The following is a 238,374-nucleotide window of genomic DNA, read 5'->3' on the forward strand; positions in this document are numbered from 1 at the left end:
TAGCAGCCAAGCATTTTAACTGTTTGCGCCACCCAGGAACTCCCTTTAACTCTTAACCCCCTTTAAGTTTTATCAGCAACTTCATATGCTAATTTTATTATACTTTTGTTTTATATGAGATAACAGGAAGACATGAAGCAAGGATTAAGGCATATGAGGACTGAAGGAAGCCCTCCTTCCTGGGCTGATCCTTACATTTTAACCAGTGGTCAGCCATTGAGTGCCGTGAAAATCCGCTGAGGGCAGATGGAGTCTGCTGCTGTGATTTAAAAGGTTGAGTGATTTTGTCGGAAGTATGAAGCATTAGAAAGAGAATCTTTGTTTCTTGATAATAGATTACTGTACCAGAAATGCAGTGACAGTAACTTTCTCCCTTTAGACACACTTAGGACAAAGTCACGGAGCCCTGGTGGCACAGTGGTTAAGTGCTTGCCTGCTAACTGAAAGGTTGGCTATTTGAACCCACCCAGCAGCTCCGCAGGAAAAAGATGTGGCGATCTGCTTCCATAAAGATTACAGTCTAGGAGACCCTATGTGCATTTCTACTCTGTCCCCTGGGGTCACTATGAGTCAAAATCAACTGGATGGCACCTGACAACAACAATTAGACAAAGTCATGAGGAAGAAAACAGTACATGTATTTTCATATCTTCATCAAGTCGGGTTGACTTTTTGAAGTCTCAAGGCTTATTCTCAAGTCATTAAAAAAAAAGCGGGGGGGGGGGTATAGGTACTAAAAGCAGGTACTCCTTAATTTTTAAACCAAAGAGGAAGGATGAGGTGAAGTAAGATGTTATTAGCCATGTTAGTTCATGGCCAAAGAAAGTGTCAAAACCAGAAGGAGATAGGTCAGCAATGGAAACAGAAAAGGGAAGTATCTGATGTAACTGGTGATAGTATCAGTCTAAGCAGTGACCACCCAGGTCAGCCAGGCATCTGACCCCCTGGGCCGGTGTGTATCCCTGTCACAGAGATGGCTGCATGTGAGTGCACAGCCTGGTGCCATTAATATCTGACCCTCAGCTCTCACTTTGTTCTGATTCCTTGCCCACTAAATAATTTTCAGATAATTTGGCTTCTCAAGTAGCTTGTCAGTAGGGACAGAATATGTTCATCAGACTAATGCTTGTAACTACTAAGATCCACAGTTAAATTGCTCATCATAGATTCATCAATTGCTATTCAGATTTTATGTATTTTGCAAGCTTTTGTATTATAAATTAATACCAGCTGTAGGACCCTGGCAAGCACACATTTTTGGGCTTATACGGTTGAGGACCAGGGCTTGGATCCAAGGTCATTCGACCTCTCAGTAACCATTAAAAACAACTGCAATACATTTATATATATTTTTAAAAGTACAATGATTTAATTAGCCAATTTATTCTAATGTCCAGTTGCTAGAAAAGTGGTAACTTCAGGAAAAAGACTTCGTTTACGTATGGGTGGGGGCTGGAGAGTGGGGAGTTGCTTTTAATAATAAGGAGGAGTGGAAAATTTAGGCTAAAGAGGTACAGGTACTTAAGAGTGAATTTTGGATTCTGAAAAATCCTCAAGGGAATTAATCTGAAACTGTTTAAAATAACATACTGGACTGAGGCTTGTGGTAAATTGTTATATAACGATTCCTGTTTCAAAAATACTCTGAGTATTTGCTTCATCTTTGTTATTTTTTGTATGAGGAGGGAGTCGGGCCAAGGAATTTGACCTCAAGACTGATGTGGCTTTTCTGGTACACCATCTGCCTTATCCCCCTGGCAGGTAGGAGATGAGGGAGCAGGCCACTTTGTGAAGATGGTGCACAATGGGATCGAGTATGGCGACATGCAGCTCATCTGTGAGGCTTACCACTTGATGAAGGATGTGCTGGGCATGGAACACAACGAGATGGCAAAGGTGTGTCCCCGGCACCACCCCCCCCACCTCTTAAGACCAGAAGGGATTTGTTCATGACAGTAAATCTTTCCTCATTCTTCTTCTCCTGGCCCTTCTGGTGGCCTGGATGGACTTAGCCTCATTTAAGGGAAGCAATCAGTAATAGGATTATAAAATAAGATAGGCACTAAGCAAAACATTCTCCAAGAATCCAGATGGTAACTGTTGCCGCCATTTAGTGAGCCCGGAATGTATCAGGTCTGTGCCACTTTACACCCTGACTCACTCAACCCTGTGATTGGCCCGTGTGGGAGGCGTAGCAGAAGATTCTTTCTCATCAAGTTGGGACTGGCTTTTGGAGTTAATCAGAAAAGTTAGTCAAAGTAGGGAAGCATAAAGCAGACCTTAAAACATTTCCCCCAATGTTTTATTCTGAAATTTTTCAAACGTACAGCAAAGTTGAAAGAGCTTCACAGCATGTGTGTACCCACCACCTAGAGTCTACCATTAACATTTTACTGCTCTTGCTTCCTCATATCTGTCTGTCCCTCTATCAGTTTCATCTTATTTTTTGATACATTCAGAGTAACTACAGGCATCTTTACTTTCTTTCTAAATACTTCTGCATTGTTAACTAGATAAACATGTTAATTTAAAGCACAGAAAGGTATGTTCATTCATCCCTCACTGTCTGTAAGACCAAGGTCTCTTCTTTAGGTATGGTTCTGCTGTTCAGCACTGCAGTAATTTTTCTTGTCATCCAGCATTTCCAGTTTCAGTTATTTCAAGTGAACACAATTGAAAGATGCTTGGAAGGCACTCAGTGCAGAATCCTTCCAGCCAAAAGTTTTTTCCCCCTCACTTCTTATTTGTCTCATCCCCACTTATTTATGACTAGCTAGTTTCACTGACTTGCCGCTATCTTTCTTTCCAAAACATTCAGCTTAGCTTTCATAGAACTGGTGGTTTCTTTTTATGTTCATATTTACTTGACTGATGGAATATTTAGTATATTAATGCAACAGATATATAGGAGTGCTTTACTATGTGCTGGACCTGTTACAAATGCTGGGGATATAACAGTGAAGAAAACAAAGTCCCCGTCCTCACAGAGCCAGAAGACAGAAAATAATCATGAGACATATAATATTAGATAGTAATAACTATTATAAAGAAAAGTAAACAGGGGTGAGGGGTAGATTTGAGATGGGGGAATCCAAAAAGACCTCTGAGGAGGTGACAGTGAACAGAGACCTAAAGAAGTGAGGGAGCGCTTGGCTCCAAGGAAAGAAGTTCTAAGAAAATCAGCATAACCAGATGGAGACCAGAGAGTTGACTCTTGGTTAGCAGAAACTCCACTGGTGGGAGCAGAAATGTACAACCCTACTTGAGAAGAGCCTGTTCGCCTCAAATGTTCAACAGATTGTAAGCACCGCTCAGCATTTACATAGGATGAGGATGAGTCCATTAAGTAGAGGTCAGGTAGGGGAGTCCCATGTAATCCTCGTTTCCCTCACACTGTTTTCTTTATGTTCTGCACGTAGGCATTTGAGGAATGGAATAAGACAGAGCTAGACTCCTTCCTGATTGAAATCACAGCCAATATCCTCAAGTTCCAAGATACCGACGGCAAACACCTGCTGCCAAAGATCAGGGACAGTGCGGGGCAGAAGGGCACTGGGAAGTGGACAGCCATCTCAGCCCTGGAGTATGGTGTTCCTGTCACCCTCATCGGTAAAGTTCCGCTTTTCAAATGAGCACTCTCGCCCCACCGTTCTGATCTTGATGTCCTTCTGACATACTGATAAAGACTGGCAACTATGAGCCAGGTCTTTTAGAGCTTCTGTTCAGCCCTAGTCAGCTTTCAGAGCACTTTCTGCTATTTCTGCATCTGAAATAACTGACAGTGTGAGAGGCTGGAACCGCTTTTGAATTGCTTATAATCCTTCTCTGATTTATATGAGTTTTGAGACAACAAAGTCAAAAGTTGCTTTCTTTCTTACCTGATTTTACCTTTGGAGTAGTTTTGCGTTAGTAATGTAATTGCAGTAAATGACCTAAGATCTTTATAATGGGGAATATAACTAATGAATTTTTCATGGAAAACCTTACAGAAAAACAAAACATACTCATATTCTCAGAATTTGTTAATATTTTGCTGGAGTTTTTTCCCTCAGATTTTTAAAAAGATAAAACATTACCTATACATTTGAAGTCCTTTAGTAGTGTTTTCCTATGTTCCCTCCCCTTCCTCTCTCCTCAGAAGAAAACCACTATCCTGACATTTGTGTGCATTCTTCCATCCATGTTTATATATTTTACTAATGTGCTAAGTATCAAACTCCAAAAGATATAGAAAGGAAATAATAAAAAACAAAAATAAAAAAGAGAGAATTAAAAAAACAAAAGCCGGTTTTTTAAAGAATAAAATAGATATACTTCTGGCAAGATCAAAAAAGAAGCCCAGCGTGTTTAATGAAAGGTTATCTTTGCTGCTGACAGTTTCTCCCTGTAATAAAACAGATTTCCTTATTTGCTGTTGCGGATATAAATTGCCTTTCCCTCCCTTCTTTTGATTTCCTGAGTAATTATGCCTCCTTCTATTTACAGTGAACTGTGGTTGTAAGGCATAGTGAGGAGGGAAGTAGGGTGTGTAGTCCAGTTCTACATAGAAGGAAGTTGGCTGCTTTCTAGCTAGTTTCAGTGATACCATGGGCAGGGGTGGAAGGGCAATAGCTGGGAACACTTTATTCATTATTCATTTAAATGTATATGAGAGTATTAGTCTTAAAAAGAACTCTTTCCACTTGTTTTAGAGACTTTGTTCCCTTTCTACAAATCAAAGTCAGGTTAGACTTAATCGCTGGGTTGGCGCCATTTTTGTTTGCTGAACTAATGGGGAAGTAAGGCTTCTAGCTAACCCTTACGTAACTCCGAAGGGTTTACCACATTTGCCTTATTGCCCCAGTTGTCTTACAGAGCTTCCTTCCACAATCTGCTAAGTCATCATGTGTGTGCACTGCAGTGGAAAAGAAAGAATTGGGCAAGGATAGAAAGACATCTGCTTTTGGTGTGGTTCAAGTTTGGTTAGTGTTCTCAAGTTTATGGCTAGTACCCTTTCCTCAAAAATAAAGTCCCCTGTTAGTGTCAAGAGGTTACACTTCTGGGAGATTTTACTTCATTTTGTCTATAATGGGAAAAATGGTTAAAAGAGTAATTTATTCTAATTATGTAGATTGACAACCGAGCAACTAGTCTTTTATGGGGAGTAATCTTTGAAGACACTGCAGTGGATTAATGTCCTTAATATTAAAATACTTTAGTAAGAAGATTTTTATTCCGTGAATTAAAATTGTGAAACTTTAATGGTGATTATGGATATAATGGAGCCCTCGTGGCACAGTGGTTGAGTTTGGCTGGTAACTAAAAGGTTGGCAGTTCAAATCCACCCGCCACTCCTTGGAAACCCCATGGGGCAGTTCTACTGTGTCCTATAGGGTCACTATGAGTCGGAATCAACTTGACAGCAATGGGCGGGATGTAATGAAAATGATAAAATGTAAGAATTACAAAATGGAGTTTTTTTGAGGGGTGACTCTGTGTGACTTCCTCAATATACTAGTTGTTTCAGAACTGATGGGTAGTAAGTGCTTCAAAAGAGTCTTTGGTGAGCATTTAAAAATTAAAGTCCTCTAAATTGAAAGTGAGATTTTACCCATAGACCAGCACTGGGTAAACCAGTGGTTTTAACTCTTATTTCCTGGAAACTCCTTCACATTGATCTTTGTGGTTGAACACCTGTATTTATGTTGGAAGACTGACTTGGAGTTTTAGTTATCAAATTAAGTGTTTTTTATAAATGTTCTTTCTGCCCCAGGTTGTATTTTCTGGTCTAAGGTAGTTGAGACTTTCAGTTCTTCGGAAAACTAAATTTTCTGCTCCAGCTCTGTTTTTCCACATCTTCTGGCCTTTTCGGTCTCTTTCCTCTGGTTTTATGTGTGAGTTTCCTAATATATTGCTTTTTCCCCCAATGCCTCCATGTAGGAGAAGCTGTCTTTGCTCGATGCTTATCATCACTGAAGGACGAGAGGATACAAGCTAGCAAAAAACTGAAGGGACCCCAGAAGATCCAGTTTGCAGGAGATAAGAAATCATTCCTAGAGGACATTCGGAAGGTGGGGCAGAGTCCCTGGCAATAGTTTGTCCTTTGGAAGGTGGTGGGAGGTAGGGGCTAGGGGAGAACACACTGAAGCTATAGGCGGCAAGTAGAACAGCCCAGCCTTCACCTTTGATCTGATTTATAGCTTTTCCTATTCCATTGTCTTCTCTAGGGTCTGCTCAGTAGATGTGAGGTGGTTCCTCTGCTCACTGCAATTGTAGTAAGTCTTGTGTCATTCTTTAGGCCCTCTATGCTTCCAAGATCATCTCTTATGCTCAAGGCTTCATGCTGCTACGACAGGCAGCCACTGAATTTGGCTGGACCCTCAACTATGGTGGCATTGCCCTGATGTGGAGAGGGGGTTGCATCATCAGAAGGTAAGTGGAAGGCAGCCGTGGGACTAATGGGCAGGATGCCCCAGCCCCACGCTTACTACTGGCCTCCTTGCACAGACCAGTGATCTGAGGCACTTGCTTGAACAGTTTCACTGTTACTGGTGCAGTTAGCCCTGTCACTGAAAACTGGCAACAAGGCAGATTTAGATTGTCACTTCTCACTTTTTTTCTGTACATCAATGGCTCTTAATAGATTGTCTGTACCACACCTTTTGCTCCATGTTTTCATTGACCATGCGTTGACCTTAAAGCTAGCTTTAAGGGATGAGAAATGTAACTTTATACCTCTCTAGGGTGTATTTCAAGGAAACCCTGGTGGTGTAGTGGTTAAGTGCTACAGCTGCTAACCAAAGGGTAGGCAGTTCGAATCCACCAGGCACTCTTTGGAAACTCTATGGGGAAGTTATACTCTGTCCTATAGGGTCGCTATGAGTCAGAATCGACTCGACAGCACTGGGTGGTGGTAGTGTGGTGGTAGGGTGTATTTCAGCTTCCAACTTACTTCCTCTGTTTCCTGCCAGGTATTCATTCAGCTTGCTATAGTTAGCATTCATTGACTTCCTCCCTCTCCATTATTTCAGTGTATTCCTAGGGAAGATAAAGGATGCATTTGATCGAAACCCAGAACTTCAAAATCTACTGCTAGATGACTTCTTTAAGTCTGCTGTCGAAAACTGCCAGGTAAGTGGCTTAGAGCTTGGCAGTATGTGAATTCTCTCTGAGTGGGTTTCATGCAGGGGGTATCTGTTTTTCATTTACCAGCACTGGTACGAATGGCAATCTGTCATTTAGAATGGAACCAGTTATGTTTTCTTTGTGGGAATCACTCATCTTGTGTTGGTTTTGTTGCCCAGGACTCCTGGCGGCGGGCCATCAGTACGGGTGTCCAGACAGGCATCCCCATGCCCTGCTTCACCACTGCACTTTCCTTCTACGATGGGTACAGACACGAGATGCTGCCAGCCAACCTAATTCAGGTAAACTTCTGGAGTAGCTGGTAAGCATTAGCCTGGCTGGTACCTGACGGTCATGTGCCTACATATTATCCTAACCAACCTCATTTCTTCCTTCTAGGCTCAGCGAGATTACTTTGGGGCTCATACCTATGAACTCTTAGCCAAACCAGGACAGTTCATCCACACTAACTGGACAGGCCACGGTGGGAGCGTGTCATCCTCTTCATACAATGCCTAACTGGACTGTTTCTGTCACCCACCACAATTCCATAAACTGGGACATTCCATTTGCCACACAATACTGCTTACATGGCCCTCTGCCCTACTCTCTGCTCAGATCTTAATAAAGTGTTTTAAGAGCCTCCTCTGAAAGAATGAAATAGAATTTATATGTAGTTTTTGAGAACTGTCATGCCCTCTCCCCTTGCCTCTTGGGGCTGTGCAGGAACTGATCATGTGCGTGACAGCTGTGAAGCAGCTCCTTGAAGCGGTCCTTTCCACGTGCCCTCTGTGGACTAGAGAGGCCCTGTAAGTCGCCCTGGTGGGGACGGCAGCTCTTACCACAGAGATTGAGTTTTGTGGAATTTGATCTAACTGGAAGCTTTGTATCATGCAGCTGAATTGTTTTCCCTCTCCTTAATAAAAGCTACATCATATTTATGCTTTTTCTCCAGACTCTTCAATATTTTCACCTCAGCGACACTAAGCCATTTTCTCCGTTTAGCAGAAAGATTTGCAACCAGTTTCATTACATTTGAATCAGTTTGTTTCCTTCCAGCCTTGTTAAATTTTCCTCTGTTAAAGAAAAAAAAAAAGACTCAGAGAAACATCAAAATTCAGGGTAACGATTAACTCTGGGAGAAAGGTGAGGATGCAGGAGGGACCGTGATGTACTGATTGTTTTATTTCTTGAGTAATGGGTATGTGGATGCCCATCGTAACATTGTTTATGCCCTTTTGTATGTCAAATATTTCATAATAAACTTTTTAGAGAATCACATTTAAATGATGGGCTCAGCTTGGTGTAAATCGCTGCTTTTCCCATGCCTGTCCCTCACTTCGTCCCCAAGTCAGGCCCTCAGATTTGGTGTGGGGTTTTAGCAACCTCACCTGATTCTTGACCTGCCTGCATTTAATTGTCACATGGCCTGGGGACAGTGTTAACTGGTTTACTCAGTTTTACTCCAGGATGATTTTTGTGGAATGCTTCAGAAAGTTCCTAAAAGAGCTTCAGAAGAGTGAGAGCAAACAGCTTCCTTGTTTTAACAGCTGGTTTCCTATAATTTGACCTCTGACCTCCATCTCAGAACATAGCAGGGGCAGAGCTGACATGGAAGAGCAAACCTTTTCATTAAATGATTGACTTTAACTCAGATGTGAGTACTTGGCTAAACCTCGCCCCACACCTCTCTACTTGCCCCTTCTAGCCCCCTTACAAATTTAAGAAGCACTTGAGTCACTGCTCATGGGGGATTTTTTTTTTAAGGGTTGTGAACTAGCAAGTGTGGTATTTCTTGGAGGGTGATCTAGAGACCACTTGTTCTTAGGCAGATATCTCCTTATAGAATGGAGAGTGTTTTTGTTGTTGTTATTAATAACCAAAGAGGAACAATAGAGATTTGAGGCTAAATGTAAAAAACCAAACCCACTGCCATCAAGTCCATTTCAACTCAGCAACCCTATGGGACAGAGTAGAACTGCCCCAGTGGGTTTCTAAGGCTGTAATCTTTACAGAACCAGACTGCCACATCTGTTTCCTGCAGAGCTGGTGGGTTCGAACCAGCAACCAGTCAGTTAGCAGTTGAGCACTTAAAATGAACTAGATTGCCCAAAAGAGGATTTGACGTACTAACGATACTTTTCAAGAAGCTACATGTACGGCGGTGTTTGACTTCAAATCCAGGCTCCTCTACTTACTGTATGACTTTGGGCAAATTCGTATCTCTGGTCTCAGTTTTCTTGTTTGTAAAACAGGGATGATAATAGTACGTACCTCCTTAAGGCTATTTTGAGGATTCACTGAGTAAAAATAAAACAGCGCTTGGCATATATTAAGCGCTTTATGTTGTTGTTAGGTGCCATTAAGTCAGTTCCAACTCATAGTGACCTTAGGTATAACAGAATGAAACACTGCCTGGTCCTGCACCATCCTCACAATCATTGTTATGCTTGAGCCCACTGTTGTAGTCACTGTGTCAATCTTGCTCTGTTGAGGGTCTTCCTCTTTCTAACTATTTTATCAAGCATGATGTCCTTCTCCAGGGACTGATTCCTCCCGATAACATATCCAGAGTATGTGAGACATAGTCTTGACATCCTTGCCTCTAAGAAGAATTCTGGTTGTATTTCTTTCAAGACACATTTGTTCATCCTTTTGACAGTCCACAGTATGTTCAATATTCTTCGCCAACACCATATTCAAAGGCATCGGTTCTTCTTCGGTCTTCCTTATTCATTGTGCAGCTTTTGCATGCATATGAGATGAATGAAAACACCATGGCTTGGGTCAGGCGCACCTTAGCCCTCAAAGTGATGACTTTGCTTTTAACTCTTTTTAGCACTTTGCAGCAAATCTGCCTGATGTAATGTGTTGTTTGATTTCTTGACTGCTGCCTCCATGGGCACTGATTGTGGATCCAACAAAATGAAATCCTTGATAACCTATTTTCTCCATTTACCATGATGTTGCTTATTGGTCCAGTTGTGAGGATTTTTGTTTTCTTCATGTTCAGGTATAATCCATATTGAAGGCTGTGGTCTTTGATCTTCATCAGTAAGTGCTTTAATGAGTCTTCCTCAGATCCTGATGGTGCACTCTTCTTCATGTAGTCCAGTGTCTCAGATTATTTGTTCAACATACAGATTGAATACGTATGGTGAAAGGATACAACCCTGACACATAGCTTTCCTAACTTTAAACCATGCAGTATGCCCTTGTTCTATTCGAACTATATAAATGGTAGTTATTATTACCAAGTCCCTGGGTGGTACAAATGATTAAGCTCCTAACTAGTAATCAAAAGGCTGGTGGTTCCATCCCACCCAGACGTGCCTCGGAAGGAAGGCCTGGAAATCTGCTTTCAAAAGGTCAACCTTAAAACCCTTTGGAGCAGTTATACTCTGACACACATGGGATCACCATGAGTAAGAATCAACTTGATGCCAACTGGTTTGGTTTATTATCACTTCGGGGTAGCCTGTTCCTGTTTCTACTGAGAGTTAAAAATCAAACGTCACTTCTCAGCACCCAGTGGTGAATTCACTTTGGACACCAATTCTTAAAGGTTACTAGTGGGACTTTATATGCAGTATTGTAGGTTTGTGGGCAAAAAAGAACAGATCTTAAAGACAGCTAATAGTGCTCATCAAACTAACGTGTATAACTGTCCTGGGGAGCTTGTTAAAATACAGATTCTGACTCAGTAAGTCTGGGGTAGGCCTGAGATTTTACATTTCTAACAAGGTCCCAGGTGATGCTGACACTGCTGGTCAGGAGGCCACACTCTGAGTAGCAGGTGCTGGAGCACATAATGGAATGAGCTTTAGAACACAGAATTTCAGAGTTAGATAGATCTGGGTTCAAATCCTAACCCTACTATCTACTAGTATTGTCATCTTGGACATGTTACTCAGGCCTTGTGAGTTCCCATTTCATCATCAGTGAAATGGAGCTAAGGACTACTTCCCTAGGTTATTGTGATGATAAATTAAGTCATGTAAGTACTGTGCAGAGCATCTGTGTAAGGCCATAATAAATAAAAAACAAACAAACAAACCTGCTGCCATCAAGTTGATTCCCAGTCATAGCAACCTCATAGGAAAGAGTAGAACTGCCCCATAGAGTTCCCAAGGAGGGCGGGGTGGATCTGAACTGCTGACCTTTTGGATAGCAGCCATAGTACTTTACCACTATACCACCAGGGTTTCCAGTAAATAGACGCTATTTCTATTGTTATAAGAATAAAACAGTCCTTTGCCTATGTCGTTGACAGGGAGATTTTTTATTATATATGCTTTTATGCCTTTTGAATTTTACATCCCATGACTTATTTTTGAACTATATCAATAAACAACACTGTGTTCGCTATAGCAAAGGCAGTCCAGCCTGTGGTTAGGAGCCTGGCTTTGGAGCCGCTCTGCCTGGGCTGTGATCTTGGCTCCACCACTAATTTACTATGTTATTTCATAAAATACTTAACCTCTGTATGTCTGCATTTTCTTGTCAAAGGATGATAATAGTACCTACCTCCCAGAGCTGTTTTGAGGATTAAATGTAAAGCACTTAGAACAGTGCCTGCCACAGAGTAAGCAGTGTTGAGTGCTACCTGAACCCTATGATACTAGGAAACAGAGATGGTTAGAGAAATCCCCCCACCCTTTGTGTTCAGGAAAATGGCTCACTGCAAACCACCACCCTTCTCATATGACTCAGATGAGCCTCACTGATGCCCCCTTGTTTACCTGTGTGTGTAAGGCCAGACACCAAAACCAAACCCAAGTCTATTCCTACTCAAAGTGACCCTGTAGGACAGAGTAGAACTGTCCCATAGGGTTTCCAAGACTGTATACTTTACAGGAAAAGACTGCCATTTCTTTCTCCCTCAGAGCAGCTGATGGGTTCGAACCACTGACCTTTTGGTAAGCAGCTGAGCACTTACACAGACCCTCCAAGTTCCCATTTCCTTACCTCAGAATGACTAACTATTGTCCTCACTCATCAGTCAGAAACTGCATATTAACCAAAACTTTGGTTAACCTCCTTTCCTCCCCCCAAGGCTCTGAACTCTGGCGCACCTTCAGCCTGAGCCCCTCCTAGAGAACAGGCTGGCCTCAGTGTAAAACATTCTGATTTACTCCCTGATGATGGCATTCTTTCACTTCCCCATACCTGGGCTTTTCTAGCCTTGTTTACTCTGTCTCAATAAAAGAAAATGCTTTTTTCCCCAACTCTTGAGTCATTGCAGAGCTTGTGATTGGAGTGTTCATTGTAGCAGTCTCCGCCCCGCCCCCACCCCGGCCCTCCCCCACTATCGTAAGAGTCCCTTTCCCCCTTTCCTTTCTGAGTAAGGCCTCTCCCTACCAAATCTGGATTTTGTTTCTCACTTGACGTCACTATCTAAGGGCTTATTGAAAACCCTGGTGGCATACTGGTTAAAAGCTACAGCTGCTAATAACAAGGTCAGCAGTTTGAATCCACCAGGCACTCCTTGCAAACTGTGGGGCAGCTCTGCTCTGCCCTATAGGGTTGCTATGAGTCAGAATTGACTCGAAGGCAATGGGGTTTGGTTTATTACCTACCTTCTGCTGAAGCTGAGGTAGTCAGCAATTCTGGGCATGAATGGAGGTGGACACAGAGGGGTCTTGCCCTCAGCCAAGTCCACCCTGCCTAGCCAGACTACTGAAGGAACAATCAGTGGCTAGTCTAGCAGAAGGCTTCCCTCCGGGAGAAATTTTGATGTCAGCCACAACTGCTGCCTTATTTGGGACACAAAAGGATTATTTATAAAGACATACATGGTATAGACAGTATGCACTTGACTACTAAGGTTGGTGGTTTGAACCCACCCAGTATTGCCACAGAAGAAAGGCCTGGAAACCTGGTTCTGAAAAGATTACAGCCTAAGAACCCTATGGAGCAGTTCTACTCTGTAACACATGGGATTGCCATAAGTCAAAATCAACTTGACAGCAATAGATTTTGTTTTGTTTTATATATCTGACAAGGAAGCAGACAGGATTTCTGAATAAAAAGACTTTTAAGAGTTGTGAACTATCAAGTGCTGTATTTCTCAAAGGGTCATCTGTAGACCGCTTGGCTTCACCACTAATTCACTGTCACATGGCCTTCTTCAAGGCAGATGTGGAGCCCATCTTTTTAAAAGGGGTCGAAAGACATTCAGCAAACTGTTTAGTAGAAGGAGCCCTGGTGGTACAACAGTTAAGCATCTATCTGGCTGCTAGCCAAAAGGCTGGCAGTTTGAACCCACCCAGTAGTCCTGCAGGAGAAAGACCTGGCGATCTACTTCCATAAAGATTGCAGCCAAGAAAACCCTATGGGAGAGTTCCACTCTGTCATATGGGGTCACTACGAGTTAGAATTCACTCAATGTCATCCAATAACAACATGTTTAGTATACACAGTAAAACCTGTGAGACCTGGAACTGGAGGGACTGCCTTAATTTTCTGGGTCTAACAAGTTTTCTACCTTTGACAGGGTGCAGTCTTACCACTTTTTGATTGTTTTAGTAGAAAATGAGTTTTCCTTCTCAGGCATATTTCCACCTTACACAGTTTCTGACTTTTGCAGGTTTTCCTTTTGTATGTAATCACTTGGAAACCCTGGTGGCATATGGTTAAGTGCTACGGCTGCTAACCAAAAGGTATGCAGTTCGAATCTGCCAGGTGCTCCTTGGAAACCCTGTGGGGCAGTTCTACTGTTCTATAGGGTAGATGTAATCACTTAACAACCAGACGGGCAGGGTTACCTAGTGGTGACTGGAGTAGGCACAGGTGTCTGGCTGCAGTAGAGGGTTATCTGCTGAGCAAGGTACGGGGCTGATGGCTGCCCTGAGTGCCTGGGTGGGAGGCATGTCCCTATTCCCTAGAGTGTGTAGGTGGGTGGGTTTTGCAGCAGGACTTTGGGCACCCAATGCTGTTGGCTGTAAGGACTGGAGGGTACAACTATTCTTGGACTCCTGTTGCAGGCGGCTAGGTGGAGTGGGTGGTGCCCCTCAGAACTCTGGCCCCTGATGTGGGTAGATGAGGACCCTGCTTAATGGTCAGGGCAGTGTCAAATATTACAAATCTGCCACTCCCCCCTTAGCTGCTGCAGTTGAAAACAGGCTTCAGGTATATACCCTGGGGGACTGTGCTAATGGGCCCACACCAGTCTAGGCAAGGGTGAAAGGCATTCAAAGTTCGTGAACCCCTTATGCCTGTACCTAGGCAATGCCTACCCTGAGTTCCTGGTTTAGGAGAGCTGGCAGATTTTTTTTTCCCGTTTGTTGATTTGTTCCCTCTCTGCAGCTGGGAGAATGCCTCGGGGGTGGGGGGGGCACACAATGGGTCCCACTTCCGGCTCAAGTGGCTTGGCAATTGCCGAAGCCAGACTGGGACAGAGCAGAGCTGAGAGGGGAAGGTAAATGGGAGAGAGGTACTTCCCAGGCAGGGGAAGAATTTTATTGGTCCTGCATGGTAGGTTAGACGCACTTAACTTTAGCAGATTCAGTACCACTTCTCCCTGGTTCTGGAGGCTTGAGCAGACTCCCCACTACTTGGTTCCTCCCAGTGTGGAAAACATGTCCCAAGGGCTACTGCTTGCTTCAGCCTGTGCACACGCCAAGTGATCCAGCCTGCAAGGTGCTGGCCAGGTCGAGTCTAGCAAATCCTTGCTGCTTCTGAACTGTCTCTCCCTCCCCCTGCCACTCAGCCCAATGCCTCAACTTTGATGTTCAGGGCTCCTAGATTGTCATAATCAATTCACTTGTTTTTTTTTTGTCTTTGTTGTAAGAGGGACCACAGGAAGCATCTGACTACTCCGCCATCTCAGGCCCCCAACTCCATCACTTAATACTGGAAACAGCATATAAAATTAATGGTGGCCATTTACTAATCGGTGGCATAGTGGTTAAGTACTACGGCTGCTAACCAAAGGGTCGGCAGTTCGAATCCGCCAGGCGCTCCTTGGAAACTATATGGCAGTTCTACTCTGTCCTATAGGGTCGCTATGCGGCGGAATCGACTCAACGGCATTGGTTTTTTTTGGTTATTTACTAATCTTATATGCTGTTCCAGTTACTACTGATTGGTGTGTAATAAACCACCCCAAACTCAGTGGTATAAAACAACACCATTTTTTATTATTCTTTTAATTCTGTATGGCAGAAATTTGGAAAGTCCACAGTGGGAACAGTTTATTTCTGCACCATGACATCTGGGGCCTCAGTCAGGAAGACTTAAAAGTGGGGTGACTCTATGGCTGGGGGCTGGGACCACTTGGAAGTATCTTCTTATTTGTCTGGATGATGTTGGCTCTTGGCTGGGACCTCAGCTGGAAAACCTACTCATAGCTTCCACGTGGCATGGACTTCCTCACAACATGGCAGCCTCAGGCTAGTCAAACTTCCTACATGGTGGCTCAGGGCTTCAAACGCAGGTGTTCCAGCTAATAAGGCAGAAGCTACATTGCTTTTTATGACCTAGCCTTGGACTTGGACATCACACAGCATTATTTCTGCCACGTTCTACTGCGTACAAGTGAGTCACAAGCCCACCAGATTCAAGGGAAGAAGGATTGGCCTTTACCTCTTGATAGGGGAGTGGCAAGGTTCTAGTGGAGCATATGGGTTAGGAGATACTGTTACAGACAATTCGGAAAATACAGTATTCCACACACGCTTACCTAGAAAAGGAGAACAGTGTAGTGGGGTTGGGAACTCTGGCCCTATTTGGAGATTTTCCTAAGAGCCTTGTAACAGTATAAATGGCATATAAAATAATAACAGCCAACACTTAGTGTGTGTGTCAGGCACTGTTCTAAGTGCTATCTATATTAACTCATTAAATCTCACAATGCTGTGATGTAGGTACCATTATTATCCCCAATTTACAGATGAAGCACAGGGATGTTAAGTAACTTGTTCCAGGTCACATGGCTACTGAGGAAGGGCCGGAATTTGAACCCCAGCAATCTGGCGCCAGAGTCCAAGCCCTTAAACATTATGTATCTTACCTCTCAATGTGGACAATTCATTTACTCACTCATTCCATCATTCACCATATTTACTGTATACCTACTATGTGCCAAGTACTGTGCTAGGAGCCGTTTGTCCAGTGGTGAGAGAAGTTGGAAGCCCTGACCTCAAGCACTTACAGAATATATGTAATGACTAGTGGAGACTGATTTTGAATGGATATTTTACAGTGCAATCTTAGGGAAAATAAACGATGATTGCTATTGAACTAAATATTTATGGTACTCTATTTTATGTACTGAAAAGGATTCAGGAAACCCGCAGACGTCCTTGTCTTATTTATGGTGAGGGCAGTAGAATAAAAATAGAGGATAAGAGCATGGACTCGGAAGCCAGCCAAATCTGGGCTCTTCTATTTCCTAGCAGTTCTTTCACCTCTGTGACTCTGTTTCCTCGTATGGAAAATGGAGAAAACAGTTCTTACCTCTGAGGGCAGCTGAGATATGAAACAAGTGCATAGAACAATGCCTGGTACCAAGTAAGCACTCGATAAGTGTTAACTATTGATTGGGTGGTGCAAATGGTTAACGTGCTCAGCTGCTGAAAGGTTGGAAGTTTGGGTCTACCCACTGGTGCCTCAGAAGAAAGGCCTGGTGATTTACCTCTGAAAAAAATCAGCCATTTAAAATTCTTGGTGCAGAGTTCTACTCTGACACTCATGTGGTCACCATTAGTCCATACTGGTATTCATTACAGAAACCCTGGTGGTGTAGTGGTCAAGTGCTACAGCTGCTAACCAAGAGGTCGGCAGTTCAAATCCACCAGGCGCTCTCTGGAAACTCTATGGGGCGGTTCTACTCTGTCCTACAGGGTCACTATTAGTTGGAATCGTCTTGACGGCAGTGGGCTTGGTTTTTTTTTTTTTGTATTCATTACAAGTGGGCAGGAACACACTTGTTTTGTTGTATGATGCAATGCTGACATCTAGTGGCCTGTTTATACAGCTAGTTCTTCGAGTAAAAACAGTTTCAAATATATCCATTTTTTGTAGCATAATATCTCAGTCTTGGACTTTTTTCTTCAGGCTCTTACGTGCCTATGTATGCTATACACGTCACTAGAATAATGTTCTTTAATCCTTGGAAGCAGCTGCTTTAAAATGAGATAGCATGCCAGGTACAAAGCATACTAACTACTTGGGAAAGAGTTTCTATTTCTTAAGCACCTACATGAGGCAGGCACTCTACATCAATTACCTAATTTAAACCTCACAGCTACCCTGTGTGGTGGGTACTACTATTCCCACTTTATAAGAGGGGAACTGAGGCCTGGAGAGGGTCTGTGGTTTGCTCAGGGTCACAACGCTGTTAGAGGGGGCTGGGCTCTCTACCCTGGAAGCCTGAGCTCCTCACCACAGCTGCCTTCCTCAGTGCTGCAGGTCTGGGCTCACCACTGCCCCGGTTTGCTGTTAGATGGGAGAGGGTGGCAACAGAAGGACAGAAGGCAGCCTGCCCACAGCACAGGCTTTGGATTTGGGATGCAGGAACATCCCAGGAAACTAGCCTCCCCAGGGAGCAGTGGGGAGAAGAGGCCAGAGGTATCTGTCACCCCTAGATACCACCCACTGATCAGATTCGGTGGAAACTGACCAAAGGCCTAAATCCCCCCAAAAAGAGGTTCTCTGTGTCTCAGCCCTCTGCGTCCCTGGGGAGTAGGGGACTTGCATGGGGGGGGGGGGTGACAGAAAAGGTGGCTGATGTGCTTATCCTCCATCACAAGAGTAATACATGCCTGTTAAAAACATGCTAAGTACAGTTTTATAGAACAAGTGAAAATGTTAAGTGCCCTTATCTGCCTTCTTCCTGTTGTCCCCAACCCTTTCCTCAGAAGTTAACCACGTATTCTTCCAGCTCTTTTTCTAGTCGTTCAAACATGTTTAGGTACCACATATACACGCACATGGCCTTTTTCAAAAAGACAAAAATAAGGTTATTCCGTACATACTAATCTACAAGTTGTTTTCTTTCGCTTAAAATCGTGGGGGACATCATTCCATAAATTGGTACAATGATTTACATGTGTTAGAGCTTAGTGTTTTCAAGAACCCTTTGTCTGGGGAGACCATGGTAGCTAATGCCCACAGAATAAAGTACCAGAGACAAAGGAGTTATACAGAGAAAAAACCCAGGAGACCTACAGAGAGTCCCCCTTCAGTATTCTGTAGAGTACTATCCAGTATGCATGTGAGGAGAGTACCCAAGACTAGAGAAAGAACAATCTGAGAGGAATGCTGGTGTGGGGTTTACATTAACTTTTCCCCAAAGATTTGGTCTTTGCCCTCAGTTCCTGAGACATAATTTCTAACAAAACAAAACCTTGGAATTAACTGTCTTCCGTAAGGAATACAGACCACACATACAGGTTAGGTGAGGTGATGAGGTAATTGTGGGGTGGGGGCTGGCCAGGCTAGAAAGACCCATCTCAGGATCACCTCCTGATATCAACTGACCTCAGGGAAGAAGGGCTGGAGTTTGTATTATGTAATGAGATCTCAAATAAAAGCTCTGGACACTGAAGCTCCACGAGCTTCCTGGTTGGTGAAAGACATCCATGTATGTGGTAGGCTAATGTGCTCTTTGGGACACTGAAGCTGTGCTTTGAGAACCTTCTCAGACCTTGCCCTATATATCTCTGTAGTTTTTCTTCCTACAATAAAACTGTAATCACTGTTAGAAAAAAAAGAACTCTTCATGGATTTTGAAGAGTAAAATCCTTAGGTTATGCAAATACTCCACCCCTAATAACTTTTTACATTGAGTCTCTGCCTCCTCTGTCCCCATCACTTAGGATTCAGCTAAAAGAGTAATGATGTGGGCCAACAACCTGGTAATGAGTCAGAAGAGGAAATCTTTGTGTGATTCTTCATCCACAACTACTTACTCTTTATTCCTGAGTTTCTCCACAGAGATAGTAAGAGGGAAGTTACTTGTATGGCTTACCAACTATGCACAAATAAAAACAAACCTTGAGCACACTTCTTTTCTTAGTTTCACATTTGTCAAAAAAGGTGGGTGATTTTAACATACAGGGAGCAGCTGTTGGAAATACAGGAAATTCAAAGTAAACGTTAACACTAAACCTTAAATGGGAGGAGGTCCAAAAATACTGTTTTCTTTCCCTTGGTAATTGCAAAGATGCTTAAAAAGATATGTATCAAATATATCAAAGTCAGCTTTCTTAAAAAAATATTTGGGGCCCTTGCACTGCTGATGATTTGAGGGCCTAGTCTATCAATCATTAAGGAATCTCTGCTTTGTCACCTAGTCATTGAGATGCTAATATTTACAACTTCAACAGACGTTTGGTAAGCACTGGCGATGCATCAAGCAATCAGGCTCTTGAAAAGTCGACAGACATACATTTATCTATCAGTAATTACAATCCCGTTAACATGCGCAGCTGCTGACTAAAAGGTTGGGGGTTCAAGTCCACTCAGAGATGCCTTGGAAGAAAGGCCTGGTAATCAGCATGAAAACCCTATGGATCACAGCTCTACTCTGACACACACAGGGTGGCCATGAGTTGGAGTCAACCCGACAACAACTGGTTTTTAAAAACAAGCCAGTGTGTTCTTTCAACTTTGAATTAATTTAATGGGCATTTCCTATGTGCCAGGCTGTGCTAGAGCCAGCTCCTACGGGCTACTGAGAACCGATTTCTAAATTTTCAGGAATTTTGAAAACCAACTGACAAACAGCCATTATTAAAAACTAAGTTATATGAACTTACACTTAAATTATATTAAAAACAAAGGCAAAAAATACCCAAAACTCATCAACTCTTAATTATGTTACATTTTACTATTGTCTATGCTCTTGACATTATTTACATCTATTGTGTCTGTGTAGTAGATGGGTGATGGCACCTCTCTTCCCTAGTGAGTTCACTAAGCTCCTGTTGGTAGTTAGAAATCAGACAAGGTGGCAGTATTTACACCATGGAAATGGGCAAATGCTACAAACTGCTACTTGATTTATTGTTGATTGGCCTCTTAAGAAAGTGAAGAGAAAACGTTAATGCTGCAAATCAGGCTTAAAGTGTTATCATTTCAGTAGCCTTTACATTGTGAATAGCACCAAAAACCTGAGGAAGTATTCTTCCAGTATTTGAAAGCTCTTACTGTATTGATTCAGCAAAGAGCTGAATTATGTCACTGAGGTAAGAGTGAAGCTCAAAATAAGTGAAGTTGGGAAGGGGTGAAGTTACTGAAGAGAATTCAGATGGAGATGGTAAAGCATTCAGCTGCTAACAGAAAGACGAAACCCACCAGGGGCTCTGGGGGAGAAAGATGCGGCAGTCTGCTCCATAAAGATTCCATCCTTGGAAACTCTGTGGGGCAGTTCTACTCTGTCCTGCAGGGTCGCTGAGTCGGAATCTTTTTTTCTTTTTTTAATTAAAGAACATTAGTCAACATTCATGTCAAAACTACGCTCCTTTGTCAATGACGATGAGATGAACGCAGCAGTGATCAAGCATTTATTCCGTCTGGTTTTGTGACAGTATCGTTGGTGATAAAAAACCAGCCAAGCCAAACCCGCTGCCGTCGAGTCGGTCCGGACTCACAGCGAACCTATAGGACACAGTAGAACCGCCCCATACCGTTTCCAAGGTGCGCCTGGTGGATCCGAACTGCCGACCTCTTGGTTAGCAGCCATAGCTCTTAACCTCTACGCCACCAGGGCTTCCTTGTTGGTGACAGGATTATAAAAACTCACAGTGGATTTTGCAAGTCACACTCAAGTTATAAATGTATGGAATTTACAATAAGGTACTATATTTCCTTAAAAAAAAAAAATTAGTATTTGTAAATTGTGTGCTATGCATCCTATAACGTACTCTCTACCTACGCGCACACTTTTTCCCAGAGAACCTGCCGTTAACCACTGTGCCAGGCACTGAGTGAAATGGCCAGTCACGCCCGCGGCGTCACCGGCTGGGGTGGCGCAACGCAGGTGACGAGGCCGGAGCCGACAGCGAAAGAGCCTCCCTGAAGCCGCCGCCTGAGGGCGCATGCGCGCGCCGCAGAGTGCAGCTTCGCGCTCGGTCTTCTCGCGCGGCCAGGCGCCGCGGCGGGAAAAATCAGACGGGCCCATCGCAACCTCCACCTCTTTCGGCCCAGGCCGGCCCGCTGTGATGGAGGACGAGGAGGCTGAGGAGCAGCAGCGATTCTCTTACCAACAGGTACAGGAAAACGGGGTTCCGGTTGGGCTGGGAAAGGACGACGTCGAGTTTCTGGAGAGGAAAAGGCCGGAAGTCTCGGCCTGGCTTATCCTAGGTGCCTCTCGGGGTGGTGGGCGCGCACTTTACCAAGGCTGGGCCGCCTCGTGCGCCTGCGCAAGCAGCCCCTGGGGTGCCGCGGGTGGTACTGGGAGGTGGTTTCCACGGCAACGCGGGCCGGAGCAGGGCGTGCTGCTGGGCGGGGAGCGCGCCGGGCCGTTTTAGGGTCCAACTATAGGACGTACGGCGCGGGGTGCCTCCCTAAGCCGAGGAGATACCGCTAGTGGAGCGGTTGAGCTTTTGGCTAGTGGTGCCCGGGCACTTGCCACACGCCTGGAGGGTGCTAAGAGTGGGGCACGCCTTGTCCTCCCCTACAACAGCCCGAGGAGGATTCTAGGGACCCTGCGGAGCCGCTTTCTAACGTTGTGACGACTACTCAGTCTCCGCTTCTGTGAAGTGGGGATAGCGACATTACCTATTTCATACAGGGTTGTTGTGAAAGTGGCGTGTCAGCTTTGAGGGAATCCATGTAAAGCACTGAGCACGGTGCTTAGTACGTGAAAGGAGCCGAAATACTGGCTGAGGTGCCTCTTATATTGTCCGTTTTCAGATGGGGAGACTGAGCCTCAGAGAGGATGTTTGGGAGCCTGGATTCAAACCCATCATTCCGTTTCCAGAGCTCATACTTAAGATCTGGGTTCAAACATCGGCTATACCAGCTTACTGGTTGTGTTGACTGGCCAAAACTCAATTTTCTTATACGTAAAATTGGCATAATAATAGCCACTTCTCAGGGTATTTGTGGGTTTTCGGTCATTCCTTAATCAGCACCAGGAATACAGTGTGGCAGAGTCCTAAGTACAAATGACAACAGTGCTGTAAAGAGGTTTAACGCAAAAACCTTTGGAGGCACCCTCAAAAGGGTTAACTGAAGACACACATGAATGAGCTCAATACATGCAAATTTTCTTCCTATGAAGTGTTCAGGTGTCTCCTTTTTATTTTGAAATATTCCAACCTTGAGAATAGTTGGAAGAATAGTGAACTGAGCATGAATATGCCCTTCACCTTGTTTCAGCAGTTGTTAACATTTTGCTATATTGCTCCTTTGCTTTTTTTCTTGAATCATTTGAGAATTACAGATACCTTAATACTTTGCCTTTAAACTTTTAATACTTTAGTATGCATCTCTAAAAACAAGGGTACTGTACATAAAATCAATAAATTATAACATTTAGAAATTGTAATATTGATAAAATCCTGTTATCTAGTGTATAGTCCATATTGAAATTTCTCCAGTTGTCCCAAAGATGTTTCTTCTAGTCATCTTTTTCTTCATCCAGGATCCAATCAAGGATCATGCATTGCTTTTAGTAATACTGTCTCTTTGGTCTTCTCTGGAACAGTTTTCCACCTTCTCTTTGTCTTTCATTATTGATGGTTTTGAACTGTTAAACAGTGTAGTTGGAGATAAACTCCTTGAGAGCAGGAGCTGTCTTTTTCTTTTTTTGTATTCTTAGCCTCTAGTGCAGAGTCTGGCTCTCAATAGACACTGAATAAGTGCTTCCTGATTAAATAACTAAGGGTGCGGAGATGTTCAATTTTACAGGATTAAGTTCAGGCAGAGAAATTTGAACCTCATTCTCTATTCAGTGGTAAGCCAGTAGAGGACCTCCCCATTCATTCAGCCAACTGTTCTGGGCACTAGGTAAATGGTGATGAGCAAAACTCACAGGTCTTGCCTTTGAGGAGTTTACAGTCTAGTGATTTAGCCACTAAGCACAGTGATGTGAGCAGCATCAAAGAAGGCACCTAGCCCAGGCCAGAGTGGGGAGGAAGGAGGGACAGAGAAAGCTTCCTGGAGCCCGTGAGCACTCAGAAGGATCCATATCCTGTACTCCTTCTCCACACATCTGAAAAAAATGACCTTAAAAAGTGTTCATCTCTCCCAGATTGATGGTCCATCTGGCCCCTGCTACCAAAGGTCTCAACTTATTTAGACTCCTGATCTCCAAACTAAGGAAGGTCTCCTTGGCCTCTACCCCAGGGTCCTGGGCTGGGGTTTTTGCAGCTCCTCCCCCTCTTGCCTATACTGTGAGCACTTGCTGGTAGATTGCATGCTATCGTGGGTTCGCTTGTCACCATGTCCAGCTTAGCTGTGTCTCTGCCACAGAGACGGAACACACACAGACAGGGCCTCAACAAAAGTTTGTTGACACAAGACCATTGCTGAGCTTGTGTAGCATCTATCTTGAGGTTCATCCTCCTCTCTCTCGGTACTTTATACCTCTGCATAGGGAAGAGAGATATTTTCCAGTATCTAAAAATGTTGCTAAGGAGAAGGGAGGGCCCTGCTGATGCTGGCTAACAAACATCCAAATCAAGAGGGGTGAGATGCACCCTCATGAGCCTTTCCTGGTGTTGTCCTGGTCTTTTTTGTCATGCAGGCTTGGGGCTGGCATGAACTTACAGCAGAGAAGTGGAATCCTTGTGGGTTTATTTGATGAACTGCTTTGAGGACAAAATCCCAGACTGGTTTCTCATTGTGTTCTTCCAAACACCTAGCATGTGCCTTTTACTCATAGCAATTCAGCAAATATTTGTGCCATAACTTGAGTAAAGGGAAGCAGATACTTTGCAGGTACCAGTCTGTCTTCTGTCACTACTGGCCTGCCACCTTAATTCCTTATCTTTACCTGACCTAAATCATAACTGTGAAGTAATGTTTCTACAGGACACTCCAGAGGGTCTCAATTAGTTTATTAGTGCATTTGAAAAGTCACTTGGCCATTATGGGAAATGCTGAAGGAATTAGGCTAAGCAGACTGCTCTCCTTGGTCTTAATTTTTTAAGATGTGGAAAGCTCTTATTTGCAACTTTATCCATGAAACTTTTCCCCCCCAGAGGCTAAAGGCAGCAGTTCACTACACGGTTGGTTGTCTTTGTGAGGAAGTTGCATCAGATAAAGAGATGCAGTTCAGCAAACAGACCATTGCAGCGATTTCGGAGGTGACTTTTCGACAGTGCGGTATGTAGCCATGGTCCCCGTAGATGTATGTGTGTGTGTGTGTGTATGTATGTATGTGTGTAAGTATGTATGTATGTGTGTAAGTATATAAGTTCTGAGTGAAGTCCTGAAGGTGGATTTTCCCTGGGAGAAATGGGTGAGTGGGTGCTGTGGCATGTATTCCCAAGAGGCAAAGAAGATTCTCATCATGAGCTATTCAACCAATGTATTTGTTTTCCTGGAGGTAAGATTTGGATATTTTATGAAAACAACTATATTTTTTTTTCTATTAAATTAACACTACAGGAGTCCCTGGGTACACAATCAGTTAAATGCCTGACTACTAGCTGAGAGGTTGGCAGTTCGAACCCACTCAGAGGGACCTCAGAAGACAGCCCTGGCAACTGGTTCTACTCCACATGGAGTCACCATGAGCCAGAATCAACTTGACGGCAACTAACAACAGCATGTTAACACTGGGACATCAGCACCTTTATTTTATTGTGTTTTAATAAACTGCCCTGATGCCTGGAACATTAGACATTACATTTTTTATTTCAGTGCTTTGTAACATATTTATACTACCCATAGTTTATTTGGTAGCTGAACTTGTGGCATCGGTATTTGCTTGACTTCAGAGAAAATTAATGCCCTCACAAGCCCTAACTTGTAGCAAAAATTAAAGTTAAAGCATAGTTTCTAGGAACGAAAGGTGTAGCCACAATGAACAGAAGGCTTATAATAAAGGGTAGAAGGTGCAGGGAAGGACAAGGCGTTCGTAATGAATAAAGTGGCTAACGGCGGTTATAAAATGCTTGGGCTGCCTGAAATGGTACTTCCTCACCTTTAAAAGGTTTGTTGTATTAGTCACCGTACTTACTGTAGAACAGACATTTCACTTTTCATCTGTGTGGAACAAGATTGAGGCAATGGGAGCTAAAGTGCATCTCTTCTCTTTCAGAAAATTTTGCAAAAGACCTTGAAATGTTTGCCAGGTGGGTAGAGAACTGGATTATCTGATGCTGTGTTTACCTTCTATTGATACTCTCCATCTGGTGGTGTGTTTCAGGAGCACATTAGCAATTCAATTTTTGGTATTTTGTGGAGGCTTGTGTCTAATTGTGATGCTGCAAGAATGTAATGCCTGCTGTAATCACGTCAATTCAAACTTGATTTGCCATTTTTTAAAGTTTTCCAAGTGTTTTCTGTTAAAGAACAGAAGTTATTCAGTTCTAGATTAAAAAGATATGAATAATGTCTCCTGGACTCTGAATGTGTGTGGTATGTATTTTAAAAATGTTTTCTGTGGGGTGGTTTGAAGCTTTGTAGGAGGGAAAAGAGGATGGGACAAAAGGCAATTGCCCCGGGCCTGAGAACGCTCCTTTTGGGGTCTTTCTGCCTCTTTGGTGTTGGGGCGACATTGTGTTGGCAGATATAATTGCTCACAGGTGTACAGATAATGACAGCACCGTCTACAGCCAGAGGCTTTCATTTGCCACGTTTGTCACGACTAAGACATACTCCTTGAAAAGTGGGCGACTTGCTTTCAGTGGGTGAAGCTTTAGCTTTTACAGGTGATTTATGCTCGTCTCTTCAATTAGTACCTTAGGTAATTGAAAACAATTGCAACAAATTGCTTTTATGAAGCAATTTGAATGACTAAGGCCTGAAAGGGCTAAGGCTTTCTAATTTGCTACCATTTCTGACTTGGTGCCAGCTTCTCCCACACTCCGTACTTTTCACCTTGCTCCTATTAGCTCTTTGTTTCTCGGATGAATATTCTGAATGAATTAAAGCAGTAGGTTCTCAGAGGGCAAGCTTTAAATCTTTCCTATTCCTGTATATATTAGTCCCTAAAAACCCCTTAGTATCTTCAACTTGGCCAAAAGGGATGAGATAGTATTATGGGATATTGATAGCTCACATGGCTTATTCATTGTTAACTTATGTGTGGCCCATCGTCTCCCCCATGTCTCCTGAGAAATACATTTATTACCCACACTTGCCATTTCTGTGTTAGCTGTGGAAAAAGACAATGAAATTTTAAAAACAGTTTTCTAAAAATTCTAAAAATGAAGGTGAAATTAGAAATGTTTAGCATTGTGACACACTAAGCTTTCACATACTCTGTTTTATAATTACATTAGAAGGTTGATTTTCTTTTGTCGTATATTGGGGGGGAAGTGTGTATGTCTTACGTAGATGGTAAGTGCCATGAGGAAGGAAATCGTCTTTTAAGGGAAAGAGTTTGGATAAAAGCTGTTGAGGGGAGCAAGGTAGTTCAGTAGTAGAATTCTCCTCTTCCGTGAGGGAGACCCAGGTTTGGGTCCGGCCACTATACCTCAAGCACAGCCATCACCCATCTCTCAGTGGAGGTTTTTGCGTTGCGGTGATGCTGAATAGCTTTCAGTGGCGCTTCCAGACTGAGACGGACTAGAAGAAAGGCCTGGTGAAAAGCAGCCCATGAAAACCCTATGGATCACAATGGTCTGATCTGCAACCAATCATGCGGGTGATGCAGGATCGGGCACTGTTTTGTTTCGTTGTGCATGGGGTTGCCATGAGGCAGAGGCTGAGTCGGCAGCAGCTAACAGCAATAAGAAAAATGTAAATCCAGACATAAATACCGGCAGACAGAGCATCCTGGTTGTGATTGAGACCAGGGCTCTCTCTCTGTGTCCATGGGCGCTTACTAGTCTCCACCCCAGAACATCGGCAGGCTCTCTGTGGCAGCTACTGTATTAGCTTTTGACCTTCTGAGGTGGATATTGTCATGACAGGCAGATACTATCAGTCATGATGAGATGATATTTGCACACTTAACAGGATGTGTAGGATTAGTTTGGCTGAATTGTGGAGTATAATTTCAGTGTGATTTTATCTTTAACTCAACAGGTATTTAGTGAGGATTTACAACATTCTGGGCGCTTAGTTATTGAGGATACAAAGATGAACCATTCCTACTTATTTTTTGGGAAGTTGGAAATGGAAAGAAAGGCTGTAGTTCAGAATAAACTTATTGAAAAGAGCCTATTATCTCAAATTACCTTTTTTTTGCAGTTTTTTTATCGTTGAGAATATGTACAGCAAAACATACACCAATTCAGTAGTTTTCCGTGTGTACAATTTAGTGACACTGATTACATTCTTCAAGTTGTGCAACCATTCTCACCCTCCTTTTCCTCCCCCGTTAACATAAACTTATTGTCCCCTAAGGTTCCTATCTAATCTTTTGAGTTGCTGTTGTCAATTTGATCCCTTATAGATAGTTCTTAAAAGAGCATAATGCTCAAGGCAGAACTTTCTTACTATTTAAGCGAAACTACTGTTTGGTTTTAAGAAGATTTCAGGGGATATTTTTGGTCCAGCGTTCAAAGATTATTACAGAGCAATAGTTTCAGGGGTTCATCCACCCTCCATGGCTCCATTTGTCAAATTACCTTTTAAAGCAAAGATAGAGGACTGGAATGAGAATTTGAGTCCCAGTTGTGAACAAGAAACAGACTCCAGTTTAAATGACGTTCTTTGCTCTACCTAGGATATGGGTGAGGAAATGCATTAACTCCTTGTTGGGGAATGAGGTAGTAGCCTTTTCCTGCATAAGCCATTTCCTGTAATTTAGTCCTTGGAGAAGAGCTTCAGGATCTTGGTATAAGTGAAACCATGCTTCTTGGAAATTCTTTGTTCTCTATTTCACATCTGCTTAAACAGAGGCATTCTTTGTATTGTGGGACTCTCTCCATTTTTTCTCTCCACTGAAGTTTTACATTGCTCTTCTTGGTTTTTTTGTGACCAAGCAAGTCACTTTTGGAAGAGTTTTAACTGTGCAGCCTCTTTTCTTGTATTCCTACTCTTCAGGCACCATTGGCCCTTGGACAGAGGTAGACAGATGGGTTCTGCTTTCTCTTTACTTAATTGGTATCTTGGCTGGTAACTTCACTCATTTTTGTGCCACTGTTGTTTAATGACCTTAATCTAGGAAGATGGGCTCTTAGAAAGCCTTGCTCTTTTGAAGTTTGACCATAGACTTTTGTGTTTCATCAAAACTTGAAATAATACCAAACATTTTAGTGAATTGTTTCTGCCCTTTCTACAGACATGCAAAAAGAAGCACAATTAACACGGAGGATGTGAAGCTCTTAGCCAGGAGGAGCAATTCACTGGTGAGAGATGAATTTCTTTCCTCACTCCCCTTTCCCATCAGAATGCATTATTTCCAATTAATCACTGCAAGCCATGAAGTTATCCCCCAGGGCACCTTGCATTAAAAACTAGAGGTGGTTGACCCATTCAGACCTGCCTATAATTTATGGTCTTTCTTTCATTATGATGGACCTTACTAAGCCAATTTCAAGTTTTCTAATCAGCACCCTCTGGATTTTGTAATATCTCAAAACTTTGGTCCCACGTTTCATTTACAGCATGATGTCAGAGACAGGTCACAGACCAGAGTCTGTGGGAATAGTTTCGTTCTGGTGCCCACAATTCTCCTGATGGGCCAAGCGTGGGAGGAGTATGTGTCCGGCCAGGCTGTGCAGGAAAAGGAGCACATTTTCTATCTTTTCAAAGAAGTCTAGAGTTGGAAAGGAACTTAGAAATCATTCTGACCGAGTCCTCATTTTACAGGTGAGGACATTGGCACCAGGGACATCTGATAGTTTCAGGCTGGTCGCTGGGGCCCCTGGTGGATCCAGGACACTTGTGAGGACATCTGACTTGGTCTAATGCTGATAGTTAAACTAGTTTATGCTCCTTCCTGTAATACGAGCTCCACGAGGGCAGGGGTTTCTATCTCTCTGCTCTCCGTTCCATCTGCAATGCTTAGAACAGTGCCTGGTGCAGAGTACTTAGGTGCTTCATAAATGCTTGTTGTGTGACTTTGGATAGCACTTGACAGTTTACGCGGAACTTTTATAGATACTATTTCATGTATGTTATTTAATCTTCACAATCACCCTGTGGGGGTGTATTCGTTTCCTAGGGCTGCCTAAGAAAAATAACGATAAACTGGGTAGCCTAAAAAAACATGAATTTATTTTCTCACAGTTCTGGAGGCAGGACATCCAAAATCAAGGTGTTAGCAGCACCATGCTCCCTCTGCAGTCTCTAGGGGAAGGATCTTTCCTTGCCTCTTTCAGCTTCTGGTAGCCCCAAGGCGTTCCTTGGTTTGTGGCTGCATAACTCCAATTTCTGGTGCTTCTCTCCAGTCTTCTGTCTCCACATGGCATCTTCCCTGTGTGTCTGTCTCCTCTTCATGTAAGGACACCAGTCATTGGATTTAGGGCCCACCCGACTCCAGTATAACCTCATCTTAACTAATTACATCTGCAAAGATCCCGTTTCTAAAGTAGGTCACATTCTGATGTTATGAGTGGACATGAATTGGGGTGTGGGGGTGGGCATGATCCAACCCTGTAGAACAGAGGGTTAGGATAACACAACTTATTAGCCTCATTTTACAAACTAGGCAACTGAAGTTCAGTAACCTTCTAAAGTTAAATATGAAGCTCTCTGAGTGGGTTGATAGTTGGACCTTTGTCTTCAAACCCTGACTCTAGTGCTGTTTCCATTGTGCTGTCTTCTTTCCCTCTGCTTGTCTAATATCTTTTCTCCGAAGTTTAAAGTCAAGGTTAAGGATAATGTGATTCCTAGGTAACATAGCTAAGGTGCTTGGTGGTTCTGTGTATTAGTGGAAAGACATTTCTCTCTCTTCATAAATTCTCTACAGTGTCATAACTTGATCTGCTTCAGGGACCAGTTTCTAAGAACATTCAAAGGAATGTTCAAGGCAAGTCATCTTACAATATTAATTGGAAAGTCATCTGCTGATTGCATATTTGTTTACCTTAGAATGTTGTTTTTATTTTGGACTCTTAATGTTTTTTTATCTGTCACAACCTTATGACCAAAGAGTTGTAGTGAAATTTACACATTTGACTAAGTCATCTGTGAGGGCAGGGGCCTTGTCTTATTTACCTTGTATCCCCAGTACTTGGTACATCGTAGTTGCTCTGTAAATTTTAGCTAAATAAGTTTAGGGGGATGGTGATTGTTATTTGTGCTTTGTAGAGCATATCTGTGATTGACATGCCTTATACAAGCTCCAAGTTTTAATTCTTTTGATTGTCAAGGAACTTCTACATTGGAGTATGTCTTAGTTATCTAGCGCTGCTATAATAGAAATACCACAAGTGGATGGCTGTAACAAAGAGAAATTTATTTCCTCACAGTAAAGTAGGCTGAAAGTACAAATTCAAGGCATCAGCTCCAGGGGAAGGCTTTCTCTCTCTCTCAGCTCTGGAAGAACGTCCTTGTCCTCAATCTTCTCATGGTCAAGGAGCTTCTCAGGCGCAGGGACCCTGGGTCCAAAGGATGCACTCTGTTCCTGGTGCTGCTTTCTTGGTGGTATGAGGTCCCAAACTCTCTGCTTGCTTCCTTTTCCTTTTATCTCTTGAGAGATAAAACGTGGTGCAGGCCACACCCCAGGGAAAATCCCTTTACGCTGGATCAGGAATGTGGCCTGAGCAAGGGTGTTACATCCTACCCTAATCTTCTTTAACTACGGGCAGAGATTATGATCTATAATACATAGAAAAATCACAAAATGGAGGACTACACATGGCCTAACCATGTTGACACACATTTTTGGGGGACGCAATTCAATCCATTACAGAGTATACTGCTTAGAAGATATACGAGTAGCAGTGAATTAATTTTTGTATTGATTCCTTTTTCTAGGAAAAAAATGAAGTTGTATTAAGCCTAAGAAATGTAATCCAAGTTTTTCCACCCAAATTCTTTGAGTGGGAATGGTAGGGGAAGATGTAGGTTTTATTTTTTAGATTAATAAAAATGGTTTTACAATCAGGTACAAATACAATTCTTTCACTTATTATTAATTTTTTTTTTTTTTTTTTGTAGCTAAAATATATCACAGAGAAAAATGAAGAGATTGCTCAGTTTAACCTGGAACAAAAGGCAAAGAAGAAAAAGAAGTTCGAGAATGGAAACAAAGATTCAAGGGAGCTGGCAGAGGCTGGAGTAGTGGAAAGTGAGAATTAGACTTAACGCCACTTGGAAAAGCAGTCTTCAGCAGTTAGAGCCACCCAGAGATGCGTATTGTCACAAAGGGGATTCTAAGTGGAGATTAGAAAAAAAAGGCCAGGAGGCTTTTTGTCCTATATTCTCTAAGTCATTGACTTCAAAAGCTACTTGAAAAGAGAACTGGAAACTCTTAAGATATTCCCATGTTTTACTTAAGCACGTAAAAAAGGTATTATCTTTGAATGGTATGTTAGAAATGGTATCTATTGAAATTAGAATGGTGTTAGAAATTAAACACGGTCAGCTTTTTAGAGCAAAAAATCTTCGTTGTTGTTGTTATTTTTTTTTAATTCTCTTACGTAATTTTCCAGGCTAAATGACAGTCTCTGAAAGATAAATGAGCAAAGCTGTATTCATTTAGCTCTTCTGATGAGCAATGTTAGGATATTGTTTTAAGCCCATGTCACCTGTGATCACAGGTAAAAAGATGGATGTTAGGAAATGGTCCTTTTTACTTTTTGGAGGTGATTTCCTCCAGTAACACACTTTGTGTAACATTTCTCTGGCTATTTTGTTATTAAACTGTGGTTCTTCTGGGCAGAAGTACAATCCAGGACTGCTCCTCCAAGACGCTTCAGTGTTTTGTCCTCTCTTTTTTGTGAGATGCTTCCAAGAGCCCAGTTCTGTCTTCTCTTCACTCGGGGATTTCTTTGAGGTCCAGGGTATGCCTCTTCCTTTAGGGGCAGTCGGGGCAAAGAGAGGGTACTGGCCTTGACAGAGCCCTTCCTGTGTGCCAGGCACTGCACTGGGGGCTCCCTTGAATCTTCACAGCTCTATCAGGGTAGATCTGATTATCCCCATTTTTTGACAAGCAGACAAACTTGATGAGAGTAACCAGCTGCCCAAGGTCACCAGACTATTGATTAGTAGAGATGGTATTCACGTTCAGGGGTGCTGACTCTAGTGGGCATGAGAGAAAGGGGCAGGCATCTTGGATAGAATTTTTACCACCCATGTCCAAATATGATCAGCAAAAGACACCTTAAAGTCTGACTCTCAAAGGCAGATGCTAAGCCATGGCTGTAGGAAAGCAGTGACTTCAAATTTCATGACTTCGGGTTCTGCAACTAACCATTTCAATCTTAGGTAATAATTGTAACATCTGTGTGTCACACCAGTGAAAGAAAAGCCGATCATAAAGTCTTCCAGCATTATTTCAGCCAGAAAGCTGTAAGCAGCTTCATCTTTGGATAAGCTCGCTTTAAACCCCTCATCAAGAAGAGTTTATAGAACAGGTACCAGTGGACTTTTCAAAGGCCAAATGGATCTAGATTTGCATCCTGGTTTTGCAACTCTAGTAACTGACTTTCTGAAACTTTGTGTTCTTATCAGTGAAATAGGGTTAAAAATACTTCCCAGCAAGGTTGTACATGACAAAGGAAATGGGTAGAAACTATCATAACGCATCTTACGTTTATAGATTTCTTTAGCTCCTGAAACTCAGTATCTACACAGCTAGAAATGGTGAAGCCATGTGCATGGGTGTCCTCACTCCTGGTTGGCACAAGTATGTTAACATGAGGTTTTCTAACCAAATGAGAGTATAGGCTTGACTTTCATATAATCTTTTGGTTTGTTTGGCATATTTATGCATGTCCCGTTTGTATTTTGGAAACCCTGGTGGCGAAGTGGTCAAGTGCTATGGCTGCTAACGAAGAGGTCGGCAGTTCGAATCCACCAGGTGCTCCTTGGAAACTCTATGGTGCAGTTCTGTGCTGTCCTATAGGGTCTCTATGAGTCAGAATTGACTTGACCGCAGTGAGTCTGTGTGTGTGTGTGTGTGTGTCTGTATTTTAGACAGTGGTCTTAGAACACATTTTTCAGGGATTAAAACAGGAATGACCAGACTGTAAGGAATCGCTGACTCTGCTCCCCATGTTCTCACAAGCCTCCTCATTCCCACTACGCATTCCAATGAGGGATTAGTTACTCTGGAAGTTCCAAGGTGATGTTGGTCACCCTTTACCACTCCATCTCCGGCAGAAAGGAGCTCTAGAGGGCCCTTCTCAGTGAGCTTGCTTCCTCAGAGGCCTGGAAGCTCATCTGAACTTTCACAAGACCTACAGATGACTAACCATATAAAGAAGCAGATGTCTTTGAAATACATTGAAACTCTATCCTAACGTGTAGTTTGGTGCAATTTGCATTTAAAACATTTGTTGTCTTCTTGATAACACCAGTTCCTCAAAAAGCTGGAAACAAGATTCTATGTTAATTTTTTATTACTGACATCAGCTAGAGCCAAGGCAGTTTCAAAATGTTCCCTTCTGTACCCAGCAGCAGCTGGAATGCACTGCAAGAGGTACGCTGGCTTGTCTGCACCTAATACCTTAAAACCCAAATGTCTAATAAAGGTTAATCAGGCCATGCCTCTTCTCTTTCCTAAATTTATAGAATCTAGAAAGAATCTGTAGAGATCATTTAGTCCAACCTCCAACATAGGAACCAACCTAGGAACCCATTCACCAATGTTCCTGACATATGGTTCCCCAGGCTCTGTTGAACTCCTCCAAGTACAGAGAGCTCATTACTACACCAGGGATAGAGTGCTCTTTCCATTATTGGATACTCTAATTGTTACAAGATTCTTACATATACAGAGAAAAATCTTCCACCTTCTAATTTCTATCTAGGTACTAGTTCTGCCCTCGAGAGGAAGCAATCTTTGTCTTCCTGGATGATGCAAACAGTTAATGCTCTCAGCTGCTAATTGAAAGGTTGGAGGTTTGAGCACACCCACAGTTACCTTGGAAGAAAGGCCTGGTGATCTACTTCCGAAAAATCAGCCACTGAAAACCCTATGGAGCACCGATGGGGTCGCCATGAGTCGGAGTTGATTCAGTGGCAACTGGTATGTTGGTGGTGTGTGTTTTTCAAAAGAATTCAGTACTGAGTTCCCTTTAATCAAAGCTCCCATTGTATATCTTTTCAGAAATATACATTATTGCATAAAACATTAAATTATCAGCTCCATGAGGGCAGACTTTGGGGTGCTGAACAGTGATCACTCATCACCTTCTCTAGTGTCTGGCATGTGAAAGGCACCCCATGAGTACTTGTCCCCTGTAATCTAACTAAGATGTGCTCCTGGGATTTGGAGCAGCCCTTGCTCACATTACGTGGCTGTAATCAGGGATTCCTAGCGTTTGGCAGTAGGCGCCCTTTGTACTGATGGGAGAGTAAGTGATTGGGGCTGTCTTCTTAACAATAATTCCTTACATGCACTGGCTGTCTGCTGTGTGTTCTGCTTGTGTTAAGTGCTTTAATGATCCCCTTCGGTCCTCAAAACAACTCTACGAAGTAGGTAGTAGGTACTGTTTCCCCATTTTATAGGTGAGGAAACTGGGAGCACCAAGAGGTTGATTAAATGGTAATGCCAGGGATCTAGTCTAGATCCCTCACCTTTAAATGCTAAAGTATGTTGCCATCTCCTTGAAAACAGTAGTAAAATAGTATGCGGCCTTCCCCAACCTGCAGCACACAACCTTCCTCAGCACACTTACTATTCCGCTGGAAATTTACATCTTTTCTTTCATTTGTAGAGTATGTATCCTATCCCCCTAGCTAGAATATAACGGCTCTGTGAGGGTGTGGGTAAGGACCAGCTGCTCAGAAAGTTGGAGTCCATTGACTAAAATCTGCAAAAATAGGGATGTGAATTTTTCATCTGCAAGAACACCTCAAAATTTTAATGCCATTTGTGGAAATTGTTGTTAGGTGCTGTCAAGTCAGTTCTGACTCATAGCAACCCTATGTACAACAGAATGAAACGGTGCCCGGTCGTGTGCCATCCTCACAGTCGTTATGCTTGAGCCCATCGTTGCAGCCACTGTGTCAGTTCATCTCGTTGAGGGTCTTCCTCTTTTTCCCTGACCCTCTACTTTACCAAGCATGATGTCCTTTTCCAGGGACTGATCCCTCCTGATAACATGTCCAAAGGGTGTGAGACGCAGTCTCGCCATCCTTGCTTCTAAGGAGCGTTCTGGGTGTACTTCTTCCAAGACGGATTTGTTCGTTCTTTTGGCAGTCCATGGTATATTCAATATTCTTCGCCAACACCACAACAAAGGCATCAGTTCATTTTTGGTCTTCCTTACTCCTTGTCCAGCTTTCACATGCATAGGAGGTGGTTGAAAACACCATGGCTTGGGTTAGGCGCATCTTAGTCTTCAAGGTGACATCTTTGCTTTTCAGTACTTTAAAGAGGTCTTTTGCAGCAGACTTGCCCAATGGAATACGTCTTTTGATTTCTTGACTGGTGCGTCCATGGATGTTGATTGCGGATCCAAGGAAAATGAAATTCTTGAGAACTTCAGTCTTCTCTCTCTTTATCTTCATGTTGCTTATTGGTCCAGTTGTGAGAATTTTTATTTTCCTTATGTTGAGGCATAATTCATACTGAAGGCTGTGGTCTTTGATCTTCATCAGTGCTTCAAGTCCTCGTTCAGCAAGCAAGGTTGTTTCATCTGCATAACGCAGGTTGTAAATGTGGGAATTACCTTAGTCAAAAAAATTATACTGGTATAGAAAAAAAAGGACTAAGCAACAAATGGTCATCAGGTCATGCTAATTTTACCTAGAATCCTAAAATAATCTAACAGACAGCCTGTGGCAAAGTGAAATTTAAGGTCTAGATTTCCCTTTGTGAAGGGGTGTGAACCAGGACTTTGGAAAACTGAAAACGGCATTGCTCACTTCTGGAGAGCTGTCACTTCTCTGTTTGCTGTACTTCAGTTTTTCAGTTTAGAGCTTTGTCTCGGATATTCATGTTCCCTAAGTATGTTTGAGGGGCAGTGGTGGTTCAGTGGTAGAATTCTTGCCTTCCATACTGAAGACCTGGATTCACTTCCTGGCCAGTGCACCTAAAACACAGCCACCACCTGTCAGTGGGTTTGTGTGTTGTTATGATGCTGAACAGGTTTCAGCAGAGCTTCCAGACTAAGACAGACTCGGAAGAAAGGCCTGGCGATCTATGTGAGAAAATCAGCCAGTGAAAACCCTAATGGTCTGATCTGCAACCAGTCATGGGGATGGCTCAGGACAGGGCAGCAAAGGGTTGCCATAAGTCGGGGGCAGCCTGACAGCAGCTAACAACCAGCATGTTGAGATAGATGTCTCAAATCTGACAAGCTGTCTTCAGTTGGGTGAAGGGGGTTTATGCATTTGTTGGTGAGATGCTGAAACTCGGACCTGTGAGGAAATGCCAGGAGGCGGCAGTCAAGGACCTAAGGTTCTGCATTTCCCCGCCATGGCAATGGCTTCCGGAGGAGAGTGAGCCCCTGGGAGCTGGGCAGGTGCAGGGCACGCCAGCGTTTCTGTGTTTGTGGGGACTAGGATCAGAGTAAGAAGACGTTACACCTGATACATACAATGTGAAACAGTATTTATGTTACTACACGTGGCATACTGTTATCTTTTCTGTTCATTTCATTAAAACAAAGTGCTGGCTTATGACCCACTAGTGAGTGGTTACCTGCAGCTTGAAAATCACTAGGTTAGAGTCTTGTATACCACACTCAGCATCACCTGGGAGCTTGTTAGAAATGCAGACTATCAGCCCCCACCACCACTCACCTACTGCATCAGAATCCGTATTTAAGGTGATTTCACGTACACTTTACAATTTGAGCAGGCCTGGGCTAGCGCACAGTGTGTCTGGCCTGCTGGGCTGAGAGGGAGCGCTGGGTAGTGTCCGTCAGGGGCGTCCTTGCCTGCAGCTGGCTGACACTAGTGGATACTGTCAAAACGTTGCTGTGAGACCTCATCAGCTCTTTGTTTCTTCTGCCTGTGACAGATTCAGTCATACTTTATGTGGGCAACGTTTCAGATGTTAAGCTCCTTATCCAAGGCTAATTTTATATTATGTTAAATCACTTGGTTTTGTTCTCATGACTTCCTGCTTGCCATAGGCATAATTACGAGGAAGTAGTACTTCTTTAGAAGCAAGTGCACATGCATTCCAAATTAAGAGCAAATTCACTCTAAACGCAGGAAAAGACCTGAGGCTTTAATTAAGGGGTTAAATCCAATCCAAAAGCGCTTTGGGGGGCACTGATTGCTGGGGCGAAATGCGTCACTGCTTGAGAGTGAGGAAAGGGGGGTATGGCTTTAGATATGTATATATATCAAAAAACAGGGCTGGAGGTTGAGCTTAAACCCCCACTCTACCCACAGTCCCCAAAGAAGAGACCCAAATCCACAAAACGGCGATTTCAGAGTTGCCAAGAAGGTGAGCAGCAGCAGGGCTGGAGAGCCGTGCCCGTGGCCTCAGAATGCCGCTGACCCTCTGCCTCCTGCTGATGCTTCCAGGGGCCACGGCCATCGCCACCCTGCCCCTGGGGGACAGCCTCCCTGGCACAGACAGCGGGGTGAGTACAGGTCCAGGCACAGGCCAGCCCACTTTTCTGTATGTCTGTCTGTCTGCTGTATGTTTGGCCACATCTGTGGATTCTCCAGCACCTCACGTCTGAGAGCCTGTGGGTCCGTGTGCTGAGTTCATGAATAGGAGAAAAGGCAGGGCTGAGCTCTGTCATGTCCCCACGGTACTAGGATACCCCCTTTTGGACCTTTGAAGTTGGCTAGAAACCTGCCGGTCTTTGCAGTGTGATTATGCCAGCCTACTGCAGCGGTCAAGGTGCTGTCTGTGCAGCCACGCCTGCTTCTGGAGCCTGCATTTAGACATACAGCGTGTGTCTTCACTGGCCCAGATTAATTGACATCATTACATTTCCATTGTGAGAATTTGTAACTTCATGAGGTGATTTACTGCTCTCTTTTTTCCATTTTGAAAAAGTTCCAAGAAAGAGTACATAAACTTGACCATTAAAAATGGATTTTTCTCTAAAATTACCAGACGAGTTTCAGACAGGTCATTTATCACCAGGTTACTCCTAGACTCTTTCTAAGGAATTTGAAAGGCTAGACTCTATAGCCTCCCAAGTTATAGTCTCAAAAACTACTGCCTCAAAGAGAAATTCGTGGACAGCCAGGAATATGACCAAAGATGGAAAAAACAAGCAAAATAAGCCTGATCTGACTCAGGGGGCTTCTTGGTGGCTAGTCGCTTGACAGGGGAAGATGATATATTTCCTTAGCTGTCTAATGAGGACCTCAACAGAAGTTCTTTAAGGGCAAAACAAGCTTTTTTTTTTTTTTTCTCCTTGACTGAGAACTGTCACCTTTCTTTTCTCAGGCATTTTCTTCCAGGCCTTCTCTTCACTTTCCCACCCCTTAGATGGAATGTGCTTTATTGTTTAGAACATCTTTCTTCCTGTTAAAATCAGAAAAATGTTCTGTATCTTTCAATGCTGGCTGAACCCGATAGCTGATTTTTCTTTCCTTTGCCATTTGCTTCTTTTTAAAAGCATCTACAGGAAGTGGTGGAAATAAAGAAAAATGGCCTCTTGACTTTCCTAGCCTGGTGGAACGAGTGGACCTCCCAGGCCGGGACAGTGCCCTTCCTGGGTGGGGAGGCGAGAAAGGTGGCCAAGCGGCAGGATGGCCTGCCCCCTCCGCAGGCCACACGCCGAGAGAAAGCTCCGTGCAAGAATTTCTTCTGGAAGACCTTCTCCTCCTGCAAGTAAAACTCGGCCCGTGATCACTCCTGCAGGGAAGTGTAATGATGGACTGAAATAAAATGAATTAAGCAGCAGTGACGTTTCTTCTTCTTTTTTTAATTGTATTGTTGTGAAAGTATACCTAACAAAACACAATCCATCTCAGCAATTTCTGCATGTACAACATGTCCAGTTCAGTGACATCGGTCATATTCTTCAAGTTGTGCACTCCTGGTAACCACTACTAATCTTTGGTTCTATATATTTGCTTATTTCATATAAGTGAGACTGACTTATTTCACTCAGCATAAAGTTTTCAAGGTTTATCCATGTTGCGGCATATGCGTGAGGACTTCGTTTATTGATGGCTGAGTAATATTCCATTGTGTGTATGAACCACACTTTATTCATTCATCTGTTGATGGACATTTTGGTTGTTCCCACCTTTTGGCTATTGTTAAAGTGCTGCAGTGGATGTTGGTGTACAGGCTTCTGTTTGTGTTGCTTCCTTCACTTTTTCTGGGTTCTTATAGAATTGGGATTCCTGGGTCCATTCCTTCACACATGCTATCTTTTCTTTCCCATGTAATTTGAAACATACTTTTAATTTAAACTTGAGTAACACTCCAAAATGACAGTGTCTAGAGTAATTTGGAGCCCAAAGTGAACATTTTTTATTAAAATTTTCATAGCTTTTAAATTTTTAATGATGTCTTTTCTACACAGTGCTATCTCTTTCTTACCTTCTTTAGTTCGGTTAATAAAGCATTTTGCTTGTACCTGGTGGGAAAAAAAATTTTTTTGTAGCTTTACTACTTCCATCCTCAGTGCAGCCATTGGGAAGCTTTTATCTCCATCCTCCTTTCTTCGATGTAAAATAGCTAAAGGCTACATGTTTCAGAGTTCAGTATAACATCTTAGTTTATTTTGATGTACAGTGTCTAATTTAAAAAATATTTTCCTCACATTAAAAGCAAATTTTCTTTCACATTGTGCTCAAAGAGCAGAATGATTATTCCCCATGTTTTAACTAAAATGAATTTTAAATAAATGTTATGCTATTGAACAGATACCAGCCTCATGCTGATGTGCTTAAAGAGGAACATTCAAACCTGCCGTTAGGAAATGCCCATTTTGATTAGAGTCCTTATGTTAATTTCTTATAATTATTTTCATGGAGCTTCAAACTTGCTCTGTGAGGACTGAAGTCTACTTCTAAGAGTTTTTTGTTGTTAGTTGCAGTTGAGTCTGTTCTGACTCATGGCAACCCCACGTGTGCAGAATAGAACTGCTCTGTAGGGTTTTGAAGGCTGTGACCTTTTGGAAGCAGATTGCCAGGTCTGTCTTCTGAAGCACCTTTGGGTGGGTTCAAACTGCCAACCTTTTGGCTAGTACACAAGTACTTAAATGTTTGTGCCACCCAAACCCAAACCAAACCCACCGCTGTTGAGTCAATTCTAACTCACAGCGACCCTATAGGGAAGACAACTGCCCCATAGGGTTTTCAAGGCTGTAATCTTTACTGGAGCAGACTGCCACATCTTTCTCCCACAGAACAGCTGGTAGGTTCGAACCATTGATCATTTGGTTAGCAGCTGAGGGCTTTAACCACTGCACCACCCAGGGACTCCTTATAAAAGTATTATCCCAAACCAAACACAATGATCAGTGCTGTTGCCCTCCCTGTAGCCTGCCTACATCAAAGTGCAGTCTGTCCCAAGTATCCAGACTTCGTTCAGTGATAAGTAGATACGTGTTGTGTATATAATTGTCATATTAATTTCCCCTTTCCTCAACAATTTTCACAGAGGTGACAGTGAATGAGGGTTGAAAGAAGGGAAAATGTTTCCACTGACTGCAATGTAATGCAGAGCAGCTGCCAAACTGCACAGTGACCCAGACTTGGGTCTGCTCAGATGAAGTTGGGACTGAACAGGTCCCTTAGTTTCAGAACCCTTATCCAACCTTTAATTCTCTCCCATAGCACTGAAATCTTGCTTGAAAACACAATGTTTTTTAAGACTCTGAATTGTAGACTCTAAAGGAAACTTCCAGTGTGAAGGTTTTCAGATGTGAAACTTTAGAACTTAGTTTAAAATTCAGAGAACTTTTAAACTAAAATTGATAAAATTCACACCTGGGGTTACGGAAATTTTCTGAAGGTAGAGGCCGAACATGGGAAAAAAGGGCAGAGGCTGGCGGAATGCACTGTACTATCCTCTTCTCTGGACTCCAGGGGAGCAGGCTCACAGAGTAGGACTGCTGACCATTCTATTCTGTTTTCCACAGAGCTGAGCTCATATTCATAATTACTGGCTGAGTAAAGTATAATGTGAGGGAAGAGCCGTAATAGCATCCACGTTTCCAAACACAGCAGCTTTCAGAGACCAGTAACTGGGTCAGTGCACTGGTGGAAGATGCCTGCCTGAAAGGCCAGCCAACCTTCAGAACTTTGTCTTCTAAGATTTTTCTAGGTGAAAAAACTGCACATCGTTTTGCAGCCTAAATTGGGGCTATACATGTACAGTCCTTAAGATTGGAAATTTTAACTTTTAATTAAGTAATATATGAAGGATAATGAGGCTAGTAATGTAGCAAAAACTGCCAGTTGCTGTTGAGTTGATTCTGACTCATGTTGGTCTTGTGTATGTCAGAGTAGAACCGTCCTCTAAAGGGTGTTCAATAGCTGATTTTTCGGAATTATTTTGTCAAGGCTTTCTTTTGAGGTGCCTCTGGGTGAACTTGAACTGCCAACCTTTATGTCAGTACTACACCACCCAGGGACTCCACAGTAATAATACTGTCTGCCTTAGTTGAGGGGACTTGACAGCACTGGCTGCATGTTAATTTGCTCATGATTAATAAGTTAGCATAAAATGGTAAATTCCTACCATGAGGTTTTTGGCAGACTTAAAGTATAGCTTTAGGTAGTTTAATACAGCCAAGTTTGTAGACCTGGGCCATCAGGACCTTCGCAACTTCGAGTTTATTCTCTTGCTATTATTTCCAGTATTTGGAACCAGAGTAGATCCTCGACCATTGTGGAAGAGTTGAGTGTAACATCAGCCTTCAACAGCAATCCATTGGTAGTCTATCTCAGGGCTGACAGCAAACTACTCCAGGCTTTAGGAAATTCAGACCAGTAAGCTCACAGGACATACTTAAAAATGTGATTTAAGCAGCATTTGCTGAAGGGATAACCCACATTTCCATAACAGTAGCTCCTTCCGTGGATTTGTCCCATTTTAAACAAATCAGAAAAGGAAAAATCATTTACGTATTAATAAGAAGAACATTCTGGGCAGCCTACTATTTCTGGTTTCTCATTAAAAAAACAAATAGTTGCTGTTGAGTTGATTCCAACTCATAGAGACGCCATGTGTGTCACAGTAGAACTGTGCTCCATAGGGTTTTCAATGGTTGATTTTTTTCTCGGAAGTAGATTACCAGCCCTTTCTTCCAAAGTGCCTCTGGCTGGACTTGGACCGGCAATCTTGTGGTTAGCAGCCAAGCACGTTAACCATCTGCACCACCGGCAACTGGTTTTACTTCTCATAAACTTAATAAAAATATATATTAACTTTCCATTCATAGTTCAATAATACATGTGCTTGCCTTATTAAAATAATTAGAAGCGGAGAAAAAGCTAAAAAAAATTTTGGTGATAGTTCTTATAACATGATATGGGGAAATACTGAATAAAAATCTAGGATCTATGATTAACTTTCCAGTTGGTTGGCCAGATAGCTGTCTTCCAAATTTCTTGGTATAGACAAGTGAGCACTTCCTGCACTGCATCTGCTTGTTGAAACATCTCAAGTGTAATTTTCAATCACCTCATATGCATGCAGAAGCTGGATGATGAATAAGGAAGACCAAAGAAAAATTGATGCCTTTGAATCATGGTGTTGGCAAAAAATACTGAATATAACATGGACTCCCAAAACAATGAACAAATCTGTCTTGGAAGAAGTAGAGCCAGAATGTTCCTTAGAAGCGAGGATGGCGAGACTTTGTCTCAGATGTTTTGAACATGTTATCGGGAGGGACTAGTCCCTGGAGAAGGACATCATGCTTAGTAGAGGGTCTGCAAAAAAAAAGGAAGACCCTCAAAGAGATGGATTGACACAGTGGCTGTAACAATTGACTCAAACAGCAAGGATTGTGAGAATGGTGCAGGACTGGGTAGTGTTTTGTTCTGTTGTACATAGGGTCAGTATGAGTCGGAACTGACTCGACACCACCTGACAACAACAACAGCAACACAGGTGGCCAGCAGAACTAGCAGAGGCTGGTGTTTGCCTATCTGGCAGCCTGAAGGACATAGTCCTTCTAACTTTGTGAGCTCCAATGCAACTTTGAGGGGCTGGCTGTTTGAGAGAGAGTGTGCCACTTGGGCCGCTGGCAATAAGCACAGATGTGGGAAGGTGAGGACTGGATCTACTTCCAGGTGGAACTGGATTCATGCTGATCTTTACCACTCAGTGAACAATGAATGTGGGATTTACCCACCTTGCCCATTGTTTAGTGCACCCACATTGGAGGTTTTCCAAACAAGCTGAGGACCACACTTGTCAGAGCTGTACAGATGATTCAGATAGTAGCGAGGGGCTCAGACTAAATCATTTCCAAGGTCCTTAAAGACTTCAAGTAATATAAGATACAGCCAAAGCAATTTAAAGCAAAACTCTCCAAATAAAATGAGGAGAAAAACCCTGAAGGCAAAAAAAAAAAAGAATAATTAGGAAATTAAACAGCTAAATAATCTGGTTAGTAAAGGCACATTAATAATTCTTGTAATTAATGCAGTTTTTTTTTTTTTTTTTTTTTTTACAGACTACTATTATTTTATTCCTTTCTCTCTGGAAAATGAAAAATCCATTAGTTTTTTTCCTTTTGCTTTTACCCAGAAATTAAAGATTGGTAAGTGGTAATTAGCACAGCTCCTGTCAAAGCCAATTGCCTAATGGGGACCGACATTTGACTTAAGTTGAAAGAATGGAATACAGCTAATGCGGAGTTCATTAGTCCCAGCTGCTTTCCTTGACATTTATTTTTTCCTTCCATAAGGACAGCCATGCCCTGCTCACTACTGATCTCCTATTTTTAGACATATTGCTGTGCTGCTGTTTCTATTCTAGAAAGCCTAGAGGCACAGTGGGGTTGGGAAGGTAATCGGTACCAGGGGCAACATAATGTGTTTGTGACCTCTCACTACACATTTGGTCTAGAGTTTGCAGATGAAGGTCTTTGCTCTGTGAACCCATAGACCTGGGCCCCAAGGTGCATCTCCTTCTTTGCTCCCGCCCCCATCTCTCTGCCCCTGTCTGAGTAGATGAAAAAGAACCACTCTCTGTTCTATGTGCTAGGTACTATGCTCTGCTTCATATATCGCTTCATTTAATCTTTCCAGCTGTGGGACATTCCGCTAACCTTACATTTGCTGAGACTAAGATCCCAAGAGGTTAGACTCAAGGCAGATTTGTCTCATGCCAAAACCCATAGTGGTTTTTTCCATTATCTCACACAGCCGAGATGCTTGGTGAGTTTGCTTCACCAAGTACAGAATATCAATACCAACACCCAGTCCAGTCAACTGAAGTGCTACTGTATATTTGATAGAAACAATTTAAGAAAGTATTTTTAATTCAGTAGGGCAAACAAAGATGGAGGTGTCAATAAAATTGGTGAATAGAGATACCATTCACTATTCCTAGAATCCAGGGGTTCTTTACTGATGTTCATTGAAGCTTATCGCTCCTACACCAGCAGCACGACTGTGGTTAGGAATCTTCTGGCAATTATATTGTAGGTATATTAGCTCTCTTCCAGTTGGAGTAGACTCCAACTTATTATATTGAAGCTCGAGAAAAAGCCAAATGAGAAAGGGAGTGGCAGAAAAACTTTGAGGAAAGTTGAGATGGTTGTGTGGATAGCTGGTGAAATTTCTAAGCAGACACAAGGGAAGAAAGAGAAGGAAAAACTGGACCTTCCTGAGACCACCAAAAGTAAAAAGGGACCACTGTGAGTGACTACCTGGGGTCACAGCCACAGAACTCCCCTTCCGCCCACTGCCTCCTCTCCTGCTTTGGCCTCATTTTTTCCTCCCACTCCCACCCCAACATACAGTAGTATTTGCTTTTTAGTCCATTTTGTTTCAATACAATTTAATATCAGAGTTAATTCTTTTGTACATTGAAATGAGGGGCTCGGTTAAAAAACAAAACAAAATCTGGCCCCACCCCCTGCCCCAAGAGCAACCAGGATTAGAAGGTACAGCCATCAGTGCGCCTTCCGTTCCCACAGAACTGTGACTTAATGTTTTGAATGTCACTGAATTGCGAAGGTTAGATACGTCGTGTATATAGCTTATGGAAATCATCCAATTAAAATGTCACTTAAAAACACACACACAACAAAAAAAACAGTAATCTGGATGTAGAACAGAATGGGTGGTGTGTGGAACTAAAAGAAAATACGGAGCAGTAAAGAGCACTGGAATTAGAAGCCAAAGACCTGACTTTGGATCTTCTAAATAGACCTGTGACATGAGGCAAGTCACTGAACCTCGCTGAGTCCAGCTCTCCTCATTGGCTCGAACGAGAGCTCACAAGCCCTGCCTTGCCTCGCTCAGTGTTTTGTGAGGCTCCAATGTGACAAGTGTAGTATAGCCTGCAAACTGCTGTAATAACCCTCGGCGAGGAATTTTGAAAATGTGTGGGAATGCTTTTAGTTGTCTCAAAAACTGGAGGGTCTACTAGTGTTGAGTAGGTGGGGTCGGGACCATTGTTTTCTTGGAATGCATGGGACAGAATCTCATAACGAAGAATTGTCCCAAATCTATGTGACTTTTGAGTGTCATGCTGGCCATTCATGTAGATGTTCAAAATTATTTTAGCCTGAAACCTAATTTTATATATAAACAAAATATTTTTTGCAGGTTTTTTTTTTTATTGTGGTAAATATATATACATATATATGTATATATATTTTTAAATTTTTATTGTGCTTTAGGTGAAAGTTTACAATCAAGTCAGTCTTTCATACAAAAATTTAGTATACCTTGCTATATACTCCTAGGTGCTCTCCTCCTAATGAGACAGTACACTCCTTTCCACCCTCTATTTTTGTGTCCATTTGGCCAGCTTCTGACCCCCTCTGCCTTCTCATCTCCCATCCAGACAGGAGCTGCCCACATAGTTTCATGTGTCTACTTGATCCAAGCTCACTCCTCACCAGTATCATTTTCTATCCCATAGTCCAGTCCAATCCCTGTCTGAAGAGTTGGCTTTGGAAATGGTTCCTGTCTTGGGCTAACAAAAGGTCTGGGGACCATGACCTCTGGGGTCCTTCTAGTCTCAGTCAGACCATTAAGTCTGGTCTTTTTATGAGAATTTGAGATCTGAATCCCACTGCTGTCCTGCTCCCTCGGGGGTCCTCTGTGTTGTTCCCTGTCAGGGCAGTCATTGGTTGTAGCCGGGCACCACCTAGTTCTGGTCTCAGGCTAATGTAGTCTCCGGTTATGTGGCCCTTTCTGTCTCTTGGGCTCATAATTACCTGATATCTTTGGTGTTCTTCATTCTCCTTTGCTCCAGGTGGATTGAGACCAATTGATGCATCTTAGAAGGCTGCTTGCTAGCGTTAAGACCCAGATGCCACTCTCCAAAGTGGGATGTAGAATGTTTTAATAGATTTTATTATGCCAATTGACCTAGAAGTTCCCTGAAACCATGGTCCCCAAGCCGCCATCCCTGCTATGCTGGCCTCCGAAGCACTCAGTTTATTCAGGGAACTTCTTTGCTTTTGGTTTAGTCCAGTTTCCTGACCTCTCCTGTATTGTGTGTTGTCTTACCCTTCACTAAAATAGTTCTTGTCTACTAATTAGTGAATACCCCTAACCCTCCCCACTCTCGTAACCATCAAATATTTTCTTCTCTAAACTATTTCTCCAGTTCTTATAATTGTCGTCTCATACAATATTTTGTGACTAACTTCATTCAGCATAATGCCTTCCAGATTCCTCCATGTTATGAAATGTTCCACGGATTCATCGTTGTTCTTTATCAATGTGTAGTATTCCATTGTATGAATATACCATAATTTATTTATCCATTCTTCTGTTGATGGGCAACTTGGTTGCTTCCATCTTTTTGCTATTTTAAGCAGCACTGCAATGAACATGGGTGTGCATATATCTGTTTGTGTAAAGGCTCTTATTTCTCTAGGATATATTCCAAGGAGTGGGGTTGCTGGATCATATGGTCGTTCTATTTCTAGCTTTTTAGGGAAGTGCCAAATCGATTTCCAAAGTGGTTATACCACTTTACATTCCCACCAGCAGTGTATAAATGTTCCAGTCTCTCCACGACCTCTCCAACATTTATTGTTTTGTGTTTTTTGGATTAATGCCAGCCTTGTTGGAGATGGAATCTCATTGTAGTTTTAATTTGCATTTCTCTAATGGCTAATGATCGTGAGCATTTCCTCACGTATCTGTTAGCTACCTGAATGTCTTTAGTGAAGTACCTGTTCATGTCCTTAGCCCATTTTTTTTGAGTTGTCTTTTTGTAGTTGAGTTTTTGCAGTAGCATGTAGATTTTACAGTGTATATACATATTTATATATTAGATATGTATATATATAAAACATCTGCCATTTCAACATTTTCTACATGTACAGTTCAATGACATTAATTACATTCATCATGTTGTACAACCATCTATTGTTGTACAACAAACTATTGGTTTTCAAATTTTTCCATCACCCTCAACAGGAACTCAGTGTCTCCACCCTCCCGCCCCTGGTAACCACTAATGTATACTCTATATACATTTGCCTAACCTAGACATTTCATATAAGCAGGATCATATACTATTTGTCCTTTTGTGACTGACTTATTTCAGCATGTTTTCAAGGTTCATCCATGTTGTAGTATATATTAGGACTTCATTTCTCTCTATGGTTGTCAAACTTTACTGAATGGATACACCACTTTTTATTTATCCATTCATCTGCTGATGGGCATTTAGGCTGTTTCTACCTTTTGGCTGTTGTGAATAATGCCACAATGAACATTGGTGTACGAGTATCTGTTTACATTCCCACTTTCAATTATTTTGGGTATATACCTAGGAGTGGAATTGCTGGATTATATGGTAATTCTATGTTTAACTTGAGAATCCCTCAAACTGTTTTCCACAGTGGCTGTATCATTTACAATCCCACCAGTAATGGATGAGGGTTCCAATTTCTCCATGTCCTTACCAACACCTGTTGTTTCCCATTTTTTTGCTCACAGCCATCTTAGTGGAGGTGAAACGGTATCTCATTGTGGTTTTGATTTGCATTTCTCTAATGACCAATGGCTTCAAGCATCTTTTCATGTGTTTGTTCGTACTTTTTGCAGTTTCCACATACCCTGGATTTTCTAGGAATGCAGCTACCTTGTAAATGAAGGGAGGTATGTTATTCTTTATCCAGAATTTTGCCATTTTAGAAAATCCTATTACCAAGGGCAGTACTGCTTGTGGTATTTGAGTTGGCAATCACTATACACCTACGCTAGTCTGCACCTGTCAAATTCATGATTTCCAACAAGCACCTGACAGCTTCATTGTGCCTTCTGGTATAGTCATGCCCAGACAGTGACATACTGAGATCCGTGTCATTTTATTAGATATTATCTTCCTTTGCTTCTTTTGTACTACTACATCTTGGGTCTTACATCGGTGCTTTTGAAAGTATATATGTAGGTTGTTGTCATGGATTGAATTGTGCCCCCCAAAATATGTGTCAACTTGGTTAGGCCATGATTCTCAGTATTGTGTGGTTGTCCTCCAGTTTGTGATTACAATTTTATGTTAAAGAGGATTAGGGTGAGATTATAACACCCTTACTAAGGGCACATCCCTGATCCAACGTAAAGGGAGTTTCCCTGGGGTGTGGCCTGCACCACCTTTTATCTTACAAGAGATAAAAGGAAAGGGAAGTGAGCAGAGAGGAGGGGACCTCATATCAGAGCATGTTCTTTGGACCCAGGGTTCCTGTGCAGAGAAGCTCCTAGTCCAGGGGAAGATTGATAACAAGGACCTTCCTCCAGAGCCAACAGAGAAAGCCTTCTCCTGGAGCTGACGCCCTGAATTTGGACTTCTAGCCTACTAGACTGTGAGAGAATAAATTTCTCTTTGTTAAAGCCATCTACTTGTAGTATTTCTGTAATAGCAGCACTAGATGACTAAGATAGTAGGTTATCAACTATGGCTTTCATTTTAGGATAATTAAGGAATTACAAAATATGCTACTAAAATAGGAAATGTGAGGGCTAATAGGGTAAGAACCAATGGTGTAAGGCATTAGTAGGGATGCCAAACAGATCTCAGCCCTCGTTTTTTAAGATCACAGAGAAGCAAACAGTCCTTTTTGTTCTGTTTGTTTCTTAACCAACTCTCTCACTTGACCCTAGGACTTAAACTGTTTTATTTCTTTACTTAATAACCAGCTATATATCTCTATCCGGCTACATATTTCTTAAAAATAGAAAAATTCTATTTTTCTCTAAGCCTGCTTAAAAGAAGTCAATGACAAATAAACCATCTTTTCCCTGCAAGGGGATTGTACCATGGATTGCAAAACCCAAAAAACAAGTTTGTACAGAACTAGGAGGTATATTCCACCCGGAGAGACTGGAGCCATATCACTTGGAAATGGAATTTAATGACCTTTATACCCCCCGCTGATAAAACATATTAGAATACTGAAAAGAGTTTCACAGTGGTAACAGATCTAATTTCACAATACTGAGTTAGATATTAGAAATGGTGAATTACACTATCTGTATGTCCCTATGGTCTGCAAACTTAATATATGCCTTTAAACAAACGAAAATATTCATTAACTTGGGAAACAAGTTTTCAGCCATAATCAACACTCTATTCTATCACCTTCTCTATAAACCATTATTTGTTTATAATTTTGCAGTTCTATCTTTAGAACAAGGACAACCTCTGTCTTTAAAAGTACAACTAATAACCAACTGCTGTCCAGTGCATTCCAATTCATGGCAACCCCATTTGTGCCAGAGTAGTGTGAGCCACAGGAGTTTCAATGGCTGATTTTTCAGAAGTAGATTGCCAGGCCTTTCTTCCAAGGTGCCTCTGGGCAGACTCAAGCCTCCAGCCTTTTGGTTAACAGCTAAGCATGATAACCATTTGTGCCACCCAGGTACTCCTTTAGAACCAAGACCAAAAAACCCCCAAACCTGTTGCTGCTGAGTCGATTTCGACTCATAGCGACCCTACAGGACAGAGTAGAACTGCCCCACAGGGTTTCCAAGGAGTGGCTGGTAGATTCGAACACTGACCTTTTGGTCAGCAGCCATAACTCTTAACCACTGCACCATCAGGGCTTCAGAACAAGGACAATGAATCCAAAATATGACAATTCCTTTTTACTGTCCTTCAGTGACTTTTAAACATGGAGCATAAGAACATGTAATCAGAGGAAATGGGATATGGCTATTGCAGCTATGGTGTATCATTCAAAATAGGTGGAAGGGCATATGTTGAGATGTGTAAAGGCTTTTCTGGAGGGCTATAAAGCCAGCCTTCCAGCCTGTTCCAGAACATGCCCTAAGGCAGGGTATGGAGTAGTCTGTAGGTGTCAATGAATCTGGCTAAAGGTATTTCCTGATAACAAAAACCAGGCCACAGAGTTTCCTTGTAGCTGTAGCTAGGTGGGGTCTTGCTTAGCTCGTTTCGGACTCTGCAGCTGTCCAGGCCGTGAAGTCTTCCTTGCTGATACGCTCCTGAGAGACCGCAAACTCTGTATCTGCTGTAGACGCAGGCTGAGCTCCTGCTCACAGGCTTGTTGAACAGTTTCAGTTCTCTTTTTGTCCCAGTTCAAAGCAACAGCCAATGCTTTGGGGTCTTCCTTGGTAACCAACTGCAGCAAGAACAGGAATCATTGATAACCACTCCTTCTGCTACCCCTGTGTGCTGCTTTACTGCCTTTCCTTAGGAGAGGAGCATTTGGCAACACTGATTTATGCTATGTCTTTATGCTGAAATGCCATCACCGGGTTTGTTTCATATTAAATTGTCACATGCCTTTTCTTACCATACAACAGGAAAGGGTCTCCAGAAAAAAAACTGCTTGGAGCAACTCTAAAGTCACCCACCTACAGGAAATTTAGCCAAGTTCAAATCAGTTTCCTTCCTTTTTAACAGGAAGGTATGTGGCGACAGACAGGGAAGAGGATGAACAATAAGAAATACGGTAACACCCATCCTGATAGCTTCCCTTCATCAAGTTTCTAGTTCCCCTGTCTCAGCCAGCACAAGGTGACCCCCTCAAGGGGTGTTTCCTTATGTGCCTCAGGATTTACTATGTACCTTCTTCAACCACTGACAGAACTGGAAGCCATCTCAGAAGCCTGAGTCCAGCTACGCCTCCTTGTCAGGTTCAGTCACTCCACTACTGACCCTGGACCAGAGGATAATGCTAGATGAGCTGAGGAAGTGCGTATTTTAAATAGCTATTTGGAATTAGGTTAAATGAGATGTCTATAAATGCTATGACATACAATAGGTGAATTGGCAGCTAAGATTCACGATCTGCAGAGGTGAAAAAACAATCCCCTACCAGCCTCTGCACTGTAATACTCCACCTCTACAGCAAGACATTCCTGCAGCTCAGGGTCCCTGGTTCTCGCCCACCTCCAAATCCTGACTGGATAAGCTCAGTTCTGGAGCAGGCTTCTCCTTCAGCACGGTAAGGACCTGGCTTGTGAGTGTAACTCCAGAGAACATCTCTCTGCTTGTACCCATGTCGACTGCATCCACCTCTTCAACAAACCCAGTTTTGGACTCTACAAAGCAAGCATGAGATCGAGATCAGCACACTGAGTAATTAGTCAGCTACACAAAGAACCACCCAGAGTAACGTCAGGCAAGGGATAAACATGTCAAGATCCTGGCAGCTGGGGCTTCAGAGTGTTTGACTGCATTGTCAAATTTTGTTCTTTTTCCAGGAAATGCTCTATAAGTACTTGGCTCTCACTGTAACACCCCCAACGAAAGAGTCCTACCTTCCTGCTTTGACAAGATGCTGCCCTCCTTCTCCAAAGCCCGTATATAAAGCTCCAGGAGTTGCTTGGATTGGCGGGCTTCCTCTCTCTGGTCAAGCACCTGCTGGAGGGTGTTCTGGAGCCCCTGGACTGCAGCACAGCTTTGGCCGAGTTCCTGAGCCAGGTCTGAACATGGGACATCGATGAGCACCTAATAAAGAGACAGGGACTCTAAGAAATCTAAAAGTACATCCTGAGCATGGCACTCTATCTCTCAAATACATCAATCTCAGAGGCTCATTTCATCTATTTCCCAAAGCTACCTAATATGACTGACTGAGAGTCAGCAGAGAGGCATGTATGTTTTCTCGTGAAAAAATTAGTAAAACAACACCTTAGTGTCCCATTAAAAAAAAACAAAACTATGATATCAAGAAATTCAATTCTGTAGGATAGAATGGAGAAGCTATATGATACAATGTATCAATACAAGGTTGTTTTAAGCAAAAGTTCCTTTAACAATTTTAACCTTAAACATTTTTTATTGTACATGATCATATAGAAAAATCAAACCCTAAAGCTCTAAACTGTAACTTATACCTAGTTTTTAAAAAATAATATTGTGTTTCGGTGAAGGTTTTAAACAGCAGTTTGGGTTCCCATTCGACAATTTCTACACAAACTGTTCAGTGACACTGGTTACATTTCTTTACAGTGCACGAACATTGTCATTATTTCTGTTCTGGTTGTTCGGTTTCCATTAGTTTCCCTGCCTGCTTATATTCTCATCTTTCTTTTAAAGTAATTATTGGCCGTTTGGTCTCATAGATTTTTTAAAGGAGCAAAGTACTCAGTGGTATTCTTTGTTGTGTGAGTCAATCCGTTATCAAAGTTTAAAGAGTATCTCGGGGCAACAGTCTTGGGAAGTCCTCGAGTCTCAACCAGTCTAGTAAGTCTGGTTTTTTTTTAAAGGAATTTGAGGTTCTATTCCATACATCCAGTTTCTAAATAACATGTTTGGTCTGTGAAGTGCGGGAGAGCTGACTTGTTAACATCCTAAATCTGCTAGGATAATAATTTTTAAAAAGGCTCAATGTTTTTGCATATACAGTAATTAGATTAAAAATAGTCTTTAGAAGAGAAAGATCAAACTGCTGAAACTGTTGAGCATGGTTCTAAACTCACAACATTGTGTAACTGTCACCTCTGTCTAGTTCCAAAACATTTTCCTCACCCCAAAAGGAGACCCTGGACCCATTAAGCAGTTACTCCCCCATTCTCCCCTCCCCCAACCCCTGGCAAACACTAACCTACCTTCTGTCTCAATGGATTTACCTATTCTAGACACTTCACATAAGTGTAATTATACAATGTATGGCCTTCTGTGACTGGCTTCTTTCACATAGCATAATGTTTTCAAGGTTCATTCACGTTGTAGCATATATTAATTAGTGGTTTATTTCTTTTTACGGCTGCATAACATTCCGTTGTATGGATACCCCAATTTTATTCATCTATTCATCAAATAATGAATACTTGGGTGGTTTCCACTTCTTGGCTACTTATATCTCCTTTTGCACCTCTTGGATTTTGAACCACATAAAGGCATCCCTGGTGGCACAGTAGTTAAGTGTTTGGCTGCTAACCGAAAGTTTGGCAGTTTGAATCCATCAGCTGCTTCTTGGAAACCTCATGGGACAGTTCTACTCTGTCCAATAGGGTCACTATGAGTTGGAATTGACTGGATGACAATGGTTTTTTTTTTTTTTGCATTTTGTCATTTGCTTTATTTTATGGTTTTGTGTCAGATCTTTTTTTTAATTGAACATTAGATGAAGGTTTACAGAACAAACTAGTTTCTCATCAAACAGTACACACATTATTGTATGACACTGGTTAACAACCCCATGATATGTCAACACTCTCCCTTCTCAACCCTTGGTTCCCTATTACCAGCTGTCTTATTCCCACCTATTTTCCAGTCCCTGCCCCAGGGCTGGTGCACCCCTTTAGTCTTGTTTTGTTCGACGGGACTGTTCAATCTTTGGCTGAAGGGTAAACCTCAGGAGTGACCTCATTACTGAGCGAAATGGTGTCTGGGAGCCATACTCTCGGGGTTCCTCCAGTCTCTGTCAGGCCAGCAAATCTGGTCTTTCTTTTTTTTTTTTTTAATTTTTATTGAGCTTCAAGTGAACGTTTACAAATCAAGTCAGTCTGTCACATATAAGTTTTTTTTTTTATTAACTTTTACTGCGCTTCAACTGAACGTTTACAAATCAAGTCAGACTGTCACATATAAGTTTATATACACCTTACTCCGTACTCCCACTTGCTCTCCCCCTAATGAGTCAGCCCTTCCAGTCTCTCCTTTCGTGATAATTTTGCCAGCTTCCAACCCTCTCTACCCTCCCATCCCCCCTCCAGACAGGAGATGCCAACACAATCTCAAGTGTCCACCCAATCCAAGTAGCTCACTCTTCATCAGCATCTCTCTCCTACCCACTGTCCAGTCCCTTCCATGTCTGATGAGTTGTCTTCTGGAATGGTTCCTGTCCTGGGCCAACAGAAGGTTTGGGGACCATGACTGCCAGGATTCCTCTAGTCTCAGTCAGACCATTAAGTATGGTCTTTTTGTGAGAATTTGGGGTCTGCATCCCACTGATCTCCTGTTCCCTCAGGGGTTCTCTGTTGTGCTCCCTGTCAGGGCAGTCATTGGTTGTGGCTGGGCACCAACTAGTTCTTCTGGTCTCAGGATGATGTAAGTCTCTGGTTCCTATGGCCCTTTCTGTCTCTTGGGCTCATAGTTATCATGTGATGTTGTTCTTCATTCTCCTTTGATCCAGGTGGGTTGAGACCAATTGATGCATCTTAGATGGCCGCTTGTTAGCATTTAAGACCCCAGACACCACATTTCAAAGTGGGATGCAGAATGTTTTCATAATAGAATTATTTTGCCAATTGACTTAGAAGTCCCCTTAAACCATGGTCCCCAAACTCCTACCCTTGCTCCGCTGACCTTTGAAGCATTCAGTTTATCCCGGAAACGTCTTTGCTTTTGGTCCAGTCCAGTTGAGCTGACCTTCCATGTATTGAGTATTGTCCTTCCCTTCACCTAAAGTAGTTCTTATCTACTAACTAATCAGTAAAAAACCCTCTCCCACCCTCCCTCCCTCCCCTCCTCGTAACCACAAAAGTATGTGTTCTTCTCAGTTTATACTATTTCTCAAGATCTTATAATAGTGGTCTTATACAATATTTGTCCTCTTGCCTCTGACTAATTTCGCTCAGCATAATGCTTTCCAGGTTCCTCCATGTTATGAAATGTTTCACAGATTCGTCACTGTTCTTTATCGAAGCGTAGTATTCCATTGTGTGAATATATCACAATTTATTTAACCATTCATCCGCTGATGGACACCTTGGTTGCTTCCAGCTTTTTGCTATTGTAAACAGAGCTGCAATAAACATGGGTGTGCATATATCTGTTTGTGTGAAGGCTCTTATTTCTCTAGGGTATATTCTGAGGAATGGGATTTCTGGGTTGTATGGTAGTTCTATTTATAACTGTTTAAGATAATGCCAGATAGATTTCCAAAGTGGTTGTACCATTTTACATTCCCACCAGCAGTGTATAAGAGTTCCAATCTCTCCCCAATCTCTCCCACATTTATTATTTTGTGTTTTTTGGATTAATGCCAGCCTTGTTGGAGTGAGATAGAATCTCATCGTAGTTTTAATTTTCATTTCTCTAATGGCTAATGATCGAGAGCATTTTCTCATGTATCTGTTAGCTGCCTGAATATCTTCTTTAGTGAAGTGCGTGTTCATATCCTTTGCCCATTTCTTGATTGGGTTGTTCGTCTTTTTGTGGTTGAGTTTTGACAGAATCATATAGATTTTAGAGATCAGGCGCTGGTCGGAGATGTCACAGCTGAAAATTCTTTCTCAGTCTGTAGGTGGTCTTTCTACTCTTTTGGTGAAGTCTTTAGATGAGCATAGGTGTTTGATTTTTAGGAGCTCCCAGTTATCGGGTTTCTCTTTGTCATTTTTGGTAATGTTTTGTATTCTGTTTATGCCTTGTATTAGGGCTCCTAACGTTGTCCCTATTTTTTCTTCCATGATCTTTATCGTTTTAGTCTTTATGTTTAGGTCTTTGATCCACTTGGAGTTAGTTTTTGTGCATGGTGTGAGGTATGGGTCCTGGTTTCATTTTTTTGCAAATGGATATCCAGTTATGCCAGCACCATTTGTTAAAAAGACTATCTTTTCCCCAATTAACTGTGGGTTTTTAATTAAAAAAATAAATACTAAAACTATTTTGTATGATACTCTGATGGTGGACATATGATGTTATGCATTTGTCAAAACCCATAGGACTATACGACACAAAGAGTGAACTGTAATATGAACTGTGATCTTTAGTTAATAATCATGTAACAAGATTGGTTCAGCTGTAACAAATGGACCACAGGAATATAAGATGTTAATAACAGGAGAACCGTGTGGAGGGGCACAGGGCATATACGGGAACTCTGCACGATTTTTCTGTAAACCTACACCTGCTCTAAAAAAAAGTCTATTAAAACAAATCTATAAATTAAAAAAATAATCCCGCCCTCTTAGAGGCCTTCCTTGATCTCCCAATCTACAGCAGCCCCCTCGTTGCTCTCTGCACACCTCCCTGTCTGAAACGCTTGCTTGCTTGTTGTTAGCCTCCCATCAGAACACGAGTTCTGTTAGAGCAAGTTCCCTTGTGTGGCTTGTTCGCCACCGTAACCCCAAAGCACAGAACCATGCCAGGCTCAGGGCAGGGGCTCAATGCATATTTTCTGAACTAATACCCCAATTTTTTACAGAAGAGGAAATGCAAGCAGAGAAGTTAGGTTACTGGCTCAAAGTCATATGGATGGAGCTGAGATCTGAACCCAGCTACTCCAACTCTGCAGCCCACTCCATATCCCTAAACAGTACACTCTCAGCCCCCAGAGTTCACCTGATTAAGGCTAGTCATCAGTATTTTTAAAAACATGATTCTGACACAGGGTGAGGGTTAAAAAAATTACTACTCTACGTGAAAGCAAGAACTATAAAAGGAAGACTCTTAACTGTGATTTGAGAATTATACAACAATTAAGAATTAAGGGAAATGAACACAACAGAGAACCCCTGAGGGAGCTGGAGAGCAGTGGGATGCAGACCTCAAATTCTCGTAAAAAGGCCAGACTTAATGGTCTGACTGAGACTAGAAGGACCCCAGAGGTCATGGTCCCCAAGACAGGAACCATTCCCAAAGCCAACTCTTCAGACAGGGATTGGACTGGACAATGGGATAGAAAATGATACTAGTGAGGAGTGAGCTTCTTGGGTCAAGCAGACACATGAGACTATGTGGGCAGCTCCTGTCTGGAGGGGAGATGACAGGGCAAAGCGGGTCAGAAGCTGGCTGAATGGACAAGAAAAGAGAGAGTGGAGGGAAGGAGTATGCTGTCTCATTAGGGGGAGTGCAATTAGGAGTGTATTTTCTTAGCAAGGTGTATGTAAATTTTTGTATGAGAGACTGACTTGATTTGTAAACTTTCACTTAACGTACAATAAAAATTAAAAAAAAACAAACAGGAGAAATGAAATTATCGTGGCCAGATGCGTGGACGCTAAGAAGGTGCTGGCACTGCAGAGGCGGATGAGTGCTGCTGTAGCTGGAAGAGGTAGCTTACCTGGAGGTCCTCCTCTGACAGGAGGATGATGCTAGAAAGGGTGGCTTACCTGGAGGTCCTCCTCTGACAGGAGGATGATGCTAGAAAGATCTTCTTTGAGCTGCCTGGCCACATTCTTCCACTTCAATCCTACCCCGCTGTCTGTTTCATCTACATCAAAGGACTCTTGGGAAATCCAAGCTGTGCCTCCATCTGATAAATGGGAGAAAACACCAGTCACAGTCATAGTACCCAGAAGTACCACTTTCACTGCTGCCCCCAACAGACACACAGAGCATCTTCAGGATGTCTGCCCATCCCCCTGCTTGGCCACGTAGAGTGATTTCAGTGGTGGAAGAAATACTTTTTCTCAAAGATTCCTAGGAAAGCCAATCCCTGTCTAGAACCTTAATTTTCCCTCTTCTTCCATCTTCTATTTAGTTCCATGTGAAACCACCCTGCGTTCTCCTGTGGGAAGAAGCCATTAAACCCAAAGTACAGTCCTGCATACCCAGGATCCCACATTTCCCTTTTAGTTAGTTTTGTGTGTCTAGGTGTTACCATTTTTGTCTACAAAAGTATTCATTCTCACCAGTGCTTCTCCTGTGCTTGGGGATTGATCCTATCCGTAACTGGGGGAGCTGCACCCATTGTTTGCTGTCCCTAGGGTTCAAGTACAAAGGTGGCTGGTAGGGCCACTGCTAAAGGGCAATTTCCTCAATTTAGTGGTAGAGGCATTTCCCTCAGGATACTTCTCTAGCCTTTCATCCTTCAGTTTGATAGATATAGTGATGGTGATGATATAACATTTATTCCTTACTGTGTGCCAGGTAACATGTAAATGGTTTATATCAGTTTATATATGGTTCTCAACTAGAAGCCATTCTGCCCCCCAGGGGACACTTGGCAAAGTCTGGATACACTTGGTTGCCACAACTAGGGAAGAGGGTTTTCATGGACTGAATTATGTTGCCCCAAAAATGTATATATCAACTTGGTTAGGCCATGATTCCCAGTATTATGTAGTTGTCCTCCACTTTGTGATTGTAATTTTATGTCAAAGAGGATTAGAGTGGGATTGTAACACCCTTAGCAGGTCACATCCCTGATCCAAGGTAAAGGGAGTTTCCCTGGGGTGTGGCCTGTACCACCTTTTATCTCTCAAGAGATAAAAGGAAAGGGAAGCAAGCAGAGTTGAGGACCTCATGCCATCAAGAAAGCAGCACCAGGAGCGGAGCGCATCCTTTGGACCTGGGGTCCCTGAGTCTGAGAAGCTCCTCGACCAGGGGAAGATTGAGAACAAGGATCTCCCTCCAGAGCTGATAGAGACAGAAAGCTTTCCCCTGGAGCCAACACCCTGAATTCGGATTTGTAACCTACTAGACTGTGAGAAAATAAATTTCTCTTTGTTAAAGCCATCCACTTGTGGTATTTCTGTTATAGCAGCACTGATGACTAGGACAGAATTTGGTACCAAGAGAGTAAGGTGCTGCTATAACATGGAAGCGGTTTTGAAACTGTGAATAGATACAGGAGCAGCAGCAACAGAGGGCCAGCAGCAGCAGAGAAACCGCAGCGGCAGAGAATCAGCGAAGAGCAGAACCGGGAGACCAGGGCCAGACAGTGCTGGAGCTGACCCACGGGGCAAAACAGCTGAGTGCCTGTGCACAGGAGGCTTCCTGGTGGAGTGCGGTGCCTCCAGGCACTTACTGGTGGAGCTACAGAGCTTTCAAACACTTGTCCCAGCAGGCCAGATGTGGGCATGAGGCCAGAGGGCCAAGAGGCAAGAAACCAGGACTCGGAAGCTGAAGAGACAAGAAACACAGGAAGCTGAGCTGCCTCAGTTTCAAGAGGTATGGCCTTGACCTCTGGGGTTTCAAAGGGTGGAGCCATGGCCTCTGGTGTTTCTAAGGGTGGAGTTGCCACTCAGATGGACTAGGAGAATTGTGCACCTAAAGCCAAGGGAGCAGAGTTGCTGTCCCAGTGGGCCTGGAAGGTGGAGCTGAAGCCCAGGGCCGAGGGGCTTCCACTCAGAATCTAAAGAGTATGGCCAATACCTAGAGTCTGGAGGGCAGAGCTATTGTGTGAATAGTCTCAGAGAACAGAGGGTTATTTCCAAAGTCTTGAGGACTAATGCAATGTTTTCTACTGACTTGCTTGGTGCCTCTTATGCCTTCTTTCCCTCCAATTTCTCCCATTTGTAATGGAAATGTCTAGCTTGTTCCTGTTCTGCCATTGTACCTTTGGAAGCAGGTAACTCGTATTCTAGATTTCACAGAAGAGGAGGAATTTTTGGATTTTGGACTTGGAGTTAAGACTTTTGGTATGATATGATAGAATGAATATATTCTGCATGTTGCAAGGATTGATTTTTGGGGGACCAAAGGGTGGAATGTCATGGATTGAATTATGTCCCCCAAAAACGTGTACATCAATTTGGCTGGGCCATGATTTCCAGCATTGTGTGGTTGTCCTCCATTTTGTGATTGTTATTTTAAGTTAAAAAGGATTAGGGTGGGATTGTAAAACCACCCTTACCCAGGTCACATCCCTGATCCAGTGTAAAGGGCGTTTCCCTGGGGTATGGCCTGTACCACCTTTTTTCTCTCAAGAGATAAAAGGGAAGCTAGCAGAGAGTTGGGGACCTCATATCACCAAGAAAGCAGCACCAGGAGCAGAGTGCGTCCTTTGGACATGGGGCCTCTGCACCTGAGAATCTCCTTGACCAGGGGAAGATTGAGGACAAGGACCTTTGTCCAGAGCCAATAGAGACAGAAAGCCTTCCCCTGGAGCCAACACCCTGAATTTGGACTTGTAACCTCCTAGACTGTGAGGAAATAAATTTCTCTTTGTTAAAGCCGTCCACTTCTGGTATTTCTGTTGTAGCAGCACTAGAAGACTAAGACAAGGATGCTGCTGGCATCTAATAGGTAGAGGCCAGGGATGCTGCTTAACATCCTATAGTGTACAGGATAGTTCTCCACAACAAAGAATTATCCGGTCAAAACTGTTAACAGGATTAAGGTTGAGGAACCCTGGTTAATACATATTATGTTATATTATCCTTACAACAATCTGAGGAAATAGGTACTATAATTATTATCTCAGTTAGGCACTGAAAGGCTATGTAATTTGCCCACAGTCACATGGCTAATAAACAGCAGAGCCAGGATTCAGACCCAGGCAGCCTGACTTCGGCTTGCAGTACTGATCTCTCTGCCACGCTGCATTTTAACTGGTCTGTGAATTAGTCGAGAATGGGGCCTCCATCTCACTCACTTTTACCTCTAGGACTTAACACCATGTGTGGCACACAGAAGGAGTTCAGAAAATGTTTGCTGCATACATGCTTAAACAGCCCGACAAACAGCAACCAGCTGGCTGTGCAATGAAGTTAATGGTGATGGATGTTGTGTCACACAGGTCATTTTAGATATGGCCAGTGTTTCTTACCTGAATTGTTGTATGTCCACTTCTCATTACTGGCCAATGCCACAAACTTAGTGTTGGAAGGCAGACACAGGAAGTAATCGTCATCATCTACTATGGTGCCATCCTCTGCCAGGACCAGGGTGACTGGTGCCAAGGACTTATCAATGGCCAGAATGTCACAAGCTGAGAGAGATAAAATATTTGGCAACTAAAAAATTCTGCTCTTCAGAGAACTCAAGATCCAAAGAGCAAATTCACATCCGTAAGGAAATTATAACCTCAACTACTGGCAACCACAACTACTGATACTGACATAGAAATAGCACTTAACACATGCCTGGTACTGTTCTAAGTGCTTTTCATCTACAATATTTAATCCTTATAACAATTCTAGAGGGTAGGTGCTATTATTATTCCCATTTTACTGATGAGAAAAAACCAAGGCTCGGAGAGGTTAAGTAACTTGCCCAAGCTAGTTAAGTGAGAGAATCAGGATTTAAATCCAGTCTTGCTCTTGGAAATGTGTTTCCTACAGGTATTCTACACTACACACAAGAGGCACTCAAGTCTTTCGGTATACAGCAAACTATACCAAAGTCTGGTTTGGCTCCTTGTAAATGAGTAATCTTTTTTTCATTTATTCAGTAGCCATCTTAAATTCTCTGGTGTGTTGAATGTCAAAAAAAAAAAAACAAACAAACTTTTTGATCTTTGTAGCATCTTTCTTTGCAGCTTTTCTAATCTATAGGAAAGCATAAGAGAAACAAGTTTGTATCAGTTTCTTTTCATCTTTATTATCACTACACAAGAGGCTTTCCCCAGGGCAGCTCTGTCCCATCCACTTTAGTGATGGTGATGAGACAAAAGTAGGCAGAAGTAGCAAAGACTATAAATATCTTTAGGGAATGTTGTCTACCACCCAAATAGCAGTAGAAAAGCAAGCAAGCCTTGCATAGGCCGAGCTCCACTGAACACAAGCATTTACACAAGCTTCTGTACCAAGTACATCCAGACGGATGCATTTTTCAGTGACAAAAAAAAAAAAAAGAAACCCTCACAGACTTAAGTAACCTAATGCCAGAAAATAAATACACAGCAAAAGCCATATCAGCAGAACATGTGCAATGCTTTGGCTGCTCCTAAGTCTTTGAAAGACTTCTGTATGATAACTGGTTGGAACTTAAGTGTCTCTAAAGAGGAAGCAGTGTACTGACACACACTGTGACTATATGCCTGGGGATAGCTCACTCGTTTAACCATATATGGCTTATAACATTTGGAAGTCATTTGAATATATCATCTCAATATATCAGCTCTTGTTGAGAGTCCTACCAGTCCTGGCAAGCAGCACCGGAACTATTACACCCCATTTTCCAATGAGAAAACTGAGGGTCGAGAGATGCTAGTGCAAGGTCAAGCAGCTAGTAACAACATGGGGCTAGGGCTCAGAACTTCTGTCATCTCAGTCACACACAACACTCAACACCGTTCCTCTGTCTGGACTTCTAGGACAGTCAGAAGCCGCTCCCTCTTTCCGGTACAGGTACCTGCCGGAGCTGACGGTGAAAATCCGCCCCCCGGTGGCTCAGCTGGAGGCCCCCAGTACCATTTTAACGATTCAGAGTGACAGAAATACACTGGGCTAGATATGGTCAGAAATCAGTATAATTCTAGGCAAGACAGCTAAGTCGAGCCTCTTAAATTTGCATATTTCTTCCCGTCTACTTTTTTCCACATTTAAGAGTCTCACCTGAGATAAAGTTTCAGCGCCTTGTAAACGACTATGAAACGTTTCGAAACCTGTAAAGCGCTATACCCACGCCGAGTTATTTCGGTGCCGTTTCCCAAGGCTCCACCGGCCCTTCAAGTCTGCCCAGGTCGCCCCTCGAACCCCGACCGGTCCCCGCCCGACTTCCTCTCCCGCCCGGTCCCTCCCCAGCCCCTGCCCCAGCGCAGTACTAACCCTTGCTTCTCAGCTCCTCGAGGCAGGAGACCGCCACGCCATGCAGTTCGAGGCTGTGATTGCGGCGCAGCAGACATGGCTTCAGTGCCCGGATCTCGCCGGGTTCAGGAGCCCCGGTACCCTCAGTCACCTCCATCCTTTTCAAGGTGGGACCTGAAGGACTGGGAGAAGTCAGGGAAGCTCGGTGCTGCGGTCCCCCCACCCCTGCAGCATGCCGGGGGATGTAGTTCTCTTCCCTCAAATCACCCGTGGGACCAAGGCACTCCGGGAGATGTAGTTCTAGTCGCCTCTAATCACGTGTGCGGCCCCGGGGCATGCCGGGAGTGGTAGTCTCTCCATCCAAAGCGGACTTCAAACCCAAACCCAAGCCAAACCCAGTGCCGTTGAGTCAATTCTGACTCATAGCGACCCTACAGGACAGAGTAGAACTGCCCCAAGCGGACTTCAGTTCCCCTTAAATCGCGCTATTAAGCGCAACAGGAGTTTGTTTCAACCTTGCTTAAAAAAAAAAAACCCAGAGTTGCAATTGCATGTTCACAAATGAGGCCAATAGGGATTTATTTTGCAATATGAAATACAGGCATTTGGAATCCCTTGGGTTTTTACCGTACTCTTATTTGTATATATGAAACAAAAGCCCATTGCCATCGAGTTGATTCCGAGTCATAGCGACCCTACGACAGAGTAGAACTGCCCCATGGGGTTTCCAAGGGGCAGATGGTGGATTCTAACTGTTGACCTTTTGATTAACAGCCAAGTTCTTAACCACTGTGCCACCATACATAAATAAGACAGTTGGTCATTGCACTGTGTAATTGATTTTCCTTTTCCAGCCTGAAAAGATCCCTAAGATGTTCCAAACCTCAGACTGACTTGAAAATTGATGAGTGTAGTTTTCAGTCTGGCTGAAACACGGAAAAAAGTAACATAAGATACCCACACATTTCCACCCATTTGATTCCCTGCTTTAGCTGTGCAAATTGGGTTTGGGCCCTCAGAACAAAATGCTTGAATAAAAAGATATAAACATTAAGGCTGCAAAGAAATCAGAGAGCAAAGGGGAAGAGCAAATCACAGCACTGTTGGGGATTCTCCAGATGCCGTTTGGCAATATGTTCATCTTTGTTCTAATACTACCACTTATGGAAACGTCTGGTTTGTTTCCCCGTTCGAGAACTAGCATTTACAATTTGAATAATTAAAAAAAAAATCAAAAAAGTTCCTCACTTAAAAGGGGGGGAGACATTTTATGTAAACAACATGCATCAGTCCCTTTTCACATTTTGGTTATAAAAACTTGCATGAAGAAATATCTCATAAGAAAAGTTTAGGCATTTAAAACAGTGTTTTATAAGGGGACTGTCAATTGAGGCAACCCTTATGTTATTGTTACTAGTTGCTGCCCAGTCAGCTTCGATGCATGGTGACCTTTTATAAAACTGAACAAAATATTACCCAGTCCTGTACCCTCTTCATAAGTCACTTTTGACTCGTGGTGACCTTGTATACAACAGAACAAAACATTACCCAGTCCTGTGCCCTCTTCATGGTATGTCTGAGGCCATTGTCTCAGCCACTGTGTCAATCCATCTCACCAAGGGCCTCCCTCACCTTCATCCATCCTCCTCCACTTTATCAATCATAATGTCCTTTACTAGTGATTGGTCCCTTCTGATGACATGTCAAAAGTAAGCAAGATGAAATCTCACCAACCTTGCTTCTAAGGAGCTTTCTGGTTGTATTTCTTCTGAGACTGATTTGTTCATTCTTCCAGCAGTCCACTGTGTATTCAATATTCACCAACACAATTTGAATGCATCAATTCTTCCATCTTCCTTTTTCACTGTCCGACTTTCACATGCATATGGGGCAGGAAAAGACCATGGCTTCGGTCAGGAGCACCTTAGTTATCAAAGTGACACCTCTGGTTTTTAAAACTTTAAAGAGATCTTTTGCAGCAGATTTGCCCAATGCAATGCATATACGTCGTTTGATTTTTTGGCTGCTACTTCCATGGGTGTTGATTGTTTATCCAAGTAGAATTAAATCATTGACAACTTCAATTTCTTCTTCATTTATTATGATGCCATTTATTGGTCTGTTGTTAGCTGTCACTGAGTCGATTCCAGCTCATGGTGACCCCATGTGTGCAGAGTAGAATTGCCCCATAGGGTTTTCAAGGCGGTGACCTTTTGGAAGCAAATTGCCAGGCCTGTTTTCCAAGGCACCTCTGAGTGGATTCGAACTGCCAACCTTTCAGTTAGTAGGGAAGTGCTTAATCATTTGTGCCATCCAGGGAACTCTTTATTGGTCTACATGAGAGGATTTTCGTTTTCTTCTTGTTCAGGCATAATCCATGCTGAAGGCTGTAGTCTTTGACCTTCATCAGTGTTTCATGTTGTCTTCATTCCTGGCAATCAAGGTATGTCATCTGCATATCGCAGCTTGTTAATGAGTCTTCCTCCAATCCTGATGCTGCTTTTATGAGTACCCTTATGTCCTTGTTGTTGTTAGGTGCCCCTAAGTTGTTTTCAACTCATAGTGACCCTATGTACAACAGAACAAAACACTGCCTGGTCCTGTTCCATCCTCACATTCCTTGCTATGCTTGAGACCATTGTTGCAGCCACTGAGTCAATCCATCTATCTGAGGTTCTTCATCTCTTTCACTGGCCCTCTACTTTACTAAGCATGATGTCCTTCTCCAAGGACTGGTTCCTCCTGATAACACGTCCAAAATACATGAGACAAAGTCTTGCCATCCTTGCTTCTAAGGAGCATCCTGGCTGTACTTCTTCCAAGACAGATTTGTTCCTTCTTCTGGCAGTCCATGGTATGTTCAGTATTCTTCGTCAGCACCATAATTCAAAGGCATCAATTCTTTTTTGGTCTTTCTAATTTATTGTCCAGCTTTTGCATGCATGGCTTGGGTGAGGTGCACCTTAGTCCTCAAAGTGGTATCTTTGCTTTTCAACACTTTAAAGAGGTCTTTTGCAGATTTGCCCAATGCAATAAGTTGTTAGATTTCTTGATTACTACTTCCATGGATGTTGATTGTGGATCCGAGTAAAATGAAATCCTTGACAACTTCAGTCTTTTCTTCATTTATCATGACTTTGCTTATGGGTCCTGTTGTGAGGATTTTTGTTTTCTTTATATTGAGATGTAATCCATACTGAAGGCTGTATCTTTGACCTTTATCATTTCAGTTAGTGCTTCAAGTCCTCTTCACTTTCAGCAAGCAAGGTTGTGTAATCTGGATATCAGAGGTTGTTAATGAGTCTTCCTCCAAACCTGATGCTGTGTTCTTGCATTCTTTTTCATATAGTCCCACCCAGTAACCCAGTGCTGTGGAGTCATTCGGACTCATAGTGACCCTATTGGACAGAGTAGAACTGCCCATTAAGAGTTTCCAAGGAGCATATAGTCCATCTTCTCAAATTATTTGCTCGGCGTATAGATTTTTTATAGATTGAGTAAGTATGGTCAAAGGATACAACCCTGACATATGCCGTCCTTATGAGTACTCCACAATTGGTCAAAACATAACTACAATATGAGCTGAACAATAATTCTAACGTACACATCGCTTTTCAAATACGTAATGTCACATTTAGTTTTAAACCTAATAACTCGACAGCTATAAAGCAATGACGGTTAGTAGAAGCCTCTCCCCCCCCCCCCCGCAAATGCTCCCTCTTCTGTGTTTCGCCAATAGTCCTACCCTTTTACCGAAGTTCTAGCACATCAATGCTGTAAAAAAAAAATTTTTTTTTTTTGCAGGGGGGTTGTGTGTGCCTGGGCTTGGGAACAGTGACTGGGGCTTGCATTTATTTCCGGCACATAACAAAGTTCCTGGGAAATACTAGGCGCTCAATAAACGGTACTAAAATTTAACTTTCAAGTTTCATCCCATTCAATTAATACTTAGCGAGTCACTACGTGTGCTCAAGGCACTATGAGGATGGGCAGAGATTTAATTCAATAAGAATACTATACACACAGCAATACAAAAAGGATAGACTTCGGATCTTCCTCTAAAGCAGAGACCTAGTGGAAATTGTGCGAGGTGACCTGGACACCCCGGTTCCCCCCTCCCCTTTATGTTCCCCATCGACCGGCTCAATTCCGGCTACTTTAGTCTGGGCGGGAAAGCCAGAGCGAAGGCGTTTGGGAGAAGCCTCGCCCAGCGGCGATAGATTAGTCAGGCCTCAGAAAGATGGCTTCCTCAGAGCAGGCAGAGCAGCCGAGCCAGGTAAGGGGAGCTGGACTGCCCTGCTGTGGCGACGGGGACCCCGGTGTGAGGGAGTGCTCGGCATACTGCCGGGAGGCAGGTGGCAACCCCGAGGTTCCGAAACTGGGGGCCCCGATCTCTTGTCCCCTCCCGAACCCCGCCCCTCCCTGGGTCCTCCCCGCCCCCCTCTCCCTATGACCCCTCTTTGACCACATTCCCGAGCTTGGGTTCGGGGGTTCGGCCGCCTCCGCGGGTCCCCACTTCCCGCCCGCCAGCACCTCCGGCCCTACTGGAGCTTTGGGATACTGGCGGGACCCTTGTGAATCCCCCATCCTTGAGCTTCGAGGGCCCCTGCTTGAGCAGTGAGGATGAGAGACTCAATCGTTTAAGGTTGTCCCCTCCGTGGGGGGGGTGGGGGGGGGGTGGGCTGACTCCGTTAGGATTCCCACTCCCCCGCAGCCTCAGCCTCTTGGAGTTGCCTCGCTGCTAGCTTCTTCGTCTTTAGTCACCTTTCGCTCCCTCCGCCAAGTTGGAGGATCGGGAGTGTACTTGGACCCTCTCTGCGTTGAGGGGAAAGGGACACGCGCTGTAAACAACAGACGCCGCCAAACTATCATCACTTCCGTGGATTTGACATTCTCGGCCAGGAGTTCCACTCTAGCCTTTCACCTACAGACTCAGCCAAATCCCAGTGCTGTAAGGGGACTATGAGGAGCAGTGTTCATCTGCTTTTAGGAAGCTGTGGATGATAAGGCCTCTGAAGGGATTTATAGTCCAAAGGTGAGGTGAGGCTGGGTGAGGTGAGTTGAGGAGGAAAAGGATAAGAGGTACCTTACATTTACTAAGTGTGTGCTGTCACGCTGAACACAAATTATGTTTATTACCTCGTTTAATGCCAGTTACAACCTTTATGAAGACAGTTAACCTTCGCTTTGCGGACATGTATTCTAAAGTTCCGTCACATGCCTAGAATCATGCCCCTGACTGAGTCTGGATTTAAACCCAAGTATGTCAAGTCAGCCATACATGTGTAGATTTACTTAGAATTAGACAGAGGATGAAGAAAATGGTTTCAACCTGGGACTTTATCATTTATCTTTTACTTCCTTGAAACATCTTTAAGTTTTCAGCAGCTTACTCCTCTGTCGCTTCCTTCCTAGGCAGAAGAACATCAGCTAGTGTTCCTTACTGTCCTATTCTTCATGATGAGCCTAGTACGGGAACTGCACTTAAAGGATTTAGTGTGTGCCCCAGATCAGGAAGAAGATGCCTGTATTGTAATGCGTGGGAAATAACTAGGGCTGACTCTGGCCTTTTCACTGTCGGAAATTCTGGAGTGTGGAAAGTGTCTTGAGAGAAGCGGCCCTCCTTTCTTGCCTTACCGCACTAATTTTGCTGAAATGTTGAGGCTTTTTGAGGCCTGGGCTTCTTTAAACTGTTATATGTTAGGAATACCCACAGGCTGTGATTGAAGGGTACCTTTAGGGTGTCTAATTTGCCAGTAGTATGACAGTCACTAAAAGTCTTGCCACTTGGAGCCATTGCAGTGTCCAAAAAGATCCCTTTGGTACTGGCAGTTGTCCTCTCTATTCATGTGGAAAAGGATCTAAGTCCCTTTAAAGGGGCTTGGCCCGCACTTACTTGGTTTTCAGCTCTGCTTCTCCTTTGCCCTCCTTTCCAAAGCTGGTAGAGATGGTATTGCATCAGAATATGCTGGCAGCCTGGGGGAAACACTTGAACTTTCTGTGAGTTCTCCATTGTAATTCCATCAGTGTTTGACAATAACCTGCAAAAGCACACCTCTTTTTTCATTTTGGTGAAAATGTATATACACCAAAACAACTGCCAATGCGACAGCTTCCATGTTTACAATTCGATGACATTGATTACATTTTTTCTATTTGTGCCACCATTATCACTACCCTTTTCCAAATTATTCCACCACCATTAATGTAAACTCAACACCCCCCACAAAAAAAAGAACATTGCCATCTAGCAGATTCTGACTCATTATGACCCTATAGGGCAAAGTAGACAGACTAGAACTGCCCCGTAGGGTTTCCAAGCCTGAGTTGAGTGCCCCCCAAACAAACATATGCATACCTTTTTTTAAGTGAACCAGCTCTCTTTAGCAGTTGCTTGTTTCCGTTTTCAAGCCCTGACTAAGCTGGTTTCCAATTTCTCCACTCCAAGCCGAATGGGCTTCTAAGAACCGTTTGGATAATTCAGCCCTGAAACCTAGTTTGTATGTGAGAAGAGCTGCATAGGTCAGACCTGTGGAGCTGAGTCAGTATTCCATCTCGCAGAACATTTGTTAATTGGCCTTGGGGCATCAGTCTCTGGTTTCAAAAGATTAAGGGTGAATAGCTCTCTCTCTCCTTGAGAGGCAATATACAGCAAAGACTCTGAAGCCAGTCTCCCTGGCTTAGAATTCTAGTCCCACTATTACCAGATGTATAATCTTGGGCAAGTTACTTAACTTTTCTGCCTTAATTTCTCCATCTGTAAAATAGGAGTAACAGTAGCACCTATCTCATAAGGTTGCTGTGAGGATTCAATGAGTGAATTTATGTAAAAGTGCTTAAACAGTGCCTGACACAGAGTAAGTGTTAGCTGTTATTATTCAAGAATAGTTCCTGGGTGGTGCAAACAGCTGCTAACTGAAAGGTTGGAGGTTCAGGCTCACGCAGAGGTACCTCGGAAGAAAGGCTTGGGATTCTGCTTCTGAAAAATCAGCTGTTAAAACCCCTGTGAAGCACAGTTCTACTCTGACACACATGGTGTTGCCAAGAGTCAGAATTGACTCAACAGCAACTGGTATTAGTCTATAGACTCTGGATTTTCACTCACAAATGAATCTAAACCTTTACTTAAGTCCTATTTAACAGCTTTTAGAGTGTGATTTTTCATATGTTGACCACCAGTCTGAATTGACTCTTCAGTAACTAACAATCACAACAAAATGGGAGTAATAGTAATTACCCTAGAAGGTTGACTGAAATCACGGATGTAAAGAACCATGTACCAACAAACTATGGTCCATCCACATAATGAGCTACTGTCCATTGGATGGTTGTACCATAGTTTGTTGATCCATTCACCAGTTGATGGACATTTGGATTGTGTTAGTTATCTATTGTTACATAGCAATATTACCAAACTTAGCAACTTAAAAGAACACACATTTATTATCTCACAGTTGTTTTGGTTAGGGCAGGGTTTATCTGGGTCTCACAAGGATGCAGTCAAGGTGCCTCCTGGGACTGTGGTCTCATCTGAGGCTTGAATGGAGAAGGATCTACTCACATGGTTATTGGGATCATTCAGTTCCTTATAGGCTGTCAGACTGAGGGCTTCAGTTTCTTGCTGGCTGTCATCCAGAGGCTCTCCTCATTTTCTTGCTATTTGGATCTGCCCAGCACGGCCATTTGCTTCCTCAAATTCAGTAAGGAAAAGATGTTTCTTAGCAAATCAGACTTTGTGGTCTTATGTAACATAATCACATGCATAAAATTACATATGTCTTATTACCGCTGCTCTACTGTATTGGCCCAGAAGCAAGTCACAGGTCCTGCCCACACTCAAGGGAAGGGCTGAATGCTAGGAGGTGGGGATCCTGAGGGCTACCTTAGTCTATCAGCCTCAGGATTGTTTCCAGCTTGGGGCTGCTATGAATATTCATGTATGTTTATGAGGACATGTCTTTATTTCTCTTGGTAAATACCCATGAGTGTAATTGCAGGATCATATGATAAAGGTATGTTTAGCTTTTTAAGAAACTGCTTAAGTGTTTTTACAAAGTGGTTGTACTATTTTTCGTTCCCGCCAAAGTGTATGAAAGGTCCAGTTGCTCTACATCCACACCAATACTGACTTTTGTCAGACTTTATAATTTTAGCCATTCTACTGGATGTGTAGTGTTATTTCATTGTGATTTTAACTTGAATTTCTGTGATGACTGATAATCATCTTTTCCTGTGCTTATTGGCGAAGGCTGAGGTTCATTTTTTTCTGTATGGCTTCAAAAATCGTTTGTTGAAAAGTTTTATCTTTTTGCCATTGAATTATCTTGCCACCTTTGTAAAAAATCAAATATTTGTATATGCGTTGGTCTGTTTTTGGGCTCTGTTCTGTTCTATTGATTTATACGTCTATCTCAGTGCCAATAACACACTGTCTTTATTGCTGTAGCTTTATAGTAAATATTGAAATCAAGCAGTGTAAAGTCTTCTAACTTTATGCTTTTTCGAAATTGTTTTGACTGATCTAGGACCTTTGGTCCTTTCCACCTCCATGTAAATTTTAGTTTATGATTTCTTAATTGTTCTTTAGATGAAGTTTTACAGAGCAAATTTGTTTCTTATTTAACAATTAATACACACATTGTTTTGTGACATTGGTTGCCAACTCTGTGACATGTCAATGCTGTGCCCCTTGGGTTCCTTGTTACCAGCTTTCCTGTCCCCTCCCACCTTCTTGTCCTTGCCCCTGAGCTGGTGTGCCCATTTAGTCTCATTTTGTTTTATGGGGCTGTCTGATCTTTGGCTGATGGGTGAACCTCAGGAGTGACTTCAGTACTGAGCTAAAAGGGTGTCTGGGGGCCATACTCTCGGGTTTCTCCAGTCTCTGTCAGACCAGTAAGTCTTTTTTTTTTTTTTTTTGTAAGTTAGAATTTTGTTCTACATTTTTCTGCAGCTCTGTCTGGTCCGGGACCCTGTATTGTGATCCCTGTCAGAGCAGTCGGTGGTGGTAGCTGGGCACCATCTAATTGTACTGGACTCAGTCTGGTGTAGGCTGTGGTAGTTGTGGTCCATTAGTCCTTTGGACTAATCTTTCTTACCCTTGTATCTCTGGTTACATTTTCTCATTTCTTACAAAAAAGCTTGTTGGAACTGTTATTGGGATTGTATGGAATCTATAGATGAATTTTGGGGAGAATTTATATCTTAACAATGTTGATCCTCCAATTCATATAATATCATGTATCTCTCCATTTATTTAGATCTAATTTGATTTACCTCAGTATGTGTACTCCTCACTTATCAACTGTCCCATCATCTGACATTTCACATTTATGACAGTAGCAACAAATCTCCTATCCAGCTATTTTGTGCGTTGATGACGTATGTCTGGCAGTAAACAATGGTAAGGTGCGAGATGAGAATAATGCTGGCTGTGACAGCTAAGGTTATGTGTCAGCTTGGCTGGATCATGATCCTCAGTGGTTTAGAAGTTCTGTAATGATATAATTTGGCAGTTATGTAATGATGTAGTCATCCGTCATTTTTGTGATCTGATGTGGTCATCCTCCGTTTTCACATAACTGATTTTTACATAATGATCTGGTCTTTGGAACCTAATCATGTCAGTAAGTGGGTGTAAATGTTTCGTAGTTTAAAGTGTGTGGGCCATGCACACATTTTGTTAAATTTATCTCTTAAGTATTTCTCATTTTTTGGATGCCATTGTACTTGTAGATTTTTTTTTAATTTCATTTTTGATTGTCCAATAATAATATATAGACATAAAATAGACTTTATAGGCCTTGTATCCTGTTACTTTGTTAAATTCATTTATTATAGTAGCTCTTTTGTAGAATCCTTATAATTTTTCATAGATGTTTATTTTACCAAAAATTTTTATTTCTTGCTGTCCAATCTGAATGTCCTTTATTTTTCTTGTCTTATTGCATTGTCTAAGACTTCTAGTACAGTGTTGAAAGGAGTGGAGAGAGTAGACATTCTTGCCCTGTTCTTGATTTCAGTCTTTCACACTGAAGTTTGATGTTACCTATATATTTTTTGTAGGTGTCCGTTATGAAGTTAAGGAAATTCAAATTTTGTTTTTAGTTTGCTGAGGGTTTTTAAAAAAATCATGTTTGTCTTGAATGTTTTCAGGTGGTTTTTTTGGTATCTATTGAGATGATCAGAAACCCTGGTCGCGTAGTGGTTAAGTGCTATGACCACTAACCAAAGGATCGGCAGTTCGAATCTGCCAGGCACTCCTTGGAAACTCTGTGAGGCAGTTCTACTCTGTCCTATAGGGTTGCTATGAGTCGGAATCGACTGAACGGCACTGGGTTTGGTTTTTGGTTTGGTTTATTGAGATGATCATATGGTTTTTCTCCTTTATCCTGTTAATGTGGTGATTTATGTTGATTGATATTTCAAATGTTAAATGATTCATTGGATAAATTCCACTTGGTCATAATGTGGTATCCGTTTTATATATTGCTAGATTTGATTTGTCATGTTTTGTTAAGGGTTTTTGCATGTTGGTGAGGGATATTGTTTTGTAGTTTGTATGTGTATGCATGTGAAATCTTTGTTTTTGGTATCAAAGCAGTGCTTATGTAGTAGAATGAGCTGAGTAGTTTTACTTTTTTCTTATATTTTCTCAAAGAGTTTGTATAAGGTTGGCATTATTTCTTTCTTAAATATTCGACAGAATTCCCAGTGAAGCCACATGGGCATAGAGTTTTGTTTGTGAGAAGGTTTTAAATTATGTGTTTTAATTTCTGTGATAGATGTGACTATTTGTTCTATTTGTTCTTGAGTCAGTTTTGTGATATCTTTCAAGGACTATGTCCATATTATTTCAGTTGTTGAATTTATTGGTTTAAAGTTGTTCATAATATTCTCTTACTATCTTTTAAATGTCTGTAGGATCTGTAGTGATTTCCCCGTTTATGTTCCTGATAGTGGAAGTTCGTGTCTTCTCTCTTTTTTTCTTGATCCACCCAGTGAGAAGTTTATAAATTTTAATACTCTCCAAAAAACCAGCTTTGATCTTATTGATTTCCCTCTATTGTTGTTACTTTCTATTTCACTTATTTCTTTTCTTCTACTTACTTTGAGTTTTCATTTGCTGTTCTTTTTCTAGTTTCTTAAGGTAGAAATTTAGGTAATTGATTTTGCACCTCCTCTCTAAAGTCAGTGTTTAAAGCTGTAAATTTCCTTTTAAGCACTACTTTAGCTGCATTCCACAATTTTACGCATTTTGTGTTTTCATTTTCATTCAATTCAGAATATTTTTAATTTCACTTATAATTTTGTCCTTGGCCCATGGGTTATTTAGAAGTCTGTTGTTTAATATCCAAACATTTGGAATTTTCCAATTTTTGTTTTTGTTTTTTTCTTACTGATTTGTAGTTTAATTCTTTTGTGGTCAGAGAACATACTGTTTGATTTGAAACCTTCTAAATTTGAGATTTATTTTATGGTCTATCTTTTTCCTTGGAAAATTGAAAATAATGTGTATTCCGCTGTTGTTGGGTAGAGTGTTTCTTAAATGTGAAATAGGTCATATTGACTGATAGAGTTATTCAAGTCTTTTATATCCTTACTTACTTTTTCATTGAGGAGGGAGGAGCATTGACGTCTCCAATTGTAGTTTTGGATTTGTCTATCTTTTTAGTTTTGTCTGAGTTTGTTTCATGTATTTTGAAGTTCTGTTATTGGATGCATACTTATTTAGGATTTTTATGTCTTCTTGATAAATTGATGTAATTGCTTGTATGGTATATCTCTTCCAATCCTTTGGCTTTTAACCTGCGGTCTTTTGTTTAAAGTGGGTGTCTTGTAGGTCTCACTCCCCCCTCCTCCACCCCAATGTGATAGTCTCTGGAATGATTCATTTACATTTAAGGTAAGTGTAGATATGGTTGGGTTTAAGTCTACCATCTTGCTATTTTTTTCTATTTGTTTTTTGTTTATTTTTCCTTGTTTTTCAGACTTCTTTTAGATTGAGTTGTTTTTTAGGATTTTTCATTTTATCTCCACTATTGGCTTAGCTATACCTCTACTTTTGTTGTTATTTATTAGCGATTGTTCTAAAGTTTACAATATGTAATTTTAAGTTATCACAGTGTACTTTCAAATGATACTATACCAAGTCACATAAAATGTAAGAACCTAATAACAGTATGCTTCCATTTCCTTTCTCATTCATTATTCTATCAGTGTCATACATTTTACTGCAACATATGTCATAAACCCTCAGTACATTGTTATTTTTTATTTAAACAATTATTTTTAAAAATTATTTAACGTATCTTATATTTACTGACATATTTACCATTTCTGGCATTCTTCTTTTGCGTACGTCCAAATTTCCATCAGGTATTGTTTTCCTATTGCTTAAAGAACTTCATTTTACATTTTTTGTATTACAAGTATAAGCTGTTGCTGTTGAGTTGATTCTGACTCATGGTAACCCCATTTGTTTCAGGGTAGAACTGTGCTCCATAGGATTTTTTTTTTCTTTAAATTTTATTTTGTTGTTGTTGAGAATGTACACAGCAAATACCAAAATCAAGACAAATCTCTTGCTGTTGAGTTGATTCTGACTCATAGTGACCCTATAGGACAGAGTACAACTGTCCCATAGGGTTTCCAAGGAATGGCTGGTGGACCTGAACTGCCTACCTTTTGGTTAACAGCCATAACTCTTAACCGCTGTCCCACCGGAGCTCCATACACAGCAAAACATACACCAATGAAACAATTTGTACATGTACCATTTAGTGACATTGATTACATTCTTCATGTTGTGCAACCATTTTCACCCTTCTTTTCTGAGTTGTTCCTTCCTCAATAACGTAAAATCACTGCCCCCTAAGATTCCTATCCAATTTTTTGAGTAGCCGCTGTCGATTTGATCCATAGAGGTAGTTCTCAAAAGAGCATAATGATCAAGGCAGACCATTTTTACTAGTTAAGCTAAACTACTTTTTGGTTTTAAGAAGAGGTTAGGGGATATTTTTGGTGCAAGTTTCAAAGATTATTTCAGGGCAATAGTTCCAGGGGTTCCTCCACTTTCCATGGCATCAGAAAGTCAAGAATCCATGAGAATTTGAAACCCTTTTGATCTGTATTCTTCTTTGGAATCTTTGATCAAAATGTCTAGTAATGGTAGCCGAGCACCATCCAGTTCTGGTCTCACGGCAAAGGAGGCAGTTGTTCATGGAGGCAGTGCTGCATAGGGCTTTCAATAGTTGTAATCTTATAGAAATAGATCACCAGATCTTTCTTCGATGACGCTACTTGGTTGATTAAAACCACCAACCTTTATTTATTTATTTTTATTGTGCTTTTTTTTTTTTTAAGTGAAAGTTTACAAATCAAGTCAGTCTCTCGTACAAAAATTTATATACACCTTGCTAGGTACTCCTAATTGTTCTCCCCCTAACAAGTCAGCACACTCCTTCCCTCTACCCTGTATTCCCTGTGTCTGTTCAGCCAGCTTCTTTCCCCCTCTGCCTTCTCATCTTCCCTCCAGACAGAAGTTGCCCACATAGTCTCATGTGCCTACTTGAGCCAAGAAGCTCACTCCTCACCAATATCATTTTCTATCCCATAGTCCAGTCCAATCCTTGTCTGAAGAGTTGGCTTCGGGAATGATTCCAGTCTTGGGCTAACAGAAAGTCTGGGGACCATGGTCTCCGGGGTCCTTCTAGTCTTAGTCAGACCATTAAGTCTGGTTGTTTTATGAGAATTTGAGATGTGCATCCCATTGCTCTCCTGCTCCATCAGGGATTCTCTGCTGTGTCCCTGTCAGGGTAGTAATCGAAGACCACTAACTTTTAGGTGAGCTGAGCACAAACTTTATGTGCCACTCAGGGACTCTAGGTTTTTGTTTGTTGTTGTTAGTTGCTGTTGAGTTGATTCAGACTCATGACAAACTTATGTGTATAGAATAGAACTGCTCCATAGGGTTTTCAAGGCTGTGACATTTTGGAAGCAGATTGACTGGCCTGTCTTCTGAGGCACCTCTGGGTAGGTTTGAACCTCCAACCTTTTGGTTAGTAGTTTAGCACCTAACCATCTGTGCCACCCGTGGACTCCTAGTACAGATATACTGTTGATAAATTCTCCCAGTGCTCGCTCTCTTTCTCTTTTTCTTCTTCTTTATTTGGAAAGATATTTTCACGGGTATAGAATTCTAAAATGACAGTTGCTCTACCGCACCACCCCCTCCCCTGCAATTTAAAAAAATTTTTCCATTCTAGCTCGCATAGTGGCTGATCAGAATTCTGTAGTCATTCTTAATCTTTGTAACTCTGTGTGTAATATTTCTCTTTTTTTCTGACTGCTTATAAGAAATTCTCTATTGCATGGGTTTTCAGTAATTTGATTATGGTGTGTCTTAGTGTGTTTTTCTTTGTGTTTACTCTGCTTGTGTGTTTGTAGTTTTCATCAAACTTGGAAAATTTTTGGCCATTATTTCTTCAAATTTTTTTTCTGCTTCCTTTCTTTTTTTTTGAGGCCCTGGATGGTGCAAATGCTTAATATGCTTCGCTGGTAACCAAAAAGTTGGAGGTTTACATGTATATCCAAGTAAATGGCTCATGTGGTTGTAGAAGCTGGAAAGTCCCAAGTCCATGGGTCAGACATCAGGCTGGAGGCTTCTCCTGACTCACATAGCTGCAGGGGCTGATGAACCCAAGATCAGCAAGTCAGACAGCAGGCTGCTGGCTCATGGGCTGCCGAGGCTGATGAATCCAAGATTGGCAGGCAGTACATCAAGCTGCTGGCTCAGGTCCCAAGAACTGGAGGCCAGATGATGATGAGCGGGGTGCAGGATCCAGAGTAAGCAAAAGCCAGTGAACTTTGCCAGAAAATCTGTATATATTGGATACAGGCCACACCCCCAAGGAAACTCCCTTTGAACTGATTGGCTACTCATAGCAGTTCTCATCATGGAGGTGATTACATTATATCAGATCTCATTACGGAGGTGATTACATCATTACATAGCTGCAGATTACATCATAACTGTCAAACCACTGAGAATCATGGCATGGCCAAGTTGACACACGACCTGAACCATCACAACAGTCCACTGGCTGGTTGGAACTTGTGAGCCCTGTGAGAGTTCTGGTAACTATTCAGCTCTCAGCTCTCTTTCACTCTTTTTTTTTTTGTCCTCATGGCAAAAAAGATTTGTTATAGAAGTAGATCACCAGGTCTTTCTTCGATGATGCTGCTTGGTTGATTAAAACCAGTAACTTTTAGATTAGTAGCTGAGTGTAAACTTTTTGTGCCACCTAGGTGGTTGATTGTTGTTGTTAGGTACTGTCGAGTCGATTCGGATTCATGACAATGCTATGTTGTCATTTTGATCAAAGATTTGATCAAAGATTTTAAAGAAGAATACTAATAAAAAAAAATAAAAGTCTTTCCAGTAAAGACTCAAGGGGACCTCTATGCAGACTTCTGGAGCTCTTTTGTTACATATCTCTCTCTTCTCTGGAGCTCTGTCCTTTAACTTTCAGCTGCCTTAGACTGCCTGATCTTCAATCTCTGTCTCCTCATCTCAGTGAAACCGCCATGGTCTGCTTGGGATCCCCTCCCTCTCCTTGGTCTGAAATATACTCCCTGCAGAAAGCCAAGATAGTCTTAGGACGCACATCATTTGTTTTTGTTCCACCACAGAGATCATGGGTCTGTATTGTTTGCTGTCCAGTGTCTACACATGGCTTCTGTTTATTTTGCTTAGCTTTCTAGTTTTTTACGGCAGGAGGGTAAATATGATCCCTGTTACTCCATCGTGGCCAGAAGCAGAAGTCCATTGGTTGATTTTGAGCAATGGAGTGACACGATAGAATTTATATTCTGTCACTTAATCCCGAATGTGAAGTAGGTGGTATTATCCCACTATTCCTGTAGATGAGGAAACTGAGGCTCAGAGAGATTAAGCAGTATACCCCATATCACTCCATCATTAGATCATTTGAACCTAGATTTATCTGATGCCAAAGCTCATGTACTTTTTGCTGTACCGCTGTCTCTCAAGAAAAACATTTGTTCAATTGAATTTCATTTGCCCAGAAAAGCACTGTAGGCCAGGCTAATTTAGGACATACCCAGAGTTACATAGTCACTTGGAGGGCATAGGATGAATACTCCTAGATCTGGAGGTTCTGCTGGCTGCTCAAGCCTATGAGCTGTTTGTGAGATTCGTCTTTGCTGTGGAGCAGTGTCAGCACCTGGGAACACCTCCTAGTTGGGGAAAGGTCACTACCTTGGCTGCAGGAGAAAGGGCACCTTTGTTTCTATCAAACTAAAAGCATTTTTCTCTCTGCCACTGTGGTCTTGTTTTGCTTGTTTAAAGCAGCCATATCCTTTTGCTTTTCTCTCCTCCCTGCTCTCCCCATTTTTGTCCCTGAGGATTCTGAATGTGGGTTACCTTGGAGCCTACTTCTTACACCTTTGCAGTATACCTCACCTGGTGATTTCTAAACCTTACTGTGAACCACCCTGTGAAGAGTTTCAGCATCAAGTTGGAATTTAATTTGTAGGCATTCATCCCAAACCAGAAAATAGAACTTGGCCACTTTAAAGGGTTTGATGGAAGGGCAGGTATTGAGAGGTACTGGGTTTTTGTAAAAGCTGTACTGGCAAGACTGGTGGACTTGAATGAGCTTGGGAATATAGCTTCTCCTGACAACCACTTAGCTCCTCAGACCTTCACCTTTCTTTGAAGTAGCACCTAGATGCTGAAGATGGGAGTTTCTGCCCACCTCCTCAGCACAAGGAAGCAGAATGGTCAGGATGCTCCAAGGGGTCCTATTGGTGTTTTGGATGGAATGGTTCTTCAGTGTGTGCATTGCTGAATATTTAGCCTTTCTTGCCCCTGCCCTCTAAATGCCATTAGGAACTCCCTAGTCATTGTGGTAACCAGAAACACCTCCACACATTTGCAAATGCCTCCCTGAAGATGATACTGCCCTGGGGTTGGGAACCACTGGGTATTGACAGTAGGCCAGGTTTGCATTAGGTTGTAGGTGAAATGTTCCAGGGAAGGGCACCACCAAGGTCCTCTGCTTACTCTCACTTGGGCTTGCATACAGAGTGGCTCCTTTGTTTTAATTTTTTAAATAAAAAAAATTTAAGCACATACTGATTGAGTACCAGTCATACTTTCGGTGCTAAAGATACAACCTTCAATAAGATGGTAATGTCTCTGCCTTGAAGGAGTTCAAAATCTAGTGGGAAGGATAAATAGAAAACCAGTGACTCAAATGAAGAATTACAGATGGTCTTATTGAGGAAATAAGCATGGAGAGCAGTATGTATGAGGACTCTTGGATCAGGTCGTTAAGAAACAGCGTTCTCAAGGACACTGACGGAGGAAATAGCCCACTGTAGACTGTAGAAATTTCATCAGGAGTTGGAGAATCATCCAGAATATACACAGCATTGGGCAGTTCCTGAGTTGGTGAAAAGTCCTCTGTGAGTTCACTGATAAGGTCTGACTGACCTGACTTCAGAGGACACTGTGAGTTGGAATACAGTTCGGAGAAGTGCTTGCTTCTCTCTAAGCAGCCCTGAGATTGAGTTTGAAGGTCTAGCTTTGGTGTGCTGAGACTTCAGAAGGCTCTGGGAGGGATTTGGAGAATGTTTCTGTTTAAAGTTCCTTTGTTTAGATCTGCACAAATGTATATGCTTTTCAGGGAGTCCTGGTGACACAATGGTTAAGTGCTGTCTTAGGCTGCGTTCTCTAGAGAAGCAAAACCAGTTAAGTGTATAAATATATATAGAGAAAGATTTATGCCAAGGAAATGGCTCATGCGATTGTAGAGGTTGAAATGTCCGCAGTCCATGTATCAGGATAGAGGCTTTTCTCAATTCACGAAGCTGCAGGGGCTGGTGAACCCCAGATTGGCAGGTCAGAGAGTGGAGCTCCCACTGTCAGGCTGTGAAGATCAATGAATTCCAAGATCTGTAGATAAGCTGATAGCTCGAGTCCCAAGAGCTGGAGGTCAAATGAACAGGAGGCAGCACAGGATCCAGAGTAAGCAAAAAAGCCAGAATGTCTGCTTATATTTGGATGTAGGCCACACCCCCAAGGAAACTCCCTTTCAACTGATTGGCTACTCACAGCAGATTCAATCATGGGAATGATTACATATAAACACTGAGAATCGTGGCCCAGCCAAGTTGACACACAATCTTAATCATCACAAGTGCTCAGCTACTCACCAAAAGGTTGGCAGTTCGAACCCATGCAATGGCTCCATGGGAGAAAAGACCTGTTGATCTGCTTCCATAAAGATTACAGCCTAGAAAACCCTATGGGGCTGTTCTGCTCCGTCACCTGGGGTCACCGAGTTGGAATTGACTTGACAGTCCGTAACAACAACCACACTACTTCTTAGATACTTTGAATACACTTGGAAGAATACATAAGAAACCAGTATTACTGGTGATCCCCCCAAGGAATGGGGGAACTGAATGTTGGGGTGAGAGGAAGACTTGTTCTCGTTTTATTTTTAACATTTAAATTTTATTTGTTTTTTAAACAGAATACATGATCATCAATTTAAAAAGGTACAAGAGGGTATATGATGAAAGAGACTTACTTGGTGCTGTGAACTCTGAAGTTTTTACCTCTGGCAAATATTACCTATTCAAAAGAAAGGAACTAATTTTAAAAGAAGTTCCTTGGTAATAATGATTCGCAGTGAATAGATACATCTCAGGAAGAAAGTTTCGGGCTAAGTCAGAATGATGCTTCTTAAATCCTGGCTTAGTTTGTTTTGTCTAGTCGAATAACCTACATTATTATTCACGGAGTAGGATTAAGGTTGTTGCTTAATAAAATGTCTAAACTAAACTTGATTATTTTGATTAAGTGTAAAGTTTCAAATTCCTATAGTACCACTTACTAGCCACGTCAGTGTGGGCAAATATTTAGCCTCTGTTGGCCTCAGCTTACTCATCAGCAGTAATTTCATACATTTATTGTGAGAATTAAACAAAAATCCTAAGTATATATTAGCATTTATAGTTGTTGTTAGGTGCCATGAAGTTGATTCCCACTCATAGTGACTGTGTGTGACAGAGTAGAGCTGCTATAATCTTTAGGTAAGCAGATTGCCAGGTCTTTGTCCCACAGAGCTTGTGGCTGTGTACACTGGAAGAGGATAAGCCTGCTACAGCACCTGTTAAGTCCAAGAGGAAGCATGAAAGCAGTTGGATTTAGAACTCAGTGGAGTCTGAGTAGGGATCTAAATTTGTGAGCTTATTGATGCCTGGATCCTGGGAGGGAAGGGAGAGGGAAGGCTTGCTCATATTGTCAGAGATTGATCTACACTTTCTGGATAGTTACATGCTGGCTAACTTTGTTAGCAGATCCGTTGCTGCTGTGCTGTGTCGGCTATGTGGTGGTAACTGGGGGTTAGGAAGTCTTTGGGGACCCTCTGTGGACTAGGCTCTCTCTTCTCTCCCCTTCTACCCTTCCTCCTCGGAGGCTTGGGACTTGCTATCTGAACTAGCTGGGAGGGGGATGGAGGATGGCTCCTGACACACATAGATTAGCTGCACTGTCTGGACATTATCTGTAGATAATTGGAAATTGACTTGAACATCAGTAGCAGTAAACTAATCATAACTCACTCAAGCTGCTTATTTTATTCTTTTGGAGATTTGTAAATTTCCTCAGAGACTGTGTGTCTCTGTCTCTAGCTCTCTCTTTCCCCAGATTTTGGCCAGATCAGTCAAGGGTTGAAGGCAAATGTGAGGGTGAAGGATGGGTCCAGAGCAGGAAACTGTTAAGAGCTAGGCAAGTTGGCAATAGTAGCAGGAAGCACCACGTGCTACCAGCCTGCCTGTAGGTTTGTCTCTTTACCTGCGTGTCTGTAACTAGCTTATTTCCAAAAAGGATTTAAGACTGGGACTTTCTTTACTACTATGAGGTGCCCTCAGTGACAGGTGATAAATGAGAATCAGTATGTCAATAGTTTGTTTACTTCCTGGCTCCAAATAGGTGCTCAGAGAAAACCTTGAGTGTGGGCAACTGGGGCCCCCTTGTGGCTGAATTTGGCTCTCCACTTTTGCTTTGGTTTTCTTCCCAGTCAATTCCAGCTGTGGAGGTGGCAACAGGGAGGAATTGCACCGTCTTAAAACTTTTTCTCTGGACTTCGCTGTTTTCATGGATTTTGTGATGGTCCTCAGCCCTGCTGCTCAGTTAGTGGTCTTGGGCTCTTCCAAGTGAAATCAGGCTGCTTGTTCTTGAGGTGCTGACAGTGAACCCAGAAACAATCTCTTCATGTACACTGGCAAATCTAGACCCTCTGGATTACTTTCTACAGGTAGTCCACCCCAGAATGCCCTACAGTTACAAAAAACTGGTGGTACGTGTGAGAAAGCAGTGTTTGTGGCTGTGTTGGTGTGTGTTGCTTGAGGATAGAATGTCTTCGTGTTTTACATGTCCATTGGGTGGCACTGTGATCTTATTTTTGTTTCTTTTTTTGTGCAGCCAGGCCCTGCTCCGGGAAGTGAAAATGTACTGCCTCGAGAGCCTCTGGTAAGTACCCAAGATATGTAGTATCATTTTCTAATAATTAAAACTCTGTATTTAAAGAAACCTTCTCATCTTACAATTTTGCATTAGCACTGTCCATTTAAGAGTAGGTGTTCTGTGGAGACTAACTCTGTTTGTGACCTTTGACTTCTGATATCTTTTTTAGCCTGAGTGAGGGTCAGGGATTAGTGAGATCTCTCCTTAGTAAAGCCTGTTTTTTTGGGAACTAAAGCAGATCAGTAATAATTAGTGAGGTGCCTGAGTCCAGTGGAAGCTGAGCTAGAGTGAAGCTGCTAAGGCTTCGGGCCTAAGCAAACCCCTACTTCATTGTCTAAAATAACCATTTTTTTTTCCTCAAGGTGAGAGCACCTTACCAAAAAGAAAGAAAAACCAAACCTGTTGCTGTCGAGTCAATGCCGACTCATAGTGACCCTATAGGACCGAGTAGAGCTGCCCCATAGAATTTCTAAGGAGCAGCTGGTGGATTTGAACTGCCAGCCTTTTGGTTAGCAGCTGAACACTTAACCACTGTACCACTAGGCCTCCAAAAACACCTTAGGTGGCCTTTTAGAACAGGTCAAAGAGGAAGTTCAGTGTTTGCTGGGTCTTCTATGGCAGTAACTAGGTTTGTTACCAACAAACATTACCAACATTAAACCAGTTGCCATCAAGTTGATTCTGGCTCATGGTGACCCCATGATGTATCAGAGTAGAACTGTGCTCACAGGATTTTCAGTAGTTGATTTATTGAAGTAAATCACCAGGCCTTTCTTCCAAGCTGCCTCCGAGTTGCTTTGAAACTCCAGCCTTTCAGTTAGCAGCCGAATGCTTAACCGTTTGTACCACCCAGAGACTTCTTAACAAATGTTACCTTTTTGTAATGTTGATAGGGAAGCAGTCTAAGTCCTAAATATAACTTTTTTTACAAAATGCTTTTGCTTTAGTGGTCTGAGCCAGAGTTTCTGCCAGCCCATCCCATTTTCGTTCTCTTCTGCATTTTAAGGTCTACTGCAGGTCCTGTTGGCTGGATAGTAAGACTGGCACTGTACAAACCAGATAAATTTTTTGTAGGGGCTGGTTTAGGTTTAACTTTACGGAGCTTTTTCCTTCTTTGAATAGTTCTAGCATGCTTAGGGATCTGTCGGCAAACTTTGTTTCAGCAGTGCTTGTAGTTTTACCTGTTTTTCCTCACTCTCTTTCTGGTAGTAGTGGGAGGAGGTGACACGAGGTCTTTAGCTGGTATGAACAAGTCTGAATTGTAGTCTGTACTGAGGTGTTCCAAGGCAGCAGGCGAGTTTGAGTTTGACTGAGTTATGAAAAGACCCAGATGATAACAGCACTGCTGGGACTGTTCTCAGGCAAGCGGTGCAGTTCTTCCCATCACCTGCTCTTACCAAGTACGGGCACTCTTCCCAGCTGACCTAGTTGATTCAGCACTCTGCGGTGGGTTCGCCTCACTCTTTTGGTATTGCCTGGGAACTTCTTCATGGTCACGGTGGTGTGAAAGCCAGTCTCTTAAGGAACTGAGTGTTTCCCGTGGGGTCTGCCTCAGTGCCCCTAAGGCCCAAGTTGTGGTTGATTTTGGATGAGTGTCCCAACTGAGCGTGATAATCCTCTTCAGTCTTTATTTCCTCAGCCTCATTTTGAACTTCGATTTACTGATTTAAATATTGATCACCAGATGAGTGGCAGGTTCTTCTTTAGAGGCATGGTTGGGTAACCTCTTTGAGAGTAGGGTTGAAATTAGAATCTTTCTAGGAAAGTTCTTTCTAGCAGTGAGCCCTGAGCCATGGGCAACTTCCCTGATTTCTGAATACTTGGAGCCCTGCATGCCCTTTGCTGTGCTCATGTTTCTGTACACAGCTCTTTTGCTGCTGTACTGTGCATCTGCTGGTTGGTGGGTTGGATTTTTATTTCTTTCTTTTCTGAGAGGCCCTGAGCAGCCTTCAAACCCTGGTAGCCTGTGATCGTCCAGAGTTCAGACTCATTCTCTCCAGGCCAACTCTACAATTACCTTATATTTAATTAATTTTTTTCCCTCTTTACATACTTGCTGCATAATTGCTCAGAGAAAAGAAAACTCATAGCAGCAATTTATATATATATAAAAAACAATAATTAAAAAAAAAACCCAAAATAAACTCCCATCTCATTTGGGCTGATCCTGTGAGTTGGGTAATTAGGGCCCTTTAAAAGGTAGACCCTTTCTCCCCCCTCCCCCGCTTTTTTATTAATTTTTTTATATTAAACTCCCACAGTCTCTCAGTCATGCCCTTATTGCTTTTGGCTAGCTATTTGCGGAAGCCTGATTAAATGAGGGCACCAACAGAGTTGTACAGTCTTGTGTGAGCTACTTCTTCCTCTTGGGAGTGGCTGTGGGAAGGTGCTAGGCAGAGGAGTTCACCCAGGGCTAGCGAGGGCTAGTGCGGCAGGTTGGGGGTGGTGGATGAGCAGAAAGGGTGCCTGGGCAGCTCTGAGCTGGCAGCAGACTAGATGACAGTCACAGAGTGCTGGGTAGCCAGGGGGTAGTAGCCCCCACCCACAGAAAGCCCCACAGCTCAGTGCTGCGGGGCTGCGGTTTGTGAAAACACACAGCACTCAGCCGGAGTGAGCCTTCCACAGGGAGGTAGGCTTCTCAGTGGAGGCCAGACGTGGCAGGTGTGTTAGTTTTCTCCTGGGCACTCAGCTCTGGCTTGAGGAGGACTGGGGAACAAACATTTGAAGATTAAAACTAAGTCCCGTTCTAAAGTCATTTATAGATTTTATTTGGGAAGAAAAGACATTCATACACATGAAACAATTAGCAAAAGCATAAGACCATATCTGATTTTAGCAAACAGCACAAGACCGTATATAACTTGGTGCCAAGTGGCCTGGCTGGGAGCAGAGTCCCACTTAGTCAGAGAAGGACAAGTCCTGTGGTGGGGCTCTGGAGGGCCAGGTCTTAAAGAATAAGATATTCCAGAGTTGGGGGAGTACCTGGTCAAGCGGCCCCCCCCCCTTTTTTTTTCCTTAACTGAGTGCCTATTTTCCACAAAATTCCTTAATGGAAGCTGCTAGTTCTCTACACTGAGAAGGCTGAGCATGGAATATTGAAGGCAAATAATCTTATTCTTTGTCCCCAGAACTAGATGAGCACTTGAAATAAAATTTCTCCTTATTAACAAAGTGAGTGAAGACCGAAGAGGCTGCATTCGCAGTTAGTACAGTACGGGGCGTCAGGTAGTAGGATGGCTTTGGGTGTCTCTGTGTTGTTGTCTTGCCTTATTTGCTAGGGAAGGAAGGTCTAATTTCCATCTCTGTCCTTTCTAAAAACTGATTTTTGTGGTGAGAAGTATAATCTTGTAGTATCTAAATGACACAGTAGGTTTATAACCATCCCGTTGTCATGATTCCAGCCAGTTAGCAACCCTGCACATTACCTTCTCTTGTCCCTCTACCTCCCCCACGCCCCAACAACAGCAACAAAAAAAACCCAAAACAAAACCTGGCAGCCTAGCTGGATTCGTTTGGTGGTTGCTCTGTAATGTTATCAGGACTGGAGGTTGTTGAACAGACTAGTCTGTATCCATTCCATCAACTCTGAGTTGAAATCCTCTGATTGTTAAAGTTAAAATATTTGATTATTTTTTCCTCTTTGTATTCTCTTCATTGAGCTCTGCCTCCTAGGGCCAAGAGTTTTGAGACAGCCTTCCAAAATACTAGCCTCCAGCTTCTTCCAACCCCTGCTCTTCACCCCCCCACAAAAAATAAATAAAACAGTTACTATTACCTGATTCTGACTCACAGCAATCCCATGTGTTCCATAGTAGCACTGTACCTCCCAGGGACGTCAAGCAATGATTTTCTGGAAGCAAATTGCCAGGGCTTTCTTCCAAGGCTCCTCTGGGTGGATTTGAACCGCCAACCTTTCTGTTAGTAGCTGAGCGTGTAACCATTTGCGCCACCCAGGGACTCCACCAGCTTCTTCCAGACTTTTTTAAAACCTTCTGTAAATTTTCAGCAGCTCTGGGTTTTCTGTTCACACGTGTAACACCTTCTCAGGCTCACACAATCTCTGAAACTGACTCCCTACGCTGCTCTGGCAGGATCAAGTCCCTTGTTGTTGTTGTTAGGTGCCGTCGAGTTGGTTCCACCTCATAGCGACTCTGTGCACAACAGAACAAAACACTGCCTGGTCCTGCACCATCCTCACAATTGTTGGTATGCTTAAGCCATTGTTGGAGCCACTGTGTCAAATCTCATTGACAGTCTTCCTCTTTTTCGATGACCCAGTACTTTACCAAGCACGATGTTCTTCTCCAGGGACTGATCCCTCCTAATAGCATGTCCAAAGTATATGAGACGTAGTCTCACCATTCTTGCTTCTAAGGGCCATTCTGGTTGTACACCTTCCAAGACAGATTTGTTCATTCTTTTTGCAGTCCATGGTATATTCAGTATTCTTTGCCAACACCACAATTCAAAGGTGTCAATTCTTCTTCAGTCTTCCTTACTCATTGTCCAGCTTTTGCATGCGTATGAGGCAATTGAAAACACCATGGCTTGAGTCAGGCACACCGTAGTCCTCAAGGTGACATCTTTGCTTTTTAACACTTTAAAGAGGTCTTTTGTGGGCTGATTTGCCCAGTGCAGCGCGTCTTTTGATTTCTTGACTGCTGCCTCCATGGACGTTCATTGTGGATCCAAGTGAAATGAAATCTATGACAACCTCAATCTTTTCTCTGTTTATCAAGTTCCTTAGACTAGGCATTTAAGAACAGGTGGATACCACAGTAAGACCCCACTTCACACCCAATGGAATGGCTGTTAATCAAAACCATGGAAGATGGCAAGTTTTGGTGAGGTTGTGGAGAAATTGAGACCCTCTTACATAGCTGGTGGAAATGTAAAATGGTTTAGCCACTCTGGAAAATAGTTTGGCAGTTCCTCAAAAAGTTAAACATATAATTACCATATGACCCAGAAATTCCACTCCTAGATGTATATCCAAAAGAATTGAAAACAGGGACCGAAACAGATAATTGTACGCCACTGTTCGTAGCATTATTCACGATAGCCAAAAAGTGGAAACCACATGTTCACTAAGAGATGAAGAGATAAACAAAATGTGATGTATCCACGTTGTTGTTGTTGTGTGTTGAGTTGATCCTGACTCATAGTGACCCGATAGGACAGAGTGGAACTGCCCCATAGGGTCTCTTAAGCTGTAATCTTTACTGGAGCAGATCATCAGGTCTTTTCTCCCGTGGAGCCGCCGGTGGGTCCAATCTACTAGTGGGCTCGAACAGCTGGCCTTTCGCTTAGCAGCCGAGAGCTCAAGCACTGCACCACCGGAGATCTTTGGTATATCCATTCAATGGAATATTTTTAGCCATGAAAAGGAATGAAAAAAAAAACCCCAAAAAAACCCAGTTTCCGTTGAGTTGATTCCAACTTATGATGACCCATGCGTGCCAGAATAGATCTGTGCTCCGTAAGGTTTTCAGTGGCTGATTTTTTGGAAGTAGATCGTGAGACCTTTCTTCTTAGGTGCCCGTGGATGGACTCGAATCTCCAACTTTTGGGTTATCAGCTAGGAATGTTAACTATTTGCTACCCAGGGACTTCCAGAAAGGAATAAAGTTCTGATAATGCTACAACATGAATGAACCTTGAAAATATTATACTGAGTGAAAGAAGCCAGACACAAAAGGGGCAAATATATGATTCCACTTATATGAAATATCTAGAATAAAGCAAATTCATAGACAGAAAGTAGATCAGAGGTTACCAGGAGTTGAAGGGAGGGGGGAATGGGAAGTTACTGCTTAATGGGTAAGGAGTTGCTTTTTGGCGTGATGCAAAAGTTTTGGAAGTATGTAGTGGTGATAGTTGCACAACAGCGTATGTATAATTAATGCCACTGAAATGTACACTTAAAAGGGTTAATTAAATGGCATGTTTTATGTTATATGTATTTTACCACAATAATTTTGTTTTTCAATGAAAAAAGAAAGGAAAGAATAGGTGGACAATTGTCTGTGTGGAGTAACTTGCTTTCAGTCTTGCTTGAATATTGAAACGACTTAAGTAACCTTCTGAGATCACACCTTTAGTCATATGATTCTAGGCTATTTGAAGCAAGCAATAAACAAGGGTTCATTTACATATCTGCTCACTGTTTTCAACTCAGTTCCTCAATATTCAGTAATACTTTAGTTTTGGCTAAACTAGAATTTCAGCTCTTTGCTCTTTGACACCAAGTTCTTTCTAATGGATCCATCTTCTGCCGTCCTCCTTCCTCTAACTTGTGGGCATAGATTCTAGATTATTTTTTTTTCCGATCCTCTTCCCTGCAGCTCTTCACCAAAATAATCCCAAACTACAATAAAATGTATTTTTATAAGTGGTGATGACAATTTCTACTTTATCACCTTCCCTAGAATTAGTCTTTTTTAGTATGCTGAATTTTTAAAAATAAAGATGCCCAACAGTGGCAGACCAAGGCTGTGTGTCAGTAGTTTTGCCCAGGTTTCTCACTGAGGTTAGACTGAACCTCTTCCAGGGACTTCTGCATCGTGTATTTGATCACAGTCCTTCTGGGGAGGCCCATCTACTTACACCTGGGACACCCAAGAGTGTCTTTTTGGTTTTTTAAGCCACCTGACCAGAGGCTGATCATCAGAAGGCATTAATATCTTGATGGATTCAGGGAGCTAGACCTTGTGAGCTTCTCTGAGACTTTAAGAATGGTTATAGCTAGTTAAGGAGTCCTGGTAGTGCAGTGATTAAGTGCTTGGCTGCTGAACAAAAGGTCGGCAGTTGGAACCCACCAGCCGCTCCATGGAAGAAAGATGTGCCAGTCTGATTCCTTAAAGATTACAGCTTTGTAAACCCTGTGGGGCAGTTCTTCTCTGTCCTATAGGGTCACTATGAGTTGGAATCGACTCGATGGCAATGGATTTGGGTTTTTTTTTTTTTTTGGCTTTGTTTAGCTGGTTGCCTGTTGCTTACAGACCTCTAGCCTGGATTCCTGGCACAATCTCCCCTGTATTTGTGTCTTTTGTGACTTTCGTGGTTAGAATAATTTGGTGTACTTGCTGGCGGGCTCATTGCAGGTAAACCAAAACCAAACCAAACCCAGTGCTGTCGAGTCAATTCCGACTCATAGCGACCCTACAGGACAGAGTAGAACTGCCCTACAGAGTTTCTAAGGAGCGCCTGGTGGATTTGAACTGCTGACCCTTTGGTTAGCAGCCATTGCACTTAACCATTACGCCACCAGGGTTTCCTCATTGTGGATAGTGGTTCTCAATTTTTTTTCTTAACAAAACATTTCTGGAGCGTGACGTTCCCATGCCCAATACATTTCTTAGTGGGTACCCGTGTGTGTGTGTGTGTGTATTCACTAATATATAACCCGTGACACACACACACACACACACACACACATATTATTTAGCTATTGATTTGAGAAAATTGAAAACATTTTGTGGGGAAATAAAATTGATTTTGATGTTCTGTTCATGAAAATGGTTTTTAAGCACATGGGTAATGAAACTAGCCATTTACACAGTTCAGAATATTGTCATTTTTCCAGGAAAATTTAATAAATATGGCAAATCTAATTCTAAAGTATTTAACATTATTATCTTAAAATCTGTGGTGGCTGATTTCCGTGGACGGTAGCAGAGTTGGGTTTGCTGAAGCTAGCTGTGATTTCCACTTTTTTGTTTCCCATTCAGGGATGCTCTCTGGATGCAAGCAAGTGGGGTGACATGATAGAGATAATCCTGAATCTGCTCTATTTATTTATTTTTAAAAAGGAAATTGCAGATCTTGGTACTGTAACTGTTACTAGTAACTCATTAAGGAGACCTGTGTCTCAACAGCACTTGGCTGCTAATGGAAAGGTTGGTGGTTCGAATCCACCCAGTGGCTCTGTGGGAGGAAGACCTAACGATCTGCTTTTGTAAAGATTACAACCTAGAAAACCCTATGGGACAGTTATACTGTCATATAGGGTTGCTATGAGTTGGAATTGACTCTGCAGTACCCAACAACCACAACAGTAACACATTGCTAGGGGCACCCCTCCTAACTGCTGCTGAGAGATTGCGGACAAATCAATGGAAACAACTGGAGGACCCGCTCAGGGTGAGCCTCTGATGAGAGCATTGTCATTATGTGACCAGATCCAGGATCCTGGGTGGGAGGCTTGGGCACCTTTCAGATAGAAGAAAATGTTGGCTTTTCTCCTTCCCCACCCCCTCTCGTCAAGAATATAAAACATTTAGTATAGAAAATGTTTAATTTAATACAGGTATCCCCCACTTTTCGAAAGTTTGCTTTACGCCTCTTTGCCTTTAAGACAGACCTACATTAGTATCTGTTTTCGCTAACCTGAAGAAATCCGAAGAGAATTTTCGCTTTTAAGAACAAAGGCAAAAAGGGGAAATAGCGTTTGTTTTGCAGCCAGCTGTAAAGAGAGTGCACACCCGGAGCAGTGAGGGTGAAGTTGCCAAGCTCCCTCCCCAGGAACTACACTCAGCATCTCAGCATTAAGCCACCATAGCTTTGAGCTGTGCCTGTGAGATCTGTGCTTTATCTCGATTTATTTTGTGCACCCGCTAGCAAGATGTGTCCTAAGGTATCAGAAAAGCCTAAGTCTATGAAGGTTTTATGTGTTATTTGGTACGATTTGATAGGTTGTTTTTTGGGTCAGGGAACGCTCAAAAATTTTCCCATAGGAATGAATGGCAATTGCTTCTTTGCTTTATGCCATTTCAGCTTACAAAACGTTTCATAAGAGCGCCGTACTTTTGGATAGTGGGGGAAACCTGTATTGATGCCCCTGTACCCACTTCTTGTTGGGAGGGTGCCCGAGACTCCCACCTGTCCCACCAGATCTGGAGCGGAATACTGGTTAGAACAAAATGCTGAAATGGATAAACCTGAGAGAAGCTTCGTTCTGTTTTTAGGTGGCTTCTCTATAATCTCTAGGCCACGTACTGATTTTGAAATTACTACCTCTTCCTATTCTGCCCGTCCTATTATAGACTGAGAAGGTTTATTGAATATGCTAGGCAGTGTCCTTTAAGCTGTTTCCTCTTTCAGGTAAATGAAGAAGTTGTTTTTCGGTAGTATGGTATCCTTTTACAAATAATTACTAGATGAATCAAAACTCTTAGGAGTAATAATTAGAGAAATGGAATTTGAAATAGTTACTCAGCTTTGTTTATACTTTAGGTTTCTGGCTTTCATGGTAATACTTTATATTTGCACTAGTTCTTGTAATCGGAGGCCCTGACTTGGGTAACCAAACAGTGTCCTTATTTTGAGCTGAGTGCTCATGTGCCTTTTTTCAGAGCCACACTGTGATTGAGGGAATTCAGTCTCTAACCATGTCACCAATATCATTCTTTCAGGGGGAAAGTTCTCAGTTTCCTCACTTTTAGGGTTCCTCCAGTGCTCTTTGCTGAAGGGGGGAGCGTGCAAACTCTTATCTGGGCAGTTGGTGTTGGTTGTGATCATTGTTACATTGGCTAGAGCCCATTGTTGTGGTGACTGAATTTTGAGAGCCTTCCAACCTAGAAGGCTCATCTTCCAGTGCTGTACTGGACAGTATTCTGTTGCAATCTATAGGGTTTTTATTGGCTTATTTTCAGAAATAGATTACCAAGCCTTTCTTGCTAGTCTGTCTTATTTTGGAAGCTCTGCTGAAACCCATCTACTGTGGGTGGCATAGCTACCAGCATCATAGCAACATGAAAGCCACCACAGTACCACAAACTGATAGATGAGTGGTGGTATTTGACCTAAAATTTCTTAAACTATTTTTCTTTTAAGATTGATCTTCATCCCATTTGAAAGAATTTTCTCTTAGAAGTGTCTTCTGTGGGCATTATGACCTAAAGGTTGGGTATTCCACGTGGCAAACTCAGAATAAACCCCTTATGGGCCCCCAGTTTGAAGGCTCCTGCATGTTGCATTGTACTTAGGACAACCATGTGCCCTACATTTTTGAGGACAATTTCAATTTAAAATATTTTAGTCCATTGCCAAACCGTGCGTACCAATTTTGCTTTGAAAAATACGATCTTGTAGCTAATGCTACTTCTGAGCTGTGAGAACCCGTGGGAAGATAAAGTGGTGCTTTGGAGAAGGACATATTCACCGCCCTTCTTTCTTCCCTCCCAGCTCTCCTTTCTTTTATGGTTTGTAGTTATAACCAAGATTTATGCATGTTGCTCCACAAATCTTCTCTCTGCCATTATGAGTTTGTCTGAGCAGTCTAGTGATGGGGACGACACTGAGTGATTCTTGAGGTAAATCTACCGGGGGGCACTCCCTGACAGTCTGAGTCAAAGAGGCGCTAACGCATAACCCCCAGTGGAGTGGAGCCCGGATAAATTATGCTGTTGAGAAGAAGATGAGCTGCCACCTTTATGGCCTCTTGCCTTAGCGGGGACCCTGGTGGCACAGTTTTCTTGTTTGTGCTCATTGGGTCTGTGTGGTTAGGCTCCGGGTCAACAGCCACGCCCTTCACCCCGCAGTGTCTGCCAAGAGGTCTTCTGCCCTCCCTGTTGGTCGTGGCCCAGCAGGCAGGCAAAAAGAGGGTCTTTAGGGGCAGGACCACTTTTCCCAGCCTGTGGCGGTGGTGGGAACTGCTGACAAAATAAAGCACACAAGTTTATTATTTGTATAAACGGTTTCGTTTTTCCACAATTCACTGAAAATGAAAAACACTATTGATGAAACGTTCTTCCCCATGTTTTCCCTCTGTTGTAGCTGTCTTCTTTTGTATTGCGTATACTTTTGTGAGTCGTTTCAAATCTCTTGTGAAATGAAGTGAGGGTATCAATGAATGTACATCTTTTAAACGTGTCAAGAGCTTGCATTAGACATTCCCCTCGCCGGCCATCTCACTGTTCTGGCGCTGTGAACCTCCGCCGGGCACTCCCATCGCTTGTTCTGCACACCAACAGTTAGTCTGTCAGCATGTTCCTGAACCTGCTCATGCAAGTTGAATTTGTTATTGAAATTAGGCAATTTTATTAAATATGATGCAAAACAGGTGAAATAGAAATGTGACGAGAGGGTTCTACAAGTATAATGTGTTCTATAAATACAAATGTTCTGTGAAAACTAAGCTGAATGTGAATTGCTAGAAAGATTGCTGTCAAATTAGGTGTGAGTGAGAGGCCAGTTAAGGTCTCGCAGAAAATCATAAACATCTCGAAGAATTCTGTACTTAGATTGCTTTACAAATGTCTTTTAAGTTCTCACTTTGCTTTAGAAATTGTGGAGAGTGCCTGTGGGTGGAGTTTGTACAAGAAAGACGTCTGGGAACTTCAGTCTGTGGGCCCATACTCAAAGAAAAGGTCTTGGCTCTACATCAAAAGATTAGCAAATGACTGTACGCTTATAGGTTTTACGTTAATATAAAATGTTTAAGGTATGTAGAGTAGGCCCCAGTTTAATGATTCTCTAAGTGATTTTTTGATTAGCTGACCAGTTACCAGCTCTGATTACAGAGGCTAGGAGGGCTTCCGCTGTATATATGCTGGGCTTAGTGCTGGCTTCTTTGTTTTTGTTATCTAGTTTAATTCTAACAAACCTGTAACAGTCACTGTTTTCCTCATTTTACAGCAAGGAAACTGAAGTCTAGCACAATCAAATTCCTACAGCTAGTAAGTGACAGGCCTGGGATTTGAGTCCAGACTTTTCGGATTCCCAAATCCATTGTGCTCAACTCTCCCTCTCTGTCAGACTTGAGCTGACTGAGGAAGCAGGGGTGGACAAAGTGTACTCGTTGGCGAGCACCCCGTTGTGTGAGAGGGACCTTCTGCATAGACACCGGCTTTGGCGCATGTTGAAGTGCTGCCTGATGCCTCTGGAAGACTCCCTCTGGAGCTGCTGCCTGAGTGCGTGCTCCCTGGTTGGGGTCTTTTGTATGTATCTTAGCTTTGGAAAAGGCACCTATTAATTTATCACAGGTGATGTGTGCCTCCTTGTGCATGGAGGAGGTGTCTGTACCCATGTACCTCACTAATGACAGGTTATGGGATCGAGGCGAGATAATAGGGTCTTTTCATCTTATGTCTATGTAGCTAGGTGCTATGTCCCTGCTAGCTTCTAGGGGGCAGCAGCTGCTTGTTATTCCGTCTTCTGCTGGCAGAGGGACGTTTCGACAATGTTGCAATTTGCTGTGGACCCTGCTGTGCAACTGGTGTCCTGCAGGGCTTCAGGGAGTCGCTGGAATCGCACAAGTAAGGAAAATGCAATACTCAGGATCTTTCATTTCTACTTTCTCTGTCCCCTCAGGTAAATCCTTTATCTGCGTCCCCATCAACATCTTCAAATTCCTCATTGTCAGAGTTGAGGCAGCAAAGTTCACTTGCTTTGGAGATAAGAGATGTCTTTAACAGAGTAAAATTCTTTTTGTCAGATCTTACTTGTGGAAAACTAGACATTGATAGCCTACTATGTTTAGACATTTTGAAACCTTACCCTCTGGGCACGTACCTTTATTCTCTTGGGAACACCACCATTGTGTAGTTGATTACTTGTTCTTCCTATTGGTACCCCTACTCTTGCAGTGCTTGTGGAGGTTTTTCCTTAATTCTGAATTAGTCCTTTCGGAGGCATATTAAGAGGGAAGCTTCTGATTTGCCAGTGTTTTGGACCTTGGGGCCCAAGACTGACATGTGGTCAACTTGTTCTCTGTGGGAAGTAAGAGCTCTGCTCGCTCGAGCACACGTTTCTCCAACCCTGACCCCAAGCCCCTAGTGCCTGGGACCTGCTCTCAGATGCTCTTCCAGTTGCGTGGCTGACATCAGCGATGAAAGGAGAACGGCTGGTTCTGGCGGAACCGGATGGTTGCAGCACATAGGAGCAAATTAGCTGCCACATTTTGACCATGTGAGGTTTACTTAGGATTTGCCAGGAATTCTCAGTCCCAGTTCTGCTCTGTGAGGAGCCTCCATGAGAGAAGTGTGCCCTGAATCTGAGCTTTCACCTGAGGGGCCCAGAGCATGGGAGAGAATAGGAATTTCCATTGCAGCTCCATGAGTGGCTTTCCTCAAAGACAAAGGCGACTCTCTTAACCTCACCTCTCCAGCTCTCTGTTGTCTCTGAAAAATGGCAGTTAATGGGATCTGTTAATGAACAGAGAAGTAACTAGAAGTAGTGGCACATCATTGGACAGTGAAGCGGTTTATAACTTCTCTTTATCAAGCGATTACCACTATCGTTATTGTTATTTCCATTGGATTTTGGAAGAATTCAGCCTGGTCTCTGGAGCCCCATTTATAAGACATTTCATTTCTCCCTTTGTAATGTCTAGAAGTAACTATTTCCAGTGAAATCCAGATCTGTAGCTCCCCCCACCCCCCCAGCTCCCTTTTTCTCCGTTCCTCTTTGCTTCCTTTCCATTACCTCAGAGAGCTCCATCAGGTGGGGGGTATCCCCTACTGACTCAGACCGGCAGAGCTAATACCGGCTGTATGAGAGCTGTGGTGTTTGTTTTTGCAGTTCCTGGATTTGGTTTAATGTACAATTGATTTTTTTAATGTATTTAATCATTTTTTTTCTTACCTCATAAGGATTAACCTGCACAAACCTCATTTTATCCTAAGTGTGGCTTTGGGAGGAAGGGAGAAGAAAATTGAGTTTCTCTAGCTTATTTTATTCTTTCACTTTTTATTTTCCGAATGGCTTTTCCTGCTGAAGCAGCTCTGTAAAATACAATGTATTTAGTGGCCATTACTTACTCATTACTAACTGGTCTCTCCTGCTTCCCTTTGTCTGTGAATTAAATACAAGGGGCCTAAAGATAATTGGTAGCTCTATCACAGACTTGCCAATTATAGATCAACAGGGAAGGGCAGCCCTGTGATGGTTTGTGGTTGGCACTGGCTGCCCACCTAGCAAACGTGAGCCATCATTCTGTATCTGCCACTAAGGGTGGTGACTAGAGAGGTTTTTTCCTCATTTTGTACCTGGGCTTGCCTAACTGCATTGCACAGTTTCCCTGATTTACAGATTTCAGTCTCATTTTATTGTACATGTAGTTCTTGTGTCCCTGTTGTCTTCTTTCATGCCTATTTGTCATGTGTATAAAATCGTGTATGTTATTAGTTGCTGGCCAACTCTTGGCGACCCCACGTGCAACAGAATGAAATACTGCCCTGCCTACACCTGCACCATCCTTATGATTGCCAACATCCTTGAGTCCTCTCTGCCTTCCAACCTAGGGGGCTCGTCATCCAGCGCTAGATTGGACAATATTTTGTGGAGAGCCATAGGATTTTCATTGGCTAATTTTTGGAAGTAGAATGCGAAGCCTTTCTTCCTAGTCTAAGTCTGGAAGCTCCACTGAAGCCTGCCTGCCATGGGTGACCCTGCTGGTACGTAAAATACTGGTGACATAGCTTCCAGCATCATAGCAAAACGCAAGCCACCACGGTATGACAAACTGATAGGTGGTAGAAGGTCATGTGTATAAAGTATTAACTCAGAGAAGTTTTGCTTATGTTTATCTTTGTGGTTCTCTGGGTGCCTAGAATGGTCAGGTGGTGAGGCAACAGGTAAATGAGTCTCCCGAAACCAGTAGTTTTCTATAAATTTCTGTCTGCTGAGCCCTAGTAAAGACATGTCTTTGTGGGTGCCCAGTTTAGCCCTCTTTTTGAGTGTTTGTATGATTTGTATTCCAGCTTATCTACTTTGCTCTGGCATAGTAAGAGAAATAGTTGCATTTCACTGCTAGGCTGCCAGGTGCTTATAAGGTTTTTAGGTGCTGAAGTAGGGAAGGCGTCCGTATAATTGTGTGTGGCCATGTTTCCAAGAAAACAAATTTTTTCTAGGTGTTTGGCACCTAGTGGCTTCCTAAACCCTCTGTGGAATGGACATATACTGTATCGCTCAACTCCCGGCAGGGAGTAGGTACTGGGTACCTCTTTGTGGAATGAACTCATGTATGCCTGCATGCATGTATGCATATACACACTCATGTATGATGGTGTTGATGAGCCCAGGAGCTGGATTGCACAGTTGCAGCCTTGCTTTCCACTAGGAACTTAGGGTGCAGCATTCCCACTTGTGCACACATCTGTGGATGTTTAGTGTATTACTGCCACGTAGGCAACATAAAGAGGGCATTTTATGAACGGGAACATCGGAGGAAACATTATAACTGAGACCTTTATAGCCTTTCTATTATTATGGTTTAAATCTTGACAGTCTTTATTTGCAGTGACACTGGGACCAGTAAAGACGATGTGCACTCCCACCTCCTCATTCTCTCCACATCCTGTTTGGTAGCTATGGTGCAGCGATAGGCATCATTAAGTGTGCAGGCAGCAGAGCAGCGCTTCTCAGTTTGTCTAGAAACAGTCCCTTTTGACTCAGAAGTTGGAAGCCAGATGACTCACCGTTCTGTTTATTTTATTGCAACTGTTGTTTCATAAAATGTCCTGAAAGCTTTAAGCTGTAAGTGCCAAAGTGAGGTTTTTGGCTTTCTATTTTGCTACCTCTTCTGTTATTTCTAATCTTTTCTATTGTGTTTCTCTCTTCTCCTTCCCTTTCATAATTATTTTCTCTTTCATTACTCTCCCTTTCTATCTCTCACTTCCTTCCTGCCTCCCCCAGCCTTTGAGGACTATAATGGCATCTGTAGTAGAAGTAATTTTTGCTAACATCATGGTGCGTTCTTTCCAGCTTTAATGCTATCTGATCGAGAGTGTACACCCTTAAATTTTTGTGTGTGGTTGAGAAATGGAAATGTACACGCTCGTCAAAGTTTCTAAAGTGTTCATGGTACTCAACTCTAGAAGCTAAGTGCCATGTCAAATCATAACAGTAACTCACTTTTTAGGGTACTGCATCTTACACTTGTACTGGATGCATCCCAGGGCTCCCCACGTAACCATTTCCTCCCTTGAATGGCCGCCACAATCACAGTAGGACTAAGAGCACTAGGACTTCCCTTGTTGTTGTTAGGTGCTGGGGAGTCGGTTCTGACTCATAGCTACCCTGTATACAACAGAACAAAACACTGCCCAATCCTGTGCCATTCTCACAAATTTTGCTATGTCTGAGCCCATCGTTGCAGCCACTATGTCAGTCAGTCTCATTGAGAGTGTTCCTTTTTTTCACTGACCCTCTACTTTACCAAGTCCTTCTCCAGGGACTGGTCCCTCCTGATAACATGTCCAAAGTACATGAGATGAAATCTTTCCATCCTTGCTCCTAAGGAACATTCTGGCTGTACTTCTTCCAAGACAGATTTATTTGTTCTTCTGGCAGTCCATGGTTTACTCAATATTCTTTGCCAACACCATAATTCAAAGGCATCAGTTCTTCTCCTTATTCATTGTCCAGTTTTCACATGCATATGAGGTGATTGAAAATACCATGGCCTGGGTCAGATGCACCCTAGTCCTCAAAGTGATATCTTTGCTTTTTAACACTTTAAGGAGGTCTTTTGCAGCAGATTTGCCCAGTGCAATACGTTGTCATTTGATTTCTTGACTGCTGCTTCCATGGGCATTGACTGTGGATCCCAGTAAAATGAAATCCTTGATAACTTCAGTATTTTCTCTGGCCTTCCCTAGGAACATCTTATTATGAACCATAGGACCTATGAGTGCCGATGTCCATCATCAAAATGTTTATTGCCATGAGAGGGCCTTGATCATGTTCACCTTTTTCTCTCCTAAGATGTTACTTACCTGGAACTCCACCTACTGAGTCTTATGGCAAAAGTAGGGTGTTGGGATCCAAATTTTTAAGAAATTGAGCTCTTAAACCTGGACTTGTAAGGTCTTTTTTCCTGATACCCAACACTGTGGCACTTAACTAAGTCACCTGATTAATGACATGAGCATCATGGGGTGTTAAACACCTGGCCAGGGAAACAGGTACCCTCTGTGGATTTACCTGAAGGATGGCAGACAGACTGTGGAATTTTAATGAAGGTGGGGTGGGTTCCTGATGTTCTGCTTTGGAACATAACAGAGCCCCAGCATTAACTGCAGGAATGTTAGTTAGAAACCTACACTGGTTTTGATGGTGATATTCCACGTTTGTCCAATCCTTATACCCAACTGTGCTAATTTTAGTAGTAGCTAATTGTAATGAAGAAGATAAGTAATTTCACAGCATAGGAACCTCTTCTAATCAAATGTTTCTCATTTTCCTTTTTCCTTGTTTTAAGTCCTTTGGTCCATTTTGGCCTTAAGGTAAACCATTATCTGAACTCTGTTATGATAAAACTTTTTTCTTATAAATCTCTGAGGAAGGAGAGTGTTTTCTTTGTTGTGAGTGGGGAAAATATGGTATTGTCACAATATTTAATAGATCAATGGCTGCAAGTTTTAAAAATGAATTCTATATATATGCTGGGTAGCATTCAACATAGAATGCTCTGTTTTTCACCCACTTGGCTGGATGTCTGATTCTGACACAACCGCTATTCTTGCTGCTGGAAAACAAAACCACAGGCTATTAACTTAATACTTTTCCCTTCTGGGGCCAGAGTGGGAGCAAGGCACGGAGTGAGGGGCACAAACCAAGATATTCTCGCTCCCTGGGGGAGACGGATGTTCCCCTGTCCCAGTTGTTGATTTAAACAAAGAGTTTAGCATTTCTGGCCATTTTAATTAAACCTGAGCGAGGGGTGCCCTGTGGCCTGCTTTTGACTTGGGCGCTTTCTCCTGGGGACCAGGAGCAGCCTGCTCAGTGTCCATTGTAGGCTCCCTCTTGTTCCCTACCTCAGGATGCCTTCTCCCTTCCCGGGCAGGGCCTGTTTAAGGAGCGGAAGGATCATCTAGTGCTTGTGGCCTGCTCCTTCCTTGGCTTCTCTGCTGAGCTATCCAGCAGGGGTGCCAATTCTTCCATTTAGCTGACTATTATATAGCCCTTAAAAGGGAAGGGTTTATTTTAGCTGGCTGCTATATTGATTGCTATAGGGACGTTTCTATTTTCACTGGCTGCTATATTGACTGGGGAAAGGAAACGGGCCGTATTGCCGGGAGCTGTCGTATTGACTGTTACAGAAAAGATCTGTATTTAAGCAGCACCAGTGCACTGGGATCTCCCAGGCAGGATATTAATGCTAATTCATCTGTTCACCCCCTGCTGCGAGTGTTATTTGTTTAAATCTGTAGATTCCCACAGCGCGTTTATATCCTCACTAGAGTGAGCTCCGCTCCCTGTAATTATTTAACGTTATATGCTGATATAAATTGTTACAGTTAAAGAACAGTAATGAGTAGCCAAAAGAGAAAAGAAGAAGAAAAAGAAGAAACAGGAAAAAGTAGAAAAAAGAAAGGAGAAAAAAAAAAGACATATAATAAACAACACTAGAAATGGCAGAGTCAGATCCTAAAAGAGCAGTGAGCAACTTTTGGCATCGTTTCTCCCATTCCAAGTCGACATGTATGGTGTTGCTCAGTCCCTGTATTTTGTATGCACTTTTGTGTGTGTACGTGTGTGCTCGTGTTGCACCTGAGTGCCTGTGCTCACGTCACCCCACCAGAAAGACACTGTCCTGACATGTGGTTCGTGCACATGTGTGTAACTACAGTGTGTGTGTGTTCTGTGTATCAGCAGGAAATCTACCCACTAGCGAGTGATTCAGCTTCTTGATGAGTGGCTGAGATCTGATTTTTGTTGGAGCTTCCACGTTCATGCAGGAATTTTGGGCCCCAGCCTTGTCTCTAGGGAAAGCCATTATTGGGGAATGCTCAGTTGGGATTGAACTAATAGGCCATTGGGTGTCACTGTCGCTCTACTGGCTATAGTTGAAAGAGGGCTTTTCTGCTGGGAAAACTGGATTTCAAAAGAAAGTTTTTCTGCGCAAGTTAGAGGTGTTGTCTGCTTGAGAAGTGTGTCTGCTTTTCGAGATCTCAAAGAGTAGTTTGCTTGGATTTTACTATACTAAGCTTCCTGCATTTTTATGTGTTCCTGAAAACTGTGTGCTGATTGGGAGCTCTGTTCGGATGTAGCCGAGAGTGCCTGTAGATGAGGACTTCTGATGAACAGAAAGCTGTCCACCTTAGAAGAAAAAAGAAGGCAGCTTAATAGTAGTATTCTGGAAACCGATTAGCGAGGAGAGAGGATTTGAGGAATCTGCGCAAGAACTCTAGAAACGCGAGAGAAGACATCGACTTGCAAAAGCCTAAATTTGACTACCGCCTCCCACTCCTCTGCTGCCGGTCCTCACTTGTTGCGGTGGGAAGGGAGCTTTGAGAAAGATCCGAGCTGCTGCCTGGGTCTCGGAGAGGCAGGCGTGCTCCTCCAGCTGGCTGCTCCGGCAGCATGGAGCCGTGCCAGGCTTCACCACAATTCATACTGTGTCAGTTTAATAAATGCACTACTTAAATTATGAAATTACAAAAGAAAAAAGAGAATGCACTTATTCAGACTCTTAATACATTAAAAATAAGGCATTAAAACTCTGGCTTTTTTTTTTTTTTCTTCCAGAATCAATAATGAACAGGAAGGGTTGTAGACATTAACAGTCATGGACATTCAAACTCTTATACATAAATTATCTTAGAAAAATGCACATAAGACTTGAATAATGTAAATACATTAATGCATTTAATAATTTAAACATTAAAGCACAAGCAGGAATTTGAGGCAGAGGCTGTTCTGAGGTAAGGGATTGGTCCTAGAACGTGTGTGTCCTAGGATCGATGGGTGATTTCCCCTTGAGACATTCTGGAAAGAGAGTGCCTGGTCGGCGGGTGTGTGCTCCAGTGCCAAGAATCCCTGGACATTCCTGATCTCAGCTACCTCCCCGCCTCTTCTTTCTGCATATCCTGACCTTCGTCCTCAAGTCAGTGTTCTCTAGTCCTGTGCTTCTAATCATTTGTTTGTTTGAAAATTAAATGCTTCCACTTCAAAGAACAGTGAATTTTGAGAATATCTTGGTCGGGAAACCAAACCAAATTAAAAAATCCTTCACCCAGCTTTGCCTGGTTGTGATTTCCGAGTAAGAAAGTGATTCCTCCCTGTAATCAGTCAGTGGCCTCTAAGCCTGGAACCTGCAGTGTGGCCAGTGGATCCAGGTTGCAGTGGATTGCTGATGGATTCAGAGACACGGTCTAATGGTAGAGCAGAGATGATGGACTGTGTCAGCCCCTGGGTGCTGGGCATAAAGATGACAGGTAACCACGCCAAGAAACGAGAGAGGTGCATGGGTGATCATGCCTTGCTTTGACTGGAGGGTCGAACCCTTGGATAGACTGCTGTTATTATTTTTCTCCTTTATTCCAAAATCATATTCACAACAGCAGAAACTCTGCAAAGTCAAAACCCCTTTTCTGGCGGAATACTAAATAATCTCATTCACATCTGGACTTCTGGACTATAAAGTCACCTGTGAAGAACTGAGAAGCCAGGAAAGCATGCCTAGGGTTTTGATTGTAAACCCCAGTGCCATCTTCTGGAGTCTCCTGGGTGGTGCAGATGGTAACACACTCTGCTGCTAACCGAAAGGTTTGAGCTTCGAGTCCACCCAGAGGTGCCTTGCGATAGAGATCTGGCGATCTACTTCCGAAAAATCAGTCATTGAAGACCCTATAGAACACAGTTCTACTCAGACACATGGGGTTGCCATGAGCTGGAATCAACTTGATGGCAACTGGTTTGGTTCTCTAGTTCCCCGATCTTATTTTACAGCCCGAGCCACAGCTGCGAAACTGGAAAAACCACAGAAAGTGGATTACTGGGTACATACTCTGAGAATTTCTTTCTGGACCTGTAGAAGAGGTGCGTTTATTTGGTCAATAATGCAAATGTTGTCCCACTGGGTTTGCTCTGGGCCTAAGGGACCCTTGAGAAACAGTTATCAGATGGCAGTGCATGAACAAAACCTGTTTTCATTATTGCCAAATCCATCGGAATCTTTTACTGAATCTCAAATCTGCAACCTGAAACTTTACCTGGGATCTTCTTGATTTGACCCAAGCCTTGTCTGTTCTGGCATCTATAACTGTTTGCAACCACTTCTAGTCTTCACTGCAGCCAAAGACAGTTTGCCCTGGCCCTGGCATGTCCTCTAGATGCAAACAGCACTCGGTCGTGCTGCCCAGAGCAGCTAGAGAGAAACCAGTTCTATAAAAACTGGGAATCCGGTAGTAATTTGCGAAGAAGAAGTATAAGTGAAGACCAGTGGGGACAAACCTTGAGGTCACTTTGTCATCCTTGGGCTGCACTCAAATTTTTCCCTAGATCTTGTAAATCCTATCTTTGCTTCATTATCCCTTCTCCACCTGTTTTATTTTAAAGAGGCATAGCCTTTGTTTACCAATTTTATTTTCCCTTTGGGATCCATGTCAGTCCCAGGTCTCTTGTATACATTTCTTTTCCAGAGTTTTCAAAGCTTGCTGCCTCTTCTGCTTCTCCTGCACTGGACAGTGGCTGTCTACCTGCCTATGCTCCACGCTTTATCCCAGCAGAGGGAAGAAAGGGAAAATGGCCTCTCCCCCTGAAGTCAGGGGGATACTGGCACCAGAGAGAACCTGATTCTCTTTGGATTTTGCTGGTCACACCCAGGAAGGCTTTCTCTTCTCTCCCTAAGTTCCAAAAAATGTCTTATGGCCTTAACTGCACAATTGGATTGTACCTGATTGGATTGTGTCGAGCCAGGCAGTAGAGGCAGGGGACTGACTTCCCCCATCTGTTCTGGGGTTCAGAGTGCTGGTTGCCATCAGGCAGAGTGATCAGATAGCACTGATTGGGGGGCACTTCACCCCTATGATATATCCCTTATGCGGATTTCCTTTGAGGAGAGAGGAGTCAGGTTCATTAATTAAAGGAGCCTGGCTTGGAGTGGCCTGTAATTATAGGTGCTAGAAATCTGAATTTTAAGAGGTCTGTGCAGCTGCATTTTGAAAAATGTAGGGAGGCACCGAGAAATACAGGCTTTGGGCAAGAATGTGGCTGAACCAGATTTGGGAGGTTTGGCTTTTGGCAGAATTCCCCTTCAAATTCATATTTATTTATTCATTCTCTCTCTCTCTCTCAATGGGAAGCTGAACCTGTGAATTTTTTTTGATGGCAGTTACACCCTGTGACTGTGTGTCTGTGTGGAGGGGCAGAAAGAGTTGTGTGAACCAGAAGGTGCTTCGTTTTTAAGGAAGCAAAGGATATCTTTGGGCCCTGGAAATGCAGCATTTGAAAAGATGAAATCTTTTTTTTTTTTTTTTTCTTGAAATGAGTAAGGGGAGCAGGGAGCAGAAACTTAATTTGGAAATAACCTAGGGACATAAGCCCTGGACCAACATTGGGCTCTAGAATCTTTGTCTTCACTTCACCAGAACAGTGTCTCCCTCTCCATCATAAACCACTTTCTGACATGAACTCAACAGTTACAAACAGAAATTTTCAGACCTTTATGGGAATTCCTGACCTATCCCTTTTCTTTCTCATTTACTCAATGTTTTTGTAGGTTGACCTTTTGCCCTGGGTACTCTCTCTCTCTTTTGTCTTTCTATTTGATTTATAGGTCCCTTTTTGCTTCTTGTCAAAAACCTTTATTTAGATGCATGACTATTTGCATCTCCGTTAATTAAGCATGGCTAATTTGGGATATATATGGCTAGGAGCCGAGAGAGTTAAGGATTAGATGAGTGGGGTCCCTACTCTACCTCCCCTGGGAAGGGAGGAAGAGACTTGTGGTAGGTGGGGCTGTGCGGAGACCTGTGTGACTTAGCAGGGCTGAAGGGAAACCTGGGACAGGGCTGAACCTCCTTTCTGCCATATTGGCTTTGTTTCCTTGGGGGGATTGCAAACACTGTTCCATTCACAGCCCGGACCCTCTATCCCTGCTTTGGAGCTTACAAGGGGCTGAAATATACATTAAAAAAAAAGTATATCCCCTGTACTCTTGTCTTACATTCTTGTATGTGTGTATATTGAGAAATCTACTACCAGCGAACCTGTAAACTGTGGGGTAGAATGAAAGTCTCCGAGACTGTCATTCGGTGCATTTGCAATATGCAGATTGCCATTCCAATTAGATTGAAACCTCTATTTAGCAGAGTGGTTTTGTGAAATAAATAACTTTTCAAGAAGAAGGGCTCCTATATATAATATATATATTTTTCCTTCAGTTGCCGGCAGTGAGCTTCCTGCCTTCCAAACCCTTGCCCTGAAATGCTGATTCAGAAGCCGGGAGCATCTTTGGGTTCTTTACAGAATAAATGCTTCTCCTTCGCTTTCCTGGCACAGGGATTTTATCCTTGATTTACAGTGCTCAGCTTCTTAGCTCTGGCGAAGGGGAGATGGTGTGAAGGTCATTATGTCCGGTTTGTCCCTCTTGGCGAGAAAGTGAGGTTGTGTATGTTTCTTCCTGTGTGCTTGTGGTGGTAGTGGTGGGATTTGCGTGTCCCCCCTTCTCCCAGAATGAGTAGGGCCAAACTCGTGCTTCTTTCTCCTCCACCCTCTATACTGCATGCCATCCAACGGGGTGAATGGTTTGGAAAGCCTAATTCCGAATTTCAGGAAGAGTGGCACACCACCGAGTAGAGAGCTTCCCCCCAGTACCCCCTTGTGCCACCCTCCCCCTTGCACAGCCCAGCCGTGACAAACTGACAGATAATTAACAGATCAGGTCCTCCTATTAGCTGCGTCCCGGGTGCTGGAAGCTGCTCTTGCTTTACGCAGGTCCTTTAGCAGCTCCGTGCATCTGGGTGGTGTTGCACTAAGTGGTCAGAGCAGAGAGGGCAGGAGTGCTTTGGGAAAAGCAAACAGAATGTTCCCTGGAAGAGAGAGTGCTTAAAAGGGAGAGGGGGCAGCGAGGTGCCTGGCTTGAAAGCACCTGGTAAGAATACTTGGACTTTCAGGGTTGTGATCCTGCACACCACTGCCTGTCCCTGGGAACAGTGATCTGGGCTATAATAGGATGCCTGATTACAAAGACATTTTGAAGGCCACTTAGTTCCAAGTCAGGCTGTGCATTAGGTACACTAATCCTTTGCCATAACACTGGACTGGAATTGCAAAATTGGAAGTATGCAGTCTGTGCGTTATCACTTTGGCATTAGATATTTCTCCACAGGAACTACTCTGTGTGGCTTTTCTGTCAGCGACGTAACTTTTCTTTTCCCGGGGAAAGAAGACTTCATTGTGAGAGCATTCTCTACTACCTACCAGTGACCTTTAAAACGGTTTTTCTGTTTATCTTACGTGCTCACTTTTCTCCTCTTTATGATTTGAAATATTAACATGTCAATAAATACGGCAACATGTAGGGGCTATACATAGGCTCTGGTCCTGGGGCCTGGCATGTTGGAGCAGAACGAAATACCTAATTGCATCAAAACCACTCTCAGTTCATGTATGTGGAGCCCATCAAGCTGAAAGCATCCAGACAGCATCTGCTGTTATCAAATCACTCGTGAATCCAGCTAATTAAAATAGAGCTTCATTTTTCTGAACCATTGTTTGGCAGGAATTCGAAACGGGGCTAACCCGATTTCTGCGTGTTTATGAGCCTTTATTACATCAGAGGTACTTTTCTGTAAATGTACAGGGCAGCGTTAAATGAATTGATCCACGCTGTATCACTGTAGACGCACTATGGACTTGCTAATGATTTCCAGCTTTCTGGTTTCCAGACGTACTCTTGAAAGCTTCTTCTTTTTCTATCCTCTGTTTTTTGTCCTTTTTTTTTTTTTTAATTTAACCTTTTTTTTTGAGTTTTTTTTTTTGTTGTTGTTGTTCCCTTCATGAAGTTTTCTTTTCCATTTTGTTTTGTTTTCCCTTTTCTCCCTCTTATCCTGTTTTTGCTCTTCTTCTAGTAGGTAAGATTGACCTTTTCTCTACCTTTTTTTTCTGCTGTTTTTTACCTCTTCCTTTATTTTTTCTCACGTCTTTTGTCTACCTTCTCTTTCTCCTTTCTCTCTCCTTTCCACCTTCCCCCCGCCGCCCCATTTCTTTTACTCATGAAATGTTGCCTCCACATGCAAATACAGATTGGGGCAGAAAGTGGGTGTCCTATGTAGGCAGAGAGATTTGGCTGCTCTGAGGTGATGTCAGCTTGTTTTGCTTCTCTGAATTTGCTTGTGTGCTTTATTTTAGTTGGTAAAAAGTTTTTTCAAACCACATCTACTGTACTTTATAGTCTAGTAATCCTACTTTGAAGATGAAAAGTATTATATAAATGCCAACTAATTATTCCTTATGATACTTTGGTGAGTCTTTAAGCTGTATTAGTTCCATTTTACAGATTAGGAAGCAGAAATGGGAAAGGTAGGTAACTCTGAAAGTTACTGAGGAAGTTGGTGACGGAGTTAGAATTAAAGCCAACTCATCTTCAGCTTTAATTCTTGATTACCACCTTACGGGGGTTTAGTTTTCTCCCCGTAAGAATCATATGTATTTCAGGTGAGGATAAGAGTATGCTATCCCTTCTTCCCCTTCATTTCACATACTTTTAACCTTTTGAAGTTTCATTTGTAGTCTTCAGATGTTAAATGAATTTCTAGGTAATTCCTAGTAAAGAAGGATGCCAAACCACTTACGGGCTGGTAAAACCCCATCCATTACAATCCCAATCTCTAAGCGCTCACTTTCTGTTTCCAGCAGCTTCCAGTAAGTGGGCCCACGTCACGCGCTGGCCCCAATGATCATAGCATTGTAGGAAGCGCTGCCATATTTGATTGAATTTAGCTATTCTGGAATGACGTGTGCACGAAGTCGTCTCTTGCATTACTGTGGCGTTTATTATTGCTAATGCATTCTGACATTACAGGTATAGCCTTGGCTCTCCCAGAAAGGGCAAGGCTACTCTTACCAAGCCTAAGAGCAGAATTCGTGAAAACGTTACACAGTGAAACCACTATTCACATTTAGTTAATAAGCAGAGTAAGGGAAATGCTTTTAGAGGAAAGATACCCAGGTGGCAGAGGCCTGCTCTAATTTCTCACCCAGCATTGTTTAAAAAAAAAAAAAAAGATAGCGTTGTTCTCCTACAGAGAATTAGGGTCAGTGGGTAGAAGGTTCAGGAAAGTAGATTCCAGCTCAGTTTAAAGAAGTGCTTCTGAAAATGAGTTGATATTCTCTTGAGAGAGTGAGTTCCCTGTTCATCATAAGCATTCAAGCTGAGGCTCACTGATATCTGTCAGGGTTGTTGAAGAGGGGAGGTCTTGATCATGCATGGGACTGGATGGCCCAAGCCTGTTATGTCTTCTGGCCTCTTTCCTTGCCCTGGATTTTAACAGCAAAAGCAGTATCTTTGCTTGTTTGGTTTGATTCTCTAAGTGTTTGATATACTGTAAGGACCCAATGAATGCTCAGTAACTATTTGTTATTTAATCTTTGGCTTTCTACTTCTTAATCTAACTTGAATAAAACTGCTCTTGTTCAGTTAGCTCAGGAAAACCACAATCTCTGGCACCCTCCTGAAAACGAGTCATTCTGGATAGCCAGATTTTCTGGATGACCGTTGAGATCCATATGAGAACAAAACATTTTAAAAGTTTGGCTGGGAATTGTATAAAATGGATTATATACTTTTCTTGCAGTGAAGCAGAGGATCTGGAATAGAATTTAATCCTGGAATATAATTTAATCCTGATGACTCAGTATCATCGTTTCAGATGTATATGTTCATATTGTATTGTAAGTGGAGCTTTATTTTCAAAACCTGTTGAAATATAGATATGTTATATTATTTTCTCCTACTCTAAATGACTCTACCTATGCTGAATGACCCCAAACTAATAAGCTTTTTGAAATTTTTTGTTTGCTTTTCATAGATGTTTCTCTCTGGACATTTGCCATTGGGCTTTTTTGGCTACTATTTTGTTCTGTAAGTGTCCCTGCTGTCCCTGTACTAGCTGGCTCATTCTTCCTTTCTCATTTGCAGTTTTTAATCTTCTGTGATTTGGGCACCAGATTTTTAGAGTTGTATATGAAATAAGTAGTAAGTAGTGTGAGTGAAGCTGTGCTATGTGTAAAATAGACGAAATTTGTAACATCTTTTTTGGCAGTAGTGATTTCATCTCCCGCTCCCTCTCCCATCCTCTCTCCATTGGTTTTCAACATATTTTTAACTGGATGAGTTTGGAGAGCTGAGCTCCAGAGAGAGTCTTGGCCTTGACCCTCCTTGAACCAAACCTGTCTTCCTAGCCTAGGTGTCACAGGCTGCCTCACGAAATAAACTTAGAAGTTGTAAAATGCCCCAGCTGGAAGCGTCTGAGGGTCATCTGTTTGACCCCTTATTTTATAGACATGAAGGAATCTGAGGCACAGAGCAGAGAAGTGAGAGGTTAGGGCTCATGACAAGTTAGTGTCAGGGCTGGACTCGCTGCGCAGCGTTCTTGAGATACAGTCCCTTTCTGTTCTGCCCCACTGTCTGGTTCTGTTCCCTACCAGCTTTGAGCAGAACATGTGTAAATGAGAAAATACGGCTATTTGTGTGAGGTAAAATCGTGGAGAAAGACTGTCTGCTGGCTTATGGGCAGGTTCAGAATTAAAGTTCGTAAGCCTAAAGAGGCTTCTTCTGTTTGTTGCAGTGTTTGTCTGTGTTTGCACTCAAGGCTGATATCGATATTGTAGGAGAAGCTTTAATCCTTTCACTCAAATTTACAAGAAATGCTGTTTCCTTTTAGTTAAAAAAAAAAAAAAGTCCAAGAGAGCATTTGATTTGAGAAACCAAAAGTCTAGAAAATGTATCCGGGAGTCCTCGTCAATTTGGGGCATAATGAAATATAAAAAATACTCAATAAAAGCTCCTTTATTACTTTAACTGTTTAAATGTGGAGTTTTTAGCCATCAGGTTAATGTTTTGGTATCATTTTTTTATTTGATTGTGAGCACTTTTCCAGGTAGCTCTGCCACTCGAGCGCTAATCAGATTCCCACAGATGAATGGTGCTAGCTTGCAGCCTTACATCACCGCGTTTTTGCTTCGACATTATTTTATTTGGTTTTCCTGTAAAAGTTAATAACTCTGTGTGTCTACGTGTTTAAACAGGCAAGAAGAGAGAGAGAAAGGACAGTGAGCAGAAAACCATGAGAGATGTCTCAGGAAGTTTTTGCTCAGTAGAGGAAATTTAGGGATTTTTGTCATTTCAAAGTATTTCACTCTGTGAGTGGGGTGTGGAGAATCGAGAAGGTTGCAGAGCAAGATGGTAATTCATAACCCTTCAGATAAGAAAAAGTGAACTTTTCTCTGTTTCCCAGACAGAGCTGGAAGGAATTTGAAATGAGTTACCATCAATTTAGAGGAGAATGAAGATGCTCAATAGAGCTGATTTGCTTCATGATGAGAGCTGTTTAAATTTTGCGTTAACTGTAAGCGAATTATGCACGCGTTTGGTATCTCTCGGTTCACCAGCACTGGTAAGAACATCAGATGTAGAGCATAAAGACCATGTTCAACTTCTCATTATAGGTGGGAAACAGTGGCTAGTGGCCTGGATGGCTCTGATGTTTAGTAGGCCTTTGTTGAATTATTTTTTTAAGTGTGTGTTTGTTTATCGGTAGCTGTGGTTGTTAATAAAAGGAATGTTCATGATGTTTAGTGAGAGGTTGTTGAATGGTTCAAAGCCGTGAGGATTACCATTTGATTCTTCCTTCGTGCTGTGGATTTCCTTGCTGAACTGAAGATGTCTAAGTTGGGGCTTATCAGAGGAGGCAATGGGTATTTGTTGTTTTAGTATCTCTTCTGAATTTACATCTTGGTACTGAAGACATAGTCTGTGGGTACAAATCTGGTAATGGATATGAAAATCAGTTCCACAGTCCTTACCTCAGTGCCTCTGAAAGAAGCCTAAAGAAGATGATCACTCTTTCATCATCTGGGTCAGATGCATAGCGTCTTGATTCTCTGTGTTGTATACTTTATGTGGGTAAATTACTTCTGTTGTTAGCTGTCATTGAGTCAGCTAACATGGTGACTCCACGCACAACACAACAAAATGCTGCCCAGTCCTGTGTTATCCCCATGATCAGTTGCACATTGAACCATTGTGACCCATAGGATTTTCATTGGCTGGTTTTTTGAGGCAGATTGCCAGTACTTTCTTCTTAGCCTTCCTTAGTCTAGAAGCACCTCTGAAACTGTTCACCATCATAGCAACACACGAGACTCCACTGACAGATGGTGGTAGCTGTACATGAGGTGTATTGGCCCGGAATTGAACTTCGTCTTTCACGTGGAAGGCAAGAATTCTACCACTGACTGGAGAAACCCCGAGAGTATGGCCCCCAGACACCCTTTTAACTCAGTACTGAAGTCACTCCTAAGGTAAACCCTTCAGCCAAAGATTAGACAGGCCCATAAAACAAAGCGAGACTAAATGAGCATACCAGCTCAGGGGCAAGGACAAGAAGGTAGGAGGGAACGGGAAAGCTGGTAACAGGGAACTCAGGGTCAAGAAGGGGAGAGCGTTGACATGTTGTGGGGCTGGCACCACCCGTGTCACAAAACAATATTAATTGTTTAATGAGAAACTAATTTGCCCTGTAAACCTTCATCTAAAGTACAATAAAAAAAAATTCAAAGATTAGGAGAAGAATTCTACCACTGAACTACCATTGCACAAGTTACTTCTAAAATCATCTAAAAAGGTACAACCTATTTTAGATAACCCTTTCTTAGAAAATGGAATCTGAGCACCATCTTATTTTGTATGGCTGTGAGGTAAGTCCAATGTCTGTCACCCCACTTGCTGCCAGAGTTGATTCTGCTGACCTTCCTGTCCAAGTGTATAGCCGTTCCCATCCACTCCCTGGGACCTGTTTGCCGGGTGATGAGGGTGACTTCCCTTGAGAGGAGCTGACTTCATTTGACCGTAGTAGTTTGAAGACTTTTGAGTCTTCAGCTTATTCTATTATGAATTCATATTTTTGGAACTCCTATTCTTTTTTTTTTTTTCCTCAGGCCATGGAAGCATCTAAAATAATAGCGGGAGCTAGGAGTTGTTGGTCTTCTGTTATTAGCAGATCTTAATTGTTTACCACCTTCTGCCTCCGGTAGATTAAAGGTGATGTGTAGCTACCCACATTTGTCATTTCAAATTCTTTTCTCACTATCTTTGGGATTCGAACTATTTCTAGGTTATGGCTAGTACTTTTTTTGTATTCAAGCCTATTTTTTAACATTAGTTTCTCCCCTCTTATGGGATGTCTGGTTAGGAGGGCTATTTAAAGGGTCCTGAAAGCTTTCAGTGTTGTGCTGTATGTAGGGTGAAGGTAGACAGAATTTCTTGGTCTAGAGCTTATCTTTCTTGGAACTCCAGAGCCCTCCTTCTTGCTCTCCAAGAAGGTGCTTAAGTCGTGGGGAAGGGCCCTACCCTGCGCCTCCTGGTGGTGATCCATTCAGTGCCTAACCCTCAGTGATAACTTGATGCTTAAAGTTGTCACTATCCATGACACAACCTTTTTTTGCCCCCTTCCTAATCTCATAGCTCAATAGTGCGTGACTAGAGAGAGTTTCACCGATCTTGTCTGGTCTGGACCTCAGAAGAGGTAGAAACTGAAGTGCTCCATCCACTGAACACCTAAAGGTGCTAGAGTTTAAGAGAAGTAACCTTCAAAAAGTGTAAAATTGAACCTGTGATGGAAGCAGTAGCATCATTAGAAAGGTCCTGGGGACTGTATGCTACATATTTTTAGTGTTAGAGTCACCAGCCACCGTCACTGTGTGAGCTCACAGTTCTCCTAGGGAGCATCTTGGACACTAAGTCATTACATTCCTTTGGAGTGATTCAGCGCAACAGCTTGACACCTTCATTAATTTTACAACACGAAGCCTGGGTGCTCTTTGCTTCTTCCTTAACAGCACAGGGAAATTAGACGAATATAGAAAATATAAAACCAAGGGAAGCTAGAAGAAGGAATTGTCAAGGAGCTGCCGAAAGACATTGTGTTAGGAAATTAAGCTCTTTGCCTTTTCTTGGTACCTCAGGGGACTGAGCACCCAGCTCTTGCCACTGCTCTGTGGCACATAAACCTTTCATTTCTGCTCCTGGCATGTTGGCCGAACCTCAGACTCGCAGCCAGCTTGTTTGCCATCTCCGCTGAGGTCACCGCTACCGTGATCCATGTATAATGGCATTTTCTTCCTCTTTTCAGTATGGAGGCTATTACAGTTTCTTCTCTAAACGGGACTTCAAACAATTTGCTGCCAGTTGGATTTCAAAGCCAAGGAAAAGGCAAATGTCATCCTTTTTTCTCCCCTCTTTGGGTAACTGCTTTGTTGGTTGCATCAAAAATTAGAGGGGTTGCTGTCTAAATTCAGGTAGGGATGTGTGGGGACAAGGCATTTAAATTTGCTTTTCTTTCTCCCTGAAGAAGAAAATCCTTTTCCTTCTCAACCTTTCCTAAAAAGGAACTTTGATCTTCTCCACCCAGAAGCAGGGGTTTTCAATTCCTCTACAGCAAGCGTGTACACTCTGGTCTTTCTCTGGCGGAGTCAGACCGGGGCACCAGCGGCTCTGCTTTCCAGAGCTTTAGTGGTCAGCCACACCAGTTCCCTCCTGGCTGGAAGTTGGCACCCAGAGCACTAGGCTGGATGTGAAACCCTCTCCAAAGTCACCCGTACGTCCCTAAAATCACTGTCACTTGATAGTAAATAGTGTGTATTGGTTTCCAATGCTTTTTATTTCACACACATTTCTGGAAACACTACTTTAATAAAATAACAAAACAGTGACATACTGGCAAGCCATTCACGCGATATTTTTAACAAGGGCCAAGGAAAAAAAATTTTTTTTAATGGCAGAGATATTTCACTTTGAAAGGTAGTTTTTGTGCAGTGAACTTGCCACTTTTCATAAAGGCTTTTATTACATATATCAATGTGTTTTAAGAGAGACGAGGGTCAATAAGGCCTGCTTTAGAATGCCCTAAATACAGATTTACACAATAGACCTTAAAATATGTGGTGTTCTCTCAGGCAGACTCTTGTGCACTTCCACCAGAGATATTTTATTTCTTTAATGTGAAAAACAAAAGGACAGAGGAAAGTAAAACAAAGGAAATCAGGGCCCACAAGCATAATTAGTAGAGGGTTGTAACCCAAATCAACAATGGGAAGGACACAATGACAAAAACCAGGAAATTCCAAGTTGAAAGAGAGTCTCTTTCCTTTAACTCCTGGCACGCCAACTTCCCCAGGTGCGGGAGGCTGCCTAAGTACAGCTCCCTGTCTTCATTTCTGAACTTCCTGGCTTTTGTTGGCGCCTCTCTCCTTTTCCCCCCTTAATGTAAATGAAACATACCTTTGTGTGCCTGTGTTAATTGTAGATAAATGGGCTAAAAGTGCCTCTTGATTTTGTAACCCTGGGAGAAGGGGAAAGAGTAAAAAAAAAAAAAACCCTGTCACTGTCATCTGTTCATTTTTAATGAGCAATTTAAAAAAATTGAAAATAAAAGAGGAAAATGAATAGGTGTTGAACCAGCCCGTGATATGTAAATGCCAACTAGTAATTACCTAAAACCTCAATTTTCATTCTGTTTCATCTTGCAAAACATTTCATTTTCCCTGAGTGAAAACACTTAATTTGGGCTGTGTGCGTTCGCGGAGCGGCCGCCGCTGGCCTGCGCCTCCGTCGGCTCCGGCTAGGGGGCACTTTGGCTCTGCGCTAGGCTGCGGAGAGCCTTGTCCACCTCAAGGTTATTTCCCTCTTGCCATTTCAGTGGATTTGCTCAGAGTGCTCCATGGAGCCCCCCCCCAGTAGTCTGGTTTCGGGGAGCCTTCTACCTCCCTGTCCTTGCAGAGTATCGTATTGAATTTTGGCTGACCGAGCCTTCCTCTGCATATTAACTTTCCCCTCTTACCTGCCTGCCACACCCTTGGCTTCCCTGAGTGGGATTTCACACTCAGAGAGCAGCTAGCCTGTCTCCCTTTGAGATTGCAAACACCGTCATTTCTATTTGTTTTGTTCTGTTTATTGCTGCTTTTTATCCTTTCTTTTCATTTTGGTGGCAAGGGGCAACTCTTCTTTGCTCTCCTCCCACACTTAGAATAGTGACCCCACTGTGTCTTTTCTTTCGCTTGCTGGTAAATTTCGTTTTCCTCAGGTTTTGACTGTCACCTTTGGGATGTATTTGTACCGCACTTTGGAATGTGGCTGGTGGTCGCCCCTGCGTCCATCCCTTCCCAGCCTGTTCCCTGGCTAGAAAGAGAGTGCGTACTATCGAGAAAGACAACAGAGAGCCCAGGATTGTGAACAGTAGGTTACAGAGGAGGCTGGATGTGGAAAACCAGAATTATGTTGTCCTAGGACCCGAATCCGTGAGCGCTCTGCCCGGAGTCGCAAAGAACACGGCCTCTTTAGTGAGATATATAGCTTCATAATTAGCCCGTTGCATTTTTTCACGAGTGCTAGCATCAGCGTTCTCCCGATGTGTTTCTCTGATTAACAGCTGCTTTGCAACTATTTCCTTGTGCCACCGATGACCATATTTGTCAAGGAACTCCTGACAGAGTACTGATTTCTCACTAAAATGCAGCAGTTCTGTTTGAAGAGGGTTCTCTCATTCTTGGTAATGCCTGGCTTTTAAAGTCAATCCTTGTTAAAACTTGGATTGGCTGTGGTCTAACGCTTGTTAACAGGCTTCTGGGTCTCTACAGTAGGAGCGGAGGAACCTTTCACAGGCAATTTAATTTTCCCAGCAGTGCACGTGGAGCCAGGCCGCACTGGAATGGGACTTGAAGCCCGCAGAGTGGACATTTCCTCTTGCCCTCTAGTTGTGATCCTTCTGGGTTAAAGGACATGGCTTTGGTTGTTAGTGCCATTAATTTTTGAATATTTTTAATATTTTGCAATGACTAATGAATGCTCACATTTTAGGAGATAGACGTGTATGTAGTACGCAGAAGTGCTGGAACTGGTGGCGTTCCAAGTAGGTGTCACTGGAGACAATGCATCAGGTTTACATGTCAGGTGCAAAATGCTAAGGCTCCCTCCAACCCCAGGTTTGTTCTTAGGCAGGCTCTGTTCTCCTGTTCCCCTTGTGCAGAAAAGAAAGTGTGCATTCCGGAGATTACAATGAACAGGTCTTTTGTAGGAGAGTTTCAAACACACAGGGAGCCTCTCTTCTGCGAGGACTGTCAGGAACCTCGAGCCTTCTCACCAGGGATTACTTATCCTACACAATGCATTTAACAGTACATAGTTCATAGTAGATAACCCCTGAGTAGACTGTATTCCATTGATTTATACAGTTACAAATCCTGCTCTCTCAAACACAAATCTCTCTCAATCGCCGATCGTGGATCCAAAAGTGTTTTTCAGCCTGAAGCCTCCCCCTCTTCTCTGACCTGCTGGCAGTCACTCCGGTGTAAGCATTGTTATAAGAATTGCCAAGACAAGAACTTACTCCTCTTCCCTGTCCCTCAGTTTTACCTTCTAGCTTTAAATGATAAATAGTGAAAATGATCAAATTTCTCTAAAGTTGTGGAGTTGATGGTGGTGGGGTTGTTTTGTTTTGCTTTGTTTGGGTTGGTGGGGGGTGGGGGTGTGTTTGCGGGGGATGGGTAGTGGAAGTGAGAAACTCTGCTCCTGTTTTCCTCTGAGTTCGTCTTATTTTTAGCAAAAGTAGCTACTGGTAATGTGAATACACTCCTTAAGTACTCTATCAGTGCAAAAATAGGGGAAAGGGAACCCAAGTCCATATTTACCATCCACTCAATGCCAAGTGGCTTAGAGGATGGTATCAGGTGCTTTGAGCCCTAATTCTCTGGCTTGCTGCAGCCCCACAACGTATGCAACAAAGTTCCTGCCTCTGTTTTACATCTTTGACATTGAGGTGGAAGATTTGGCCTGAATTTATGTAATTTAGTTGGGCACAAATATAACCCATGAATAGTCACATTCACCTTCTAATTAGAAAATCAAACAATAGTACAGGACAGGCTGCAGGCACCCCATCATTTAATCCAACAAAAGCGTGTTGTGTGTGTTGGGCCTCTGCAGAAGACAGAGGCAGCTGAATTGCTTCATGAACTTAATGAAAAGTGTCCAGCATTAGGGGAGCAAAAGACGCAGACTGAGTACACCGTCAGTTATTTAGACGTCAAAATTGTAGCATTATGGGAAAAAGCATTTGGGGAAGTCTTTAACCTTCTCTGTATGAATCATAGGGCTTATAAAATTCTAGATTGAAAGGCCTCCCCCCCCCCCCCCCATTGTGGTACCTGATCCTTGTGGGGAGGGAGGAGAGTGAAGAGTAGCTGAAGGAATAATTAGCGGGAGGAGGAGAAAGGTTTTCATGTGTTCACACATGTAGCTGCTTCCCTGGGTATCTTTCTTATTCAGCACATTATGTTGAGGCTATTAGTTTGGGTGCTTTATATTTTTGCATCTGGCGTAGTGATATCGATGCTGTTAAAGATGTGATTTGCCTGTCACCTGCATTTTCAGACAGAGAGCAAGAGGAACATAAGTCCCAAATATACTTTATGTAGGTGTTTGGCAGTATCATTTTATATGACTTGAAATTATGAATGGGAACTTTAAAAGAAATAGTTCATGTTTTTGCAAGTTTGAAGTGTGCCGGGACTTTGTCAAATTCCCGTTAAAATAAATGCGTCAATTTCATCTCCCTTCCAAATTCATTTATCTTGCTTTTTTAAAAGGTGTTTTCTACTTTACCTGATGTTTAAATTGGATTCGCTCGTTTGTGCTGTTCTTTGCTATATCCCCCACGTTTTTCTTAAATGAATTACTAATGACAGAGCACTCCATCATTCCCTCTCTACAGCCACTTTAAGGAAAGCATGGTGATCTAAACCTTTTAACCTATTAAAGATGATTTTTCCCAATTGAATCAGACCCACCACAGGTGTAATAACTAATCATTTAAACTACACCTGCTATTATGTATTTTTAAGCCATTATGCGTGTTGGATAGATGATAATTCATGTTTATTGCATTGTCCGATGGATCCGTTTTGCCTACACTAGGCTGATTAATGTATTTAAAGAAATAAGAGATGCAATTTAAAAAAAAAAAATTGATGGAATGCGCCAAGCACCGCATTGAGTGCACCATTAAACCCATCAGAACTTTGCTCTCTGACCAGAAATGCATATACCAAGGATTATATTAAAAAAGCAAGGTGAAACCTGTGCATTTTAGTGGTGGGATTCTGTTTTCCTTCTCTGCCGTGGAAAATTTTGGAAGGATGAAGGAAAGGTTTATGTTTCTATGGGTAAATGGTCGGAGCTGTGCTATTAGCATCTACTGCTTCAGACCTGCTCATCCACATTTCCTCTGACACCTGGTACACAAAGCAGAGTGTGCACCGACTGCTGCATGATACGAATACTGTAATTTGCTTGTGTATCAAAGGTGTATTTTTTCTCCAGGTGAAGAACAATTATCCCCGAGCCATCTGAGCCATGCAGATTGGCGTTGACCTGTGGGGCCTGTGGTTCTGTGACTGTCCGTTCTCTTTGCAGAGCGTGGGCCTTTCTTCCTTCCCAGTTTCCTTTCCCACTTCTCCCTTTTCCTTTTTTTCCTCCTCCTCCGTCTGTTCTTCTCCCCTGCTTTCTCTTGTCCTCTATTGCCTTCTTCCCTCCCCTTTCCCTCCTTGTACCTGTTCTCTTTTCTTATTTCTCTTCTGTCTTTCCTTCCTCTCCCCCGCTCCCACTTCTTCATTAAAATGCATCAGTTTTGTGCGTGTTTGTTAGAATTTTTTCTTTTTTTGGTGCAACCTGAGGAGATCTGGTTAAAGGGTAAAGGGGGATGAATTTGCAGTTTGGGGGTTCTAGAATCCCAAGCATCAGTTTTTCTCTAGCCCAGAACTGCTTGGTTATCGCTGTAGCAGCTCACGGTGGCGGGTTAATACTATAATGGGTTTTCAGTGTTGGACAGATTATAACTAGTAGGGAGCTGGGCTTGGCTCTCGGGGAATACTAGTGCATCTTATTGCTGACAGTCCAAATCTGAGAAGTGCGGGGAACCTGAGCTCATCCTTAAGGGAGGATGTCTTAGTTAAGCCTCCCAAAGAGTGGTTATTGGAGAAATATGTAAGGGAGTTGCCCTGGCTTTAACCCCCACCTTGGCTTATCTGCAACATCTTTTATTATTAGAGAAGCCTGTCTGGTTGTAGAATTAAATTCATATAAAATATGGGAAAGAGATGATTTGTAACTTGTATTCCATTTATAGTCACAGTACTTTCTGTTTGAGTCTGTGCCCAACTGCTACCCTTACCGTGAAGGATCTTAGAAAACTTCCTTATATTTGGCTCATTAAAAATTCTTTCTTTCAACAACTTATGAGTGAACTCCAGGGTCTGTTGACTTCACCTGTAACATGAAACCGTATTTTGGTTTTGATGAGGTGAATAATGCCAGTCATTTAAAATGCCTCCTTTTCTATCTGGGGCAAGTTGGTGTTTCCCACCCGTTGCACTAATGTCAGGGCTGGAGAGCAGACAAGCAGCCATGTAAACACTTGCCTTGCTGAGTGATGTGGAGGCCAGAACCTTCAACAGTTTTCCTTCCATCCCCTACTTGCCTGTTTTTGTGAGATATGAAGATTTCATTAAATAATATTCTTTACCAGGGGTAGGTAGGTAATTGGTCAGTCTGTCAGCTTTTAGCCATGAAATCCCAAACTTTGTCCTCTGTAAGCTCTTCAGAATTCAGCTCTACTGCCTGATGTCACCATGTGAGTGGCTATGCATGTTGTCTCTTATACAATCCCTTCCGTCTGGGATGCGCTTTGCGCTTGGCCAGGCTCTGCAGAGGAGAGATCTCTTCTCTTCAGATGCTTGCAGTGTAGTTGGGAAGGCAGCCTGAACATTAATTGTGTCTTCAATGTGCTGCATACTGCAGGCATTGCAGAATTTAAGGGAATAGGGCGATCAGAGATGGCGGGGTTATTTTGGGAAGGCTTTTGCAGAGTTAGAATAGGCTGTCAAGGGCTATGCTGGTGTTATGTGCGTAATGTTTAGATAGGTAGAGGACGGACAGGGAGGTTTTCCAGAAAGAGGGCACAGCATGGGCACAAATGCAGTGACAGGGATGAGCATGGCTGGGAGGGCTACCTGTGAGGAGTAGTGAGGAATCGGCCTGAGCAGGGGAGGATAAGAAATGATGATTGTAGGTCTTAAAAGCTAGGCTTTTAAGGCTGAGGTTTGATAGACTCAGGTACAAGAAGCCAATGAAAATAACATAGTCTTTCATTTAGGTAGATTTTAAATTTAAAAAATAACTGGTTATAAATTTGACCACGATGGCGTGCTTTCTTTCTGCGGACTGGGGATAAACTTGTAGGATTTTTAATCTTGAAGTTCAGATTGTGAGGTTTGCTTTTCTTCTTTGTTTTATCTCCCCTACCAGATTGCCACAGCAGTGAAGTTTCTACAGAATTCCCGGGTCCGCCAGAGCCCACTTGCGACCAGGAGAACATTCCTTAAGAAGAAAGGTACGGGTTCCCCATGGCCACACAGAGTGGCCTGCAAAAAGGGGTTGGGGACAGGGAAGATGGAAGCCATGCAGAGTACGAGGATCTCCTATAGCTATAGCTGTCCACTAGTGTGGGGACAGGGAGGGGTTGAGGAGAGGCCCCCAGAGGGAAATGCAAGTTCCTTTCCTTAGAGCGGAACAGAGCGATTGTAGGAATTGGATAATTGAGAACCAGATACAATAAGGCCAAGGCCTTAGCTTAGAACATCATGGCAAAGGCAGCATTTGATAGAAAAAGAAGCCCATTGGCTAAGACTGTGGAGGACTGCTTTCTGGTCCGTTTTTCTGTTAATGACCCTAGCTGCAGACTGGCTTTAGGTTAGTAGGTCAGCTGCTTCACTAAAGAAGGAAGAAGAAAGAAATGAAGGACCAGGGAAACTAGATGACTAAACAAGGTCAGGTTAAGGTCAAGCTCGGGATCAGTTCGATTTACAGATGGAGTGGTAAATTACTGGTTTTATGGTATCTCTGTAAGCAGGGATAAAATGGATCCTGACAAATTCAATACTGTCCAAAGCAGAATCTATTCTGCCTCTGTTGAAATTTAGGATTTTTTTTTTTTTGTCAAATACAAGGGAAACAAAACAAACAAACAAACAGTGAAACCTGACTTTTCATTCTTTGAACATTCAATTTTCTACAAATCTAGGCATTTGTTTAAAGGCTCATATCTACCATTAGGGGAGAAAGTGAGATTTCTTTCCCCCAAACAAAACTCTTTTTCCTTTAGGAGCTAGAATGTGAGCTTCAAATTTCTGAGTTTTGAGCCATGGGTCGTTTGGGATTTGGTGGTGTCTTCTAGGCCTGCACATGATAGCCCCCTGAACTGATGCTCAGAACAGTGTTGATCGCTCCAGCCGATCATGTCCCAGGGCCGCATCTTACCAGAGTTTAGTGATGAAAGAATAAGTCCAAACATTTCATCCCAGGCAGCTGCTTAGAGGCACGGCTGTGGCCTCCAGGCTGGGCCCTGTGACAGAGTTGGTGAGGGAGCTCTGTGCGCCTGCTGGCTGCAGTGTTGTCGCCCCCTCACCCCCACCCCCAGTCATTAGGAGATTATTAAAATTTGGAGTACGTTGGCCGGCCTCTCCACTCCACAAGCATCATGCCATAAAAGAGTTTTTCCTTGAAATATGTGTATCTATGGGGAGTAATTAATCATAAAAGCTTAGGGATTTCAGCTCTCTCATCAAAGCATTGAAGCTGGGGAAAGCTGAGCCTAAAAGCTGTGCTGATTACCCAGGGTAACCTGAGACAAAATCTATGGTTGCTGAGAGATCCTTAGCCCCAGTATATTGTGCAGTATTATAACTGCCTGATCTTCTCTTCCACCATCAATGGCCAGTTATTCCTCATTTTCTCTCAAACGCAGCTGGGTTAGAATTTCATTTGCAGAAGGTATTTAGAGCAATTTAGAGACAAATGTCTCTGGTGTTTGCTCGGCACTTCCCCACCGCAGGCTTTGCTGAGCAGTTTTAGTATCAGGAGCTCCATCTAATCTGTTTAATTTTAATAAATCCCTGACTGGGAGAGGGAGAGAAAAGAGAGAGAGAGACAAACTCTGGACCAAATAATACTTCTTTTGAGTTACTTGGCTAATAATTACTGTAGAGAAGAAACAGTTCTGTGGAATTATTATTTGTTGCTCCTTTAAAAAAGAAAAATCAATTAATGAGTTAATTCAGCAAAGAGTAAACATCAGCCCTGTGCTAGGCAAGGGGGCTTTAGCAGAGAACAAAACAGACAAAATCCCTGCCCTCGTGGAGCTTGAGTTCTAATGGGGGAAAAGCTAATGGTTAAAATATGAAAAAGAAAAGAAATACATAGTATGTTAAATGGCAAGTGCCAGAGGCAAAAAGCAAAGCAGGGACTGTGAGGATGAGGATGAGGAAGGCCAGAGTAGAGTCAGCCTCTCTGAGAGGGTAACATTTGAGCAAAGACCTAAAGGAGATGAGTAGTGGTTGGCAGAGTGGGCACAGTTCCTTTTTGATCCCTAATTAGGGTTAGAGTTTTTAGAGTCTAAGGCAGCAGGAGCCTTGAGAGGTTCTACAGAGAACCACGTGTGTTTACCCCCGTACTTAAACCCGGAATCACTGAAGTTAATCACCCATCTCCATTATCCTCTAAAATGCTGCTTCAGTCAGTAATTATCCATTTCCGAGTTGAATCCCAGTAGGGTAAGTTCTGGCAGGACCTTTTCTGGGCAGAGAATTCCAAGGTTTGATAGGCGTCTGGGGAAGAGGAGCCCCTCCGCGGATTTACACTTCACTTTTTTAATTTCCGGCTGTTCCTTGGGTCAGGTTTACATGATCAGTGTAGCTTGGCAGCATCCCTGATGGGGGTGTGCAAGGAGGGGCTCTTACAGAGGAGTATGTATCTACGCTGCCCCTGACGGTAGCTGCAGAAGGACCGAGAGTTGGCTCACTGGTTGTTGGGGTGGGGGTGTCTTGAGGGGGAAGGGACCAAGTTTCTTGCATCTGCAGTCCTTGCGCCTCCCCACAGGACTCATTGTAGGGGTGGGTTTGGAGCCCTGGCTTTGGAAGAGCTCTCAGCTACTGTAGTCTTGGCTTTTCCTAGCAAATGTCACTTCAGGGAATTGCAGTGGAGCACTGACTTGAATTATAATCTTGACTTTCTTTTTTTTAATAAACATCTCTTTCCTGAAAAGGCAAATCCAATTTTGTTTTTCTTTTAATATTATTTAATATTTAATATAGAAATTGAGGTCCCTGTAGTGCATGTCAGTTCAGTGGAAAATGAGGGTTACTTTAGGCGCATCAGTGGAGTTTGTTTTATTGTAAACCACAGCCTGGAGCAGGGGCTGCATCCTGCCTCTGTTACTGACAGGTTAAGTGTTGTACTCTCTGATTTCGGGGGCTGGGGAGATGGGGGGATGGCTAGTGGGGAGTGAGTGGGATAGGGATGGAAGAGCATTGGTTTGCAAAGGTCTTGCATTTTTTTTTTTTTTTTTTTGCGATCGTTTTTGGAGGCTTTGAAGTCTGAATATTGAGTCATTAATGAGAAACATGAAGTTATTAGAATCATTTATCATTTTCTTTGAAGTTTGTGCTGCCATTTTGTGTAATTTACAACATTTCTTTTATCGAGAATTTTTTGGATGAAAGAGACAAGCAGCTGTTCACCTTCAGAGTACACGAATAAATGTTTTTGTTTTCCTTCCAACCACTTGATTCTGCAGATGACACATCAGCTGCAGAGTCAGCCACACATGAAGATAATTGGGCAGTGTGTGGGGTTTAAGCCCTCACAGAACTGGTCTATATATAGAGGCGGTTCTTGCCAGGCAGGCATCAGATCTGGGGCTTTAAGCAGGGCTGCAGTCCAGGAGGTCAGCTTAACTGAAAAACAGCAGTAGAGTCAGTCCAGAAAGTTAGAGGTTTGGAAATTGTTGTCAATGGGCTTATGTTGATTTGACACCCTATCTGGCCACAAAATGTAGGAGGCAGTCTGCCTCCAAACATGCTTGGCAGGCCGAGTAAAAAAGGTGGGTAAAAGTGATGCGTTAGTTGGAGGGGGGGAGGGGAGGGAGAATGTAGGGGGCAGGGAGCAGGGGATGGATGAGGTGGGAGGGGAGGTAGAGTTGTCTGTTAACTCAGTTTAACCATATCTGATGCAAAGCAATCTTCTAGAAAAAGATGAGTTTCTCTAGAAAAGAGCAGGGTCTGGGTGGTATTAGCCGACACTTTTGCTGGTTTTCCCTCCCCTGTCCTCTCCAGGATATGTCAAAGGCTTTATTCTCTCTCATTTGATAAATAGTTCAGGGTTAAAGAAAACCAAACAAATAGAACGCACCATCACCTTACTTTCTCATTCTAAGAGGTGAAACTAGATCTTATCTGTCTTTGGTTCCTGGAAGCTGAACCCCCAGCAGCAAAGCTGCCTCCTTGCTGGAAATGAACTTGAGGAAGAAACCGTGGTCTCAACCTTGGTCGTGGGGTAGAGGTGAAGGGCTTCTCTCACCGGAGTATTTTAAGGGGGAGTAAATTCTAACACAGATTTCAATTTAACTCTCTTTTATTACTTTTCTTTTTTATCATTTAAGTCCATTTCATGAGGTAGTTTGCATGTCCTTGAATGGAATCTCGTTACCATGAAAGCTTTTTTAGCATTGATTTCATAACAGTCTTAATTTAATAGCTCCGTCATTACTGAGAAGCCCTGGGAGTGAGGCCCCGGCTTTCCAGGTCACTGACCTTTTAATTACAAACCTTGTTCTGATGGCCAGGTTATCGACTGGACAGCTCCCAGCTTGTGCCCCCAGGATGCGAACGAAAATAACTGTTTCCTCCCCCATCTCCAGGAAAAAAAAAATTGTAACCTCTTGTGTTTCTAAAATTAATTTTCTCCTTCAGCTTTACTTTATAATTAATTCTTTAATGTGTCTTAGTGAAGTCAGAAGTTTTTTTACACAGCTTTTTTTTTTTCCTCGTGCTTGGGTCCAGCAGATAGCTCCCAGTGGGGGAGGGGCAGGGGCAAGGATGGTGCCAGCTACCATCCCTTGCATGATTGTGGCCTGTTTCCTCATCCTAAGAAACTCCTGCTGCTGAGCTGGAAGGAATAGTACTGGCTCTGTGAGGGGCTGTCCGCCCCTTCTGATTTTTTGTTAATGAGACATGGATTGTGGCATTAAGATTTAGATTCATTCCTGTATTTATTGGAGTAATTGGACCCTGTAGATCATGGGCATTTTTTAAAGATGCCCCCACTCTGAGAAGAGGCAGAGCTTGAGTGATTTTCCTTATTGTTTCTTACATCCCCGATGACTAGAGGAAACAACTGCTCTGTGCGAGGAGTTCTACTTAGACATGAGCTTTACAACCAGAATAGGCTGACCTAGGTTCTCTCTCACTGACTGTGAAGGGGCGAGAAAAGAGAGAGGACAGTGGATAGTAAGCAGGGTGACCAAGTGGCCTGCTTTGCTCAGGACTGTACCAGTTTTAATGCCAAAAGTCCCATGTCCTGGGAAACCCCTCAGTCCTAGATAAACAAGGTGGTTTGCTCCTCTCTCAGTGAAACCCTTACTGAGGAGTGAGAGCCACTGACCAAAACAACATGAGAAAGTTTCTGGAACCTGGAGGAAGAAGGCAAAGTGAGAAGAGTTTGCAAGAGTAGCCTCCCAAGAGTCCAGTGTGGCATCCTTCTTGAGCACTTCTGCTGTGTCCCCTGGGCTTGCCTGGGGTGGGCGCAGTGCAGAGCCTCTGGGGCAGGAGGCAGTGCCTGGCAGGTGAGCGTGGAGCTGCCCTGCAGGGCAGGCCGGGCTTTGTGTGGCAGCAGCAGGTTTGTTCCCGAGGATGATTGAGCATCTCCGTCCATCTGTTGTGAGCGGACCATCTTCCTTCCCTGCCAGTCTTGCATCTGCATATCCGTCACCTGCTGTTCTGGACCAGCCTATTCATCACACTGACTGGTTCCCCCCATCAATTTTCCTACTCCCCTTATTATCCAAACTTGTCTCGAACTCCACAGATTTTTCTCAGCATCCAGGATGAGACGTACAGCAGCTAGACCAGCTGAACGCCATGGAAATAGAGATGCCACGGCTTCCCCATTCAGACAGTTGCTTCCCTAAGAAGGCTGAGTGTCTGGTGAGGAGCCAAGTAGGTTCCTACGCTTCACTCCAAGATGGAGGGGAAACAGTACGGGGGAGCTTGGTGGAAAAAAGAACAAAGCTCTTTTAGATTTACCCAGTTACTTCGATATTTTCCCTGAAAATGAGGCATGATTCTCCTTAAACTCGTGTGTCTATAACAATGCTACAAAGAAAAGCAAAGTGACATCATCATGTGTTTTTGCATTATTAAAAGGTTTTTTTTAACTATTGAAAAGGTAAAATATGCACATGGTAAAAAAATTCAAACGGTAAAGATGGATATACAGTGAAAAATAAGTCTTCCATCCCTTTTTCCTTTTACTCGCTCCACAATTTTCTATCCAGAGGATGCTATTGACAGGTATTACGTTTCATTCCTGAGATAGTTTATCTGTCTAAAGATGTGTTAGAATTTATTCCTTCCCTGCCACAAACACAGATACTTCTTAAACACCAGTGGTAGCACATTTTATGCTGTGTATTTAACATGATGTCTTGGCAGTCCTTCCACATCAGTACATGCAGGTTTGCTTCGTTCTTTTCAGTGGCTGTATTGTATTCCGTTATATGCACGGTGTCATGATTTTTTTTTTTAACGAGTATCAGATTGGTGGACATTTAGTTTGATTCCTGTCCTTTGCTATTTCAAGTAAGGCTGCAGTGAATATTCTTGCACGTACATCGTTGAACATGTGTTAGTTGGGCACCGTGTTAAAGTAATAGTTTTTTTTGCATATGGTGAGTAGATAAGGGGATGTTTTTCATGCTTAAATATTTCATGAGATTATGTTCCCCCAAGAAGGAGATAAAACTGTTTTCTGCTATAAACATGACTATTTGTTGTTGTTTTGTGTTGTCAAGTCAATTCTGACTCATAGTGACGTGATAGAACAGAGTAGAACTGCCCCATAGGGTTTTCTAGGCTGTAATCTTTACGCCCGCAGACTGCCAGAGATTTCTCCCATGGAGCCACTCTGTGGATTTGAACTGCCAACCTTTTTGTTAGCAGCTGAGTGCTTTAACAGTTTGCAAAACTTAAAATCAGCCAAATACAGGTCCTCTTTCTCATTTCCACTTTCCCAGGCTCTTGTGAGTGTACCTAATTGGTGCAGCCTAATTCCCATCCAGAGCTCTACCAGCAAGGGAGTCTGGGCAATGTAGTTTTTAGCATTCCAACCTCTGTAGTACAAGAATGTGCACTAAAAGAGGTGGGAAGGGATGCTGAGTGTTAGCAGAGGAATTCATAGAAGGAAAAAGATTCACAGCCAATGACATATTTGCCCCCAAGACAGGGTACAAGCACATTTATATCACAGGTCTCTTTCTTACTGAAGACTTAGCTTGGGATTTTCTAAACCATTTAGGTATATAGCTCATGAAATGAAGGCAGCGATCAAAATGATCCAAAGCATGCTAATAAAAAATAGTCTGTCAGTCAAAGGAGAGTTCATGTTTTTTTAGTCCTTAAAACAGGTGGCAGTGGCTTATTTGTAATCTAAAGTATATCACTCAACATAGAGCCAATTGTGTGTCTGAATGAAGGGAGGATGCTTTTTTAGTCAACTATTTTTGTTGTTCTTTGAGAAGAGCTAGGCCTTTCATTGTTTAGAAAAGGCTGTAGTGATGTAGCTCCAGTTTGTCCAAGAGGTCAATACTGATGTATTCTGAATCACCACAGGCTCTCTGAGATGATTTTAATAACACATCTTACTGTGTTCTGGCACCATTTAGGGATGGGGATTCTTTTTTTTTTTTAAATAATTTTTATTGTGCTTTAAGTGAAAGTTTACAAATCAAGTCAGTCTCTCACACAAAAAACCATATACACCTTGCTACACACTCCCAGTTACTCTCCCCCTAATGAGACAGCCCGCTCTCTCCCTCCACTCTCTCTTTTTGTGTCCTTTTCGCCAGCTTCTAACCCCCTCCACCCTCTCATCTCCCCTCCAGGCAGGAGATGGCACCATAGTCTCAAGTGTCCACCTGATCCCAGAAGCTCACTCCTCACCAGCATCCCTCTCCAGCCCATTGACCAGTCCAATCCATGTCTGAAGAGTTGGCTTTGGGAATGGTTCCTGTCCTGGGGCAATAGAAGGTTTGGGAGCCATGACCACCGGGGTCCTTCCAGTCTCAGTCAGACCATTAAAAAACAAAAAAACCAAACCCATTGCCATCGAGTCAGTTCTGACTCATAGCGACCCTATAGGACAGAGTAGAACTGCCCCATAGAGTCAGACCATTAAGTCTGGTCTTATGAGAATTTGGAGTCTGCATCTCACTGCTCTCCTGCTCCCTCAGGGGTTCTCTGTTGTGTTCCCTGTGAGGGCAGTCATCGGTTGTAGCCAGGCACCATCTAGTTCTTCTGGTCTCAGGATGATGTAGTCTCTGGTTCACGTGGCCCTTTCTGTCTCTTGGGCTCATAATCACCTTGTGTCCTTGGTGTTCTTCATTCTCCTTTGATCCAGGTGGGCTGAGATCAATTGATGCATCTTAGATGGCTGCTTGATAGCGTTTGAGACCCCAGACGCCACTCTTCAAAGTGGGATGCAGAATGTTTTGTCAATAGATGTTATTATGCCAGTTGACTTAAATGTCCCCTGAAACCATGGTCAGGGATGGGGATTCTTTTAATGAGATCTGTCTGCTAAGGGTGGAAAAGGGAGTTTTCACCAAAGGGACGACATGATATGTGGATTTGTTGGAAAACGTTGGAAGTAGAGACTTTTGAAACTTAACATAAGGTATAACATAAGGCAATATCTACTGAAAAATATGTTGATTGGACTGTAATTAGAAAGATTTTAAAATAACTTTGGGTGGTGTTTATTCATTTACCAATCAATTCTTTAATTCAACATTTTTGAGCTTATGGCTTTTAAAAAATTTATCTATTGCTTTGTGTGTATTGTGAGTGTAAGCATGTGTATGCATCAGAATATCTGTGTTTGTGAAATAGAAGATAGTATATGTTCATTGAAAATTTATTTTTCACCATAGCCTTGCTAGGTTGGTCAGTCAACAGCTCTGTTTTTTTTTTTTTTTCTTTTCCCGTTTTTGAGCTAAGTACAGAGAACTCACCAAAGGTCCTCAGTAAATAGAGTGGTGGGCGCAAAGCTTGTTTTTAAATTGTGCCGAGACTTGAACAATTCTACTAATTACTCCTTCCAACAACTTTAAACAGAAACCCTGGTGGCGTAGTGGTTAAGTGCTGTGGCTGTTAACCAAAAGGTCGGCAGTTTGAATCCGCCAGGCGCTCCTTGGAAACTCTACAGGGCAGTTCTACTCTGTCCTGTAGGGCTGCTATGAGTCGGAATCGACTTGACGGCAGTGGGTTTTTTGGTGTTTGGTTTCCAGAATGTTCTGAGAGGAGCTGGTCTTCTCAGAGCTCACGCCTTTCATCAGACAGGCGACTCGAGAATGCTTGATTCTCTTACTGTTAATAATTCTTTTTGGCTTTAAAGCCCCTTAAAATCATCTTTCTGTAATTAGATTGTTGAGTAGATATATTGTCTTTAGTAATGTGGTGGTCTTTAAGTTTTGTGTAGATTTTCAGTTTGTTAAATGATTACAAAGGCTTTCATTCATAAAGTTGAAGTTTACATTCTCATGGTATTTCAGGGGAAAAAAATCATGACCCTCTGTGATAAATTAAATATCAAAACCACGTAAATGTCATCTTTTCAATGAAACCTGACGTGCATAGGAATGGGACTCTCTTGCACTCCGTTTTTGGCTTTAAGCTGGATCTGTACTCTTAACTGACAAGAAAAATCTTTTACCACTGACAGTGGTAGACCTGTGAAGCTAAAGAAGAACAAAGCCATCCTCTTCCCTACTTTGTGAGTTACAAACAGAATTGTCAATTAAATTATTCTAATTGCAAAATTTGAGGTCTTGGCCGAAAGAACATAGGTTGAGTTTGAAGAAGAGGCCATTAGAAAAATCATTTTAACTTACAACCGAAGATAATTTGAACAGAATGTAATTGAAAGAGAATAAATATGGAGCTCCATGATGTACTCTTTTGAGTCCCTTTCTGATATTTACTTTTTTTTTTTTTCCAATCAAAGGTGCTCCTTTAAGCAACCCTGTAGAGAGGAGAGTAAGTCCCAAAATAGAAATAACAGAAATAAAAGGTAGAAATCTCAGAAAATAGCAGTTTTGGGGAAGATGTTAGTTTCTGGTTTTGAAAGATTTTTATTGTTCATTTATTTATTCAACAAGTATTTATTAAGTGCATGGTTTTTACAAGGCACAGTGCCAACCCTGGGACTGAGAGTATAATGCTGAGTAAGACAGACTCCCTAAGAAATGTGAACAAATGAACAAAAATAGTTACAGATTGTAAAAAAATATTACAAAGGGAATAAGCAAGGCACTGAGGTAGAGAATAATGGGGAGGAATAGGTGGCTGGACCTTGGGGCTGGTTGGCACTGGGGAGTGGCTGAACCCAGAAGGATGAGAAACAGTTACAGGGAGAACAAGAGCATCTGGGCAGAGGGAACTACAAGCTCAAAGACTCTGAGGCAGAAAAGGAGCTTGATTTGATCCAGGATCCCAAGATGGGGCTGTAGCAGTGAGAGGAAGGGAGAGTGATAGCTTACCAGCTCTCATCTGGAGATACAATTGAAAGCAGAATTGCTATTGGAGTGTCATAGCCCCCAATCTAGAATTTTTTATATCGTCAGTAACCAAGATCAGCTCCATTCACCAATCGTTTACCGCCTGCTCCTCTCAAGCACTCTGCTAAGTGCAGTGAGGTTACAGATGGTCCACGCCCTCACAGAACTTCTTGGTAATAGTATGAAACTACTAGTAATAGAGTTATTGTAATTTATAAGCAAGCCTTATATAATACCATACATTAGCTACTGCCGAATGTGTTTTGCTTTGCAGTTTGAAAGCATCCTCATGTCATCTTCATGGTAACGCAAGTGATCCCCTCCAAAAAATGTACATGTGGGCACAGAACCTTACTGAAGCTCACTGAATTTGAGGAGCAGGTCTCTATCCTTACTGAGTTGTTGAATTTCAGTATATAGTCTGCTCATGTGCTCTAGGACTCTCCTCAAGGAATGAATCGTTTTATTAGAAATTAAGCCTAGAATAACCATAAACTCAATGCCATCAAGTTGATTCTGACTCATAGAGACCGTGTAGAATGGAGTAGAACTGCCCCACAGGGTTTCGAAGGCTATTAACCTTTATGGAAGTAGACTGTCACATCTTTCTCCCATAGAGCAGCTGGTGGGTTTGAACTGCCGGCCTTTTGGTTAGTAGTTGAGCGCTTTTAACCATTGTGCCCCTGGGCTCCTTAGAATGACCACAGAGATGGCTTATTTCATCCAGTTCTTTTCATACACATTTCACTGATTCTTAATTGAAATAGAAGATTTATTTTAGTTTTACTTAGTTATGCAGATTTTCTGGCTGCCTTCCCTGAAGGCTCTAACCCATTCTTATGTTAGAGAAAAGCTTGGACTTAAGAGGGTGACTCTGTTAAGTAAATGCTGTTGACTTTGTTGTTCTGTTCCACTGCTTTTATCAGGACAATAAAGGGTAAACAGGGTAATCTCGATTTACCCTATTTGCCCTGCCCCCGTGGAGAGGTTGAATGGTTACATTACACAATCTTCTGGAGCATCTTCCAGCAAATACATGGGTTATATTAAAAATTGCAATCATATCATTTTTTATAGTAAATTGCTGACCTTATGCAGTAGAATCAGCTTTATTGAATTTCGCCAAAAATGCGTTTATAATTCTGCCATACACACATGATATTCATGTCCTTGCTGTCCATGTGGAAATGTCCCTTTTTATGATGTTAAACAAATTAAATCGACTTTATCCTGAGCTGCTGTGCCTCACCTTTAAGAGCCATTCTCAAGAGCTGAACCTTCACGAAGCAGAGCACATCTCCATTACTTGGTGTCATCACTCAGAAACCAGAGTCTGAGTGCCTTCAGAAGCCTGGCCCCAGCAGTGCGGATTTCACACGGAGATTATTTAGAAGGGGCTCCAGGGGAGTTAGTGTACATCACAGATGCTGCCTGGGATCTAACAAGGCCTGACCGTAATTACTCTGTTTGTTTTAGGGAAATGGTAGCTATTTGTTTAGAAGGATTTTATGGTGAACCAAGAGGATATGGGTTCATTTAGTTCTCAGCTATTCGCTTGTGACTGATACATCACAAAAGTTGAATCTTAAAGGAGTTTTCCTTTAATTATCTTATCTCTCTGCTCCTCTTCCACCCAGAGAGTGGTATCAGGGATGCAAATTAATTTTAATATTAGCCTCAGAAAGCACAATCAGGAAGTTATAGTGCATATTTAAGTCAAATATTAAAGTTTTAAAATTACCCGCTTTTTAGAATCATTTGCTCTGCGTTTGTTCTTTTTCATACGTCTACAGGAGTCCCTGGGTGGCACATATGGTTAAGTGCTGAACTACTAATCAAAAGGTTGGTGGTTCAGACCCACCCAGAGATACCTCAGAAGTAAGGCCAGGTAATCTACTTCCTGAAGGTCACAACCTTGAAAACCCTATGGAGTATACAGTTCTACTTTGCACATGTGGGGTCTCCATGAGTTGGAATTGATGGCAACTAATGACAATATCTATATAGCTATATATGTGTTTGTATGAATTGCTAGTACCCACACAGTTTAACACATAGAGGTGGTATAATGGAAAAATCTCCATTCATTTATTTTTTTTATTCACTAATCATGTATTAAATGTTCGTTTCCTCCATGTCCTAGTGTTTGTGCTAAGCACTGAAAAATACAAAAATAAGAAAAAGAACACAATTTAAGTATAAATATTTGTCATCTAGTGGGGTTACGTGATCCATGCAGAGGATGTGATAGGGACATAATCTCAGAGGCAAGAAGCGGGCTGGAGTTTCAGGTTATAGGTTGGGAGGTTGGAGAGGCAGGCAGAGGTCAGATCATGGAAGGCCTTATGTGTGTTACTCAAGAGTTTGGATTTTATTATGTGGACAGTGGGGAAGCCATGAGGAGTTTTATGTAGAGTAATAATGTATCATATTTGTGCTTCAGAAAGCTCTCTCTGTGAAGGCAGGGTAGCCAGTTAGGGGTATACTGTAAAAATTCAGGTGAGAAATGATGAACGAACTAGGGCAGGTGTGGGGATGGAGAGGATAGATTCAAGAGTGGGTGAAGAAGTAGAATCTTCAGGAATTGGTAGCTGAGTGGATGCAAGGAATGAGGAAGAGGAAGGAATGCAGGCTCACTGTCCAGGTTTTTGGCTACAGTGCCTGTGTACATCTGCTGGTATTCTTTACCAAGATGGAGGATAACAAAGAGTGGAAAGAGCTTTGGACCAGAAGCCAGAGACAATGTGAGGGAAAGAGAAGGCCTAGAAGGTAAGCAGCGGATGCCCCTGTGATGTGGCTAGTTATTATGCAGACATAAGGCTGTGATGCTGTCAGCCAGAAAGACATGTAGCAGAACCAGATACATAAGGAAATGCTCATGATTATTGACGTTAGGGAAATGCAAATCACAACTACAATGAGATACCATCTCACCCCAGCAAGGCTAGCATTAACCCAAAAAACACAAAATAATAAATGTTGGAGAGCTTGTGAAGAGATTGGAACACTTACAAACACTGCTGGTGAGAATACAAAATGGTATAACCACTTTGGAAATTGATTTGGCGCTTCCTTAAGCTAAAAATAGAAGTACCGTATGATCCAGCAATCCCACTCCTTGGAATATACCCTAGAGAGAAATAAGAGCCGCCACACAAATAGATATATGCAAACCCATGTTCATTGCAGCACTGTTCACAATAACAAAAAGATGGAAACAACCTAGGTGCCCATCAGTGGATGAATGGATAAACAAATTATGATATATTCACACAATGGAATACTATGCAATGATAAAGAACAATGATGAACCCTCAAAACATCTCATAACATGGATGAATCTGGAAGGCATTATGCTGAGTGAAATTAGTCGTAAAAGGACAAATACTGTATGAGACCAGTATTATAAGAACTCAAGAAAAGGTTTAACACAGAAGAAAACATTCTTTGGTGATTATAAGAGTGGAGAGGGAGGGAAAGGGGTATTCACTAACTAGATAGTAGATAAGAATTATCTTAGGTGAAGGGAAAGTCAACACACAATACAGGGGAAATCAGCAGAACTGGACTAAACCAAAAGCTAAAAAGTTTCCTGAATACAACCAAACACCTGGAGGCATGGAGTAGCAGGGACAGGGCCTGGGGACCGTGGTTTCAGGGGTCATCTAGGTCAATCGCCATAACAAAGTTTATTAAGAAAATGTTCTGCATCCCACTTTGCTAAGTGGCATCTGGGGTCTTGAAAAGCTAGCAAGCGGCTATCTAAGATGCATCAATTTGTCCCAACCCACCTGGAGCAAAGGAGAATGAAGAACACCAAAGACACAAGGAAAATATTAGCCCAAGAGACAGAAAGGGCCACATAAACCAGAGACTCCCTCAGCCTGAGACTGGAAGAACAAGATGTTGCTTGGCTACCACCAATGACCGCCCTGACAGGGAACACAACAGAGAGGCCCTGATAGAGCAGGAGAAAAGTGGGGTACAGAACTCAAATTCTAGTAAGAAGATCAGACTTAATGGTCTGACATATTGGAGGGACCCCAGAAGACATGACCTCTGGACTCTCGGTTTGATCAGAAATGAAACCATAGACTGGAGTATAAGACCTAAAATGATACTCATGAAGAGAGTGCTTCTTAGTTCAAGTAGATACATGAGACTAAATGGGCAGCTCCTGTCCAGAGGTGAGATGAGAAGGCAAAAAGGGACCGGAGCTGGTTGAATGGACATGGGAAATCTGGGGTGAAAAGGAGCGTGCTGTCACATTATAGGGAGAACAACTAGGGTCACATAAGAACGTGTGTATAAATTTTTGGATGAGAAACTAACATGAACTGTAAACTTTCACTTAAAACAATTAAAAAAAAAGTAGCAGAGGTCTCCTGGTTTTCACAGTTGCTTCCACAGAGTGACTGTTAGGCTTGCCCTCTTCACGCGACTGTTGCTAAGTGGTCTCACTGAAATTTGAGGCTCTCTGAAGAAAGAGAAGACGGCAGTTACGAAGCAAGTGGCATCTTATCTGGAGATGATTTCCCAGTGAGAAGCCTTGTCAGTTTTCCTTTCCTGGTGAAGCCTGCATCTCCTGCCAAGGAGAGAGGGTCCCACTGAGTCAGACCATGATCATAGTGAGCGACCACTCCCACCTTCCACTGAAAACTCATCTTCTAGAAAGCCCTTCTCTCCACCTTGTCATTGTTCATCATTTGTTCTTCCCTGAGTTTGACGTTTTATGTCATTCATATGTCAGTCTGTATTTCCACAGATCTTCTTGTGATAGGCAAGCAGCTTTGCTGATCTGGCCTCAACAATTTTGAGGCCGCCGTGCCCACTGTATCACATGATGATCGTACTTTCCTTACCTTGCACGCACCTTGGTTTGCTGCTAGTAAATGGACTTCCTGGTACCAGTAGTCTTACGAATTGATGCAGTCAGAGGTGTAAAAATATGTGGCGCTAAGCCAGAAAGCCTAAAGGTCGGAAGCTCCAGAACGAGCAAGGATGAAAAGGAGGGTGGGCCTGTGAAGTGACTCGTGGAGATCCCAGAGCACCGTGCAGTCAGCTCACCTTCAGGAGGAATGGAGAAGAATAGTCGTCACTTCTTCAGGCCCTTCCTCTTTGTCTGGTCCAGCTCTATCTTCAGGAGCTCTTGATGGCATGGCAGCTGCGTTAAGGTCTCCATTGGAAGGACTGCAGCCTTCAGCCTGCCTGTGGAGCTCAGTCCAGATCTCATACCTGGGGCCAAAGGTGCATTGTTCGGGCAAGTGAATTAATGATCTGCAGTTTTGAAAAGCCTATCAGTTGTACACTTTTTAAAAAAGTATATCTGAAAGCAAGTTTCTTCTCTGTAGACGTTTTGCTCAGTCTGCTTTTGCCCAGCCTTCCCATGGAAAACAGCCTCCTTGCTTGATTCGGGGCAGCTTTAAAGCTGATGCTGGAAGTCTTTGGACCTCATTCAGCCCTCCTTGCCACTTTCCTTATTGAAACCAACTTCTGAACAGACATCTCCCCCATCCCTCTCACCAAGTGCATAAATCCTAGCTTGTCTCTTATTGGCTGGTTCTGTCTTTGAGACAGGCTCTGTGGTAGCCACGGCTCAGTGTGGTTTCCCCTCTCCCATCTATGTTTTCTTTTTAATGAATGGCATGGACGTTTAGTATTATGCTACCCACACATCTCTGGTAACTCTCCAAGACATTGCCCTGAAGAGCCTGTCTCTTTCCTCCTTCCCTAGATGCATAATGTGGGAAAGGATGGGGGAAACGACAGAGAAAAACATGTTAAAAATGATTTTCAGCGTAAAAGAAGAGAGGGAGAAAATTAATGTTTAAGGAAACCCAAAAAAAGCACCTCTCATTACAGTAATTAAATGGCAGCATTTAACCTATCAGAATGTTCTGCATGTGTGAGAGACAAGCTGAGGAGCTGTGTGTTTGAAATTATAGCTCTAATCCTTGGGGAAGAGAATGTTTAAATAATTTGTTTTTGAGGTGCAAGAGCAGAGCTGGGGAAGGTGTGAGTGAGTGTGTGTGTGTGTGCGCACACGCGCGTGCACGTGCCCGTGAGAGTGAGGGGCCTCAGTGGCTGTGTTTACCAAGAATACTCTGGAGGTCAATATTTATCAACACCTGTGTGCTGTCAAGAAGAACACAAGCTGCTGTGGTCCGTTGATTAGGTTTTCAGAAGTGTCTGGGCCTTACCTGTGGCCAGGCGTTGCATCATAATGGTAGAACTTGCTTCATTTTGGCCCTCTGGGACACCCAGGAATAGATTTGAGAGACAGAAAGAGGCATAATGGAGAAAGACACAGGAATCAGGGCAAGAAAGAAAACAGATTGCTGTGCCAAACAGAGGATCTACAGGACACAGCGTTCCATCTTACTGGCCTGGCCCTCCCAAGCCCGCACGGACACTCTGCAGAGCACTGGGCAAAAGGGACCGCTTAGGGGCCTGTCACTGAAACACACTGCATACAGGCATCCCCTCCCTGCCTGCGCTCACCTGGTGCCGGCCTGGCCCCTTCTTGGCCATGATGCAGTGTTTGGATTTGTGTGGAGTGACAGGAATTAGCAGCGTGTCCTGCCTGCCCTTGTAGCCGCACAACCTTTCCTGCTCTAAACTGCCTGCGGTTTGTGATACTGTTACTGCTCTGCGCCTCTGGAAGCTGCTCCATTCCTCCTGCTCCCTTTCTCCCTGGATATTCTCAGAGCTGGGCAGCTGCAATCAGAATTCCAGAGGATGAGCTGACACGTGGCAAAGGGGAGCACAAGCACATCTGTCCCTGCCCTCCTTCCCCCCCTCCACTAGGGGATGAGCCATCGGTGACTTGGAGAGGGGGATACCGATCCATGGGTGTTCTTTTTAGGCTCACAGTCTGTCGGTCTCTATGAGACGACCCTAAAGGGTTTCTATTATTCTAATAAGGAGCCCTGGGGACGCAGGTTACAGTGTGGTAATCGTCCCCTTGGAGGGCCAGAAGCGCTGACCTCATCCTAGGGGAGTGCTGATGAAACCCTGGCTTAGCCTTACTGCCTGAGTGCTGTGCCTGACTTGGGTGGGGGTGCGTTTAGGGGAAAAGGTTGCTGTGGTGCTTCTTTTACTGCTTCATTATATTACCAGGCTTGCTTGTCTTTGGGGCATTTCATCAAAACTTCTTTAGTTTTCCTTAAGAACTTTCAAGAGCTGATGAGCCTGATGGAAAATTTCCTGTAATAACTCAGATCAGCAGCACATTTCACAAATACCAGCTTTCATTAACCCTCAGAGCACCCAGTGGAGGGTGTGATAATGGCATTGGTGTTTTGTATCCCCATTTCATAGACTGAGAGACCGAGGCACCTGGAAGAGTCTGTGACTTGGCCAGAGGGAGGACACAGATCTGGGAATGAAGTTAGGTTTGGACCTCCTGCCTTTGTTGGAACTGTATAGCATGTAGAAAATTAGCCTGGGTTTTGCCTTGCCTACCACCGCCACCCTTTTTTTTTTTTTTTTTTTTACTTGAGAGTATGTCTTAGATATAATTTCATGTCCTTAAATTTAAATATAGATCTTTATCCTCAGTTTTAATTGCTGCCCGGTATTCTGTTGAGAGTATATACCATAATTTATTTTAACCAGTCTCCTTGGTAGGCATCTAGATTTCCATTTTTCGCTATTACAACAACTCTTCTTTAAATGTCCTTGAGAAATAGATATTTTCCTATTTATGTGATTACCTTTTTAGGGTAAAGCCGTAGAGTTGAGAATGCTGGATTAACAAAAATGGAGTTATTTTTGTTTTCAATGTGTACTGCCAAACTGCCCCCTAAAAAGATACACCAGTTGCATTCTTAACAACAGGGAGTCAGTGCTCCTGAGCACAAGTTTAAAATTCGAGAGTCAGATATATCATCTTTGACGTTTTCTTCTTTTGGTTAGTCATAACGCCCTTCTACCATCACAAGAGCATGGAAATAGTCACCTGCTTTTTTTCTTTTATGGTTTTGTTTTTCTTTTACAAAATTTGTATTGTTAGTGAGCAAAAGGGACTGTAACTTTATTTTTTCCTAGTAACCAACCATTGTTCTAGAGCCACATACTGAACAGCTTATTTCTTCTCTCACTCGTTGAGGTGCTACCTGTATAATATACTAAATTCTTAAATGTAATGGTATGTGATGAGGGATATTCTGTTCTCATTCATTGATATACGTGTCTGTCATTATACTAATACTGCAAGGTTTATATTATTATAGATTTATTACACATTTTATCTGTTAGTGTACACGGTATTCTCCTGTTATTCTTTTTAGAATATTTCTGAGTTTTCTGGTCCTTGTGTACTTCTAAAGGCATTTTAGAGTCACTGTCATGGCTCCTCTTCTCCTTCTAGATACCCTGCACGCCGCCTCCCCATCAAAAAGATAAAATAAAATCTCTTTGGAATTTTGCTTGTAATTACATTTAACATAGAATTAATTTGGAAAGAATTGACGTCTTTGCAGTATGCAGTCTTTCTACCCGTGAATGTGGTGCATCTTTCAAGTAAAACATGTTCCTCGTTGGTGAATTTTTACACAGTTCTTACATCATTTCTGTACATTTCCTTTAACTCCAGGTATTTTTTATTGTTTCTGCTATGGGGGCCTTAATTTCCATTATATTTTCTAATCGATCTTTGCTAATATTTAGGGAAGCTGTTGGTTTCTGAGTTTGTGAAAAGATCTGATTTTGTACTCTTTTAAATAGCCCTAATAGTTTTTACTTGGTTCTTTTAGGTTCTCTTAATAGCATATCATCTAAAAGTAATAATATTGTCTCCTTTCCTGTGTTACTTGACTTATTTATTTTGGCTAGGCCTTGCAGAACAGTATTAATTATATAGGAGTGCTCAGGGACAGGCTTGTGTGTTGTCTCACAATCCTAGTGCATTCTTTTTAAACTTTGTTGGGCATCACAGTCACCTGGAGGACTTGTTAAAACACTGGCCTGGAATGGGATGTTTTCCAAGGATGCCTAGTTTCTTTTAGTGGGACTGGTGCTTCGAAGCCAGGTTCTGGGCACTAGTCATGTGCATTGCTACTGAGCTGTCACTGCTTCTTAGGATTGCTTAGTGCATAAAACTGTATGCACACACACACACATTTCTGTTTATATTCATTCATACGTGTATATATATCTATATGTATAAACACACAATTCGAATATGACATTACAGGATTTTCCTTTTTTTATGTATCAGATGATATACTATTGAGAAAACCTAAAAGAATCATTTCCTTTTTTACATTTATAGCTCTTTCCTCTTACAGTGAAAAACTGGGCTCATAAGTTTGATATGCTTATCATTTATTGTAACTTGTAATATAAGTAAAATCGTTTCAAAATTATAAACTAATACTAGCAATATTTCTCTTATTAAGTAAAGTTTAAGATTCCTCTGCATTTCCATTGGACCAGACAACTTTTAGACCAGCAGTTCTCCAAGTGTGGTCCATGGAGCCCTGGGGGTTCCCTAAAACCCTTTCGGGAGCTCTGTAAGATCGAAACAACTTTCATGACAACACTAAGACATTATTTGCCGTTTTCACAGTGTATGACTTTTGCAGTGATAGAGCAAAAGCAGTGGCGGGTAAAACTGCCGGCACCTTTTTATGAATCAAGGCAGTGGCACCAGACTGTACTAGTAATTGTGATATTCGTCACTGCTGCACGCTTGCCATTAAAAAAAAAAAAAGCCAGTTTGTTTAAGAGTGTCTTTGATGAAACAGTAAAAATTATTAATTTTATTAAATCTTGAAATTTAGGTACACATCTTTTTAATATTCTGTGTGATGAACTAGGAGGTACGCATAAGGTACTTCTGCTGTAGACCCAAGTACAGTGGTTGTACCAGTTGTGTGTTGTTTGAGTTATGAGCTAAACTATCTGTTTTTCTCATGGGATACCAATTTTACATGAATGAATGACTGACAGACTGGCTATTCAAACTTTAATGTATGGCACACATGTTCTCAAAAATGAACGGAAGGAGCTTGCCATTTCAAGGAAAACAACCGACAGTATTTGTTGTCAGTAATAAAATTTGAGTTTTCAAATGAAATTAGAATTTTGGAAAATTTGTATCCACCACCATGAACTTGGCAGCTTCCTGATACTTAAAGTCTTTTGATGGGATTAGTGATGAGTGTGAGCTTTTTGATATTGTATAAGAAATACGTGAACTTTTGGATACTTTAATGAACTCATGTTTTCTAAATAAAAAATGCAAGATGCTACAAAGTTGCGTATGAGTGAAAGATGCATTCAAAGTGCAAGATAGACCAATGGGTTGTAATGTAACAGTATGAAAAGTTTATTGATATGGTTTCAGATTCCACGTTGTAACTAATCCTTTAAGAAACTACTACTTGTTGAGAATTGGTGTTGTATCAAAGAAAAATATTCACAGTTATCTGAGAAAGCTGTGAAAATACTCCTTTCTTTTTCCAATTACATATTTGTACTAGTCTGGGTTTGTTTAATTTACTTTAACCAAAACAACATATCACACCAGATTGCATGCAGAATCAGGTATGAGAATCCAGCTGTCCTCTATTAAATCAGACATTAAAGAGATTTGCAGAAATGCAAAACTGCCACTCACTAATTATTTTTTTGTTTGAGAAAGTCATTATTTTCTTAAGATATTTATATTAAATGTAATAAAGTTAGTTATTTTAAAGTGAATTAATATTTCAAAATTTCTGTTTTAATATCTAACATGATAGCTTTCAATATATGTATAATCTTCATTAACAAAAGCTCTTTGGTATCCTTAATAATTTCTAATAAAGAGGTCTAGAGACCAAAATGTTTGAGAACCACTTCCCTGAGATTATAACACCCGTCCTTGACTTATTATAAACCAAAAAACCAAACCTGTTGCTATTGAGTCGATTCCCAGCTTGACTTCGACTCATAGTAACCCTTAATAGGACAGAGTAGAACTGGCTCATAGGGTTTCCAAGGAGCAGCTGATGGATTTGAACTGTTGACCTTTTTTTTTTGGTTAGCAACTATAGCACTTAACCACTGCACGACCAGGTCTGCTAACTTACTGTAGCCTTATACAGATGAGTATCTTTGCCACTTCCCCAAAATGCTAGAACTTTAGAACACTTTAGCTCCATTTACAGTTTTCTGACCTTTCGTGTTATTGTTTTGTTGTGTGTGTGTGTGTGTGTGTGTGTGTTTTGCATTTTAGTACTTCTACGAAAGGTCTGCAGCTTGAATCCACTAGCAGCTCCTTGGAAACTCTATGGTGCAGCTCTACTCTGTCCAATAGGGTCACTGTGAGTCGGAATTGACTCGACAGTATCTAACAATAACAACAACATGGATTTAAACCCCACAAGACATTATTATTTTTTTATACCATCAACTTTCATTTATTTTGGCTCTTTACATTGCTACTTATTCGTTCCCGCATTTCTATACTTCCATATAGGATCATTTTCTTTCTGCCTGAAGAACCTTCTTTAGTATTTCATTTAGTGCAGAAATGATGGCAATGAATTCCCTGATTTTGTTTGACTGAAAATATCCTCATTTCACTTTTAAAAATGCTTTTTATTTTGAAAATATTCTTTAAATATACCCACTCCTCACTTATCGACATAGTTAGGTTCCAAAGACAAGGTTGTTATGTGAAAATTGACATTATGTGAAAATGGTGGATGACCACATCGAATCATAAAATTGAGGATGATTACATCATTAAAGAACTGCCAAATTATTGTGTTACATAACTGCCAAATTACATCTTTATATAACTGCCAAACCGTTGAAAATCATGGCCCAGGCAAACTGACACATAACGTTGTTACTCTCGCCTTGCACCTCAGTGTTCCTTGCTGCCAGGTGTATGTTGTTAATGTGCAAAACAGTTGGATAATAGTTTTTTTTTACTCTTGTTGTAATTGCGAAATGTTGGATAATGAGGTAGTCAGTAAGTGAGGAGTAGGTGTAATAGTATTTTAAGATAAGTTGCAAGAACAGTCCATAGAATTCCCATATACTCTACACCCAAATTACTGAAATGTTAATGTTTACTTCATCATATTCTCTCTCTTTTCCTTTTTTGTATGTGTGTACATATGTACAATTTCTTTGTTTCTGAACAGTTTCTGGGTAAACTGAAGACATGATGCTTCTTTCTCCTAAATACTCCCTTATGTATTTCCAAAACATGACATTTTCATACATAATGATTGTATAGTTATCAAAATCAGGAAATAACTTGATGAAGTCCTATATCTAATATATAGACCTTGTTCGAATTTAGTCAGTTGTCCTAATAATATCCTTTATAGCAAGAAAAAAAAATTTTTTTATCCACGATCCATATCTCTTCAGCCTCCTTTAACTTGGAACAGTGTTTTTTAGTCTTTCCTTGTCTTTCATGGCCTTGACATTTTATAGGGTGATTGTTGTTGTCAGGTGCCGTTGGGGCAGTTCCGACTCATAGCGACCCTATGTGTAACAGAATGAAACACTGCCCAGTTCTGTGCCATCCTCACAATCGTTGTTATGTTTGAACCCATTGTTGTAGGCACTGTGTCAGTCCATCTCGTTGAGAGTCTTCCTCTTTTTCGATGACCTTCTACTTTACCAAGTGCAGTGTCCTTCCCCAGGGACTGATCCCTTGTGATACCATGTCCAAAGTATGTGAAACATAGTCTTGCCATCCTCGCTTCTAAGGAGCATTCTGGTTGTACTTCTTCCACAACAGACTTGTTCATTCTTCTGGCAGTCCATGATACATTCAGTATTCTTTGCCAAGACCATAGTTCAAAGGCGTCAGTTATTCTTCAGTCTTTATTCATTGTCCAACTTTTACACGCGTATGAGGCAATTGAAAATACCATGGCTTGGGTCAGGTGCACCTTAGCCCTCAAGGTGACATCTTTGCTTTTTAATGCTTTGCAGCAGATTTGCCCAATGCAGTACGTTGTTTGACTTCCTGACTGCTGCTTCCACGGGTGATGACTGTGGACCCAAGTAAAATGAAACCCTTTATAACGTCAATCTTTTCTCTCTTTATCATGATGTTGCTTATTGGTCCAATTGTGAGGATACTTGTTTTCTTTATGTTAAGGTAATCCATATTGAAGGCTGTAGTCTTTGGTCTTTATCGGTAAATGCGTCAAGTCCTCTTCAGTTTCAGCAAGCAAGGTTGTGCCATCTGCATATCAGGTTTGTTGATGAGTTTTCCTCTAATCCTGATGCTACGTTCTTCTTGTAGTCCAGCTTCTCAGATTATTTGTTTACCATACAGATTGAATAAGTATGGTGAAAGAATGCAACCCCGACGCACACATTTTCTGACTTTAAACCACACGGTATCACCTTGTTCTGTGCAATCGACTGCCTCTTGGCCTGTGTACAGGTTTCTCATTAGCCGAATTAAATGCTCTAGACTTTCCATTCTTCAGAATGTTATCCATAATTTGTTATGATCCACACAGTCGAATGCCTTGCATAGTCAATAAAACTCGGGTAAACATCTTTCTGGTATTCTCTGCTTTCAGCCAAGATCCATCTGACATCAGCAGTGATATCCCTTCTTCCACCTCTTCTTCTGAATCTGGCTTGAATTTCTGGCAGTTCTGTGTTGATGTACTGCTGCAACTGCTTTCGGATGATCTTCTGCAAAATTTTACTTGTCTGTGACATCAGTGATATTATTTGATAATTTCTGCATTCTGTTGGATCACCTTTCTTTGGAATGGCTACAAATACGGATCTCTCCCAGTCAGTTGGCCAGGTAGCTGTCTTCCAAATTTCTTGACATAGACGAGTGAGCGCTTCCAGCACTGCATCTGTTTGTTGTAACATCTCAATTGGTATTCTGTCAATCCCTGGAGCCTTGTTTTTCACCAGTGCCTTCTTCAGTGCTCCTTGAACTTCTTCCTTCAGTACCTTTGGTTCTTGATCATATGCTGCTTCCTGAAATGGTTGAACATCGACCAATTCTTTTTGCTCTAGTGACTGTGTATTCCTTCCATCTTCTTTTGATACTTCTTGCATTGTTTAGTATTTTCCCCGTAGAACCCTTCACTGTTGCAACTTGAGCCTTGAATTTTTTATTCAGTTCTTTCAGCTTGAGAAATGCCAAGCGTGTTCTTCCCTTTTGGTTCTCTCTTTCCAGGTCTTTGCAGATTTCATTATAATACTTTACTTTGTCTTCTGGAGCTGCTGTTTGGAATCTTCTGTTCAGCTCTTTTACTTCGTCCTTTCTTTCTTTCTCAACTTCCAAGAGCAACTTTCAGAGTCTCTTCTGACATCCATTTTGGTGTTTTCTTTCTTTCCTGTGTTTTTAATGACCTCTTGCTTTCTTCATGTATGATGTCCTTCCACAACTCATCTGGCCTTCGATCATTAGCGTTCAGTGCGTCAAATCTATTTTGAGATGGTCTCCAAATTCAGGTGGGATATACTCAGGATTGTATTTTGGCTCTTATGGACTTGTTTTAATTTTCTTCAGCTTCAATTTGAACTTGTATGTCAGTGATTCTTTTTTTTTTTTTTTGTAGTATACAGGTCAGTTTGATACACTGTACCACAATTTGGATTTATCTTATGTTCCTTCATGTCCAGATTTAGTTCATGTATTTTTGGTAGGAAGACCACAGAAGTGATATTCTGTCTTTCTCAGCCTTTGTGTCAGTAGGCATATGACATTGATTTGTTCCATTGCTGGTGATGTTTAGTTTGGTCTGTTGATTAAGGTGGTAAAGTTAGTATTTTTTCCCTTTGTAGTTAGTACCTTGTGAAGGGATACTTTATACTATGTCGATGTCCTGTTTCTCATCAAGCATTCACCTACTATTTTTAGCATCCATTAATGATTCTTAACTGAATCAGTTATTATGAAGATTGATGAATAGTGGTTTTCTAATCCCTTCACTTTGGAGTGATGGCCTTGCTGGTATAAAATTCAGGATTTTCAGTTGTTTTCTTTCAGCACTGTAAAGAAATTATTCCCTTGTCTTCTGGTTTCCATCGTCACGTATCAGTCTTGTTATTGCTCCTTTGAGGATAATATGTCTTTTTTCCTCTGGTTACTGTTAAGATTTTTTTCTCAATCTTTGTTTTTAGCAGTTTTACTGCGATGTTCCTAAGATGGTTTTCTGTGTAGTTATCTTGCTTGAGGCTCGTAGAGATTTTGAATATACGGTTTGATTGCCTCATTGGCCATTATATATTTATCTTTATGTCTCCCTCTCATTCTGTACTCTTTTTTTAGGCTCCAGTTATAATTATGTTAGACCTTTTCTTCATTTTCACATTTGTGTATATGCTTTGGTCTGTATTTTCTATCCTCATTGTTCTTCTCTCACTCTACGGACCTATCTTCCACTTTACTAACCCTTTCTTTTGCTCTGTCCAGTTTGCTGTTAAGTTCATCTATTGAATTCTGATTGAGTATTTTTGCGTTTTACTGTTACAGAGTTTCCATATAATTCTTTTTTTGTTTTTTAAATTTAGTTCTCTGGTAGACTTCTCTATTTTGTCGTCTCTTTTCTTGAATGTATTAGCCAGTTCATTTAAAGTCTTTGATAACTTTAATAACTGGTTCATCCATGAGTTTGCATTTATTGTATATTTTTTTCTCTTAGTCCCATTTCTTAGTATGCCTGGTAATTTATTGAATGACAGACATTATATGTGACAACTTCTAGAAGCTGTAAAAGATATTATCTTTCTTCAGAGCAAGTTTATTTTATGTTCTGCGTGTCCACTGTAGAGACATATGACCTTAATCCAAGCAGGGACTGAGCTGAATCAAGTCATAGGTTTTTTTTAAATAAGCTTTGGTCTTCCTCTGATTGACCGGTGCTCCTAGGTTGTAGCCCTCTGTGGGTCCCAGCTGAGAGCTTGCGGTTTTAACTAGGGCCTATTCTTGTTGGTGGGATGGACCCTCTTTTTGTCTACTCAGTGCTCTGAGGAAAATGAAACTTTTTTCCCGGTGACTTTCCGCTTTGCTTCCTAACTCCTTGCCTTATTCAGTTTAAGAATTTGGCTGTTGCTTCAAGTGGAAAATCACTTTTCTATGCTTCTTCACTTCTCTGTGCCTCCCTCTCCAGAAGATCTTGACCCTTCAAATCTTGTGTACACTGTCAGCTCCACTGATTGATAATCTCTTTCTAGTCCTGCAAGATGGACAAAAAACTCTGCTTCCCTGCTATGGTCATGCTCAATTTTCAGATGCTAACTCCCGCCTTCCCCCCCAAAAAGGCAGAATGTAGGGTATTTGCTTACCTCCGAAGTTCCCTTAGCCTCGGAAATCTTGGTTGCCTTGGCAGCTCTCCAGTGCCTTCAGCCAGTTTTGTTTTTCATTTCTCAGTAGGATCATTGGACTGCTGCAAGCTATTCCATTTTAGCTGGAAGTAGAAATCCTGTCAGTGTTGTTTTGATTTGAATCTATCTTTTGAATTTAGGAGCCATTCATATTTCCATTTCTGCAAATTGGCAATATATGTATTTTCTGTATTCTTCTGGTTGTTGTTGTTAGGTGCCATCAAGTCGGTTCCAACCCATAGTGACGCCATGCACAACAGAACGAAACGCTGCATGGTCCTGCGCCATCCTCACAGTTGATGCTCTGCTTGGGTCCATTGTTGCAGCCACTGTGTCAGTCCATCTCATTGAGGGTCTCCTACTTTTTCACTGACCCTCTACTTTACCAAGCATGATGTCCTTCTCCGGGAGCTGATCCCTCCTGATAACATGTTCAAAGTATGTGAGATGTAGTCTTGCCATCCTTGCTTCTAAGAAACATTCTGGTTGTACTTCTTCAGAGACAGATTTGTTTGTTCTTTTGGCAGTCCATGGTATATTTAATATTCTTCGCCAGCACCTCAATTTAAAGGCGTCAGTTCTTCTTCGGTCTTCCTTATTCATTGCCCAGCTTTTGCATGCATATGAGCCGATCGAAAATACCATGGCTTGGGTCAGGTGCACCTTAGTCATCAAGGTGACATCTTTGCTTTTTAACGCTTTGCAGCAGATTTGCCCAATGCAGTGCATCTTTTGGTTACATGATGGCTGCTTCCATGGGCTTTGATTGTGGATCCAAGTAAAACAAAATCCTTGACAAGCTCAATCTTTTCTCCATCTATCATGATGTTGCTTATTGGTCCAGTCGTGAGGATTTTTGTTTTCTTTATGTTGAGGTGTAATCCATACTGAGGGCTGTGGTCTTTGATCTTCATCCATAAGTGCTTTAAGTCCCGTTCACTTTCAGCAAGCAAGGTTGTGTCATCTGCATATGCCAGGTTGTTAATGAGTCTTCCTCCAGTCCTGATGCCCCATTCTTCTTATAGTCCAGCTTCTTGGATTATTTGCTTGGCATACAGACTGAATAGGTATGGTGAAAGAATAGAACCCTGATGCATACATTTCCTGACTTTAAACCTTGCAGTATCCCCTTGTTCTGTTCGAACAACTGCCTCTTAATCCATGTACAGAATCCTCATGAACACAGTTAAGTGTTCCCGGAATTCTCATTCTCTGCAATGTTATCCATAATTTGTTATGATCCACACCGTTGAATGCCTTTGCACAGTCAGTTAAACCCAGGTAAACATCTTTCTGGTATTCTCTGCTTTCAACCACGATCCATCTGACATTAGCAGTGATATCCCTGGTTCCATGTCCTCTTCTAAATCTGGCTTGAATTTCTGGCAGTTCCCTGTTGGCATACTGCTGCAACTGTTTTTGAATGATCTTCAGCAAAATTTTGCTTGCATATGATATTAATGATACTGTTTCATAATTTCTGCATTTGGTTGGATCATCTTTCTTGGGAATAGGCATAAATATGGATCTCTTCCAGTTGGTTGGCCAGGTAGCTGTCTTCCATATTTCTTGGCATAGATGAGTGAGCACTTCCAGCACTGCATGCGTTTGTTGAAACATCTCAATTGGTGTTCTACCAATTCCTGGAGCCTTGTTTTTCGCTGATGCCTTCAGTGCAGCTCGGACTTCTTCTTTCAGTACCATCAATTCCTGATCATATGCTACCTCTTGAAATGGTTAAATATCGACCAATTCTTTTTAGTATAGTGACTCTGTGTATTCCTTCCAACTTCTTTTGATGCTTCCTGTGTCGTTTAATATTTTCCCCGTAGAATCCTTCAGTTCTGCAACTTGAAGTGTGAATTTTTTCTCCAGTTCTTTCAGCTTGAGAAATGCTGACCACATTCTTCCCTTTTGGCGTTCTATCTCCAGGTCTTCGCACATGTCATCATAATAATTTACTTTATCTTCTTGAGCCATCCTTTGAAATCTTCTGTTCAGCTCTTTTACTTCATCATTTTTTCCTTTTGCCTTAGCTCCTCGATGTTCAAGAGCAAGTTTCATAGTTTCTTTTGACATCCATTTAGGTCTTTTCTTTCTCTGCTGTCTTTTTAATGACCTATTGCTTTCTTCATGTATAATGTCCTTCCACAACTCATCTGGTCTTCAGTCATTATTGTTCAGCGTGTCAGATCTATTTTTGAGATGGTCTGTAAATTTAGGTGGGATATATACTCAGGGTCATACTTTAGCTCTCATGGACTTGTTCAGATTTTCTTGTTTTAACTTGAACTTGCGTAGAGTAATTGATGATCTGATCTGTTTTCAGCCCCTGGCCTTTTTCTGACTGATGATATTGAGCTTCCCATAATCTCTTTCCACTGGTGTAGTTGATTTGATTCCTGTGTATTCCATCTAGTGAGGTCCATGTGTGTAGTCGCTGTTGATGTTGATGAAAAAAGATATTTGTGTTGAAGAAGTCATGGTCTTGCAAAATTCTATCATGAGATCTCTGGTATCATTCCTATCACCGAGGCCACATTTTCCAACTGCTGATTCTTCTTCTTTGTTTACAACTTTTGCATTTCTATCACCAGAAAGTGTCAGCGCATCCTGATTGCATGTTGGATCAATTTTAGACTGCAGAAGTTGGTAAAAATCTTCAATTTCTTCATCTTTGGCCTTAGTGGTTGGTGCGTAAATTTGAGTAATAGTCATATTAACTGGTCTTCTTGTAGGCGTATGAATATTATCCTGTCACTGACAGCATTGTACTTCAGGATAGATCTTGAAATGTTCTTTTTGATGATGAATGCAATGCCATTCCCCTTCAAATTGTCATTCCCAGCATAGTAGACCATATGAGTGTCCTCTTCAGAATGGCCAGTACCAGTCCATTTCAGCTCACCGATGCCTAGGATATTGATCTTTATGCGTTCCATTTCATTTTTGGTGATTTCCAATTTTCCCAGATTCATACTTCATGCATCCTAGGTTCCAACTATTAATGGATGTTTACAACTGTTCCTTCTCTTTTTGAGTTGTGTCACATCAGCAAGTGAAGGTCCCGAAAGCTCGACTCCATCCATGTCATTAAGGTCACCTCTACTTTGAGGAGGTAGCTCTTCCCCAGTCGTATTTTGAGTGCCTTCCAACCTGAGGGCCTCATCTTCTGGCACTATATCAGACAATATTCATAAGGTTTTCACTGGCTATTTTCAGAAGTAGACTGCCAGGTGCTTCTTCCTAGTCTGTTTTAGTCTGTAAGCTCAGCTGAAACCTCTCTGCCATGGGTGGCGCTGCTGGTATTTGAACACCAGTGGCATAGCTTCCAGCATCACAGCAACACACAAGCCCCCACAGTACGACAAACTGCCAGACCCTTGGGAGTACCTATTCTTAGGATTAGGTAATTGGTCTTTTAAAATTTAGTTTTAATTTTATATGCTAAGGAAATCAGTTTCTTGTGTAGGATATGTGTTACAAATATATGCTATCAGTTTGTAATTTGTCTCATCTTTAGTTATGATGCCTTTGTCTAAGCAGGATTTTTTATTTTTGCATGGTTAAATTTGTCCATCATTTATAACTTTTGGGTTCTGTACCCTATTTAGGCTTTCCCCACACCAATGCTATTTATAAACTCTCATTTTTTTAAAATAGTAATAAGGAATTTATTTTTGTGTTTGGAGTATAGGGATCCATCTTTATTTTTTTTCAGCTAATAGAAATAGCCCAGCATCACTTACTGCAAAGGTTGGCAAACTTTTTCTGTAAAAACCATATTTAGATAGTAAATATTTTAGGTTTTGTGGACCATACAGTCTGTGTCACAACTACTCATTGATGTTACTGTAGCATGAAAATAGCCATAGATGATATGTAAATAAATGAGTGTGACTGTGTTCCAATAAAAAATGATTTAACAATACCAATATTTGAATTTTACGTAATTTTCGTGTCATAAGATATTCTTTTTAACTTAAAAAATTACTTATTTTTTAATGAGTTGAAATTCACATAACATAAAATTAACCTTTTTAAAGTGAGCATTTAAGTGGCATTTAGAACATTCACAATGTTGTGCAATCACCACCTCTATCTAGTTCCAAACCAGTTTCATCTTCTCATCCCCCCCCCGGCCCCAGTCCGTGGCAAACATCACTCTGCTCTTTGTGAATATTTATATAAACGGACATGTGTCAGGCTTTTTCATTTAGCATAATGTTTTCGAGATTTATATATGTTGTTTCATATATCAATATTTCATTTCTTTTTAATGGCTGAATGGTATTTCTTAGTGTGTATATACCACAATTTGTTTATCCAGTCATCTCTTGATCTGTTTCTACCTTTTGGCTGTTCTATTTAGTGCTGCTTCATATATACATATATTTTAATATCAGTTTTCAATTCTTCTGGGTATATATATCAAAACCTGTTTCTGTGAAATTGATTCCAACTTGGGGCAATCCCACGTGCTTCAGAGTAGAATGCTTTCGTAGGGTTTTCTTGGTCGTAAACTATAGAAGCAGTTCACCAGGCCTTTCTTCCATGGAGTCATTGGGTGTGTTCAAACCACCAACTTTTAGCTTAGCAGGTGATCGTAAACCTTTTGTGCCACCCCTGGACCAGGGTGTATATATGTGTATGGGTCACATGATAATTCTTTGTATAACTTTGAGGAACCACCAAAATATTTTCCACAGTGGCTGAACCATTTTATATTCCCACCAGCGATATATGAGGGTTCCAATTTCTCCACATGCTTGCCGACACCTGTTATTTTCCTTTTTTGTTGTTGTTTTGGCCATTTTCATATTTTCTTTGGAGAAATGTCTGTTCAAGTCCTTTGTCCACTTTTTAATTAGGTTGCTTGTCTTATTATTGTTGAGTTGTAAGAATTCTGTTTTTTTTTTAAATCTGGATATATGACTGTTATCCAGATACATGATTTGCAAATATTTTTTCCCATTCAATAGATGGTCTTTTGCTTTCTTAATGGTGTTCATTGATGAATAAAGTTTTTAATTTTGATAAAGTCCAATCTAGCTAATTAAAAAATATTTATTTCTGGTGAAAATATACATGGCAGATAATATACCCATTCCAAAATTTCTGCATGTACAGTTCAGTGACATTGGTTATGTTCTCCACTTTGTGTCACCATTCTCACTATCTCTCCCCATATTGTTTCACCACCATTGACTTAGACTCACTGCCCCGTAAACTACTGATCTGTGCTTTAGAAGTATTGTCAGTTGCATCTGGTATGGATAGTTCTTCAAAAGAGTGCGATGCTCAAGGTGAACATTCTTTACTAGTTCAACTAAACTGTTGTTTAGTTTGAACTTCAGGTGATAGTTTCAGTTCAAGGTTATCTTTTTTTCCTTCTTCTTTGTTGCTTGTGCTTTTGGTGTCACGTCTAAGAACCAGTTGGCAAATTCAAGGTCATGAAGATTTTCTTCTAAGAGTTTTATGGTTTTAGCCCTTATATTTAGGTCATTGATGCATTTTAGTTAATTTTTATGGATGGTGTGAGGTAGGGGTCCAACTTCATTTTTTTGCATGTGGATATCCAGTTATCCCAGCATCGTTTATTTAAGCACCATTTGTTAGCTGTTTAACAAATAGCCAACACCTTTTGTTAACTACTTAAAAATGTAAAAACCATCCTTTGCCATCATAGGCCATCCAAAAATAGGCCATGGACCAGAATTGGCCAACTGGCTGTATAGCTTCCCAAACCTTGCATCTTTTCTCTACTGATGTCAAATGATACCTTTATCGTATGTTAAATTGCTGTGTATACTTGGATCTCTTCTGTTTGGTTAGCCTGTCTCTTTGTGTAGTGTGAAACTATGTTAATTACCATAGTTTTATAATCTGTTAGGGTCAATCTTCACTCATCCTTTTAATTACTCAGAATTTTCTTGACTATTCTTACTACTTTATATATAATTGTCAGGATTAACTTTTCCAAGTAAAGAGTGTTGGTGTCTTAAAAATTGGAATCACATTAAATTTATAGATTAATTTATGAAGGATGACATCTATATAATATTGAGACTCCCTGTACAATAAGGTATTCCTTTCCAATTATTTAAGTTTTCTTTAGTGTCCTGCAGTGTCTTCATACAGATTTGCCCATGTTTTGTCTTTTTTGTTGCTACTTTTAATGGAATCTGTTCTTTGATTATGTCTTTCAACCAGGTGTTTTTAAATTTGAAGGTGATTTTTTTCCTGTACTAATTTTGAATGCAGACAGCTAGCTCAGTGCTTATATTGTTTATAATATTTTTTCCATTTATTAGAGTTTTCCAGATATGTCCATTTTTCTGGTACCATCTAGAAATAATACTTCTTCTTTTCCATTGTTTACATCTATTACTTATTTTCCTGTCCAGTTGCATCAGCTAATACTTCCAGAACAATGATGAATAAGAGTGATAATTGTCAATATCGTTGTCTTGTTCCTGGCTTTAAATGAAATGTTTTTACATCTCCGTAATAAAACATGATGCTGGCTTTGAAAAGCGACACTAACACACGTATGCACACATACCCCCTTTAACACACACACGCACGCACACATTCACTCCCTCATGTTTAAGAAACATTTGTGTATTTTTATTTTATTAAGAATTTTTACTAAGAATGGGTATTGAATTTCACCAAATGTCCTTCTGTCACCTGCAGAAATAATCATATAATTGTTCCCTTTGATCTAGTGATATGTTAAAGTGTATTAATCAATAATATTGAATCATTGTATTTTTATTATGAGTTTGTCAGTCATCACGTATTACTTTTTGTTTTTTTATTAACTTTTATTAAGCTTCAAGTGAACGTTTACAAATCCAATCAGTCTGTCACATATAAGTTTACATACATCTCACTCCCTACTCCCACTTGCTCTCCCCTTCTTGAGTCAGCCCTTTCAGTCTCTCCTTTCGTGACAATTTTGCCGGCTTCCCTCTCTCTCTATCCTCCCATCCCCCTCCAGACAAGAGTTGCCAACACAATCTCAAGTGTCCACCTGCTATAATTAGCTCACTCTTCATCAGCGTCTCTCTCCCACCTGCTGACCAGTCCCTTTCATGTCTGATGAGTTGTCTTCGGGGATGGTTCCTGTCCTGTGCCAACAGAAGGTCTGGGGAGCATGGCCGCCGGGATTCCTCCAGTCTCAGTCAGACCATTAAGTTTGGTCTTTTATGAGAATTTGGGGTCTGTATCCCACTGATCTCCTGCTCCCTCAGGGGTCCTCTGCTGTGCTCCCTGTCAGGGCAGTCATCGATTGTGGCCGGGCACCAACTAGTTCTTCTGGTCTCAGGATGATGTAGGTCTCTGGTTCCTGTGGCCCTTTCTGTCTCTTGGGCTCTTAGTTGTCGTGTGGCCTTGGTGTTCTTCATTTTCCTTTGCTCCAGGTGGGTTGAGACCAATTGATGCATCTTAGATGGCCGCTTGTTAGCATTTAAGACCCCAGACGCCACATTTCAAAGTGGGATGCAGAATGATTTCATAATAGAATTATTTTGCCAATTGACTTAGAAGTCCCCACAAACCATGTTCCCCAGACCCCCGCCCTTGCTCCGCTGAGCTTTGCAGCATTCATTTTATCCCGGAAACTTCTTTGCTTTTGGTCCAGTCCAATTGAGCTGACCTTCCATGTATTGAGTGTTGTCTTTCCCTTCAGCTAAAGCAGTTCTTATCTACTGATTAATCAATAAAAAACCCTCTCCCCCCCTCCCTCCCTCCCCCCCTCCCTCCCTCCCCCCCTCGTAACCACAAAAGTATGTGTTCTTCTCAGATTTGCTATTACTCAAGATCTTATAATAGTGGTCTTATACAATATTTGTCCTTTTGCCTCTGACTAATTTCGCTCAGCATAATGCCTTCCAGGTTCCTCCATGTTATGAAATGTTTCAGAGATTCGTCACTGTTCTTTATCGATGCGTAGTATTCCACTGTGTGAATATACCACAATTTATTTACCCATTCATCCGTTGATGGACGCCTTGGTTGCTTCCAACTTTTTGCTATTGTAAACAGAGCTGCAATAAACATGGGTGTACATATATCTGTTTGTATGAAGGCTCTTGTATCTCTAGGGTATATTCCCAGGAGTGGGATTTCTGGGTTGTATGGTAGTTCTATTTCTAACTGTTTAAGATAATGCCAGATAGATTTCCAAAGTGGTTGTACCATTTTACATTCCCAGCAGCAGTGTATAAGAGTTCCAATCTCTCCGCAGCCTCTCCAACATTTATTATTTTGTGTTTTTTGGATTAATGCCAGCCTTTCTGGTGTGAGATGGAATCTCATCGTGGTTTTAATTTGCATTTCTCTAATGGCTGATGATCGTGAGCATTTTCTCATGTATCTGTTGGCTGCCTGAATATCTTCTTTAGTGAAATGTGTGTTCATATCCTTTGCCCACTTTTTGATTGGGTTGTTTGTCTTTTCGTGGTTGAGTTTTGACAGAATCATGTAGATTTTAGAGATCAGGCACTGGTCGGAGATGTCATAGCTGAAAATTCTTTCCCAGTCTGTAGGTGGTCTTTTTACTCTTTTGGTGAAGTCTTTAGATGAGCATAGGTGTTTGATTTTTAGGAGCTCCCAGTTATTGGGTTTCTCTTCATCATTTTTGGTAATGTTTTGTATTCTGTTTATGCCTTGTATTAGGGCTCCTAGGGTTGTCCCAATTTTTTCTTCCATGATCTTTATCGTTTTAGTCTTTATGTTTAGGTCTTTGATCCACTTGGAGTTAGTTTTTGTGCATGGTGTAAGGTATGGGTCCTGTTTCATTTTTTTGCAAATGAATATCCAGTTATGCCAGCACCATTTGTTAAAAAGGCTTTCTTTTCCCCAATTAATTGACACTGGTCCTTTGTCAAATATCAGCTGCTCATACATGGATGGATCTATGTCTGGGTTCTCAATTCTGTTCCATTGGTCTATGTGCCTGTTGTTGTACCAGTACCAGGCTGTTTTGACTACTGTGGCTGTATAATAGGTTCTGAAGTCAGGTAAGGTGAGGCCTCCCACTTTCTTCTTATTTTTCAGTAGTGCTTTGCTTATCCGGGGCTTCTTTCCCTTCCATATGAAATTGGTGATTTGTTTCTCTATCCCCTTAAAATATGACATTGGAATTTGGCTCGGAAGTGTGTTAAATGTATAGATGGCTTTTGGTAGAGTAGACATTTTTACTATGTTAAGTCTTCCTATCCATGAGCAAGGTATGTTTTTCCACTTAAGTATGTCCTTTTGAATTTCTTATAGTAGTGCTTTGTAGTTTTCTTTGTATAGGTCTTTTACATCCTTGGTAAGATTTATTCCTAAGTATCTTATCTTCTTGGGGGCTACTGTGAATGGTATTGATTTGGTTATTTCCTCTTCAGTGTTCTTTTTGTTGATGTAGAGGAATCCAAGTGATTTTTGTATGTTTATTTTATAACCTGAGACTCTGCCAAACTCTTCTATTAGTTTCAGTAGTTTTCTGGAGGATTCCTTAGGGTTTTCTGTGTATATAATCATGTCATCTGCAAATAGTGATAACTTTACTTCTTCCTTGCCAATCCGGATACCTTTTATTTCTTTGTCTAGCCTAATTGCCCTGGCTAGGACTTCCAGCACGATGTTGAATAAGAGCGGTGATAAAGGGCATCCTTGTCTGGTTCCCTTTCTCAAGGGAAATGCTTTCAGGTTCTCTCCATTTAGAGTGATATTGGCTGTTGGCTTTGCATAGATGCCCTTTATTATGTTGAGGAATTTTCCTTCAATTCTTATTTTGGTAAGAGTTTTTATCATAAATGGGTGTTGGACTTTGTCAAATGCCTTTTCTGCATCAATTGATAAGATCATGTGGTTTTTGTCTTTTGTTTTATTTATGTGATGGATTACATTAATGGTTTTTCTGATATTAAACCAGCCTTGCATACCTGGTATAAATCCCACTTGATCAGGGTGAATTATTTTTTTGGTGTGTTGTTGGATTCTATTGGCTAGAATTTTTTTGAGGATTTTTGCATCTATGTTCATGAGGGATATAGGTCTATAATTTTCTTTTTTTGTAATGTCTTTACCTGGTTTTGGTATCAGAGAGATGGTGGCTTCATAAAATGAGTTGGGTAGTATTCCGTCATTTTCTATGCTTTGGAATACCTTCAGTAGTAGTGGTGTTAACTCTTCTCTGAAAGTTTGGTAGAACTTTGCAGTGAAGCCGTCCGGGCCAGGGCTTTTTTTTTGTTGGGAGTTTTTCGATTACCATTTCAATCTCTTTTTTTGTTATGGGTCTATTTAGTTGTTCTACTTCTGAATGTGTTAGTTTAGGTAGGTAGTGTTTTTCCAGGAATTCATCCATTTCTTCTAGGTTTTCAAATTTGTTAGAGTACAATTTTTCATAATAATCTGATATGATTCTTCTAATTTCAGTTGGGTCTGTTGTGATGTGGCCCTTCTCGTTTCTTATTCAGGTTATTTGTTTCCTTTTCTGTATGTCTTTAGTCAGTGTGGCCAATGGTTTATCAATTTTGTTAATTTTTTCAAAGAACCAGCTTTTGGCTTTGTTAATTCTTTCCATTGTTTTTCTGTTCTCTAATTCATTTAGTTCAGCTCTAATTTTTATTATTTGTTTTCTTCTGGTGCCTGATGGATTCTTTTGTTGCTCAGTTTCTATTTGTTCAAGTTGTAGGGACACTTCTCTGATTTTGGCTCTTTCTTCTTTTTTGTATGTTTGCATTTATTGATATAAATTGGCCTCTGAGCACTGCTTTTGCTGTGTCCCAGAGGTTTTGATAGGAAGTATTTTCATTCTCGTTGCTTTCTATGAATTTCCTTATTCCCTCCTTGATGTCTTCTATAACCCAGTCTTTTTTCAGGAGGGTATTGTTCAGTTTCCAAGTATTTGATTTCTTTTCCCTAGTTTTTCTGTTATTGATCTCTAGTTTTATTGCCTTGTGGTCTGAGAAGATGCTTTGTAATATTTCGATGTTTTGGACTCTGCAAAGGTTTGTTTTATGACCTAATATGTGGTCTATTCTAGAGAATGTTCCATGTGCGCTAGAAAAAAAAGTATACTTTGCAGCAGTTGGGTGGAGAGTTCTGTATGAGTCAATGAGGTCAAGTTGGTTGATTGTTGTAATTAGGTCTTCCGTGTCTCTATTGAGCTTCTTACTGGATGTCGTGTCCTTCTCCGAAAGTGGTGCGTTGAAGTCTCCTACTATAATTGTGGAGGTGTCTATCTCACTTTTCAGTTCTGTTAAAATTTGATTTATGTATCTTGCAGCCCTGTCATTGGGTGCATAAATATTTAATATGGTTATGTCTTCCTGATCAATTGTCCCTTTTATCATTATATAGTGTCCTTCTTTATCCTTTGTGGTGGATTTAAGTCTAAAGTCTATTTTGTCAGAAATTAATATTGCTACTCCTCTTCTTTTTCACTTATTGTTTGCTTGATATACTTTTTTCCATCCTTTGAGTTTTAGTTTGTTTGTGTCTCTAAGTCTAAGGTGTGTCTCTTGTAGGCAGCATATAGATGGATCGTGTTTCTTTATCCAGTCTGTGACTCTCTGTCTCTTTATTGGTGCATTTAGTCCGTTTACATTCAGGGTAATTATAGATAAATAAGTTTTTAGTGCTGTCATTTTGATGCCTTTTTATGTGTGTTGTTGACAATTTCATTTTTCCACATACTTTTTTGTGCTGAGGCGTTTTTCTTAGTAAATTGTGAGATCCTCATTTTCATAGTGTTTGACTTTATGTTAGTTGAGTCGTTACGTTTTTCTTGGCTTTTATCTTGAGTTATAGAGTTGTTATACCTCTTTGTGGTTACCTTATTATTTACCCCTATTTTTCTAAGTAAAAACCTAACTTGTATCGTTCTATATCGCCTTGTATCACTCTCCATATGGCAGTTCAATGCCTCCTGTATTTAGTCCCTCTTTTTGATTATTGTGATCTTTTACCTATTGACTTCCATGATTCCCTGTTATGTGTATTTTTTTTTTAATTAATCTTAATTTGTTTGTTTTTGTGATTTCCCTATTTGAGTTGATATCAGGACGTTCTGTTTTGTGACCTTGTGTTGTGCTGATATCTGATATTATTGGTTCTCTGACCAAACAATATCCTTTAGTATTTCTTGTAGCTTTGGTTTGGTTTTTGCAAATTCTCTAAACTTGTGTTTGTCTGTAAATATCTTAATTTCGCCTTCATATTTCAGAGAGAGTTTTGCTGGATATATGATCCTTGGCTGGCAGTTTTTCTCCTTCAGTGTTCTGTATATGTCGTCCCATTCCCTTCTTGCCTGCATGGTTTCTGCTGAGTAATCTGAACTTATTCTTATTGATTCTCCCTTGAAGGAAACCTTTCTTTTCTCCCTGGCTGCTTTTAAAATTTTCTGTTGATCTTTGGTTTTGGCGAGTTTGATGATAATGTGTCTTGGTGTTTTTCTTTTTGTATCAATCTTAAATGGGGTTCGATGAGCATCTTGGATAGATATCCTTTCGTCTTTCATGATGTCAGGGAAGTGTTCTGTCAGGAGTTCTTCAACTATTTTCTCTGTGTTTTCTGTCCCCCCTCCCTGTTCTGGGACTCCAATCACCCGCAGGTTATCCTTCTTGATAGAGTCCCACATGATTCTTAGGGTTTCTTCATTTTTTTTTAATTCTTTTATCTGATTTTTTTTCAGCTATGTTGGTGTTGATTCCCTGGTCCTCCAGATGTCCCAGTCTGCATTCTAATTGCTCGAGTCTGCTCCTCTGACTTCCTATTGCGTTGTCTAATTCTGTAATTTTATTGTTAATCTTTTGGATTTCTACATGCTGTCTCTCTATGGATTCTTGCAACTTATTAATTTTTCCGCTATGTTCTTGAATAATCTTTTTGAGTTCTTCAACAGTTTTATCAGTGTGTTCCTTGGCTTTTTCTGCTGTTAGCCTAATTTCATTTGTGATGTCTTTTAGCATTCTGTAAATTAGTTTTTTATATTCTGTATCTGATAATTCCAGGATTGTATCTTCATTTGGGAAAGATTTTGATTCTTTTGTTTGGGGGGTTGGAGAAGCTGTCATGGTCTGCTTCTTTAAGTGGTTTGATATGGATTGTTGTCTCCGAGCCATCACCAGGAAACTAGTTTTTCCAGAAAATCCACTGCGTCCAGTCCAAATCCTGGCGGGATGGTTCCCTGGCTGGGACGCTGCTCTCCCCGTTCCAAGACCAGTCACTGCCTCCCGGGGACTTCTTCTACTGGCTGCGTGCCACGCCGCCCGCGGAACCGGCTGGACCCCCTCCTGGGGTTAGTTCAGGGGGGTGGAGCAGCTCTCTGTGCTTGTGCCGTACCTGACTGGTACGCTGGCTCCAGGCTCTGAAAACAATCGCTGCTTCCCCGTATTAGTTCGTTCTCCATCTCTAAATCTGTGTTTGTTGTTCAGGGTTCGTAGATTGTTATGTATGTGATCGATTCACTTGTTTTTCCGTGTCTTTGTTGTAAGAGGGATCCGAGGTAGCGTCTGCCTAGTCCGCCATCTTGGCTCCGCCCCACGTATTACTTTTTAATATGCTAGATTTTGTGTGCCATTATTTCATTTAGCATTTAGCAGAACTAGCCATAAGTATGGCTTTCCGTATGCCTTCAAGCATCATGAATTTGCAATATATTTGGAAAAATTGATGTAGAACATGGAGATTTGATTTATTTTAACAGTATTCGAGGCACAAAATACTAAGCATTGCTAATATTACAAATACTAAATTCTAAACATTATAATAGTAAAACAGTACATTTTAGTAAAACCATGATACTAATTTTAATAAATGTGAAAAGTATGTAAATACTGAGCCATGTAGTATATGAGAGATGTAATATTTCTTTTGTAAAATATTTTGTTTTTTGTAGTGTTAATAACAGGCTCTATTTTCAGGAGGGAGGGTTGCTTAGTGTTCCCTGTACTTACCACTAATTAATGCTCACACTCCCTGCCAGAGCTTTAAATTCCCCTTGGTATCATCAGAGACATCAGGTAACTTACTTTTTTTCCTGGTACCATTTCTCCTATAGCCTTCTGCTCTCTTGCTCTATTCTGGACTGTAGACCTGCTCTATAGCTGTCATCCAGTGGTTTCCTTTCTCTATTATTCTGGGAAGTCCCCTCATCTTTTTTCTGTGATTGACTTCCTTTTTTCTGGTCTCTGTGTGTTGTTCTTTGTTGGATCGCTACTTTATTGGGTGGAGCAAATCCTTGAAAAGCTTCCTGAGAAGGTGTGAATGGGAGGTAAATTTTTTTAGATCCAGCGTGTCTGAAAATGTCTTAATCTACCTTCATATTTGATTTTTAGGTTGGTTGGGTTCAGAATTATAGATTGGAAATAATTTTTCATCAGGTTTTTGAGAGCACAGTCCGTTGACTCCTTACATCCAGTGTTGCTGCTGAGAAGTCTGATGCCATTCTGATTCCCGATCCTTTCTAAATGAACTGTTTATTTCCCTTTGGAGGCTTTGCTTCTTGTCTTTATTGTACGTATTTTGAAATTTCACAGTGATGTGCATCAGGGGGCCTTTTTTCCCACTCACTATGCTGAACATTTGGTGGGCCCTATCATTTGGAAACTCATATCCTTCAGTTGTGTGGAATGTCCTTGTATTATTTTTTAAATTCTTTTCTCTGTTTGCTATGTTCTGTTTTCCTAGAACTCCTGTTAGCTGGATATTAGATGTCCTGGATTGACCCTCAAATATTTTTAAAAAACCTTTTTCTATTTTCCATGTTTTTGTCTTTTTTTTTGCCCTACTTATAGTTTCTTCTAATAGTTAAATTTTTAAAATAATTTTATCTTCCAATATTTCTATTAAAACTTTTTTCTGCTCTCAGATTTTTAATTTACAAGTATGCCTTTTTTCTGAACATTTCCTTTTTTATAGTATTCTGTTCTTGTTTCATAGATGCTACATCCCTTTCTCTGTAAGAATATTAAGTTTTCTTCTATTCCGTATGTAGTTTCTATTTCCTCTGAGTTGTCTTTTGTTGTGTTTTCTTTTTAATTTTCAAAGATTTTCGTTTTCAAGTTTCCCACAAACGTTTGGTGATCCTTGGCTGTCTAGCACTAAAAACTGATTGGAATATCCCTGCGCACGAATCCTATTTAACATCAGCTTATAATGACGAAAAATCATCATCAGGAGTATGTGTTCAAGCTGCCACATCAAACTGGAAATCTTAAAAGAGAATTTCAAAAGTGATTTTTACTACACGCAATTTTCACCTCATATGCCAACTTTAGAACCTAACCTCCGGTTAATATGTGATTCCTTTTTTTTTTTGTTTCAAACTATTGACAGTACTTGCTTCTGGGTGATGGAATATAGGTGGTTTTTCTCCTCCGTCTCCTTTAGAATTCTCTATATTAAAAAAAATGCTTTCAATTTTTGAATTTTGTTTTCGTAATCTTGACAATACCAAAGGGAATGAGGTTTCTTCATGCTTCTGATCTCAGTCATCATCAGTTTGTAGGATATTTGGAAAAAATGAATCAGAATGTGGAGATTTCGTTTATTTTAATGCAGTCAGATGGCTAGACGTGGGGGTTAAAAAGATTTTACTCAGCTGTTTTCTTCAGATCAAGAATTTTGTGAAATTAAGGTTGACAAACCCAACTTGTCAAACCACTCACTGGATTCCATGAGGGCAAAAACTATGTCTTTCTTGTTCACAGATACATCTCCAACCTCAGCACAATATCTATTACTTAGTATGCCCTCAGTAATTATATATTGATGAATAAATGAATTAGCAGAATGTGGCAATCGGTCCAGAAACTGCAAACCAGAAAATGGTGCTAGAGTAATCAAATATCCACATGAAAAATGAACCTTGATTCCTACCTCACAACATATACTGGAAAAACACAGGAGACTATCTTTGTGACCGTAGAGTAAGCAAAGATTTCTTAAATAGGCCACAAAACCACTAATCATAAAAGGAAAAAAAAATGTTACATCAAAACTTAAAATGTGGACTTGTAAAGGATAACAGTAACAAAGTGAAAAGGCAGGCCATACACTAGATGAAGATACTCATGCTACATTTATCTAACAAAGGTCTTGTACTTAGAATATATAAAGAATTCCTTCAGATCAATAAGAAAAAGCCAAATAACCTAGGTTGTTTTTTCTTAAAAATATGTATTTTTTATTTTGTTGAGAATATACACAGCAAAACATACAAAACAATTTCTACATGTATAATTCAGTGACAGTGATTATATTCTTCAAGGTGTGCAACCATTCTCACCTTCCTTTTCTGAATTGTTCCTTCCCATTAACATAAACTCACTGCCCTTGAGGATTCCTGTCTAATCTTTCGAGTTGCTGTTGTCAAATTGATCCCCATATAGATAGTTCTTAAAAAAGCATAATGCTCAAGGCAGACAGTTTTTGCTAGTTAAGCTAAACTGTTGTTTGATTTTAAGAAACCTTCAGGGGATATTTTTGATTTAAGGTTTAAAGATTATATCAGGGCAATAGTTTCAGGGGTTCATTGAGCCTCCATGACTCCAGAAATAACTTAAGTTTTAAAAGTGTGCAAAAGACTCAAAGAGGCACTTCACTGAAGAGGGTTTCCAAGAGGGTTTTTAATAAGCATATATAAAAAAAAACCTAACATTACTCATCAGGGTAATATAATTTAAAACCACACCAAGTCACAATTATAAAAAAAAAAAAATTTTTTTTTTTTTTCACACCCATGAAAATGGCTAAAATGAAAAAGATTGATAATACCCAGTGTTGAGAACGTAGAGCTCTTGCTCTACATATATTGCTAGTGGGAGTGGAAAATAGTGCAGCCACTTTGAAAACACTCTTTGGTACTTTGCACTTAAGTTAAATATGTGCTTGTCCTATGACCTGACTATTCCATTCCTAGGTATAAACCCAAGAGAAATGACTGCATATATCTACCCAAAAACCAAAACCCATATACAACAATGTATGTATGTATTTAAAATAGCCAAAAACTAGGGAGAAATCCTACCAACAGAAGAATGGATAATTTGTAGTATAGACACAGACTGGAATATTCACAACAATAAAAAGAATTAATTACTGGCCCTTGCAACTACATGAATAAATCTTAAGGAATTCTGTCAAAGAAGATATAAAAGAGTACATACATTTATGTAAAGTTCAAGAATAGGCAAAACTAATTCTTGGTGATCAAAGCTGATATAGTGGTTTCCTCTGGGAGAGAGTATAGACTGGAAAGAACTACCTTTTGGAGTACTGGGAAATGTCCTGGATCCCAGTCTGAGGCGTGGCTATACAGGTATATGTTGTTGTTGTTGTTAGGTGCCATCAAGTCGGTTCTGACTCATAGTGACCCTGTGCTCAACAGAACAAAACACTGCCCAGTCCTGCGCCATCCTCACAATCATTATGCTTGAGCTCATTGTTGCAGCCACTGTGTCGGTCCACCTCGTTGAGGGTCTTCCTCTTTTCCGCTGACCCCGTACTCTGCCAAGCATGATGTCCTTCACCAGGGATCCCTCCTGACAACATGTCCAAAGTATGTAAGATGCAGTCTCGCCATCCTTGCCTCTAAGGAGCATTCTGGTTGCACTTCTTCCAAGACAGATTTGTTCGTTCGTTTGGCCGTCGATGGTATATTCAATATGCTTCGCCAACACCACAATTCAAAGGCATCAACTCTTCTTCGATCTTCCTTATTCATTGTCCAGCTTTCACATGCATATGATGTGATTGAAAATACCATGTCTTGGGTCAGGCGCACCTTACTCTTCAGTGTGACATCTTTGCTCTTCAACACTTTGAAGAGGTCCTTTGCAGCAGATTTGCCCAAAGCAATGCGTCTTTTGATTTCTTGACTGCTGCTTCCATGGCTGTTGATTGTGGATCCAAGTAAAATGAAATCCTTGACAACTTCATTCTTTTCTCCGTTTATCATGATGTTGCTTATTGGTTCAGTTGCGAGGATTTCTGTTTTATGTTGAGGTGTAATCCGTACTGAAGGCTGTGGTCTTTGATCTTCATTAGTAAGTGCTTCAAGTCCTCTTCACTTTCAGCAAGCAAGGTTGTGTCATCTGCATTAACACAGGTTGTTAATGAGTCTTCCTCCAGTCCTGAAGCCCCATTCTTCTTCATATAGTTCAGCTTCTCGGATTATTTGTTCAGCATACAGATTAAACGGGTATGGTGAAAGACTACAACCCTGACGTACAGCTTTCCTGACTTTAAACCAATCAGTATCCCCTTGTTCTGTCCGAACAACTGCTTCTTGATCTATGGAAAAGTTCCTCGTGAGCACAATTTAGTGTTCCGGAATTCCCATTCTTTGCAGTGTTATCCATAGTTTGTTATGATCCACACAGTCGAATGCCTTTGCATAGTCAATAAAACACAGGTAAACATCCTTTTGGTATTCTCTGCTTTCAGCCAGGATCCATCCAACATCAGCAATGATATCCTTGTTCCATGTCCTCTTCTGAAACCGGCCTGAATTTCTGGCAGTTCCCTGTCAATATACTGCTGCAGCCGTTTTTGAATGATCTTCAGCAAAGTTTTGTCTGCGTGTAATGTGATATTAATGATATTGTTCTATAATTTCCACATTTGGTTGGATCACCTTTCTTGGACTAGGCATAATTATGGATCTCTTCCAGTCAGTTGGCCAGGAAGCTGTCTTCCATATTTCTTGGCGTAGACGAGTGAGCACCTCCAGCTCTGCATCTGTTTTTTGAAACATCTCAGTTGATATTCCATCAATTCCTGGAGCCTTGTTTTTCGCCAGTGCCTTCAGAGCAGCTTGGACTTCTTCCCTCAGTACCATCAGTTCCTGATCATATGCCACCTCTTGAAATGGTTGAATATTGACTAATTCTTTCTGGTATAATGACTCTGTGTATTCCTTCCATCTTCTTTTGATGCTCCCTGCATCGTTTAATATTTTCCTCATGGAATCCTTCACTATTGCAACTCGGGGCTCGAATTTTTTCTTCAGTTCTTTCAGCTTGAGAAACGCCGAACTTGTTCTTCCCTTTTGGTTTTCCATCTCCAGCTCTTTGCACATGTCATTATAATACTTTACTTGGTCTTCTCAAGAGGCCCTTTGAAATCTTCTGTTCAGTTCTTTTACTTCATCAATTCTTCCTTTTTCTTTAGCTGCATGACACACAAGAGCAAGTTTCAGAGTCTCCTCTGACATCCATCTTGGTCTTTTCTTTCTTTCCTGCCTTTTCAGTGACCTCTTGCTTTCTTCATGGATGATGTCCTCAATGTCATTCCACAACTTGTCTGCAGTCACTAGTGTTCAATGTGTCAAATCTATTCTTGAGATGGTCTCTAAATTCAGGTGGTATATACTCAAGGTTGTATTTTGGCTCTCGTGGACTTGCTCTGGTTTTCTTCAGTTTCAGCTTGAACTTGCGTATGAGCAGTTGATGGTTCCACAGTCTGCCCCTGGCCTTGTTCTGACTGGTGATACTGAGCTTTTCCATCGTCTCTTTCCACAGATGTAGTCAATTTGATTTCTGTGTGTTCCATCTGGCGAGGTCCATGTATATAGTCGCCGTTTATGTTGGTGAAAGAAGGTGTTTGCGATGAAGAAGTTGTTGGTCTTGCAAAAGTCTATCATTCGATCTCTGGCATTGTTTCTATCACCAAGGCCGTATTTTCCAACTACCGATCCTTCTTTGTTTCCAACTTTCGCGTTCCAATCGCCAGTAATTATCAATGCGTCTTGATTGCATGTTCAATCAGAGTGCAGCAGCTGATAAAAATCTTCTATTTCTTCATCTTTGGCTCTAGCGGTTGGTGCATAATTTTGAATAATAGTCGTATTAAATGGTCTTCCTTGTAGGCGTATGGATATTATCCTATCACTGACAGCGTTGTACTTCAAGATAGATCTTGAAACATTCTTTTTGACGATGAATGCAACATCATTCCTCTTCGAGTTGTCATTCCCAGCATAGTAGACTATGTGATTGTCCGATTCAAAACGGCCAATACCAGTCCATTTCAGCTCACTAATGCTTAGGATATCGATGTTTATGCGTTCCCTTTCATTTTTGATGATTTCCGATTTTCCTAGATTCATACTTCATACATCCCAGGTTCCGATTATTAATGGATGTTTGCAGCTATTTCTTCGCTTTTTGAGTTGTGTCAGATCAGCAAGTGAAGGTCCTGAAAGCTTTACTCCATCCACGTCATTAAGGTCGACTCTACTTTGAGGAGGCAGCTCTTCCTCAGTCATCTTTTGAGTGCCTTCCAACCTGGGGGGCTCATCTTCCAGCAGTATATCAGACGATGTTCTGCTATTCATAAGGTTTTCACTGGCTAATGCTTTTCAGAAGTAGACTGCCAGGTCCTTCTTCCTGGTCTGCCTTAGTCTGGAAGCTCAGCTGAAACCTGTCCTCCATGGGTGACTCTGCTGGTATCTGAATACCGGTGGCATAGTTTCCAGCATCACAGCAACACAGAAGCCCCCACAGTACGACAAACTGACAGACACGTGGGGGACACAAGTATATGCATATGTAAAAATTCTTCAAGCCATACATACTTCAAAAAAATTTTTTTAATTGTACTTTATATGAAGGTTTACAGACCAAACTATTTTCTCATAATACACGTATTGTTCTGTGACATTGGTTGCCAGCCCCACGACATGTCAGCACTCCCCTTCTTGACGTAGGGTTCCCCATTACCAGTTTTCCTGTCCATTCCTGCCTTCTTGTCCTTGCGACTGGGCTAGTGTGCCCATTTAGTCTCATTTTGTTTTATGGGTCTGTCTAATCTTTGGCTGAAGGGTGAGCCTCAGGAGTGACTTCATTGTTGGGCTACAGGGGTGTCCCAGGGCCATATTCTTGGGGTTTCTCCAATCTCTGTCAGGCCAGTAAGTTTTTTTATTTTTTTTTTTTTTTGTGAGTTAGAATTTTGTTCCACATTTTTCTTCAGCTCTGTCCAGATCCTCTATTGTGATCTCTGTCAGCACAGTTGGTGGTAGTAGCCAGGTACCATCTAGTTGTGCTGGACTCAGTCTGGTGGAGGCTGTGGTAGTTGTGGTCCATTAGCCCTTTGAACCAATCTTTCCCTTGTGTCCCTTTGATTTTCTTTTTTCTCCGTTGCTCCAGATGGGGCAGTGGAATATCTTAGATGACTGTTCACAAGCTTTTAAGACCCGAGATGCTATTCACCAAAGTAGAATGTAGAACATTTTCTGTATAAGCTATGTTATGCCAATTGAGCTAGATGTTCCCCAAGACCATGGTACCCCACAGCCCTCAGCCCAGTAATTTAGTCCCTCCTGGAGTTCAGATATGTCTGTGGAGCTTCCATGACCTTGACTTGGACAAGTTGTGCTGGCTTCCTCAGCATCCTGTACTGCCTTACTCTTCACCAAAGTTACCACTTATCTATTGTCTTTTTAGTGTTTTTCCCCTCCCAATTCTCCCCTCCCTTGTAACCATCAGTTTGTTTCTTTTTGTGTGTAAACCTTTTCATGAGTTTTTATAGTAGTGGTTTCATATAATATTTATCCTTTTGTGATTGACTTATTTCACTCCAGCATAATGCCTTCTAGATTCATCCATGTTTTGAGATGCTTCACAGATTAATCATTGTTCTTTATCGTTGTGTAGTATTTCATTGTGTGTATGTACCATAGCTTGTTTATCCATTTATCTGTTGATGGGCACCTAAGGTTGTTTCCATCTTTTTGCTGTTGTGACCAATGCTGTGCTGAATATGAGTTTGCATATGTCTATTCGTGTGATGTCTCTTATTTCTCTGGTATGTATTCCTAGGAAAGAGATTGCTGGATCGTATGGTATTTCTATTTCTAGCTTTTTAAGGAAGCACCATATCATTTTCCAAAATGGTTGTACCATTTTGCATTCCCACCAGCGGTACGTAAGAGCTCCAATCTCCCTGCAGCCTCTTCAACATTTGTTATTTTCTGTTTTTTGATTCATGCCATAATGTTGGGGTGAGATGGTGTCTCATTGTGGTTTCGATTTGTATTCCTTTAATGGCTAGTGATCAAGAGCATTTTCTCATGTATCTCTTAGCTGCTCAAATGTCATCTTTGGTGAAGTGTCTGTATCCTTTGCCCATTTTTTAATTGGATTATTTGTCTTTTTGTTGTAGAGGTGTTGGATTTTCCTGTAGATTTTAGAGATTAGACCTTTGTCAGATTTGTCATAATCAAAATCTGTAGGTTGTCTTTTTATTCTTTTGAAGTTTTTTGATGAGTTTAAGTTTTAGAAGATCTCAGTTACCTAGCTTATTTTCTGGTGTTTGTGTATTGTTGTTGTTGTTAGGTGGTGTCAAGTTGGTTCCAACTCATAGCGACCCTATACACAGCAGAATAAAACACTGCCCTGTCCTGCACCATCCTCACAATTGTTGCTATGCTTGACCCCATTATTGCAGCCACTGTGTCAGTCCATTTCTTTGAGGGTCTTCCGCTTTTATGCTGACCCTCTACTTTACCAAGCATGATGACCTTCTTCAGGGGCTGATCCCTCCTGACAACATAGCCAAAGTATGCGAGACACAGTCTCACCGTCCTTGCTTCCAAGGAGCATCCTGGTTGTACTTCTTCCAAGACAGATTTGTTCATTCTTTTGGCAGTCCATGGTATAATGTGTATTGTTAGTTATGGTTTGTATCTCTTAATGCCATGTATTAGGGCTTCTAGTGTTGACCCTATTTTTTCTTCTATGATCTTTATAGTTTTTGGTTTTATATTTGGGTCTTTGATCCATTTTAAATTAGTTACTGTGTATGGCGTGAGGTATGTGTCTTGTTTCGTGTTTTTACAGATGGATATCCAGTTTTGCCAGCGCTGTTTGTTACAAAGATTGTGTTTTCCCCATTTGATGGACTATGGGCCTTTGTCAAAGATCAGATGACTGTAGGTGGATTGATTTACATCTGGGTTCTCAATTCTGTTCCTTTGGTCAATGTGTCTGTTGTTGTACCAGTACCAGGGTGTTTTGACTACTGTAGCTATATAGTAGGCTCTGAGGTCAGGTAGTGCGAGTCCTCCTACTTTCTTCTTCTTCAATGGTGCTTTACTTATTTGGGGGCCTCTTCCCTTTCCATATAAAGTTAATGATTAGTTTTTCTATCTCTTTAAAGAATGCTTTTGGTTTTTGGATCGAGATTGCATTGTAATTTGTAGATTGCTTTGGGTAGAATTGATGTTTTCACAATGTTAAGCGTACCTATTATTTTTTTGATACGATGCTGTATTCTCTTGACTAGATTTTTGTTGAGAATTTTTGTGTCTATATTTGTGAAAGATATTGGTCTGTAATTTTCTTTTTTTGTGGTGTCTTTGCCTGGTTTTGGTATCAGGGTTATGCTGGCTTCATAGAATGAGTTCAGAATTATCACTTCCATTTCTATGCTCTGAAATAGCTTGAGTAGTACTGGTATAAGCCCTTCTCTGAATGTTTGATAGAATTCTCTAGTGAAGCCATCTAGACCAAGGATTTTTTCTTTTGGGGGGGGAAGTTTTTTAAATTACCTCTTCAGTCTCTTCTCTTGTTATGGGTCTGTTCAGCTTTTCAACTTCAGTTTGTGTTAGTTTGGGTAGGTACTGTGTTTCTAGAAATTTCTTCATTTCTTCTAGGTTTTCAAATTTGTTGGAGTATAGTTTTTCATAGTACTCTGTTATGATCCTTTTTGTTTCATTTGGGTCTGTCGTAATGTCCCCCATTTCATTTCTTATTTGGCTTGTTTGTGTCTTCTTCTGTTTTTCTTTCGTCAATTTGGCCAATGGTTTGTTGATTTTGTTGATCCTTCCAAAGAACCAGCTTTTGGTTTTGTTGATTCTTTCTATTGTTTTTCTATTCTCTATTTCATTTATTTCTGCTCTGATCTTTATTATTTCCTTTCTTTGGTGGCTATGAGCTTCTTTTGCTGTTCTCTTTGTATTTGTTCAAGTTGTGTAGTTAATGTTTTGATTTTGTCCCTTTTTTGATGTGTGCATCTATTGCTATAAATTGACCTCTGAGCACTGCCTTTGCTGTGTCCCAAAGGTTTTGGTGTGATGTGTTTTCATTCTAGGAATTTTTTTAATTCCATCTTTGATTTCTTCTATTACCCAGTAGTTTTTAAGCAGGGTGTTATTCAGTTTCCACGTGTCTAATTTATTTTCTTGTTCTTCCTTTTATTAATTTCTACTTAATTAATGGCATTGTTATCAGAGAAAAAACTTTGTATAATCTCAGTGTTTTGAATTTTGTTGAGGGTTGCTTTGTGACCTATAATGTGGTCTATTCTGGAGAACATTCCGTGTGTGCTGGAAAAGAATGTGTACTTTACTACTTGTTGGATGGAGTGTGCTATATATTGTCTGTGAGATCCAGTTGGTTAACAGTGGCCTTTAGGTCTTCTGTATCTTTGTTGAGTTTCTTTCTAAATGTTTTGTCCTTTACCAAGAGTGGTGTGTTGAAGTCTCTTACTATTATTGTGGAACTATCAATTTTCTTTTCAGTGCTTTTAGAAGATTTTGTTTTATGTACCCTGGAGCCCTGTCATTGGGTGCGTAGATATTTATTGTGGTTATATCTTCGTGGTGGATTGTCCCTTTAGCCATTATATAATGCCCTTCTTTGTCTTTTATGGTGGATTTCATTTTAAAATCTATTTTACCTGAGATTAATATTGCCACTCCCACTCTTTTTTGGTAGCTGTTTGATATATTTTTTTCATCCTTTGATTTTTAATAAATGTATTTCTTTGTTTCTAAGGTGTGTCTCTTTTAGACAGCATGTTGATGGGTCCTGCTTTTTATATCTATTCTGTCACTCTCTGTTTTTTCTTGGGTGCATCTAAGCCATTTACGTTCAATGTGATTGTTGGTAGATGTGAATTTATTGCTGTCATTTTGTAGTGCTTTTTTTTTCCCGTGGTGCTGACGTTTTCTTTGTTCCTCTTCCTCTTCTGTGCTCAATTCCTTTTGTTTGTGGATTTTTAAAAATTTCTTTCATTTTTGTAGATTTTGTGTTTACTGAGACTTTATGTTTTTCTTCTTTATTTTAATAAGTAGGTTTGCCTTGACTTCCTCTTCATTTTAAAGTTCTGTACTTATACCATTTATTCCTTCTTTTATTGTTCTGACATTGCCATCATTTTCAGATTGATGTCTCTGGTTCCCTGTTGTAAACTTTTAAATTTTATTTTATCCTTGAGAGTTCATGATATAGGTTGATATCTGGCTGATGCTGTCTTACGTGCTAGATTGAGTTTGTTGTCTGATGTTGTTATTCTGTAACCGAAAGACTCCCTTTAATAATTCTTGTAAGTTTGGTTTGGTTTTTACGTAGTCTCTAACTTTCTGTTTATCTGGAAGTGTCCTGATTTTGCCATCATATTTGAATGACAGTTTTGGAGTATATATTATTCTTTGCTGGCAGTTTTTTTCTTCAAAGATTTTATGTATGTCATCCCATTGCCTTCTTGCCTGCATGGTTTCTGCCAAGTAATCAGAGTTTAATCTTACCGTTTCACCTTCGTATGTGACTTTTCATTTTTCTCGAGCTGCGCCCCAAAATCTTTCTTTGTCTTTGATTTTAGCAAGTGTGATTATGATATGTTTGGTGTTTTTCTTTTGGGTTTGTTGAGCTTGGATAGTCAGCTTTTCTTCTTTAATATTAGGGAAGTTTTCTGTCAAGAAATCTTCAGTGATCCTCTCTGTGTTTTCCGTTTTCTCGCCTTTCTGGAGTTTGATCACATGCATATTTTTGCTTTTGATTGTATCCCACATCATTTTCAGGGTTTCTTCATTTTTCATCATTCTTTTCTCAGATTTTTCCTCAAACAAAGTGGGTAGCCAAGTATTTGCCTTCAGTTGTTCTGTTCCTGTCTTCCATTGTTTCGAATTTGCTCCTAAAACCTTTCTATTGCACTGTCCATTTCTGAAATCTTTTTGTTTGTCTTTTAATTTCTAATTGCCGTTTTTATATGATTTCTAGTCATTTATTTATTTTGACATTTTGTTCCCGTATTATTTTCCTGATTTCTTTCATTGTTTTGTCTATCTTTTCCATGATTTTGTCTATTTTTTTCCTTATTTTTGTCTGCATTTTCCGTCATCTGTTGGAGAACCCTGAATATTAGAGTTCTGAATTCCATATCAGGTAGTTCCAGTGCCTTTTTTTCTAGCAGAAGGTCATCTGGTGTTTTATTTTGGTTGCTTTCTGGAACCATCTTTTCCTGTTTTTTTTAAATATGTTTTGATATTGTCTGCTGTCTTTGGAACATTCAGGAATTGTTTGTTGATTGTAGATTTGATTGTTCTGTCCTGCCGTTTTGTTTTATTTGATTATGTCTGGGCAGGCGGATTGGGTAAGTTTTATTGCTTGTACCTGTGGGTACGATAGTTCTCACCACATTGTCCAGATGAGCAGAGCCAGTCACTCAGCTATGGCACAGCAAGGCGGGTCCAGCAGGGGTCGAGGGGCGGGAATGGGTAGTTTGCAGCATGAACCACTGGCAACAGGGCAGGGCTGGGAGGCAGTGCAGGGCAGGTTCTGGGGGACCATGTTGGTAGTGCTTGAGTGCGTGGCACTCAGCTCACAGAGCAGATAGACAGGAGGTAAAGGAGGATGTGATGTGCAGAGCTAAGTGGGTGGGTGAAAGAAGAGTGAGAAACAAAGGCAAAAAAAGGTAAAAAACAAAAAATGAAGTAGAAAAAGAAAAAAGTAAATAAAATGGAGGTGTGGTCAGATTCAGTGGGTGGGGGTGGGGCAGACCCAGCAAGGCTGTGTGCTGGTGGCTCTCTAGCCAAACGACATGGCTTGGCTTGTTGGGGAGGTTGTGCATGGGGCCAGGTGGACCGAAGAAAGGCAAGAAAGAGGGGAAAGAGAGGGAAGAAACCAACAATCAAACAGGTAAAAATAAATAAATAAAAGAAAGAAATAAAAACAACAACAACAAAAAATGGTGGTGGGGCGCCAGCCATTGGGGTCAAGGCAGAATTGGGGTGGTGGTGAGCTGATGCTTCTCTTGCAAAGTGTCATGGCACGGCCTGTCAGGAAGGGGCGGAGGCAGTGTAGGGCCTAGGTGGGAGAGAGAAGGAAAAGGAGAAGGGGAAAACTAAAGAAAAAACATATATGGCTCTGAGGGAGCTGGCCTATGGGGGCAGCACAGACCCAGGAATGTTGTGTGCCAGAGGCTCTCCAGCTGAGCACAGCCTACCAAGAAGCTGTGGGCAGCACATGGGGTTGGGTTAATGAGAGTCAGGAAAGGAAGAAAGGGGGAGAGAGAGAAGAAACAATAACAAAAATAAAAAACAATAAATAAGTAAAATGGCACTGAGGGAGCTCGTCGGTGATGGCAGCACAGACCTGGGGAGGCTGCACACAGTGACCCCAACCGAGCTTTGCAGGACGGCCCTTCCAGAAGGGGCAGGGGTGGTGCACAGGCTGAGTGAGTGGGAGAAGGGAAAGGAGAGAGAAGGGGAAAAAAAAAAAGAACAAAGCAAACAAACCAAAAAATTCAGAGCCCATCAAGAAGGGGAAGGGTTGGCCCATGGGGCTAGCTGAGTGGGAGAAAGAAAAGGAAGGAAGGGAGAGAGAGAGAGAGAGAGAGAGAGAGAGAGAAAAGCAACAAAAAAAGCAAAAAAAAAAAAAAACCCTCAAAAAACTAACCAAAAAAAAAAAAAGAACAATGCAAACCAAAAAAAAAAAACACAACATGCCAAGAAGGGGAGGGGATAGCACATGAAGCTAGCTAGGCAGGAGAAAGAAAAGGAAGGAAGGGAAAAAGAGAAAAGCAGCAACAACAAAAGCAAACAAAACAATATCAACAAACAAAACCACACATACACACACACACACACACACACAAAAAACAAAGCAAACAAACCATAAAATCACAGCCCATCAAGAAGGGGAGAAGATGACACACTGGGCTAGCTGAGTGAGAGAAAGGAAGGAAGTGAAAGAGAGAAGCAGTAACAACAACAAAAAACAATATCAAAAACAAACGAAAATATGAACCGGAAAACAAACAAAAAATAGTGCTGCAGGAGCTAGCCAGTGGAGGTGGGGAAGATTCTGGTAGCAGGAGCTACTGTCTCTCTGGTGAGCAACTGTGCCCCATTGACAAACAGTGGAGGCCTCATACAGGGAAGAAGAATGGGGAGTGGGAAAGCGTGTGTCCCTGGTGACCAGGTGCTCTGTCTCCTGCTGGGAACTCCTTGGAGTTGCCTTCCTGTACTCCCTGTCTGCAGTCCTTGGTGGCTGAGGTCTAAGATGGTGAATTTGGGTGGCAGTGAGCTGGTATCTCTCTGACTGAGGGACCATGGCCCATTGGCAAGCAGCAGAGGCCTCAAACAGAGAAGAAGGGTATGGGGTGGGAAAGCATGTATCCCTGGTTACCAGGTGCTCTCTTTCCTGTTGGGAGCTCTGTAAAGTTGCTTTCCCGTAAGTATTCCCCATCTGAGTTCTTTTGCGGCTGTAACCCAAGATGGAGAATCTGGCCACGTTAGCTGGTTTGGGACCTCTACTCTGTAGCTCTCTCATTCTCTGTTCTCTGTCAGTTTCTTACTCCATTCGGTGCTTCACTGAGTTCTTTATTACTTCATTTGGTACTTAAGGTTCCAGGATTGATGTTTGTATCTGTTTTACTTAGTTTTTCAGGTCTTTGGTTCAGAGAGACAGCACGGTGCTTCTTTCTCTAGCGCCATATTGGTTCTGCCTCAAGTCACATATACTTGCGATTATTGTACTTTACTCATTTAACTACAGGTGGTCCCCAACAGCTCTGTCGTAAGTTGGTTCTGACGTGAGTCAAATACCTCTTTTTTTTTTTTTTTTAGTTTTCATTATTATTGCTTTTTATTATTAGTATCTTTATAAATCCAATCTTTATTTGTCTTTGGGGGTTGGAAACATTAAATACAAACTTACAGATATAGTTTAATACATACATACATATATTAAAAAATACACAAATCATAAAAATTTACTCTGATGATGAAGAAAAGTTGGGTGACATTGGCATTTGTCAGTTGTGGTCATAACTCCACTTGTGGAAGGTCCTGGATCATCTGGATTATCTCTGGGAATGGAGATTGTGTTTCTAGTCAGAAAATTAGTGAGAGTTGTCTATGTGGTCCTTTTCTTTTTTTTTTATATATATATCTCATTGCTTTCCTAATCTGCCTGTTGACCTTAGCAAAGTGATCAAGCATTTGAATCCGTATTTTCAAGCAGCGGAAGCCCCTGATTAAGTTTAGATAGAAAACTAAATCTAGTACAGCAGTGTTTTGAGTGGTAAATCTTAAAACCGAACATCTGCACGTGAACATCTGAGAATGATCACATCAGCAAATTATGCGCCGCAGCATTGTATGTAGTGTGTATTACTAATGATAAGGTACAAAATAAACAATGACAGACAGTTGTAAGTGCTGTTTGTTGTAACTTGAATACATCGCAAGTCAGGGACTACCTGCATGTATGTTCTCTCTCCATTTAAAAATATTAGAGCTAGTTATTAGTATACTAGAGAAGAATAAGATTTAGAACTTCTAAACCACATTCAAGGGAACTAAAGAAAAGAGTAGCAAAGTTTAGGAGAGGAAAAAACATAAAACAAGAGTAAACTCAATAAATATGCAAGGGATTAAAAAAAATTATCTATTAAAAGACAGTTCCCAAACTTAGTAAAACTTGAGGAAAAACAAAGGCCAGTTTTATGCTATTTAGAAGAGACACACCTAAAGCAGAATAACATAGGAAAGTTGAAAACAAGAGATGGGCAAGATGTAGCGAGGAATCACAAACCAAGAGAAGGAGAATTGACCATGTTAATATTAGGGAGATTAAAAGAGAATGAAGGGCTAATTTAAATCATTACAAAGTTGAATCCACCTAGAAGTTAAAATACTCAAGAAACTGCACTTAAAAATATTTTATCCAAGTATACAAAGCAAAAGCAACTAGAACTTCATGGAGAATTTAAAACCACAGTCATGGTTGAAGATATTAATACACCTCAGAATTTAATAAATCAATAGGCAAAAAGTACAAAGTAATTATATAACATAATTAATAAACTTGTTTTACATACAAATATGTGAGTTTTCATAGCCTTAAGACAGAGACTATGGAATTTTTCAGCGCTCATGGTATACTTTTAAACAGTTACATAAGTGAGCCACAAAGAAAAATCTCAATAAAGTCCACAAAGCAAAAATGATATAGACCCCATTCTCTGACTATGAGGCAGTAAAACTAAAATTTACAATAAGAAGCCCTACACAAAAATTTGGCCACTTGGGACTTTCAAAACACTCTTCTACGGAATTACTTTCATCTATTTTGTTTGGGTTTTTCTGATGTTCTCCTAGCTTCTTGAGATGAGTGCTTGATTTATTTTCTTTCTTCTTTTTTATTTAAAGGAATTAGAAAAGATGGGGACTAGCACCAAGTCTGATATTCTCTCAAAATAGATTCCTGAAATAAGGAATTATTGAATGACATCTGTTAAAGAATCTGGATACATAGTAATGAATGGTTTTCCAGTCAGGCCAGTTCATACTTCCTTCGCTACTTGTCTCAACATACTAAGCGTGTATCATTAAAAAGCAACAAAACTTGTTTCTCAGATTGTTTTAATTTGCATTTATTTCATTAAGAACACAGTTGAACTTTTAAAATATTTTTACTCACCACTGATGTTTCTTCTCAGAAATGTTTATTCAAGGTCCCCTCCCACCACATATTTCTGCTGGGATGTTAGTGCTTTACTTATTGATTTTTAAATATCCTTTATATATTAAGAATATTAATTCTTTGTCATGTTTGTAAATATTTTCTACACTGTTCCTTGCCTTTTACATTTTTTAATATATTAAAAGTGATGATTTTCACATAATGAAATCTATGAGTCTTCTGATATTTCCTCCATTATTTTTATAATAAGAGATTCCTTCCCCACAGTTACTAAATGATAATAATTATAGTAACAATGATAGCAGCAGCTTACATTTATTGAGGGCTTATTATGTATCAGGCAGTGAGGTAAGTAGCTTTACTTTAATCACAAAAATCCTATGAGGTAGGTATTTTTTATTATCTTGCTGTTGAGAAGGAATCTAAGGAGAGAGGCTAAATTATTTGCTCATGGTCACTAAACCAGTGATAAGTTAAATATTTACCTGTATTTTATTTCAGTTTTTATGGTTTATGTTTTTATATTTAACTCTTTAATCCATCTGAAATTTATGAAACGATTTGAAGTTAAAAAAAAATATGAAGTTAAAGCTCCTTTCAAACATCACTTTTTCAATTGGATAAATCATTCCTTACCCTATTTGTTATGTTTCCTTTATTATGTATTAAATTTTAATATATAGCAAGGTGTTTTTAAGGGATACCTAGTCTGTTTTTATTGACCTATACACTCTTACACAAGTGCCACAATGATTCGGTTGCTGTATCTTTATAATCAATTTTAATATGTACAAGAGCAAGGCTCACTTCTTCATTCTTTCAAAAACATTCTGAGTTAGAGTTCTGGCTTTCAGTGGTGATAGATTAGCTTGTATCAGAATAACACTCCCATCAATAACAAATATAAATTCCAGGCTAAATATTTAAAAAACACTGAAGGCACTGGACAGCCACCAAAAAGCAAGCAGAAATTGGAATGGATTTGATTCTTGAAAGAAGGAACCGCTTTGGGCGAGAGCCATATCTGTATAGCTTTTTCTTGAGTTATTCTCCAGCCCATCACTGTTGTTAGATGCCATCAAGTCAGCCCCAAACTCATGGCGACCCCACGTACAATGGAACAAAATGCTGCCTGGTCCTGTGCCATACCTATGATTGGTTGAGGATTGGGTCATTGTGATCCATAGGGTTTTTGTGGCTGATTTTCAGTAGATCCCTAGGCCTTTCTTTTTAGTCTGTCTTAGTCTAGAAGCTCTGCTGAAACTTTTTCAGTATCAAAGCAACACATGAGCCTCCACTGACAGACGGGGATGGTGCCTGTCTTTGAGGTACATTGGCCTTCATTGAACCCTGGTCTCCTGCATGAAAAGTGAGAATTCTATCACTGAACCATCCATGCCTCAAGACAGACAGTAGACATTTATAAATATAATAAAACAAAATTAAAATAAACTAAAATCTATGGTAGGTTAGAGTAAGTGCCAGTAAGGCACTGCACAGAAGCAGGGGGTAGGGAATACATGGATGTGACAAGGAAAGACTACTGAGAAAGTGACTCAATCAGAATTGCTCAGAAGCTGTAATTGTGCATTTTTACCAAAAGTTGAGTAGTTTTTTAGATTTTTCATCTTCCTGATAAAAGTCTATTGGAAAAACACCAGGCTATTTTTACCATTGTTATCAATTAAAATTTAATGTATTATCTTTTTTATTATGTTTATTATCTGTTTGCCTCCTCCCCCATTTTAATGTAAGTGCCCTAAGGGCACTCTTCCAAAAAAAAAAAACAGGATAGTTTCTCAAGTACTTTCTAGGTCTCACGGTCTTGGAAGACTGTAAATATTAAACAAAGTCCTCTGGAGTTTACTGTCTAGTTGAGAGGCAAAACATAAAAGATGTTCAACTTCTAAAATGTTTTAATGTTCAACAACATTAAAATCCTTAGAAAATGGTACAAGACAAAAGAAAGGTTACCTATGTTTGGTAACTGGAAAAATACTGATGTTATTAGGTGCAATTCAGTCAATTCTGACTCATAGAAACCTTGTGTGACAGAGCAGAACTGCCCTATAGGATTTTCTAGGCTGTAGTTTTTATGGGAGCAGATCTCCAGGTCTTTTCTCTTGCAGAGCCACTGGTAGATTGGAACTGCTGATCTTTTGGTTAGCAGCAGAGCCCTTAAGTATTGCGCCACCAGGGCACCTATGGAAGGATATTATATAGATTATAATTGCTATAAAAAAAAAAAGAGTGCTTTAGGCTGGAATGATCAGGGAATGCTCTGCTCGGGTGATAGGGATGAACCTGGAACAGCAGATCAAATTTGAGCAGGATTGAGAGAAGACCACTCCGATGCGTTGGGAACATCCGGGTAGAAGACTGGAGAGTGCAAGGTATGCTGGGGACTAGGGAACAAACTGCTTTGCTTTAGTACATGGTGACTATGTGGTAAGAGCTTTTACACCCACCTCTGGGATTCTTGGAGGTTCTATGGGGCAAAGAGAGGATAAAGAAGGCGGGACTCTGTTTTTTTTCTGTGCCCCCAAAGCCTCCTCCAAACCTGAGCAGCATTACTTTGATCTGTTTTGTATACTGGATTTACATTTATTAATTCAACACATTTTTATTGAACACCTACTAGGTGCCAGGAGTTGTTCTAAGTAGTGGGAATATAGCAGTGAGTGAAAAAGACAAAAATCCCTGCCTTTATGAAGCTTACATTCTAATGGGGCAGGGGAGACAGCAATACATAGAATCAAATGTAAGATGAATGAAAGTAGAGTAAGAGTGATAGTTCTTGGGAAGTTGCAGTTTAAGTGGAATGATCTGGAAAGAACCCATGAAAGTGACATTTAAGCAAAAACTTGAAGAAAACGAAGAAGCAAGCCATGAAGATTTCTGGGGAAGAAGAGTTCCAGGAAAGGAAACAAGCCATGTAGAAGCCTGAAGAGGGAGCATGTCTGGCAAATTCTAGGAAGAGGAAGGAGGCTGGTGTGAGGCAAGGTGGACAGTAGTGAGAAGTGAGGTATCGGAACCGGGGTTGTGGAGGGCAGTGTTGATCACTGTGAGGGGTTTGGTTTTTCTTTGAGTAAAATGACAACCGATCCGAGGGTTTTAAGCAGAGAGGTGATATAATCTGACTTAATAAACTTTAACAGGATCACTCTGGCTGCTGTGTTAAGAATAGACAGATCAAGGGTAGAAGCTGGGAGATAAGTGGTGAGAAGTCCTCAGATCCCTGAATATTTTTTGAAAGTAAATCCATCAGAAAACCTGATTTGTTGGATCTAGACTGGGTAGAGTGTGGAAGAGGAGCAGGAATTAAGGATGACGCCAAGATTGTTGGCCTTGGGTGCCGAGGAGGCCGAAGCCGTCATTAATTAGGAACCTAGTAGTGTGGTTGGGGAACATTAGGAGCTTCATTTTAGACATACTAAGTTGAGCTATCTGTGATGGATGGCATAAATTGAGCTCAGAGGAAAGGTTTGAGCTACAGATGCAAACTTAACAATGTTAACTTCTTGATTTTGGTAATTGTACTGTGATTATATAAGAGAAGGACCCTTTTTTTTTTTTTTTTGAAATACACACTGAAGTATTTAGGGGGAAGAGAGCATCTTGTCTGTAATTTGGTCTTAAACAGTTCAGGAAAAATAGAGACTAATAAAGCAAATGTGATCAATTGAATATTGATCAGAAGAATTGGGTGAAGGATATATGGGAGTTTTTTGTACTATTCTTATAACTTTTTAGTAAGTCTGAAATTATTTCACAATAAAAAGTTTTTGTTTTTTAAAGTGAAGGAAAATACGGCCATTTCCAGAGATGTATGGAAGGAAAACCCCCTGTGGCAGGGTGTTCAGACAGTGTGGGTGTGTGGGATGGTTGATGAGGGAGTAGCGAATTCAAGCCTCCTGTCTCACGTGCAATGGTTAAATGCTGGGCTGCTAACCTAAAGGTTGGTGGTTTGAACCCACCCAGCAACTCTGGGAGGAAGACCTGGTGATCTGCTCTTATAATGATTACAGCCTAGAAAACCCTATGAGGCAGTTCTACTCTGTCACATGGGGTCCCTATGAGTTGGAATTGACCCAACGGCACCTAACAACATCTCATGTGCACTCTGAGGCACACTTTTTGAATGAAATAGTGAACCCTACCGCGCTGTTTATAGTGTAATTTCCCTTTCTCTTTCCTTCTGAACATGTATAAATTGAATTCAGATTAAGTTAAAAATGATACAGCTCTACTGCTTCCTTTTGTTTTTTTTTTTAATGTAATTGAGATCATACTATGAATACAGCATCTGCTTTTTTTCTCAACGTATCAAAAGCCTTTTCCTGTATCATCAAAAATTATTCATATGAATGAATATTTGAATAATACTACATTATTGAAATATATCATAGTTTGTATGAGCATTCCTCTTTAGACATTTACATTGTTTAATTTTTTACTATTATTAAAAACATGGTGATAAAACATAAATCTTATAGTACAGTATTTTATTGTTTCCTCAAAGTCGATGGGTATGAATATTTTTAAATGGTCTAGATAGAGAGTGCCAAACTATCTTTGCGAAGTTTCTCAGTTTACATTTCCACAGCACCCTGGCCAGCGTTGAATAATCTCATGTCAAAGTCTTTTTTAATTTGAAAAAAATATCAGTCTTAATAACTTTCTCCACGCGTTGGAACGATGTGCTAGGAGTCAGGGGCATCAGTTTTCTCTTTCACCTGAACAAACCTTTGGAATATTTCTGCCTTGTGTTGTGCAGAGTAGTTGTGTTGTAGGAGCCCGGGCTCTGAAGCCTGCTGACTGGGTTCGTGCCCCTGTTCCACACCCACTAGCAGAGTGGCTTGCACAGGCTGGGTGACATATGTGTGTCTCTGACTCCTCATCTGTCAAATGGGGAGAATAAAGTACCTGCTGCATGGGAGCGTGACTGCCACCTGTGGCTGCATGGGTCATGCGTTGCACAGTCCCTCAAGGTGCCACACATGTGCCGAGCTTGGAGCCCTGGAGTCATGCGCCTTGCAGGCCTTGCACAGGATCAATATTGTTGGGATTCAAGGGTAAAAAGTAGGCAAAGTACTGAAACACTTCCTAGTACTTGGGTTAGTATGTTTTGGCTGTTATTTCTGATGGAGATTGGAAGTCTGAATGATTGTTCATTTTATTCTGTCAGTTATTCTTTATTTTCCTTTTTCTGAAGTTTATGTATGTTATTTTTATTACCAGTAAAACTTTGCTTAAATGTATATTTGGGCAAATAGGTATTTATGTATATAAATATTCATGTATTTGTATGCTTATGAATTTACATACATGCACATGTCGACTCGAAGGCACTGGGCTGGGCTGGGCATATGTGTGTGTATGCGTATATCTGTATACCCATGTAAAAAATTGGAGGAAAAGAGCTTGCTCTTAGGAAGGCCCCCATTTTACAGGTGGGGACTAAGATGAGGTCTCGGCACCCTCACGTTACCTAGCAAAATAAGCACGCAAATATTTATGGTTTGCTTGAGTCCTGCAGAGTCATCTGTCTATACTAATAATGTTGACAATAGTAGCAATACCACATTCACATGAGATACACAAATAGGTGGTGACAAAATAATTTATATATTGACCTATTAGGACATAGCATGTTTTTAATGTGTTAATATCAGACTAATGTGAAGATTTAAAAAAAAAAATCTGTTAGCTACTTGGCAATTTAAAACTTTAGGAAGTTGAATGCCAAATAATAAACCTTCTGGTCACATATTTAAGATTCAAGATGTAAAAGAAAACCCCAAGCAAACACTTGTAGTGTTCAGCTAGATGACTGCAGTGTGCCCCAGTGCATTGGTTTCTTGTGATAAAGTTTTCTTTGAGGAGCAAATTCGGAACAAAAAATCTTTCCCTTGACGTGTGGCTGACAGCAGAGTTACTTCTCAAATCTGGCTGTTTCAAGCCACATATGAAACAGCGTATGGCTGGACCCCCCACCCCAAAGCAAATGTTTGTTTTGTTGCAGTGATGGAAACACTTCCATTGGTGAAGCAAATATTTAGAGCTGAAAGAAACATTTGGGCAGCCAGGATGTGTCAAAATAGAACAGATGTCTGCCTTTCAAAAACACATTAAAAAAAAAAAAAAAAAGCCACCTTGTACTTGGCTGCTGTGGTTACAGCCACAGTGGGTTAAGCGAGAGATTAGAAATTTGTAGGTATCGTGTAATCCCAGCTCCCAGGCAAGTCTGCATACATTTCTGTCTTGGTTTTTCTTCTCCAGAAAGTGGAGATAAACATTCTTAGTAATTTTGTCAAGGATTAAGTTTTTTTCCCCCAATATTTTCCTTAATCTTAAAAATAAATTTAATTATTCTTTTGAATCATAAATAATAGTCACATGGAGCAAGTTCGGAAGGACACGCAGTGGAAATCTGCCTTCCGTCTCCGTCCCCCGGCTGCCAGTCCCCTTTCCAGATAGAACCAGTGATACCAGTTTCCGTCTGTCCCCCTTTTATCTCATGCATATACAGGCAGCCACACGTGGGTGTGTGTGCATATATTCTGTTTTTCAAACTTTATTTTGAAATAATTACAGATTCACAGAAAGTTGCAAAAACAGTACACAGAGCACCCATGTACCCTTCACCTGGTTTCCCCCGTGCTACATACGTTCTGTTTGCTTTTCTGCTGCTTTAAGGGCACCAATTCTAAGAGTTTGCTGATTTCAAATGTGATGAGTGTGATAGGTAGCAGGGGAGAGCGACAAATGAGACTGCTAATTCCGGACACTCCCCCTCCCCCTGGCCCTAAACCCCAGGAAACAGGGCCCAGGATTGAGACCCTGGTTCTGTCTCTGGGGCTTACCATGGGCTATAAAACAGAAGGAAAAAACAAAAACCAACCAAACAAAAAAAGAAGAGAGAGCTCAGATGAGCTCCAAGTTTTCTTCCAGTTCTAAATTTCTTTGGTTGTCAAAGGTGTTTTTCTTTTTTTAAACAAACTTTGTTGCCTCTTCTGAAAAAGGAGCAGGATTTGAGTATTGCTAAAAGTGTTAAGAAAACCCTGGTACATAGTGGTTAAGAGCTACGGCTGCGAACCAAAAGGTCAGCAGTTTGAATCCACCAGGCGCTCCTTGGAAACTCTATGGGGCAGTTCTACTTTGTCCTGTAGGGTCGCTATGAGTCGGAATTGACTCGACGGCACTGGGTTTGGTTTTGGTTTTGGTATGAGTGTTAATGTGGCTTTTCCACACATAGGCAAGCCTACCTTTGACTTACTTGGCTTTTACCTTGAAGTAGCAGTGGTTCCTGATTATCAGCTCCTTGGTCTTTAAGCACAGATCCTCCCCTACGTCTTTTTCAGTGTGCTGGGAGAAGGCTGACTTCTCAGCCTGTTGCTAAGCCCTCCTGGGCCAGAGGCTGGTGTCTGTGACAGCAGCCACAGTGTTTGTCCTGCTATTAATCCTTTGGAATTGATGATCAAATATCGAAAGAAACTCTTCTTTTTGTTTCTAATTTAGCTGAGAGAGATTAAAAAGAAAAAAGAAAAAAAAACCCCACCTTTAGACTGTAGATCTAAAGATAGACATCATAGATGCTGATTGGAAGCCCTCCCAATCTTTCATATGAGCCATCTCAATTTGTGTTACACAGGGGGGCAGCTCACTTCTGTCTTGTTCACCAGTTATACTACTCCCCAGAGAAGCTCAATAAATTTTACAGCGAAGTTTCCTCTTTATTCGGAAGGAGCTAAGCTCAATGACTGGTGTGGCTGATATAATTTAGGGCTCCAAGGGGGTATGTCTGCCTTGTGGAATCACGTATCAAATATAAATGTACAAAAACTTTTGATCTTGGCTGATTGGCTGTGCCATCAATATCACTGGGCACTGGGCCCTATGATGAACCCCAGTCTGATTTGGAATTAAACTACTTCCAGGAACTTGCATTTAGTTCATTGCTGAAATGCTCCTTCTGCCTGCTTCACGGGTAGCGACTCCAGATCTTGCCTGCCCGTGTTGTACATTTCTCACTGCTTACCCTTTGAAAACCTCCAAACTTGGGCTTAGAAGTGGCTGAGATTTTACAACCCTCCTCTGCTTTTCTGAGAGGCAGAGAGAACCTGCTCCCCACTGACATCAAGAAAGCAGACTTGCCAGGTTTCTCAGTGTTTAAAGTAGCAGGGAAATACATTTTGCACTGGCTTTTTACTCAGTAATTTATATGAGCAAACGTGGCTGGGTGATAGCCAGTGTCCTTTTGTCTTTGTGTTTATTTTTCTTCCACATTTAATGGATATATTGTCTGTATGGTTCACTGGGAGAAGGAGGGGATTGGTATAAGTTTTCATGAGAGGTCTCCCAGCTCTCTGGGGGTTGAGAGGAGAATTATATTCTTGGTTAGATATCTTTCTTTCCTTAGATGGCAGGAGGCAGTGTTTTGCTACTTTTTGAAATAGCGTTTCTACCTAACGATTTTTAGAAGGGTATCAAGAGGACATTCCATTTCAGGGCCTTATCGGCAACTTTTTCTCCTGTTGTTTGAACTTCCCTCATTTAAGGAGAGGAAAAAGTCTCAGGTCTTGCTCCTGAATTTACATAGCAATATCAAGATGGTGGGAACCAGCCCACTATCAGATCAGTTTTTTATAAAAACTCTTTCATTTAGGGTAATGCTATTTGGAACTAGTTTTCTCAAAAACAGTTTTGCTGCTTGGGAATGGTTAATCAGCAGAGGAGAAAGAGCAGTTGGCTTATTTGCTTAATATTTTAACCAAGTGAATTAGAATGGTTGGGGGCCTGGGGGAGGGGGGTGAAAAAAGTGGGTGGGGGAGGCCCCATAAACAAGGTGATATATAATATTTTTTTTGTTCTCCTTTTAAATAAATACCGATCAGCTTTATGTTCAGAGACAATAGGAGCCGTTGGCTTAAATTTGCAGTTTACTGTATTTATGGCTGTAATATCAAGGTGCTGCCGTCGTAATTTCATGCCCCAATGAGAAGAGCAAGGTCGAAGCAAATGCTTCCATCGGCATCTGCTAACACACTAACTCATAAACAAGGCCTGGCTGGATCAGGTGGCACGGAATAATACAGGCTAATGAAATACAGCACAGCTTTCCATTACTGTTAGTTTTTACAGTGTCGTCATTACGTATAATTTATGTTTTAAAAATTCAATTTTATACAAGGCACTGGGAAATAGGGGTCTACAGGTCATCCAACGACTTTTAGAGCCTCTGAGAGTCCTTATTGTACTCTACTGTTCTAACAAAATGTTAATAAAATAAAATAAAAATCCTTTTTTTCCTTTCCCCTCCCCTAACCTTTTCTGAGAGAGGTGATTTTTCTTTTAATTTGAGGAGTATTTTTAGCTGGATGTCTTCTCTGTCTCATCTCCTCCAAGAGCGTGCCTAGTGGAATTCTGAGAGAGGCGACCCCCACCATTGGCTCGAGCCCCAGATGAATCACCTGAGGCCTGTAAACAGAGGGACTGTGAACGAGGGGAGGAGAATGGTCTATGTAACCAGCCCTGAATTGCCACTCTTGGCTGCTGACCCTCTGGCCCTGACCCTTAGTCCCAGCCAGACGCTATGTTTTTATTAGAAAACTCAGGCTGGCCTGCGAGGTGCTCTCAGGCCTTCCTGACCTCGCTTCTCTTCCAGCTCCTCTTGACCCGTTCAGGCCTAGCTGCTGTTCAACACGAGGGATGCCCAGGGCACTGCTGTCTCTGCTGTCTTCTGACTCACCTGCACACTGTCAGGCCCAGTGGCCATGCCCCGCGGTCACTGAGAACAGAGTTGAGGTTACTGATTCTGAGAAGTCCTCGCACAGCCAGTCCCACAGAACAAGACAGCCCTTCCTGGCATCTGGTTTGTCCCAGGCCTGGGAAAGGCCCCTGCAGCACTGTTCCCCTAGACAGTCAACTGGCTCACAAAGTCATCTGGTTTGGTTTTGTTTGCATTTTAACAGAAACCTTTAGAAAAAGAAAACAAATTTGTTTATCTTCTAGGGGATGAAAATGGGCAGGTGTGGCAGCCCTGAGGCCATTCTGTTCAGCTGCAGTGAAATGGGGCTTTATTAATCAATGGACTTTAGTTCACTTGTTCTTTTCTTCCTAAAGGACCCCACCCTGGAGAAAGTGTTGGAAAACAGATCTTTGGCCCAGCTTGTACAGTCAGATGGGAGGCAGCTCCTTGTCAAAGGAACTGACTGTTTTGGAATTTTGGGAAAGTAGATTCCAGAGAATCAGGAAGTTTGCCCTGATTTTGGGTTCACAGGGTGTTCAGTTGCTTTTGAATCGTGGTCTCTGTTTTGCAGATGAGACAACTGTGGGCCTTCAGGGTGAAATGACACTTGGCCCCTCAGAGTTAGGAGCCTAAGTCCTGCTTGTATCCGCAAGCCGTCAAGTCCCTTGCTCCCACTGCTCTTGGCTAAAGCTAGTGAGTTGATGGCATGACTGAGAAGGCCTTTCTCAGTTTTATTTTCTAGCAAAGATATACTTTCATTGTCAGGGCTAGCAACTGGTCGGGGCAGGGGGGTGACTGGTGGGTCTTCAAAATGGCCAAGAGGCAGTGGCGAAGTAATGGAAAGAGTATGTGAATGCAAAGTGCTAATGTGTCATAATGCAAATGGACACCTCAACTCAAAGAAAATCTAAGGCTTTATGAAATGGGCTAATTCTTCCAAAGGTAGCAGCTCAAGGACTTGAGGTATAGGGGGAGGGCAGGAAGAGGCTTGCAGCCCTAGGACGGTGAACCCTTTGCACCATACCTCTGCTCTGCTCAGCCCTTGCTCAGTCCCTCTGTGGTTAGATTATTCCTTGCAGATAGCAATCAACTGGAAGGAAGTGTGTGTGTCTGATTTGCATGAGATTATTTAAAACAACAACAACAAAAAAAAAGGTCTGCATTAGTCAGGGTGATGGTAAACAACGCAGAGATGCCTTTTATAATACAGCCTGAGCTCAGCTTTCAGAGCCAAATATAATTCACTTACAATTGGCAGTTTCCTTTATTATTCCTTTTAACCTTTTGGATTCTGCAAGGTCTCCATTGGAGGCTCCCAAAGCTCTCCACTGTTCGTCTGGGCAGGGGTGGGTAGGGAAATGGGACTAAGGAACTGGATGTCTTAGGAGTGGTCCTGTGGTGATACCTCACCCCTAAAGCAGGGTCGTTTCAGCACCAGGAGCTGATGACATCCCAAAGATGGTCAGTCCTACCTAGGCTGGGGACACTCCAGAGGAAGAGGACGTGTTCAGGGAAGCATGAGCGTCAGCCTGTGAGAGACATGTGGGTCATCACTCCGGTGGTGTTCTAAAAGTTATTCAGGTGTCATTCATGTGAGGGCCTGCAGGTTTCCTTCCTGTGTTGTTTTGGTGTAGCCCCCAAACAGTGTTCGTTGGCTCTTGTCTGAAGACTGGGGTGCCTGGGCTAGAGGTGGGAGAGGAAATTTTAGTCCTTATCTATCCTTTTACAAGACTGAAGACTTGAGACATAATTCCTGAATCTGTTGTCTGATACCTTGTACCTCTGTGGAAGAGTGGTAAGTCCCCAGGCAGGAGATGCATTGCCTGGGCTGTCATTGCCATGACCAGCCTCTAACTAGGGCGTCAAACCAGTTCATTTGGGTTGAAACCCCTGTTGAGAACTTGCATTTCCACCCCCAGATATACTGAATCAGAATCTTCAGTTTAACAAGATTCCCAGATGATTCTTATGTATAATAAATGTTGAGAGCCACTGCTCTCTACTAGTGGATCTCAGAATTCGTCCCTAGCCAGCAGCATTAGCATTGCCTGGGAACTTGTTAGAAAGGCAAATTTTCAGCAGTTCTGGAACAAACTGGTTCAAAGCCCTGTCTCTAACTAGCATGATTTGGGGCATATTTTTTTTACCTTCCTTGGGCCTCAGTTTTTTATCTCTTAAATGAGAGGAGGCTGGGATAACGGTCCAGCTCTGAAATTATATTATTCACTGAGTTAGTTAAAATGCCTTTTTTTTTTTTTTTTAAAGAAGAAAAATGATTTTAACTAAATCAAAATCCTTACTCTTCTGGAGAACGAGGGATATCAGAATTGCAGCCAGTGTAAATTTAGAGCATCAAATGATAAGGTCTCTGAAAAACAAGAGCTTGGAAGGAGGTGCTGATGCTTTTTAAGCCAGGGCTCAGTCTTGGGCTCAGCTGCAATAATGCACGGAACATGTTTTATTAGGAAAATAGGCTCCGTAAAAGCTCAGGGCCAGAGGGCAGAGCAGTGGGCAGGGAGGCCTGTCCCTTTAACCAGCTCCAGCTCTCAGGGCAGCCGCACAGTCTGTAACTTACTATATATTTCCCCAGCGTTAAACATTATCGTACTTGTTTATATTTGAAAGAGCCAAAAGGGAAAATGAGAATGCAACTGAATGCTCCTTTTGGGAAAATTATCCTCATTTGCAGCCAGTGGCTGACAAGGCACATGAACCACCAGGTTTATAAAACTCCATAGTGTACCAGTGACCATCAGCCTGTGCTGATGTCGCAGATGCCACCGTCTTCTCTAATGGCCGATTATGAACTGGTTACAACACCGGCTTTCCTACTAGGACTCAGAAAGGGGTTCCCCTTCCTATTTAGTAGAAGTGATTGACAGTCACTGCAAAGGCTGGAGTCTGGGAAGTACAAACTCAGGGGAACATGGTCTCCATTTTTGCCTGGTTTGTCTGTTGGTCCTGTCCCTGTTTTTCTCGGGAGGTGAAATGACAAGTAACGCCTTCCCTTTGTAGCTAGCTGGGGAGTTAGGGAGGAGAAATATCGCCTGTGTAGCCCCAGTATATTCAAATTTAGCTTTTGTGTCTGGAAGGCGCTAAGTGCCAGTAAATGATACTCTGAGCCCTGAAAGCTTTCTCCTCTGCCTGTCAGTCTATTTGGGAGCATGGTGCTATCGGGGGTAGCCCACGGTACTTCAGAAGGCACAGAGGTGTGGCCTTGCCTACACTGGGCAGCTCCACCGTGAGAAGAGGGGAAGGGGGAAAAGCTGCAGTTTCAAATGAGAACGGACCTCATCTGCAAGAAGAGAGAAAGGGTCCAGGGCCACTCGGCATAGTCCAGGCATTCTTTGTGGTGGGGCCCAAAAAGTCTGAGGGATGGCTGACTGCAGCCACCTCCTGTGCCAATATGGTGCAGGGCTGAGCTGTGCTCCCGGCATTAATGTGCAACATCTATTAGCCCCTTGGCACAGAGTGTGAGGCACCATGCTTTTGAAGATGCTGACCCTCAGAACCTCCTTATACTTCATCCACCCGTAGGGGCAAATAGACCGTGCTGTGGGCCTCTAATGGAGAGCTGCTGACCAGATGTGGAAGAGCTCTCAGCTCAAGTTTAAAAGCTCAGTGTTGCCGCCAGACTGGAGATTGGGATTCCCGGAACAGCATGGGCTGGCCGGAGTGGTCTTTCGCAGGCTAGCGTGACCCCCCCTCCCCCCTCACCCCCACCTGCTTTTCCCGCCCCAGTGGCCAGAGAGCTTCTGTATGCTCTGAGTTACTTCCCGGTTGGCCTTGGGGGAAGTTCTCCTCACACCTGTGAGCTAAGCTGCGCCCCTTCCTTTGGGGTGGTTGGGGGAGAGTCACCGTCCCCAGCCTACCTCAGACCTGCTGAAACTATTCCAGCTGTTTGCCCACTGGAAATGTGGTCTTCATGGGTTTCTCACTTGCCTTTCATTCCTCCATGGACAAATCCTCTCCACATGTTCTGGCCACTGCAGATGGCGCCCTGTGATTTCCTCATGTCCCACGTGCAGTGTGGCTCCAAGTGTCGGGAGGATGGAAAAAAAAAAAAAGGGAAAAAGAACAACTAGCCAAAGGCGATATAGGCAGCCTGTGATAGGCTAGAGCAATAATCATCTGAAAGTTTGGGCCTGGCCTTGTTTTGATCTGTTTTCTTGTTTTATTTTCTTCTTTACATTCTGTATCCCATTCATACTAATCACAGTCAGTCCTGATTTTTCTTTTTATTTCTGCATTTGTCATAAAATAAAGCAAATTATTCCCGTCTTCGGAAACAATCTAGACTAATTAGTCGTCTCACCCAATAATTAGTTTTTTGTTTCCCTGTCTGTTTTCATGCATTATTGTTAGTTTTTTTCCCTCTTTTTTTAACACCATTACAGATTAAAATGAGCCGCATTTGCAGTTGATGGTGTCTGTTTTCGGGGGAAGAATGGAGAATTGCAGTTCGGAGCGACTTCAGAAGCAGCAATAAACTTAAGGATAAATTAAGGAAATTGAATGAGCCACATTTGGAAGCAGTGTTGAGGCTAATATTCTGTCGCTTAAGGTTAAATTGCAACTGAGAGAGGTTCCAGAGAATCCGAAATCGAGGAAGCAGCGTTCCAGGGTGCTAGGCATTCGGTGGCTGAAAGGGTCTTGTCTTGATGAAGTTTTCATTGGCGGCCAGGGACACTGGAGAAAGGTACTCATCTGCAATTCTGTCCTCTTCCCCCAGGGCTGACAGATGAAGAGATCGATTTGGCTTTCCAGCAGTCGGGCACTTCTGCGGACGAGCCTTCGTCCTTGGGCCCAGCCACACAGGTGGTTCCTGTCCAGCCCCCTCACCTCCTTCCTCAGCCGTGCAGTAAGTCACTTGCTCCAACTCTTGCTTTAACCTTGATTGGGATTCAGGACTCTGGCCAGAGAGCAATGCTTCCTGTCTCCCAAACTCAGCAAGGCCGGAGAAATGGGGAGCCCCGGAAAGTACTTTGGGTTTTTCCAAAAGAACGTGACACAACCAAATCCTCTTCTACGCAAGCTTTTAAGTATGTGACAAAGTTTTAAGAAGAGACAAGGGGCCAGAATAAATGAGTTTCATTGTGTTGTTTCGAATGTTTTGGTTACATGCAAGGAACTGTGGAAATATACAGTGGTCCTGTTTTCATTTCCTTATGTCAGTGCTTTTGAGTGTTACTGTTCTCCCTAGTGAGAACACGGGCATCTGATTCCGAGTACATTGTCCTTTGCTCGCTGAAATAACTTGACTCCTGATTTTACTTTTTAAAGTTAACATTAGTAGGTTTAGGTTGGCCTTCTCCCTCCCTTCCTCTCTGCCTCTTCTCTTCCTCCCCTCCTCTCCTTCCCTTCATTCCTTTCCTCCCTTCCTTCAAGCCCTGGTTATAAAAAAAACCATTGCTGTTGAGTCAATTCCGACTCATAATGACCCTACAGGACAGAGTAGAACTGCCCCATCGGGTTTCCAAGGCTGTAAGGCTTTACATAAGCAGGGTGTCACATCTTTCTCCTGAGGAGTGGCTGATGAATTCGAACTGCAGACCTTTCAGTTAGCAGATGAGTGCATAGAGTGGGAGTCTGTTAGAGAATTTCAGATTAAAATATAAAGATCCTTTTTGAATGTTGCTTACCCGAGACCATGGCCAATGAAAGATTTTGTTTTAACTGAAAACTACTTTAGAAATAAAGTTTATTCCGGTAATAATATATGTATAATTTCAAAGTACATCCAGAACCCGTTCTTTAAATCACTTATATAAAGTCTAAAAAGAAGAGGACATGGACTCCAAAGCTATGGAAAATGTTGTTGTTAGGTGCTGTTGAGTCGTTCCGACTCATAGCGACCCCATGTACAATGGAAGGAAACACCACCCAGTCCTGTGCCATCCTCACAGTCGTTGCTATGTTTGAACCCATTGTTGCAGCCACTGTGTCAGTCTGTCTTGTTGAGGGTCTTCCTCTCTTTCGCTGAGGTCGTCTGCTTTACCAAGCATGATGTCCTTCTCCAGGGACTGATCCCTCCTGATAACATGTCCAGAGTATGTGAGATGAAGTCTCACCATTCTCCTTTCTAAGGAGCATTCTGGCTATACTTCTTCTAAGACAGATTTGTTTGTTCTTCTGGAAGTCCATGGTATATTTAATATTCTTCTCCAAAGACCATAATCCAAAGGCATCAAGTCTTCTTTTGTCTGCTTTATTTATTGTCCAGCCCTCGCATGCATATGAGGCAGTTGAAAATACCATGGCTTGGATCAGGCACACCTTAGTCCTCAGAGTGACACCTTTGCTTTTTAACACTTTGAAGAGGTCTTTTGCAACACATTTGCCCAGTGCAATGGGTTGTTTGATTTCTTGACTGCTGCTTCCATGGGTGTTGATTGTGGATCCAAGTAAAATGAAATCCTTGCCTTCAATTTTTTCTGTTTATCATGATGTTGCTTATTGATCAAGTTGTAAGGATTTTTGTTTTCTTTATGTTGAGGTGTAATCCACACTGAAGGTATATGGTATGTTCCATACAGATAAAGCCTTTGATCTTCATCAGTAATTGCTTCAAGACCTCTTTGCTTTCAGCAAGCAAGGTTGTGTCATCTGCATATCACAGGTTGTTAATGAGTCTTCCTGCAATCCTGATACCATGTTTGTCATGGATTGGTTTATGTCTTCCCAAAAATGTGTGTATCAACTTGGTTAGGCCATGATTCTCAGTATTGTGTGGTTGTCCTCCATTTTGTGATTGTAATTTCATGTTAAGAGGATTAGGGTGGGATTGTAACACCACCTTTACTCAGGTTACCTCGCTGATCCAAGGTAAAGGGAGTTTCCCTGGGGTATGGCCTGCACCACCTTTTATTTCTGAAGAGATTAAAGGAAAGGGAAACAAACAGAGAGTTGGGGACCTCATATCACCAAGAAAGCTGCACCAGGAGCAGCGCATGTCCTTTGGACACCGGGTCCCTGTGCCTGAGAAGCTCCTCGACCAGGGGAAGATTAATGACAAGGAATCTTCCTCTAGAGCTGACATAGCTGACACCCTGAATTTGGACTTGTAACCTCCTAAAATGTGAGAGAATAAATTTCTCTTTGTAAAAGCCATCCACTTGTGGTATTTCTGTCACGGCAGCACTAGATAACTAATATGATGTTCTTCTTCATATAGTCCAGTTTCTCAGATCATTTGCTCAGCATACAGATTGGATAAGTGTGGTGAAAGGATACAACCTTGACATCCACCTTTCCTGATTTTAAACCACGTGGTATCCCTTTATTCTGTTTGAACAGTTGCCTCGTGGTCTATGTACAGGTTCCTCATGAGCACAATAAAGTGTTCTGGAATTCCATTCTTTGCAATGTTACCTATAATTTGTTATGATCCACACAGCCAAATGCCTTTGCATAGTCAATAAAACACAGATAAACATCTTTCTGGTATTCTCTGCTTTCAGCCAAGATCCATGTAACATCAGCAGTGACATCCCTCGTTCCGTGTCCTCTTCAGAATCAGGCTTGAATTTCTGGCAGTTCCCTGGGGATGTACGGTTGCAACTTCTTTTGAATGATCTTCAGCAAAATTTTACTTGCATGTAATATTATTGTTTGATACTGATCAATAATTTCTGCATTCTGTTGGATCATCTTTCTTTGGAATGGGCACAAATATGGATGTCTTCCAGTCAGATGGCCAGGTAGCTGTCTTCTAGATTCCTTGGCATGGACAAATGAGTGCTTCCAGTGCTGGATCTGTTTGTTGAAATATCTCAGTTGGTATTCCATTAATTTCTGAAGCCTTGTTTTTCACCAGTGCCTTCAGTGCAGTTTGGACTTCCTCCTGCAGTACCATCAGTTCTTGATCATATGCTACCTCCTGAGATGGTTGAATGTTGACCAGTTCTTTTTGATACAGTTGCTCTGTGTATTCCTTCCATCTTCTTTTGAAGCTTCCTGCATCGTTTGCTATTTTGCCTGTAGATTTCTTCAGTATTGCAACTTGAGGCTTGAATTTTTTTCTACGTGTCCTTTCAGATTGAGAAATGTCGAGCGTGTTCTTCCCTTTTGGTTTTCTATCTCCAGGTCTTTGCACATTTCATTATAATACTTTACTTTGTCTTCCCTAGCTGCCTCTGAAATCTTATATTCAACTCCTTTACGTCATCATTTCTTCCATTCGCTTTAGTTACTCTACGTTCAAAGCAAGTTTCGGAGTCTCTTCTGACATCCATTTCAGTCTTTTCTTTCTTCCTGTCTTTTAATGACCTTTCGCTTTCTTCATGTATAGTGTCCTAGATACCCCACAATTCATCTGGTCTTTGGTTGTTAATGTTCAGTGTGTCAAATCTCTTCTTGAGATGGTCTCTAAATTCAGGTGGAATATACTCAAGGTTGTCCTTCCTCTCTCATGGACCGGTTTTCATTTTCTTCAGCTTCAGCTTGAACTTGCATATGAACAGTTGATAGTCTGTTTCGAAGTCGGCCCCTGACCTTGTTCTGACTGATGATATTGAGCTTCTTCATCATCTCTTTCCACAGATGTAGTCAATTTGATTCTTACGTATTCCATTAGCAAGGTCCATGTGTATAGTCGCTTTTAGGTTGTTTAAAAAAAAAAGGTATTTGCAATGAAGAAGTCTTTAGTCTTGCAAAATTCTCTCATGTTATCTTTGGCATCGTTTCTATCATCAAGGCCATGTCTTCCAACTACTGATCCTTCTTGTTTCCAACTCTGACATTCCAGTCACCAGTAATTATCAGTGCATCTTGATTGCATGTTTGAACAATTTGAGACTGCAGACGTTAGTAAAAATCTTCAGTTTCTTCATCTTTGGCCTTAGTGGTTGGTGTATAAATTTGAATAATAGTCGTATTAACTGGCCTTCCTTGTAGGCATTTGGATATTATCCTATCACTGACAGCATTGTATTTCAGTATAGATCTTGAAATGTTCTTTTTGACGATGAGTGCAGTGCCGTTCCTCTTCCATTTGCCATTCCTGGCATAGTAGACCATGTAATTGTCCAATTCAGAGTGGCCAATGCCAGTCCATTTCAACTCACTAATGCCTAGGATATCGATCTTTATTTGTTTCATTTCACTTCTGACAACTTCCAATTTTCCTAGATTCGTACTTTATACATTCCATGTTCTGATTATTAATGGATGTTTGCAGCTGTTTCTTCTCGCTTTGAGTTGTGCCATATCAGCAAACAAAGGTCTTGAAAGTTTTACTCCTTCCACGTAATTAAGGTCCACTCTCTACTTTGAGGAGGCAGCTCTTCTCCAGTCGTATATTGAGTGCCTTCCAACCCAAGGGGCTCATTTCTGGCACTATATCAGACAGTGTTCCATGGCTGTTCAGAAGGTTTTCACTGGCCAGTTTACTCAAAAATAGACTGCCAGGCTCTTCTTCTTAGTCTGTCTTGGTCTGGAAGCTCTGCTGAAACTTACCCACTCACTGTGCGTGACCTTGCTTGTATGGGAAATAGTGGTGGCGTAACGTTCAACATCACAACAACACGCAAGCCACCATGGTGTGATGTGACAAACTGACAGACACGTGGTGACTGTGAAAAATAGCTCAGTTTTCTTTCTTTAACATAATTCAGCACTGTATCTGTTATCTTTTAAAATGTCTTTTCTATAATTGTCTGTCTCAGTTTTAGTTTTTCAAAAAATGATTCAAAATAGTGTTAGATATTTAAAAGATGTATTTTAAAATGACAGGTTCATTTTGAGCTCCCCACACACAGTCTGAAGCTACCTTCTTACTCCCACTTCACCAGTGTCAGCCACAGCTGACGTTACAGAAGAGAAGAAAGGCCTTCGCTTCTCCATACCTGCCCAGGGCACCAGGCAGTGTGTCAGAATGGGTTTTGTGTGTCACAGATCTCATTTAGCTATCTCCTTTCTTTCCCTTTCAGGGTAAGACTGGATGGCTGAGGCCAGGTGGCATGCACTCTGGTTTATCTCATCTGACCTTGCCTTGCTAACAAACCCATTGACGTTATCATGACCTCTTAGGCCAGAGAAACAGCTTCAGCGTTGGTCTTCGTATTGGGCTACTGAGTCGTCAGTAGTAGCTTCTTGTTGACTTGGCACTCATTTGTCCTCCCTGGCTAGCAAGCATCCTTTTCGGCCCACAGTGTTTGCTTTGGGTCACTAAACATACTTTATGTGTTTCTCTTTAACCGAAGGTGATGTCTCCACACTTTTTCTTCAGTTGTGTCACTGGACCCAGCCGTTAAATGGGATTTGCTGAGGACAGGCAGTGGCAGCTGGGGTGCAGAATTTTCTACGATGCACATCTGTTCTATTCCAGCTGTTTCCTCCCATGGCTTAATACCAAACAAGTCTCTCAGCTACTTGGAAACTTCCTGCTCAGAACAATTATTCCGGCTGGTCACAAAGCTGGGCTTCAAATGTCATGTGTTTGCCTCCTTTCAGTGGGCACGAAGGGCTAAACTCTTAGTCTTTCTGAAAGTGGCAAAGAGGGGGGAGGGCGCAGCAGGGGTGCTGTTCAGTCGTTTAAACCACCCTCAGGCCCAGATCTTGCCGAGAAAAAGCATTTGCACATTTACCTAGGAGTGTTTTTAAGTGTCTCCCAACCCTAAAAATAAAATCCATCCTCTTAGGGACAGACTCCTTCCCACTTTGACACTACTATAAAAACAATGGTAATGGTAATTTTAAATACCTGAAGTTTTTAGTTGTCACCCCGTAGCATCATCCTTCTTGTACCGTTACATTCTCTTCTCAGCTCCAGGGACAACTCTACCTCTTCACTCCTGTACTTTTGCCAAGAGGTGTCAAAACTGCTCCAAAAAAAAAAAAAAACTTGATTTTGATTAATATAGAGAAACAAGACTTTGCCTGACTGATAATAAAACTGATAAATGACATTTGAATTACTTGTAGCGGTAATTTATTACATAAAATATCTTTTATTTGACATGCGATTAGTTGCTGGAAGCATCACTCAATCTGACTAGTTTAAACATGCTCTAAAATGAACCCCAGTAAAAACCAGGGCTGTCTGCTGCTGGCATTATGAAATATACTAATCCTGGAGTGAGGGGAAAAAAATCTGACTTTAAATATTTAAATGATTAATTGAGTTTATATATATTTTTTTACCTTTCTAACCCCCTTAATTACAAGCAAACTCAGGGGAGTTTCTGAACTAGGTGTGCAATCTGCATGCTTATCACTGAGGCATTGTCTGTGTCCCAGGGGGGATTTATGGCCTCCACTGATGTGCATTCCTGCCAATTTTATATTGAGATCCCAGCAGTTCTTTCCTTCCCATTTCTCGGCTTTTTAAGGGCATTCCAGGCACAGAAAATGGGATTCCCTGGGCTCAGCCCCAGTGTGCACAGCTCGGAGAAGGGCACTATCTTAGAGTCCTAGTGCTGCTGCAACACAAACACAAGTGTGGGGGCTTTAAAGTACAGAAATTAATTTTCTCACAGTTCTGGAGGCTAAAAGTCCAAATCAGGGTCTCAGCCGTGTCAGTTCCTTCCTTGTTGGTAACTCCAGGTGTTCCTTGGTTCTTGGTGATCCTCACATGGCCTCTGTCTTCCCCAGTATGTGCTCAAATGGCTGTGTGTCTGTGCTGTTCTTTGTATAACTCAGAAGTGATTAGATGTAGGATCCATCCTACACTGGTACAGAAGAAAAGGCCTGGTGATCTCCTTCCCTTAAAATTACAGCCAAATCTGGAGGGCTTTATGCTAAGTGAAATAAGTCTATCACAAAAGAACAAATATTGTTGAGACCACTATTATAAAAACCCAAGAAAAGGTTTACATATAGAAAAAAAAAAAATCTTTGAGGGAGAGGAAGAGTGGGAAGGGGAAATCATTAACTAGATAGTAGACAAGTGTTAATTTTGGTGAAGGGAAAAACAGTGCACAATATAGGGGATGTCAGCACAACTTGAACAAGGCAAAGCCATAGAAGCTTCCTAGACACACCCAAGCACCTTGAGGGACTGAGTTATTGGGGCCAAGGGCTGGGGACCATGGTCTCAGGGACATCTAGATCAATTGGCATAAGACAGTTCGTAAAGAAAGTGTTCTACATCCTACTTTGGTGAGTAGTGTCTGGAGTCCTAAAAGCTTGGGCGTGGCCATCTAAGATACATCTATTGGTCCCAGCATGCTCGGAGCAAAGGGGAATGAAGAGAACCAAAGACACAAGGAAAATATTAGTCCAAAGGATTAAAGGAGTGTATGAACCACACAGCCTCGACCAGACCAAGCCGAGAAGAACCAGATGGTGCCTGGCTATTGCCACTGACCCGTCTGACAGGGATCGCAATACAGGGTCAGAGTGGGACAAAAATGTAGAACAAAATTCAGATTCATAAAAAAAAAAAGACCAGACTTACTGGTCTGACCAGAGACTGGAGGAACCTCGAGACTATGGCCCCTGGATACCCTGCTAACTCAGAACTGAAGCCACTCCCGAAGTCCACCTTTCAGCCAAAGATTAGACAGGTCTATAAAACAAACAATAACACGTGTGAGGAATGCGCTCCTTAGTTCAATCAAGTATACGAGACTAAATGGGCAACACCTACCCAAAAGCAAAGACAAGAAGGCAGAAAGGAACAGGGAAACTGGATGAGTGAACACTGAGAACCCAGGGCGGAAAGGGAAAGGGAGAGAGTGCTGATACATTGCAGGGATTGCGGCTAAAGTCACAAAACAATTTGTGTATAAAATTTTTGAATGGAAAACTAATTTGCGCTGTAAACTTTCACCTGAAACAATAAAATTAAAAAAGGAAAATAAGAGGCACAAGTTTATAGATACAAAATTTTCTAAGGCAGAAGAGTACCCCCCATATTGCCCTTCTAGAACTGCGTTAACTCAAAACAAATATTTCAATCCAAACATTTATTCTTTCCCAAAATTTGGTTGAATGGTATAATGGTTAAGGTTGTGCATCAGCTTGGCTGGGCCATGGTTCTCAGTGGTTTGGCAGTTATGTAATGACGTAGTTTGGCAATTACATAATGATGTAATTAAAAAAAAAGCTACAGCCAAGAAAACCCTATGGAGCAGCTCTACTGTGTAATATATGGGGTCACCATGAGTCAGAATTGACTCAACAGCAACTAACAATAACAACAACTATACGGGTAAGATGTCAACTGATCCATTACATTACATTAGATTGCATTATGAAAGGTGATTATGTTAGATTAGGTCACATCCATACGTATAGGGGTTAGAATTCCAACACATTTTTTATGGCTGGGGGAACCACAATTTATTTCATAATAGGCACCTTTTCCTGAGAGTACCCCAGGAGCCCAGTACTCACGAATCTTCATCTCCACACTTCCTAGCCCACTTGCTTGGGGCAGTAGTCCTGTTCTGGACCTCTTTAGATATCTCTGCTCTTTGGTGAATGTCAAACCCTGGTGGCGTAGGGGTTAAGTGCTACGGCTGCTAACCAAAAGGTCGGCAGTTCGAATCTGCCAGGCACTCCTTGGAAACTATGGGGAAGTTCTACCCTGTCCTATAGGGTTGCTACGAGTCAGAATTGACCCGACGGCAGTGGGTTTGGGTTTGGTTTGGTCAATGTCATTGTCCTTGAGATGTTAGTAAATGCAAATGGTGGCCAAGGGAACATGGAGACCTACCAGAATGGTGCCAGTTCAACTCATCAGTGTTTATTAATTACCTACTGTATGCTCAGTACGGTATCGTGAGAGATTTAAGGACATGATCCTAGTCTTTAAGAATCTTACAGGCTCTTTGGAAGAGGTAAAATAAACTCTTAAGAAACTAAGATAATATAAGGCATCATGATTTCATGCCAGAATTAATTATACAGACAAGAAATTCCACAAGAGTACAGAAAAGAGAAAAATTAATGTGGGCTTGAGAAGTCAGGGAAGGCTTTGTGAAAGTGGTAGGAGGTTGACACTAAGGGGGAGCTTGGTGTCACCTGGAGCTAGAATAAACCAGTTTTCTCTGGGCTTCAAAGAAAGTTGAGGAGACCTCAGGAAAAGTCAGGTTGTGATCTGAGAGGAGGTGTGACATTCTTGGTTTCTTGTTTGATTTCCTTTTGTTCAATCTGGAGTCAAGATTGGTATGTGTGCAGTGTCGGTACAGTCCTCAACCTGAGCCCTGATAGATGCTTGATTCATCCATTTACTCCATACCGAATTTTCTTCTGTCTTTCCAGAGAGACAAGGAGAAAGGTAATTTTGAGATACAGACAGGGCCAATGCAAATTTTGTAGGATAATTTTTTTCTTAGGCCTGAACATTTTCTATTGAATATTACTGTCTTTGGTAAGCAATTTAGGCCCTCTCAAAGGCTGACCTATTGCTTATGCCTATTCCTAAAATAGGATGTAAATGCTTGAGGGTAGTGAAAGGCTTTGAACCATTTGATTAGAAATCCTGAGAGAGAGAAGAAAGATTGCTTTCTCTTTTGCTTCTTCTATTGCCCTGTTTAGTAACATGTTTACCCCTGACTTCTTAATTCACTGAGCAAGCATTTATTGAATGCCTACTATGTGCCACATACTGTGCTAGACTCTGGGGATGAAAAGATGAATAAGGCTCGATTGCTTTCTGAAGCTGGCCCAGACTAGTAGAAAAGGCAGTTGAGCAAACACAGCAGTACACTTGAGGGGTATACAGGTGAGGGTGGTGGTACCAGAGAGGCAAAGGGCAGCTTCAGAGGGCGGGAGGTGTTTAATGGATCTGGAAGGATGATTGGCTCAGTAATCAGACAGGTACATAAGAGCACTCCAGCCTAGGACAAAGGCACATAGAAATGAAACTATGTGATGAGTTTAAGAAACTTCCAGGCGTTCACAGTAGCTGGCACATGGAGTGGTGGTATCAGAAGAGAAGGTTGGACAGGGAGCAGTAGCCAGCTCATCACCCAACCAGAGGACAATCAAAAGCCTGTTGAGTTTTTACTTTGAAATATATCATAATTATTTTTGTGTATTACCTATTTTGAACGTATTCTTCTTGTTATTGTTAGTTGCCATTGAGTGTACTCTGACTCATGGAGGCCCCATGTGTGCATAGGGTTTTCAAGGCTGTGACCTTGCAGAAGCAGATCGCCAGGACTGTCTTCCGAGGCGCCTCTGGGTGGGTTCAAACTGCCAACCTTTGGGCTAGTAGTTGAGTGCTTAACTGTTTGTGCCACCCAGGGACTTCATATTATTCTTAAAAAAAAAATTTTTTTTTTTTTTTAGAGTAATATTAAAACTGTTTGTATCTGAGCAAATGTTCAGGGAATTAGGGAAACATCCGGGAACGTGCTGGACTGAGGCGCTTGTCTAGGTACCCTGCCAGTAATGACCTCCTCCTCTTTGCCGACAACCTCATTGCTCCTCTTCAAGGTTGGGGTCTTCAGGTGCCTCCATTCTGACTAGGATGAGGTCCCTTTTGCTCTCAGTTCCCCGAGAGCTATCCCCCACACTATGCTTTAATGTTTATCGCACTGTCTTCCCTATCAAACTGTGAATTTCTTGAGCTCAGAAGCTTTTTTTTTTTTTTTAATGTATGGCCCGAGGCTGACTTAGCAGGTGTTGTAGAAATGCTTGTTGAATGGCTAAATGGTATTAGGAACGCACTTGAAGATTTAAAGGAGGGTGTGGAATACCATCACCTTGGGTGAACTACCCACAGTTTTCAGTCATGAGGCCTGCTGTGTGCCGGGGCTGGCAGGCCTTGCCTTCCAAGTGGCCACCATTGAATCGTAGAGGGAAGCCCAGTGCCTGTGGAAGTAGAGAAAACTAACACTCGCCAACTTTGACGGTAAGAATGTTGAAAGTGTTAAGAATCTAGGAACAAAGGAAACCTCCAGAGTGCTAGCCTTTAGGCAAGCCCTTATGGAGGAGCCAGACTTGAACTGGGCTTTAGGGTCAGCAAGCCATGGCTGCACTTTAAAAAAAAAAAAAAAAAGGCTACATGTAAATAAAGAGCACATATGGACAGCCTCTGTATTCCCATCAGGACATAAAAGGGAAGTTTCTTCCATCTCTCTCTCTTCTATTCTCTCTCCTCTGTCTCTTTCTCTCTCCCTCTCCCATAGTTTAGCACTCCAATTTCACTTTCACTACATAAAATTTATTGGTTTGCATATGAAGAAAATGTATCTCTAATTTTGAGGAAATTGTATTTTTTTTTTTTTCCCCCTCTCCTTTCTCCTGTTTTATTGGTTTAGATTGGCAGCTTTTTGAGGGCAGGAACCATACCCATTTTGTTTGCTCTGTTATGCCTGATGTGCCATCATGGGGGTGCCGAATCAATGCTATTAGTGGGCATTAAAGAGGGCAAGTATTATAGGAAAGAACTAAATAAAGAAATCCTTTCTTTATGTTTCCTAGACCAGTAAAAGAGCCTTTGATGTTGAGGGTAGTTTTGGTTGTGTCTGTGCTGACAGTGCAGCCTGTATTAGTTTTATAAAATTCTGCAACAAATAAAAGAAAACCCAAAACAAGAGTGACTTAAAATTAGAATAGTACTTTTTTGCTGTGTAAATAGTCCAAGCTGCCATGGTGGCTAGAGGTCATCAGGGACCCAGCTCCATCTGTCTTGTGAGTCAGTAGGGACTGCTCCAGCTCCAACCATCCCATCTGCCATCTCTCCAGCAAGAGGGGGAGAAGGAAGGAAAAGGACATGCCCCTTCCTTCTAAGAACACCTCCTGGAATTGCCCACACCACTTTCATGCCATTGGCTGGAACTCAGTTGCACAGTCGTATCTGTCTGCAAGGGAAGCTAAGAAATGTAGTCTTTATCCAGCGGGGGGCCACCTGCTCATCTTTCCAAATCTCAGAAAAGTTGAGTTAGAATAAATGAACACTAAGTTCAGGAAAATGGTTATCTCTGGGAAGTGGGTGGGTGAGTATGGGATGGGGAGGAACACACAGATTGCTTCAGAGGTGTTTGAGCTGTAAATCAGGTGGGCTTAGGGTTAGTAACAGTATGATTGTGATTCATAGCATATATAAATATTATATTCTTTGTAAATGTATTAAATATTACAGGGTACATTAAAGAGTTGAATTAGAATTGTCAGGTCCTGGGTCTTATTCTCACCTGCTAATTTAGGAGAGAGGGAACTTAAAACCCACACTGCTGGGTTTTGTTCTCAATCACTTCTGACTCCCTTTAGCTTTTTTTTTTTTTTTAATTCTGAATAGATTGTTTTTTTAGTTCGACTTTTTTTTTTTTTATTATTGAAGTATAGTTGGCATAAAATAAAATGCATCCATTTTGATTGCACAGTTTGAATTTTGGTAGGTGTTTACTCTCGTGTAACTACCACCACATTATAGAACGTTTCCTGTACCCCGAAAGGTTCCCTTGTGCCCCGTTCCCAGCCAGTCCTACCTCTATCTCTGCTCCGGGGCAACCACCGATCTGCTTTCTATTGCTACCGATTAGATCTGTTTTTCCTAGAGTTTCATATAAATAGAATTATACAGTACGTACCCTTTTTTGTCTGGTTTCTTTTGCTCAGCATAATGTTCTTGAGATTCATCCAAGTTGTGTGTATCAGAAGTCCTTCCTTTGTATTGTTGAGTGGTATTCCATTGTAGGGATTCACCGTAGTTTGTTTATCCAGACACCAGTTGATGAACTGTGGGTTGTTTGCAGTTTTGGACTATTCTGAATAAAGCGTCTATGAACAATTGTGTAAAAGTCTTTGTTTAGATGTATGTTTTTATTTCTTTTGGGTAAACACCTAGGAGTGGAATTGTTGGATTACATGTTAAATGTATATTTAACCTTACGGGAAACTGCCTGTTTTTCCGAAGTGGTTGTACCATTTGACGTTCCTACCAGCAATGTAGAGTTCTAGTTTCTCCGTATCCTAATACTCAGTATTCTCAGTCTTCGTAATTTTAGCAGTTTTAATGTGTGTAGTGGAAACCCTGGCGGCGTAGTGGTTAAGTGCTATGGCTGCTAACCAAAGGGTCAGCAGTTCAAATCCACCAGGCGCTCCTTGGAAACTCTATGGGGCAGTTCTACTCTGTCCTGTAGGGTCGCTATGAGTCGGAATCCACTGGATGGCACTGGGTTTTTTTGTTTTGTTTTGTTTAGTGGTATATATCATTATGGTTTTGGTTTGCATTTCTGTGATGACTAATAAAGTTAAGCATCTTTTATATACTTAACTGCCTATTTGCATATCATCTTTTGTGAAGTGCCTGTTCAACCCTTTTGCCCATTTTTAATAGTCATCTTATTTTTGAGTTGTAAGAGTTCTTTATATATTCTGGATTCAAGTCCTTTACCAGATATATGTATTTCTCCTAGTCTGTAGCTTGCATTTTCGTTTTTTTTTTACAATGCCTTTAGAAAATAAGGTTTTATTTTTTTTTTAGTTTTATTTTGTTGTTGTTGAGAATATACGCAGCAGTACATACCACCAATTCAACCGTTTCTACATGTGCAATTCAGTGACATCGATTACATTCTGTGAATTGTGCAGCTGTTCTTACCCTCCTTTTCTGAGTAGTTCCTCCCCCATTAACATAAACTCACTCCTCCCCTAAGGTTCCTGTCAAATCTTTAAAGTAAGCAAAAAGTTTTAATTTTGACAATATCTATTAATCTTTTTTCTTTTATGATTTATGGTTTTGTGTCCTATTTAAGACACAAAGGTCATAAAATTTTTTTCCTAGAAGTTTTATACTGTTGGTTTTTATGTTTAGATCTGTGATCTATTAGTTAATTTTTGTGTATGGTGTGAGGTGAAAGTCAAGGTTGATTTTTCTCTGTATGCCTATCCAGTTGTTCAAGTTCCGCGTGTTGTAGAGATTATCCTATCCCCATTGACTTACTTGTCCCGCTTATCAAAAATCAGTTGACCATATTTGCATGGGCCTATTTCTAGACTCTTTAAAAATGTATTATTATTTTTAAACAGTTTTATTGAAATATATTTTACATATCATAAAATCCATCCAATTCAAATGTACAATTAAGTGGTTTTTAGTAACTTTACTGAGTGAGGCGACTATCAGCATAAATCAGTTTTAGAGCATTTTCATTTCCCCAGTGAGATCCCTTATGCTCATTTACTGTCAATCCCTGTTTTCACCTCCAGCCCCAGGCAACCACTAATCTACTTTTTGTCGCTGTAAATTTGCCTTTTCTGGACATTTATCTAAGTGGAATCTTAAAATATGTGATCTGTTGTGTCTGGCTTCTTTAACTTAGCATAATATTTTTGAGGTTCCTGAATGTATCAGTACTTCATTCCTTTCTATTGCTTATAGAATTCCATTGTATGGATATACCACATTTTATCTGTCCATTCACCTGTTAATGGGCATTTATTTCCAGTTTTGGCTATTGTGAATAATACTGCTAAGATCATTGGTGTCTAACTCCTTGTATGGACATATGTTTTCATTCCTCTTGGGTAGATATCTTAGAGGAATTGCTGGGCCATATGGTAGTTTTGTGTTTCTGGATTCCCCTTAATACTTTTTTTTTTTTTTAAGTATAATTTACATACAAGAAGATTCACCAATTTTAAGTGTCCAATTTGATGAGTCTTAACAAATATATACATTCACGTTACCAACATTACAATCACAGTGTAAAAATTTTCCATCACCCCAGAAAAGTTTCTTTGTGCCTCTTACATCCTCTTCTCTTCCCGCCTCTGGCTTCTGGCAACCACAGATCTACTTTCTGTCACTACAGTTCTGCCTTTTTTAAAATTTCATGTAAATAGAATCATACAGCAGGTAGTCTTTTGTGTCTGGTTTCTTTCACTTAGCATAATGATTTTGAGATTCATCCATGTTGTTGTATATATCAAGAATTCATTCCTATTACTCAGCCATAAAGAGAAACGAAGTCCTTGTACATGCTACAATGTGGATGATCTTTGAAAATATTATGCTGAGTGAAGTAAGTCAATCACAAAAGGACAAATATTGTATGATTCCACTTATATGAAATATGTAGAATGGGCAAATGTATAGAAACCAAAGTTTATTAGTGGTTACCAGGGGCAAGAAGGAGGGGGAAAGAGGGAGTTGTTATTTAAGAAGCCTTGAATATCTGTTTGTGGTGATGAAAAACTTGGCAGTGGATACTAGTGATGGTTGCACAACGTGATTAATATCATTGGTGTCACTGAATTGTACATGTAAAAAATGTAGAAGTGGCAAATACTGTGTTATATAAATTTTTTACAACAATAAAAGAAAACTTTAAGAATTTATATGGAAAAAATATATTCCTTTTTTTTGCTGAGTAATATTCCAGGGGTTGGCAAACTTTTTCTGTAAATGTTTAGATAGTAAATACTTTTAGAGTTTGTGAGCCATACATGGTCTCTGTTACATATTCTCCTCCTCCATTCTCTCTTCTTCCACCTCCTTTTTTTTTTCCTTCTTATAATTCTTTAAAATGTGAAAACCATTCTTAGCTCATGACTGTACAAAAACAGCTAGGGCTGGGCCAGCTGGCCAGTTTGCTGACTCCATTACTGCATTGCATGGCTGTATCTCAGTTTGTTTATCCAGTTACCTGTTGATGGTCATTTGGGTTGTTTCCAGTTTTGTAGTATTATGAATAACGCTGCTGCGAACATTTGTGTACAAGTCTTTGTGTGGACATATGGTTTCATTTCTCTTGAGTAAATATCTAGGAGTGGAATGGCTAGGTTATATGGTAGGTACATGTTTAACTTTATAAGAAACTGTTAAACTGTTTTCCAAAATGGTTACACTATTTTGAATTTCCGTCAGCAATGTATGAAAGTTCCAGTTGCTCCACACCCTTGCTAACACTTGGTGTTCTCAAATTTTGACTTTAGATGTTCAAAAATCTCATTGTGCTTTTTAGCTTGGATTTTGCTAATGATTGATGATGTAAAGTATATTTTCATGTGCTGACTGGCCATTCATTATCTTTTGTGAAATGTGTCTTCCAATCTTTTGCCCATTTTAAAAAATCAGCTTTTTGTTTTGTTTTTATTTAATTGAGTTTTAAGAACTCTTTATGTATTCTGGTTACAAGTCCAGATCTATGTTTTGTAAGTATATTCTCCCAGCCTGTGGCTTGCTTTTTTGTTTTCTTGACAGTGTCCTTTTTTTTTTTTTTTGTAGTTAAAACGGTAGATTTTATTTCATGTGAATTTAACCTCAATAAAAATAAAATAATAAAAAATGGATAAGCTTCCTGGGCCTCACAATGAGAGATTCTGACTTAGCAAGTCTGGGCTGGGGCCTGGAAACCTACGTTTTATTTATTTTTTAATGATATTTTGTTGTGTTTTCGGTGAAAGTTTACACAGCAAATTAGGTTCCCGTTTAACAGTTTCTATACTTGTTCAGTGACGTTGGTTACATTTTTCACAATGTGTCAACATATCTCATTGTTTCTATTCTGCTTCCATTAATCTACTTCCCTGCCACCACCCCCCTTACCTTCTCGTCTTTGCTTTAGGGTAAATGTTGACCGTTTGGTCTCATGTAGATGATTTTTGAAAGGAGCGCAGTACTCAAAGATGATATTCTTTATTTTATGAGCCAATCTGTTATTTACCTGTGGGGTGATCTCTGGGTGTGGCTTCAGTACAAAGTTTAAAGGGTATCTCAGGGCAGTAGCCTTGGGGGTTCCTATAGTCTCTACCAGTTCAGTAAGTCTGGCCTTCTTTAAGAATTTGAGTTGTTTTCCATTTTTCTCCCATTCTCTCTGGGACCATCTCTTGTGTCCCTGATCAGAGCGGTCAATAGCGGTAGATGGGCATAAATGAGGCTGTGGTTCATGTAGGCTGTTGGTCCTGTAGACTAGTTTCTTCTTTGAGTCTTTGGTTTCCTTCTTTCTCTTTTGTTCCAGTCAACTAGAGACCAGTAGTTGTATTTTATATGGCCGCTTGCAAGCTTTGAAGACCTCAGATGCTACTCACCAAGCTAGAATGTAGAAAATAAACTTTATGAACTGTGTTATGTCAGTTGACCAAGGTGGTAGTGTCTTTTGAAAAGCAAAAGTTTTAAATTTTGATGACATCCATTTTATCATTTTTTTGTTTTATGTTTTATGCATTTTGTGACTTAAGACCTCTTTGCCTAACCCAAGGTAGCAAAGATTTTCTCCAGTGTTTTCTTCCAGAAGCTTTATAGTTTTTGCTTTTTCGTTTAGGTATGTGATCCATTTTGAGTTAGTTTTCGTGTATGGTATGAAATGAGGGTCAAGGTTCATTTTTTTTTTTTTCCTATACGGATATCCAGTTGTTCCAGCACTGTGAAAAGATTATCCTTTCCCCATAGAATTACCTTGGCCCTTTTGTCAAAAATTAGTGGACCATATAAGCATGGTTCTATTTCTGGACTCTTCTGCATTCTTAACAGCTTAATTGGAGCTCATATTTTTAAATCTATGGAGTGGGGATAGTTATACCTCTCAGTGTCCTTTCTGCCTGTAGACACCACTGATGATAGCATTGCAGCCCATGAGAAGCCAATAAGATTGCCCTTCACAGGACATACATGTAAAGGCAGGTCTTGGCTTTTCAGCTGTGACTGTTGTCGGGCCTTTGTGGTGCCTTTTTGCCTTACAGGTTGCCCAGGTGCTTCTTTTCAGAGTGGAGCTCTTCTGATTGCTGCCCTCTGGGTTAGGCTGTTTTGCTGACTGCTGTGGCCAGCCCTTTTCAGCTGGTCCCTATCCTCTTGGTGCATTTAGCCTAGCAACTCTATGCTATAGCAAGCACTGACTTGGCAGACTGGCTTCGTTCCAGCACCTCACTGTGGATGAGCCTGTCATATCACTTAATTTTCAGGGTGGCTTGCAAGGGAAGCTGATGGGATGAATTGAGAAGCTAGATGCACTGCTGTGGCGGAGCCGTGGCTTGCACCTGGAGGAGTGCTGGAGGGGACCACAGTGAGGCCTGCCCAGTTTCTACCACTGCTTTGGCCCTGTGCCCAGGCTGCCAGCCTTCTCAAGGACATAATAGTTTCCCCACTGCTGTCAACGAGCTCATCACCAGAGTGCATATTGTCTCAGCAGGATGATGTCATGACAACTTCCTGCCCTGGGTCGTTGATAAGCACCTTTACTGGACTGTAGGATCTCCACGGTGTAGATGACTTGGTGCTTTCAGGCACAACCTTGCCACGTTGTATGTATGGTTCCCAGTCCTACGCCTGTGTTCTTACTCGATGATGTTTGTTGTCACCTGGTAGGTGAGAACTTCTTGGCTGATGGAGACAGAGCTAAAGAAATCGAGTAATGTTGATGTATTTGGTACTCAATGAATAGTTAAGAAGCCATGGGGCTTCTCTCACCCTGGAAATGGTGGCTGTCTACCATCCATTCACCTTTAATCTGGGCCTTTGGGCAGGCAGACCTTCGTAGAGACTATGTTCCATTCCGAAGAGCCACACACACTTCTCCCATAGTAGGAAGAATTTGTCATCTGACCTTGCAGCATAAAGAATAATGGCAGTCCCAGAAATACTTGGCTATGTAGACCTTCTCTTCATCCATCACCAAGATGGCGGTGAAGTGCTGGGTCATTCAGCTGGTTAGCCAGTTGTGCCTGCTGGGGAGGTGCTGTGAACAATGTGAATCTGAGCTAGCAGCAAAAGAAAGACATCATTGTTCCTAGGTGCTTTGGGTCTAGCAAAGCCCTGCCACCTTCAGTCAAATGATCTGTGCTTGGTAAAATCAGTTGCCATCAAGTTGATGCTGACTCATGGCAACCCCATATGTGTCAGAGTAGAACTGTAATCCACAGGGTTTTTAGTAGCTGATTTTTCAAAAGTAGATCGCCAGACCTTTCTTCCCAAGCACCCCCGGGTAGTCTCCAACCTTCAGCCTTTGGATTAGCAGCCAAGCATGTTAACTATTTGCACCACCCAGGAACTCCGTTGTGCTTGATGGGCAGAAAAAAATGTCTTTGGAACCATCTGGTTGGTGGTGGGGAGCCAGGGTCCCTGACCCCAGGCTTCTTGCCTGCTTGCCCCCTTGTCTGCCTTGTATGCTGGCAGGCTCTGCTTCCAGGCTTGAGTTGAAGTAGGAATTGTTCTGATGTTTTTGAAAAGCTTGTTCATTCCGTTTTCTTTACTTCCAAGCTAGAGCACAAGAGTGACTGGCCCCACTTTCTGCCCTAGTCTCTGTAATTCTGGACATTTGGAACATGGTGACTAGAGAAGCTATAGCCCCAGGTGCCCTGGTCTCTTTTCCCTCGTGGGGTCTGCTGTGGACTTGGAAAAAGCAGGGTCGAGTGGGTGGCAGGAGTCCAAGTGGTATGGCTGGGAGGTCTGGGCGAGTTCTGAGTGCTCCACAGGAACCCTAGCCTGTTGCCCTTTCAAAGCTGTGCAGTGGATCAGAGTTAGCTCCGTCTCAGTTTCTCTCCTTTTTCATTTTGCCACAAGACAGAATTGTATCACACATCTCCAAAACGAGTAAAATGGCATTTCAGCTTCTAGTCTTTATAGACTCTCTGAACTTTAGGAAAGATCATTCTGGTCCCTTTTCATTAATAATGAAAACTAGGGGGCAATAAAATGTTCTTAACGTGAGCTTGGCAGGAGCGGAGGCGCCATGAGGGGGTGAAGGGTGAGCTGGCAGAAGTGGAGGAGTGCGAGGGGGTGAAGGGTGCGCTGGCAGTGAACCACAGGTGTTTCTTGGTGCCTGAGGAGTCAGAGCTCTGCTGCAGGAGGGGTCCTGGTCCCTCTACCTTTGGCAGTTCAGTGCACCTGCGAGGTAAGAAGGCCGTGCTTCCCAGGTTACAATCCATTTACAGGAAAGCAGAAGAACCTCTGGCTTCTAGTCAGGTTTTGAGCCCAGTTACAACTGTTTTCTTAATAGATATTTAGTGGGTATTTGAGAAATCAGTGGTGAGTATAATATTCTGGATACATGCCCCACTTGGAAATGGCTCTCAGGATTTTGGCTCCACAGATGGGTGTTCCGGATGTGGATTAAAGCCCTCCTGAACAGTGACTCTTGAAATGTGGCTAGGCTGCTGTCTCTTTACCTTTTCCTCCTAAAAATGAGCTCACACTAGATGCTGGATTTTGCATCAGGCACTTGGCAGAGCTGATGGAAGAGAAGAGGGAGACAGAAGAGAGGTCTGATGGGGATTCGGACTCCCCTGGCTCCTCAGGGTCAAGGTGAAAGACCTATCCATCTTCCTCAGTGGTCACAGAGTTTTCTGTGTAATGAGAGGAGAGTGCTTATCCACTTAGATTTCACATCGCGTGGGAATGTTCACTATAGGGTAACACAGCAGCGTTTCCTTCCACAGATGATTTCTTAGACTGAAACGCTGAGTGTTATGACCCAATCTTGGATGGGAGTGACAAAGCCTTTTCTGACCTTGACACAAAATCCAGAACCCGTGAAAGAATGGATTGATAAATGTATCCTAACATGAAAAATGCCTGCATGCCACAAAACACCATAAGCAGAGTCAAAAGGAAAATAAACTGGGAAAGATGTTTGCAGCTCTATCATTGACAAAGGGCAATCTCCTTAAAATATAAAAAAGTTTCTCTAAATTGCTAAGGGAAAAGAAATCCAGTAGAAAAAATGGGGAACACTATTATATACAGATGAAAAGATGCCTAGTCTTCACTCTTAAGATAAATACACATCAAAACTAGAGTGAAGTACTGTTTTTCCATTTGAAGAACGTGTGTTGGGGTGATTGTGGGGAGACAGGCCCTTGAGCACATTGCCGGTGGCAATGTGAATTGGTTCACCTCGTGGAGGGCAATTTGGCAGTGTCTATCAAAATTGCAAACGCATATACAGTAAAACCTTCGAAAGCCAGAACCTGTGTAAGGTGGAAACCTGCCAGAGAAGGAAAACCCAAATATTTTCCACTAATAGAGAGTGATAGAAAAGTGGTAAGACTGTACCCTGTCAAAGGTAGAAAACTTGCACGACCCAGCAACACAAGGCAATCCTGGTGAGTTCTGGCTCTCCCAGGCTTCATTGTACCTTCTGATTCAGCATCTTAGGACTTCATGTTTGTAGGTGTACTTGTACATGCATGTAAGGTGACATATGTACACAGTCATTCACAGCAGCATTGTGTGAAATTGTAAAAGAACGGAAATGATCGCGATGTGCATGGATAGGGAATTGGTTGAGTAGAATATTTTGCAGCTGTAGAAAAAAAGAATGAGAAATGGGGGAAGCGGGGAGGGAAATAATACATATCTGTGTTGCCTTATGTATGTGTAAAACTCTCTGGAAGGATGAAACGAGACTTAACAGTGGTTACAGTGGGGAAAGACTTCATAGTATACTGACTTAGGCTATTTGATGTTTGAACCATATGAGTGTATTATGACTCAAAAAGCCTAAAACAGAAGAGGGAACCCATGTGTTGCTTACAGTTTATGAATCAGACTCCAGGGCTGGCCCAGGTTGGGAAACCTCATGTGGAATCCATAGGCAGGGGTGGGGTGGGGGAGATGTGGTGGCCCAAGGAGAGACTCTTCCAGTCTCCCCCATCAGCTTCACCTCTGCCTCTTGAGGGGCCTGTTCAGCAGCACGGGGGTTGGGGGCAGCGCCTCTCTTGCCCTCTGGTAGGTCTTTGTCACTTGGACCCACCTGGTTGGGCTGTTCTCTCTGTCTGCTCACAGCCTGCCCCTGACCTTTAAGAAAAGTCCGTCTCCTGCCTCCTTGTCAGCAGTGAAACACCAGGACATAACAAGCACCTATAGAGCCTGCAGGCACTGGCAAGAGGGAAGGAGCAGACTGGTGTTTCCAAGGAAATAAGCTCCTCGGATCTGTTCCTAACTTCCTTCTTATAACCACATGCTTCAGGAGCCTTCTGGACCCTTTCTCCATGGGCACTGTGGTCTGATTCCTGATTGTGGCATCTCTAAGTTAGTGGACTTGTCTGGAAACATGGCCCATGCTCTCCGATGGCAGGTCCCTTAAGAGGAGGTCGGGCACCATGCTGATGGCCCAGACAAGGCAGCTCCAAATGGACATTCACAGCAGAGCTGATGCTTCCTATTTACTCAGAGGATTGCTGGGAGGATCAGATAAGGCTGTGGACAGGAAGGCCCTTTGTAAACTGCAAAGGGGGAAGACGGCCAAGTAGAAAAGTCTACTCTCCTCTGGTGGAGCTGGAGTTCTCTGCAGGAGTTGGTGGGAACTCTTGTATGTGCTGTTCCACAGAGAGCTGGGTCAGGAACTGCTCCCAAATGGAGACTGGCTGCCCATTTCCAGTCCTTCGACAACAGTGGCGGATCGATCTTCTGAGACATCTCTCTACTCCAGTCATTCTTTTCCAACCTCGTCCCAGGCCTTCTTTATCTCTCGTGGCTCTGCCCCTGCCCCTATGTGGGCGCTCTTCTTTATTTCTTGTGGCTCTGCCCCTGCCCCTGTGTGGGAGCTCTGCCTCAGGGCCTTAAATGCCACCTCCCGGAAGGCTTGTCCGACTGCTGTCCCCTGCCACCACACTCACTTATCCCCCTGCTGGATATTCTCTATCACTCCCTGAAGTTACCTTGCTTATTCCTTTGTTGACTTGTCTTCTCTCCACCAGCTCAGTGTGAGAGCAGAGCAGAGCAGGGAGGTCTGAGGTCTGTTTACCCCTGTGCCCCCCACACCAAGAACACTGTCTGGCTCATAGTGGGTGCTTCATGTATTTCTGAGTAAACAGATAATAAAGCCTTTTCTTCCTCCTCCCCGATCCTGCTCCCCTCTCCCCTCCCCCATCCCTGACGTAGCCCTTGGTTCAGGCCTATCTGTGGTAGGTCTGTGTAGGTGCGTGTACGCACATGTGTGTGGGTTCAGGTCATACTCTGTAGAGTGTTTGTTATTGGAGGCCATGCCCTGTTTAGATCCCTTCTACCACCTGACCTACTCTGGGGCCCAGTGCACTGCTAGATGCCGACCCACTGAGGCGCACTCTTGGTGTTCATGACTGGACTTCCCTTGCCTTCCAACTGAGGCAAGTCGTTCTGCTAGCTGAGGGAGGAGCAGCTGAGCGGATATTGTTGACAGGCATCCTCTGTGTCCGAGTTGCCCATCATTTGTTTGCAATGAGAAGGTTGTGCCATCACCAAGTCCCATGAGTCCTCTCATGTCTCCCTGCTCTCTCCTCCCTGGGGAATAGGGGGAGGGATGTCGTGCGTCCCTTCTCCTAACTGTCCTCTTCTCCCCACCACAGGCCCTGTAGGCTCCCGATGGAGGGATTATGGTGCCTTGGCCATCATCATGGCAGGAATCGCGTTTGGCTTTCACCAGCTCTACAAGGTAAGTCTGTCTTTCTCAGCAGCTGTGTGCTGGGCCCCCTGCCGCCCTGCATTCATCCCTAGGTTTCTCTATGGTGGAGGCACTGCCTGCAGAATAAATGCCGAAGAGTGAGGCTGTGTGGGACTGGTGGACGCTGGAGGGAATTTCCTGGGTTCAAGTCCTGGGTCTGCTGCTGCCCAGCTGGGGAAGCTTGACAAGTTCAGACTGGCCTTGTCCACTGCACCCCTCATGCCACAGCCAGTCTCTGCTGCCTAGGGTGACTGTGAGGGCCATCAATTGATCACCCTTGTCAAATGCTTAGAAAAGCGCTGGGCACATAGTAACCACATAGTGGTTAAGAGTGAGGACACTGGAGCCACGTGCCTGCATTGAATCCTGCTCTGCCCTTTAGTAGCCATGTGACCACAGGTAATCACTGCCCGTCTCTGTGGTTCAGTGTTCTCCTCTATAAAAATGGGGAGGTCATTGTAAAGATCAAGGAGCAAGGGAACTGCTCAGACCCAGGCTTGGCCCACAGGCAGCGCTTTGTACAGGTCGGCTGTCGTTCTTCCTTAATAGTCAGAACCAGCTTTGAGAATTTGAGAATCTCAGTGTAGTCAGAATAGACTCAGGCTTATGGGATCTAGTTGTTGACTCCTATATTCTATTGGTTTCCATATAAATCTAGAATTTTCCCCAACTTCATAAGTTAGCCCCCAGGCTCCTGGAGTCCACTGCATACAACAGACCTGCAGGCATGAAGCGGACATTTACTTCCCTGGATGCCAGTATAAAGGCCCAGCTCTGGTCTGAAGCAAATCTGAGTCTTTTCCAGGAGATGTAGAACCAGGATAGGACCCAGAGAAACCAGGTAAAACAGTGGCCTGAGGTACTGTCTCCGCTGATCCTGGAGAGAAGCCCCTTTTCCTTCTGAGGCCGCCAGGTCCACCCCTTATTTGGAGATTATTTTTAAAGAACCTGAACGAATATCCAGACTCTTTGTTGTAAATTTTGGCACGTGAAGCACATTTAAACACTACACTCTGGGATTCTTAATTCTTGGCCTTGTACAAAAACTAATGACAGAGTTATAGTAGAATATAATTTTTTCCATGTAACATCTATTCCTGGAGTTGGAAATTTCCATGTCAGAAATTCAGAAGCAGAGCGCCCCGAGTCAGGGGTCTTTTCCCTCTGAGCTGACGCCTGCCCTTCTGCCCTTTCTTTGCCTCTTTGAAATCGCTGACTGTGGACAATCACTAAGAAGCATAAGATGCTAACTCAGAATTCTGAAACCAGTGTCTCAGATGGACTCACTCAACTTCTCAGATATGCCTAGTCGTCACGTGGCTGTCCTGGGATAGTGCGTGATCTCGTGGACACAGAAAGCCAGCCGCCCTTGGTGTGGATGGCAAAGCAGGGTTTTCATCAGTGGTTTCCAAGAGCTCTGATAATTCCTTCGCTCTTTAAAAAACAAGAGAGACATCGAAAGATCAGTCACAATAGTGACAAGAGAATTTCTAAAACATGCTAATCGTTTCTTTAAAACGAAAAAGGAGAGGTAAGAAGCCATCATCATGTTTTATAAATAGGTAAAGAACAGGCTGGGGTAGTGGGGTAGCGACTTTTGTACTTAGGAAATTTTCAATCTGAAATATAAGGCTACATCTGATGAGTTTCGGCCCAGTGGTGGGTAATCACTCACACCGTGGTTGAAAAGCACTTTGCAAAGTAGAAAATGCTTCTATACATATGCTAAATAATGATCTTCACTTAAGAATTGCTCTTGAAATGAGTTCTCCCACAAACCCCTTGCGAGAGACCTTCTTTTCCTTCCCCGACACAGAAACCTTAATGGAGAAGTTGCTGCCATTTTTCCTATCTGGGGCTGAAACGTAGTAAGAACCAAAGCTGTCCTTTAGCCACACCTGAGGGGCATGCGCTGCGCTCTATCTAGCACCACCCTGCCTAAGACGTGGCTGGTCTCACTATCCTTGAATATGGAGGCCTGTCTCCACATCCTGAGCTTTTGGATGCAGAGCACATACTCTTGTCATCTGGTCCCCACCTGCTATCCCTTACACCCCTTACCTGTAAGTCGGAGAGCCAGTTACCAGCTGTGCTCCCTGACCTGCCTTCTTCCTGAATGTTCTGAGAACCCGGTCCTCACCTGTTTGTCCCTGAGTATAGCCACTGGTGGAAACCCTGGTGGCATAGTGATTAAGAGCTGTAGCTGCTAACCGAAAGGTCAGCAGTTTGAATCCACTAGGTGCTCCTTGGAAACTCGATGGGGCAGTTCTTCTCTGTTCTGTAGGGTTTCTAGGAGTCGGAATCAACTCAACAGCAATGGGTTTGGGTTTGGATGGCCCCTTGTTTGGTTGCCTAGTAGTATCAGCTTGCTTTCTCACCATGCCCAGTTCCTTCTGGGTCTACCCACCTACCCTCTTGGCTCTGTGTTCCAGCTCTGGGGGAATTGGGCTGCATCTGACTCATATGAAGAGAGTTTGAGGATTCAAGGCTCAGTTTAGAAAAAGAGCAAGGCAACCCTTTTTGACACTCAAGATACCCATATATTAAACCTTATTAAAAGAACCAGGAGTCCCTGGGTGGTACATGTGGTTACCGTGCTCAGCTGCTAACTGAAAGGTTGGAGAGTTGAGTCCACCCAGAGGCACCTCAGAAGAAAGGCCTGGCCATCTACGTCTGAAAAACCAGCCATTGAAAACTTTTGGAGCACAGTTCTACTCTGACACACATGGGATTGCCATGAGGCAGAGCCAACTCGACAGCATCCGGTTTCTGGAAATGAACCAAGTTTCCCAAAATCTATTGTTGCTTTTCTTCTAGTTTCGCTCATAATTCTTCGTGTTTATTTAATTTTACTCATTTATTTTTAAATGGGTAATTTATCCACATGGTTCACAATGTTAAAGATTCGGAAACGGTACGGTTAAAAAGCTTCCCTGCCATTCCTCCTGGAGGCCACTGGTGTGATCAATATCTTGTATATCCTTCCACATTTATGTCTTACAACTTTAAAAAATTTTTTTCCATTTTGTTACAGAAACATTATAACATTGTTAAGAAAACGAAATAAAAGAGCCAAAAATTTTTCTGATCACAATGGATCCATAGCTTGCATTTGCCCACATCCCTACCCCCAATCCTGGTCATTATTCATACATGGCTTTCACATGGTTGTCATTGCTGTCTCTTAACTTCTTCCCATGTCTTGTTCATTTACGGTGTTTGCTTTGGGTTTCAAAACTCGGGGCTGAGAGAGAAAGTTGGTCAGCAGCTTGTGAGAGAGGTTGTTGAAGAGTGGCCCCAAGTATGTGCCCTTTCTTTACACCGTCCTGCTTCTTCTAGAAATACCTGCTCCCCCTCATCGTGGGTGGCAGAGAGGACAGGAAGCAACTGGAGCGGATGGAGGCGAGCCTCTCGGAGCTGAGTGGCAGCGTGGCCCAGACAGGTAGAGATTAATGACTCCATCAAGTCGCCCCTCAGAGCCTCCACTCAGCCCCTTCACTGCCCCTCCCTGTACCCCTCCATCTCCACTTTATGTGGTGACTTCATTTATCTGCTCTGAGAATCTGTTCACATTTGCAAATGAAGCCGCCGTCATTTCGGTTTAATTTGAAATTGCTTGTTTACTGTCGGCGCGGCCTCAATTAATTATGTTTTTACGGAAAGGCTCCCAACCTCAGAATATTAATAAGGGGAATAAAATGACAGCCTTTCTAAGGGCTGTAAAGTTCATTTTTAATTTCTGCTTCTATGAGGTTTTCAGGGGGGTTTTTCAGTGATTTTTTTCCCCCTTCCCTCTAAGAATCCAAAGCAGGGTCAGGAGAGTCTGTAATTACTGCGGCTCCTGTGACCCCAGCCACCTCCTCTGTTATCGACTCCACAGGGCTGCCGTTCATTACCCAGGGCTCCAATGATGGCCCAGATTAGCTGGGACCTGTCGCACCAGAGGGGTTTTTCTCCTTTATAAACTTGTTTACTACACAGACTCGGAATTTAAAAACCAGAGGCAGGCAAGAGAGCTACCCATCCCAGGCAGGCAGCCGTGCCCCCCTGGGGCGTGCCTGGGAAGCCCCCGGAATCCGCTTGGTGCTGAGGTCCGGACAAGGTCATGGGCTGGGCGGGTGGGCAGGAAGGAGCAGGAGAGGCAGGATCTGCAGTTTTTACCACTCACTCCTGGATGCGACAGAGACCTGAGGAAGTCTCCCAGGACTGGAGACTTCCCACAAGTTCCACAAGGACACCGCGAGGCCCACGAGATGAGTGATACAGACGTAGAAGTTGGACGAGCTGAGCAAATCATAGCCAGATGTAATTAGAGGGGAGAGGTTTTGGACGGATATACTGTTGACCATGGACAACCACACAATAGAAAGATAAAGTAGAAATACTAGAGGTTAGATACAGTGCAGGTAGATTACCCGGAATGCAGATAAATTATCTGGATTGGTTGCCGGGCGGGGGGGTGGTATCTGCAGATAAATTAGATGTAGCAGGGATACAGGCAGCTCATAGGTGCGTGGACAGAGAGAAGGAAACCTGTGTCTCCACTTAACAGATGCGACTGCTCTCTCCCTCCCAGTGACGCAGGTACAGACGACTTTAGCCTCTGTCCAGGAGCTGCTGATCCAGCAACAGCAGAAAGTCCAGGAGCTTGCTCATGAACTGGCCGCCGCCAAGGTACTCGTGTCTGCTCTCAGGGCCCTTCAGGCCCAGGGCTGACCTGTGGGCCCTTGGCTTGTCTTCTCTGCCTGGCTCATGGCTTTCCCAGGGGAGGGGAGGGGGGCCTGGCCTTGTCCAGTGCTTTCCCCACATCAGGCAGTTGGCATTGTGCCTAACCATTCACCTGTCCTTTCTCCATTTTACCTGCCAGTGGTGGTAGGGACGGGCTGCGCTGCTGTGGCCTCAGATGGCAGCCACCTTCATCCCTGAAGTGCTGAGGCAGTCAATGGCATGTAGGCATGGAATGGCCTCCATCTGCACGTGAGGCCTCAGGGCCCAGGACTGCCAAGAGAAATTCCAAAGAACAGGGAGGGGAAGGTGTAGTCCTAGACAGTTTAGTACTACCTTCCCCATCCAGCACTGGGCCCAGCACTGCTGCGAGGGGCAGGTCCTCAAGACCTAGACCTTCTGAAATCAGGTGAGCCCAAAGGCATGTGCAGCCAAGCACCACCAACCAAGGCCATCTGTGCACCTCACTTTGCAAGTCTGGAGCAGCCTTGGCAAAGTCTTCCCCTCAGATTCTAGGATCAGACTGTCTGGGTGAAAGCCCTGGGTCTGCCACTTACTAGCTGTGTGACGATAGACCAGTTACTTAACTTCTCTGAGTCTTAGTTTCCTCATGTGTAAAATGGAGCTATTATGGTATCTACCTCATTGGGTTGTTTACATGCTGAGAGTGGTGCCTGGCCTGATTGCAGGCCTCCAGCCTTGGGTTCTGAGGGCTTGGGATGGGGCTCACTCCTGGGGGGAGCTAGTGCCTTCTGGGCCTGAAGATAGAGTAAGGTCACACCAGTCACAAATGATTGCAAAGACTTTCTTACTTCTCCACCCTGCTTCGCACAGCCCAGCACACCATGGGCTCAGCACTTGGACTGTCACTTGCCCGATTGTGGATTTGCAGGCTTGTTGTTACTCTTGCCTGGGCACCACTCTCTGGCTTTTCCAGGTGTATAAGCTGGACATCAGCTCTTGTACTGTGTGCTTCTCGAATGCTGGTGTGGTATCTTCTTCTCTGGCTGTCCTTGGCCCCTGACCCAGGCGCTGTGGCCCACAGACTACAGGTAGCAATGGCCAGGAGACAGTGGTCAGGATCCTAGGACACTCTGCTGTCCTTCATACCCTTCTTATGCACCCACGAGGCTGGCAGGTGTGGCTTTCTGGCTGCTTCTACACAGCCTGTGCCATGAGAGATCTCATTCAGAGTTGCTGTCCAAGGGGAACCCCCCTCCCCCGCACACAGCTAGATTTGAGCCAATGCTCAGATCTTTTGCATTTGTGAAAACCACTGCAATAGAAATCTTTCCATTCCCAGTGGAATCTGGGATGCCTCCTTATGAGGAGGGTCCTGAGTGTCCCACCCGGATACTCTTGTTTCCCTGTCCTGCACCTAGGCATGCCTGTACTTCCTCCCACGACAGCTGTGGCCGAAGTGGCCACCCCAGTTCCTTCTGCTCGCCTGCGGCAGCTAAGCTATAATACACGCACGGCTGGAAGGCGGTTTATGGCCCCTGCCCCGGCCTCGGCTCCTCTATTATCTTTTGGAGCGGTGGCCTGCCAATGGCCAGAAGCCATTCCGGAAATTGGAAAACTGTTTTCAGGCCTTAAGCATTAAGATGAACACCACATGTTGAGTTCTCAGGAGGAGGGGGCATGAGATTCTGCCGGGTGACTTAGGGAGACCTGTAAGAGTCTTGTGCTGGTTTTTGGTGGGTTTTCCCTGCCTGCCCCCGGCCCCCTCTCGTTTTCTTCTGTCCTGAAGCGAAGCCCGGTGGGCTGGTGTCTAAACCCCGTATGTGTGAGGACTTCAGTTAGCCCATAAACCAGAGAGTCAAAGCTGTGTTTTCTCAGCTGTTATGTATGTTTTTGTATCTGGCTTCCAAACTCCTACTGGAGTGCTGTAAAAAATTAAAAAGAAGAGCTTTAAGTAATTAAAAAAAACCTACATAAAACTGAAGGCTCTGAGTTTTCTACAACTGTTTTTTTAAAGAGACTGGCTAAAAAGCCCCAGATGTCAGATTTTATTTCTAAATCCCAGGCATCTGGCACCATATGCGTTTGGAAATCTGAGTCCTTTGTGGGCCGGTGAGTGGAAATTGCTCCCTTGTTAATGGGCTGCTGTAGCTTTCAAGGATTCGCGGCAGCCAGAACAGTGGCTCCGGATCCTCACTGTCTCGGGGTCTGGAGTGGGGGCCCCAGGAGGTGTGGATGGGGGTGGCAGGTGGGCATGCTTCTCTGAGCTGGGCTCCTGCCTGCGAGGGTGAGCCCGGCCTGGCGCTTGTGGGAGCAGGGACTGGGACTCCATCTGTCCCCACAGCCCCATTGAGGCCGGGCTCTTGGTGACCCCACAGACCTGCAGCAGTTGACAGAAAGCGTCCAGGGATCCCCCTCCCAGTCTTTGGGCTCCCCACATTCTCCTGAATTTGTGGCTTGAGTTTTCGTGTTCAGCTGGGACAGCAGTATCAGGGAAGTGAGAGCCCTTGGAGATTCATTGGTGCCCTGAAGACAGCTCCAGGTTGACCCCAGTGGGGTAACCAAACACATGCTTGGGGCTGTTCCGTGTGGACTTGGCCTTCATGGGCACCTCACAGGCAGCCTGGCCCCCGGGAACTCCTGGTGGGGTTCTACTGTTGGGCTCTTTTCCTTTCCACCTATCTGGGCAGGATTTGCCAAAAGAAAGATGTGGTTCTCTGACTTTTGCCTGGAAAAACAAGGTCAAATTCAAAGGGGAAAGGAGTGCATCAAAGGATGGCCATGGTCAGATTACTGTGGCTTCGTCTCCTTCCCGTGGGCCCTCTCCAGAGAAGAAATTGAAGGTGGTCCTACTGACGGACAGCTTCTTTCTCCTGCCAAGCCTCAGGCTATTCCAGAGGAACCACTGTGGACGGGGTGTGCAGATGGTGGGGTGGGTCTGGGGGACACCCTGTCCGTCCCAGGAGTGGGGTCTGGAGGCTTGGGAGCCCTGGGGGGAAAGCACTTTGTGAAGCGAATCCTGTCTGTCTGGCCTCCTCGAGGTCAGTGCTGGGGAGGTGGTGGGTGGGTAGGCGGGTGGGCGTGTGCTCAGAGGCATTGGTCCCCCTGCCACAGCTGGCAGCGGCTTCCAGGTGCCAGGTTGGGCACTGAAGGTGTCGAGGCACTGCCTCTTCTCAGCCCTAAAGTTTGCTTCTGTGTGTGGTAGTGATTTTTTTTTTGGATGGGGAGGATTTGAGTTGAGGGTGTAATTGGTATATATTGCTGCTGTTATTGTTAGGTGCCATTAAGTCAGTTTTTGACTCATGGTAACGCCATGTGACAGAGTAGAACTGCCTCATAGGGTTTCCTAGGCTGTAATCTTTGTGGGAACAGATTGCCAAATCTTTCTGCTGCGGAGCTGGTGCATGGGTTTGAACCACCAACCTTTCAGTTAGCACCCGAGTACTTAACCACTATGCCACCAGGGTTCCTTGCAATTGGTATATAGATGTATCTGTTTTATAAATTTTTGTTTTCTTTTGTAATTTAAAAAAAAAATTTGTTGTTGAGAACATACACAACAACACACACACCAATTCAACAGTTTCTGCTTGTATAATTCAGTGACACTGATTACATTCTTCAAGTTGTGCAGCCATTCTCATCCTCCTTTTCTGAGTTGTTCCTCTGCCATTAACATAAACCCCTGCCCCCTAAATTTTCTACCTAATCTTTTGAGTTGCTGTTGTCAGTTTGATCCCATATAGTTTTTCAAAAGAGCACTCTGCTCAAGGCAGGCATTTTTACTAAGTAAGCTAACTTACTGTTTGATTTAAAGAAGATTTCAGGGGATATTTTTGGTTTAAGGCTTAAAGATTGTCTCAGGGCAATAGTTTCAGGGGTTCATCCAGCCTCTGTGGCTCCAGAAAGTCTGGAGTCCATGAGAATTGCAAATTCTGTTCTTCATTTTCCCCCTTTTGATCATGATTCGTCTATAGAATCTTTGATCAAAAGGTTCGGTAATGATGGCCAGACACCAGTCAGTTCCTCTGGTCTCATGGCAAAGGAAGGAGTTGTTCACAGAGCCACACATTCCATATCCTCCTCCTGTTCTTCTGTTTATTATTTTTTTAATGGACTTTTCAAACACAGAGAAATAGGGAGGGTAGTATAACAAGCCCACCTGTTCCTATTTTTCCCTCTCTAACTCCAACATCCTCACACCCACTGCCCCCACCCCCACCCCAGATTATTTTGAAGCAAATCCCAGACATGGTATCATCCCATACTTGCTCTGAAAGATAAGTGCTCTTTCGTGGTGGTGGTTTTGTTTTACAATACCATCATTATGCCTTAAAAAAAAAAAAAAAAAAAGTTTCTTTAATATTGTCAAACATCTAAGCAGGGTTGTGTGAACATTGTTTTAAGGATGCCATCATTTAAACAGGTGGGTGGGCGGGTGGCCCCCTGGCTGGGCAATGGCAGAGCCTTCTCCAGGCCACAGACAACCCGAGTGCTGCTGCTCCTGCCCAGGGTCCTCCTGAAGCTCCGTGCGGCTTAGGGGAGATGCCACTCTGATGTGTGGTCTCCTGTGTTGTGACTCTCAGGCCACCACATCGACAAACTGGATCCTGGAGTCCCAGAACATCAGTGAACTCAAGTCGGAAATCAGCTCCTTGAAAGGCCTTCTTTTAAATCGGTAGGGAGGGGAGAAGGCTTGGGTTCTGTGGTGGTTCCTACCTAGGACTGGGTGTGGGGTTCCCTGGGTTGGTCTAGAGGCATGGGTTCTGTGGTGGTTCCTACCTGGGACAGGGTGTGGGGGCCCACCTCCATGTGGGGGCTGCTGTCTGCCTAGCCCATGATAAGCTGGTTGGCTCAGGCATTGTGTGTGGGGATCTTTGAACTTCTACTTCCCCTCCTCAAAGGCCTGCTGCCCACTCTAGGGACCAGCATTTGAAGCACCCACTAGTGCACTGAAACACAGACAGTTCCTCAGGCCTGGTCACGAGGGGTCAAGGACAGCTTTATCCATGGAGCGGACATTTTGAGCAGAGGAGCCCCCGGTTTGGCCCATCCTGGGATGTGGGTTCAGGCAGGGCCGCCTCCTCCTTCCTAAGCCCCCAGCTGGATTTCCTAGTGACAGCCTGGTTCCAGAGAATGTCCATACAGAGGGCCTGGGGTCCTTGTGCCAGTCAGGGTTCTAGGATTCAGGCACTGGTAGACCCCCCAGCTTCTCCGCTGTCCCCAGTGTGATGGCACCTTCCCTCACCCCAGCCAGAGGCTATTGTCACCACACAGCCTTCAGTGCAGGGTGACCCACTCTCCTTGATTTGCCCAGGCCTGTCCTCAATTTAAAACTGAGTGTCTTGTGCCCCAGGACCAAGGTGGTTGGTCAGCTGACCTGAATGGTGTCCAAGGGTGGCCTTGCTCAGGCACTCATCTCTCTGCTGGGCCAGAGTTTGTTGGGAGTGTGCGCAGCTGTACAAGGGCACCAGGAGGAGCCTCCCCTGGGGGTCGGGGTGGGGGCTGGAGGGGCCTCGTGGCCCCAACTAGAGGACCCCATTGTCTTCGCGACCCACTCCCTGAAGAAGAACGTGAGTGAGCCTGCAGTGAGGTGTGACTGAGTTGGGGGAGGGGTGAGAGGGTTGTCTTTGGTCTGAAGCTTGGAGGTAAGGACCTTTGCTGCTGGGGCCAGAAAGCAGCCTGGGTCATGTCAGAGCCAAGAGACACTGACACTGGCTCTCTGGACACATCGATGGTCCTGGAGAACGGCACAGCACTGACAACTCTAAGAGGGAAGGCCGCTCCCCAGTCCAGTGCTGTGGGGCAGGGGTGGCAGGGGGCGGGCAGGGGTAGGACCCACCTGCTGTAGAGCTTGATGTCCAAGCTTTTGCCAGGCAGACCTGAACTCCCAGATCCCTCCTGGAATCGGCTCTGCTTTGGGCTGGGTGCTGGTCTGGGGCCGGGGTGGGAACATGGGAGCTGACTCTTCCCTCTGGGAAATGGTGAGGGCAGAGGTTGCTACAAAGTGCACTGATGTTGCCTTTGGTTCTGATGTTTCTGACCCCATGGCCAGCAGTTAGCCCCCCCTCCCACATTTCTCAGCCCATAGGCAGGTTGGAGTTGAGAACCAGGGGGCTGGGGGCCTAGTCTTAGGCCCTGTCTGCTCCCACCCCTCTCCCTGTCTCTGGCTGTGGGTGGAGGCTATGGACCAGGAAGGAGTAGGCTCCAAGTGTGGCAGGTGCCCTGGGTGCTCAGTCCAGCAGCAGCCGAAGGAGGTGAACCTCTCACAGGACGGGGTGGGGGCACCTTGAATGGAGCATGCCCTGCAGGCAGCTCAGCATCCCTCCAGCCACCTAAAAGGCTTCATTTCTGAGAGGAGTGGTCCTGCCCCAGCATTCCTGCCCCTGCTGGGTAGTCCTGGTGGTCCCTTCCCTGCTGTGTCCAAGGGTGGGGGTCCAGGGAGGCCCTGTCACTCACCTCTGCTCTTCCTCTTCCACCCCTCCTCCTCCCACCAGGAGGCAGTTCCCACCCTCGCCATCAGCACCCAAGATCCCCTCCTGGCAGATTCCGGTGAAGTCACCGTCCCCCTCTAGCCCCGCAGCGGTGAACCACCACAGCAGCAGCGACATTTCACCCGTCAGCAATGAGTCCACATCATCCTCGCCTGTGAAAGAGAGCCACAGCCCTGAGGGCACCACATACCACCTGCTGGGCCCCGCAGAAGAGGGTGCGGGGGTGCTGGACGTCAAGGGCCAGGTGCGGATGGAGGTGCAGGGCGAGGAGGAGAAGCGGGAGGATGAGGAGGACGAGGAGGATGATGATGTGAGCCACGTGGATGAGGAGGACTGCCTGGGGGTGCAGCGGGAGGACCGCCGGGGCGGGGACGGGCAGATCAACGAGCAGGTGGAAAAGCTGCGGCGGCCCGAGGGTGCCAGCAATGAGCACGATCGGGACTAGGCCTGCCTGCCGCCCAGTGTCTGCTCTGTGGGACTGTCAGTCGCTGCCTGCTGCCCCGGGAGGGCACCCTGAGCCCTGGTGGGCAGAGCTGTCCTTGTCCTTGTGGGGAGGCCCTTGCTGCAGCCCCACGGCTGACAGCACGAGGGCTGGGCTCACCTGGCCGCTGCGTGTGATCGCATTTCTGTCCCCCTTCCCACACTCCTCTTGCCCAAACACTAGCCCAGCCCAGTTCTCCTCAGACCAGCCTTTGATCTTATTCTCATGCCAGGCCAGAGGCCCTGAAGCCTCTGCGCTCAAGGCCCTGGCCCAGCCCCTCTCCAGGACCTACATCTTGTCGAGGGTCTTTTTGCTGAGTGTCTTCACCCTAACACCACGCATGACAAGAGGTAGTTTTATTACCTGACTCCTAACTCCTTGGTGGAAAAAAAAATGCAGTTGATCTGTGTCTGCTGCTCCCTCCCTCCCCTGTGCCCCCTTCCCCCTCCACTGCAAGAGCCTGGCACCCCCGGGCTCCTCTGGCTTCACACTGTGGGCCTGGTAGGCTGTTTTGTCCTCTTCCCGAAAGTGAGGGTCTGCCCAGGTGGAGCCTCCGGGACTGTTGCTTAGGCCAGCCACTGTCATCACAGCCAGGCCTGCCCAACTGATGTGCCCCAGTGTGCCCCTCCCTGCCCCACTCCCCACCATGCCCTGTTGTCCTCCTGGGAAATGAAATCACACTGCGCTCTGACAACCCTAGCTTGCTGCATCGTGGCCTCAGCTGATCCCATGGTGAGACGTGACCCTCACGCCCCATGCAGGAGCCGGGCATCAGGGCCTTCCTGACAAACAGCTATGTCTGTCTTCCCACCAGAAAACACATGTTCATTTGTGTGATCATGTATAGATGCAAAATATATGATATGACTGTATATAATTGTAATAAATACGAGTTGCCACTATTTAACCTCTGGCCGTGGCTCCCTGTCTCTGCTCATGAACTGGCCCCCAGAGGTGGGTCTTGAAGCCCCACCACCACCAGGCAACTCCAGGGAGGGGCCTGGAGGCCATGGGGAGGGGTGGGGGGCTGGGCCACTTCTGCCCATGGGCCTGACATGCCCACCCTGACCTCCCTGACCCCTTCCTTTCTCGCCAGGTCACTGGCCTCTCACCAAACCTGAGGGTCCTGTGCTGTGGGTCCGGGGCATCTGCTGCAGGGCGACATCTCTGACCGCAGGGGAAGGACCTCATATTACTGTATATAGACCTGACGTGGAGTGTGATGAGTTCTCATGCCTTAAATGGATGAATATTTTCCCCAGGAGAGCGTGTGTCTCGTCCTCTCTTCCTCCTCCCTGTCTCCTCTTCGCCCTCCCCGTCTCCCTGTAACCTTCACAGAGCAGGAGGCTCCTTCCACGGAGCACTCTGCTCCCTCTGGCCCTGAGAGGTGTGACCAGGTGAGGACAAGGGCATTGTCACGTCCATGTGCCTGGTGTAGACGCCAAGCCTGGAAATGACAAGTGCCAGACGGCAGCCATGACAGAGGGTGAGGAGCAAATGTGGCTTGGTAGGTACCCCTCCAGCCCCTCCCAGGCCTCCTGGCTACAGTGTGCCATTTTGCCCAGCCATCTACTGCCTGGCAGCCCTGGGGAGGGCAGGGAGGACAGACATGGCCAGCCGGGGGGGTGGGTGTGTCTTGACATTGGGGCTGCTTTGCTCAGAAAACATGCCACCTTCTACTTAGCCCCCTTTTTAGGGTTCCAGGAAACCCTGGTGGCATAGTGGTTAAGTGCTACGGCTGCTAACCAAGAGGTTGGCAGTTCAAATCCACCAGGTGCTCCTTGGAAACTCTATGGGACAGTTCTATTCTATCCTGTAGGGTCGCTATGAGTCAGATTGGGTGTTCTTTTGGTTAGAGTTCCAGGCCTGATTGTCCGCTCCCCTTGCAGGAAGCCCACTCCTGACTCTCAGGCCTGAGGGAGCTACTGAGGGGCCAGATCATATTACCCCTTGCGTGTCCGGCACCCCCCAACCCCCGCCCCAGCCTGGCATCTAGCCCTCAAGTTTCGTCTTTGACACTCCTAACCTCATGTGACATTCCCTGGTCTGTCCCCTCCCCCAGTGTGCCCCAGAGGGACCAGCAGAGCCCAGATTGAGAGGCACCGCTGCAGCCCATCCTCGTAGTCCCGGAGCAAGGGGCCTGCTCCCCCAGGGCCCTGAGGAGCTCCCATGTCTGTGGAGTCTGATGGGAGGCGGGCCTGCAGCATCTGCCCAAGGATAGCAGGGCTCATGTAGGCTTCCCCGCCCCCTGGCCTCTGTCACGGACACACCTGCCCCGAGCAGCATGGTGATGGGGGAGTCATCTCTTTGGTTTGGTGATCACATGCTGTTATCTAACTTTTCAGAGCTTTCTCTCCAATGGGGCCAGGGAGGGTGCCCTGAGGGCAGGCACAGGGGCTGGGGTGAAGCCGGGCTGTTGACACTGGGTGCCCACAGTGCCTGGAGCCCAGCCCTGCCGCTCTCTGGGGCCTCTGGAGCCACCACAGCTCTGCTTCCATTTCTCCCTCTAGAGCCAGAGCCACCAGGAAAGGACTCCCTGGGCGGGGGCGAGTGGGGGCGTCACCAGCAATTTTCCCCAACCTGGGGTGTCCAGAGACTCACGGGTGCCTGGGGCTCAAGTGCAGGGGGAGAGGGGAGGGACAAACCTTTTGCCCCTGTGGGTCCTGAGCACCGAATTCGGCTTTTGAGGAGAGAGCCGCTGGCGAGATTTCAGGGAGGGAAAAACCCCTCCCCAAAACGGCGTGAGCGCTGCCTAATAAAGGCACTGCTGGACGGAGGGAAAACAGCCCTTTGGAAAAAAAAAAGTCTTTCATTAGAAAAATAATGCATTTCATCCAAATAAGGTAAAAATATTTGGAATGGGGCAGAAGTAAGCAGCAGGCAGCGCCTGTCAGGCCCTTTCTGGAAGGGAGAAGATTATTAAACTCAATTACGATGTATTTTTGTAAAGTGTCTTTAGAAAGAAATCGCCGGAGCACTCGGGAGGCCACGGGGCGCGATCCTGGCCTTCCCCTGACTGAGCCTCTGCCCACACGGCCTCGCAGCCTCTCCTGGCCATAACCTTCATCCCTTTGGGCTGGCAGTTCGCTTGGCTGGGAAGGAGTGTCCTCACTTGGCCAGCCCAGCACTGTCTCCGGGGAGCCCAGGGGACCAGGCCAGATGGCCAGGGCCCACCCCGAGGTTCTGTGAGGACCGACGCGACCTGGGTGCTCCCTCCGGCAGCCACAATCCTTCCTCCACCCCCCCACCCCCAGCTAGCTCTTCAGGAGTCTGAGAAGCTCGGGGTCCCCAGAGCTGGTGCAGCCGGCCTTTGGTTCGTGCAGCCCGTGTCCCGGGACCCCTCTGGGAAAAGGTAGCATTCTGGGTCGCAGGGGTGGTCTGAGTTTGTACCAAAAAAAATAAATAAAAATGTATTATTGTAGAAGTACATGTCAGATGTTTTAAAAGTCCAGTCAATACAGGAGGGAATAAAGAGTGAAGATCCCCCTTCCACCTCTCGCGGACAGTCTCACATGTGTGCTTATGTAGCTGCAAACAGTCTCTTTCTGTTTTTTAATAAAACCAGACGCTCCCCTTCACCATGCTCCTTGACTTGCCTCCCTCACTGAGCAGTGAATCGTGTTTGTCCCTTGGGGACCCTCACACCCAGGTGGAAGTGGAGGAGTTCTCTAGAAGGCCCCTGTCCCGGCCACTCCACCAAAGGCACACAGAGGTGCTGGTCGCCCGCCTGGGCTCAGACCCCTCCTTCTGCTCTAGGTGGCTGTTCCTCGCCAGCTAGCCGGATGGCACCCAGAGCCACAAGGGGGACAGGAGATGGGGCAGGAGACGTCACTGACAGGCGGGGCAGCCTCATCCCTGGAGTTTACTCAATCCTTAGTGTTTCTTCATGTTTGTTTGTTTCTGCCAAGGCCTCCAGAGAAGGGGAGGGTCGGAGGCTTCAGACGGCAGGCAGCAAAGGTGGCCAGCATGACCTGCAGGCGAGGGGCTCGCTGGGGTAGACCCAGGCCTTGGCCACTGCGCTTCCTGCCTCTCGACTGCTGAGGTGTTTCTACCCAGAGATCAGGCATGAGTGGCCTGGCTGAGGGGAGCGGTTTGGCTGCCACCCTCCAGGACGCCACGTTGACATGTACCTACCACCTTCTCCCCTGGAGCCAGCACGTGCTGACACGCAGGCACTCACTCGCCCTTACACTTGCACATGGGGAACCTGGCTCATTCGAGTGCCAAGTGGCCGGGCTTCCGAGGTCGCTTTGCCTCTGTTCAAGCCTGGCCCAGCTCCACAGTTTTCGGTGCCCACTCCCAGCCTCTCTTTAATGCAAAACGAGTTTGAGATGAAATCCAGCGCTGTCAGGTGACTTTCACTTGGATCGTTAATAAACCTAAATAGTTTACTTTGATCGAACACTTTAAAGTTCATGTTCCTTTAGAAGAGTAGATGAGGTTCTTTCTAATTTCATAAGGATAATGCCTGAAGTCTTTCCTTGCCCCATGGCTGGTCTTGGAAGGGCCATGGCTCTAAAAGCTCAGGTGGTTCTAAAAGCGCAGGTGCCAGCTCTCCCCACCCCACCCATCAGCCCTGGAGACTTGTTTCCAGGACATTGCAGTTCCAGGGCTGCCAAGTAGTTGCAGGGTGTGGCCTCTGGGGCTCCGGGAGGCTGGGGCGGGCAGGGCCTACCCAGGCTCTCAGATGGGGATGAGGCCTTGACTTTCTTTGACCTTCCGTGGTCACCTTGTCATCTCAAGTGGTGTGGAGCTTGCAGGTGGCAGAGCAGCTGGGACTTGCTGCTCCAGCCGCCATCTGCCCCCTTCGCTGACTGTGGGCTCTGGGAGCTCCAGAGCTGTGGCAGCCCCTCACAGGGAGGGTGGCAAAGGCCCTGTTCATGCCCCGTGAGGCCTCAGCATTCCAGCATATTTGAGGGGCCTGCTACCATTCCTGCTTCCTGGAGGCCTGACTGGGGGCTGGAGGCTTGGGGCAGCTGTACTCCTTCCCCCCATGGCCAGCCTGTGCTCTGGCCCTGGGCCAAGGCTACCCAGGAGGCCAGGGTCTTTGCCCCGTGGCCTAAGTGTGCTGCCCAGAGAAGGGTCCTCCCTGTTGCTGTGGGTCCAGGAGGCCTGGGGGTAAGGCCACTTCGGAACCCCAAGCCTGGCTCCCACGGATGACTCAAGCTGCTGGCAGCAGCCCAGCCAGGCCAGGTCTGTGGGAGGTGGGCAGCTGCTGAGCTCAGCCATGAGCCTGTACAGCTGGTTCTGGCTCTTTCCAGGAGGTTACCAAACTCCTGAGTTTGCCCCAGTTTGGGTGTAGGACCATCACACCGCACAGCTAATTAAACCCCAGAATGAAAACATGTTTTACTGCCCTCCTTCCAAGCCCAGCAAGCCACAGGGGAGGGTTGTGTGGCCTGGGCTGTCACCAGCTCCCGTTCTGACTCCTGGTGGGGGGCTTGGTCTCAGGATGGGCAGAGCCCCTGATGGGACAGGTGGGCACTCCTCTCTGCCTTGGTCTCGGGCAGTGCCTGGGACCTGGCCATTGGGCTGGCCTATGTGTCACCTTGATATCCCCATGAGGCTCTTCTGAGGGGCCACTTCAGTCCCTGCGCCCGTCCCTGGGCCCAGCTCATGGCCCTCAGGATTAGTCCCTGGGCCCTTGCCTGGCTTTATCTCAAGTCTAGCCTGGAAGCTGGCCCTGCCCCTGTCAACAGCATATGGTCTGCAGAGGTTGACCAAGCCCAGAAAACCTGGGGGCAGGTGGAGAGGGGGTGGTAGTTCAGGGCCTGGCCAAGGTCCGCTAACTGCCTCGAGCCCTGTCCTGCTTCCCCTGGGCCAGGAGTTGCTGAGAGGCAGCTGCGGTCAGCTCTGAGAGCTGCTAGAGTGGCTGAGCGGCTGCCCCCTGCCTCTGCCACCCCCAGAGCTGCCCTGCTCCCTTGCCTGGAGGGAGCCCTGTGGTCTGCACCACCTACCCACCCGTCTGCTGCTGAGGTGGGGACTTGGCTCCCTGCCTCCCTGCCTCCCTGGGCCCCGAGGGAGAGCTGCTTGGCCCACCAAAGCCTGTGAAGCTCCAATAATGGTTTTAATTTGTTGAACTTGTGTTTTATCCCATAAATTAGTCACTGTTTTATTTAACAGAATCGAGATACCCACAAATAGGCGAGTTCCAACTTGAACACTTTAATAAGATAGAAAAAAGTATATATTTTCGTGTCTGTTACAAACATATTTATGTAAATAGCTTATGGGCTGTGTTCCAGGAGGAAGGAGAGGGGAAGGGCCCTGGGTGCTGCGCTGGGCTAGAAATGAGGCTTTTGTGGTGGAAGTGACATTGAACTTGGCTGGGAGTGGCCAATGGCTATAGGGAGGGCAGCCTCCTGCGGTCCTGCGCTCACAGGCTTCATGGCTGGCGGTGGCCAAGTGTGTGGTGGGCCACCAGAGGGGGAGGCAAGGGCTGCGGCAACATCACCTCTCCAGCTCCTTCCTCATCAGGACAGTGGGCATGTACACCCTTGGGTGCAGGGCTGTGCCAACTCTAAGATGCTGTTTCCCCAAAGTGGGACTGCTGGGGGCGCTCCTGCCACCTGGGGGGTCTGACAGGGCAGGGCTGGCAAAAGAACTCAGAGGATGTGGCCCAACGAGAGACTGGCCGGTATGAGGAGAATATCCGGGTGGGCAGTGAGGCCTGCCCTCTGGCCCAGGCGAACAGAGCCTCCAGGGCTCCTGGGCTGGTGCTCCCTGCTTCCGAGGGACCCCAACACGGTGCTACAAGGGGCCGCAACTCAGGCTCCAGCAGCTACAGACCCAGGAGTCAGCCCCTCTGGCTCTGCCACCTCGTGTTCCAGGCAGGAGCCGAGCCAGCATCTGGACTGGATCCAGGTGTGCGCCTGTTCCCAGCCCGGGCAGGTCCCTGCAGGAAGGAGGAGGGAGCCAAGGGAGGAGGCAGAGGGGTGACCCTGCCAGCGCCTGCCTAGTACCTTCAGCTGGAGAGGAGGGGGCTGGCCAGGTTGAGGGTCTTGGGAGGCCGTGGGCCCTCTCTGCCCAAGGCCCAAGGCCTCACTGCTACGGAGCTTGGCACAAGGGCAGCTTCTGAGCCTCACATAGAAGCTTCCAGCAGGACGGTGTGTATGTGTAGATGAGAACACTTGTCCCAAAGTCTGCGAGAACCTGGTCTGGCACCCATAGGCAAAACTGGTCTGTCCCTCTGCCCCTGCCGGGGGCTGAAGGTGACTGACCCCTGGCCCCTTGTCATGGCCAGCTGCTTGGGGTGATTTGGAAAAATAAAAGATAACTTGATAGATTTTTTTTTCCAGTTTTTATTGAGTGAAAATGTCAAACCTTGCATCAGTCATGCAAAAAAAAAAAAAAAAATCAAATAAATAAAACACATATATTAAATTTCTAATAGCACTAAATTCAAGTGGAAAAATATTCAGTTCTTAATAACGCAGGTGCCGAGGAGACCAGATTCAAGTAATCAGAGCACACGCTGTTCAGTTCAGTTTTCACGTACTGCATTTTTTGTCTCAAAACTTCTCTATATATCTCTATATATCTATATATGTATATACATATAGATATATACACACATATGTGCATACATATTATTTGATATTTATATATATACACATACATAGTTATAAAACATTAAAAAGAGCATTGGTGGATCAAGCATCGTTTTCCCCACAGAAAGGAAATAAAACAAAAATTACACATTAAAATTCAAAATGAGCTAGCAATGGCTTATAGTCCTAGTGTGCAATATGAAGTTACAAAAGGCTAGACTTCCCACTGTCGGAATCTTCTTTTTTTCATTTGATTTTGCTACATTGAAAAAATTTTTTTGTTTTGTTTTGTTTTTTCCTTTACAAAACTCCTCCCACAGATAGGATTCTGGGGAAGGGCTCCAAGTCTGGGCGAAAGCTCACCAGCAGCACGTGGTACCCACGGACTCAGGAGGCTCTGCGGTGGGGCGGGGGGGCTGGTTTGGAAAATCATTTCTTTTCCCATTGCATCAGGTACGCTCCGTGGGACCACTCCTCCCTCCCTGCTCCCTCTCCAGTTCAGATGGGCCTGCCTTTCTGGCTGTGGGCAGCCAAGAGGACCAAAAAAAAAAAAAAAAAAAGGAAGAAAAAGTAAACCACTGCCCCTAGTTAGGTTAGGCTACCCCTTGGAGACCTTTGGGGAAGGGGTCCCCACCTACCAGGGCTGGACCTGTTCTATCCTTGTGGCTGAAGTCTCAGGACCAACCTGAGACCAGGTGGTGGCCCTGGAGCAGGAGGCCTGGTCCTGTACACCAGGTGTGTGCCTGGTGGGTGGGGCCCTGCTCTGGGCTTGGATGACTTCCTCTCCAAGGAGAGGGGATGAAAAAGGGAACCCAATCAGGGAGGGTTGCACTACTCAGGAAGCATCCCAGACAAAATATTAAAACAAACTGGAAAAAAAAAAAAAAAAAAAAAAGCCCTATAAAGCCACACGCATAACCGATAGAGAGAAACTCAAATGTTAAATTAACTACGAACTTGTATTAACAGTAATAGTCCTTTTTCCTTGTCTCTACAAAATTCAAGTTAAAAGTTGGAATCACGCAGCTCCATCAGTGCTAGTGTGAAGACAGCCTCAAACTGTTAAGGCCTCTAAAATAAACGCTAAACCAAGTCCCATGTGAAAGATTGCACAGTTCTCCAACCGCAGGGCTGGTCCGGAGGCAGGCCCGGCTCTCGCCACCCGCCCTTTTTTTTTTTTTCTTTTTTGTTCTGTGTAGAATAGCCTTTACAGGAAAAATACTGTACAACTTTCTTATGTGTTTTTCCATCTTGAATATCAAAGCCAAAGACAGTCGCATCCTTCCTATATTCACCATTTCAGTGGTGGAGACCCCCTGCTCTACTCCCAGCCCCCGCTGGTCACTCCTTCCTCATTTCACTGGGTGGAAGCCGCAGTGTGGTGGTGGTGTGTGTGTGTGTGTGTGTGGTGGGTGGGGGTGCTGAGCGTCGAGAAGCTGACAAGCGGTGCAGCCCAGCCAGGGAGCAGACACCAGAGCCGGCTCTGCTAATTCCATGAGATTTCCTCGACGGTCCCCTGTAGTGTCACCCGTGCTGACCGCCTTCCACCCGCCCTCCCTCAGGCCGGGAGGGAGGGCCTTAGCTGCATTAACGGGAGGACCTGCCAGATGCCACAGGTGCGGCCCGCCCCTGGTGGTTGGGGCGGGGGTCCCAGTGACCCCCAGCCCTCGCCCCTGTCCTGAGCAATGAGGAATCCCACCGGCGTGGTAGTGAGGGGTGGAGTCCGGCCGCGGGGA

The 238,374-nt window shown here is 42.8% G+C and overlaps 5 protein-coding genes across 7 annotated transcripts in view; 4 read left to right on the forward strand and 1 right to left on the reverse strand.

The window, feature by feature from the left end:
- The window catches only part of PGD (phosphogluconate dehydrogenase), a 19,352-nt gene extending 11,307 nt beyond the window's left edge, over positions 1-8,045 (forward strand). Inside the window, exons 7-13 of the mRNA XM_049877888.1 lie at positions 1,766-1,896; positions 3,420-3,609; positions 5,920-6,050; positions 6,278-6,411; positions 7,011-7,110; positions 7,284-7,406; positions 7,504-8,045. Coding sequence (XP_049733845.1) covers positions 1,766-1,896; positions 3,420-3,609; positions 5,920-6,050; positions 6,278-6,411; positions 7,011-7,110; positions 7,284-7,406; positions 7,504-7,623 — 929 coding nt within the window. The 3' untranslated portion in view covers positions 7,624-8,045. The remainder of the gene's footprint in view (positions 1-1,765; positions 1,897-3,419; positions 3,610-5,919; positions 6,051-6,277; positions 6,412-7,010; positions 7,111-7,283; positions 7,407-7,503) is intronic.
- Positions 8,046-21,141: 13,096 nt separating this feature from the next.
- Positions 21,142-31,717, forward strand: CENPS (centromere protein S). Its single transcript, XM_049877889.1, has 5 exons — positions 21,142-21,320; positions 24,261-24,384; positions 25,325-25,358; positions 28,460-28,526; positions 31,285-31,717. The coding sequence occupies exons 1-5, from the start codon at positions 21,150-21,152 to the stop codon at positions 31,423-31,425; spliced, it is 537 nt and encodes a 178-aa protein (XP_049733846.1). The 5' UTR covers positions 21,142-21,149; the 3' UTR covers positions 31,426-31,717.
- A 2,117-nt stretch (positions 31,718-33,834) lies between these two features.
- Positions 33,835-39,111, forward strand: CORT (cortistatin). Its single transcript, XM_049877890.1, has 3 exons — positions 33,835-34,318; positions 37,642-37,835; positions 38,832-39,111. Exons 2-3 carry the CDS (start codon positions 37,740-37,742, stop codon positions 39,048-39,050), a joined length of 315 nt encoding a protein of 104 aa, XP_049733847.1. The 5' UTR covers positions 33,835-34,318; positions 37,642-37,739; the 3' UTR covers positions 39,051-39,111.
- A 10,605-nt stretch (positions 39,112-49,716) lies between these two features.
- Positions 49,717-63,400, reverse strand: DFFA (DNA fragmentation factor subunit alpha). 2 transcript variants are annotated; one of them, XM_049877891.1, is made up of 6 exons: positions 63,175-63,399; positions 61,233-61,394; positions 57,850-57,992; positions 52,108-52,297; positions 51,737-51,888; positions 49,717-50,963 (listed from the first exon to the last, which is right to left on the reverse strand). In XM_049877891.1, exons 1-6 carry the CDS (start codon positions 63,308-63,310, stop codon positions 50,751-50,753), a joined length of 996 nt encoding a protein of 331 aa, XP_049733848.1. In that variant the 5' UTR covers positions 63,311-63,399; the 3' UTR covers positions 49,717-50,750. The 2 variants fall into 2 exon arrangements, with proteins under 2 accessions (XP_049733848.1, XP_049733849.1); XM_049877892.1 differs by lacking the exon at positions 61,233-61,394 and having other exon boundaries at positions 63,175-63,400.
- A 3,987-nt stretch (positions 63,401-67,387) lies between these two features.
- PEX14 (peroxisomal biogenesis factor 14) lies at positions 67,388-229,995 on the forward strand. 2 transcript variants are annotated; one of them, XM_049877893.1, is made up of 9 exons: positions 67,388-67,429; positions 83,672-83,719; positions 122,022-122,106; positions 193,904-194,032; positions 217,333-217,418; positions 220,767-220,869; positions 222,004-222,101; positions 226,700-226,791; positions 228,611-229,995. In XM_049877893.1, the coding sequence occupies exons 1-9, from the start codon at positions 67,394-67,396 to the stop codon at positions 229,050-229,052; spliced, it is 1,119 nt and encodes a 372-aa protein (XP_049733850.1). In that variant the 5' UTR covers positions 67,388-67,393; the 3' UTR covers positions 229,053-229,995. The 2 variants fall into 2 exon arrangements, with proteins under 2 accessions (XP_049733850.1, XP_049733851.1); XM_049877894.1 differs by lacking the exons at positions 220,767-220,869; positions 222,004-222,101.
- The last annotated feature ends 8,379 nt before the right edge of the window (positions 229,996-238,374 follow it).

This window comes from Elephas maximus, chromosome 3, assembly GCF_024166365.1.
Source record: "Elephas maximus indicus isolate mEleMax1 chromosome 3, mEleMax1 primary haplotype, whole genome shotgun sequence".
NCBI classification, from domain to species: domain Eukaryota; kingdom Metazoa; phylum Chordata; class Mammalia; order Proboscidea; family Elephantidae; genus Elephas; species Elephas maximus.

Excerpts from the sequence above, each read along its gene's own strand:
- CORT (XM_049877890.1), top strand. The coding sequence starts at position 37,740 with ATGCCGCTGACCCTCTGCCTCCTGCTGATGCTTCCAGGGGCCACGGCC. Across the intron at positions 37,836-38,831 it reads TCCCTGGCACAGACAGCGGG|CATCTACAGGAAGTGGTGGA; the intron begins GTGAGTACAGGT and ends TCTTTTTAAAAG.
- CENPS (XM_049877889.1), top strand. The coding sequence starts at position 21,150 with ATGCGCGCGCCGCAGAGTGCAGCTTCGCGCTCGGTCTTCTCGCGCGGC. Across the intron at positions 24,385-25,324 it reads GGTGACTTTTCGACAGTGCG|AAAATTTTGCAAAAGACCTT; the intron begins GTATGTAGCCAT and ends CTTCTCTTTCAG. Across the intron at positions 28,527-31,284 it reads CCAGGAGGAGCAATTCACTG|CTAAAATATATCACAGAGAA; the intron begins GTGAGAGATGAA and ends TTTTTTTTGTAG.
- PEX14 (XM_049877893.1), top strand. The coding sequence starts at position 67,394 with ATGGCTTCCTCAGAGCAGGCAGAGCAGCCGAGCCAG. Across the intron at positions 67,430-83,671 it reads AGGCAGAGCAGCCGAGCCAG|CCAGGCCCTGCTCCGGGAAG; the intron begins GTAAGGGGAGCT and ends TTTTTTGTGCAG. Across the intron at positions 194,033-217,332 it reads CCTCCTTCCTCAGCCGTGCA|GCCCTGTAGGCTCCCGATGG; the intron begins GTAAGTCACTTG and ends TCCCCACCACAG.
- DFFA (XM_049877891.1), bottom strand. The coding sequence starts at position 63,310 with ATGGAGGTGACTGAGGGTACCGGGGCTCCTGAACCCGGCGAGATCCGG. Across the intron at positions 61,395-63,174 it reads CGAGGAGCTGAGAAGCAAGG|CTTGTGACATTCTGGCCATT; the intron begins GTTAGTACTGCG and ends TATCTCTCTCAG. Across the intron at positions 57,993-61,232 it reads GTGGACATACAACAATTCAG|ATGGAGGCACAGCTTGGATT; the intron begins GTAAGAAACACT and ends CCCATTTATCAG.